At 40.1% G+C, this 255,848-nt stretch overlaps 2 protein-coding genes across 10 annotated transcripts; both read left to right on the top strand.

The window, feature by feature from the left end:
- The first annotated feature begins 15,660 nt into the window (after window positions 1-15,660).
- On the top strand, window positions 15,661-73,305 carry C2CD5 (C2 calcium dependent domain containing 5). 9 transcript variants are annotated; one of them, XM_083859192.1, is made up of 27 exons: window positions 15,661-15,838; window positions 19,132-19,218; window positions 20,724-20,895; window positions 22,882-22,977; window positions 23,691-23,846; window positions 26,064-26,262; window positions 28,827-28,978; window positions 34,318-34,403; window positions 39,655-39,763; window positions 51,934-52,048; window positions 53,728-53,916; window positions 55,586-55,777; window positions 56,471-56,657; window positions 57,633-57,797; window positions 58,120-58,260; window positions 59,911-59,974; window positions 61,787-61,848; window positions 62,289-62,387; window positions 62,823-62,912; window positions 63,146-63,233; window positions 64,285-64,371; window positions 66,007-66,057; window positions 66,830-66,883; window positions 67,082-67,183; window positions 68,004-68,194; window positions 71,007-71,153; window positions 71,828-73,305. In XM_083859192.1, the coding sequence occupies exons 1-27, from the start codon at window positions 15,749-15,751 to the stop codon at window positions 71,957-71,959; spliced, it is 3,303 nt and encodes a 1,100-aa protein (XP_083715318.1). In that variant the 5' UTR covers window positions 15,661-15,748; the 3' UTR covers window positions 71,960-73,305. The 9 variants fall into 9 exon arrangements, 8 of the variants coding, with proteins under 8 accessions (XP_083715318.1, XP_083715320.1, XP_083715319.1 ...); XM_083859194.1 differs by having other exon boundaries at window positions 15,662-15,838; window positions 53,728-53,823; XM_083859193.1 differs by lacking the exon at window positions 66,830-66,883 and having other exon boundaries at window positions 15,662-15,838.
- An 11,651-nt stretch (window positions 73,306-84,956) lies between these two features.
- Window positions 84,957-182,310, top strand: ST8SIA1 (ST8 alpha-N-acetyl-neuraminide alpha-2,8-sialyltransferase 1; the record flags this gene model as incomplete). Its single annotated transcript, XM_083860407.1, has 5 exons — window positions 84,957-85,213; window positions 109,235-109,379; window positions 138,061-138,170; window positions 142,732-142,824; window positions 179,421-182,310. The coding sequence occupies 5 exons, from the start codon at window positions 84,957-84,959 to the stop codon at window positions 179,908-179,910; spliced, it is 1,095 nt and encodes a 364-aa protein (XP_083716533.1). The 3' UTR covers window positions 179,911-182,310.
- Between the last annotated feature and the right edge of the window lie 73,538 nt (window positions 182,311-255,848).

The raw sequence follows: 255,848 nt of genomic DNA, 5'->3' as shown, positions 1-255,848 counted from the left end.
TTATTATTGTTTTCAGGATTATTTCATTATTCACCGTAGAGATTTTATTTACTCACGAGGCATTGATTCTCAGGGGGCTGGCAAAAGAAGTATCGTGGGCACAAGAGAAGAACAGCTCAGAACAGCCTGATATTTAATCATAGGCTGTAAATATCTTTTACACACTTGTCTGTTTGCAACTGTCACTAAGCATAGAAAGTAACTAAATTAGTCAGCTTCAGTTATATTTTACTTAAGGGAGATCTTGGAACATCAGTTAAATTACATTTCAGGTTTAAGGATAATAAAGGTATGTATTCGTCTTGGAAAAGTAAAACAATATTATGATAGAAAAATAAAATATAAAAAAATTGTGGCAACTATGCCAAAGGTAAAGGCCGAAACTTTGCCCAGTTCTCTATCTTCCCTTCAATAGGACTATAGAGTTCAACATGCACAGGAGGCACAGAGGACTGCAGGGGAGGAGAATTGCTTCCCTGGCTCCTGCAGCTTGGACAAGCAGCATTATGCAACCAGGAGGGTAATTGAGGAGAAAAGTATCAAGAACATTGTGTCTTACCAGGAGTTTCCAGTGCTAGTGTAATTCAGAGTTTAAGTTTTATCAAAAGTGGGAGAAAGAGAGCTGGAAGTCTCACTGCAGTGTAAGCAAACACATAATCTTTACCAGCTTTCCTAGATTCTGGTTCTTTCTCCCCTTGAAATATTTTGGATTGTGTAGCAGATCCAACTCTGCACTCTTTGCACTTGAAGATGTGACACACTTGTTAGCAAGGTTTGTGGGTTTTTGAATCCACCAAGCTTTTAACATGTAAAAAGCAAAGAATATTCATTCTGCCTTCTCCCCCAGCCCTCCCCTGCCTTTTTCCTCCCCCACCCCAAGCTCCAGAGGTGTGGAGCCATGCCTCTGATTCTTTCTCCCTCATTGGAATTTTGCATTTCTATGTCAGCTGGGCCTCCCTGCCCGCAATCCTTGAAGGCTGAGGTCCACCCAGGGTACAGAGAAAATCCTGTGCAAGCAAATAGCAGCTGCAGCATTTGGTTTCTTTGTGATCCGTGTATCTATTGCTTCCATGTTATTCTGATAGTTACATTTTTATCTAGATTTTAAGTTTCTAAGTAATGAGAATTTTTGTTTGGAAGATACCGTTTTCCCCGGTATTTGTTACAATTGGCTGTGTTTCGAGTATGTCAGGAGCTTAGTCAGCTGTTCCTGCAACTGAGACTTGTTTTTCTTCTTTTTATCCCTTTCATCCAGTGGAAAGTTTCCTGCTGCTCTCCCTAGTGATATTTGATATCCTATCTCCAACTGATGTACATATTTAACTTTTAAAGAACAGCGTGTCAGCTAGCTCTGCTAATTAAGGCTCTTTCTGGGTTTTGTATAGTTTGGTTTTCTTTTGTTGTTTTGGGGTTTTTTTGTTGTTGTTTTCATTGAAAGATTATTTTGGAGGTATTACTTCTCAGAGGAATGACTTTTTCTAATCTAGCTCCCTCTTCTTAACAATAATAATTTTTAAAAAATCACTTGCTCATGCTTTGTAGCAACGTATTTATTTAATCTCCAGCATTAAAGGAATGCTTAGAGGGAGCAAAGCAGCCAGTCAGCAGCTTTTCTGAATGTCTCCTACAAGTCATTATAATGCAAAAAAGTAGGGAACTGGAGAGATTTGTTTTTAGTTTCTCTAGAAGTGTTTTACATTCTAACAGCATTCCTGATAATCATCTTTCCTCCTCTATTTTTTCTACAGGAAATTATCTTTCTGCCCCTACCAGCAACCACTTACAGTGGAAAGCAAGAGTGGGAAGCCATTAATATGTACTTATTGATCATGTTATCAAAATGTATTGCTAAGAGAAAGACTAAAAGCTGTCCACTGATCTTTTTATGATGACTAAATGACAAAAATGTTTCCAAACCATTCAGTGAACACTGAACTCCCTGCTTACATTTACAAGTATTTGTTTCCCACAGACTTTGGGGACAGGAAACTCCAAGTGGTAAAACCCCACAGGAACACAAAAGCAGGAATACTGAAGGAATATTAGGAGGGTAGATTGATGCTGTCACCTCATGGATTAATTGCCCAGATTTATGTATTTATATAAAAACTTTCAATGCTGTTCATAGACCCTTAGTGGTGGACAAGTGGAATTTGTGAGATAGCAGCTCTGGGACAATCACTTCTAGCTCAATAAATCATTGTCTTCCTTTGCTTTGCTGAGTTGCATAAAGTCATTGGTTCAAGGTCAATTTCTGTGTGATTCTTAAAGAGTCCCCAAACCAGCTCTGACACAGCCTCAATCAGACCCTTTCTTACAAGGCAGCACCACAGTGTGATGAAGGAAGTAGAATAAACCCAGAAATCTGAACCTTCAGAATCTACTTTAAAAAAAAAATCACTTTTCAAATCCCCTTGATGAATTTAAGGTCACAGCTTACTGGTAGTTCTAGTTCACTTTCTGCTGCTACATTTCCTCCACCAAGGAGAAAAACCTTCCTAACATGAAATTGGATGCCAAAACCTAAACTTCTGGTGAAAACTATTTTCCCTATCATAGCATTGCCCTTGCTTACTCTTTTATAAAGCAAACTCCTTAATTGCTTCCAGAAATATTCTGGGCTTCTGCTCCTCTCTGGTGTATTTGAATTCGCCCTTTTTGTCTTTGTGGTGTTTTTCAGCATTCTTTCCTCAGTTAGCTGTTCAAATTTGATCCACATAATTCACTGGATGTTTAAAGAAAAAACAAAAAAGAAAAAAAAAGTGGCTTCTCTTGGATAGAAAAGATCACAAATAAAAGGTTTTACCTGGTCAAAAGAGCCTTGCAAAATCTGAATTTCGTATGGGAAGGATCACAGAGTAGAACACAAATGCAAGAACAAAGCACACTTTCGATGCAGTTGCTGAAACCATAATCAAGATCAGAAAAAGGTTAGAAAATGAAATGTAGTACAGGGTTTGGGGTTTTTGAATACAATATTGGGAAATACAACCTTAATTGCGTGGGGGAGATGATAGAAAAGCTGCATGATAGAGAACCTTGGGCTTGAAGTTCTAGAAGCAGCTGAAATAGGCACAGAAGCAGCCATGGAGAAGCACTGCTCATGTCTATGAGCCTCTTTTACAAAACCCCAAAGGTAATTCCAGTTTTACATGAGGAAAAGCTGTTCCATGTGAACACAAGGTGAGTGAAAGCAGTACTGACATTTAAAAAATAAGATAAGCTGTTTCCATAGGTATAGTCCATGGAAACCTTTTCCAAAAACTAATCACTGCTTCTATGACCCTTATCAGCAAAACAGGGAATTCATGCAATAAAATTTATGTCCAATGAATTCAGAATAAATTAAAGAAAGGCATTTTTAGCTGAGATAGGCACATAGAAAATAGTGCTTTAGGCAGTTTAGGTAAATTTTGTGGCTGAGTAATTTTAGAGCTGATAGCAATACGTGCACTTATTGCACATACCAAGTTAAGAATAATTAAGATAAGAGTGATTAAATCTCATTCTCATATAGTATAAATTAAATTGTCAAAAGCCAGGAGGGAATTTCTTCTTCCAAACTTTTTAATTGCACACTGTATATTTTTAGGGAATATTAAAATATGTTCACCTGTTTTTGGAAGCTTCTGCTTCCTGGTAATAGAAGAGTGGATCACTGATATCATCTGGCATTAGATTATTTTTGGTATCTGTGGTGGAAAGCCACCAGGCCTGCCAACACATCTCTGCAAAAATTTGCACTGAAAACCATACATTGCATTGTATATATATTCAAAAGGGTGCTAAAATATTCATTAAGCCATCTTTAATATGTTTTAAAATTCCTGGTTTGGTGTTCTGTAAGAACCTTTTCCTACATTGAATATTCAGAACAAGTGCTGCTGCACATTGGCTTGGAGATCTGAGGGAAACAGAGTCCTGTCACCAAGGCTTGCTGCTGCCTTAATGAGCTCCCCAGCCCTTCAGGGGCTGCTGAGGAAATCCAGGTCCCCTGAGGGATAATTCTGAGTGGTTTTTGTTTTTTTTTCATGCACAAGCCCAGCTGTGCATCAACTGGTACTGCATGTGTAGAACACCCACAGATTAGGTTTTAGTTTCTGTACCTCTGTTTTTTTAAGTGCACTGTGAATGGGCATGACTCTGTTTTTATAAACTTGTCTGGTTCACTAATATGATCCACTTGCGAAAAAGGCAGAAGTATCCCAGGATGTACTAGAAAAGGTGGTCACAGCAGGGACTACCTGCAAATCCAGAGGTGCATGGGGTAAAGAAGTAGGGGGACTGTAGAACAAACACTGTTGAGACCTCATCTGAAACACCATGTCCAATTCAGGTCTCATACATTAAAAAACAAATCAGAAAAACAAAACAAGTATGGACAAAGGATAATAGCAAAATAAGGTAAATGGAGACTCCCACCTTCTTGTAAGAGAAGCCTGTAGCTTGCCTAGTTCTACCTAGTACCAGAAGAGCTGTGTGTGGACAGAACCATTCATCACAAGTTTCTGCACAGATGTATCCTGAAGGCAAAATATACATTTAGGCTATAAACAACATCAGTGTGCAAAAAATAAATCAGACATAAACCGATACTGGAATTCTAGTTGGAATTTTCTAATCGTGCACAGAGGTCCTAAAACAGACTTCAAATATGAACAATGGGGAAAAGACATCTCTGGACTGAAAAACAGCAACGACAAACCACCACAAAAACACACACATACAAAAACCCAAACAAACAAACAAACAAACACCTCAAACAAAACAAAAAACCAAAACTCCAACCAAACAACATGCATAATTAAATCACGAGAATCCTAATCACTCCGTCCTCTTCGAGACTGAATCAAAAATAGCAGGCTTCTTAATGCTGGGTAGTGTAACATCTGTAAGGAATACCAGACATTCCCAGGAATGCTAGAGCTGTACTTTAAATTCAGCATCCCAACATTTTCAGTTGTTGCAATTTGGAATGAGGAGAGTACAACCAGCTCCCCCCCAGTTAAGGGGTTTTGATACTTCCGTGCCTCTGACCACATGGTTATAACAGAATTACTCTTTTTCCAGATTATATTTTAGCTGCACCAATTTCAACTACCTGATGTTGTTCATCACAATTTAGATACTTTCAGTGAACAAAACTGTGAGTAAGGATTGCATTTTACTACATAACGAAGTCATTTTCAGTGGTTGTGTGGAAAAAAAAATGTCTACCACCAAGAATAGAAAATGAAAATGACACATATCTGGTTTATGAGGTGAAGTTTCCCTTTCCTCTGGGAGCCAGTCAGTATCACAGAGAGATTTGAAATACAACTTCTCTAACAGCCTGCTCTGATAACACAGCCTGGCTTAGAGGCTGGGAAAGATCAGAGCTGCAAAACCTGCATCTGAAAGACTGAGCTGTTACTTCTCTGCTGCAAGCAGATAACAAAAAGTGTCCATGGAAACCATTTTTATGCTTATCTAACAATCCCTGAGCAAAAAAAAGCCTTGGAAGATGTGAATTACAAAGGACAGGCAAATATGGCATGGGGAGTCATCATCCTTTCCACACTTTTCTACTGATTCCCCACCTTGGTAGCATCAATCCCAAAGACATTTTGCCTCTTAGTTCTCTCCTATGCTAAGGATTCCTGGCTCAGAGGAAAATCAGAGTCCATGACAGTTAAACAGATCGTGTGTGTGCATGTCAAACACTTCTTAACCTGCCCATGAGAATTCCTACTCACAGATAATAAGCCAGACACTTGGAGCAGAGTTTCCCCATGGCCTTAACTCAGCTCTTGGACTATGAGTAGTCTGACTACACCAACTACCAACCTCACATCAGTGGCCCCACATAAATTCAAATCTATCTGTAGTACAACTCATCTATTGCGATAGTTCACAGGTCTTATCTCAGAGATGGCTAAAAACCAAAACCAAGCCCTACGTGCACGTGTTTATTAAGCAAGGTTTTACATGGCAAGCATTCAAGAAAAACATTTCAAACGTTATCTGAGACAGTTTGTGCTTTTTTAAACTTGAATATCACTGCTATCAAGCTGTTTCCCCACACCTGCAAACAAAAACGAGGTTAAAACAATATTAGATCTGTCTTAATTTCAAAACAATCCTCCAAAATTAAGTGAAGGCTGATGAAGTGATTAATCTATTTATTTGAAGCACTGAAACCTAACATGGTGCTTTGAGATAATCTCTGGCACAAATGGAAAATCACTGGAAAGGAAAGCCACAGATAAAATAGGAAACTCCATGTAATAGTTAATTCTTTGGATTTAGAATTAGGCCTTCACAGAGATCACAGCTATGTTTTGTAACAAATTCTTGGAATCCTTTGCAAACTGATAATATACATTTCTTCACTGGAAGATTCAGCACTTGCAGCAATAAAATCAGGAAGCCCAGAAGGTTTTCATACTACTGAAAAGTCATCTGTAAAATATTTCAAGACTAGTGTGTAAAATTATGACACAAATTTAGTGAGCATGTTCAAAAATGAGGATGGATAGATGTACTGGAATATTTTTATTCCTCCTTGCCTTTTTCAGACTGCTAAAATTAGCAAAGGATGATCTGTTCTTAGTCTTTATATTAATAACAGCAAGATAGTGGAGATCTTTCTTACTCCAAGAGCCTAAATTGTAGGATACAGCTCATACAGGACAGCAGTCATATACTTGTGTACATGAAAACTCTCAGTTACTGTAGAAAGGGATTGTTTTTTTCTTGTTACTTCTTAAAATACAGTAGTGTGTCTCCTTATTTTGGTTTAATATTAGTTTATTTTTAATTTCGGTAGAATTTTCCCAGCTGCTAGGTGCTTTGGTGCTAGGAAGATGCACAGTCATTTTGCAGAATTCTTCTGTCTAATTAAGCAATTTATTTGGCAAGTGTTTCTCAAGCTGTGCTGTTCATAATAATCTTGGCTAAGAAAATCAAAGCAGCATCTCCCTCAGCTGCTATCAAGAAATAATTCCAAGGTGATGATCATAATTCTTCCGTACATAAAAGCAGAGAAAGGCAGCAGAGGCCTGATGAATGAGAATTTTTGTGCTTTGAAGGCAGTCAGAAGACACTGTCCTTGCATTTCAAAAGCTCCATAAATTTCTGTTAACAGGGTCAAATGCAGCATTGAAGACAGCTCTGCCTGGAATGAATTAAGACAGCACTCAAAGAAAAAGCACCGATGATAGGTTTCTCCTTTAGCCAGCTTTTAGCGCACAGAAGTTTTTTACTTGCGAATTAAAATAGTAAGCAGTTTGAGTTTGTTCAAATGGCTAATAATCAAGAAAGTGAACTGGATTAATTCCCTTTGGATAATAAAGAATGATCAGTACCAAGACCATATATCTTCTTTCCACTGTACATAATTCGGGTGTATGAATCCACAGCGATATATAAATAAAGGGTTTTTAAAAGGTTTGTGGGGTCATCCTGCAGCTCTTGAACTTTTCTGCTTTGTCTGTGGATGGATTATTTCCTTCTGACCTCAGGTGGGAACACATTCAGGAATAAAGATAGGTTTAAAATAATTATTTGCTTTGTTGGAACTATTCATCTTGTTCCATTAACCCATCAGCCACGGATAAGAAGACCCGGAATTCAGATCCTGAGCCTCTTCAGTCTCCTTTGGCTTGGCACAACACAAACCCCTCTGTATCATGTTTTGACAACAAAGAGGTATCACTGTGTAGACACAAGCTTGAATTTCACTCTTGTAAGAAGCTGGATGTGAGGCATTACATGCCTCTAAAAGCAAAACTCAGCAGTTTGCTTTGTTAATGAATTTTATGTTTTATACATTTAGTACCTTAACATTTCATAACTCACATCACCATGTCCATTTCCAATGGAACACGTGAAGCAAAAGCATCACATGGTTATTAAGAACTGCACTCACTCCATGTTTTTGAATACAAAGATTTATTGTTTTGATTATAATCCAATTTAATGTCCTTAATGCACCAGAGAATAACTTGCATACCTTGTGAAATATCTTGAAGACTATTCTAAAGATGGCTTATGATGTTACCACAGTTAAAATAATCCCTTTGGCAGCACAGACTGACCTGCAGAGCAGCACTTATGTGCTCTTGCCGCCTGTGCCATAGTTGTTGATGAGACAAGGACTTTAATAAGCATTAAAATACTTCACAATGCAGGATCATCACCTGTGATCGTGGCAGCAATTTCAATATATAAATATATACACTTGTTAACATGTCCATGGTTTGGTGGGGGACCTGAATAAATGATCTATTTATTACATTTAGGCAGGAAAAGCAAAAATATCAACATAACATAAGGTAACATAACGTAACATAAGATAACATAACATAACCAGCAAATATAACTCTTTTAATAACTGTGGAAGTGTAACACATGTTACTGACACAATTAAATATCTCATTTGTCTCGACTCTTAAAAGGAAAAAGGCAGAAATTCTGGAAGTGTGACTGAAGGACTATTTATTTCTTTTAATGCTATAAATACTGCTGCTGACAACTTCATTTAATTAAATTATTTACTAGGTATTGACTAATTAACTAGGACATTTTACATGGGAAAGACTCTGAGTAGCTATTATTATTCTACAGCTTGTAGCTCAATATCTTTGCTGGAGTGTGTGCACGTGGGTTTTGGTTCAGTCCCTGTTAACTGATATCCCAATTATGCCACTGCTACTCATAAAAAGCAGCAAGTCATATGCAGCCTTATTTCCCTCACAGAACTGTGAGAAACAGAAATGATATCAAATTACTGGCTGAGAATGTGGCATCAGATCCAGTTGTTTGATTCCCCTGTAGGCAATTGCATTCATTCCTCTGTTAGTGAATATTTATTTTATCCAACTTCTTTCAAGTCTAGATGGAAATCGACACCTTCAGACAGCAACAGTATAATGAAGTAGAATTATAATTATGATGATTTCAGTGGCTCTCTGTTTTTTACAAACTGCTTGGTATGGCCCAAACCCCAAACTGCTGAACTCCACAGAAGATTGACGTGAGTAGACTGTTGGAAAGGTGTCACATTCAGAAGAATACAAAGTGTTGAGATCTCATTTCCAAAGGAAATAACTTAATTTGATATACAGGAAACAAGTGCACATAAAAACCCCAGAAACATTTTAGGACTAAGAAACACGGGTTTATTTTACGCTCTTTCAAGTACACCTTGAGAATGATTTTTGGCTTCTTTTTTTTTTTCTTAAAGGACAACAAGGTTTTATTCAATTCACTAAATCTTCATGGGAATATTACTTTGAGTATTATTAGAATTATAGTTCATTGGATAAGCTTTTTTCATATTATGGGACAATTTTTCATATTATGGGATATTTAAAAGACATATAGGTGTGGAATTAGGTAATTTAGTGGTAGAATTGGCAGTGTTAGGGTAATGGTAATTGAGAGTCCAAATGAAGTACATATTTCAAGTCTGAATTGGTCCTGCTCAGGCTTCCATCCTTCCCTTACCACACTGTTAGAGATTCTTATGATAGCAGGACTTTTGCTCCAGTAGATGGGAAGAGACATTAATATTGCTGAAATCTTGTGTTTAAACAGTCCAACTACAGTGATCTCCTCCAACGTAAATCAGAAGCCACATTAATGAAGCCTTGTTCACAGCAAACCCCATCTCTTCATTTCAGGGAGACATTTTCACCTGACTGATTTTATTGAGAGAGGATTTCACTCCATCTTTCAATCTAATGAGAGGGATTAGGGTTGCAATGTCAGTCAGATACTTACAGGTAATTATAAACAGAGGTGACTGGGATTTTCCCTTTATCCCAGGATTTGCCCACCCAAATCCTTGCAGTGGACACAGAGCACAACACATAGAAAGCACAAGGAAGTTTGGAGTTTTTTCTGGGATGCAGAGGTTCTTTTTAACTCTGCTTACTGAACTGCTTTAAGCATCATTAGAAATATTTTTGGATTGGTGTCCATCAGATTTAAGCCATATTGATTTGAAATGTGTGGTTGGTTTCACAGAGAAATACAGGGATTTTTCCAGAAACCAAAATCTGACATTGCAATTTCCTGTGTTGATTACAGCTGAAAGATTCCTGTTTCAAAGACTACTTATGACAGTAACTGCAGTAGAAACTGAGCCATTATCTTCTGTGAACCAGAGATAAAAACTTTTTTTTCTGTGTTTCAACAAACTAAAACCCCTCTAAAAAGTTTTTCATTTGTTTCTGTTTAAATCCACTCAAGGCAAAGGCACTTTTCCCTGTGGATAAGAGACCGCCCACCACATCCCAGGTCCTGCTGTAACCTGAGAAAAACCTACATCACCACCTTCTAATTTGTATCTTGAAGGGTGGTAAACCAATATAATTGAAACCTACCCTGAAGTGATGGGTCAGCAGACTGAAGTTACAAGGAAAACCTTATCTTTGAAGTATCAATTTCCAAACTAAGGGTTCAACACACTTCTCTGTCACAAACTCTCTATCTTACTTAAAACTGAGAAAGAAAAGACACATGGATCATTACATTTAAGTGGCAAAATCATCCACAAAATACTCTCCCATTTTTCTGACACTCACTGTTCCCCACAAGATGTTGGAATTAGCAATATTCCTGGTTGTTGATTTACAGTGCCAGATAATACAGAACAATACCTGCTCAAGTAAGAAAATGCTGTTCTTTAAGCACATAGTGGAATATTGTAATGACTTACTAAAGCATCACTTCTAAGCAGAAGGGAAAAATCTCAGCAAGAAATAACCTAGATACTGAAATGCAAAGTCAGATACCATATCTCTTTTTTCCTTACTATGAAAATATACCTTTTAGTACTTTCTGTGGAGTTCTGGCATGCATGTACATACAACAGCTTTAGTTACCAGTATATCCATTATATTTGCCTAAAACCGATGGAAATTTAATGGAATTTTATTTTGGAAGCCTCAAGTAGTTTATAAATTCTAGAGGTCTGAGTATACTTTCAGCTGAGTCCCTGCTCCCTTTCACAAGTCCCTGCTGGCCCTAGAGAACTGGAATGCTGTTGGCAGGAAATGTGGGAAGTAAGATGCTAATTTATGAAAAGACAGGTCTCATTCTGCCAGTATGGAAAATCCTCAGCCCCAAGGTAAATCTGAAACACCAAGGAGGTTTCTTAATGCATTAAATCATACCTAATTCATCTTTCGAAGCACCTAAAGACCAGGTTGGAACTGTCTCTCCAAAATAGCTGTTTTCTGACTTCTAGTCCTTTGACTACTTCAAATCTTCCATTGAAAAAGCTGGACCCTCAGAAATCTTTCAAGATAGGAATATGCATTGCATTAATCCCTGTATTTCATAATCCCAGAGAACTGGAGATGTTCACTAGGCAACATTTGTGAAGCTAGTTAGCAAAAGCTGTGAACAAACAGAAGCTTTGTCAGAAATAAAGAACACACAACGAAGTTTACTTTAATGTTGTTTTTACTTGTTTGAAGTCCGGAATTTATTTTATATTCCCTCCATCTTGGGCTCTGCACCAGAAATTAAAAAAAAAAAAAAAAAAAAAAAAGCCAAACAGTGCTGTACCTAACATGGACAACAGGGAATGTTTGGGGGTTTTTGCAGTATTTTTTTTTTCTCATCTGCTGGTAGTTTTTTACTGTAAGAGGGAAGCTAAGAATGGCTGTGTTCACAAGTGGTGTAGTGGATCAATGGCCCCATTTTTAGGGTGAATCCATCCACACCACAAAATGTTCTGGTGGGTTATTTAATCCCGGCTCTATTTGTTGCCACTCCCCAAATATTCTAAAGCACCTACACAGTGTATTTGATGTGTCGCTACCTTACACTTTTCAGTTCATATGAAAGTTCCTATGCCTGATTATGTGGGCCAAAACAACATTTAAGCAGGTGAGATCAGGAGATTCCACTCAAAAAGTTCATTTCTGGCCTAAACGAAACCTTTAACATTAAGAGCATGTTTTCTGCTTCCGATTTCCTTCCTGTGTCTTTGCTCTTCACAGCTGTCCCGCCGTCGGGGTTTAGGATTATTTTCCTTTTGTTTCTTTCTCTCATGGAATTTGGTCCCATCTGTCGCTAAGAAACCACAAGGATCGATATTTAGGAGAGACAAAAGGAGTTTTGCCGCGGGTGGCTGGTGAGTTAGCTGGGGGTTTCTCCTGGAGGGGCAGGGATAGCAGGAGATTTGGGATCTGGGGAGAAGAGGTTGGGAGCAACTCCTCGCTCCTTTCCTCTCCCGGCCCTCCTGAGGGACACGGGCTGTGGCGGCTGAGGGGACATTCCGCCACCACTGCAGGATCCGTGTCCCGCTCCCTTCTTCCATCCTGAGGGAAGCTTTTCATGTGGGACCGGCCCTTCCACTGGAATCTTATTAACGCCTCACCTCACTAAAACACGCCCCTTTCACCATCTCCTCAGAGGAAAACCGCGGAACCCAGGGCCCTTTCCCCCTTCAGGGGAGCCTTTCCCGGCCGCCTTCGGGGGCCAGGCGCCACTGCCCATCGTGTCCGGGCTTTTGCTACACTAAACCCACACATCCCCTGCCCGGGGGACACCCCGCGGCTCCTGCCACAGCAGCTGAGTTTGTTGCTTGCTGCCCCGGGCGAGCCCGCCCTGCCATTGCGGCCGCTCTCCGCGATTCCTGCCGCAGCCCAGTCTCGCTATTAGGCCGGTCCGCCATCAGCAAAGGCCGGAGGCGCGGCTGAGCCCGCACCGCAGCGCCCCCTGCAGGCGCGGGGGAATCACCGCAGCGCCCCAGGCTGCCGGCGCCCCTGCCGGCCGTGAGCGGAACTGCGCCCGAGGCTGCCAGCGCCCCTGCCGGCCGTGAGCGGAACTGCACCCAAGGGGAAGACACTTGGGGTTTCTGTTCCTGTTTGTTGTTGCTGCCGCTGTTGTTTCTTTGCCTTGTTACTCATACACGTAAAAAAAACACCCTGTTATACCTTTTCCCGTGTCTTTGCCTGAAAGTCCCCTTAATTTCAAAGTTATAATAGTTAGGAAGGAAGGGGGTCATATCCTCCATTCCAAGGGAGGTTCCTCTATTTCAAACCTTAGGTGTAGTCTCAGTGTCACAGGATCATTTAGGTTGAAAAAAACCTCCAAGCTTGAGTCAAATCATTGACCCATCACCACCTTGTCAACTAGAAAAGAGTACTGAGTGCCCCATCCAGTCATTTCTTGAACACCTCCAGGGATGGGGACTCCATCACTTCCCTGGGCAGCCCATTCCAATGCTTGATAATTGTTTCTATGAAGAAATTCTTGTTGCCCAACCTGAACCTTCCTGGGCATAGCTTGTGGCTGTTTCCTCTTGTCCTGTCCCTGGTTTCCTGGGAGCAGAGCCTGACCCCACTGGGCTGCACCCTCCTGCCAGGGAGTTGTGGAGAGTGAGAAGGTCCCCCCTGAGCCTCCTTTTCTCCAGGTTAGACACTCTCAGCTCATCCTCATTGCACTTGTGCTCCAGACCCCTCCCAAGCTGTTTCCTTCTCTGGGTACAAACCAGCCCCTCAAGGTCTTTCTTGTCCTGAGGGGCCCAAAACTGAATGCCAGGTTTCTGGTGAGGCCTCACCATTGCCAGGTTCAGGGGACAATCACTGCTCTGGTCCAGCTGGCCACGTTTTCTGATCCAGGTCAGGATGCCCTTGGCCTCTTGCCCACCTGGGCACAGCTGGCTCATGTCCAGCTGCTCTCAGCCAGCATCCTCACATCCCTTCCTGTTGTCTCATTACAGTATTCCATCTAAACATGGATGGGTGAGTTAAAAACAAGCCTTTAGCCTGTTTATATTTTACTTGGATATGATGAATATTAGTAACAGTGTGGATTGTTCCAAGGGTAACTTCCAAACGAGCTAAGAGACAAAGTGCTGTGTTGGTGGGACTAACTGCAGGTAGCCTGAGGATCCTCTATATCTTAACTCCCTACACCACACACTGCTGCATTTCAGTCATATGGCTTGTTTGGAGTATCACATTCCAGCCCATAGCATTATTTAGTCTTTTTGTAGGATTAGAAAGAAGGGAGAATAATCCCAGCAGATCTACTATTTGGCTCAACACCTGGTGAGTGCTTAAACAAAACACAAGGGTTCTTTTATGTCCCTGCTCCTGACCATACCAGCAGCACAACCCGTATCCCACAACCCGGATCTATAACCCCACCTGTAGGACCACACCTGTTCCAACTCCTGGCCCTGCTCCTTTGCTTTTTGCCAAGCTCCCACGGTGCTATTGCCTAAACAAAGAGCTTTTTTTTCAGGCATCAGAAAGTTACAACCTGGCCGCAAGAACCGTATCAAATCCTATTTCTGATAACTAAATTCCATTTAATCTATCCATAATCCTCCAAATACCGTAAATATTTGTCTTTCGATTAAAGAAAACAAAGCCAAACCCAGGGGGTGGGGGGTGTTGGGTTTAAACATTTCACAGGAGGCTCCCACCGAGTGTCTGGGGATCCTCCAGGCTCCCTTTTAACTGGTATTCATGGGAGCATGGTATCCCCTAGGGAAGGCAGAGCGTCCTGGGGGTGCAGCAGTGGGCACGATGCGGGATGAGGGATGGGGGATGTGGGATGCGGGATGCACGATGTGGGATGCGGGATGTGGGATACAGGACGCGGCATACAGGATGCGGGATGCGGGATGGGAGATGAGGGATGTGGGATACAGGATGCGGGATGCGGGATGCACGATGTGGGATGCACGATGTGGGATGCGGGATGCAGGATACGATGCCGCTCCGTGTCACCGCAGCCGGGACCGCCACCCCCGCCCATCGATGACTCGGCGCTCAGGCTGCCCCGGGCAGCGCCCACCGCGGGACCCATCGAGGAATAGGAACTCGACTTTTACCAGCGGCGCTCCGAGGCCGCGGGCGCCATCTTGGAGCCTGGCAGGGGCGATAACGGGAGACTTTGATAAAGCCGCGGTTTGGGGTCCGCACCTGGGGAGGGACAACCCCAAACACCAGCGCAGGCTGGGGGTGATCTGCGGGGAAGGATCTGGTGGGTGACAAGTTGGCCATGAGGCAGCAGCGTGTCCTGGCAGCCGGGAGTAGCAGTGGGAATTGTGGCGGCAGGTCAGGGAAGGTGATCCTGCCCCTCTGCTTGGCCCCAGTGAGGCCACACCTGGAGTGTTGTGTCCAGTTTCGGCCTCCTCGGGGCGAGAAAAACAAGCAGCTAATGGAGAGGGTCCTGCAGAGGGGAATAAAGATGAAAAGAGAGAGGTCTGGAGCTCACTAATGAGAAAGGGACTGTGGGAGCTCGGCCTGTTTATTCTGGAGATCTCACTAATGCATATCTCAAACCGGTGCCAAGAGGACGGCGCCAGACTTTTCAATGAGAACAAGGTGCAGTGGCCACGAGGTAAAACACAAGGAGTTTAATCTCAGCATGAGGAAACACTTCACGCTGAAGGCGGCAGAGCCTTGGAACAGCTGCCCGGGGAGGGCGCGGAGTCTCCCTCTGTGGAGAAAGCCCAAATCCCGCTGAAGATATCTGTATATCACCTGCTCTGGGTGATATAGAAATGCCTTGGCAGGAGAATTGGACTGGGTGATCCCCAGAAGTCCCTTCCACAACAATTCCCGGCTCCTTTCCCGCTCCCGGCCGGGCGAGGGCGGGGCGGCGGCGGGAGCCCCGCGCATGCGCAGGCGCGGCGCCCGGCGGCCCATGGCACAGGCGCGGTGGCGCCGTCCCTGCAGCCCGCGGGAGGGGGAGGAGGAGGAGGAGGGGGGGGAGGAAGAAGAAGAAGAAGATGCCGGGGAAGCTGAAGGTCAAGATCGTGGCGGGGCGCCATTTGCCGGTGATGGACCGCGCCAGCGACCTGACGGACGCCTTCGTGGAGGTGGGCGGCGGGGGGGACGGGAGGGGCGGTGCGGGCCCGCCCGGGCGGCGGAGGCACCTGCCGGGCCCGAGCGGCGCCGGCAGCGGGGCCAGGGCCAGGGGAGAGTGCCCGGGGCTGCCCGGGGAGGGTTTGGGGGAGACAGCGGCAGGAACTGCTTCATGGAAAGGGTGATCAGACATCGGAACGGGCTGCCCCGGCAGGCGGTGCAGGCGCCGTGGCTGGAGGTGTTTGGCGCTCGGTCCCATCCATGGTGTGGTTGTTGTGGTGGTGGTCGGGCATGGCTTGGGCTTGGTGATCTCAGAGGTCCCTTTCTGATCTAATCGATTCTTTGATTAGACAGACGTAGTGCAAGGAGAATGGAGAAGTAATAAAATCATCTTTAAGTCACTTGTATTGTTGAATACATGAGTGGTTGTACAGGCTTTACCTTTAAGGCCAATATTCATCTTTCCTTTTAAAACATTTGAAATAGTAATTTTTTTTTCAAAGGGAGCTTTTAGTCAATATTTAATATTATTTGCGTGTTTAAATCACGTTATTGCTCCCAGAGTGTCTAACTTAAACCTTCTTTGCAACTATGTAGTTAACAGGCAATATGTAGGGTCTTTCTAAGGAAGGGATTGTAAAATAAGTTGCAGTGAAAAATAAGTGGAATTATTTTTAGGCCCAGGTTGGACGAGGCTCTGAGCAACGGGATCCAATAGGTGACATCCCTGCAGAGGGGCTTGAATGATATGGACTTTAAGGTCCCTTCCAATCCAAGCCTTTTTATGCTTTCTGGGTTTTTAAATTTTTTTTAATTAATTTTTTTCCAATATGGATGACTTAGAACATTTCAGAAACATTCCACAGGTTCAGGGATCACACTCTCAGAAAAATCAGAGCTATTTAAAAATAATGTGCTGTGAAAATGCATGTCCTGTACCACAAATAGTGATTGAGGTGCACCACAAATGAGTGGTGGAGGCTGGCACAATGCTAGAATTAAGGTAGGAAGGCAGAATGCCTTTCTAGACCTGTATACACTGAAAAAAAAATGCTAATATTAATATAAATTTGAGGTATATAAGTCCTGATTTCATTTGGTGCTTAAAAATTTGGTGGACATTAGACTCTGAGGGCATTGCTTAAGGGGAGAGTAGGCTGGTAGTAAAGTGAAGATGTATTCAGCTTTTCAGTGGAGCTGAAATAGTACATAATTCTATTTCATTACATGAAACTCAGTGTTTCACTGTTTTGTCAGCTGTTTCACCAGTCATGTTTTAATTTTTAGAAGCTTCTCTTGTAGGCTGCCTGTTAATCCAGTTTAAAATTACAGCAACTCTGATGCTTGCTACTAGGAGACAAGGCAAACAGGACTAGGGAATACAGTTCACCCAGTGCCATTTGGCCTGGTTTTGCTCTGTATTAGGAGAAACAGCTCTCTTCTTCTGTGGGTTACTGTTTCCCAGCCCTACTGTCAGTGTAGCAAAGTAGATTTTTGAAATTCATATAGTAAAAAAGGAAAATAAAAATTTCCCTCAAGGTCAGTTTGCTTAGCTGGGTTAACGTGCAGTTCCACGAGTGTCTTGGCACAGATCAGGGTATAGAAATACACAGATGGGGGCCTTGCTTTTAGGATTGTTACTTAGGAACAGTGTGGAGTAACTTCCCTTTCCATGTCTGGAGTAGGCAATGCAGCAGGTGAGATTTATTTCAAAATAAATTGAGCTTGAAACCGTTGTTTTATTTTTCCCTATCAGATTGCTGAAAAACTTTACAATGTGCTTTTCCTTAAATAAAAATGAAAAGCAGATGTTAAGGTTCTCGTTGTTAACTGACCTTAAATTTCCCTGTTAAATATTGCAATATAAACTTAGAACTAGGAAAGAAAATGAGAGGAGACTTAAGAGCTCTTACTTGGCTCAGGTTATGCAAAACTTGGACTTTGTTGGCGTGAGCACAATGATCCTTGTCCCAGCTCAGAATATTTTGTTACTATTTCTTCCATAAATGTGCTTTTAACTTTGCACAGTGGACAGCAGCGTGGTGTTTTATTATCTCTACAAGCTTCAATGAACCATCTGGAGTACCGGGGAAATTCAGATACAGCTGCCTGGGGCTCCAAGGGAACTGATTTACTCCCAAGATAAGGCTTTTAAATAGGTTGGGTGGAGCTCAGGACTGTTGCATCCTGGCAGCTTCTGGAGTCAGAACCGGTATTTAATTGGTATCTCCCTTACAGCCAGTGCTAACATCACTTTATTGTATTTAAGCAGGTGCAAAATCTCTCCAGAGCTGGGATATGCACCTGTGCAAAATAATCACTATATTATTGAAATGTACAAAATGGTCACTTAATTCTGTCTCGAGCAAAACTGTTAAAACAGTTACAACCCAGTTTTCAAATCCAGGCCTAAATTTAGTTTCCAAAATGCATTTAGGCTTCTAAAAGATAAAAGCTGTCAAAATCTACACACTTCATTTCTTTTCTATCAGCCTACTCATTATTTTCCTTAAGAATCTTGAAAAAGTTTAAAAATGTAACTTTGAGTATTTGTAAGTACTTGGTATGAGGTGGTCATTGTTTTGAGAGGTAGCATTCAGATAATTGCAAGTGTTTGTAAAGGGTTTGAAATGAAAGCTGCAGTGAAATAAAGGCTCTTACATGGTGCTGCATCACTTCCTGATGTATGAAACATCACAGAAATCCAGTTTCACTTTAAAAAAAGCAAACAAAAAAACCCCACAAAACCCTAAGATGGGCTTAGCCTGAAATAGATGCCTGTGGAGACCATATGGATACTGCTGAAGTGGGTTATTATGTGGTCAACGGTGCAACAAGCAATAAAAGTATGGAAAATATTTAATTTCTAATAGTCCTCTCTCTACATAGCTCAAATCCAGTTTGTTTTTATATTTGTTTCATCAATTGTCTGTGAAGCTGATTGAGAAATCCTGGAGAGGAGAGTAATAGGTCATAAACTATCAACATTTAGAATATTTTTCCTTATAGAAGGCAAGGAGAGGATGCAAAGTGACTTTGAGTAGCCAATATAAGTGACATTTTTGCCTCTCAAATGGTTGAGGGGGGAAAAGGAACAATTTTAGTAGTATGATAGGATTTGAGAGAGATTGATTATGTCATTGATAGAGCGATACTGATATATGTAAATTTATTTTAAAGCCACTCAGTGAAAAGAAAATGATTTGTTGCACCATGTATTTGAAATTATTTGTGTATGTCAATTAAATGAGTTTCAAAATCGTTTTATTAATATTTGTAATTGATAATTGAATGTTTGTATTTTTAGGTGAAATTTGGAAATACAACATTTAAGACAGACGTGTACCCCAAATCACTTAATCCTCAGTGGAATTCTGAGTGGTTCAAATTCGAAGTAAGTATTTTTTAAGAGTTTGCTTGTAACTGTATAGACACTCTGGTTTAGCTGCCCTTAATTAACTAATTGCATTTAAAGCAGAAAATGAGTTTTGAGCATTGAAGTGTATTGGTGTTTAAATACACAAAGCCTTTTTCAGCAAACCCAGCTCCAGTCAGACCTTGTTTGCTAAGGGCGTCTCACTGGGTTTTTGGAGTGTTTGTGAAGATAAAAGCTTGCCAGGTTGAATCCAACTTAAGTGTTGTTCTATTAGAAAAGAGAATTCTGCAGGGAAGGTGGGGGAAATGTAGCAGGGGTTAAGCTTTTTAAGTACAGTTATCAGTACAAGTATGTGTAAATAAATATGTATTTTTAAAAATACAGGTGGGTTTTTTAAAAATTTTGAGCAGGAAAAGGTAATTGGTGTTTGAAGTCTTACATCTGGTTGCAAAGATAATGCACTTGTCAAAGGAGAAAGTGGAAAATTCCTACGTGAAGATTACAAAATAAAGAGCTCAGACAACAATTATTGGACACTTTCTCTTCGCGTGTCCTTATGTAATAATGAGGGCACTCAGCATTTTCCTGTAATTGCGTGTTGCTTTCCAGGATCTAATTTGTTGATGTCCTTTGACATTATGCCCTGAACAAGTGTTTACACGTTTCTTTTTTGTTACTACGTTTTTTAGCTACTTAAAAAATGAGGATTATGTTTAGAATAAATTAATTATTGAAACACTTGAATGTGCAGTTCTGGTTCATTTGCCATGCTCTAAGGCAATATCACAATTCTGCAAACACTCCATGAGTCATCCCATTGCAGTTAGCAAACTTTATTCTTGGTTCATGACATTGAACAAAAAAAGATGTAAAATGTCTGTCTTAGTCCTAAAACAAAATAGTTGTTATCTGTAGATGGATTATTGCATTTGTTTAGGAAATTGAATATGTAGAATGACTGAATTTTTACTGCAGGCTGTGTGAAATGTCTTATTTTTAAGCCATTGACCAGTGATGAGAACACCATAATCTTAATTTCAAAGTATAGTAGTCTTCTGAGGTATTTTATCTCAAATTTCCTTTCCCCCCTTCCTTTTCCCCCCCTTCCTTTTCCCCCCCTTCCTTTTCCCCCCCTTCCTTTTCCCCCCCTTCCTTTTCCCCCCCTTCCTTTTCCCCCCTTCCTTTTCCCCCCTCTGTATGTATTGTGAAGATAGGTGGACAATCTAGGAACTGTAACTTAAAATATTGTGGCATTTTAAAATGAATAATCACTGCAATCTTGCTTTTCTGTTATTTTCCCAGTGATAGCTCTGTTTCCAGGATCTCACCAGTCTCTGAAGGATAAAATCAAAATGAGCGAATGTGTTGTTTAGCTTCAGGAAACTCAAATTACAGATTAATCTGTGTCGGGTCACTGTTCATAACTAATTTCCTCTGCCTCTTCCTCTTCTCTCTCATTTTTCAGCAGCGTTTCCCTGCACATTTTTAAGTACTCAGATTCCATGTTAATATTTGTTTTCCAGGTAGATGATGAAGAGCTCCAGGATGAGCCTCTCCAGATCACAGTTCTTGATCACGACACGTACAGTGCCAACGATGCCATTGGCAAAGTGTACATAGATATTGATCCTCTGCTCTATAGTGAAGCAGCCACTGTTATTTCAGGGTGGTTTCCAATTTATGATACCATTCATGGTAAGATTTCCTAATTGAAAACAGTCTTGTTTGAAATGTAATCTGCTTTTTATAATCTTGTAAGCTGTCTTCAGAAATCTGTAATAACTTGAGCTTTGGAGTTGGAAAACTACTTTACTGGCTTTTTTTCCCCCTTTATTTTGTGACATGAGAAGATCTCTGGCATAGGAGAAAAGAACAGTGCTTGGCAGAATGCCTTCCATAGGACTTGTGACAAGTGGGAAAAAGTCTTCAGTAGTTACTGCAAATTTCAGATGAAAAAATAAAAAAAAGACTCAGACATATTTGTCCAATTGCCATGTATTTGATAAACAAATATTATATTGCTGGAGTTACTTGAAGTGTGCCATCCTGGGATTTGGGATAAACTTCAGTTGAGATGAAGGGACAGGATGTGAGATCTCCAGCAGGTTGAAATTCTTTTCCCTGCAGTAAGTGCTCTCAGTGCTAGGTGGATTTCATCAGAATGTCTTGAAGGTATGAGAAAATACAGTTAATGATGTTTCTGCTTTTTATTTTAATGAAACAGCTTTTGTCTCAGCCAATGTCAGTTTAGAGCAATTAACTTGCTGCTTGAATACCTTGGTGCAGAAAATCTGTGGTTGCCATTATCTCCCTCGTTCATTATTCAGGGTGAATTAAATGACCTAACAGTGTTAAAAGCCAATTATAAATCATTGTTGGGAAATAATTAATGGTGTTCACTGGGTACTTATCATAACTGATGCAAAGTATTTTTTGCAATTTTGCATATTAAAGTTATAGAGAAGAGAAATACTGAGAAATATTTCATGTGGGATTTTTTAATTGCCTTTTTATCCTATGCACATTTTCCAATCACACGTTTTCTTCTGGAGGTAAATTATGCAAACACTTGTTTCAGGATGTGTACAGCTGGTAGGTTAGAGAGAGTTTGATTTCTGTATATTTTTCCAGATATGTTGGTATTTCACAGCTCTTTTCTATTTAAGTAAAATTGGAATTCTTATATTTTCATGCTCATAGCACTAGATTCCAATTATCTTGACCCTTGGCAAACATTAAGTGATGCTTTCTTAAAAAATAACAAATATAATGTTCAGAAGTTTATATTAATTTTTTTTCCTTTCACCCCAACATGCTTGTTTCTGAAAATATATAACCCTGAGGCATTTTCTGTTATAATGACTGAAGGCTTCTTTCCATTGGCATTTTGGAAGGGAGATGTGACTGATTTTATTGCAGTAATATCTGAGTTGAACAACAAATCCTGTGCTGCTGTTTTAGTGCCATTTACTGATGTGATAAAGGCTTCTGAATATACCAGAGATCAGACCCATCAAGAAGTTTAGTCCTCAATATGTCAAAACATAAAATATGTGAAATGATTTTGTTACTGGGTGGGGAAAAAGAAGAAAAAGCTCAGAAAAGGAAAATAGAAAAGTCAAAAAGGAATGGTTCTGTGTTAGAAAATACTCCATTAGTAGTAAGATTTAATCATAGTTGAAGATTAAGCTTTGTCTAAATGGTTTATAATACCTTATTTTTAATATATTTCTTGTCACAGTTAAAGTATTTTGCAAACACTTCCTGTGCCACTTTGTGGTTCTAGAAAGAACCATGAATCTTTCTTCTTGGGTTAAACTTCAGACAGGAGCTTTACTGCAATTTTGAAATGATCTCAGGGAGGAAATTGAGCAGAGGGAGCACCCTGCAGCAGAGGCCACTGCAGCATCAAGAGCCTGATGGCTTCTCTTTCTTCAGTCCATCTGTTTGGTGCAAAGAAGGCATTTCAGTAGTGTTCCTTTCATTGCTTCAGCCTCAAGGGCTTGGCAGAACTAGAAACTTCCTCTGTGTGTCTCTGCAGCACAACTGAGAGACAAGGATAAGGCTTCCTGCTCCTCTGGCATTAATTACTAATAACAGGAAATAATTTATAGGTCTAGTTTTGTATTGATACAGTTATGTTGTTATAATTTCTGATGTTTCATGGTTTTGTATTAATAGGTATACGTGGGGAGATCAACGTGGTGGTGAAAGTAGATCTCTTCAATGATTTAAACAGATTTAGGCAGTCATCTTGTGGAGTCAAATTTTTTTGCAGTAAGTAGAGGAAAAAGGTTTATTTGAACAAAAAACTTGTTCCCTCCTTTCCTTTCTTTGTCCTCTTCTGTTGCTCTCTCTCTTCTCTTACCAGCTCATTGCATTAAACTATATAGATATAGATATATATATATGTTATGGAGGTAACATTGACACAAATTGCTTTTCTTTTTTAACACATTTTTACTGTTCATGTTTCTAAACAATGTAAATAACTGATGGGATTTTTTAATGTCCGTAAGTTGCATTTCAGTGCTTGTACATACACGTGTGGTGTTATTTAGGGTCTGTATCCTTTTAAAGAGGCACAAAGTGAAAAGAAACCTGGTAACTGTCCAGTGTACCAGTTACACCATGTACCATTACTTCATAATATTTTAATTATTATTAATTATCAATAATATATTAATATATTTGGATTATTTAAATATAGTGATATACAAGAAATAATTAACTTAATTATATAATTAAATATATTTAAATTATTATTAATGATAATTATTTCATAATAGTACATGGTGTAACTGGTACAACAGACAGTTATCTTATCAGGGTTCTATGATCTCATGAGCAAAACTTCCTGGGTATGTCCCACATTTTTACAGAAAATTGTCTGAAAAACTTTCTGAAATCATTTTTATGCGTAATTTTACATGTTTCTTGGCTCACAGGCCTATCTCTTACATCTTTTTCTGTACATATTTTTTTAACAGCTACATCTATTCCTAAGTGTTACAGAGCAGTGATTATTCATGGGTTTGTGGAAGAGCTTGTAGTGAACGAGGACCCGGAGTACCAGTGGATAGACAGGATCCGCACTCCCCGGGCGTCCAATGAGGCTCGGCAAAGGCTCATTTCACTCATGTCAGGTATAAACGTGTGGCCTGGAATGCTTATTGCTGCTTCTAAAAACCTTCAGGATTTAAATAAGTGCCTTGCTTAAGATTGCATGTAAGTTTTGTTGTTAATTATGTTGATTTTTTGTCAGTTCATGGTGTCTTCTGTTTCTGAGGATTATGTATTTCTAACTGATGGACAGTGGGACTGATTTTTATTTTTTTTCACTTCTTGGTGAGGCCAGGCTGCTGCCTAATTTTTTGGTTGCTTTCAGAAAGGTCAAAGAAACCTGCAAAACTTTTTTGAAGATGTTCTTAACCCATATGAACAGTATCACTAGAATTTTGACTCAAACAATGAAAGTAATGAACTTGACCCTCTTTGAACTTTTTGAAGTATGTGAACAAATCCTCCGTATTTCAGATACAGTGTGCATCAATACTTATGTTACTCATCCCATCTCTTTGAAGTCAGGAGAGACTTCAGAAGTCAGAAGGGACTTTGGTTTGTTGTTTCTCAACCATGTCCTGTGAGGAAAGAATTGGAGAATTGGGATTATTCAGCCTAGAGAAGAGGAGGCTTTAGGGTGACCTTGGTGACCTTCCAGTGCCTGAAAGGAGCTACAAGAAAGATGGAGAGGGACTATTTTCAAGGGCCTGGAGTGATAGAATGAGGGAGAAGGGCTTAAAAATGAGAGAGAGTAGGTTTGGATTAGATATTAGGAAGAAATTCTTGGCTGTGAGGGTGGTGAGGCCCTGGCACAAGTTGCCCAGAGAAGCTATGGTTGCCCCTGGATCCCTGGAAGTGTCCAAGGCCAGGTTGGATGGAGCTCTAAGCAACCTGGGACAGTGGAAGGTGTTTATGGGATCCTCAGTAAGTGGGGCAGCATTAACGACTATGGAGGTGTACCTTCATTGGGAAGACCAGCGTGAGGGGAAAAAGTGAAATAAACTGTTGTCATAACTAAGATGAAGACATTTTTAATAAAGCCCCCATATTAGTTTACAGAATTCACATTTGCTTATTTCTTGCCATGCATAAATGGTGCAGGTGGATAAAGTGTTCTGCTAGATTTTACTTATGGCATGGATGAGAGGATAAAAACCCAAAAGAACTCACAGCAATACTGTTTTATCTCATTAATAAAATGTGTGATACTGCAGTGCTGTTATTGGTGATCACACATAAAGAATCTTGACGAAATCTGTAACTTCTGAGAGTGAGCCAGGCTGTTTCACAGATCTTTGTCATTATATGTGAAGTTACAAAGAAGCTTTCGTGCTGTATCTCAGCCTTAGAGTTTTTTTCAAGACCAGCACAGGCACAGTTAAGAAGGTTATAGTAGTAAGATGTGCTGGTAATTTTAGAATCAAACTTCAAGAAAGCAGTAGAAACCAGAGCTGGGAGTTGGACTTAGATGATCCTTGTGGGTCCCTTCCAACTCAGGAAATTCTGTGATTCTGGGACCATTTCATTCCATTTGATTTCTCAGCAGCAGTGACATTAGGACTCTTAGGCCATCCCTTATGATAGTGAGGATTTTTCAGTTTGTTAGCAGAGAATTTTGGAAATCTTTCATTTTCATAAGAAGAGAGATGATACTTTCCACCTTAGTTATTACTAAGGCAATCCAGCTACATACAACAATTAATTTTTTTATGATATCCTCCTAAAAATCATCAATGACAGACCAGTTTCTTATAGTCACAGTCTTTCAGTCTTTGTGTGCAGTTAATAGAAGTGGTAGTGTTTGGTTTGCAGTAGAGGGGCAAAAAGTAGGAATAAAGTTGAAATACGCATAAATAAATTGGTAAGTGAAGAAATTATAGATGCCTATTCATGCAGATTTCAAAGATGTTGCATTATTTTGAACTATATGAAGTATTTAGAAACTTACATGAGTTCCAGAACACATCTTGACCTCTCTCCCTCTGAATAAGTAGAAAAAAGGAAAAAAAAAGCCTACTGAAAATAAAATAAAGACTGGGGGGAATAAAACTCTGATGTGACATGCTGTTTTGGCAATCAGAATGGATTTGGAGAAAAAGAAAAAAGCTGTGTAAGTCACTTTGTATTGCACAGTGTTATAGGAGACAGAAGTTGTGACCAGCTCCTTGGCCTGGCTGTGTAGGATTGGATTTATTACCTGTTCTGCTGACTTGGTTGGCGCTCCAAAAGCAGAGGTCAAAGACCACAAAAGAGAACAGAAGTTCACTGCAACTATGACCTCTTTACCTTTTGTTTTGTAGGTGAATTGCAAAGGAAGATTGGCTTGAAGGTTCTTGAAATGAGAGGAAATGCTGTTGTTGGTTACTTGCAGTGTTTTGATTTGGAGGGAGAGTCTGGACTCGTAGTGAGAGCCATAGGAACAGCCTGCACGTTGGATAAATTAAGTAACACATCAGCATTTTTACCTGCATGTAACTCCCCATCCAAAGAAATGAAGGAGTAAGTATGAATTAGTAGCTTGTAGGGAAACAAGTTTCACCTCTCTCCTTTTCATACTCATTCAGTTTTTCATAACTGGTGTGATTTCTTTTTTTTCCCCAGAATTTGTTTTCTTTTGTAGTTTTATTTGTCTGCAGCTCAGTTTTATATTCCACAATTCTGAAATGTTGTAGATTGGATGACTTGTTATTTCAGTAGAAAGTGGAGTGGTAATTCTTACTTAAGATGATTTTCTTTGTATTTATGTAGCAGTAGTACTCCATGTCCTTGGCTTGTGATCCACCCGTTCAACTATAATTAGTTCTGCTTTGATGCTGTGTTTGTGCAATGAGCATTTTTGTGAGGACCTCTCACAAATGTACCTTTGGTTCAAGTTTAAATGTTTATGAGCATATAAGAGAAGATAAATTTTGAATTCTGATGGTTCTGTCAGCAATTTAGACAATGACCCCAAAGAGGTCTCATCTTTTATTGTGTGCTTTGCTTTTTACTGTTGTAAAACAAGTAGGACTACGGCAAAACAGGTAGACACTGAACTTGCAGAGAAATCTTTTTACAATGAGAAGCAGGATTTTGTGATTTTTGTCATATGTACTGCAGCACCAAACAGTTTGAATGCAATGTTTTGATATGCATACAAATTAATAGAAATATACTTGCAGTTTCTTCCAACTGTTGCTACTTTTTTTGCGTGGATAAATTAGTTACTTTCTGTTTGGTAGAGCAATCCAGGAAGGAAAAACTGCACCAAGAAGTGTATTGCATATCCTGTTTTTCTAGATGTATTAATTGAAGTAGCCATTTTCATTAACTTAAACTGTTGTGTCACTGCAATAGATGAGGCATTTTTTTGTGCAGGCATCAATTGCTCTGCAAAATTTTGCAAACTATGAACGGGCTTTTAAAAATTACTGGCTTCTATTTCACAGCATAGCTTGTTTGACTTGTCTTGATTTTAAAAAATTGCCTTTAAAAGAACTTCTGGATACAGTGCAGCATAGAACAGCAGCATGGTGTTTAAAAACAAAAAAGGTAGACCTGGTAATTATCAATGTAAAAAGCACCCATAAATAAATAAACAAACCAGTGGCTTTCACTCTGCAGCAAAATGTGGAAATTCCACTTCTCGAATTATCCATGTTCAACTTGGTGATGGATATTGTCTCAATTTAAAAAAAGGGAATGTTTCTCTAAGGCAGCAAAATCAACTAATTTGATTCTTCTCATTCTTGGCTTTACTAACTTGATGGCCTGTTGCCAAAAATCAATGATGCAGTCACAAGCAAGTGCTTAAGCTCTTCCTTTCCCTCCTTTTATTTCATCTGGACTCTTGCATGCTAGGAATTGAAATTCTTAGAGTCTGCTTAGAGTAAGAGATCTCCTCTAGCTAAACTTCCCTGAAATCATTGATAACATAACTTTGCAACCTGTTTGTATGTATTGTTTTCTTTTCTTCCACCTTGGCTGCAAACTCTCTCAGGTCTCCGCTGGTTCATCCGCCAAGCCATGGATGCCGCTCGACTCACAACAGCCCAATTCACACTGCTACTGGCTCACGACTTACTCAGAACTTCTCTGTGTCTGTTCCCACTCTCATCTACACTGGTACGAGACTGCTCGCACTCCAAAGCTGGGGAGAGGCAGCCCACAGGCACAGTGGTCCCCAAGGGCAGGCAGGCAGGCAGTGTAGGCAGGTACCACCCGTCTTGCTTCCCTCCTTTCCTCATGGATGCGCCTTCTGTGAGCAGGGAAGAAGCACCCAGGGTGCAGCAGCTCAAACAAATGCAGGATAGTTTCTTCTTTCTCCCAGTCTCTTCCACAAAGCCACGCTCTTCACTTTGACATGATCTTGCTTCCTGTGAAATAAAAAAAAATAAAATCAGGTGATGTAAGTGGGAAACATTGATTTGAGCTCATGATTGCTTTCAAACGTAATTCAGATCCACAGCAGGTTTTAACATGGTTCTAGGAAGGGTCTGTGCCATTTGTGGAAGAGATGGTTTTAGAGAGCAGGTAAGTCAAGCTGTGCATAAGTAAACTGTTTGTCAATAGATTTGTTCCCATAAAGATTCTCCTCTTTGCTCTGTTTTTAGCTGTGGCATGCTGCTGATGCTATAGGATAAGGAAACATCTTTTTTTTTTTTTTTTTTTTTTACCTTAAAAATGCATATGTGTATATACATAAGTGTTTAAATATGTATAAACACAACTATAATTTGAAATCATTTTTTCTTTCTTAAACTAACTCAAAGCATTGTGTATTTGACCAGATTTTTAAGCCATAAACTTCTCAGTTTTTTTATTTTGCATATATATATAATTTTTTGTCACATCTCATGCTTTTCATTTGGCTTAATTGTTTCATTGTAGATGACGAGCATCTCTCTGTAGGATGCTGAGAGGGTAAAACAGCATTTCTTTGCCTCTGGCCTCATTCCCAGCCTCGCACCTAAGGAATAGCTGCTGGCCCTGCCCCAATCCCATCCTGGTGTTTGGATCATGCTGCTGTCAGCCAGGTCCTTTGGCACAGGATTACTGAATATGTTTCCACCTTCTTCTGGCAGGATTCCTTTCAATGAAGATCCCAATCCCAATACATATTCATCAGGACCCTCCACCCCTCTGAAAAACCAAACCTATTCCTTTTCACCTTCCAAGTCCTACAGTCGACAGTCCTCTTCTTCTGACACAGATTTGAGTTTGACACCCAAAACTGGTAAGGCACTTCCACCCACTTTTTGTTTAAGTTGTGTTTCTCTTTTTATATTTTCATTCAACCCCTTTTTGCTTTTTGGCATTTAAGTTATCAAAATGATGTGAAAATTGGAGACCTCACACAGCACACCTCAAGCTCAAAAAGGTTTCTGCAGAATTTCAATCCTGCCTGTATTTCCACTGTCCTGGATAACATGAAAATTACTTTTGTACCACAACCCTATTTAAGTCAAAACAAAACATCTCAGAGCATTAAGGGAGTCCTAAGTAATTGCCTTTTTCTTATTTCCTCCATTTCATATCACAGATCATAGGAGTGTATTTCTCACCACAGTATGTTAAGGATGGTGTTACTAAAACTATGTGGCCTTCAAGCCTACTGTGCCCTAAGTTTACTGCATACATTTATCTAATTTTGAACTCCCTTTTGCAAATTCAAGGCTAGAAATGTAGCAGCCACTGTCTCTTTATTCTCTGAGTATATGGAAATAGTTTTACATACACAGCATACACTTTCAAACTTAAATTACATTAGAAGTAACCCAGCCATCTTCAAAAAGCATTTTTCTTTCTCCATTGCTTGATCATAATTTTTTCAACTTGTTTTTTCCTCCCTCCTCATTTTTTAGTCTGTGGTTAGAATCATGTCAGTGGTAATGTCAGCACAACTGAAAGAATTATTGTATGTTTATTTTTCATTATGTGACCAATGCTGTGACTTTTGCTACCATAGGGCAGAGTATTTTGTAGAATTGTTTATAGAAATGTGGTTAGTTTTTTTTAAATTATGTTTTAAATTGTGGTATTTGAAGCTCAGAACATTCTTGGCTCCATCTAATTAGACAATTTTTGAGCACACTAAAGTAGTGGATTCAGCTTTACTTGGTAGCACCCCTTTCAAGAATTTTTCCTAGCAGATAAACTGAATACTGCTTTCAAATGGAGTTGTAGTAAATATTTCATGTAGTTTATTCCCTAGATGTGCTAAAAATATTCCCAATTAGGTAGCTGTCTTTCTTAGTCCTGTTTTCTCTGTCCCATTTTTAAAACAAACAAGCCAAATAAAAGCACACTTTCTATTTTTGTCCTTTTTAAAGCATGTCTGTCCTCTGGGTAACCTATGGTGGTCACTCATTTAAAGGACATACAGATATAACTGGATGTTTATTACTTAGGAGGACCCCAAATTCACATGTGGTTAACTGAATATTTGAAAACCTGTTTCTTTTGATCAGATTTTCCATGGTAAAGATCATGTCATGTGAAGGATTTTAAATGTGACATAGATGGTCATTTTTATAGATGTAGGTGTTGTGGATTTAGGCATGTGGCAACTCACTGTCATTGTGTTAAGATTTTAAACCAGCAGCATTATATATTTCCTGGCAGTATTAGGTAGTTTTGTCAGTTTCTTCAAACTGAAACAGATTATGTCATTGGTGCCTCCTAATTGTAGGGATTTTTAAAGTACGTAAAGTTAATTTTTTGCCCTCTTTCTAGTATTAAAGCAAACTGTGGGAATAGTTTTGCTTATTAGCAACGTCTTTTTGGCAGCTTTTAACTCTGCTATTAAAATTTGTCCAAAGAGGATTTGCTAGTTACATTTAAAAATTCTGTGTCTTGTTATGACAAAGTCGATTTTGAGTCTTAATGGATTAAAAGGGCAATATATCTTGAGTCATTTGTTTTATTTTTACCTAAAATTTGATGATATGCAGAAGATACATCCATAAGATACTAAATTCAGGATGTTGTTCTTAACAGTTACTGTATATGTTTAGACCTCTGTTTTCATTTCCCAAGGCTGTTACCAAGTTCAAATATCTCAGTGTGTAAATTGATGGTCTTAGTAGTTAAACAGAGTTAAAGAAATGCAGGCTTCTCATGTGACAGACACATCAAACATTATCAAATTGTAGATGCCCATGATTCTGATTGTCTGATTATGTGAAAAAAGAAGCATTTTCTGCTCTTTCTGCAGTATATTTTATTCTTCTTTATTTCTCAGTCAGGTAGTTAGTGTGCTGATATATCTGAGATGGAGATTAACCTGGAGAAACAGTGCAGATACCACAATTTCCCAGTATGAGTAAGAAAACACTGGAGGTTGAAAGTTGGATCTGCTTAAGCATCTAATTTTCAGTAGCTCCACATGTGGAGGATATTACCTTGATGTCTTCTGTGAAATACAATTGTGCTTGTGTTATCCATTCTGGTCTATAAATACATTTGCTGAGTTCGGCTTTGAAGTTAGAATTCTGGGAGTAAGAATGTATTTTATACCACTACAAATGAACAGAATCAGGCTGACAAAAACCATGATGTCTTTTAATCAGATAATACATTCTGATGTGCTATAGCATATGTTTGGAGGAAATGGAGAAGGTGGGAACTCCTTTTCTTGGTGGGAACTTAAAATTCTACAAGATTTATTACTCTTGAAAATCATAAAACAAATCCATGACCTCTTTGGAAAATAACTTTTTCTACCAAGATAATGAAAGTAATCAGATTAAGTGTGTGCAAAGACTCTGTTGTTTGGGTTTTACTCCATACTATTTGCTATCAAGTTTTGTTTGACATTTAAAATGTTAAATTACCATGTCCCTAAAAAATTAATTCCAAAATAAAGTTAATCAAGTCATAATTTTTAAAAACATGCTTCTCATGCACGTTGTGGAGTATTGTCATTCCATTTCTTTGTGTGTTGAGCAGTAATTTGCAGTAAATGTTGATTCATTTAGAGAAAAAAATGCTTCATTTTGATTTCTTTTGTCCGTTTCTTTAGTCATCTTCTGAATCTGCATCTTTGTCTCTATTACTTTCCTCCACAGCACCTTCCCCACAGGGACCTAGGATTTTCCTGTTTCCCAGCTCCCCTACACTCTCTTGTGATTCCCCACATCTTAAAAAGTCCTGTCTCCTCCTCTCGGGCTCTAGCATTAAACCTCTACACTCTAGCCATGTCAGCCCAGTTGTTCTGAGGAAAAGTGTTTCTTTCACTGAAGAGCTGCTTCTGGCTGCTTCTGGTAGGATCTATCTATTATGGCCTTTTAAACAAACTTTTAAGGGAATGTTGTGATTTTATTAACACACAGATGCTTCTATAACCCTGGGTTTGCTCAGTTTAGCCTCTGAAAACTGCTGGCTACATGACTATTCATTCCATCTCTCACCTTCTCTGCCCCAGAAGCTTGAAACACCTTCAGAACTTTACTTAGAGGATTTGAAACAATATCATTTATACTACAGAATTTCTTCTTTGCCCTTGAAAAATATCCTTGGTAATTGGACTGAAATAATTTATTTTGTAATCCCACACATTCTCTTCACTTTGTTGTTCCTGCATTTTGCATGGAGCAAATGCTCATTGCACTTGCTCGTGAATTCATTCATAATTTGCTGAAATAATGGTTCTCAGATGCTACCAACTCTGCTTTTTAATTTAAACTTTTAAACAAAGCCCATGCTTTTTATTTTTACTGCCCACTTTTTCATTTCACTGACATGGATTATTTTCATAGATTTCAATTAAATCGTTGATATTACTGCGCTTTTTTTTGTAGAAACTCTTTTGGTTAGTTTGTATTTTTTTGAGTTTGTTTCGTGTGTAGTATTTATGCTATGTTTGTCTGTATTTAATATTGTATAGTCCCTGACAGTGATGTTTAGAATCAATGCTAAATAGTAAAAGCAATTAAATCTTGTTTAATGGGACTATACAGATACTAATATTTTTGTTTCCTTATCCAAGAACAGCTAAAAATACTCGTTGAAAATTGTAGTGGTTTTATATCTAATTACATGGTAATGGTAGCTTAGTAACTCCTGAAAATGAACAAATGAATTTAAGAATTAATTTAAATACATTATTAAGTCTGGTATTATTTCTAGATCTCCCAGTCTTTGGTTGAAACAAATAACTACACTTTGATGTACATTTACAGTCTTGTTCATCTTTATCAGATGTTTGATCAGAAGAAAAAGGAAAGTAGCAAGGAATTACTATGTTGAATTAGTTACAAATTCTGAAAAAGAAAATCTTGGCTTCATTTCTAACTGTTTGCACTGTGATGTTTGTATTTCATCCTGCTCCTGACACCTTTTTGTTCTTTATGCTCTGCTTTCCTCTACAACTTATGGGCTTATTTTTGCTTTGTCATGTTAGCCCTGATGGCTTTAGATATAAGGAACAGCAACGATAACATGCTTTTAGGCATGATATATTGCCAAGAAAATCTGATTCACTAGTATTGTGTTTACTTCAGGAAAAACACAATCTTGGTATGTGTTTAATGATTTTTAACCACAGAGCCCATGATTTACTGTCAGACACATAACCTGCATCTCAACACGCTCTGTTAAGGGGACAGCAAATAATTCAACAGCAAACATGTTTGTGAATCTGATAAACCTTCTCTGCACAAAATCTCCTGTGGTTAGGGGGGAGAAATCTGAAAGGAGAGAATTGTCATATTCTGCGAAATTGGAGTTTATCTCATGTTCATTTACAGATACTCTGCAGGTTATGTGTGTGCAAATACAGTAATCAAATAAGTGTAGTTTTAAATGCTAAGCAGTAGTAGCCCTTAGCTTATTTGAATGAATCAGATGAGTATTTCGTCATGTACAGTAATTTGTAATTTTTTTCAGAGTTTATATTTCAAATCAAAGGATATGCACTGCCTTTGAATTTTTTTCTTGTTCCTAATCATGCATTATGTAACTATATACATGTATAATATAATATATAATGTAACTAATTATATGTAGTCTCCTACTAGTAGTTAGGAAAGGTTTAGTTACCTGAAACTCTCTGAAAAACAGATTTTTTATTACTTCTACTAAATAAAAATGTTGTAATAATATTGGTGAGAGATAGACAACTATAGAGTAGTCTGACAGAGACTCTTTGCTAAGGGTAGATAATCTGGTTATGTAAAAACTATGTGAAAAGTAGGTCTATATTTAAATCATAACAAAAATCATAAAAAAATCATAACAAGAAAATAAAGTTAAATGTCATAGGAAAGAATTTTAAACTCACATTTTTAAGTTTTTATATTTTAAAGTTGATTTTTTGATCAGCAGGAAAAAAATCTTAGATCAGGGAGGTCTGTCCAAATACTATAAAATCGCTGCTAGTCATGTAAAAAGGAAACCTAGAACAACCCTCAAACCAAAAATAAATTTTGATGCTTTTTTTTTCCTTAAAAATTAACATTATGGGGATAATTTGACTGTTTTCAGTGACTCATTTTTATCTATTTTGCAATCATCCTTTGATTACAAATTATAATATATGTTTCTTTAAATGTCATTTGTACTGATACTCTTCAGGAATGGGCAGTGGGAGTGCTGGAAAAGAAGGGGGGCCATTTAAAACTCTTTTAAGACAACAGACTCAGTCAGCTCTGGAACAAAGGGTAAGGCATTTTATACTTCCATTTCTGGTCTACTGAAGTGAAAATTTATCTTGTAGTAAGTTAAATGTTTGCTGTTACTTTCTGTTTGAAAATGTGTAATTTTAGGTCTGAACTTACCACAAGTGTTGACTGTTGAATAGCCCTTTTATACACAAATTATTTAAATATTAATATATTACTAAAGCAGTAGGAAAAGTGGAGCAATTAACTGTGCACAGCACTCCAGTAATTCCAGTGGTATTAAGAAGTAATAGGAGAAATCACTGTTGTGTGGTCTCTGTAAGGTACTGATGCATGTTAAGTTTAATACCTGAGTAAACACATGATGATAAAGTTTTTACAGGAGCCAAATTCAGAAACACTGGCATAGCTTTAAACAAGTTGAAAATCCCATTTGGAGTTGGGAAAAATTTCAGTTTTTTGGGAATTCAGTTGATACCTTGCACCCCATTTCATGGAGTAGCAGGTAGCCTTTAATTGGGAACTTGAACCTGAACTACTTGCCAGGCAGTAAAAAAACATTTTTCTATTTAAACTTTTCCTCTATAGGACTAAAAATACTATCTGTCATTATATTGAATAGACTGTATGATGAAAATAGTGTTTTTAATTAATTGTTTACATTTGGAATGAATAATTGCAACTTTTTTTTTAATAAATTGTATATTGCTTTGATCCAAATGTCGATAATGAGGTGTCTTGAAGGAAAAAAATGTGAGTATATTCCTACTCAGAAATGAATTTAATTGCAAGGTAACTAGTGACATTGGAGCATATATGTTAGTTGGGAAAAAAGATCACTTGCATCTGTGAAATATAAGTGGCCAGCTGCTACTTGGAGTAAGTGGATGATTCTCTTCTCATTTCTTGTGTTATCCATGGCTAAGGGAGGATCGCCTCATAGGTTCTGTAGAAGGCGGGTATGTTGAAAAACTCTGTGTGGCTCTTTCTAGCCCTTTCTTACTCTGTTGGGGAATTTCAAAAGCATTATCTGAAACTTTTTTCTTTTTTTTATTTTTTTGGCGAGGCTTTGCAGATTTCTTTGTAATTTTGTTTTTGCAGAAATTTTGTAATTTGTTGTTTTTAAGAACATTTTTTAGATCGATGTATTTTGCATGTTGATACATTTCAGTTAAAATTTTGGTTTAGGTATGACTATAGATCCATGGCTTTTTGCATTTAATTTTTTAATTTGGCTGAAGGAATGCTTTAAAACAAACCTATTTTCTGTTTACCTTTGATTTTGCTAGCATTTCAGACATTCCGTTGCTGATATTTATATTTCCTTAGAAAGCTTTTTAAAGACAATAAAAGTGTAAATTAAGAGCCGTTAATGTGTTTTTAAAGCTTGAATTATTTGCACATTATTTTGTTAAGGTCTGGGTATTGTCTAGTAGAAAAAAATACTATAAAATGGGATGGAGACATGTTAAGTCTGTTATTTATTAAGATTATGATGTAGCAGCAAAGCATGTGGACAGTTAATTGATAAAAAATATGTTCATTCTGTCATCTGAAAATTTCATATTGGATGTGTTTTTGCTATGGTGTTACTTCATTTGGTTGTCTTTAAGTGGAGTTAACTAGAATGAATAACACCTCTAGGTTATTTTGTCTGTTTTAATATTACACACATAAACAGTGCACTCTACTTGTCTGCATTACTTAAGATAGCAAGTATTTGGGAAAACCAAGAATAAATTCAGTATATAATATAGTTTCACATGTATTGGATAGATCATAAAATCCCAGAATACTTTAAGGGACCTTAATGATCTTCTTATTCCAACCATCCTGCCATGGGCAGGGACACATTCCACAAGACCAGGTTGCTCAAGTGGTTTTTTTGAGTCCTTGATAATTTGAGTGTATGGTAATGCTAAGGTACCTTAAAAGAAGTTCATTTAGTTGCACGTCTCAACAGCTTTTTTTTAGTCAAATGTGGTTTTGGGGTATTATTTAAATAACCCCAACTACAAACCGAACAGAGTTTGTTAGAAGGGTAATATTTCTCAATTTCTTCCCTGAAAATGAACCTGTAGGAAGTACAGCTGTGGAAGACTCATGCACATGTTATATTGTACATTAATAACTGTTAGCAATTCCCTGCACATCTGTAGATAGCAAGAGTAACTAACTAGCACAGCGGTCTTTCTGTATGTTTTTAAAAAATACATGCTGTATTTCCAGTTTCCAGGAAATTTTGAGGTTATCTTACTGCTAAAAAATTAGCCTATGCTTTTGTAGATGTGGCCAGAAGTTGTTCTCAATGGTGTTCCATGTCTCTCACTTCTACTTGGACAAATTCTGTTTTCTTCCAGTTTTTACATTCTGCAAGTGCTTGAGAGATCTTTCCTGCTGCCTTTTCAAGATGGGGATCTGTTGCCCTCCATCTCTGAAGGGCACTGCAGGAAATCTGCTGTGTTAGAGTGCAGTTCTCTGGGAGATTTGTTTGGCTGAAATCCTGACTTAAGCATCTTTTCTTTCCAGTTACTTCTTATCCACTCATCCCCCTCAGTTCAAGTCAAGAAAAACCGTAAGGTTGTTTGGCCACCTTGTGAGATGGCACAGTAAATGTGCTTAGAATACAAATAATTAATCAGGAAATGAGTAATATTTTAATGTGGACCAGTTCTCTGCTCTGATTTAGCCCCAAACGCTCTGTGAGCATTACCTGGTGGAGTGGTTCAATGATGGGGATGAGTGAATGACTGGAAGGGAATCAGAGAACTGCTTCAGCTGGCACTTACACCAAAGGGGGTGTGTGTGCCCTTGTTCCATGTCCTGCTTCATTGCTTTGTGTGTCTTTGGATGAAATGTACATAAAAATAGAAGAGCACTAGCAATACATGTCTGTGTATGCACATTTTTAAACATTGTGTTATTTGAGGATTTGATTGTAACCTTATCAGACTTCACCACAAACACCAACTATAAAATCTCTGTGTAGTTGTGAGGATTAAAAGTGACAGTTCTTTCATGGTCTATACAATCAATGATTGTGAAGTGGAATAGGATATTGGTAGTGGTAAAATGATTGACCGTCTTCAGTTGCAGCTTGGAAATCGTCCTGGTTTGTCATACACTGAAATACTTTGTGGTTGCATCACCTTGATGTAAAGGAGTCGTTTGCAAATTGCAATAATAGAGGGGATTTATAATATGGGAACTGCATCTGGTTTTCCCTGAAATCTCTGTTTTCCCTGAAATAACTGTAGATTTATAATTTTGAACCTTTACAATTTACAGCATGTAGTTGAGTCTGGAACTTGTATTTGAGTAATATAATAATAAAATTAAAAAAACCAACTCTGAATCAGATAAAAAAAGAAAAAAGTCTTCATATGAAGTGATGGAGTTCCATTTGTGTTAAAATGAATGAGAGATTGTTAACAGAGTTCTATCAGAATGGTTCAGTGAGTCTCTTACCCAGATTTGTCTGTGGCTCAAGTTAAATTACAGAACACCTTATTGTATCATATGTCATAATGATGGGAGCATTGATATATTTATTGAGATGAAACCATGTTATTATGGTTTCTAGTGTAGGGAATCAGGGAAACTGTAAGTCTGAACATGTTAAAATTACTGAGTTTCCATGAGCATGGAGTATTGTGTACTTTGTTCAGTCATACTGCTTCAGCACAGTGTAAATGTGACTGTGTGCATATTGAAAATGTAAACGTAGTATAGACTTAATGGAATTTCATATAGGTGGCACATTGAGAAAACTTCTTTATTGATTTCTGCAGTCCTGGGAAAGCAAATATTTTGGGTATTTTGACTGTTCTGATAACTTGCAAAGCACTTTGCAATCTGTTAGAACCTTCTGGGGGAATCTTTACTGTATCCTTCTTTAGAATTCATCACTGCTCCTGAAGACCCATCAGTCAAGCAGGTTTGCAGAATCCTGGGGTGAAATCTTCCTACTCTTTAATTGCATCATAAGGCAAAACTGCAGGATTTGGGTTTTGGGGTTGTTTTTCTTCCGGTTATTGATACTGTGGTTGCTGATTTCAAAGTTTGCCTCTTAATTTTGAAAGTTTAAGCCAAATGGAAATCCAGAAAACTTGAAAATTTTGTAGGACCTTTAAAAAGTTTTAAGAGTTCCTGTAACAAGGATGGTAAGAATCCTGAAGTGTTAATTTTTAAACCTGCATTGGGCTTTAGTTTAAGATGACTTTTCATGCCATGTATTGCTGGAAGAACCTGATCCTCTCTGCAGCATGTGTGCTGTTCAGGTAGAAGCTCAATTGTACTGTTTCCAAGTATGTGAGAAAGGAATCTATCCTGTACTTTCTCTCATATAAAAATATGGTGTTTATTTGTTCCATTTAATCAGTTACAATTATACAAAACATGATTGCATGGTTTTTCTTTTTTCTTTTTTTTTTTTTTTTTCTTTCTGCATTTAGAATTGCTGAACATGAATTATTGCCTTTCCCCCATAAGTGTGCTTTTATATTTTTGTATTAGACATATCACAGAACATTTCTGGAGAACTTAAAATCTAAGTTTGGGCTCCACTTCTTTGAATATGACTTTTATTTCATCATACGTGTCTTGAAAAATTGCTGTTGTTACTTACTTCGCCTCTTTCATGAATTAAAAGCTGGAGTAGTTGCTGAAACTTAATTCTTAATTTTACTTATGAACTAGAAATGAATTATCTTCCAAGAGAATTACCTAAGAACTTACAGTTGTGTTTCAAGACCTATGTTTTATTTTAAAAGATGGATATTTACTTGTTAGAGCTTACAACTAGAGCAGTCCTTTGATATTTTCTTAAATGTTTTTCTGTAATAAGACGTTCCTCATTCTTGCAAGACTGCAGCTTGTTTCACCCTGTGCTTCAGAATCAAACTGCAGTCAGTTGTAACAAGAACACCTAAAAGTGGAGAATTTTTACCAGCTAATGGAAGAATAATTCTGGTGTTCAGCAGCCATGGTAAAAGTGGATCAATAGAGGTTTTGTTAACCTCTAAATATGTCAAGTTTTGATTATTTATCACTGAGAAAGAACTCTGTGGGGGAAAAGTATTCTTTCACTGTGTAAAACCTCTGCTTTTCTGATACAATGGGTTCATGAGGACACGTGGTTCTGAAGCACTCAGTAAGCCTGAGGGGCACGTCTGGCCCAGTGTAACTGCTTTGCTTGTATTCCAGGGAAGTGATGAGTTCATTGCATGTTAACTGGCACTCAGCAGTGCTGGGGAAGCAGTCATTTATTGTTTGTTTCTAATCACAACAGGAATTCCCATTTTTCACCTTGACGACCTTCCCACCCGGTTTCCTTGTGCACGTTGGGGGTGTTGTCAGTGCTCGTTCAGTGAAGCTCCTGGATCGCATCCACAATCCCGGTATGTCAGCTCAGGAATCACTTCCTTCCACAAGGGCTGTCACCTTAACCTTTGTAACATAGCAGTGCTTGAATAGATACAGATCTATCCCAACAATGTATTTCACATGATGATTTTTAAGCTTGAAAAATAAGGTTACTCCAAGGTTATGCTTTTAGTGAGAAACATTGCGGCAAATTAAAGTAATAATAAAAATGCTTTGAATCAGTAGCTTTGCACTGAAAAGTAGCGTTGAATTATTGAGGGGTTAATTAAGTTTTTTGCCACTTTTTGTGATTAAGACTTGATGTAAGTTTTCCATTCAAACAAAAATGAGATGAAATGCTTGATCTTAATTCTGAATGTTTTCCCATTTTCAGCTCCTTGAAATCCTTAAGGACTAATGGCTACAGTTTGGCTCACAACATGGTTTTTAACCTTTACAGCTTTGTTTCTGTTCTTAAAAGCCTTTTACTGAACAGTACTTCAAGATTTTTATTTATTATTTTCCTGGGAACCCCAGTGTGTTTTGCATGCCCTAGTTCTAATGTTAGAACTGAGTGACTTTTGACTCTGAAGACTTGGTTGGTTTAGTCACTGAGATCAGATAAGGAATGCTTTGCAAAAAGTTGGAGTTGACAGTGCACTTAAAAATGCAGAGGAGAGTAAAAATAGCACCTGTAGTGGTTTTGCATGCACTAGTCAGGAGTAATAAAAGGAAGTTTATGCAAATACATCCTTAAAAACAAGTACAAAAAAATAATCTTTTGCTTTTCTTCCTCTGGCCCAAGGCAAGCAATTCTCCAGACAGGTCAGATTGTTGCTGATCTAAAGATTCACTAAACTGGCAACAAGACATTAAATCCAAGACTTAATTTGAATTAGATCTTCCTACTTTATGGGATTTTTTTCAAGTACATAACGTTGCTCTTTTGTTTTCCTGTTGTAAGATCAATTTACACAGTGAAGAGAAAATTAAAAGATATGTCAAAGTATAATGAATATGTGAGTCTTTCTTTGCCACAAAGTTATTTTAGGACTCTGTATTTTCAACAGATTTCTGATACAGGTCTCTTATGTGCAAAATTTACTGTGTGGTAGATGTAAGACAGAGTGGAAAAATAAAATCAATTTCACTCAGAAGTTTTAAAACCTAATTTCTTGCATTATGGACTCCTTCAATTTTACCAGCTGACTGGAATCAGTCTAAGACGTAAGGCAAGAGAGAGAAGTGTGTTTGCACAGCTGCAGTGTTTCTGTGAGACTTGCAGATTGCTCCTGACAAGTGAATGTAAAATGCATGATCCTTAGAACTCATATTGCAAAATAGTGGGAACAAAAGGGGGAATGAAGGCATGTGGTTGTGGGAGGGAAAGTGGAGAAGTAGAAATACTCTGATATAATCGTGAAGCATTGGAGTCAAGTAAGTCTGTAAAATATAAAAGGAAACAAATAAACTGGCATATTAATAAATCAGGAAAACATGGAAGAGGAGAGACCATTTGGAGGTGGTTTGAGAACATTTGAAGGTGGATTAAGAACTTGCCAGTAAGACAAAATTGCCATATACTGTCCACTATGGTCACCTAGTGCCAGATTGCTATAGCATGCTCCTTTTTCCCTTTCTATTTCAGCCTCTTATTAACTCTGCTGTCTGTGTCTTTCCAGTTCCTGTGGAGTGGTGTTGTCAATTGTGTTCTTGTTGGTAGTTTTTTTTTCCACTATTCTGCTTCTATAACTGATCTACTAATTTGCTGTTTTGAACTCAGCCTTTGTCGGAATTATGGGTAACACAAGATCATACAAACTGCTAGACTGGAATAGTTTCAATTCAGGTATTTTATTAGTCATTCAGTACTACATATGCTGACAGAAATTATGGCAGCTCAGTGAAGTTACTAGAAATGCTCTAGGATATTTAGGTTAATGCTTCAAATTTAAATCTATTTAATAATCAAATGCCTAAATGTCATGTTTTCATGTTGTTAAAGACTTCCTTTAAAATTACAAACTATTGTTTTAGTATAAAATAGTATTGCTAAGAACGATTTAGTAGTCACTTTCAGCTCAGTATCCATGAAGGAAGTAATTTAGGGAAAGAGAATGGATTCTTCCTTACCCAATTGAGATCATATCAGGTGTGATTTTTTTTTTCTTTTTAAGTTTTTTTTGTTGTTGTTTGGTTTGGGGTTTTTTTTATATGATGGAGTTTTGGGAGTTTTTTTGCCTATCAGTTTGATTTTGGGGGGTCCTTTGGTTACTTTTGTTTTGTTTTGCATGGGCTTGCACTTTCTTCAACAAAGGCTTTCCTCCTGTTAATTTCAGAAAATCAATGAATGCATTTGCACTTAATAGTAGTTCTAAAATAGCAGATGTATTATAGATAATAAAAGATATAAAAAATAGCCGAGAAAAATAGAGAACTGTCAATTTAAAGAGAAGGGTAGCATGTAGCCCAGGATTTGTTGGTTCATAAATCTTGTAAAACGCAGCCAGTTTCAGGACTTAACACATAATTATTTAAACTTTTTAATCACTTCATTACCTAGCTTGAAAAAAGCCCCAATATTCTTTTTTTTTTGCAGTTTTAGTAAACAAAGTGTGTAACTTCCTTACACAGCTGTAGAAGGGACAGATGAGTAGGTGCAGTCTGGATGAAATAAAGACTTCTCTCTCTCATGTTTTCCCCATAACATGCTGTGGAGGAGAGGGAGCATAACTTCTCTGCACTGAACATCCAGGCCAGCAGACCTTGTCAAACTTTGGTGTTTTTAAATCTGGCACAATAAAAAGGTACAAAGCTGCCCTCTGAGGGCTTGTTTCTCCCAGAAACCTTCCTCCTTGATAATTCACTGTTGCCATGCAGCTCTGTATCATGCTCTAAGATTGGGTTTGAATGTACAGTTATTAAAAACAAGACATTTTTCATTTTGCAAATTGTTCAAAAGTAGGGAGAGCCTAAAACTACTGGCTCATTTTTGTTGCTCCTTGTTACAGTAGGCATCCTTTAGTATTATGATTACGAGCTTTTCTGATTTTGTTGGTTTTCTTTGCTTCTCAAATGATAATCTTTTAAAATTAACTTCCAGTATGAAAAGAATATTTCAGAATTCTCAGGTCTGTGACTGGTATAGCAGAGTCTGATCCAAGGTGCTAAAAATGTGTAGAAATTTTTGTATATTGTGTGTTACCTTGAAAAGTTGGAATTCATTACTGCTTCTTCCAGATTGTCTAATAGGATGTTTTTATTGAAAGAATTTTATTGGAATAATGGAATAAATCATTTTATGTACAGACACTAAACGTGCCTTGAACTAGGCTAGAAAGCGATCCACAATGTTGATTAGGAAGCTAAGTGGAAGTCAGGAATTCAGTTCTTGACAGAATATCCAAAACTGTTTTCTAAATTTTTTAGAGATTACAGGAAAACGAATGTGCATATATCAAACATTTTACCCAGAGGTGCTTGTTACTTGAAAGTGTTGGTTGGAGTAGAGAGGTCTAAACCAAACAGTAACTGTGGAGTTAATACCTCCTTGAGAACTGGATGTGCTTCTGTAGCCTTGATGTGTCAGTAGGAAGAGCTGGTTAATCCTACTGTAGGTCTGGGACTGAGCAGGTTACATTCATATTCTTGGAAGTATTGGGGTTTTTGCAGTGCTAGATGTGCTGCTGGACAGAGAATGTAATCACAACCATAAGTGGGCTAAAATTGCTTTCCATTTGGAAAGTGTTCAGGCTTCATTTCAGCTTGCTTAGTAACCTGTGTAGTGCAGAAGGATTTTTTTTTTCCCCCTTGTCAGTGGTTTAACTGTGTGTAAGATACAACAGGAGCATCTAGTGGTAAGGAAATGTCAGAGACTTGAAGATGCTTGAAAATCAAACATGGGGATAAAGACTTCACTATTTCATGAATGGAAAAGAAGCTGCTTAAATATCTGGGAAGTGCATATAGTTTGATGAAGAATTGTTTAAATGTTTGTAAAATACAAAAAGGTGGATGTGAAGATGAGTTTGCAAAACAAAAGTAGGGAGTTGAAAAAAAATTCATAGAAAAGAGGGCCCATAATACACTGAAAGATACCCTCTGGTGCTGTCTCTGAGAAAGAATGAACCAGAAGTGTAAAAACATACAAGAAATCCTCAGTCCAGAAGACTGGATCTTTGTTAAGAGTTTGGCACTGAGGTTGAACACAGAGCAGAAAGGTAGGCAGTGCAAGAATTTGTTGAATAGAGGCTGCATTTCCATATGGCTGTTTCATAGCACCAACATATTGTTTCTCACATAATTAAATTTTAAACTCCTCATTCAGGAAGCTGCTCCAGCAGTGCATCTTCAGCTCCATTAGTCAGAAATATGGAAAGATAAAAGATTGTTAAAAACCTCCTAAGCATCTCCTGAGCTCCTTGTGTGATATCCAGTCTTGCTGTTGAGTGTGAAATTCTCCAGAGTTAGTTTTGCATATGAGGAAATGCAAGAGGAAAGCTTGGCTGTGTTTTTGTTTCTGTAACTGAATGTTTTTCTTCCACAGAAATACAAACAGAGAATGTGCAAATTACATTTCAAGCTGCTTTCTGGGGTGTAAGTGTGGCCCATTTGTAGGAACACAGTAGGAAATGTCAGAATGTTCCAGTGATGTGGTTATCCTTCAGAACAAGTAGTAAAAACCCCAACATTTTAAGGTTGACCTCTTGCCTTTTCTTGGAGAATTTCCAGGTTGACTTCTTGTCCATCAGTGCGTGTTGAATGAAAATGGGAGGTTAAGGCAGTTGTCAGAGGCTTTTTCTGAAAAGACTGAGGGGTGTGATGTTCTCCAGTAACAATTTACTCCAGTTTTCTGCAGCCTTTCCAGAGGAGTGAATGTTCCCAAGTCATTTCTATGATTAAGGTGAATGGTGTTTGAATATTATTTCTGGAAGCAGATACACCTTTATGTTAATGAAATAATTTTTCATTGGGACTGTGCTGCCTTTTTTTTTTTCTTTTTTTGAGAGAGTTCAAATTAGATACATAACTGAAGAAACACTGTCACTGAGCATAGAATAGTATTCACATGTTCTATTAGAGATTCATAAATAAACTTGGCATTTATAATATTTGTTTAGAATTCTTTTCCTACCTAAGTAATGCTATTTAATCTGTTCATACTGCTTTAAAACTCTCCCTAAATTCTGGCTGATGGTGTGAAAGCCAATATGAGCTTTTCCTTGCACAAGTGCTTCAAAAAAGCCATTGCTTATTGAGCAACTACATTTTGATTTTGAATTGGTCGTACACAGAGAGACAACCTTGGTCTTACAAAAATCATAATTTTGCACTTAACTAGTCCTAATTTCAAAATATGGGGCTTTACTACAACTATTGTCTTCATAAAATTTCCTTCATGGATTGCACTGAGTTTTTTCAGCCTTCTGATATTTGCTTCTGTGGTTGCAAACATACAGTTGTAGAACTATTTGCCTGGCTCAAAATACATCATTGTTAGAAGAAAACCAGAATAGTTCTGGTTGAATCAACACCTTCCCAACTGCTACATAATTACAGCTAAACATGGCCTTGTAAAATGTTTACCGAAGTTTTGTAGGAAAAGATACAGAGAACACAATTTCTAACTGACTGTAACAGAATTATAAGAATAATTGGTAGGTGTCAATGATAATATGAGACATGGATTTTCTTTTTAAGTCTCCTTGGATCCAGAAATTAAAAGAGTCTTCTCTGCCTTGTTTGTCTTAAAACAAAATAAACAGTTATGTATGTATAGAAATAATGCAGAGGTTCTGCATTCCTGAGGAGTGCAAACAAGGAATAGGAAATTCAGAGACAGGGTCATTTCATACCAAATAATGCCATCCCTTTCCTGCAGCAATAAAATAGATAAAATGTGGTTTAGAAAGCCCTGTCTTGTAACATCTCACTGTCCCCAGCTTTGGGTAACAGCCCGTTTGTTGTAGTCAACAAAGCTTATTGTTTGAAGCTTTTCTTTGAAGATTGCTCATATTTTAAAATAGGTTGTATTTATTGTGCCAAGGTGACAAAGCAACAGAGACACAAAATAGAATAAGTAGCTTCTCTATTACCTGCTGAGTCACCGTTCTAGGATGAATGACTGAAATAATCACTAAAAGCTGGAGTAACAAAGGCACATATTTATGCATGGAACTGATTTTCCAGAGGCAAATTTATTTCCTATATTTAATATTTTCTAATTTCTGGACAGTATTTTTAAGTTTTTGTAATTCTAAGTATGATGCAATTTAAACCTTTATTTTTAAGTATTTTAAAGTGTTATTTAATATTTTAATTTTTAATATATTCTGAATGTATTTTTTTCTTCAAATGCCTTATATTTTGACATTATATTTTTCATTTTATTTAAGTTGTATCCCAAAGTGATTTCTTTTAGCTCTATACTAAATTATTACTGCTGCTTTGACATTATTGCAAGATTTTTTTTTTTTTTAAGATAATATTTTTTTCTGCTTGTGTTCTTCCTATCAGCCTTTCATCTACAGTTAAAAGAAAAAAGTTATAGCCACTGTTGTGGCTGTGTTAAGCCATAAAGGGAGCAACCCTTCTGCTTCTCCATCTTGGAGTATATTTTGGGATTCAAGCTACCACTCCTCAACAGTGAGCTGCCAGTGAAAGGAATGATGTGTGGACTTTTTTGTATGGTTTCTCTTGGAGTCTTGGTGGTCAGGTAGTGATTCGGCCTAACAGTAGGAAACTGCCCTGCACATGAAAGGGTTTGTGTTTAATCAGCCAGCCAATATCTCATCCTAGAAATGCAGTTTTAATCCTAAGTGTTCTTAAAACTGTCTCCTTAGTAATTGAAGAATTCCTTCAACTTTCAAGTCTCGTTTTGCTCGTTCAGAAATCTGGGCTTAAAGAGTGAGATGTGTGTTCCTCTCAACTTCACCTGGCAGAAAAGCACTGGTTATCAATAATATTTTGCAGGTTGGATGTTTTATTTGGACTTTAACTTGTAAGAGTAAGTGTGCCTGTTCTCTTTGGGTTTCCTGCTAATTTAGTGTATCCTAGTTTTCCTTGGTATATCCCTATAAATCTACTTCCTTCACTTTCTGTAACAAAGTGTTCCTTTGTACATCTTTTACTCTTAAAGATGAACATAGGGAGTAGTATACAAGTATACAAGGATGGAGTGGCTTGGAAACTTTTTTTGAGAGTTTTAGGTTAATGTCCTATAGGTTTAGTTATTTGCTACCTGAAATTTGTGTTAATCTTTACAGACCAGAGGATTTGTGTTTCTGTACAGTTATTTAGTTGTTAAATATTTTAGAAAATCGATAATGTCAATGTTTATGGGATGACCAGGAAAGATTAAATAAAACTTCAAGGTCCAGGAAAGGTTCTTATAAACATAAAAAAGATGTCTGTTACAAAAACCCAACCAGCCAAACCTACAGGAAAATACCACTTCTTTCTGTATAAGCTGTTAGTAGGTTTTTCATTAAGAAGACATAAAAATGAGGGGATATTGAATGTGTGGAGAGTGACTTTGCCTAATGAAAGATTCAAAGATTGGATCTGAAAGAATATTATTGGCCTCCATTGCCATTTTTGAAACAACACAATGAGTCATTTATAGGTTGTGAAAATTTTCCTTTGATTGTCTTCCTTCTGTCAGAGTATTGTGTTATACTTATAAAAAATTACTAAATTATACAATGTAAAATTGGTTAAAATGAATCAGAAGGTTCCTATTTTGGAGTTATTTTCTCAGGATGTTTAAGGATTCAGCTTTAAGGATACAGCAACTCTTGGGTATGAACTGTGTCATCAAGAGGCCATTCTTCTTAATCTGTCTTCAGTTTTAAAAAATCTGTATCGACTAGCAAAATGCAGCTTCTGGCTAAATCTTGAAAGAACCTGTACAAATGAACCTCTAGAAAATAACTTGTGAAAGGTGTTGCTTCTTATGAGTCAGAAAGCAATAGTGTCTAGGTGAAAGATTTATACAGGCTCCTGTCCCATGGATAGCACAGCTCAAACATGTATTTTAAAGGAGATGGGTGACTTGGTGGTGGATTGAGCTGACTCAAAGAACATTCCAGGTGCAGAAGTGCTGTTTGTGTCTTATAAAACTGATGAATGAAATCAGTTTGGAAAGTCTCAGTTGGAGGAGGTTTGAGTTGGCACGATTTTTATAGAACACTGTGCTGTTGACAACATTGTTTCTCAAGTCCTCAACCATAGGAACAGTGTGCTTTGCTTCCACTTGGCTATAAATATCCTGCCAATTTGGAAACATTAATAAAGTAAGTTTAATACTCAGCCTTTGGTTTCCCACAAAGGGAATTAGCAGTGGAATTTCCTGCAAACTTTTCTGCTTAAAGTTGTAGAGAAACCTTGGTCCAAACTACTCGGTACATTTGCTAGAAAAAGCTTGTGACTGAGTGCTCTGTATGCTTGCCTTTTTGCTTCCACCTAGAATCCAGGGCCATTACTTTCTGTAACCATTTCAGTGAGCTGCCATAGTTTTCAGTCTGTACTGTCACCTGATCCAAGCATGCGCCAAAATACCCACCGTTTCTGGCTCCTGTCTGCTGAATCTGCTTTGCAAACCCTTAGTTCTTAAGCTTTTGCCTTAGCAAAAAAAAAAAACCAACAGGCACTCTCATGGAGTGTGCTGGACACATGCCATCCTGCTTCCCTAACTCCTCTAATTGTTTATGTAAATCCTTAGCTTTACTAAACTTGTAAATGCTACGACAGCATCCCCATGTGAAATTGTGTGGCTCATGTGTCAAAAAAGGCTGCTTGTGAAAATATTTGTCAGAAGGATATGAATGCTACACATTGCACTGCATTCAGTGTTTTGTATCAACTTATTATTGCAATGTCATGGTGTTTGATTTTAATTGTAGACAATTTTTTTTTTTTTTTAATATGGAAAGGTAAGTTCATGTAAACTGTGAATGTACGGTATTTATATATAAGCATAATAATTGTTATTTTTTGGCCTCTTTTTGGAACAAAAAAAAGTCAAATATCTTAAGCAGAGGTCCCAGTCTTTCTTACAAATAGTTGTTTATGCATGACTCTTATAGAAATATTTGTTCTTATGCAATAAGAAATTGTTGGATTCTTTGAAAGATACTGGGCCTGGTCTCGTTAATGCTGAAGACAATGGCTACAAAATACTTCTTACTTGTAATAAGAATAAAAATGATCCATTACATTCCTGTAGTTAACAGTGTTGTTAGTGCAAATATTGAGCACATGCTTAGAATAAAGGGTTAAATGTTGTTTTAGCGAGACACAGTGTTGAGCAACTTCACAACAGCATGTGTTTGCCATAATGGTAAGGTGTTCTCGTAGACATTAGGTAAGAAAATTGTTAAGCTTCTTGATAACTTCAGTAATTTAAACTACAAATTTTTGTGGAGGAAAGTTAAATGTTTGCATAGAATTTGGGACCCGTCACTATTTCTACCTTTTATGTTCACTTTAAGGATCTCTGTTTCCTTTCAACATCTCATTCCATTTCAGTTTTCACTCTGGCTTACATTCCTTTTCAATGTCATTCTTGTCTTTATCAATCTTACCTTTATTTCGCAGCACTTTTTTTATTCATCCTTAGTCACTTCACCTGTTTCTAACTCTCAGATCCTCATCATGACTTCACATTTTCTTGCACTTTGACATAGAAATGTCACTGGTGATAAGTAGAAGCAGTTTTTGCCACGTGTAACCAAAAGATGTAAAAAGTTATGGTTTTGAAAAATTGGCGCTTTTTTTTGTCTAGAGAAAAGGATATTTCTTCATTGCAGGTGTTTTTCTTTGAAGTACAAAAAAAATCTGTGGGGCTGTTCAGTCAATGTATATGACCAGCTGCCTGTGATCCAGTCTCACTGAGCAAGGGGTTTTTTACATGGTCAGAGAACCACTTTCGCTGCTACTTAGACTTTCCATCTCTAAGAAGAAGCACATTGCTTAGCAAAATAATCTCTGGCCCGTGACTGGAGGGGGAAAGAGGAATTGCTCCCCAGATCCTTGACCATTTCACCAAAAAGAGTTAAGAGAGAACTTTCACAGAATGTGCCTGTGGTGTCACATCTCCCATACACTCTGAATTTGACAGCCTGGCTTTACAATCCATTTCCAAAAATTCTCCCTCATTTCAGCTACCCCTACTGCTCTTGCCTGGTGGCAGCAGAAGCAGCCTCTGTCCAGAGGTGTCCATGCAAAGAGAAGCCATTTCCCACTTTTTGTACCACAAGTGGTTCTGAGAGCTGAGCTGGGGAGCTCCAGCCCTGTGTTGTGATGGATTATTTCTGTAGAAATCTCAGTTTCCAGAGCTGAGACAAGCAGGTGCTCCAGGAATCTGAGTCAGGATTGCTGAGTATCATCTTAAGCATTTATTTCCCCAGTCACTGAGAGGATTTAAACAGTGTTTTCACACTGAGAGTGAAGTGCAGCCTCAAGATTCTGCCAGTAATGCACTGGAATTTGCTAAAGTGAAGTTGGATATAACATAACATGATTGATACAGTTCATAGAAATTCCTTGTTTTGTGTCCTAATGTGTATATTTTTGTTGATTGCAGAGAACATTCCTAAGAACTCTCACTGTAAGGTTTTTTTCTGTTCAGTGTTTATTTCTTAAAGCAAAGGTTGACTAAATTTCAGTCTGAGTATCACAGCATAATGCTGTGAGTTACAAAAGCATTGCCATCTAAAGTTAGGTTTAATTGAATATACAGACCTCTGTGCTCTTCCTTTTAATTAGAAAATGATCATTAGTTCAGTTTAGAAAAATTAAAGCCTGATTCTAAATGCAAAGTTGAGGTAAAGTCATGAATGAATGCATCTTATTTTATAATATTGATTGCATCTTACTTTACAATATTTCTGTTTCAGTAACGTTTAAATTATGTGTATATCTGCATCTTGCATTTTTGTTTGTCATGTTGTCAGAGAACCAAGTGTATGATAATGTGGTTATCATACACTATTTTGATAAAAATTCCTGGTAGTACAAAATTGGTTCCAAATAAATTTCAGGTTTTGACCTTGATATTTAAATTATTTATACCTAATTATTTAAATTATGATTCAGCAAGGAGAACTCAGTGGCCAGAAGTTTGTATCTGTGCTAAGTTCAGTTAATTTCAGAGAATTTCCATAAGAATCTCTCTACTCAGAACCCTTGGTAATATCTGAGGGCTTGTTTGTTACTGGTTTTCCCTTTTTGTATCAACAATTAACACAGTTGCCAATTACATTTCTTTTAACAGGTAAGTTTTGAGAGAAGATACAGCTGACAAATTCTAGTTGTAAATTCAGTATTTGTTGGCTCTGTATGTAAAATCTTGCAAGACAAGAGCTTCAGTTATGGGAACTAATTGCTGAATTGCATGAACTTATTCCAGCAGCACGCTTTTTTTGTATTTTTGTATCTTGTAGTTTTCAAGGAAAGCAGGCAGGATGTATTTAACATTTAACCTTGAGGACAATAAAGGTAATTTGAATCCATTCATGGGCATGGAGGGAAGGTGCAGTTTCCAGGATACTGAAGCTAAAAAGCACTGACAGCATACATCCTGTACTTCTTCATTTTGTAAATGTAGGAGTAGTTTCAAATCCCTATTGCTTCTCACAGTTAAAAGTGCCACAGAACTGTTCTTTTTGATTAGTGATATGGTTTTGAACAAACATTTCTAAAATCTGGTTAACGGAGAGAACTGCTTACAGTAGCAAAAACTATTGAGGCTATTTCAAAGACATCAAGTGTACAGCAAAGTAAAATATTAGTTTGCTACTACAAATACTGTTTCATTACTGTTAGCTTTTCAACATTACAGAGTGTCTGTGATGCTTAGTTGTGAGTTACACACTGCTCTTGTGTTGTTGGAAACTGAGAGTGTGGTTTGGAACTAAAATGGGTAGAGATTGGCACAGTATCTACAGCATTTTAGTGTTATCTGTCATATGCGCAAAACCAAAAATGCAGTAATTTGTAAGAACCTGCTCACATGGGGGAGAAACAAGATAATTAGCGAAAAAGTCCCATTAGTGTTTCCTTGAAGTGTGATAAATAGGAAGGATATAAAAGGTCCATATTCAAAACACTTGAATATGAAAACCTCGACTTTTCAGATTAATTGCATGAAGCTTTGTGTTGGCACAGTACAGAATAGTGAACTGATTTATACTTTGTCTTTCAGATGAACCAGAGACACGAGATGCCTGGTGGGCAGAAATCAGACAAGAAATAAAATCCCATGCCAAGGCATTGGGTTGTCATGCTGTAGTGGGCTACAGTGAATCAACCAGCATTTGGTAAATCACGATGATGATTTGATTTTCAAAATGCCACAGAAAACGTATTTCATCATCACTGGATTAAAAGTTAACTGTTTCAGTATAGTTGTTGGTACTGTCTACTATATAAGTACTTTACAGAGTTTTAAGTGAGATTATGAAATTTCAGTATTAGATGTTTTTTATATATGTTTAGATCTGGGTTTTAAGTTTTTTCTAAAAAATGTTACAATTTTTTTCTTTTAAACAAAAATCTGCAATTTACTTTGTAGTAACAATATTAATTTATCCATGTAGTTTTCTAAACCTAATCTACCTAAATAATTAGGACTGTTCCTAAAAGTATATGTATTAAAGTTTCATTATTAGATGACAACTGGCAGACCAGAACTTAAATGCAAAACTTCACATTTCAGGCCCAGAAAAAGCTCATCCTGGAGCCAGTTGGGCCTGATGATATTAAACAGAAAATTACGCTGGTTCACTAATTTGAATTGGATTTGGGAAGTAATGAGCAAATTCAAATAACTGAATTTATTTTCAAGTTGTTTTTGCCTAAATATTTTAACTTAAAAGCACTAAAGATCTGCTTTTTTAAGGAGAGAAGTTGGAAAAGTTTTGGTTTACCACATTTACCTTAATTATTCCATCACTGAGGGATGAACTAACCAAACTCAAGCATTTATTCCTTTGCTTGTCAGTCTCCTTGTAAAAAGCATGAATAGTTTGTATTTTTTTTTTCTACCTTTAACTATGGGGGAAGAAGGTACAGAGCATAGGCAGGCAGTCACTTATTGGGTTATTTGATGCTTGCATTTCTCTAAAGGAATTTAATGTGGTAGTGTTTGATTATTGATAAAATATTTATTGGAATTCCCATACTTACTGCCAGCTCAGCCTTATTCCATGCTTAAAGCACAAGCCTGTGTGTGTACGTACTGGTCTGCCAGATGTGTTATGTATGACAAATTATTTTGGAAAGAGAAACAACAAATAAAAAAGACACATGTATCATTCTAGAAAATGAGGGAAAGGTTTTATCTGGTTTTTTTTTTCAATATAGAATTTTGTTTCTTATTTAATTATTAATTATTTAATTATTAAAAGCTCTGAGAGCTTTAACTCCTCTAAGTCCCTAAGTATGGTTGGTTAATTTACATGCAAAATGTACCATTATTGTAGTTCTTCCTAGTAAAATTTTACTGTTTTGCCACTTTTTATCCTTCAAGAAGCACCCTTGTCAGTGTTGGGTTGTAACTTCATTTTGAAAATTGAATGTTAATAAGATGCTGAGGCTCTCGACTTCCCTTTTCCTTTGGTAAAAATTATGCCTTGTTTTTTTTGTTTTTTATGTTTTGTTGGTTTGCTATATTTGTTTGCATTGTTAACCATAGGACTGAAAACCATACTTAAACCTGGTTAGCCTTTCTGTTGTTATATTATTTGTAACATGAGGCAAAGCTCTTAAGTCTTGCTGTTCAACCTTTATTCATCTTGTACTTGTGCAGTGGTTATGGTTTAAATACCAGAAGAGGATTGTTTGTGAGTTTTAATGGATAAAATTGCACAAGTGCACAAAATTAGTGGTGATGTTGAACTTCATTGAGACTTGTACTAGCCTTTTAATCTGATAATTTGATATGAAAGCACTACTAAGCAGTAGGAATTCACTCTGTTGTTGTTCTTTTCTCTTATAGTGAAGAGGTCTGTATTTTGTCCGCATCTGGCACAGCAGCTGTACTGAACCCTAGGTTCCTTCAGGATGGCACCATGGAAGGCTGTTTGGAACAAAGGTTGTCATGGCAGCCTGGCTTCTTTTCCATAGGGTCAGAGAAGGGAGAGGTTGATTTTTTTCCTCAGAGCCAAGATAGTTCTTCTCTATTAGGGTAGGTTACAGTGTTACAGTGCAGGATGCGGGACCAACCACTTTACTGCTTTTCACTAACAACAACCACCACAGGAGTAATGGAGCTCTGCACCCAATTAGATACTCTGTTTTTATTTCTAACAGTCTCAATAAGGTAACACGTTTGACTACTAACACAGATCATAACTCAGTTTTTTCCTTCGCTGCTCTTCAGGTCTCTTTTTCTCAATTTTTTATCACACAATAAAAAAATGACAGATGTTTGATAACTTACATAAGCCAAAAGTGGCTGTGACTGTAATACGTGTATGTATGCTCCATTAAATACTATTTATACGTGGGAGATAAAATAGCTTGGTTGTAAAACAATTATGATGCCAGATTTTTTCCAAAATAGGTATGTGTTTGTTGAAGTTGATGAACAAAATCATGAAACTGAAGGCCAAACATGAAGTTTCCCTTTGTTTCTGTTCTTGTGAATAAAATTTGAAGAATAAGTATTGCCACAAAGTTATTTTTTGGGGAAAAAAAAATAGTTAATGCATATTGGTTATTTATTATGTATTCATCAGGATGGTAATCAAATATTTCAAGTGATTATTATTGTTGTAAGCAGGGCTATTTATTACACTTTAGCACTTGCCTTGCTTTTTCCGTAATAAACCAGTCAATGTAATATTATTTATTATTCTTTTACTCTGTTAGCAGAAGACCATTGTCTTCTGGTGTAGATAGTTTTAAAAACTATAGCCAGAACTAAAATACTTGTTTGTGTAGTCACAATATGATTGAGAGAAAGAAATATCATGTTCATAATATAAAGATAATAGCACTTTTACCAAAATATGTATTTTGGTGCTACAAAGAGTCTTGGCATAGATCAGAAATGTCAGAGGGAAGTAAAACAGATAAACAGACAAAGCTCATGCTCAACACAAAATATATTTGCCAGTCTTATGATAACTAATGTTCCAAATCTATCAGATTTGCTTAAGCACCTCTTCAGAATCACTGAGAAGAATTCTTTATATGAAACAGAATGAATTTGCAGTGATTCAGTTGGCCTGTGCTTTTCCTGTTCATATTTTTGTAGTGGTCATTCTTGGGTGTTGCTTATGGGGGAGAGAGATTGTGTTCTCAGCAAATAATGAGTTTTATCTGATACCTTATCTTAGGAAATAATCTTGCTGTTCTGCTCCCATATAATAATATATGTTAATATATATTGTGTAGCTTCTCAGAAGGATGATTGGTTTGTTTGTATTCTGCTCTTATGGGGTTTTGGACACAATGAATGTAAAAGAGATTTTTTGGTGTGTTTGGTACAGCTAATTCTTTGTACAACAGTTGTATCATGGATTATATTTAGAAGTTACACTGCTTAAAGCCAGATCAGTAACATTACAGGTTTATATGAATTATTAGTCACTAAATGTCTTTTTTCTCAATCCCGGCATAGAAGTTCCCAATGCAAGTTCTATTGATAGCATTTTAGCCAGTAGTGTGCAACCTTTTCTTCTTCTAGTTTGTATATTGTAATACTTATCACATTGGTATAATGGAGCAGAGTTTGGTTGTGGTGTATGGTTTAAGTAGGTCTCTGTAGGTGTTTATATACATGTGCACTTTCTGATTATGGTTTACAAGATGCAGATGTTTTAAGTATTCTCTCCATAATGTATTTTTAGGATTGAAGAAGCTTCACCACCAGGTTGTGGATTTTGCCATATCCCATATGATGAACTGAACATGCCATTTCCTGCTCACCTCACTTACTGTTACAACTGCAGGAAGCAAAAAGTTCCTGATGTCCTTTTCACGACAATTGACCTTCCTGTAGAGGCAATAGTTGTTGGGAAGGGATGTCTTATTCAAGCCAGGTATCTGTCAAAATACTTCCTTAGTCTAGTAAAGTTTTGGAGATCTTTGGGAGAATTCCTGTTGCTAAAATCTGATGTGTCATCAAAACTTATATTGTAAAACATAAAATTGGCATGTGTTCTTGAATGAAATTTCTCTCTGAAAGTATCATTGCACTGGTGTGGGCTTTGAATTTCAGCTCGTAGGACTAAACCCAAAGAGTGGAAGGTGACTAATGTATAGTCAGAGATGGCATTGCCATGCTCTTTGCTTTTAGTCTTTTCAGATGAATATGGTTAATGCATTAGCTGTGAGGGTACTTGGGTTTGGTTTGGTTTTGAGTTTTTTTTCTTCCTTCCAATGTGTGTCTTGAATAACTGTATTAATAGGAATTTTAAAAGTTCTACCACTAGAAATTACAGTAGTAATTTTCTATACTTTTGCCTGAAATGTTCGAGGCTTGCAGCAAGAGATATGATGTTTGCATTGGGGTCTTACTAGAAGAAAAGCTGAAAAAGGAAGTTTTCAGATGACATGACTCAGGGAGTTCTTGCAAAGAGCTAGCATTTTATTTACTGTTCAGCAATCTAGAAGAATTGAAAAGAAGCTGTATTAGGTTATACAATGAGGAAAAAAGAATCAAGATACCCTGTGATCCCTTTCAATCTTCACAAATCCATTTGAGCTCTTTGTGTGCTGGTTTGTGTTGCCAGGTTGTGCCGTCTGAAGAAGAAAGCTCAGGCTGAGGCAAACGCAACCTCCATCAGTAACCTTCTGCCATTCATGGAGTATGAAGTGCACACACAACTGATGAACAAACTCAAGCTGAGAGGAATGAATGCCCTCTTTGGGCTGAGGATTCAGATCACTGTGGGGGAAAATATGCTGATGGGCTTGGCAGTAAGTACAGTTGGAATCCTGGGATTCTTTTGCTTTCTTCCTGTATTTTTTTCAGGAAGACATGCAATTGTTGTGGAATTTAGAGTAACCAGACATAGTGAAATGTCATTTTAAAAGCAAAGTGTCTTAATTATTATAAAATCAGTATACAGAGTTGTCTTTTATAAACAGCAGAAGAGGATTCAAATCTCTTGAAAGTGGTAGAAGACAAGATTATTAGAAAGGGAATGAGAGAAAAAGAAGCTTTAAACAGTTTAATGGCACAAACTGTAGAAAGATTATGGTATTCCTATCAAAGAGATCACTGGTCTTCAAACTGAATTGCAGTTCCATGACAAATAAGGCAAATTAAGTCTGTCAGTAAATCTTTTAATTACTTGGCAACAAGGGGGAGGTATGCTCTCTCTTCTTCGATGAAATTGAAAAAATAAATGATAGAAAGTCAAGATCTGTTCATTAACAATATTTTCTAACCCCATTCTTCCATGCCAGGGTAGAATAGTGCAATACTCTGCTTCTTCCTGCATCAGAGGGTGCTTGGCTAATTCTGGCTGACATCATCTTTTGTCTTTCATGATCTGTTTCCTGTAAATAGAAATAGAGTTTTCACAACCCCACTGATGCTGTTTAAATGGTTTGTCCAAATTTTAGATCTTCAAAATCTGTAAAAAAACTATTTGCTTATGCAAAACATACTAGGGCAGAGGCTTTAATTTTTTGTTTGTTTGGAATTTTTAGGCAAATTTAAGAGTTCCCCCATGAAAAATGAAAATGAGGGAGTTTTTTAAAAGAATGGTGAAGTTTTTATATAAGCAAACAGAAGAGAGATCCATTTATTTATTTGCAACAGATGCTGCTGTAATTTGCATATTTGTTATAATACTGTTTTAGCATAAGCATCATGGAAAGCTTTGTATGAAAATATGAGGAATTCATGCTTATATACTTGTCTTTTTCTTTGTGACTTCTTAAAAGTCTGCAACAGGTGTGTATTTAGCAGCTTTGCCAACACCTGGAGGTATTCAGATTGCTGGGAAGACTCCAAATGATGGCACCTATGAGCAGCACATATCCCATATGCAAAAGAAAATAAATGATACAATAGCAAAAAACAAGGAACTTTATGAGATTAATCCTCCAGTAAGTAAACCTTTTATTCTTAAAAATAAAACATTCTGATTCAAATATACACACTGTACACATTTTTTCTTACTGAGTCATTCAGAAGATAAGTTTATTTATGAACAGAGATACAGACTTTTTTCACTGTATTTTGGAAAGCTGCTGGAATTCTCAGATCTCTTTAGCCACATAGCCAGATCAGTTTGATATTATTTAGATATATTTCTTCAGTAGAATAATTTTCAGAATTATCTGATTCTTAGAATTATTAACAAATTGTGTAGAGTTGAATTATTTTTAAGCTGGGCAGAACATCCGTTAATTCTTGCGTTCTTTTTAGGAGTTACCTGAAGAAATTATTGGGTCTCCCATTCCAGAGCCAAGACAACGTTCCAGGCTATTGAGATCTCAGTCAGAGAGCTCTGATGAAGTTACAGAGCTTGACCTTTCACATGGGAAGAAGGATGCTTTTGTCTTGGAGGTGATAAGCATTTTCACTACTCATGTTCATACTTTTCTTCTCCTGAAATATATATTAAAATAAAAAAGTTTTTTTACTCATCTCCAAGAACAGTTCCTAAATTGTAGATGATTTTTTTTCCCTTTTGTATCAATAGAAAAAGTGAAGTATCAGATTTTGCTTTGTCTTTTTATTACTCTATTTGCTTAAAGCACAGCTCTGTCTACAGACTGTCTGAAGAAAGATTCATGAATATGTAGCTATGTCTAGAATAATAATTAAGAGCTATTAAGAAATGTCCTCCTGCTTGCTTCAAGCAGCAGATCAGACTAATCAAAAACTTAAGATCTGTTTTTATAAACACTGAGTTTCTGTGTTGCCACACTATATTTAGCAAATAGAAAGATTGTATTTTCTTCCTCTTTCAAAGCTCTTAGAGTTGTAGTTGAATATTCAGAATTATTAAAAGCATTCAAAAAACTGCATGTGCCAAGAGAACACATGAAAGAAGCTTTTCTGAAATTCAGCTCTTGCTTTTCACAATTTAAGAATTCACAACTTCTGACAATACCTTCCAGTTCTTTCTACAGCTGCAACTAGAAAGAACAGCGCCTACAGATTAATAAAGGACATAGATTTCTTTTACCTCTCTATTCACTAAAATTCAAAGACGTTGATGGGACATTGTCCATTTTGAAGTCTTTAATGCTCCAGAAGAAGGGTTTAGTTTTGATCATCGTGTAGATCCAGGTAGTACAAATACCTATCACTGACTAAAAACCACTTCAAAATACAACCTGTAATTGCAGCCTAAGGTACATTTAAGGCTCTGTTAATCTTCACAAGTCACCATCTTCATAGAAAATCATCTGAAGAAAGGTTGTAGGTAGGAAAAAGGAGGGAGCACTATAACAGCAGTTTACTTCAAAACAGAAATGTGAAGAGAGAGTGAAAAAACAGCTGGAGAGAGTTAGGGATAATAATTTTACATCTGTTGGTGCTTTTGCAAAAAAGGTTGAATACCTTTGTAAAAATTTGAGGATTTTGTAAGGCATTTATAGAAAAAAAATTACTTTTTATCTGTGGAATCATTTACTACTGTCTTACTTGAGAAATTGGATCTTTGGTTGATGATTAATTTGGTATCAGAAACAGTATTCCAGAAGATTTAGTTAAACTCCTGACTAAGCTTTCAAGAGTAAAATCATTGTTCACTGGAGCTATTTAAGAAAAAATAGTAAAAATTTCGTTGTGATGAGGATATGCTGAAAGAGGCTGAGAAGGCAATTATGAGAGGTAAAGATATCTGGGTTGGCTTTGTTTAGGTTTTGGGTTGTTTTTTGAAGAAAAAAAAAATAAAAGACTAGCCCTTTTACATGGAGAGTGAGAAGGAGATAGAAAATACCTCAATAGTGGAGTTAATTGAAACTATTTCTAAAACACTTGATAAGAAAATGTTGGGAGTTAGAGGTAAATTTGGATCTCTTGCAGGTCAGTAAGACAGGATGAAAGTAAAGACACAGCAGAAGTATTTACAGAAGGTAGCAGGGCTCTTAGTCTGATCTAAAATGAGAGTGTTAAAGGTTAAATGGAACAGAGGTTATTTTATTTCTTTCTGAAACTTCTTACTGGCACAGCAACATGATTTTCTCAATTATTCCCTTTTTACAGATTGATGACACAGATGCAATGGAAGATGTACATTCTTTACTGACAGATGTTCCACCACCTTCTGGTATAGTTCCAACCATACTTTTCTAATTTATGCTTCAAAATGACAAAATATGTCTAGTTTTATTTAAAAATATTTTAAAAGTTCCAAGAGAACTGACAATATTACTGTTTCTGAAGATTTTTAGACTGAATTACGAATTTATAGGTTTCAGGTTAATGAAAGTAGAATAGAGAACTAATTACTGCCTGGTATCAGTTGTCTTTATGCTATTTATCGTCGTATAGATATGTCATACCTTCTCCAACAGAACTGCTGGATCTAGATAAGAGGCAAATATATTTCTCCATTATATAGAAATTGCTCTGGACATTTGATTTGTCCTTCCTCTTGCCATTGTGAATTTCCCTGTCTTTCATATGAGAAAGTCTTAATTTCCTTCCTAATAAGAGATATCAGTCTTAATAATTTTGAGCTCAGAACTATCCTTCTACTTATCTATTACTGTCACCAAATCTTTTATTCTTCACTGATTATCCAGTTCTGCTGCAGTTGATTTTATTGCCCTAAATAAGGGCCATCAGCAATCATCTTGTTTTATCTCTTCTGCATGTAAGTTATTAATGTGTTTGAAGCACAAAAGCCAAAATTACAGAAGTCTTCACTGTGAAAATTAAGCATTTTTGTCCATATTTTCCTAGTCTTACATTTCATTTAATGATGCTTCATTCTTAGTTTGTTAGAAGAGACCTTGCTGAAGGATCTTTCCAAATGCTTCCTGATGTCCAAAGTAGATGGTAAAGTCAGGTGCATTTTGTCTGTGCTTGTTGAGAGCTTGTGAGCAGTGACTGTTCCTTAGGAAACTGATACCAGCTCCTCTGCAATCTTCTTTTTCCATCTGCTCATGAACTCTCTTCTCTGGAATAGTTGCTTTGGATCAGTCACAGACATACCTGTAATAAGGAAATTAGTAGGAGGAGTCACTTTAGCACCTTATTACTTGAAGATTAAAGGATGTTCTTCTCTGGTAGTGGAGTAGGTTGAGAGTTCAGTGTCAACGAGCTGTTTGGTCTTTGGTTTATTCTGTGGTTTATAAGAATCTTTCTTTTACATTTGCCTTTTTGTTCAGTATCTCTTTTCAGACACTTGTTCAAGACAAATAAACAAGGGGCTGGTTTTCTGCTGTTGCAGAAAGCTCTACTACACTGCTGTAAAAAGAAAAGCATGTTTTCTGCCCTCATGTTATTATTTCTGCATATCCTTTCTAAATTTTATTTGATGCTTCAAAAGAATATCTGCTTTTGATGTTCTGAAAAGCAGTCTATTAATATTTATACCCCCTGCAAGCTGCTACACCATTTCTTTTCTAGCTCATTTTGTGCTTTTATATAGGCCCTACCAGATTGGCCTAATTTCTGCTTATTTAACTGTATTTCCAGGCTTTCAGAATTGCTGATTTGCTGTTAATAACTCACTTTATTCTGCCATTTAGTCATTATACTTCTGTTTTTAATTTGCATTCAGTCACTACAGTAGTTCCTTTACAGCCTTTTCTGTGCTCTCTATTAAAGTTTGGCTTTTTAGCTTTCCATATCATACCTTTTAAAAAAATTTCCTCATTTATGCACAGTTTATCTAATAGAAATAGGTGGAGCAGTTGTGAATTTGGGGTCTTGGCCTCTCCTACAAGAATTCTGTATTTGTTTTTTGAATGTTGATCTCATTTCTGGTGTATTATTCAATATTCAAAACCTTCAGAATATTCAAGATACTTGTGAGGGAAAATAAATACTTGCAAAAGCCTTGTCACATATGTTTCCTTTTCAAGTGTTTTTATAGTGCAGTGTATAAAACAGATTTTTTTTTTCTTTACAGGTTTTTACAGTTGCAACACAGAAATTATGCCTGGTATAAATAACTGGACACCAGAAATTCAAGTAAGGTTATTCAAAATTGAAACTTTTTGCTAAATTGTGTTGAAATATGCTGTAGCAATTTAAACACATATTTTAAAGTTAAATTCAAAGGACATCTTTGTGACAGGAATAAAAGTAGTATTATGGTAAGAATAATAAGGTATGAGAACCTGTTTCTTTGTTGTTTTTTTAAATGTAACAAATAACCTAATAGGGAAATACGAAAGTAATTCCAATAAATATGAACTTTGGCTTTTTGAAAGGTTTGGCTAGGTTTGAAGCCCCTTAAAGGGAACAGATTATTGACTGTGTTGCTTAGCTAACATATTTTGTTACTTATTTAACATGTATGTTGATATATTTTACATTATTTTTCTTCTTTGTGAATTTGGGTTTAAGACACTGGATAAAATGTGTTGGCATATGTTGGCAAAAAATCCCCATGTTTGTTTCTAATTCAGATGTTCACAGCAGTTAGAGTGTCCAGATTAAGCAACATTAACCCAACAAATCAAACACTCAATAAGAACTTTAATGATCTCTGTGAGAATCTCTTAAAGGTAAGACTCTTATTTCAAATACTTTTTTTAAGTGTTCAAATGGAAGCCAAGAAAAATTCAGCTATACTGAAAATAACATGTGCCTGAAAATTTTGAAAATAGACTGCAAAGTGTCTGTAATTAGTTTGTGAGTTTCTGCAAAGATAGGTTCAGTCTTTTTTGATATATTAGGGATTTCCAAAGCTTTTGTAATCTGAAGGGGTCCTTTGACTGGCAGTTTACTCTAGAAATAGAATGCATTCTGTCCTGACTTTTCACACATGTAATTCTTCTTCAAGAAAAAAATAATATCTTTAGATGACTTTTACTATGAAAAGAGTTTTGATCATTAATTTCTCTGAAATAAACTACACTTTTTTTTTTTTTTTTTTTTTTTTTTTTTTTTTTTTTTTTTTTTTCCCTGAGTAACACAAAATAATATCCTGTCTTCAACAGAGTTTGTATTTTAAACTCCGGTCTATGGTTCCCTGCTGTCTTTGCCATGTGAACTTTACAGTTGCTCTGCCAGAGGATGAATTAGTTCAGGTAAGTGAATTCCTGCTTTTAACTAACAGCACACAGCCATTGCCCTGGTTAACACTTGCTGTTCAGGGTAAACTGGGCTAGGATTTGATTTACTGCTATGTCTGGTGAATTCTTAGATGGGTTTTTTTTTCCCTATTATGTTTCTATGCAAAGGACTGCTTGTTTGCATAATTATTTTTCAGATTACACAAGAGATCAACTGAGCTAATATGCCAAATATTTCTGATTTGCAGATTGCAGTCACAGCTGTTGCCATTACGTACGACAAAAACCAAGCACTACAAGCCAACAAAGCACCTACAGAAAAATCACAGCAAAGAGGTAAATACTGTGAGGCAGCTTTCCTTTTCTATCTCCAGTGCCTAATGAGTCTGGATTTTAATTCCAGTTACATATACAAGTCACAGACCACAGAATATCCACAAAGATAATCAAGTTCAAATTCACATCTTTTTCAAGGAGGTTCTTTCAACACATAGATGTTTTTTAGAGTTCCTGTACTTGACCTCCAGCAGGATGAGTTACTTATCAAGTATTAGGTATTTATTTTACATAATCAACAAATTTATAGTACTTTCTTATTCTCTCTATGATACTACTTTGATTATTTTTCTCTGAAAGGTTGGTGTAACAGCTGATGACATTTCTGTTGTATTTTGGAACATGTGGTGTAAATCATCACAGAACATTTGTTCTTAGAAGTAGAAATTTTGTCCATACTTTAAGAAGGCGGAAAATAAATTATTTGTAATGTTTTTAAAGAAACCCAACCTTCTGAAAATCCTTAAGTAAGTGAGTAATAGTTTTGGAGCTCAGTGAAGCACATGGGAGGAATGGAAGAGACTACTGTGATCTACTTATGTCACCTTGCTAATGAAGTACCATCTTATGCTAGAAATTTATGTGTGCATTCTGGAAATGGGAATTCAGACAGAACTCTGAGGATACTCAATTCTTCAGAATGGGATTAGATAATAGAACAGAACGATTTGTTTCTAAAACATTAGTTATAGCTGACTTCTTCAGTAGTAACAGTGAAGTGTTTTCTTTCATGTGAAATAAGTGCTAATTTTTATTATAATAGCTGACTTAGATCCAACTGCAGAATCAAAATAAAAAACCATGAATGGACTTTATTTTTTCCTAAAAAGTTCAAATCCTTTTCAGTGGAACACAAGTTCTGTACAATGTTGCAGCTGGATTTGTTGTCACACACCTGTTTCTGCAGAGCTGCATCTCTTTATGCACATGCTGAAAATACCTGTTCAAGTCAGACCTGACTAAATTGACTCTTCTTGTAATTACTGGAAAATCTTATTTTGGGGGTTAGTTATCAGTTGGCCATGGTTTTTTTTTTTTTTTTTTGTTGAAGCATCTACAGACAATGAAGAACAGCTACAATTTCCCTTGGAACTTTGCTCTGATCCCCTTTCTTCTCAACCATTCTCTCCAGCTAAAGGTCAGTTAAGGGGAAGAATGTTACTGTTGTTTTTCATGGATTTTGAGTTCTGCTCTTTCATAGTTGTAGAGGCTTTAAAGTATCTGTACTTTCACAGTCTTTAAATGTGCTATGCTGCCTAAGCATAATGGATGTATTTACTCCTGTTGTCAAATTTTGGAGAGTCACAGAAGATGGCTTGGCTGATCATTCTGCCTATATTTCCTGCATTTAGAATATTGAAGATGCTGCAAACCACTGGGTGTTGGGTGTCATTTGACATAACTATCAATTACCTAATAATTAGGCTTGTGGCATACTCTAAATTGCCCATATAAAGTATGGGCATGTTTTCTCAGCCTCACATAGTTAATCTCATTGTTTTCACGATGGGAAGTACTTTATCTATAAAATACTGGTTGCACGCAAATTTCCTTTAAGGGAAAGGAACTTAACTTGTGTAATAAATAACCTGTACAGTGCAGCACACTGTAGCTGTTAAACAGCTGCTTTATTTTACCTGAGATAGAGCTGCATCTCAAGAATGGTTGTCACAATTCTTCTATGACTGCATTAAAAATTCAGTTCATTGAAATCAACTGTCTTTAATTCTTTCTCCCTTGTTGGATTATCTACCAAAATGATTACTGAGAGGAAATTAAATATTTGGGAATTACTGTTTGAGCTGCCTTTTTTGCCTGTTAAATCAGTTGTGTAAAGAAGGGTGCCTACCACACTTAACTTGTATTTTCAGAGGCCAAATTAATTTCAGCAAAAAGATTTTTATTGATTTTTTTTTTTTAATGCTCAACTTTTAATTTGCTACATTTTATATTTTCAAAAAAGAGAAGCAATCCAGAAATTTCTGCTGGTGTCTCTCTACCTGTTACTGGCCTGTGCTCCCTGTGTGCTGGGCACTGACAAGTGGAGGGCAGCCTGTTCCCATGTACCCCTTCTCCTGATGTTCTCCACATTCCATATTGTGCTGTAGACAGAGCAGCTCAGCCAGAAAATTATCCCATCTGTCATTTCTTCACAACTTGATTGTAGTTACATTTACTTAACAGGTTATTTAATATATTTTTACTTTTCGGCAGGATTGTTGTTTTAAAAATATTGGTTTACAATCTTATACAGTGACAACCTTTAATAAATAAACATATTAAAATTGCAAGGTAGATTTAGTAAAGTGAATTGTTTATGCCAAGTCTTATCAAAGTACATTGTATACTATATAGAGGGTGGGGTTTTTTCATACTTGACTCTAAAATCTTTTATAAGGGTCACAGAATAATAGTTTGGTTGGAAAGGACCTTAAGAGTCATCTCATTCCAACCCCCTGCCGTGGGCGGGGACACCTTCCACTCTCCCAGGGTGTTCTGAGCCCCATCCAACCTGGCCTTGGACACTTCCAGGGATGGGGCAGCCACAGCTTCTCTGGGCAGCTGTGCCAGGGCCTCACCACCCTCACAGGGAAGAATTCCTTCCTAATATCTAATCTAAACCTACTTTCTGTCAGTGTGAATCCATTCCCCCTTGTCCTGTCACTCCAGGCCCTTGTGAGTGGTCACTCCCATCTTTCTTGGAAGCTGTTGTCCTGTACTATCTCACTCTGCTTAATAGATTATCTGAACGGAATTAATTTTGTTTTATTAGAAGTCCTGGAGGGTGCAAGTTCCCACACAGGTATTCCTGCTGCTCAGAGAGGTGAGTTTCCTTAATTTAGCCATCTGCCAGAACAGAATGAGCATTCTTGGGGTATTGGTATACTCTTTTTGGATGTGTCTTAATCCAGGAAGTGTTTACTACTTAACTGAGAATGCATGCTCTGGTGTGGCTTAATGGTTTCCTAATATTTTGATGTGATTTTTTTCATTACAAAAGTTAGATTTGTTAATAATAACAGCCTCTCTGTCAGGTACATTGATAGAACTTTATCTGACAGAAAATGAGTCCCTGGGAAGAGAGCTGTTTTGCCTGTGTTAATTTGAAGTTAGCATGTGTTCCTCCCGTTTCTTCAGGATAATGAAGAAACGGTGTTTGCAACCCCCCCTTGTTTTTTTAAAGATATGCAAACACCCCTGCAACTAATACCAAAAGTCATAGCAGAAACAACTCTTACTTCTTATTGTAATGATAGTGGGAGGGATGTTGGAGGGAGGGTGTTGGGGCAAGGAAGACTGTTCTGTAAGGAGGATTAATTTGTGTTTAAAACAGAGGTGTTGTTTCAGTTTGTGACTCTTATCCTCATCACCAAAGCTTTTTTTTTTTCAGTCTGTAGGTTAGTTATTGATAAAGACAGTTGGGAAGTTTAAATCCTGATCAGCAGCTTTTTGAGAGGAAAAAAAGAAAAGTAATGAAAATAAAAATAAAAAAGGCTTAAATAAAGTTTAAAAAGCCATAACTTACAACCTAAATTGAGATTAAAAAAACTAATCTAGCATAAGTCCTTAATGACTGTATTTGCATGTTTTTTCAGTGCTGAAGTCCCACTCAGGCAGTTGGTTCAGAGCTGGGACATCACCAGAAATCGGTACTTTGGTTTGGACAAGTCCAAACCTATCCTGTAACTTTTCCTTCTAAACAGCCCTGAAAAACGGATGGTTGTTCTCTCTCAGACACCAATCATTGCTTCCTCAAAAAGGAGCATTGAGATGAGCAAGAGACATCATCCATATATTTTTTTTTCTGTTTTTTTTTTTTTCTTTTGTTTTTCTGTCTGTGTTTCCAGCAACGTCAGTTGATTACAGTTCCTTTGCAGACAGATGCAACAGCTGGATAGAGCTCATTAAACTGAAAGCTCAGACCATAAGGCGCGGATCAATTAAGACAAGTAGGCGGCTGTTTCTACCACGTTCTGATAATCTGAGACATATCTCTGATTTCCCAGTGGTGACTTAGTGGAGTGCCCTGCCCAGCCAGTAGCATTGCAGATGACATGCAGAATGAATTCCCAAGTGTGAAAACTGCTGACATTGTTCTGTAACCTCACCTAGGGTCGATGAACCGGTAGCATAAAAAGCGAAATAAAAGTCTTGCTGTAATTAGTTCTCCATACATGTGTACGCCTACTAATTGTATAACATCCACTGCATGGATGTAGGTGTATGTATGATCTTGGAAAATTGGGGGTGAGAAACAGGAAGCAATCACCAAGGGGACAATCAAGGCAGTGGTCACTAAATTAGCAAGTGGTGAGTTGGTTTTCAGTAGTTCTTTGGCCACAGGTCTGACTATCTTGCTTAAATTAGCAGAGATTAATCCCTGTTTTAATGGAAAATGCTGCACTGGGGAAACACAACAACTTTCACACTTCCTATAATATGTTCTTCCAGCAGAATACATGTTTCAAAATGTTGGCACTTTTTTCTTTACCTTCACATTATAACTGATGGTTGTATGTGCAGCTGCTCGCCTCAATGTTTTCCTTTTGCAGGAATGCCACTCTTTCAAATAAATGCCATTTCAGCTTCTTGTCTCCTTTTGCATGCTTTGCATGATGATTTCCTTTCTCACGTATATGGCTGAGCATCACAGGCAGCTGAATGTTGTCACCAAGCTATTTGGAAAACCATAAAGAAGAGGTTTTGTGTTTTGAGGAACAGCGATGGATCTCGATAGTTATTTTCTCCTGGTTTTTTCCCATTTTTCAGCTACTTCCCTGGAAAAAGCAAGTCCATTGGCTGAGGGATACTTACGACACCGTTCTGTCCCATCCTGCACCAATTCCACTGTCTCAGTTGTTAAGATGACACCTCTTTCCTTTCTCCCTGGGGCGAAAATAACCAAATACCTTGGCATAATCAACATGTTTTTTATACGAGAAACCACTTCTTTGCGTGAGGTGAGCTGTGTGCCAGGGATTCATTTTGTGTGTCAGGGAATAATGTTTTTTGTTAATTGTAAGAATCAGAGGTTGTGGCACAGCCAGGGAGTAGAATTTGTGTCACTTGTGGGAAGGTGCTGAGTGCAGAGCAAGTTCCATTGTGCTGCTCTTGTCATGGAGCATACAAAGCTGTTTTGTGTTTGGCACTATTAGGAAGGGGTTAGATAACAATTGCCATTGCTATTGAATTGGATAGAATACTAAACCAGTGAGTTCTTAAACACAGCCGTATGGAAAAAGTGTGTCTTTGACCAACAGTAGTAGAAGTTGGGATCATTTGAACCCAAATTAAATGCTAAAGAAAATAATTAGTCATCTATTCTTCTCTTGTTTAGCAAGCTCAGTGATGAACTTTCACAGTGTGTTTGGATTTTAAAATTCTTTGGGTAATATAACATTGCCCATATCATAGATAATGTTATGCTAATTTCTAACATTACATTCTGTGCATTCTCTGTAACAAAACTTGGTGTGATGAGCATCAAAAATTACACCATGAGTCCATGACCACACAACCAGCTTTGAGGTGATATTCAAACCCTGATCTCCAGTCTGCAGTGGGAAAACAAATAATCCTCTGAGCATGTGAAATGCCATCTTCCTTATAATTTTCCCTGTCCTTTTGGGAGTAGCTGTATCTTTGCTTTTGGCCACAGAAATAGAGTGTGCCCCTTGCCTGGTTTGTCAGTGCTGAAGAGTTTGCTGCTTTTTTCTAATTACACATTGCTAAAATTACAGAGCAGATGTTCATGAAAATGATCAGGCTTCCTGAAAATGAGCTGTGAGCTCTCTAGGGAAATTTGGATCAGACAAACATTTTGTTTGGATCTTGCAAGTTACTTTTAAATTTCCCTTTTAACTTGAGAAATCCATGTGTGAAAAGGACAGTGTTTTCAGAAGGATATCAGAGCAGGGAAATGGTTACAGGGCATTCCTGTACTAAGTGCAGATTCTGTAGGTACAAATTCAGTAGCTGATAAGCTTTGGTATCTGTGGTAGCAGATCCCAACAAGGATAGGTCACTCAAGTGTTTGGTTCAGCTCCTTCATGAAGCTGGAAATGTTGCACAGTCCCTGGAATGCTGTCACTGTGCTCTTTCCAGCACCTGGGGGAGCTAATTTGAATCATTTCAGCTACACAGGCTGAGTCAGAACCTACTCTTACTGTAGGATTGCCTTGAGTTATAATGGAGTCAGAACAGGGGAGTCATTCTATCCAACTCCAGAAATGTGGTTCAGGTCCTAGAAGAAAGCAGTGACCAGCATTTTTGTTTGTATTGCTTTATGTTTCACTTGTGGTAGTGCTGAAGAATATACCAGAATAAAAAATTAATGATAAGTTCAAGTCAGATTAATCCATTGTTCTTAGGCTTTGCTGTTTACATGTGGATGTTTACAATTGTTTTGTTACCATCCAATTAATTGTGTCATCCAATGTTGTATTAGGTTTATAATACATATTTTTTCCTCATCAGTTGCTGTACCTTTAAAAGACTTGGACAAAATCAAAATTCCATGAGAACTATGAACTTGTATTGCATTTTGATTTCTTGATGCAGTTGACTTCATTCCAGCCTTATGCTGGATTTGAGAAAATTATACCTGTCCTTTTTCTTTGTAAATATTCATCCAAGATGTGTTTTTTTAATGCCTTTATGAGTCTGTTCAGGGGACATTATACTTTTAGTAATGAGTACAGCTCTTAGAAACTCAGCTTAGTTCAGTCTCTTCTCCCTGCGTCTTCCATTTTTTCCAGTGACACATACACAGAGTCATGTGGGAAGTCTAGTGGTCTTGCCTTTCACCTCAATTTTGAAAAATTATATGTATTTTGAATCAGCAATGAGCTCTGTTTTGATCAGTTCCTTTCCTCAGCATTTTCTGTGGATTTTTATTTCTTTGGTTGGTTGCCTGGTTTGTGTGCAATAGATTTTTCCCCACAAATGGAGTTGCTCACATTCTTTCATAAGGATTTTCTGGGAAAATCCATACTTGGTTGTTTTTCTTCTCCTTTGACATCAGTTTAAATTCTTCAGTTGTGCACCCAAAGAAATAAAAATGTCCCACAAGCACCATCAAGTCAAAAAAATTAATGAGATGAGATGGCTAGAAGTTCTTTTGTGTTTCAAGGGGAAAATAAAAAAAAAAAACAAACAAATAGCTCAAATAGCTCAAGTCTCTGCTCTATCCCTTGCTTACTTTTTATTTTGAGGGATCATTTCTTCAGTGAGTGTCGAGAACTAATGAGTCATGAACATACATAAAGTTGCAGTGATCAAAGGTAATGGTCACTCCCTACTGGGAATTTCCAGGAATTTCACAGAACAGTTTGGATTGGAAGGGACCTTAAACACCCTCTTATTCTACCCCCTGCCATGGGCAGAGACATCTTCCACTATCCCAGGCTGCTCCAAGCCTTGTCCAGCCTGGCCTTTGACACTTCCAGGGATCCAGGGGCAGCCACAGCTACTCTGGGCACCCTGTCCCAGGGCCTCCTCACCCTCACAGGGAAGAATTTCTTCCCAATATCCACTCTATACCTGTCAGTTTGAATCCATTCCCCCTTGTCCTGTCACTCCAGACTCCTGTAAATGAATGATCTCTCTCCATCTGATTTGTAACTGTGACCCATTAAACAGTGAATGGCTTTTAAGTTCTCCCCACCATTTAAAATTCACTATATTACTCAGCTGATAAATATGTAAGAGAAGTACTAAGCATCTTGTAGCTAGACCTAATATAATATATAATGTCTATTTTTTCCATTCTAGGAGGGTGGTGTCAGTGGTTTCCTCCACGCTTTTATTGCTGAAGTGTTTGCCATGGTGAGAGCTCACGTTGCAGCTCTGGGAGGGAATGCAGTTGTGTCGTACATAATGAAGCAGTGTGTTTTCATGGAGAACCCAAACAAAAATCAGGTACATTAGGATGTGAAATAATAAGTGCTGTTGTGGTTAGTGTGATACAAATATGCATTTTGTGTCTTTAAAAACAGCAGTGCTGTGGAGCCATATCTGCACAACATTTTTCGATATCTTAGGATAATGTTTAAAGAATCCAAGAGTGTTCTTGTATTAACTCAAAATTATGGGGATGCTTCATAAATACCCAGATGGATAAAAGAACCAAGCTTGCTAGAAGGAAGTAAATTGCAGGAAACTGTTGCACAGTAGTGCAGAACTTACTTGATATTTCTGATGTTGCAGTGTAAGATTTCCATCCTAACTCCATGTAAAAATACCTGGAGTTGCTGATGTTAAATGCTCCATTTTGTACATAAAGGGACCAACTTTAATTTGTGAAGACAATAACAGAATATGCAGTAAATTAAATATGTTCAAAACAGTAATGAAAGCAATATCCAGATATTTTATCTGTGGTGGTCTTCCAAGAACCATCTGCATGTTTGGTAGCACACACGTGAGCAGATAGAAAGGAAAATGTGGCACAAGTTGCCTCACCAATAAATTCTAATAATTTGTTCTTCTCCCAATCGTTGATTTTTCTGTGTAGTTACATTTAGCAGGTATAAGTAAACATAAAATACATTATTGTTTAATACTTGGTGACTGGTTGTTGTCTTTTTTTCCAGGCTCAGTGTTTGATAAATGTCAGTGGTGATGCCGTCATCTTTGTCCGTGAATCTGAGCTCGAAATGCTGCCAGTGCAGCCTTCCACAGCTGCTCCTCAGCCCACCAGTTCTGCAGGAGATGTCACAACATGAAGGCAGAACAAGTGAAGTAGTCTCTGCAAAATATAAAGATTATTTATAATGTGGGAATGTTTAGGTTTGCATCTTCAAAGTCAGTATCTCTCCATGACATTCACAGCCAAAGTCCAAGACAATCACTCTTTTTTTGTTGTCATATAATTTATGTAAGTCAGAGCAGTGCACTGGCAGGTGTGCTCTGGTTCTTCTATTACCATTCCTGGCTTCTGTGAAACCAGGCAGCAGGTGAAGCACTGATAGGAGAACATGGATTAGAATAGCAGACATCACATGGAATTGTGGAAGGAAGGAAAAATTGTTGCATTTTTGAGCTGTACAGTGGGACCATCAAAGTTCATTCAGAACCATTTCTGAGTTTGAGCATTGTCTGAGCTGATTCTCAGCTCAGGTCAGGCTGGGAGGGAGGTGCCTGAGAAGTCTGTGTTGGAAACCTTTGATGGAGAAAGGAGAGACTTGTGGGCAGGCTGAGAAAACATGGGCTGGACTCTGAAATTCCTTTACATCGTGGAGTGTGAAGAGGAAAAAGTAGAACCAAAAAGTTGCAGTTTGAATTTCTGCACATTTAAATTATTTTTTCTTGTTTTGTTGTTTTTATATTTGGGGACTGGGGGGGGTGTTGTTTGTTTTTTTTAATGTTTTTAACAGCTGCCAGACCGCAATGCTGTGATCCTGGGCATCCCTGTGGTGGGACAAAAAACAACCCAGAACACAACAAAAAGTTTCAGGGTGTGTCTGGTACTATTACAAGATGTTCAGTTCAGTATTGACAAAGCAGGTCTTTCTGTTATTTAAGACTTTGTGACAAAGAATTGTCCTGAGGTTCATTTTCTCAAGGCAGGATCTGTTTCAAGGATGACACAAACAGTCCCCCAAAAATCAGTTGTGCAGAGGTTATTCTGCAGCCTCCTTCCTGTTTAAATGGCTGGCTAGTTGGAGATTGATGTATGTGTGTGACACTGGTTCCTGCAGCTTGCTTTTGTGTTTGGGTTTTTTTTCTTCTTTTCCAGTGCTGTAGCTGGGAAATAAGGGTACTACAAAGACAGGAAATTTGTCATTTCCATTAAAATTCTGAAAGGTGATGATACTCTGCTGTTAAAAAAAAAAAAAAAAAGAAAAAAAAAAAAAGAAAAGAAAACCAAAAAACTTTGATTTGAAGATGCATTCTTGCTTCATTCTGACAATATTGTACATGGAACTTGAACAAAGATGTAAACTTGAATGTAAATATTCTGTCTAGTGTTGAAATTAAGCAATGGCATGATTATTTGTTAAAACTAATTATTTCATTGTAAATGAGCATGAAAATCATTCTTGCACAATAAATCTCTTTATAAAATTCACCGTCTTAATATCTATGTATCAGATAAATGTGTAAGCTGGATGTACTAAAGGTGTCCCACCCCTATTCTCCTCAGAGGAATATTTTTTGTATAGATTGTTACAACCTCTTCTGTATCCTGGGCTGAAAATTGTATCCTTATCTGCATCCACAGCCCCATGGGCAGCAGGGAAAGGGGGATTCTGCCCCTTTGCCCCACTCTGGTGAGATCCCACTGCAGAGCTCCTCCAGCCCTGGATTTCCAGAGCAGGAAGGAACGATGCAGGATGGAGCTGTTGGGACGAGTCCAAAGGAGACACCAAGATGATCAGAGGGATGGAGCAGCCCTGCTGTGAGGAAAGGCTGAGGGGATTGGGATTGTTCAGCCTGGAGAAGAGGAGTGACCTCATAGTGGCCTTCCAATGCCTGAAGAGAGCCTACAGGAATGATGAAGAGAGACTATTTCCAAAGGCCTGGAGTGACAGGACAAGGGGGAATGGATTCAAACTGACAGAGTAGGTTTAGATTGGGTATTAGGAAGAAATTCTTCCCTGTGAGGGTGGTAAGGCCCTGGCACAGGGTCCCCAGAGAAGCTGTGGCTGCCCCTGGATCCCTGGAAGTGTCCAAGGGCAGGTTGGATGGGGCTTGGAGCAGCCTGGGATAGTAGAAGGTGTCCCTGCCCATGGCAGGGCTGGGATGTCAGGTGGTGAAACTGCATGCTCTTCAAGAGCTCTTCCAGCCCAAGCCATTCTGTGATTCCATCAAGTATATTTGTGCTGTGGGAATTCCTACCTAAAGATGCAGAGATGTGCATCTGATTTCATGAGGTTTTAACTGTTGAAAAATTCTGGTTAATGCTTGGAGGTGACCCAGCAAAAAGTCAAGAGGCACAACTGGATACCTTGCAGAGAAACAAGGATAAAACCTGCTGCTCCTGAAAATCAGGTTACAGAATTGAAGACTCTGGAAATCAAACTCTGGTCTGACACAGGTAACACAGAAGCCAATAAAACAGCAAGTTGCTGATATCACAGTAATTATGTTACTTGTGAAATATTTAAACTTGTACTTGGGTTAATTCCTATCCTGTGAGAAAATGGAGTTAAGAGAATTGGTTAGTACACAGCTGTGCAGTGCTCAAGTGCTCCTAAGTTAAATCAGGAGAAAGAAAACCTTAACAGACACACTGAAAATCAACCTAAACTCTAAAACCTCCCCATTTTTTTCCACATTCTGACAAATGTTTCAGTCCCTTTTAAATTAGGTAATACACTTGGTAGAAATTGGTCTAAAAGATCCTTTCTTTATTAGAAGGGATGATGGGTAGTTAGCTCAGAAATGTCTTGCTGAATTTCTCTAGGTTTAATATGATCTTCCTATGGTTTTATGACAATATTTTAGAGCTACTGAATAAGTTGTGAGTATTTAACCCCTGTGGAAATCTGTCACCTTGAGGGCATTTCTTGTTAAATAATCACAAAATTAATCACCAGCATTAGGCATGAGAATGTTTTGAACTCATCACCCAAAAATTTGGAGACACCATTTGGACATACACTGACTGAAAACCCAAGGGAATCTGCTCCTGTGATCTGTCACAGAGTTAAAAAAAAACAGTTTTTGAATTAATCTAGATGGCACCCAAGTCAGAGCAGCAAAGGGTAAATCCTAGAGAAATATTGCCTGGCTGCAGCCCTTACCCATGCTCCAAACCTAGCAATCATAAAGCCTCTGACCCCAATGGCAGAACATCCTTTGTTACATCAGTTCTGTGCTGATGAAAAGCATCACTTGCAGATTTACCCGCTTGTCCTTCCACATTCATTTCCTCTTCAGCCTCCCGTAACAAACTTATCCTTGTAAAACTACAAACAGATGCCAACAAAGCTCCCAGATTTCCATCTGAGGAGTTATCTGCTTATTCAACATGTACAGTTTGGAAAAATCTGTGGAAGGAAAGGAAATGTAAGATGTTTGGTGTTTGCAATTATTGTAACTGTAAAACGTAGCACATTATTTGTTCCAGTAATGGGTCTCAACAGCAACAGAGTGCTTGCCTGTCCTCCAGGTCTCAGCTGTGGGAAGTTATTTTGACAGTTTGATCCACAGTGTGGAACTACATGTGGGCAGAGTTGTGTTTTCTTTTTGCTGCTGAAGAGAGACTTTCAAGTTTGCCACAAATCCCGGGCATGTGAGCACATTTTCCTACCAAAATACCTCCTTGTGGTCTCCCTCGCTCACAAGGGAGGGAAGTTGATATCCACATTGGGTCACCCTCTGGAAATGCTTCTCTGCTCCTGGTGGGACAAAGCTGTGACAGCTAGGACTGAATGTTAAAATTCAATTCTGAGCCTGGAGCCAGTGAGCCTCCCTCACACCCTTCCTTTGCTCACCTCCCTTTGGATGGAGACACTGAGCTTGCCCCTTTCCAGGGGCACATTCCATCCATTTCTGTCACTAGCTGCCATAAATCATGACCCCTGGGCTGGGGAGGGCACCCTAGCAGCCCATCACATTGGAATAAAATCTCCCTGACACACTTTTCCCCTCTTGTTTGGGAAGAGAAAGTATGTGATGATGCAGGCTGACATCCCAGACAGGCACCACAGGATGTGTGAGACCTCCTGTTTACACTCATGACCTAGAAACAGAAACCAAATCTAAACCCAGTTCACACCTAGAAGGAGTTGAAGGCAAGCATTTGGAGAAACCAGGGTCAGCTTAGAGAAATCCACCCTCCATCTTGCAAATCATGGCTCTCTGTTCACTTGGAGTGACAGACTCCTTCTCTTTTATACTCTGCAGAGTCTAGGCAACTTCAGTTTGAGGATTCACAGATAATGTTTTCATTTCCATTTCCCTCTCTGAAGAGAACTCTAGAAAGAGATATCCATGTCTTTCTTTTTTGCTCTATTTGTGATTACAGTGACTAAAATAATAGCTTTTAGCACAATTTACAGCTTCCTCATGTCCTGACATGAAGGAGCTTTGTGGTTTCATGTAGTTTGGTTAAATGGCCTACATTTCAAAGCTATTTCAAAGCAAGGCATGGCACTTCACTCTACGTTCTTTCCCAACATTTTTTTAGGAATATCATGTCTGTTTGAATCTTCAAGTCTGTAAGAGTCATCATACTATGCAAATAAGGACTTTATTTTAATAATTGATTTTTGAATGGCACTCAATTATTTGTTATCTCAATTCAGACTGTATATTTTACACAGCAACCTACATTTTGACCCTTCCAGTTCAGCAGAAAAATGTTAATGATGGTAGACTTACACCTGCTACCAGGTGACTGATTATTTGCACATCAAAGATTTTGTTCTTTCCCTGATTTCTGATACACTGGCAATTTTATGTCACCCTCTTAAAAATTATTCTTTGTGCAATAATGTTAAAATATAATAAACTTATGAGGTCATATTTCCCACAAAGTGAATAGGCAGGTTGAAAAGTATGTTGAGTCTCCGAATGAAAGGGCTTTGTTGGCATTTATCTTCCCATCCAGTTTATGTTATCTATTAGTCTCTCCCCCCAGCTGGCTGAATTAATGACTTGTGAAACTTCCCTTCTAACATGACAGGCATCGCAGTGTGACATTTTGTAAGACAGAGTCATCCATCTCTTGGGTCTCTTCTCAAGAGAGAAGACTGTCATTTCCCTGCCTTTCAAATGGTTTATAGGACTAATCTCAAAACAGAGTGAAAGCACAGCCCCTCAAATCTTTTCAAAGGGATTCACATTTGAATAAGTAACTTGAGAAAAATAAGAATGACAAAGCTCCAGAACTAAACATGTCTGTGTGTCTGAAGTCCATGGTGGGATCACATTATTTGACAACTGTGAAAGAGCTGTTGTGGTCTGGGATGCAAAGTGTGGTTGAAGGTCAGCAGAGGAATGTGCAGGTTGGTTCCTGGTCCTGCATTTCTTGAGTTTTCAGTCATGGTGTTGATGTCATCTTTGCACAGTAACTGCAAATCCCAGTGGGAAGCTGCTTTCCCTTGGAAACCACACTCAGTCACAGGATATTTCCTCTTCCTTCACTAGCAATTTGTATTGTCACCCAGCATGGAAAATAATACTCCAGCTGTTTTCAATTTCATCTCTGTCCTTTGGTGGACAGTTTCTGTGCCAAGCCTTGCTTTTATCCTAATTTTATGAGACAGAATAAATTTTCACTATTGTTTACCCATTAACCAAGCTTTAAATTTTCTGCCTGAAGTGATGCTGTTTAAATTTGGAGGCCATAAAAAAACCCCATTATAATCCTGAGGCACTTCACTAATATTAACTGTTGGTGCATCCAACAGTTTGAATCACAGCTGAATTTCTCTGGAATATGTGTCCCACAGCACTGCACCAGGCTTGAAGAATTCTCTGTTACAAATCTACCTCAGTCATCAGTCAGAGTTTCAAGTCTCTGTGTCTGTATTCTCTATTAAATGGAGATAAGGGTAATGACAATTTTTTTTTCCAGAGAAATTTTAAATCACTTCTGAGGCCTACTTAAAAATGCAAGCAGGTCCTGGTTCTGGTTCCAGTATATCAGTGTTACTGTATGCATATTGCTGCTGCACACAAATATATGTTAATCAATATATTTGGAAAGAGTGTTATGGGGCCAGTATGTAAGTTTGGCCTTTGATGTATGGGTTCATGGAAAATCTGGCTAATGCAAACCTGACAATCAACCTGAGCTCTGCACAGAACTCAGTGCTCTGGGCTAGTTCTGTGCCTGAAGCCTTGGCTTTTTGCTCAATTTTTGCTCAATTTTTAATTTCCATTTTCCCTGTGGATGCTGGGTCTGGTTTTGCCCATGACCTCCTGCACCCTTAAAAGCAGTAGCTTATGCTCAGGGCCTGAGTTTTTGCCAGCGGAGAACACCAACAGCCAGAGTGTTTGTGGGGTTTGTTTTTAGACACTTGTCTGTCCAGGCTTTGAGGGTTTCAGCCACCCTTGGTGAAAGTTGTCTTTAAACTCATTTCTGCATCCTCTTTTTTTTGCTTCATCCTTTTCTCCATCACATTTCTAGGGTGAAGAGCTGAACAAATCACATCATCTAGATCTGCTGATAATTCTCAGCAGCAGAGAGGTCTCCTGATGCCTCACACAAATTCAAGGTTCTCCCTAGTCAGAACTAAGGATCATTTGTGATAAGAAGAAAAGATACAGCAACAACATTAACATGGTTTTTTCTCTCTCCTGCTTTTCTTCTATCCACTTCGTCCTGGTTTAGAGGGATTACTTATTGTGAGACCAAATTTATTATGTCCTCCTCTATATCAGACACAACCTTCTCATGAACAGGATCTCAACCAAGACTAAATTATGAATGGTGACTTCCTGACAGCAACTGCTCAAATGGAAACGTCAGCAAATGTCAGACATGATGTTAGAATGTGTTTGAGTCCCAAGGAAAAGGAACTGCACTTATAAGGGAAGAGCCTGTTTGCTTCAGAGATGTGCTTTTAGTCTCTGTGCATGTTCTATTGTGCCTTTTATATGCATTTTATTTCCTTCATAAATTGTACATTATACAATAGGACCTTCCAGCCACAATATCTTTGGCATGTCAGTTCTAATACATAAAGTCATAGAATAGTTTGGGTTGGAAGAGCCTAAAGGCCATCCAGTTTCAACCCCCTGCCATGGGCAGGGAAACCTTCCACTAGACCAGGTTTCTCAGAGCTCCATCCAGCCTGGCCTTCAGGCCCCTCAGTTTAGGAAGGACATTGAGTGCTGTGTCCAGTTCTGGCCCCTCAGTTTAGGAAGGACATTGAGATGCTTGAGAGCATCCAGAGAAGGCAATGAGGCTGGTGAAGGTCTTGCAAAACAAGCTGCATGAAGAACAACTGAGGGAACTGTGGTTCTTTAGCCTGGAGAAAAGGAGACTCAGGGGTGACCTTATCACTCTCTACAACTTCCTGAAGGGTAGTTGTAGACAGCTGGAGGTTGGTCTCTTTCTCCAGGCAGCAACTGACAGAACTAGAGGACACAGTCTGAGGCTGCATCAAGGGAAATATAGATTGGATATTAGGAAGAAGTTTTTCACTGAAAGAGTGATTAAATACTGGAATACTCTGCCCAGGGAGGTGGTGGAGTCACCATCCCTGGATGTGTTTAAAAAAAGACTGGATGTGGCACTTGGTGCCATGGTTTAGTTGAGATGTTAGGGCTGGGTTAGACTTGATGATCTTGAAGGTCTCTTCCAACCTACACATTCTGTGATTCTGTGATTCCCTTTTAGGCCTTTTCAGATACAGGAAGGCTGCCCTGAGGTCCTAATGCAACCTCCCCTTCTCTAGGCTGAAAAGAACTTAATTGATACTAATCCAGCAAGTCCCTTACCCTTCTGAGTAGCTGTTTTTGTGAATAAACCCATTAACTTCAGCACAGCTTGCTCCTGTTAACAGTAAGGACAAATTCAAAGAGCTGCACAGGTAGGAATTTCACCCAAAATTTCACTGTATTTACTTAACTTCACCTTACTGGAGCTCCTGCCCATCTGTGTCTTACATGGGCATTTTTAGATGCATTAAAACATGCTGAAGAGGCATCTTGAAGCCAGTGCTGTAGAACAGGAGTCTGGGTTTTATGGCATCCCTAGAGGTACTGTAATAATGCACAGCAGTGATGGTAAAGTTGCCAAAAATTGCCTGTTCCTCCATTTTATGAGAAAAACTTCTTTCCATGCAAAACCAAAAAGCAAAGTGCCTGTGGCTAATGCCTTGATATACTCCTTGTCACTCACTCCTGTGTGTTTTCAGTCATTCTTGTTCCACCTTTTTACCAGCCAACATCATTGTTTGCATAAAAAAGGTATTTTGAAACTCCATTCGACGCTGCTCGTAAAAGAGGTTCTCTGTTTTAGAGAATGAGCTCTGTCTCTCATCAGTAAATCATTTCCCCCCCCCATTTTATGCTTCATTCTTGTGCATCCTCACTCCTCTCTGCAGCTGGAAGGATGACTGTAGGTGTTGTCACAGTAATGATACTATTACAGCATGACAGCTGAGGAGGAAAACATGGCAAAACTGGTAATCATTTTTTCAGAGGAAAACTGGTACAAGCCAGGTAAAAACTGATTAGCTTTTGGACACCATAACTTTGCAGGAATTAATTTGATATTGTCATTACAATTCTCCCCTTTAATAGGATTATATAAAACTGTCTGTCAAATTAGGGGTTTAAAATGCTTTATCATTGAGAGTATACCTTTGTGGGTGGTTTCAACAGAGCTGCAGAGTAAATTGAGATGGGGAGAGGCATAATGGGGCAACTGTACATCCATTCAGTTTACAGTGTTTGTGCTGTTCTTACAGAGGGAGATTCAGGTGCCAGTTTTCAGATCTGTGTGAACAGAGGAATTCAGAGAAATCAGCCTGTTCACAGGTGACACCACACAAAAGCTGGCCTACAATAGCAGTTCAGACAGGTGATGATTTCTGAATATTTTTTGTGTTGTACATTGGGTCAAAAAAAAAAAAAAAAAAAAAAAAAAAAAAAAAAAAAAAAAAAAAAAGTACCAAAGGAGCACTGGTTATTTATGGCAGGGGGGAGTAAGGGCTGGGCTTCCACACAGAATGCTTATTTTCCTTTCAGCTTCGTTTTCCCTTGGAAAATAAAATTCAATTTTCACACAGACTCTACTAATGTAGCATGAAATACTTGCAGAACAGAGGGCACAGCCTAGAACAGGGAATTTCAGTCAGGTGGTAGCTGAGTGCATTGGGAAGATAATGGATTTGCCAGGTATATGGCATGGTAACGTTTTCATCAACTTAAAAAGGTGCCAGACTCTGAAAACTGATTCCAGTGCAACTCCTCTGATATATTCTGCAGAACAGAAAGTGTGTGGGATGCTGAAGTAGAGGGAAATTCCCTGTTATTTTGGAAGTGAGAGAGCTGAAAGAGTGCAGAGACGAGGTACAGGGGATGCCTGTAGGAGTGCACGATGCTTCAAACGAGAGCAGGCAAACGCTGGATATTTTGAAGGATGGAGTTGTAATCTTCCCCAGTGTTTTGGGCTGGGAGAAAGGGAAAGAATAAAAACAGGATTCTGCAGCCGGGGAAAGGTGTCGGCTGAGCAGAGTGTCAGCTCCACCCGCAGGGGCAGAGGGGGAATGCAACAAGGAATGCCGGGGATCCTCCTGATGCGCTTTGGAGGGAAACAGAGAAAATCCCAGCACGGCGTTTTCCTTCCCATCCGTCAATAGTCACGCTGTTTCACGCCTGAGAGTTTAAAAGGAGTTTTATTCCATGCTGTCACTCATTGCTTTTCTCTGTGCTGCTTTTTTAGGCATCTCTCAGAAACACTTTTTTTTTTTTTTTTTTTTTTTTTTTTTCTGCAAGGGACAGACACAGCCCAGGACACCTGGCCCTTCTGGCTGGGATCTTACTTGGAACCAAGTAATGGAGGTGAGTTTAAAACTCGCCATCAATTCTCACTAAAATGGGAGTTCAACAGAGTAGAATCATGCCTGGATATCAATTCTCTGCTTTGATGTAAATGTATGGATTGTTAATCAGCACATCTCCACATCTTCTCAACAATGGCAAAGTGTCACTGAAATACTTCAAGCTATTTGTTTGTAAGCAAGATTCATTTTTGGCAGTTTATTCTTACCTGCTGTTTATTGTCCACCTGCAGCTGTTATTCCCAGCAGGAAGGAGGGGTGTGCAGTTCTTCAGGGCTCACTGACAGAGGAAAAGGACAGAGACTGATAAAGCTGCACAGAAACATTTGACTCCAGAGTAACAGACCCGGCTTTGAGCTTGCCCCAGTGTGTCTGTAAAACCCACCTGTGCAAGAGCTCATCAAGGCCAGGAATTTTCAGTTCCCTGTGGCAAGTCAGTGGCAACATAACAAGCTCTGCCTCATGTCTGTCCTGATCCATGTGGCTCCTGGAGGGTGGCAGGCAGGACACAGTGATGGAGTCACTGCCGTGGTGCCAGACAGACCAGAGACTGCTGTGAAATCAGTGAACAGCCTGGGACTTTCATGCTGAAATAGATTTTAGAAAACAAGGGAGGAAATGCTCAGGAATACCTCACAGGATCACAAATAAAAGATATCCCAAAATCTTGTGTATACTGGGCATACTTTAACTTAATTCATTGCCAGCAGTTCGCATAGTGAAAGAATAAGCAATTCCTACTTTCTCTTGTTGTTTTCCACTTTATTTCCAAAGCAATACAGAGCCTCTAGTTTGTCTCTTTTCTCAGTAAAAGGTGAGCAAAGAGTCAGGATCTAATTTGGGTACAGTTTTGTACATCTTTTTCTCAACCACTTTTTTTGTTTTACTTTTAATGTCTCTAGCTAAGTTTTGAATTAGTCTCCAGAGACTGAATGGTCCTGTTTGTTTTTAATAGACATGACTGAACAGATTCTGGTTTATTCTGCTGTTGGTAAATAGTTTCCTCACCAAAACAAAAATATTTATCTGGCTCTATTTTTTTTTTTTCTTAATGGTTAACCAAAATGCCTTGCTCAGTTTCTTTTCCCTTTTTTTTCCCCCTGAGAAAATAGCTATAACACTCCAGACAGCTCTAGCATATAAAATATGAATGAAAATAGTATTTCTTATGCAAGAACACGATTCTGGCATTTTTATGTTTATTAGACATAATGAAGTAAATGTTCTATTTGTCAGTGTATATTTCTACACAGCAACACACTGTGAATGAGACTGTTATTCCTTCTCTCAAACACTGAAAGTGCCTTGAGATTTCCAGGTTTATTTTTTCACTGAGAACTACTTATGTTGGGATCTCCAGCTGAAAACACTGTTGAAACACTGTTGAAATGGTTATTTTATTGCTGCCTTAGGGCCAGGAGATACATAACTTAACTATATCAAACTTTCTTCTCGATTTCCTTCCTTCACTCATTAATTCCCCTGATTACCACTCAACCCTGAAAGTTGCTCCAAAATATCCAAGTGTCCATGTGCTGAAAGTCTGGAAAGCAGCTGGCTACTAACTCATACAAAACTCTTCCTAAAGTGATGTGGTAGTCTGCAGCATTTCTCAGTGGGGCTGGAGATGGTGAGCACAAATGGATGGCCCCAGCCTGGGCTGAATCTGCCTTTTATGCCAGGGACTAAAGACTGGGCTCTGAAACTGAGATACTGAGAGGAGCTGAACGTGTCTCCCATGTCTCAGCCCAGCTGATCTTCACAGAGAGCTGCTTTCTCCTGCTGGAGTTGACATGAAATGATGACACTGGTGGTTTAGGAGGGCTGAGGGATGTGCATGTGGCACCCTCATCCTGGTGGGCAGAAGAATTCCCAGCGGGAAGCCTGAGCTGGGCACTGCCATAGGTGTGCAAGGTTTGTGCTGCTGCTCCTTGGGTTGTGGGTGGTCTCTCTATCAGCTCTCCCTCACTCTGAGCACTGCAGTGACAACCTCAGAGAGCTGGAGCACCCATCAACCGGGGGTATAACCCTCGCTGTGTTCTCTTCAAAGACCCAACCACTCTAGTGGGCACAGAAAATCAGAGAATATCCTGAACTGGAATAGAACCTGAAAGCATCATCAAAATCCAACTCCTGCTCCTGCACAGGACAACGCAAATAATCTATGGAGTGCTTGAGAGTGTTGTGCAAATGCTTCTTGAACTTTGTCAGGCACCATGAGCACTTCCCTGGGGAGCTTCTTACAGTGCTCACCATCATCTGGGTGCTGAACCTTTCCCTGATATCCAACCCTGACACAGCTTCATGTCATTCCCTCAGGTGTTTTCAGGAGATGCCATCAGTGTTTGCCCCTCACAAGGAACAGCTGCCAGGTGTCCCCTCCATCTCCTCCAGGCTGAAGAGAGCAAGTGTCCTCAGCCGCTGCCTGTAAGAGCTGCTGCTCCGGAATCGGTGCTGCTTTGCTTTTGGGATTGCCGTGCCCTCGGTTTGCTGCATTCTCCCCAAAGCACCTTCACCCACAGATTTTTCTTCTGTGCGCTTTTGTAGGATGTTTTTGTGCACTTTGGCGGGGCTGGGCGATGCGGGCTCGGGGGCAGGTCCGGAGCTCTGGGGCGGCCCCGGGGAGCCCGAGGGGGATCCCGGTCGGGAGGGGGCGGCGGGCGGGGGGCTGTGCCCGCCAGGGCGAGCTGAGCTGCAGAGCGCCGCGGCCTCTGCCGAGGAACACAGCCCGGCGCCGGCAGGGAGGGAGAAACAGAGGGAGGGAGGGTCGGTGGGTGCCGGCGGCGACACTCGAGCGGGACTTCCCTCCCTCCCTCTCTCCCTCCCTCTCTGTCTCTCTCTCCCGCTCCCTCCCAGCGCTGGGTGCCCGCGGGGGGCGGGCGGGGCGGGCGTGGCCCGGAGCCCCTCACCAGCCGGGTCCCCGCTCTCTCCCCCTCCCCCGGCGGCGCGGGCCGGGCGGGGAGGCCGGGGCGGGGTGGAAATTTACCGGGTCGCTCCTCGGCGAGGCTGCGAGAGAGAGAGCGAGGGGGGCTCGGCGGGAGGCGGAGGGGAGGGCGGGGAGCGGCGGAGCATCATCTGGCGGGGAAGGCGAGGGACCAAATGCCTGTGAGCACGGGCGGTAGGCGAGAGCAGAGAGCAGCGGCGGCGGCCCCGCTCCCCCCGGCGGCGGCGATGGCGGCGGGCGGCGGCGGGGCCGGGCCGAGCTGAGCCGAGCCGGGCCGGGCCGGGCCGGGCCCCCCATGGCCCGGGCCTGATGCCGGAGCGCGGCCCGGAGCCGCGGCGGCGCTGCGGGAGCAGCAGCAGGAGGAGGAGGAGGATGGCGGGGCTGGCGTGGAAGTGGCCGCGGACCCGCCTGCCCGTGGGCGCCAGCGCCCTGGGCGTCTTCGTGCTCTGCTGGCTCTACGTGTTCCCCGTGTACCGCCTGCCCGACGAGAAGGAGATCGTGCAGGGGGTGCTGCTGCAGCAGGGCAAGGCGTGGAGGAAGAACCAGACTGCGGCCGCGCTGTTCAGGTACCGCCGTGCGCGGCCCAAGGGCAGCGGGGACGGGCAGGGGACGGGGACAGGGAGAGACAACGAGGATGGGCAGCGGGGACAGGCACTGGGAACGGGCAGCCGCACCAACCCACGGCCCAGAGCCCACTCTGACTCCCCCCTACCCCTCCGAACCCCAAACTTTATTCTTTCTTTCCCGCACCGTTGTTTTTTCGCAGCGGGCGCCAGGCAGGCAGGGCCCCCTCTGCCCAGCAAAACTTTTTCTTTTTTTTTTTTTTTTTTTTTTTTTTTTGGGGGGGGGGTGGCGGGGGGGTGGCTCCGTTGGCTGCGGGGCTCGGCGCGGGGGATGGATGGATGGATGGAGGTTTATCCTTGCAGGGATACACCTTCGCAAGGGGGATGATGTTTCCGGAGATTGCGGCGCTCTGCCCGCACAATGGGGATGCTTCTCTCTTCCCGGGTCTCGGCGGCACCGGCAGCTCCTGTGGCTGCTGACAAAGCCAGCTCGGTGCCAGGAGAAAGCCCAGCTCGTGGAGCTCCCCGGGATGCGCTGGGGAATGGTTTGCCTGGATGTTTTGTGCATCCCTGTCAGCCTGCCCGCTCTGGGGATGCTCCGCGCTGCTCCCGGGCTGACTCTCTGCGGTTTATTATAGAAGCCACGTGAAAAAGCACCTTTTTTTTTTTATTTCTCTCCTCTTTGCTTTTGACGTGGCTGGGAAATGGCGATAATCTTTGGGGCCCGTTTCACCTTGCCCGGCTGTACAGGAGAGGAGAGATGTTGACACCGAGCTGAAACAGCTGGGGGAAAACCGAGCGGGTCCCTGCGGTGGGGAGGGTTTTTATGGATTTTTAAAATCACTCCGCTTTAAAAGCGTGTGCAGTAGGGGAGATTTGCATCCCCTCAAAAATGTCTCACATGTTTGGATAAAATACAGGCAATTGGAGGAGAGGCAGATTTCCCTCCCTTTCCCGGAGGGAAGATGTTTTTTTTTTTCCCTGTCCTCCAAGTAGCAAATTAAAGATCAGAGCGAGTGGCAATCAAACTGCCTCCAGAAAAGCCCTCTTTAGCAAAATGAATCAGATCCAAAATTCAAGGGACTTATTTTCCCCTCTTAAAACATTTTTGTTTGTTTTCAAGTGGCGTACAGTTTTATTGTAAGTTCTTCAGTGTTTTCTGGATGTGTTTGCCTTTGTCATAAACTGGAGCTCATGTGGTCATTTAGTATCTTGTCTGCTGGGATAACAGAAATTTTACAGTTCTTGAAAAGCATATTTGTGAGCCTCCAAAGCCTGCAGGATGTCTGAGCATTAGGCAGGCCTGGAAGAAATCCTCCCTTTAATACAGAACTAGCAATAACATACAGATGCAGGATCTCTCTCCTAAAACACTTGACTAACATTAGAAGCTATGTTGATCTTCCTGACTATTAATTGATCTTGATCCTGTGAACCAAAGACTCCCATTGTTGGGGGTAGATGAATCTAGTTTTTAAAAATAATTACCCCATAGGTGATGTAGGAAAGAGTTTGGTGTATTGGTTGTCATGTCAGTAAACCAAATGTTGTTTGAAGAGTGGTATTGCTGCTGCAGCTTCAGTTTACAGAACAGTTTTAGACCATTCCCACCACATGGTTTAGTAACAAAAACTCTGTGTGGCTTATCAACTATTCCACTTGCCCATATGTTTTTCTACTCTCTAAGCATAGTGATTATCTCAGAGATGCTATTGAAGAGAGGCTCATGCAATAAAAGGAGCTGTTGTTTCTCGTCTGAGTCTCTTGATGAGTTGGTGCAGCACTAAATACAATGAACTTTAGATCAATCTGCTTTAAAAGTAATTCTTAAGAGAAATTGTATGCTGGAGATATGTAGTGAGTATAGTAAATTGTATTATTCTAACAGTTGTGAAGTAGAACTCTCTTTTTTCTGCTTAAATTTGCTTCACTTTATGATAGAAGATTTTGAAGTTGAAGCCCATGTCAGGCAAGCTGCTGTATATTTGAGGTTAACAGAAACTCTTTGCTCTGGTCCCGCTGTCCCTAAGCAAGCCAGCTGTAAAAACTCCAAATTTAACTTTCTGCTGGAAAATTCCAGAGAATGTCAGTCTCTATTTGAATGGCAAAGGAGGGATAGAGCTTCACAGAAAACTGCATGTGAACTTTCAAGTACTATGGCTTTCCATAATAATCTAATACTCAGTGTGCTTTAATGTATTATTAATAAAATATTATTTAGAAACAGTGTGAATTGCTGTTCTCCATAACCCTCCTGCCACGTTCTGGTTAACAAACAATTTTAGTCTCACTCGGTTTGATGCATAAATTGGAATTAATCTGGGCTGAAAATCCATATGGAAATATTCCTAATACTGCTTTGTGTAATACAGTGGCATTTGTGCCTTTGTATAGCCAGGTTCTTGCTACACAGAGCAAACACTGGCTAGGTTTGGAATTTTTTCCTATAAACCCACTGGACTCCTATTGCTGAAGTAGATGTTGGGTAAAAAACTTGAAGAAACCATATTTTTCAAGCCTCAGAAGGTCTTTGCACTTTGCCTTCTGTAGATGGATCAAGGACAGCTTCACTGAGTGATGTAGCAAATTCAGCAGAACTATCTGTGTGATTTGGGGTAGTTTGTGTTGAACCCTGGCAACCAAGTCCTGGTAACTCCTCAGTCTGCGCTGCTGCTGCTTTCTCCTCTCTCTACAACCAGAAACCTTATGGAAAGATCCCTGTAAACCTTTGCTTATGCAAGAACCCAGACTGGCCTGGCTCTTGATGGGGGTTTTGTGTTTGAATGAATTTCCAAAACTGGTTTTCAAATACAAATACCTGTATAATTAGCCATGGATGCCTTTAAATTTCAATACACTAGAGGTCCAGGGTAGTCATACTGTGAAAACATCTTCTCTGTGACAAATGCTGAATATTCTGTCAGATGGTAAAATTCAATTTTGAACCGCAAAGTGGTCAGAATTGGAGTAAGACCATCATTAGAGCCACTAATAGCTAATGTGTGTAATCTGCCTACAACATAATGGCTTGTCATCCTCTGAGGTGGTTAATGTTATTGAGCCCTAACTGGTTTTACAGATTGCTTAGGGGATTTTTTAGTGCTGCTGAGATTATTTAGGCAAAAACGTTTCTACTTGTTTTCTGCTATTTGCTAAAGTAAATTACATACAGTAATACCTTCAGGACGGTTTTATTTAAAATACTGCAATTCATTAAAGGCAGAACTGGATCTTTTTATCTCCCTTACAAGCTGCATACAACCACAAATCCCAAGCACTGTGTGTTTATATGACAATTCTTTCATTTGTTTGTAGGGAGTGAAGATGCTTGTGGGGGGGCAGTGGGTTTTGGGCTGTCAGGAGTCCCTTCTATGGGTTGGATGATGATTAGTGTCTTAAAGGTTCTTCAGGAAGAGATGGGACAGTCCCTGCACAACAACAGAAAGGATTCCTTTGAGATTTAACTTGTGTTCTGGATTCTGTTGCTTCAGTTTTGTGTGATGCTGGAAGGTCACCAGGAATTATTCTGGGGGGTGTCTTGATTAAACTGGTGGCAGATGTCCCTGGTGAACTCACTGTTCATGACTCCAGTCCAGAGCATCTGCTATAGCTTGTCTTTGCTCTCCAGTGATGTCCCCTCTGACACGGCCAAACTGGCTATGCTCACCTTGGCTGATGGCTTCTCCACTCCTTTCCACAAGGTTTGTCCTATTGTCCATTTTCCATGGACGCAGCAGAGAAGCTCCTGCCCTGAAATCACACAGCAGGGTCAGTGGCTGAATTGGACAGAACATCCAGGCTCTGGTGTTTGCAGTGTGAATGTGAATGTGAACAGACTGTGGATCCTCTCCTACTGTTGGCTTTGCATGCCTTGCAAAAATCCTGCTCTGTTCCGGGTGTGCCAGAGGGGCTTTCCCCACTGTCAATTGCCTTTGCCAGCTGCTCTCTGCCTGCTGTTCCTGTCTGTACCTGGAGTGCAGTCACACGGGGAGAGTCCCCTTGTGCACATCATTGTTCATTCTGGATTGCACTAACACAGAACTAGAATTCCAGGTCATTTCCCCAGCTGGGGTATGACAGATGCTATTGCCAAGTCAGCAAGGTTTTTCTTAGTTCACATGGCCTTTTTTCCCTTCTCTTTTTATGTCAGCACTGCAAATTACATGAGTGTTGGGATCCTCGTTGGGATCCTCGTTTCAAGGCAAATCTGAAGTTAAACTTTGTATTGCTCATTGGGCTGTTTCAAGGCAAATCTGAGGTTAAACATTTTATTGCTCGTTGGGCTGTTTCAAGGCAAATCTGAGGTTAAACATTGTATTGCTCAGGTTGACTTCATATAAGAGTTTGGCTCTTCTTAAACAGCTTAATCAGATACAGAATTATTCCTGCTTTCACTAGATGCATATGAAGGACAGAGTTAGGAGTGGACCTGAGACATGCAGGATTGGGTTATTTCTGCCTCTATGGCCTGAGAAGCCCTGCCCTGAAATGAATGGATATGCCCACATGTTGAGCCAAATCCAGTTCATTTTTGTGTCCTGAGTAAGTGTTGCTACGGCCTGGCTGTGTTTTCATCAATATTTTACTTGATTTTGTTGTTGTTGCTGTTGCATTTGCTTCATTGGTGATAAATGGAGCATTTGTCATTTGTGGTTTCCAGCTGAGATAAGTTGTTTTGGTGAAGAGGCACAATTTTGAATAGCAGGTTAAAGGTGAGAGGAAAGAAATGTTCTCATTGCATGTTATTATTTGGAGGCTGTGATGAAGAAAGCAAACTGTAGAGAGGCTTGGCTCCATATCTCCAAGGTGGATACCTAAATGAGATGAAAACAATGAGAAATAGTTATCTGAGTTAGCTCACAGTGTCTTTGCAGATGACAGCTGTGCTGGCAAAATAGGATTTGATTTAAATTCCTGAGTTCCAGCTCCTGCTCTTCTCCTTCCTTGACCCTAAGTAGCATTTTCTTACAGGCTTTGATTTGCAATCCTGATGGAACAGATTGTTGAGATCCCTAGTATCTTGCAAAGTCTTGGATTTCTGCTTTCCTTTGGATTTGTACAAACCCCAGTCTGCCAGTGTATATGGGAAGATGTAGCCAGCTCCCTGAGGCTCTTTTCCTGTTAGCTGGGAGCAGCCAAAGGCCCACAGCCAAGCACTGGGGAGCAGGGGGAGCAGAGACTTTGCTGGAATTCAGGTTACCCAGCTGGGGCCCCAAAAGTCTGGTATGTACATACCCAGACACTGCTGGATGTATGTATTTTCCCATTTATGTTTTCCCTTTCTTTGCTGTGTAGTGGATGGAATGGGCACTGAATCATCCACACAATGTAGCAATGAGTGATTTATTCCTCTAGCTGTAATCTTCATCTTCAGAGCAGCCAAGAGTGTTGCTCCCTTGTGATGTGTGTTCAGTGACATATATGAAATTTCCTATTTTTTGAGGCTAGCTCCTAGTAAGTAAATGCATGGAAGATTAATTGTCTTTCACCCTTTAGAATTTGTCATTCCCCAGTGTGGATGAACTTCACTGAAATGAGGAAGCTGTTTGGACTGCAGTCTTCTGTTGTTCCAGTTTTCTGAGCACCAAAAAATACTTAAATTTTAAATCCCTGAATATACATTAGTCTTTTTCTGTATGCTGCATGGGGTTCTCAAAATGTGAGGAAATTGCTCCTAATGCTAAATCATTTTAACATAGCTGCATACACTTAAATTCAGACTGAATCACATTAATCCAAGCTAAGTGGTGTTTGTAAACCTCGGTGTAGGTTCAGGTTTTGTCATGTCACAATTTTTACATACAGAACACCAGATATTCTTCTCCCAGGTCATGGAATTTCACCTGATTAGATGAACAGCAGCTGGGGTGGGACAAGGCACTGATAAATCCCTGGACCCTGGCAAAGCATTTTTTTTCTGTAAAGTGTTTGCTGCAGAAGGTCTGAGCTTCATGAAGAAGCTGCGCCTGTTGCCTTGACCTTAGTGGTATTTGAAATTTTTAACAAAGTGAATTATATTGTGGAGAACTGAATCCTGGCTTTCACCAGGACTCTGGAGGTCACTTTCCCACTGCTCCATTTGGGATTAAAGGTGAAAGTTGTGAAATTAGATTGTTACACAATATTCTATGGCTAGCAAAATGATGTGGGTTTTTTTGTTGTTATTGCATTAAATCAACAGACTCTTATTTTGACTTCTATTCCATTTGATGGAAAATGCCCTCCTTAATTTCCTGATTTAGAGATGCTCTTTTCAAATGGAGATGCGGCCACAGTGGGGCTTTTAAAGCTTCTGGGAACAGCTGAATAGAAATGGTTAATATTTTTTATATCTTTCATGTTTGCTGAGAGCATCGTCAACATTTCCTGAACAACCACTGTATTTATATTTTTTCCTTCCTTTTTCTTCTCTACCTCTTCTTCAGCCTATTCCCATTCTTAAGCTGCTTGAGGTCCTCCTCAGCTTTAAGGGGAGACCCAGACTATTGGAGTGGCTCCTTTTATAATTGTCCAGTTAACATTCACAACAGTGATACCAGGAGCTGGTGTGAAATTATTTACTCCTTTATCTCCTTCCCTATCTGAACTAATACCATTTTCCAGAGTCTTGCAACACCCACTGATGATCAGGGCATCTGCTGTTTTGCATCCTTGATGTTCCAGTTGTTGGCTATCAGGCTTTGCAAGTAAATTGCAGACTTTGCCTTTATGTATTAGCAAGAGGCTTTACTTACCAGGTTGCCTCTGCTCTGAGATTCTTTAGCATTAGTCCATTGGCTGAAAAAAATTTTAAAAGGCCTTGCAACAAAGAGAACTTAGGATTCTGTTGTTATGGCATGAATTTTACCATCTTTTATGCCTCCACCTTCACTGAGACTGACAATGGAATAAAAAACTTGTGGGACACCTTTCAGTAGCCTCATCCCGTTATTATTTATTAGATCCAACAAGGGAGCACCACCAGCTTTAATTTAAAAGTTGCTATATAGGTATCCTATGGTTTAAGAAGTGCTGGGAAAACAGATCATCCTGCTTTCTTGTGGGAAAAACTTGCTCTGCATATTTCTGGAATGCCAGGAGTGGCCGTTGCTTTAATAGAGAAATAACAGCTTCGCATTTCCTGTCAGAGAATGGAAGACAAACAAACAAACCATTTTTTTTCCCTAGTGAAAAGGTTTTAATGTTTTCCTATGTGGTCCATCTGGCCAAATGTCAGTTCTGGGAATTCTATTTCATCTGCCTCAGTGTTTGGAGGTTCCCTCATTCTATTGATGCTGTTAGTCCTGCAGTGTGGTGGTATCCCTGGGCAGGGTGATGAGGGACCTACTGCTGTAGGTAGTACTCAGAAATGCCAAAAGGCTTGATGAAACCAGTTCAAAAAGCTGGAAATGTGCAGTGAGTGGGTGATGCTCAACTCAAAGCTCTCTGATCGATGCCTGCCTTTCTCAGTGAGTCAGTAGGATTTAGATCTAATGATAAATGGGATGAAGACTACCAGATTATTCATCTGGGCTTTGGTCCTCCTGCTTTTGACTGCCAGGGGACACTGGGTTTTGGTTCCCCATGTACTTATATACAGCAAGAAAGCAGAGTTATAAAGGGAATTAAGGAAACTATGCATGTGACCTGGTTATCTCTTGTAACTGAACTTCAGGTCTAGGTCACCACTGGCATCAGTTGGGAATTCTGTGAATAATTATCACTGCCCAGAAATTATTATTTTTACAGTGCCATAAGCTTGTGATGCTTGGGAAGGCTGACCTGAAAAGAGACTGGACAGAGCTACAGAACAAACTAGGTGTTCATTGAAAGGCCTCCAGGATACACTTTGGGCAGGACGGTCTGACCAGAACCAAGATGGACTAAGAATGGTCAAAAATTGGCTGACCAGTCACGAGATCTTACATTGTTATAAGTTTTGGTCCATTTGCATATTGGGGTTTAATTGTCCAATTACAGCTTCAGGTTGTGAGGTCCCATCCTTTTTGTTCCTCCCTCCAGCCCACTGTTTGTGCTTTTGGGCCTGAAAGTTGTCCTTGGTCTTCAGCAGGAAAAGGATTTGTTTTGTCTCCCTACTCTGTGAAGAGAACTGACTAAACTTAATATGAGGCTCAGATCTCTACCCCCAGGCAGCCCAGAATCTGAAAAACATGAAAGCTAAAACTTGAGGCATCACTTGCAGAGAGACATTCTGTACTCTGAAGGATTTCCCCTCCAAGAATGTGTGTAGTGGGGTCCTGGCTATGCAGATTGGGAATTTTGATTAATGGGATGGGTTTTCCATCTCTTAGTGCAGTTTTAAATGTGGAGGAATACCTGGACAACTGACAGGCTGTGGGAGTGTTCCCTGGAGGAGTGATCCAATACTTGTGCTGAAGGTTTGGTGGGTGCTGCCTCTTCCTGCTGCTATAACCTGGGGTACCAGCTTACTACTTGTGAAGTGTGCAATGCATTTGTTTCAGTTTTTTTTTTTCTTTTTTTCCATGACTTCCATTGAAGCATTTGTCTATTTCAAAGAGAATGGAAGAGCTCTTTATTCCACATGCAGCATTCACTGGGGGTATGAATCCCTGTTCCTGGATAGTAACTCACAGTTACTTATGGTACAAAGGATGAATCTTCAGCCACTGGTGAAATTCAGATTCTCTGCTTCTCCTCCATCTGTGAGTTCTGTCACTAGACAACAGTAGCAAGTGCTGCAGCAGACATTCCTAATTGGAATGCAGCCTTTAGATTATCCTTGCTCATTGTGGATGATTTACTGCCGTTCCCTCAGGCAACATTACCTTCTTATTTGTCCGAGTGAGGTTCAGACTCTCTGCAGTCTCCTGTGTTATGCCATTTAGTAATTAATGGCAATGTAAATAGCGTGAGAATAAATCCATACAGGGTGTGGCTATAATATGGGATAAAAAGGAGATGCAATATTCATGAGGCAGGAGTAGAGGAATGCTGTTGGATCAGATGAGAATGGGCATGATGAAGTAAACACTCTGTCTACAGCTTGCTTAAAGATTGATTTGAAAATAATTTTGAGTTAAATGCATGCCGTATTTAATTTTTATGTGCTTTTAGACCTCTGTAATTTTTATGCTATTATTAAGAAATGGGTTGAGAAACTGTAGTCTGTCTACATAAGTCTGTAGAGCAGATAGCTCACCTGTAAGTTCTCAGAAAGTTTATATATCTATCACTATTCCTCAGTTATGTGGAGAGGAGTTTGAGATTTATCACTGTGATGGTCTTAATTTAGGAGTATGAGGAGGACACCTTTTGGCATGGACTAGGATTCCAGCTGTTTCCAGGCTCTAGAGCTCTGGGGCTCAGCAGGCCAGGGGATGTCCACCTGCAAAATTTCACCTGGCTTGGTGATGCTTGCTCCTCTCTCAGAGCAAAAGCAGGAAAGGATGATGAACTACATATTTTGAGGCTAGGGGCACTTAATATGACTTGGAGAATTCTCAGCCTTGTAATAGCTGTGCCAGCTCCTGCAATCAAGTGGATTTGTGACAGTCTTACTTTCATGGGATAGAAAGGAAAAGGAATATTTCAGTCCCCATAACTACAGAGAAGTGCTTGTAAATGTGAATGGTGGCTTGGCCCCCAAAAGGCAAGTAAGAATCCAGTGTGGGTTGTTGTAATTCAGATGCCTAATTTCTGTGCCTAATCATCATTTTGGGGGCCTGACTCACAGTTTTTAAGTGCTAGGGATTGCTATAGTGAGAATTACATATCAGCCTATAATTAGATGGATTTTTTAATTAGGGAAACTGCAACAGTGAAGGGAATAGGAGAAACAAAACCAATCTGGGCATTCCTTCATAGGTCACATTATTGAACATTTTGTCTTGGCAGCCAGCAAGCATCTAGCAGAAACACACTTGCTGAGCCTTATGGACAAGTGCTGAACATCTCCAGGTTTATGTATGCCCAGCTGGATGTAGCAGTAAAAATGCACATGAGATATTTATTCTTTCTATCCTGTTTAAGCCGTTGCCTTTAAGTGTATCCAGAAGGGCATGGCAGAGTGTGCTGTTGGAGCTTTCTGATCCACAAATGGTAACAACAACAAAGAAGTTAATATCAATAGAGAAATCATGTGTTTTGATAGATCTGTTCAGACAACAGAACAAGTGGAAAACACTTATTTAGTGTAGTTCAGTAAATGCTAATGGGTCCAGATCTGAGAACATGTTTATTTTTGTGTTGGGTCTTTGATGCTTTCTCTCATTTAAAAAAAGCCAAACAAACTATTTTGTGCTTCAGTTGTCTAACAGGCCATTGCTACTGCAAGTCTTTTACTAAGAGATTTGAGTTTGTTGTTTTTCCCCAGTTGTTGTTTTTTAATTTGTGGGAAAATGTGGAGCTGATTTTACAAATTTAGTACAAACTCTGTTTTCTCATCTGCTGCAGAGCAGAAGCAGATCTGCATCATGGAGAGGAGCAAAATTCCCTCTGCTGTTATGGAGCAAAATTCCCTCTGTCTGTGACACAACCAGGAGAACATGTGCAGTCTACTGTCACTTGAAACCAGGGGTCAACCTAGATGAATATGAGCTTGCTCAGCACTTTAGAGCTTTATCAGGTCTTTCCCACAGAATTTTTAGCTTAATCATTTGATTTCAGGTGGTTTCTCATGTGGCTCTGCAGTCTGTCTGGTGAGAATCTTACTCCTTTCTATTTAAGATCTATAACTAGTTTTGCCTTAGAGAAATTAAAAGCCCCAAGAAGTAAGTAGTTTCCACTCATGAATTGCTGCCAGTGTACAGGTATTTCTCAAAAAACTGTATAACTGCTAAGAACAAATTAGCCTTAAGCAAGTTTAAGGAAAAAATAGCCAGGCACTGTCATTTCATCGTCACCTTTTTGGGTCTAAAGTGAATGGACTGAATGTATTGCAGAGGTAGATCTCCCAAAACACACTGGACGAGTGATTGAGCACATAAACATGATTTAAATAGTATTTTTAAGCCAACTTTCAGGGAATATTCCTGTCTTAAAATGCCTTGTTGCAGGACTAAGTAGGTTGGATGATTTATTTAGTGAATTTTTTATCCTCATACTGAGTAGATATCTTGGATAAATTCTTGAAGGATGTTTAGGATTTTTGCTTGCTCCTTTTAGCAGCAGCCTTTAAATGTTGAATACTATAAAAGACCATAAACCTTCAGAAAGTTAGTTCACAGTGAAAAGCACTCTGAGTCCTCTGGGCTTATGCTTTCCCTGAGCAAGCTGATGCACCTCCTCTAAAAAAAGGATTGGGGAAGCACCCTTGGGATTTCTTCCCTCCTTTCCCTGGTCCTGCCCTCACATCCCTCCCTGCCTGGAGGTGGTGGCTGTGCCTGCTGTCCCTTGGGAATTTACAGGTGACATCACAGACATGCCAGCTCCAGGATAACTGCACCCTGGTGTTTTGGAAAAAGGATTGCCTTAATGCCTTGGATTATTTCCAGAACTACCTCAGCTGTCGCAAGCAGCTCTTCCCACTTCAAAGAGTAATATGTTCTATAAATAGTGGTGCAAATTAGGCTCTGGTTGTGTCCCAGATCCCTCAACATCTTTCAGGACTGGTGACAGGACTGTGGAGTGAGAGGCAGCAGGGGCTGCCCCAGCTTTTAGCCTTGTCCTGGTTCCTGCCTTCCTCCATATATTCTTATTCTTGCTTAAAAGCTGAATTTTTCTCTTGGGAGAAGTGTCAGAACCCTCTTGTTGGCCGAAAGGAAAGGATTGCAGAAGGGAGTGCTCCAGAAGGAAAGAAAATGCTCTTGGAGGGCAGGAGGGAAGGTGGTGAGATGGAGAAGCCTTGGGAGGTTGGAAGAGAAGTGGAAGATTGTGGCTTAGCACAATAGAGACAAGGAGTTTGTAGCTGCAGGGACACTGAAGAAGAAGAAACATAAAAAGCAGAGAATAAAATAAAGAAAGGTTTATGTGAAGCAAAATAGCAGAGAAAGACGATAGTTGGGAAATTTGAGAACAAGTATGTGGCTAAATCAGAAAAGCAATCAATGAAGGGTAAAACATTCAGTGAAGTGGACAATTTAAGGACTGCTCAGTTGGTTAAGCAAGATAACCCAAGCAAGTAACAATTAATTAAAACTGCGTGAGGTAAATTATAATTTCAGTGAAGAAGCTCAAGTATCAGATGGAAACAGATCACTCGAGTAAATTGAGGGTCCAGTTTCAATGACCAGAGGTATAAGAGAGGCTATGAAACCATAATAGGAGAGGGCATTTTCATGCCACAAGATAGGAGAATCATTTTGCTCTAGAGATGACTGTTGAAGTGGTGAGATTTGGAAGTGGAGTGATGAAATATGTGGAGTACAGCCCACTCACTGCAGCTATCTCTGGTACCTGTCCTACTTAAGAGCTGTGGTAGGGAAAATGTCCATATGGTTAGCAAAAAGACAGGAAAACAACATTTGTTGCTCTGTTTTTTTTCATTCTCTGTTTGCATTTTGCCAACTAGACAGTCCACAGGCTCGACATCTAGTGAACTTTATGTTTGCTGAGGGTTAGATTGCCCTTTGGGGCAAAACCAGCTCAGGCTGAGGGATGATGGATAACAGCAGGCAGTTCTTTGACTTCTCATATCTCCAGCTGGGGTTGGTTACTATGGTTTTGGGGTGAAGCTTTAAAACAAAGGCATGCTTTGTTCTGTCTGGATGCCATCCATAGCATTTCTGATGAGATGGCTTCTCACTGTGTGTTCTAGTAGGATCATACACGTTGTTGGCATTAAATGGATGCATGCATAATGTGTATTTAGAAAGAACTCCAAGCTTCACTGTTCACTCTTCTGGGGATATTCAGCTACTTCAGAACTCCTTGGCCATGTGCACTTGGCCAGTTTTAGTTCCAGGCTTTGGAGCAGCTCTGGGAAGGTGAAGGATTTGTGGGGGTGGACATGGAGCTTCTACACTTCTGGTTGTCAAATGTCAGCATCTTCTCCAGAGTGATCTTGCTGTGCAGGAGGCAGAGTGCAGAGCAGTGAAATTCTAGGTCTTGGGTGTTGTCTTTCTCTCTCTTCTGGAGCATTTCCACCATGTAGCTTCTGCCCTAAAAATGCCAACTTCCCAATGGTTGCTGGAATCCTGTGGGAATCTGCAAGAGATTAGTGAGAGATGTGCAGTATAAATCAACTGCAGAGAAAGTCATGCAATAAATGTAGTAGTAGTGTGATCTCCCAAATAAATCCATGTCTCAGGTTCTTAGCATTTTGAGACTTCATTTAGCCTTCACTAACTTAGTTTAACACCTCATTCCAAATTACTGTTGTTACTTACAATAACCTTTCATGTTCTTGGTGCTTTACATAAGCAATCCATTCCTTCTTAGCCTTCATTGTGCTTAATTAAGGAAGTGCAGGTGTTCTTGGAATGGTTAGTTCTTAAATATATTTGTCTTATTCTTAGATTGCTGCTTAATCACGTTAAAAAGATGTGTCTCCTCTTTGACTCATACTCCTGTTTTGTACTAATTTGCTTTTATATCTGGTTGATTTTTAGATTGTGACATTGTACCAGAAAACAAAATGTCACCATGCTGTTGACAACCAAAGAGCTTATCTTCAACCCTGTAGTAAACAGTTTAATTACTATGGAAACTGAATTATTGCTCTCTAAAATTGTTCAGTTGCTGCTTCTGAACTGATCTTTTTTTTTTTTTTTTTCCTAAATAATTCACTGCTTAAGTTTCTTGAAATGAGTTGCACAGACCAACTGGCCATGACTCAGTAGAGTTCTGTAACTTGTCATGCATTCTTGAGCTCAAGGTGAATTTTCAAGATGAATTTGAGACCTAAAAAGGTGTCAGTTGGACTGCCCAGTTGGTGGATCCTCTCAAATCAGCTGTGTCAGGCCTGGGAGCTGAGGCTAGGTCAAAGAAAAAAGTGTGTTGGGTTAACTTTTGTGTAGTCCACATCCTGTAGGTATGAACATGGGACTCTTCTCATGCAGTTCAAGAGACTGACATTTATTTTCCTGATAGGGCACCTTTTTTATTTTTAGTCAGTAGCAGGAAGGAAAACCACAGATTCAGTCAGTTCGTTGAGGGTTAAGTCCAGTGCTGCTCCAGGAAGCTGAGGACAAAAGGGGTCAGGAAGAGAGAATATCTTGGGTGTCTGTCTCTTGGGGCCAGGGACTGTGGGGTTCTTGTTTCCACAGTGTTCCTGAAGGATTATGAGCTACTTCCACTCCAAACTGACGAGTTCAAGATCAATCAATAAATTGGAGAATCTGCCACCTTTCTTCCTTACTCCCCTCAGGATCCTCTGAATGCAGTGTTTCATGGGCCATGGTTTTATTGATTATATATCCCTAGTCAGGGCTTTCTTGTTAGTGAATACTAGATCATAGCTGTAAGCTGACCCATCAATACTGTACCAAAAATTATCCTTGACACACTCCAGAAATCTCCCAAGTTGCTTGCATCACTCTGTGTTGCCCTTCCTATGGATGTCAGGGAGATAAATACAAATCTCCTAGTGGGCCCAGAGTTCATCATCCAGGGATTTCCTTGAGTCTTTTAAAGGAGATTTCTGTTCCCAGCACTCTGCCTCGTTCTTCGGGAATTGAGGATGTGGATTCCTGTGTAAAAGTAAACTCAGGTTGGATACACTAGCCTGAGAGACTGCATGGCTCTGAGTTTTATGTCTTGTTTGAAGGAGCTGGTTTATAAATTCCTCCCTCAGATCTTTTCAGAACCTAGCTCAAGTATTTTTAATATTTAGATTTTTTTGGATTATGGGTAGCCTGTGAAAACTGGAGCATGGCAGCTAATTAAATTTAGGAATTCAGCAGTGCTTCAACCCAAAATAGTTTCCTGTGATGTGTGTGGCTGTATATGTCAAACTCTTCAGGCTTGGCTTTTATTTAGAATTTTGTAGTGTCTCAGTATATATAACTCTTGCAGGCATTTCAAGGTGGCATGTTTTGCTTTGTTGTAGTATGCTAGGCAGCTCCCTAAATAGCAACAGGTCTGCTGTTTACTACCTCTACTCTAATGGATCCTGTAACTGGCTTCTCTCAGAATAATAAAGAAGTCTATAAAGAGTGGGAAACTCAGTTGGAACGAGGAGGGGAAAGTAAAACTCCAGACTTGATTTCTGCCAGGATCATTTCCTGTAGGAGTTCTGCGGCACTTGGGAGCCCAGGGTTTCCCAGACCCACCCACTCATGCCTGTGCAGGGGGGATGTGATTGTCTGACAGATGGCAGAGGCAGGAGAGGTGGATGGAAAAGAAAACATCTTGGCAAGATGGGTAGGAGTCATAGCATGTAGTAATCTCTGTAGTTTGTGTTTGACAGGCTTTTAGGAATTCTAATCTCACAGGGAGTGTTAGCTTGTTAAAGTCCACCAGATTGGGCAGAGGGGAAGTTGGATAAATTGCATTTTCTGCCAGGACTTCAGGCCTATAAGAGCTTAGTACATAAATCATGCTTATCCCCTGGGAAGCTGTTTGATTGCTCTGGGTAATGGGGTTTGTGCATTCCTGATTTATCCCAGCAGCACAGAGCATAGCACAGCAAACTACTTAGATTAGGATAGACTCAGACATGCTCCCTGTCTCATGCTCACCTCTTCTTTTTCACTGCCAGCTCTTTGTTTTCTACTTCTTCTTCTTCTTCTCTGTCTGTGCAGGAAACCTCCCCACCCCAGCATCATTAAACATTGTGATGTGCTGTGAAACTCCGTTTGTTGTGAGTGCTGCCAAATATCATTTGCCAAGTGATGATGGCAAAACAGTGTGCAGTGGGTTGGAAGTTGTAAATATGTGATGACCTTGATGGCTGGAGCTGTTTGGATTATATAATATATAATGATAATATGTAAGGACTGATTCAGAACCTTGACAAGATGTAGTGGTGCCTGTGAACTCCTGGGAGTTTTGGAAGTGGGAGCTTTGGAAACTCTGCTTGCAGCGCCACGTGAATATTTGTAGTGAAAGCCAGGTTTATGTTCCTTGATTACACTGGAAAATTCTTTCTTGAAGGTTGGGGGAAGTTCTGCCAGCTCATTTTAAGATCTGGAATAGCTCAGATGATAAGCCTCTGCTCATCCTTTTCTATTCCTGTTAAGTAGTAGAATTGCGGATTACATGTTTAGATGAAACAAGGAGTGCTTAGATCCCCACTGCCTAAGTCTGACCCAGGAAATTCCCAGTGTTTTATACAGCCTGGAGTCCAAGGGGATGGTGGTGGTGAGCAGTGGGTTGGTGCTGTGGCTCTGTCCAGAGGGACTTGGCTCGGGTTGTTTGCCAGTGAAGGAGTGGAGTGACTCAGACATGAGATGATGTGGGAGGAAACCCGGAAAATGTCTCCTGGAGTCTTCCCCACCTCCTGTTAGAGACTCCTGAGGTTTGTCTGCCACAGGGAGCATTGAACAGAGAGGAAGTTTGAGAATGCTTTAAGTAATCACCAGAGGCATTTTACAGAGAGTTGTTAGTTGGCAGCATTGTTGAGAGCAAATGGCAAAAGATGACTTCTGCATCAGCATTTTGTCCTTTCTGATGTGGTGATAGCAGGAGTAAGGCAGTGTTTGTTACTGAGATATATTCAGAAAGAAAAAAAAAAAAAATCACTTTCCTGAATGCAAAATGGAGCTTTGACCGTCTCAAATCAATTAATACAACACACAGCTGTCACTCAGCCACTGGGAATGGAAGTAGGAGAGTAGCCAAAAAGAAATCCTGCGATCCAGCATTCACTTCTGCTTTTGTTTCATCTTAATAGAGTCCCTGATGATCATCAATAAACTTGATTTTTGGGTTTCACTGGGCCTACAGGAGAGAAAGGTGTGAAGACAGGGTATATGGCCTCTTGTTCTTGAAACAAGAGATGATTTATAAAAGCATCTCAGCTGATCTTCTCTGTAAGAACAGACTCATTTCAACCCAGAGCTGGTGCGATCTTATCTCATTTCAGTAACTCTGTGAAGAGGCAAAAGAATTTGAGTAAGAAGGAGTTCAATATGAGGGCAAGATGTCTACCATTTACCTTTTTTCTGTGGCTTCACCAAAAGAGACTTAAAAAGACTTGGAATTGGAGTTTCTAATACAAAGAGGTTCCAATTTGGATATGCCTTTATTTTAATTTTATTAGTGCCTTTAGCAAAGTGTTTGCATCAATAAAGCTGATTTTATAGCACTTAGCACTCGGGCAAGGTTTAAAACAATTAGCAAAATTTCAATAATTACCTGCAGACAGAGGAATTGCAAGTTCAAGGTGTGTTTCAGATAAATGTCTCTGTTTTAACTTGTGGTGATTTTTCCGTTCTTGTTTATCTGTGAGAAGCCATCTGTCAGCACATAGGAGGACCACTGAACTCAGTTCAGAAATATCTCTGGATCCTCAGCCAACTGATGGGCAGCTGTTTACAGAGGGGATGGTGGTGGCTGCAGCAGCTAGGGCTGTAAGTGAGGTCCAGTGTCAGTGCTTGGTGATGCATTAAATCCTGGCTTTCACCCAAAAATCAGACTATTACAGCTTAACTGGTGTATAATTCTGGGCATACAGAAGCAACAAAGAGCACACTGTTGTGTCAGTGTCCGTTTCAAGGAAGCTAAAGCAAGGCATTATTTGGCATTTATGGATTATTTTCCCTTTTTCAGTCAGCAGAAGATGTGTTGTAACTGGAATCTCAAATCATAATCCACTCACTTTAAGAAATTTCTCTCACTGGCAGATTTTATCCGAATTAAACAGAATAATAGGCTAGTGAGTCTTAAGAGTAGTGAATTCCTACCAGTTCAATGAAAACTGGATAAAAGAGAGAGGTCAAGCACAAAGTTTCCTATTTTATTTGGCTTTCTATTTGGCCAGTCAGCTCATCCTGCTGGCTGGTTGCCATCACAAGGGTGCTTGTGATGCCAAACCAGGCAAAACTCATTCCACCTGCTAAACAATTGATAGCTGTGAGATGTGGGAAGCAGTTTCTGAGAAATGAGAGGAACACGTTTCTCTCCAAAACTGAGCTTCCTTCAGTCTATTCCTTCAAGTTCATTCATCCATCTTTGATGGGTTAAAACTTTTCTCCAGACATGGACTTTCATATGCCTTTGAAAATATATTGGGTTTTTTGCCTTTTCCTGTGATACTTTTATATATTCTTGTCTCTGTCACATGTATAGGCAATGGCTGCCAGGTCACCTACTTTTTTTGCTTCAAAAACCACTTGGAGTGTCAAGTGCAAGAATGTTCTTTTCCTCTTCATTTCTGTTGTCTCAGCTTTTAGGAAATCTGTGTAATGAAGGATTTTTTTTTTTTCTTTCTGTCTAGTTCTCCTTCTATCAAGGAGCATGACTGAATTGATGAAATTAGTGAAAAGCACTCTATTGGCTTTTTTGGATTGGAGCATAGGGGCACTTTTGCAAGGAGCATTACTTACAGGGCTTTTATCTGGATTGCAGAAGCAGGTGGGGAAGTCACTGTGGTGTGATAATTGACTGCTTAGATGCAGGTGGGACCTATCAACACTTTAGGCAGTGCAAGCTCAAATGCAAGATTAGAGCTGCTCAGTTAATTTTTAGTGAATCTCCTTCTCCTTTCTGAAAGAAAACAGCCACCCTGTGCCCTTGCTGAGGCCAAATATTTCTCTGTGCTTGTGGTGGCACAAAGCAGGCAGCAATTTCATTTGAAGGAAGGAGGGAAGTGGTGAGAACAACCAATTTTCCCCTCCTGCAGCAGCACCTCGTGTAGTGTAACTTTGTGTCTCAGTTGATGGTTCTGCTGTTTTGCAAGACAGGCAATTCATTAATTTCACCTCATATCTGTGAAAACTGCTCTCCTCCTGCCAGGTTTATGAGATTAAAGAAAAAAAATAAATAGCACTTGTAGCAATTAATCTCCTCCCCTGCCCCCCTGTCCTTTGCCTCTGAATTCTCTGTGACAAAATCACCTGTCAGTGCAGCTGTTCCAGTTCTTCCTTCTGACACTGTCAGGGATGTATGAGCAGAGATGAAAAACCATCAGATGGGGCTGCTGGCAAATGGGATCCTTCCGTGGGATGCTGTAGACAAGCAGAAGAGCTGCAGTCCCTTTCTCACAGCTCACCTCTGCTGCAGAAGCCTCCAGTGACTTCCCAGGATCTGGAGCAGCAGGCCTGGCTTCTTGGGTTGGAATAAAGCTATCAAGTGTAGATGTGTTTATCTGAGGCAGTTGTTCCTTTATGATCATTAGAGAGGAGGTAGGTGTTCAGTTTGAGATGAAGCCCACCCTAAAAAGTGTGATCTCTATGAGGAAGGCTTGGAGTGACCTCAATTTGCATTTCAGATGCTGTAAATGAGATGAACCCTGTGTCTTCTCTGACACAGTTGTATTTAGGGGCTGCTGGTGGTGGCATTAGCAAAGCAAAGGTGCAGTGCTGCTGGATTTCAGCACTGTGTGAGGTTTCTGTCTGCAACCCAGAAACCATCACCTGGGCTTGTGCTCAGGTTCCTCACTTCTTCAGGGAACGTGGCTGTTCATTGCAGTGCCCGGGTGAGATGTCAAGTCACTGCTGCTGTCTCTCCTGGGTGTGGTTGGGAATGGTACAGACAGCTCAGAGACATCCTGCATTCCAGTAGATTTTACTGCATGAATAATTTGGATATCTTTGCTATTGCTAGTCACAATTTATGGTGGTTTCCTTATAATAGAGCTCCTTTATACACCTGAGACTCTTAGAAAAATTTCATCTGACCAAGTCTGAGAATTCATACTCTATAATTCATACCTTATAATTTGTATTTCAAAGCCTGCAAGCAGGCTTTGTGCATAGGAATTTGAGACAAGTTTGCACGAATCAAAATGTGTTTCTTTAAAAGGAAGTGAGCAATTCTGTGTTGCAGCAGCTTTTTAGATCAAAGCTGCTCCATATTTAAGTAAAAGAATTGGCAGGAGGAAAGGTAAACTTAAAAGCTTCTCAGGTCATCTGGTAGATTTTTATTCACTCAGTTACAGAATCATAGAATGGCCTGGGTTGGAACAAACCTTAAAGATCATCTCATTCTACTCCCCTGCCATATGCAGGGATACCTTCCACTATCCCAGGTTGCTCCAAGCCCCATCCAACCTGGCCCTGAATATTTGCAGTGATGAGGCAGCCACAGCATCTCTGGGCAACCTCTGCCAGGGCCTCACCACCCTCACAGGGAAGGATTTCTTCCTAATACCTGATCTAAACTTACTCTGTCAGCTTGAAGCCATTTCCCCTTGTCCTGCCATTCCAGGCCCTTGGAAACAGTCTCTCCTCATCATTCCTGTACGTTCTCTTCAGTCACCAAAGGGCCATAAATTAGGTCACCCCAAAGCCTTCTCTTTCCAGGCTGAAAAACCCAAATTCTCTCAGCTTTATATCCTGATTTCTTCTGGTTCACAAACACTTTTCAATCAAAAAGGTAGTCCCTGGCAAGTTTTGGCCTCATCTGTATTTCTCCAATCTAAATGTCCCTAAATGTACAATCAAAATCAAATCCTCCATTTTCTATGATATTTTGGATGTGTCTGGAAGAAAAACATATTACTTCTATATATATATATATATAAAAAAAAATAGAGTCAAAATCAGTCAAAGATTAGGATGAGGTGCTGCAATGACTGACAGCTCAGATTTTACCTTCTAGAGAGCAGCAGGGTTTGCTTGTTCAAGGCCAAGGCAGCAAGGATTTGGTATACCCCACAGGAAGAAAAAAAACAGTTTTATATTTCTTTTGCAGTCTGGGAAACAGAACTGTGAACTCTACTGTGTGGGTGGCACCAGATCGGTGATTTTAAAATAGGTAATGAAAACCCAAATATTCTCTGGTAAATCAAAGTAGGTAGTGAAAATTATATTCTTGGGTTAAATAAAATACTTTATTTCCCTTTTGTACACCTCAAAAAAGCCTGGGAAAAAAATCTGAAAAGCTACTGATGTTGCAGGAAAGGAGCAAGTTCTTGATTTCACAGTTTTCCTCCCCAGCTATTAATTTGGCAATTTGTAGCAAATTATCTTTAATTTATAGTTTAATTTCTTACTTTAAAAAGTCACAGCAGCTCTATTGCTAAGCTAATGAAGATGGTTTTCATGAATTGTCTTTATTCTGTGGTCTCTGCATTGCAACCTCTTTCCTTTCATGCAGGTTGCAGTGCTGGGCATGATTTACTGTCTGCAACCTTTTTATTGTCCTGATAACTTTCCTCTCTTGAGCAAGTTGAGGAAATATTACAGGATCCTTGTAAAGTCCAGACACCAGAAATTGCTGCAGGTGGAGTTAAAATGGGCTGAAAGTTTCACATCAAGAAACAATGTAATAATAAATGCAAGAAGGAAAATGACTTTAGTCTTTATAAAATCATACCACATTGCAGAGACCTTGACTGGGGATTAAATCAGATTATCTCTGTTCTGCTCTGTGCTATCCACTCTTTTCATATTTCTTTTTCATTGCATTTAGACCTATTCTTCAAGCTTAGGTAACTGGGTATTTTCAGAAGTGAACCTATGCACAGCAATGTATTCTTGATTTAGATGTTGTATTTGGCAAAGGTCTTAATTTTAGCTAGAGATTCAACTATGACTGTTGCCTCAAAACCCCAATTTTTTGTGCTTTTGTGGATATCAAGAGCATGTGCACTGCCATTCTCTTATTCACTTAGTACTTGTCCAGATGATCTTTTTTAGGAGGGAGGTTTTAAGATCATATTCCCAAACAGTTGTGCTGAGGATAGTTTTCAATTTAATCTTGAGTGGGTTGGTATGCCTGGAGTAGTAAGGTGCTTTAAACACCATGAAAACCTCAAAGTCTCAGTGAATTCCCCAAGCTAATCCCCAGTTACAAGTATTAGATTGAGCTTTCTAGGAAAAGAGAATTTTAGGAAATAGGAATTCACTGTATGTGACCAAACCCAGCAATGTTTTCACAGAATATTCAGAAGCCAAATGCCAACTGCAGCTCCAAGCTCACTGACTGTAGTCGAATCAGTGATTTTACTGTTATTGAATGGCTTTGTAGAATTCTGTAGGGCCATAAAAATCTCCAGACTGGCAGCTTGGAGCAAAAAATGGCCACAACTACAGCTATTATATTGTGTTTGAGAGGGCTCCATTACAGCTGTAGGCATTGGCTGCTGCCTGCTCTGGGAGATGGAAAATGAGCCTAAATTTTTGGTCTGTTTTTGGTGGCATGAGATGTGTGAGTAATGAGAGGCCAGTTTTTCCTTGTAGTTGGCAGGGGGGTAGCTACCCTAAAAATAATATTTCCAGGTTTTATTTAGAAGGAAATACTTAGGGGTGGATCTTGAAAAAGAGAGAATAGCCCCAGGAATTATGGAAGGAGTAAAAAGCTTTGTTCATAGTGAGAAATTCAGGAAACTCCAACCATTTTGCTCATCAGAGGGGAGGTTGAAATTTCAGCAGCCTCCTTTAAGGATCTCTTAAAAGATGAAGGAAAAATAATTTAAAAATCAGCCAAAACCTGAAGTGACAAAAAAAAATCAGGCTCTGATCAGGATCACTAAATACAATATATTATTAAGCAGTGGTTTTGGTTTCTCCCCTACCACCAAAGCTTCTTGCAAAAACATGGGTATATGTTATATCACATATATATATATATATATATATATGTTCAGGATTAGATTTTGAGGCTGTTAGAGGTAGTCAAGCCAAAGGTGTTTTAGAGCCACTACTGATACAAATCCCTGAAGTATTTCCAGTAGGGGATGCACATGCTGGGATGTAGGTGTGGATTTGGTTGAGGACTCCACGAGACATCAGCAGGAGGGTGATGTGAATGAAGCCTTTCCTTGATGGTTGTAGATAAAGCCATTGGTGTTCTTAGAATGGGAATCACTTGTTGCTGGGAACTTTCAGTTGTTACTTCAGTTGAAGTGTGTCTGAAAAAAAATACATATTTGCAGAGAATTATAAACTTATGGCAAAAATCAGTTTTTGATAGGGAAAAATAATGAGTTTTCTCAAGTACCAGTTTTTAGGGGTGAAGAGTAGCAGTAAAACTTTGAAAAATGCTAGAACTTAAATTTCTGTGAATAACTTTGTGGTTTTAAATAAAATCTCTACTCTTGCAGAGAAAACTATATCAAGTATTTTAGTAGTCACTAATAACTGATGTTTTTCTACTTCTCTGCAGCCACTGGAAATGGTTCCAGTCTCTTTAGGATTACCTTTCAAATATATGAGGAATGTATATGATAATATTACACTGTGATGGTGGAATTCTGTACTGTGTGTTTTACACACATCTCAGAGTGTCACCCTTCCTAGTGCCATGTAGGCTTTGGAAAGACGGGATATTCTGGACCTTTAGAGCTTTTCACCATTCTGTATTTTAGGATATGAATTGTTGTGGCACAGAACTTTCAGGATAACCTTCAACCACCTCACCAACTCTCCAGTTTCTGCTCAGGCTGAGTAGTATTTTTGGGAAATGAAAGAGTAAGAGGATATGGACAGGGACACTAACAAGTATAGCCACTCTCTCTATATATATATCCATCATACTGGGATGACTCAAACTGGCCTCCAGTTAGGAAGCAGGTTCTAATACTGCTGGGAATTTAGCACAAGGACATTCAGTAACTGAAGAGAGGTGCCAAAATTTCCATACCTAAGTGTGTGACTGTGGGGTTTTAGGAGGCCTGCTCTTCATAAATAACTGAATTTGTTATTGAATATTTATGTACCTTGGATCAAATTTTCAAAGGAGCTTTTTTTGTATGTGTTGGAGACCAGTTTTTTTACCTATTAAAATGGGCTGCATAGGACAGAGTTTTTTTGCTGAATCTTACTTTTGTGTCTGTGTGAGTCTGAATGAAAATTTAGATTTTTTTTTTTTTCTGTCTATTTCTCAGATTTTCTGAAATAAAAGCAGGTTTTCTGGCTATTCTCTAAGTAAAAAAAGAGTCCTATGTTTCATCTGCTGGCTGGGAAGTGTGTCTTTGGAGCACCTGAGATCAGCAGGACACAGAGATGTGAGGGGTGATGACTGACAAAGGTGTGACAAGGCTCCAATTAATACAGTTAACTCTTTTGTTCCCTTCTCTAGGAAGCTGCTGGAAGAATGCTGTGACCCTGGGCAGCTCTTTGCTATGACAAAGATGAATTCCCCCATGGGAAAGAACCTCTGGTTTGATGGAGAATTTTTATATTCTGTCACAATTGACAATGCAACTTACTCTCTCTTCCCACAGGTTAGTAACAATGTTTTATTTTAATTTTAAGCATTAAAGTACTAAATGGTAACATGATGCAAATGAGTACAAATAGGCTGAAGAGTCATCAAGAAATTTTATCTTCATCTCTTAATAGCAAACAGTGTCTGCTTTTTTACTTCCACATTCTGAAAATGTTGGTTGTATGAATGTTAATACATCCCTGGCTGACTTTTTGGGATGTACACAAGGGATGAAATTGGGTCACCTGTCTTGATTTTTAAAATGTTTAGTTCTAGCTATTTTAAGAGGGTGATTTCTGCATTTCAATCAGGGATTGCAGGCACTGTAAGCACCATCCCTCACCTACAAATGCTTCAGTTCAGATCTGTGTGGCCAAGACGGGGCAGTGCTTTGTGTCAAGGTGTCCCAAGTTACTTCCAGGTTAATGAAGTTCATTGATGGCAGACAACATAAGCCCAATAAGAGAAGCCAGCAGCTTGACTTTGTTGATTCTTGCTGTGTTTTTGGATGTTGGAAGTGGTTGGTTATTAATGTCTGTCAAAGGTGCTTTGGGTTGAGTGCAGTGTTTTTGAGAGCTGGTAACTTGTAATACTGATCTAGGCTGTTTCTTGTATTTTTAATTCATATAGGAATAGGAACTGATCACTAAATAGTGAATTTGTTATATTGAATTTTGTATCTCAAGTACAAATATTTTACATAGGGCACTTAAAGAAATCTGGCTTGATGAACTGATTTACTTGCTACTTTAATCTGCCAAATTCAAGGTATAGGGGTTTATTCAGCCTCCCATTGTTGAATCATTCACACAGGGCTTCTCATTTGTTGCTGTTTCAGTTAAATTTGTAAGAGTTCTTACTTGTTGTCTAACTTCATCTTGCAGATAAAACATCAAAGAAGTTTTAGGTTTGGTGGGTTTTTTTAAAAGTAGTTTTTAGATCTAAAAAGCAGAGTTATTACTTTGAATGAGTTTCTTTTAATGGAGCAGGAGGCTGCAGTGTGGGGCAGAGGAGATGGGAGCAGCCCTTGTCTGTGTTGACATGATCCAGAGGAGCTCTGGTACAGCTGTTACAGCTGTGTCTTGTTCAGGATGCCAGGCCCTCTGTCTTGTCACTTGTCCCTGTTGCCATGAGCTGGATGATGAACTTCAGCCTGCTCTCAGCTTCTGTGTTCCTGCAAGTCCAGCAAACAAGCAGATGCTGAAACCTGCCTGGCAAGCTGCAGCACAGCTGGAAAGGGATTTCCCAGCTGGACTGAACTTCTGGAGACTGATAGGAAGTTTATGATGTGTTGCAGAGCAGTGGCTGTAAGTTTTGTTTATGATGATTAGTGGGATTTACTGCTACTATATTGTAATGTTTATTGGAGAAAACCAGAATCCTCGACAGAGCTGTGAACTTTGTACCACAACAGGTGCTCAAAGTGTGTTTGTCCTTTCCAAGGTTTCAGGAAAACCTCACCTGGGCTGGCAGAGGAGGTCACTGTTTTGTGGTGGATTTGGGATTTCAGATTTGGGGGTTTTTTTTGGTTTTATTAAAACCTAGCAGTCTGCTTGGGCATGGTGGTGTCCTGCCTCCTTTCACAGCATGGAGCAGCGTGCTGGATGTGCTCTTTCAGAGAGGTCAGAGAGAAATCATAGTTTTTGCAACCCCACTGGTTCCCAGGAGCCTGAGACCTTTTCCTTAGAGTTTATCAGTTGGCAAGATCGAGAGTAAAAGCTCTGGGAGGTCCTGAAGAGGGAAATTCCTGAGGGACAACACGAGATGAGCAGCTTCAGTGTCCTTGGGCTTGTCAAGCAGGCTGCAGAGGGGACGGGTGGGTACAGCCTGTAGCGTGGGTGCTGGAAAAGGGGAATTTTCATCATGTTCCAGCCCTAGAATATTCCAACCCAGGAATGCTATCCACTTCACGAGGTGATGGGCAGTTTGCTTCTGACAAGTGGTACTCACTACTGCTCCTTCTTTCCTTGCAAGTACCGCTGCAGAGTATTGCAAGGAAATTGCAATTTGATGTGTGTTTTGGTTTAGGGTAAATTTGGGAGAAAACTTTTGAATAAGGCTTTTTTGGGAAGTAAACTTAAACTTTTTTTTTCTTTTTAGTTGATTTGAGAGAAAATGTTTTTAGAGAAAAGTGGAAAAAACTATTTATTTAACGAACAAAATGCTTATAAGTACAAACAGTGAATAATGTTTTGAAGTGAGATGGTAAACTGAAAAAGTTTTTGTTGTGGATGTAGTTTGGTTTTTTTTAGGTTTTTTTTTTATTAGTTTTGGCTTTTTTGATGTTGCTAATGTAGAGGTTTAGGCTTTGGTGGGTTGTAGGTGTGTATTTCTGATTTTTGAGTTTTTTTTTTTTTTTTTTTTTTTTTTTTTTTTTTTTTTTAGTTTTTTGTTGTTGTTGTTGTTGTTGTTGTTGTTGATGTTGTTGTTGTTGTTTAGAATTTTGCATCATAAAGTCACCCTAGTACAATGTGTTATTCCTTTGCATTTTGCCCAGAGGAATTTTGTAGGCCTTTATCAGGCAAAATCCTGGTAGGCTTAAAAGCTAAGGAGGATTTATTTGCAGTAAATTTTTAAATGCATTTTTCTACTTCTCTCTCTGTTTCAAGAGAAGTACTTGCCTAAATTTTTCAGGCTCCTGCTTTGAAGATGGGTGTCTATTATTAGCTTGTTTGCAAGCAATTTTCCTGAAGATGAATATTCCTTTCAAAAGTATCCAGAAGCTTAAAACAACTCACAAAATACTGTGAAATGCCATGGGGATGTAACAGGATGTAAAGGGCCACAGCTATGTTGATATAATCAAAAAAATATTTCCTCTTGAATAAATAAAATTGGCTCCATCCACTTTGCTGTGCTTGAGCAATTTGGTGATTGCAGATGGTTTCTGAGTCCTGAACCAGTGACTCACTTACAGGATAACGTAACCCAAAACTAGGTTTTGGGTTCCCTAAATAGGGAACTTACTGTATTTCATGTTATATAAAAATAAATATCTCCAAAATTAACACGTAAAATGTCACTTATTTCTGAATGTGAGCAATACAAAATAGAATAGTTTTTCTTCTGAGCAGTCTGAAGATAAAATTCTTACAGCTGGGTCAACATTTTCTGACAGAGTGCTTTTCCACTAGAAATGCTATGTCATGAAAATATAAATTTAGTATCAGTTCATTAGTTTTTCAATATTTCTTTGAAGTGAAAAGGTTAGAAGGTTTTGGTGGTGTTATGGCATTTCATTTTAACTTTTTTTTTTTTTTAAATGTAATACTTCGGCTGTTTGGATTTCTTTTTATCAGCTCTGTTGCTGCCTCTTTTCTCCTCAGACTTTGTGTGATTATATTACTCCCTTTATTTTTTCAAGTTCTTGACCCATCAAGGGAGAAATTTGCAAAAGGGAAAAAGCTTTTATTTGGAAATACCCATTCAGTGCTCCATTTCAGTTTATGAGGACAAAATTTGATGTTGCTGAGTTTTGCATGAACCAGTAATTCCTGATGCTGGATGTAGCTCCTCTTAGTCTATCCCTGTGTGTCATTTTCCCCCCTAGATTTTGAGAACTAAAATTTCTGGAAGCAGAAATGAGATATTGCACTGACTGCACCATCTTTCCCCTCCTGCAGAGTAACTGGTCGATACTCAGCAGTCAGGAGAAGCCAGGCTGGCCACTGAAGGTTGGGGGCAACTTGTAAATGTCTCTTGTCACCATTGTTGGAACCCTGAGCACTGAGAATTTTAGACTTTCTGTGCTGACAGGCACTGAAACCCAAGCAAACACTGCATTTGACATGAGGCTATGGAGAAGGCTTCCAAAATTGAGTGATGGCACTGGGATTATGGGTGTGGAGTTTGAACTGAAGTGTGTAATATCACAGGGTGGAAAACCTGGAGTTTAAGGGTTTAGAACATAGTAATATATATATAATTATATTATTATATATATATATTATATATATATTATATATAATTATATAATTATATATATATAAAGCAAGATGGAGGTTTTAGGGTGGAGGACAGTCCTCCTTTTTCACCTTCTTCTTCTTCATGGGTCTGGGTGATGTTTTGTAATTGGATAGAAAAGTCTGCATTGCGGGCCATGGGTGGTTGGTTATTGGGTAAAAAGTAAAAATAATTTAGGTGTCATTTCTGAATTGGACAGTTTATCCTTAAAAGGCCTTGGAGAGAGAGAGATAGGGGTCCATTTTTAGTTTGTTAGCTGGAAGTTCTGTAGAACTCACAGTTTGTGAGACTGTAATGTAGATAGGAATTAATAAACATCTGAGTCTGAGCAAGAAATACTTCTCCACATACTTAATCCTGACCCTGGCAAAAAGAAGATAAAACAAGTTTATTAAACCTTTATTAAACAGAACACTGAACTGTGTTGGTGAGTGTCCAGCACTGCTGTCCCTGCTGGGACAGGGACACACTTCCCACAGCCTGGAAGTTCAGCCACCAGCTCTGGTCCTGCCCTGTTGCACTGAGGCTCTGCAGAAGGCAGGATTAGCATTTCCCACCCCTCACCATGTGACAGGAATGGGAGAAACCAGGCTTCCAGATATTCCTGCAGGTATTTTTAGCTGCTCTGAGTAAGCAGGATGTAACCACATGAGTAGCTAGGATGAAACTCAAACCCATGTGAGACAAATGTGAGCTAACACTCGTCTGCTTTGGAGTTAGAGAATGCATCAAGCCCCAGTTTCAAATGGGTTTTTTAAAATAATTTAAAAATAAGTTTCAAAAACAAATTTCAGATTATCTTTAGCATTAGAGAGGAAAACACCTCTCACTCCAGTGGTGAGTTTTTTGTGCAAATATCTGATTTTTGGTGCTTGTGGCAAAAGTGTATAGCAAGGAGGAACTGAGGTAAATTTCTGAGGTCACCTTTCTCCATCCCCCAAGAGGTTAAAAACCCCAATTAAATCTGATGTAACTTTTCACTCTGCCATGTATTGTTTTGGAGGGTAGAGGAGTGAATGCATTTCAAAAGACATTTCAAATGCTAAACTTTAACTTTTTGATCTGCCAAAATAAAACTATTAATTGAAAAAAAAAATCTGGTTTCATTGTATTTCACTTGAAGCCATTAGACTTTTTTGGTACCAGTAAATTATTCTAAATTACCAAAATTTGGTTCCTCAGCTGCTCAAATCTCTTGTAAAGTTTCACTTGCAGAAGCTGTCAGTTACAAGAGTGGCTACTTGCACTGAGCTTCTCATGAATAGTCATCACAAGTGGTGTTGGAGAAATCCAAAGGAAATAAATGCTAGCCACAAAGAAAAAAAAAAAAAAAAATGGGAAATGTGGCATCTGTTTCTGAGTACTTTGTGATCAGGAGAAAGATATTTTTGATATTTTCCAAATCACACATATTATATAAATATTTGTCTAAAGTTTAAATTCCCTCCCTTACTGTAAAGGCAGAGAAAAAGTTGCTCTAATTATAAATGTAAAATGGAGACATTCTCTGACATTTTCTGGATTTTCTGAATGGTGTATTGGATAACGGTGAATTATTTGATGATTGTGCTGTGTGATTTGTGATTTTCATTCAGAGTACATCTTAAATTTTGGGAGCTTATTTGCTTTTTCTTGGTTGCTCACAACACCTTTCATTTAGCCAGAGATTTTGTGTCATCCTGCTGGTGCTGTTTCAAAGCAAATTTCCTGCTCTTACAGTTATAGCCTGCAGCAGGTAGAATAATTTGTAATTATTTCAGGGAAAAACAAAAATCAGGTTGAGAAAGGGAGTTTGGTGTATTGTCTGCAGGCTTTTCCCCTTATTGCATGCTGAGATTAACAGAAAAAACATCCCAAGGCAGGAAATGGCACTTTGGTTCTGGCAAAAGGTGAGGTGTAGGAGCAGCAGGTTCTGGGAAGGGTTAGATGGGAGCCAGCTGCTGTGCAGATCCAGGGTAGAATGTGAAGCTGGAGCTGTGTAAAGAAAGTCAACCCCTTTAAGAGACAATATTTCTTTCCTTAGGGCAGGTGCTCTGTTTTGTTGGACTGATTTTAGACCCAGGTGATCCAAAAATTTTGGGTAAAACTTGAAGCTGCCTGAAGCAATGTGGGGTAGGGTCTGATGGATGGGCTGCAGTGTTGCCAGGAGGGAGGAATTACTGCCCTTGCTGTTGATTTTGGACGTGCTCTGTTAATTTTTTGCTAGCAGTGTACTCTGTTCTAAGTAATGCTCTGTAATCAATAACTGCTTGGAGAAATACAGTGAAATATTGGCTGTCATTTGTGGTATTTTTTCTTGATGTCTTGGATATGGACATAAATTTCAGGTCTGCAGACCTTCCATTAAGCAGCTTTTATTTCTATTTCCACTAATTCTGCTCTTTAAATAGTACCTCCTTATCTGCCTTTGAGTTGTATTTAGTTAGGTTTTGGGGAAATTTCTTGGTGCTTTCCCTTTGGTCCTTTTTTTTTTTTTCTTCCTTCATTTTTTTTTCCTGCTCCCTATGCCTACTTTAATATGCAAACTCTGTTCTTGATTTGGGCTATGTATATTGACTCAAAATTAAAATGTGGTAGATGTTGTATACTAAAAGGCGAAGAGGTTTTTAGATATTGTGAAATGAAAGTTGTGCTTTGGGAAAGCAACTAATACATTTTTTATTATTCAAGCAATTGTATTATACAGTGCTTTTCATAAACTGGGAGATGAAGTACTGTTTGCAGAGACCTGGCAAATTGTGCTTTTTTGGACCATGAGTGTTCCTTTTGATGCCTTGAGAGGCTACCTAGAACAGAGGCTAGACAGAGGTGAAGGAATAAAGTAGGTATTTGTTAAAAATACCTACATCTTGAACAGTACAAGAACCCAGTCAAGGTTACACCCAAGATGGAAATGTCACACGTTTTCACACTTTTGTAAGTTTTGGTCCATTTACAAGTTAATTGTCCAATTACAGCTTCAGGTTATGAAGTCAAATTCTCTCAGTTTGCTCTTCTCAATTTGCTGCTGTTTAAACTTTTTGAGCCTGAAGGACACCTGCAATGGTGTCCTTGGTTCTTGGGCTGGAAAAGGATTGTTTTGTCTGACTAAACTGTGAGGAGAACGTGCTAACACTTTACATGAAGTTCAGAGTTATACACTAATGCAGTACAGAATCTGGAAAGCATGAAAGCTAAAACTTAAGGGATTACCTTCAGTCCTGGATAATCTCTAGCCATTGGCATCAGGGTGATCAAAACAAAAACGTGGCTTAATATTTAGTTGAGAGAAACCCCTACCTTCACTATGATTCCATCCTGACTGATTAAGAGCTGTGCAATTGGACTAGTTTGTGAGGTATGTTAGGAAAGCTATAAAAGAGCATCCTCTACTCTGGCTCATCAAGAGCCACAGTGTTTCTGAAACTGCTCCTTAGAGAGAAGGTGCAAACATACCTGATGGTGAAAATCAAAATCCTGCTAAAAAAACTTAAGCTGGAACGTTTTTAGTCTGAAGTAATTAAATAAGGGATGGGTAACATGGACTTGTTGAAGTGAGCTGAGTCAGACCAAGGAGTTGCTCTCTGTCCCCTGTTGATGTGGGCTTTGGTCAGCCTTGGCTTGCTGAGTGTCTCCAGCCAAGCAGCTCAGCCAGACTGTCTTGGCTGAGCCTGAGTTTTGTGGATTTTATCTGCAATAATGCACATGCCAAAGGGGCTTTGTCTCAGTCGGTGCAAACACATAAATAGATGCTGACCTTTCCAAATGTGACAGGGAGGGAGAGAAGGGCTGGATCTGGCTGCAAAATATCGGTTTGGCCCGCGGGCAGAGAGAGGATGGGCTGCCCTGACTCAGCCTTTGTGCTTCAAATCCAAAGTGACTGAGCATCCATCACTCTCTTTCCTAGGTAATACAAGAGCTCTTATTTCTACTCATTGGCTGCACAACTGAAATGTTCTCCCTGAAGTATCGTTTTTACGTTTGTAGGTCACAACTACACGTGTTGTGCTGTGGGATTGTGAAGTACAGAGCAAAAGGGCTGAACTGCAGTCAGTGCAATATCTCATTTCTGCTTCCAGAAAGTTTAGTTCTCAAAATCAATGGGTAAAATGACACAGAAGGATAGACTAAGAGGAAGTGGGAAGAGCAAGCAAAGAAGGACAGAGAATTTTATGGGAATTTTTTATGGGCTTTTTTTTCAATGTTCATCTGCTTTATGGCAACATAAACTTGCTGCTTAAGAAGCAGCAAAAGAAGCAAGCCAAAGAATAATTAAAGGAAGTAAATGCAGATGAGGAGAGCTACAGACTTCTGATGGCTATAAGTGATTTCAGGACATATGAGCTACATGACTGGAGGTGTAAAAATAGAAATAAGGGTGGGTTCTAGTCTGTCCAGTGGCAACACAGTTAGTTTGCTTTATTTTATTGTAGTTTTATATAACTGATAAAATACAAAAAGGAGATTGTTCCTCCATGCAGAGGTTTTTCTGCCAGTGAACTTCTTTATATACCAAGACTTCCACCTACAGGTGCAGTGAAACCTTTGCTTCTTGAGAAAGCTTTATCCTTTATATGCTATCCACTTGTTGGCCTTTTGTTTTATTTATGAATTTTGTTATTAAAAATAATCTTGTTCAGTTTAAAGATGTTTTACTGAATATGTGACTATATATTTGAATTATTCAGTGATCAGCACATTACATTAATTTTTTTCTCTGCAGTTCTTGGCTTTTTTGGTAAGATAATTCTTAAAATAGGCTTAATATCTTATTTGAGGCTTAGGTTTAGGTCGATTTTGTACCCAGCTCTTACAACCTGGCAGAAGAACGAGTAGGAATTTATGCAATGCTACATACGTCTATTTTTTTGTGTTATTATTTGGTTTCTTGATATGGCTCATGTAAATTTCCCTGGAATGTAGCAGGGTACCAGATTATGTTCAGAAGGTATTTATTGTGTAGCAGAGATGCAGCCCTGCCCCTCTTCTCCCACATATTCCTAAACACAGATGGGAACGTGGCTCACTGGAGTCTGCAGGCTTGGACAAAGTCAGGGAAGGTGATGCCACTGCTGAAGCTATTAAGAAGGGGTAGTAAAGTTACAAATCTTGTAGGAAGATTATATAGAATTATATAGATAAAGAGATTATATAGTAGATTATATAGACAAAGAGATCCTTTATGTCTTCTTGCTTAGAGGGGAGTGTAAGCCCAAGTGTACATGTAATGAGAGCTCTGCTGCATTACAGTTCCGAAACTGAATTAATGTAGCCAGGCATTATTGATTTAGAGTCCTTGTAATCGGATATGACATGGAGGGGAAGGGCTGTGGTTCTCTCCTGGAACTACTTTTATCACCTGAACAATTCCCATGCACTGGCCTCCAAGTGACATTTTGGACATAGGGAAAATAAAGCAGCAGTGGTTTTCTTCCATCAGGATGCACTGGATAAATCCTGGATATGCAGGTTGCTCAGACCAAGAATGCAGGCTGCTTCCTCCTTCCTGATCTACAAAGATGCCAAAACACAAGGCACCATCATCAGTTCATGGTGGAATCACAGTGAAACCTGTGCCAAGTCATTGTCTGGAGGGAGATCAGAGATCACTGCACTCATACCTCTGCCCTGTGGCTGGCAGCTGCACCAGCATCAGAGAATGGTTTGCGTTGGAAGGGTCCTTAAGGATTGTGTCATGCCCCATGGGCAAGGACTCCTCCCACCAGACCTGATTGTCCAGAGCCCCATCCAGCCTGGCCTTGAGCACTGCCAGGGATGGGCCATCTACAGCTTCTCTGAGTATCCTGTTCCAGCGTCTCACCATGCTCATAGTGAAGAATTTCATTTTAACATCTAATCTAAGCCTACCATATTTCATGTTTTTCAGAACTATTTATCTAATAATTTCTATAGCTTCCTCCTAATGGAAATTCCACAGCCCACTAGTCTGTCCAATCTAGTAAGTTGCTGCCCTTATGCTCAGAATATATTTCCTGACATCTAACTTGAAATTCCCCCTGGCTATAAGTTAAGAGATGTTTTTTTCTTATCTTTTCCACATATGACTGCTATCAAGTCCCCCTACAGTCTTTTTCTGTAGGCTGAACAACCACAAGTCTTTTACTCAAATAGTTGGGTTTTTTTTTTAACTTCTAAATGTTTTTGCTTTTCTAATGGTCTTTGAGGAAAATATGTGCCAATTAAGTGTGTGATGCCCTCAAAATATATATTCTCAGATTTATCCTTTAGAATGGCACAACACATCAATACCAAATACTCCAAAACAGAGCTTAATGTCACCTTTCTGCTTGAACAAGCTTGTATTTGTTGTTTATTCTGTTTATTATTGTGTTGCAGCTTTAGTGTTGCTGTTTATTCTATGCACAGTGTAGCTTGGTACTGGGGAGCAATGCTGCAAATCCAAGTGTTAGACTGGGCTCAATAGGAGACAGTTTAGGTGAAAAAAGACAATAAATGCAAAGGCTACACAGGTCTCTTCTGTGATCCAATATTATGCCAGTCAAAATGAGAAAGCCAAAGAGAAATAATTCTTGTATGAGTATGATGCTCTTCATAAAAATTCCCTCAGGCACTTCACGGTCATCTGAATTCAGTGTATGGTGTCATTGCCCAGGTAAATCTCTGCCTGGAGACCTCTGGAGAAAATGAAAATGAGGATTTCTTCGGGTAGGGTTTGTGGGGAAGAATTATTGCAAAATCCCTTTTTCCCACACGGTAAACAGATAGAGATGCTGGACCATTATTCCTTTTGCTTCACACAAAGGAAAAAAAAAAAGAAAAAGGAAGAGACCCAGAGAGCCCCTGTGATACTCAAGCCAGTATATAAATATAGAAAGAACTGTGATGGTGAAATGAGTAACTAAGTATGTGATAAAATAGGGGAAATGAAGCCTAGTTACTTCTGAGTCAACAGAAGTGTTCCAGCTGACTTCAGCATGGCCAGGATTTAGCCAACAGAACCTTTTGCTAACTGCAGTTCTCCTAAGGACTCATAATTTTGGTATTGTGGCTTCTTGGATAACAAATAATTACCTTTTTTGTTTGTTTGTTTGTTTGTTTTCTCAAGTTTCTCAGCCTTTATTAGGCATTGTTTTTGTGTAGTGAATGAGTTCTCTTTATCTAGTCTAACTGAGGGAGGATTCCTTCATGGCAAGCCCATGGCCCTGTTGGAGCGAGTCCAGAGGAGAAACACCAGGGTTGATTACAGGGATGGAGCAGCTCTGCTATGAGGAAAGGTTGGGAGAATTTGGATTACTCAGCCTGGAGAAGAGAAGGCTTCAGGGTGACCTAATTGTGGCTACCATTACCTGAAGGGAGCCTTCAGGAAGGATGGAGAGAGACTATTTACAAGGGCTTGGAGTGACAGGACAGGGGGGAGTGCTTCACATGACAGAGGGTAGGTTTAGATTGGATATTAGGAAAAAATCCTTTACCATGAGGGTGGTGAGGTACTGAAACAGAGAAGTTCTACATATCCTATCCCTGGAACTATTTAAGGATGGGGCTCTGAGCCTGGTCTAGTGGACAACGTCCCTGCCCATGGCAGTGGGGTTGGAACTCAATAATCTTTAAGGTCCTTTTCAACCCAAACTATTCTCTGACTCTGCATTATTTTCCGTAACGTTTTCTTGAGATACGATCAGATGCTGCCATGTTCAGGTGTGGATTTACACCAGATTGTTGTCATGGTGCCAAGGTAGCCCCTATGTGTTGTGAATTTCGTATGGAATTTCTGGCTGTTTGAGAGTAGACCATCTGAGAGATGAGGAAATTGCAGAGAAAACCTATATAGTGATAATTAGCAACGTTTGTTTCTCTCTAAAGTGTGGTATCTGCTCCCACTGAGCACTTGTAAGGCTGAGTACTTTTCTGAAGCCTGCTGTTACGTGAAGCCTACAAAATAAATAACATTTCCAAGTAGACCAGAAACTTGCTTTTTGTGCTTTCAAAGGGTCTTTGTTCATCAGAGATAAAAAATGTAGAGGCAAAGTTAGAAAGTGTTCAGCATGGTTCTACTCCAATGTAAATTAGATCCTTCCTACTTGCTTCATTATTAGTGTTTTGATCCTGCAAGGAACTCCTCATTCACAGCAATTAGCTTTGCAAGATATAATACTTGGTTTTATTCTTTTAAATATAAGCTTTTGGACCTTCTTTTCATTTCTCCTGTACTCTGAAGTTTGATATGCCAGTTACCTCCATGCAATATTACTCTTTCTAACCATGTAAACTTGATTTTCGCACTCATTTGGTTTGTAAAATGCATGTTAATAACTATTTCCCTGCTATATTTTCTCTTTTCTTTCCCCCTTCCTGTGAGTACTGCTGGCTCTCTGCTTTATGGAACACTGCACTTGATTCTCTCTGCCAGCCCTAGCTGAGGGTAATATTTGCCCAGGGTAGGGTGACCTGAAAGGCCAACTTGACCTGGCAGGGACCTGGATGTGGTGGCTGGTGCCCATTCTGAGGGGACCTGCAGTGAAGGGGGTCTGGTGTAACAGCTCTGTCAAGTCATTTAAAGCCCAGATATTTAGAGATATGTGAGCTTGCAAAAATGCTGCCTTTTTTTATTCAGCAGAGCTTCTTTTTTCATATCCCATTTAGTTTTGTGTTCCCACTGATGAAGTGCATTTTCATTCCTTCAGAGCATCTCTAGCTACAGAAAAGCAAGTTGGGCTGTAAGTTGCCCAGCTCCTAAATAGTGCCACCAGCCTAACTGGGTTTTTGTCATACGTTTTCCAAGGGCTAATGTTCTACAAGACTCCGCCACTGCTACTTCTCCATGGAGATGACAATGTACAAGACGGATCAAAGTCAAGCCTGATTTGCCAAGAGACCTCACAGAGGTCTTGGCTTCAGAACTTCTCATAATAGGCACTTAGTCTTTAAATCTCTTGCTCTTTAAATAAAGAGCAAAACTCTGGCCTGTCAGCTGGGACAGGATCTTTCCATGCCTGAGCTGAACTTTCAGCTGGTGTCTGTCTGAGACGGCAAAAAATTGTAAACCAACAGTAAATGCACCTTTTGTTGATAGCAACAGGTATTTTGGTAATATAGAAGTAAGCTGAACTAGCATGTACATTGTACTACATTGTGGTTAATTCTCTTACAGGTAAGAGGGTGAGATGAAATCAGTATTTTTTCAAAACCCTCTCATTCCAGCGTACTTTTGTGCTGCCTTTTGTCAAAGATATCTGCTACCCACAGTATCCCTTTGGATTAGTATCCCCTTCTCTGATGGGACGACAGCTCCCTGCTCTGCTGCTTCACATCTTTAGCCTTCTTTTCTCAGCACATTTTTGTCTACATTCCCTCCTAGGTAGCCCCCAGGCCTCCCCACCTACTGCTGCTATTCTTCAATCTTTGTTAGTATCTCTTTCTAGCTGGCTTTTTAATCACAGCTGGGGGATCAATTGACTCCCTACTGATGCTTTCTGGGCTACTGTCACGCTGTGTGGAGTCCATGCAGCTCAGCACAGACCACAGAGACAGAGAGTCATTGCAGGGATGCAGGCAAGGAGCACAGATCCCATTTTGCACCTGTTTCCCACAGTGTAATGCTTCTGGCATCTCTGCTTTGTCCTGCTGTGGGCATATGAATCCTGCATAAAGACGAGACAGCCCCTTTCCATGGAAGTACTACTCCATTAGTCCAATATCAGAGTAATCTGCACACCTGGAGTGAAATTCAAAGTGCTCTAGAAAACAGCACGTTTTCATGGCCAGTTTTTGTTCTGTAAAATGATATGCTCATCGTTGGTGTCAGGTAGGAGCTGCAGTTGCTTTGCTGCTGCCTATTCTTTTGTTGTCTAGATGGCTTTTTTCTCACAGTAGTAACACTGTGTAATAATGTTCTCATGTTATTCTGATAGCCTTGTTGTGGCTTTGAAAGTATAGGAACACAGATAAAACAAACCTTGTCAGGAGAGGTAGTATTTTTTTATAAAAGCAAGATATGCTTGGCTCCTGCAGGCCACTCTGCAGATCCCCCAAGACAGGTTTCACTTCTCTTCTGTGATTGGGTTATCAAGTTACTTGAGGGGTTAGCAGAATCTGAGTTTGCTTGGTCAGCAAGTTCACTGGTGACACAAATATGGGAGGAGGTCCTGAGCCCTTCAGAAGGATTTTGACAGGCTGGAGGGATGGGCAGAGAACTGTCTAAAATTCAACAAAGGCAAATGTAGCATGATGCACCTGGGGAGGAACAACCCCAGCAGCAGCACAGGCTGAGGGCTCACCTGCTGGAAAAGCAGCTCTGCAGAGCAGGACCCAGGGGTGCAAGTGGACAACAGGCTGTCCATGAGCCAGCAGCGCCTTGGAGGACAAGAAAGCCAATGGTCTCTTGGGATGCATTGGGAAAAGCGGTGCCAGCAGGTCAGGGAGGTGAGGCTGCCCCTCTGCTCAGCCCTGGTGAGAAGCACCTGGAGTGCTGTGTCCAGTTCTGAGCTCCTCTGGACAGGAGATACATGGAGCTTCTGGAAGGCAACAAAGATGATTTAGGGACTGGAGCATCTCTCTGATGAGGAAAGGCTGAGGGAGCTGGGGGTGTCCAGCCTTAAGGGACTAAGGGGGGCCCTCCTCCCTGTCTGTCAGTGTTTGCAGGGAGGGCGCAGAGCAGGGCCCAGGCTCTGCTCCATGGGATGCAGCAATGGGACGAGGAATGGGCAGGAACTGATGCCCAGGAAGTTCTACCTGAATATAAAGAAGAACTTCTTCCCTGTGCAGTGACTGAGATAATCCAGGGAGGGCATGGAGTCTCCCTCACCAGTGATGTCCCAGAACCATCAGGACACAATCCTGTGCCATGAGCTCTGGTGTGGTCCTGCTGGAGCAGGGAGATGGGACCAGGTGACCACTGTGGGCCATCTTACTTCAGCCAGGCTGTGAATCTGTAACCTAGAGCAGAACTCCAGTGGAATTAAATTATATGAAGGGCATTAAATGTTTGGTTTGCCATATCTAAAGGAAAAAGGAAAAAAAAACCCTCATTTCTTTGAGGTTTTAAATGCCCGTGTGAGGTTTTGGTACCTTCTGTATTTGCATCATCTAAACCACAGCTGCCTCTAGTCTTACCCAGTAAAATTTAGTGGTGAAAGAGGACCTCAGATGGTAAAGATTGTGGTGGAGTCACTACCCCTGGAGGTGTTCAACTCAGTGCCCTGGGTTAGTTGACAAGCTGGTGATGGCCCAAAGGTTGCACTTGATGACCTTGGAGGTCTTTTCCATCCTAAATGATTCTGTGACGATGTTTTTCCTTTGCTCCCTCTCTTTGTTTCTGTGTGCTGTTTTGATCTTTTCAGATCACAAAAATACACTGGTTCCATTCTGAATTAGCATGTTGTGATGACATTTGTGGAATTTTCAAGATAATTTGATGTTATTTTAATGCTCTGCAGATGAGGGTTTTGGAAGCCATATACAATTATTTTGTTACATATCTCATGAGTGGGTCAGGTGCCGTTCATTTTTGAAATCTCATTAAAACTTGAGTTAATATGGGAAAGAAGTTGTGCAGGATTCCTGATTTGGCAGCAATCTGAGTCAGTCACTTCATACCCCTTTTCCCTGTAAATTGAAGAAGTTTCTTCCATTCTCTGGCAAATATGTTAATATCCTGTTGTACTTTAAAATACAGTACAGCTTGCAAAAATGTGAAAGGTATACATTTGGCTTTGATGAGTAGCCTTTCCACCAGAATTCATGGTCTTTCAAAAAGCATTTTCTCTGAAATTATGCTTTCAAAGTCTTTCCTTTCACTAACATATGCCTAACTACCACTTACTGGCAGTGCACTCCAAATTCCTCTTAGAAAGAGTAAATTTAAAAACCACAGATTTTGCTTTAAAAGTTGTCTTTTGATTGCCATGTCTTTATGTTTTGCTTTCAGTGGATATCTAGCTGCTTATTTGAGGGATAAAAAAGCTGTCTCTGCAAAAATGATGAGCTGAGTGAAAATTATTTTTTACTTTGCTGGTGTGTTAAGAGCAATTTACGCTGTACTTTGATATTCTTCCCACTCTTTTGGGACTTGCAGTAGTTTCATCTGGATGGAGGAGAGAAACTTTCATTTGAGGGAAGGAACAGAAAATAAAGCAGATACAGTAGAGGCTGTGTTGCAGGCTGTAGGTTCTCTGGGGTTTGGAATTCTGTGCTTAGAGTGCCATGGAAAGGCTGCTGGGATATCAGATCCCAAGCCAAATCCTGGAAACCTGTGAACAATCAAAAGAGAAATTAAACATACCACATGCCCTGATTGCAATCAGAATACTGAGAAATGCTAGCCTAAATTATCCTCAATTTAAAATTCATGCATGGAATATATCAAATTTAAAATTCACTGTAGAAATTACAGATTTTTATGGAGAAAATAATTTTATTTTCTATCCTTACAGCTGCCTTGGCTGTTAACTGAATGACTGAGCTTTACTTGTGCTTTAGGTTCTTTAAGGCACCACTGTTGCTGTGAAAATGGATATAAATTACAGTAGTGTTTAGAGAAAATGAATTCAGGGTTGTTCAATCAGCTGTGTAGGCTATTACCTCATCTGCTGGGTCAGCACTGAGCACTTACTCTTTTCATGCAGTTATTACAAAATCATGGCAGTATTTTTTTCATTCATGTATGGAGCTTGTTATTTTCTCTGTTTATTGCTTATTCCCAGATGTTATGGTCTCTAATTGCCTTTTTGTTGCTATAGTCTCTCTTTGTAGGGGTACGTGTGTGATACATAAGAATATGCAATTACATCATTCAGCACTTTGGAAGTAATGGAAAATAAATATTCTATCTACCAAGGAAATCTGTTGAAAACTCCATGTTAGGGCTTGATATTTCTTCATATGTACACATGCTTCATGTTAGAAATTACAGGGGGGGGGTTTTATTTGATTACAGTGTGAAATTTTGCCTTAAAGGTCTGTCCTTTGTGGCAACCTGTTCTGTCACAGGCAGACAGACAAAACAAAACCTTTTTTTTTTTTTTTTTTTTTTTGTCTGTCTGCCTGTGTGCCTTCATTTTTGGAATACATTGTGTGTGGCAGCTGGGAGAAAGGGAGAAGTGCTGAGTGCTGGCTGCCTAAAATCTTGCATCCTCCTATGTAATGCTCTTGGAAAGGGGATTTTATTTCACCTTTTGGTCACCCAATACGCAAAACTGTGTGGAGCTATTCCCTGCACCACTCCCTGGGATGAGTGGCATTCATAGTATCTGAGGTTTGAGAGGCCTGAGGGGGTGTCTAATCTGTACCCCTGGCTGACCTGACAGAGGAGAGCTCCTGCTCTGAAACACGTAGGGTTTGTGCTTGTTCTGCAGTGGGATGAGCTCTGTGTGGAGTCTTGTTATATATGAATTACTGCAAGTTCAGTGGAGCTCTTGCATTTCTTTGATGTATTGAATTTGGATGTCTGAATTTTAAGTAGGAGTGGGAGAAGTGATTTAAACAAACTAGTGTAGCCTGTGACCCACCACTTTGCCAAACTCACTGTGAAAGACTCGCCCGTTTTGAATTCTGATGTAGAATCATTGCTAATTTATCTTTAGCAAAGTGTTGTAAAACAACCTCCTCTTCACTGGAATATTTGGAATGCAGAGTCTGCCAGTCAGTTTTATCTACAAATGTCCTCTTCAGGCTTAATGAAACCTTGGTGAAAATTCTCACTGCTTAAGTGGAAGCTTTGCCACTAAACTATTTCATGAATGAAAAATGCAGGCCATTAATTTATTAATATCCACGAACTTTTCGGTTGAATCTTGATTTGATTTGTGAAAGGTTACAAATTCACAGGCCTCCAACATTTTCATACAAAAGCTCAATGAAACTCAGTAGTTCTGGTAAAATTTCTCTTTGGGATTTAACTCTGACACAAAACACCCAAATGTGCCATTGCTTTGCTGACAAAAAGGAGAGACTGAATGAAAGAGAAGAGAATATGTAGGCTCTGGCAGTCCAAGATAGAGTCACATTTGTTTGTGGTGAAAAGAGTACAGATCTATGTTGAAAGGTATGAAAATGTAAGACTACCGTAGGGATGATGTTAAAAAGAATCTGTTTAATCTACTTGTTCTCTGCATGTTCTAGAGTCACTAAAATCTCATTTACTGGGACAAAAAGGGCACTATGTTGGTGCCAACTTTGTTGTTAGCAGTGGGATGGTTTAATATCCACTGCTTCCAGGTGTCATGCATGGCATTATCAGAGGACCAAGAGAAAAATGGAAGGTCTAGTTGGTCCAGTTGTGTCGAATCTTTACTAGGGAAACAAAAAAGAGAAGATAATCTAATCTGGCTTTCTAATTACAGGTCATATAAAAAATTATACGCCTAGGGGAAAAAGTATTTTCTCTAAGTGTGGCTTTTTTTGGCTGGACACACTTGAGAAAGAATATATTGTACAACATTCAAATAGTTATTTTGCAGTCATTTTTGTCTGCCCTTTAAAGGCTATCTAGACACATGTGGAGAGCAACAACACTTGAATATCTCTCTTTAATTGACTTAGACAGCTCTAAAAAAAAAAAAATTAAAGATACTGTGGGAAGATGAAACCAGAGGGCTCTGAGCAACCTGGTCTAGTGAAAGGTGCTAAAACAAGATGACCTTTAAGGTCTCTTCCATTCTATGATTTTATATATCTCTTATCAAAAGCCAACAACCAACTTGTGCTGTCTTCCATGAGATTCATCATGCGAATAAAGAAGATAAAGGAAAATTTAGAAGCTTAATTTTGGGGACTATCAAAATCAGACAATTCAGTTTTCAAAAGGTAAAAAAGATCATGACAATTCTTGTCTGACAATTCTTGATAAAAGAATGAAAACTAAAGCAGCAGAGTGAGTATAAGAGGCAGAACAGAGTAATTTTCTTAGCCAGAGAAACAAGTGTGGCCCAATGATGTGTCTTTGGATGTGCTGCATAGAAACTGCAGTCATCATGTTTAAGTGTTCCTGTTACATGTTTGCAAGCACTGATAGTGAGTTCAGCATGAGCCTAATTAATGACCTCTCATCCCTACTGGGGACTCGGATATTCCCTGCTGGGGCACTCCAAGTTGTTTGCTCTTTTACCCCATCCTCTTCCAGGTCACAAAGCTCAAATGCTTGCTGATAGGAAACTGTCCTTCCTCAGCCTAGCCATTAAACTGGGGCTGAAGTAGGCCCCAAAAACAAAGTGAAGGGAAAGGCTTTAGACTCAAGTAGCTTGCTGTTGTGCAGTGCTTATTACTCAGGGAGTATTCAATCCAGTGCATTCCTATTGTGTTAACAGCCTCCTGCTGCTCTGGACGTTCATTAGTTTGCCCTGGATTTGCATTAGGTTTGGGAATTGCTTTAAGTGAAAAATATATTTTTTTTTAGCTTGATAGAAAGCTCAAAACCTACTTACTGGGTCTGACAATACCTTAAAAATAACAAAATAACATGATATCCTAGCAGCTGCTGTGATTTCACAGAAGCATAGAATCATTAAGGTTGGAAAAGACTTCGAGGGCCATCAAGTCCAATCTTTGACCAATCACCACCTTGTCAAATAAGCACAGCACTGAGTGCTATGTCCAGTCATTTCTTAAACACCTCCAGGGGTGGTGACTCCACCACCTCCCTGGGCAGTCCATTCCAATCCTTAGCCACCTTTCTGTGGAGGAATTCCTTCTGAAAGTTTATTTCCATGCTTGTTTGTCCAGCTGTCAGAATAGAGTTGCAGTTTATTGAACCTTATCGTTGTCTTGTCCAAATTTCAGCCTCGAACAGAGGTTGTTTTAATCAAGCACCAATTGTTTTAGCCTCTTCCCTCAGGGAATGTGATTACACCTCCCAGAGGATGGCAGGGAAAGCCGGGGTGCCCTCGTGGATCTTAGAGCTGTCCATGGTCCTGACATGTAAGAAACTGCATATCGTGAGTGACCAGGTGGCCCTGGCTGGAGCAGGAGGTGGACTGGATTATGTGAATTCTATGATGCTAAAAGCAAGGGAAGAATCAAGTCAGGAAGCAAAGATCTTTGTGTGAAATTAGTTTTCAGATTCTAAAGTATAGTTGTGCTTTCTTGGTCCTAGGCTGGATTGGGTCCCTGAGACCTGTTTGGCTGCACTCTCAGTAGAGGAGTGAGCCCCAAAAGTACTTTCACAGAATCATTTAGGGTGGAAAAGACCTCCTGGAGCATTGATTCCAATCTTTGAACAATTTCCACTTTGTCAACTAGACCAGAGTACTGAGTGCCACATCCAGGAACATAAGTTCCATTCTGGAACACTTATAAGGTTGTTGTTTATTCAAATCAGTCATGATAAGTTATTCATTAATTATTCTCGTGCCTCTATGTGAAAATACATTTTAAGGAGTTTTGTTTTAATTACCAGAAAAAATAAATAGCTAATGGAAACTTCATTGGTTCTGTAATTGCAGTAGTTATTCCCCTTTACCTCCTTGGCCTTCTAAACTTCTGTTTTCATAACCTTTAGACATGACATTATATAGCACTGCACTTCCCTCTAATTGCCTCCTCATTTGGTAAACACAGCTTTTTGCACACATTGGTAGTCACTCATTATATGCAAATCCTTTGATGCTGCTGACCTCCTTTCCGACTTTCCAGCAAGGGCTGTTTAACCTTGGCTCTCCTTTTCTGCAGAAAGACTGCCCTGAAGAAATTGTTCTAAATGTAGATCTGTACCCTTGCTTAATGTGCAGTTTGTGGGATTCTTTGTGTTGTTTTCTTTGTGTGCTTTTTTTTTTTTTTTGCAAGTCTTATGTGTCAGCTTTTCATGTCTTGTTAGTTACATGCGCCAAATCACATGCCATGTAGTTTTCTGCATGAAGGACAGAGTAAAGGTGTAAGATGCAGATTGATACACTGGTAAATAATCTCCATATGTGATGTAAAATTTGGAGTTTCCAAAGTCTGAAATTGTTCTTAAAAGTTATGTTTTGCCTCCTTATCTATAAGGTAAGTGAAACTTTAAGAGGCTTAATTTTTCTCATTAATAGAGGAGAAAAAAACATAAGTGTGCAAATACTAACATAAGCAGTCCTTCCATGCTGCTGAGAAACCAATCCTAGTGTTCAAACTCTGCTCAAACTCTAATTGCAAATCTCCTGGAGAGTTCAATCCTTGGTACTTGTTTTTGATGTCTTTTTAACTAATGAACCTCAAAAGACGTCAGTGATTCATCTGAACTATTCAGAGGTAACAGAACGGCAAGGATCACTTGTTGATGAGAGGATCTTTTCCTTATAGAGGTTCATTGTCTGAGGTACTGTCAAAATGGAAGTGTGTTACTACTTTGATACCTCCCATGATAACTAAACCTGTATTTTGATGCCTATATAAGTTGATTAATTACCTTTGCTGTAGCTGCTTATTTGTATCAATGGGATCAAGAATTCAGAGATCCACTCCTTTCTGTGTTACTGTCCTTTCTACAAGTAGGATTGGAAGCCCTTTTTATTTTTTATGAGCTGAAACTAGCTGAAACTTATTTATTGCATATACTGTGTCTTGCTAGTAAGATTTTGAAGAACATGAAATTGTTGATAAACCCTTTGGAAAACTGAGAAAAGCAAAAACTATCCCTTACTGAGCAGTAGTTGGTCTTGCAAAATTTCCAGATACCTTCCTTGCTGACTATGTGTTGTCCCACACTGCAACAAGAGAACAATTAAACATTTTTTGTTTATTCCTACACCAGACATAAGCAAGCAGATACCCTACAATTTTCCCTATTCTCTTTTGATTTCTGCTTGCTACTCAAACTGAAATCACTGAGGGAGAAAGCATAGGCAGAGTTGGAGGACTTTGTCACTTGGCAGTCATATTACTTGTTTTTTGTCTTCGTTTCTCCACCTGGAATGTAGCAGTTATTTACTTTAACAGAGGCTCTTGTGCATGAGAGTTAGTGTGTCCCTACAGAGAGTAATTTCCTCAGCCAGGATAGCATTGCAAAACAGGAGATAACTGCCTTGAAGTTTATATTGCATTTTCCCAGACCTGCAGAAAAGCTCGTTAAACTGTCATGAGATAACTACTCATGTTGTTTAATAGATTTGCATGACATTAAAAAAGTAGTTTCCCACCCCAGAAGTGATGATTTGTGTTCATCCTTGTTTCCATGAAAAGTTGACACAGTCAAAACTTGAAAAGGTTTTGGTGCACTTTTTTTTTTTTTGCCTTAAGTTTAGAGCTTTTTATTAATGCAACCCTGGTGTTTACAGGTTGATACACAGCTTTTCCTCTTCTGCTCAGACTTAGAGCAGGCGAAGAAACAGGGAAATGAGTGCTGGAATACCTGCTGTTCCCACGTGTCCTTCTGCCACCTAGTGCCAGTGATCTGGGAGGTTGTGTAAATGCTGGACAGAGCCCGGATTTAACCTGAATCAGCTGAAATGTAAGAGGGAGGCTGTTGTGTACCTGTCTCCAAAGGTGCTGGCAAAGCAGAGCAGGGCTGACAATCCCACACAGCATGATGGTGTCCTCCAGGCCTCATGGCATCTGCTGTTGTCAGGAGATCAGGGGAAAAGGAGGATTTGCTGAGTGTTCCTGTGGATGTTGGAAGAGTTTAGTTCTTTGTCCTATGACTTGAGGCTTAGCCTTATCACATAGGATTTAAAAAGAAGAAATCAAAGGAGTCACTCAAGAGTATGAGAAGGTGGTGAGGGAAGCCAACAGAGGGAGTTGTTTATGGATTCTGGTCATGCTGTTCCTCAAGGAATTTGTACACTATTTTTCCATTTTCTACCATTTCCATGGGACTAGATGACTCCACAGGACATTTAAATCCAGCTATTTAGGAGGCAACATAAGTTCTTCTTGAGGCTTCCCAGTTGTGGAAATGTTTGAAATAGAAACATCTCCCAGAATAAGAGACACTCTCCCCACACCCACAACATCACCAAATGATGTTTTATTTTTATATTTTTTAATCCAAAATTTGGGGTCCTAATGCATTGCAGGTGGTAAAGTTTGGATCCAGAAATCTTGCAGATCTTTGGGATTTCTCACCTGTTTATTCTTTTTGTCTTATCAGGAAGAATCCCCTTGACATTGCCAGAGCATTCATTGTTTAAAATACTGTCTATGATATACAGTCAATAGGCTGTTCCAATCTACAAATGTGCTTTTGCTTGCTTGCTTGCTTGCTTGTTTGTTTGTTTGTTTGTTTGTTTGTTTTTTCCATAATCCCCACACTGTGCTCTCCTGGCTGTATGGAGGCTGACTCTATTAAATTAAATGCCACATCAGCAATTTGAAATGTTCTTTTAATTCCAAGCAAGTGCTCCCTTGCAGTGACATCATGCTGGATAGAAAGCTCTTAAAGATCACACATATTGAAGTTCCTACTTAAAGTACAGCTGGAACTAAAAGTGACTGCCAGCTTAGTCACTGCTACTCCGTGGTTTATGTGAATAATGTTGCAAATTGTTCTCTCTTTAATGTGTGGCTGTTCTGCAGTTCATGGATCCTTTTGGATAGCAGAGTTTTTCCTGGAGCAGCACAGCAATGTATTCAGTCTTCCAGGTGGAGTTTGTAGCCCTGTGTCCCTGTGTAAATAGTTTCTGAGGTTCTAATGTAATGAAAAACAATACTGCCTGAAGTACATATTTATGATGAACACAAAGTTTGCATAAGCTTGAATGTTGAATTCCAGTTCAGGGCTGAATAAAGACACTGTTGTCATGACTGGGACATGAGGACCTACAGAGGAGCTTGTCCCACCTGGACAACTTCTCTTTTGTACAAACAATGAGCTTCAGGTATCAACATGTCCTGGTTGGCAATGCTAAAATAAACTGAAGAAGGTAGCTGGAGATCCAGTGTAGGATCTCTTCCTTATCAAATTTCATAGTCCCTGCTGCTGTTTCTTCTTGTAATAATCACATTTTAATCAGAGTCCCACCTGTTCCAGTGAGAGAGAGTAGGTTTAGACCAGATATGTGGAATTTGTGATTTATTTCTGTGAGGGTGATGAGGCAGTGGAACAGGTTGCCCAGGGAAGTTGTGGTTGCCCCATCTCTGGAAGTGTTCAAGACCAGGTGGGTTTGGATGGGACCCTGAACAACCTGGTCTAGTGGAAGGTGTTAGAACACCAGACAAGATGATCTTCCAACCCAAACCATTCTGTGATTCTGTCCCCTTGCTGTCACTGGGTCACTCCTTGCTCTGGGCTCCTGCACCTGGTTAGGATATAACTGGCTGGAGAGGGGTGAATAAAATGAAAAGAACCACAGCCCCCACACACATTTCCCTATTGGGAACATGCCTGCCCCTGACACTGATGGGTTTTTATCCTCAAGCTGTCACGTCTCGACAGCTCTGTAGGTGGAACAAAGGGGGGCAGCAGACCGAACACGATTTGTAAACAATGGAGAAGGAGCTTGTGCCACCCTGCAGCATCTGGCAGTGAAAAACCACCCTGAGCTCTCAGGGTTTTGCTGGCTCCTTAGGAAATTCAGTAGAGCTTCACCCTTCTCATCAGGATGCTGCCTTCTCAAAAGGGACAGCAAAATCAAGGCATCTCTTTCAAATTCAAAATGCTTATGTAAAAGATAAATTATGCTAATTTATGTTTGCAGTGTTTTCAATGATTTTTGTATCTTCAGCATTAAATCAGAGGCTTAATGCTGTAATTTTCCCCGTTTTTCCAGTAAGAACTTGGTTTCTGATTAAAGTCTCTGGCAGTGAGTGGGCAAAAAATTAGTGCATTAACAACTTAACAATGAAATCAAAGTGATTTAGAGTAGCATTATCTAAAATTATTTTTTGTTAGTATGTGTAATGTTCTTTTGACAATGATTTATTTCTACTCAGATGAATGATGAAACTAATCAGTGAATTGCTTGAGAAATGCTTTGTTAAATTAGTCCCCTATTCAACTGGGAGTCTTTAATCTATTGTTCTGTGTGCTTATTTGTCATTGAATTTGCAGGGGGATATGCAGGTTCTTTTGTTTACATGAATATGAACTAGAACAGCTTCACTGATTGTCAGTAGAGTTTCATTGTTTAAAAAGGGGAAAATGAGACAATGGGACCTTCCTCTGTTTGGTTTTGTTGGGAAATACCTTTTTGAAAAATGGCCTATGCAATTAATTTAATAAAGTACTTGACTTATGTTTACAAGGGAATTCATCCTGCTTATTTCCAATACCCAAACTGTTTACAAGTATTTGTAAATTCTATGGTAATTATTGCTTAATAATGGGGATAAGTTGGTTGTTTTCTGGTACATTTTCTCTGTCAGACTAAACAAACTGAGGCTGTTTATTTCCAGTCCACCCACAAGACTCTGGCCATTCATAAAAATTTTATGAATGAGGAAAATAACAGATGTGTTGACAATGAAAATAACGGAGTTTCAGGAAGCTAATATTAGTGGAAGTGCTTTTGTTACAACAATGCTGCCTAAAGCCAGCATTTGTTAGGCTAGCTTAGAATTCTAAGGAGAAAAACAGCTGAGCTTTTTGTGACCATTTAGCATAAATGACAGCTGGGATCCCTTTAATGTGAGAATTTACACACTGTCAACTATGAACTGATAATTTGCCTAGCAAAGTGTTGTGATGTGGAAGGTAAAGAAGGAAAGCATTAGATGGTTTTGTAGAGAGAGGAAAAAAAAGACATATGTTTCATAGTTGCTTATGGGCAACACTTGAGTCTAAGACTTGCATAAGTTTTGTGTGAACAGTTTTGTGTTTGTTTGGACAAAGAGTTCCAGGAATGTCCCTGCAATCTCAGCAATAACACAGATCTGTGATTCGAACGTCTGAAAAAAAGTCATGTTCAGGGTAACAAATGCAAGTTTCTCCCAGGTCATCCTAATTGCTCTTTACTGAGCTCGAAGCAACTGAAATGCCACCAAGCAACAGAGACAATCTTTTGGGTTTTGCAACCCCCTCTACATGCTGGTAATGGCATTGGAATGATGTCCTTTGCTTGATGTCTGTAGAAAGTTTAAAAGTGTGGTCTTCTGGAAAATAGGCCATTGGACATTTTAAGATAGAGGCCTGTGTAGACTCTGATATCTGTCCCATATCCTGAATCTTCAGTACTGCACTGGGGGAGGTAAAAGTGTCTGTGAGCATGGTGGGCATGGTGGCTTCCACAAAGAGCTCTGTTTAGCCTGGTTTTCCTCCTGTGTCCATGGAGCAAGTGGATCTTCACAGATTAGGCAGTGATGATGATATAATCTGCCCCTTCTGCTTTCCTTTGCCTTCTTCACATCACTTTGTCAGCCCTGATCTTGTTCTTTTGCTTCTTAGACTCTTCTGAAGTGATACCTAGTCCAAGATGTGATCCAAACTTAGGAATTATTTTGTTGTTAATCAGTAGCTATACCTTGGCAGGCATGATTAAGTAGTTGCATTATGAAAGTTGTGAAAATTTATAGGCTTGGCTAATCCTTTGTTTTAAGGGAAAGAGGGTGTTATTCTGAAATGAATAGACTGTCTGGACAAGAGCCACCAGGAATGAAGTCAACAAGACTAAGTAAATGGGAGGAAGAAGAATTAGAATGATAAGCAAGAGATATAGGTAGCAAATAAGGGTTTGATTAATGAAAAATTAGTGTACTTTGGAACCAATGTGTGTTTATACCACTGTTTGTTAGAATGTAGAAATTGTGTATATCTACACAAATTGTGGGTTCCCACCATGCTCCCTACTTTGCACAAACTAAAATAAAAAATGGAACTACCTCACCTTGGTGTGGGAATTTTCTGCACACACCAGGTAGCAAGCCTGTGTTCAGGATAACAGAAGGACAAGAGTTTTAAAACTTCATCAGCTCTTGGAAACTGAAGTACGTATGCAATCAAGAACTGGTATTATCATCTCCAAGCAGAACAGGAAATAAACTTCACTCGTAGGATAGCAAGTCATCTCAAGCAATATTAAATGCTTTTTGCAACCCCCAGAATTTGGAAGCATTTAGTAACTGCTGAATGTCTATTTGGGGGGTCTAAAGGCACTGAATTTATGTGACAGTGCCCACTACTCTTAAAGGCAAGAGTTAATGTCTGCTGCCTTTGTGGTTTGGCACAGCTTTTGTATAACCAGCTCTCATGAAAGGAGCTTTGATGTATCTTTAAGGAAGGGACTGTTATTTATAGAACATACGTAGTCTACATTTCCTCTGCTTCCCACCACCCACCCCTTTACAGAGAATGTGAGTTTTCATTTGATCAGGGTCACCTCAGAAATGAGATGTCCTTTAAATCTCAAGATACACTCCTGGTTCAATAACTGTAAATTAAAAAGTGTTCTTGAGAAGGCAGATACAGGACAGGAATGCAGCTGCATAGTCAGTATTGCTCTGCTGTGTTGTTAGTGCTTTCCTAACCATAGCTGGGTCTCAGGACACTAAAATTTACTTTTCTGCTTAAGCACATCTTAATTCAGAGTTACCTTATTTTTTAAAAAGCAGGTTGTGACTTTATACAAGCTGAATTGTGTCTAGTTTGCAGAGAAAGGTAGACAAAGCAAGTCAATCTAGGAAGAAGAGAAATAAGACAGCAGGAATAAGTTCTAAAAAATGCAGAATCTGTGCTGCTATACTGGGTCTGTTTTCTGGACCATGTCCTGTATTTCAGTGCCTGATGAATACATGATGCCCTGTCAGTTGTTGCTCTGTACTGGCAATTGAGGCCACCCAGAGAGAATTGTTCTGTGGTGCTGCATCCTCTCTCCCTGGCATCTGTATTCTCTGAGGCCTGTGCAGTAACTCCTGTCTCTGCTGCAAAGTCAGGCTTTGACAGCCTTGATAAATAAAAATCCCTGCACAATTTTTTTTCGCTTGAGGAGAATATTAACTCTTGTATTGTAGACAAATCACATTCTGTAGCTAAATCACACTGCTTTAAATTCACATGTCTCTTCACCACCTTTTTTTTTTTTTTTTTTCATATGCTGGGCTGCTCTACAGTGCTGTCTGCTGCTTACAGGACTGCCCCAAGCTCTCAAAAGGCTTGGGGCTGACAGGAACATGTCCCATCCATAATTTTGAGATCCCCTGGAATGAGGACTATACAGATTTAATATATTGCTGTGTTTGTTGCTCGGGATCTCATGACCATTTGACTTTGCACTTTCATGCCCTGTTAAGCAGCTACAAGAGCTCCTCAGCTAAAATGGTCCCACTCTAATTTTAATTGATGCAAATACTGATTTGTAATGTGTCTGGCTGTTTAAGGAGGTGCTGTCAGGCTCCAAATATCTTTGCCTAAGGCTATGGATTGACCTGCCCCAGCAACACAACCATGGAGAGAGCCAGGGTGACTCCGGATTCCCAGTACACTTCTGTCATCAGAGCATTCCCTGTTCTTTCCTTCCTTTCTTCCTCAGAGGTGTCTTTTGTATATCAGCTCAGGAAGATCACTCTCCATGGATTATTGTTTTCCTGTTTTCCTGGTTGCCCTGTTTCCTCTGTGTCCTTGCAGCTTGCCTGGAAAGCTTGTGAACTGCCTGATATTGGTCAGTGTTTGTATCAGGACTTCAGGCAGTTTGGGTTTTGCAGAAAATCATCTTCTGTATCACATTTGTTGCATCCTGGTTTGGGAAGTGGGGGTCAGACTGGTTCTACATGTACTTACCAGCCAATTTCTGTACTTTTTTTATTTTTCTTCACTCCTAATTCTCCTTTTTCTTTCTGTCACTTTGAGCCCCAAACACTTCTCTGGGTTCTCCAGGAGTGTCTGCTACGAAGATGTTTGTGTTCTCCCATGTAAAACTGGTCTTGTTTTGTGTTGCTAGGCTACTCCCTTCCAGCTGCCACTGAAGAAATGCTCCGTGGTGGGAAACGGTGGGATCCTGAAGAAGAGTGGCTGTGGCAAACAAATAGATCAAGCAGATTTTGTCATGCGGTAAGACAGAGACCTTAACAACATATTGTCCCCCCTTCCACCTGCTACACCTCAGGCTTTTCAGACCCGTTCAGCCGCGGTTAATCAGTGATGATTTGCCTGGTTGCCCTGCCTTTGGAGGATGCTTTACACAAGCAGTTTGGGGGAAAGTATGGAGAGAGGCAAAAAAGGAGTTTTGGCTTGTTTCTGCAAAGGGACAACCTGCTGGTCAGTGGAGTTGTGACAGTGTCGAGGTTTGAAAGAAAACGAGTGAGAGGCTCCAAGTCAGAAATACAATTTAATAATAAGAAAGGAAAAAAGTAAAATAAAAAAACCCAAATGCAATAATACAAAAGACCACTGACAGAGTCAGAATACAATCTGAGCAGGTTGGTGGAAGCAGTCCGGATGAGATGGTCTTCCTGAAGCAGTGATCCTGTAGAAAGGTCTGGTAGCTCTGCTCCTCTGGGAATCCAGTGGGTAAGGGCTGCTTGTCCTGTCCCAAATCCCAGATTATATCCAGGTGGGAATGCTTGGCTCCTCCCCCCGGGCAGAGCATCTCACAATGGGATGATGAGTTGTGAAGTGGGTCCTTGATGGCCCATTAAACAGAGATAACCCCTGGAGGGAGTTACCTGTGAGTCCTGGGCCAGGCATTGATGGGCCATTAGCAGAAGAGCCCAAAGGCAGGGGCCTGGGAAAACACTGCCCCACCTGGTTTAACAGTCCGTGAAGATGGTGATAGAATAAATACTTTGTGTACATCCTACACTGCAACCCAGAGCAGACAGCTTGTGCAGTGTCTCAGGGAGGTGCTGAGGAGCCACTTTTCTCATCATTTATGCAGTGATAGCCAGAGTTCTTCATCCTGCTCTGTGCTCTGTCCTCTGAAACTAAATGCCATCTATACAAACTTTGGAACTCAGAATGAGGAGGGGCTGATTTATGGGGCAAGGCTTGAGTTGGTAGAAGCTAAAATCTTCCTTTGTTTTTCTTCCCTCAAGACTGAACTGTGGGTGACTGTCTGAGGAAAGGCCAAATCTCTTCCCTTGATGTGAGGTTTTTGTGATTCTTCACATTTCCTTTCCCTCCAGCCTTCCTTAATTTATAAGAACCTGTCAGGAGGGATGTTGAACCAGCTACTGCTTTTGTGATTAAATTTGGCACTTTCTAGGTCTGCAATCCTTAAGGAAGAAAGACAGAAATTAGTTCCTCCCTGATAAACACGAACAAGAGAAACATTGTGTGGGAGAAACTGGAGGAATGCTCCAAGAGAGATGAGAATTGGAGTTTCTTTGGATTTCTGATGGATGCATAAAGAACACCCACTATAACAAGTCTCCTTATTAGATCCTGATGGCTTATTATAAAGCAATACAAATTTGCTCTGAACCATTACTGTAATTTCTGGTTTGCATCTCAAAGACCAAAAAACGCCTTCATTATTAAATGGCTGTTAAGGCAAAGAAAAAGAAAAAAATTAAAGGCAAAGGGAAATACATACTTAGGACATTTACAGAAGAGAAGATGTAAAGCACAGGGGGAGAGAGCAGCACTCTGATTGCCATTACTGCAAAACTCCTTAGGTGTTCCATAGACTAAATACAAGAAACTGCAGCATGGTTATATTTCCTAGAAATTAAAATGCTGTAGGAGCAATCAGTTACAAAAACAACAGAAGTTAAAAACAAAACAAAAACCCCAAAACCATCACCCCCCCAAAAAAAAAAACCCACAAGAAAAACCCAGAAACGCCCCCCCCAAAATAAAACTCCCCAAACAAAACAAAAAAAACCCCAAAAAACCCAAAAAAGTCCCCAACAAAACAGTAGCTATTTTAGCTTGATCATAAACCCCCATTTCTCTGCAGGGAGGGTAAAGCAACCATTATACGTACAGAGCTTGTTTTGATTTAGAACTAAGTGATTGGGAGGATCCTGCAAAATTCCCAGTCATTGTCTGCAGGCTCTCTTGTATTAGTCATATGAAATCATATTTATGGAACATTTAGTTGATCTTTTCTAAATCTCGTTTCTAAAATCTGAGAGAGAAGGAGCACAATGGTGACTTCCATTACACTTCCCTTTTTTTTTTGAAAAGAAATTTGTGTAATATCTCCAAAGTACTTCTGCAGTGTGAAATGTCCTGGTTTTGCCCTTGTTTGTTAATTCCCTTTGCATGAGTTTTGATTTCACTTATGTATATTTCCATAAGCTTTGTCATATGAGAGAAGGTGGCTGCAGTCATATGTTGTAATTGCTAAGGTTATTTAATGAGTTTAAACTCATCTGGTTGCTGAGCATCTTCTACAAACACAGTTGTTCCAGCACAGAGATGAAAAGAGCAGCAGTTTTCAGCCCCTAAGGCATAACAAGCTGCATATGCAATGAGAAAGGTGCATATGGTCTAATGTCTAGGTATTGTGGTTATAATGGGCTCTTCTTCTGATTTTCAAGTTTGTCATTCTTATTTCTATGAAAAAAAATATTTCTCCCCCTCCCTACTTGCTAATGCTTATTTTAAGAGAGAAGTGTTGGGTAATAGTCCTAAGCCATCTTTTTGACTCTATTTTTTGTATACTTACTTCTTAGTACTAGATACAATAGTAAGATAATTAAAAATAAAGTTTCTTAGTATGAGGCTTGTGCTTCAGTGTGTTCCTCACCTGCAGAATACTCAGCACTCTGCTGGCCTATCCAAGAAAGCAATTGGGAAGGTCAAGCAACAGATTTCCTACAGTTTCCTGTGGATACTCAGGACATTTCTTAATGTTTCCTGCACAGTAAGGTGGGAATCAGACTTAATGATGAAAGGAATTAGACGTATTTAAATAATGCATCTGTGACAGGCTTATGAAAGAATTGTCATTATTTAAATGCTGAGATGATAAAAGCTAGAGTGAGGTCTTAGTCCTTCAGAGTGCTTTTAAATCAACTTTAACCAAAAATGTTTTTTTTTTAAAGCGTGCCCTATGAGCTTGTGTTTATTCAGAGTAGAGAGCATTAAATATTGTGATCTGCCAGAGATATTTATGCCACCTCTCTACCCTAAGGCAAATCAGCTATAAATCTTCCTTCACAAATATTTGTTTGACTTTTATTTACTTCATTTTAAGGAACTCTTTCTCATTAAGATTTTATCATTTGTTATGTCAGAGAATTAAAACTTCCCTAGTCTTGCTCACTTCCCTCTTCCCTCTTCCCTCATTGCAATTTCTGAAACCTCTTATTCTGATTATTTTTTTCTGTCTTTGAAATTGTCTAGCTTCTCTTAATTAGTGATAGAGTGAACTAGAAACTGTTCCTTGACTGAAATCTCAATACATTGTACACATCTTAACAAATACACTCATGAAAAGAAGAAAATGTTCCTGGAAATTTTGTATTTCTTGGTAAATGTGATTTAATTCATCTGTGTTCCATGTAGGTGGGACATTGCTGTCCTTTTCCTTGGTATTTCTTGATGATGAGAATTTAAGGTTTTGAGAGCTGGTGTTTAGATGCAGATAGAGGCTGATACAGTACCACTGTGGTTTTATTTGGGGTTTTGTTGTTTGTTTGGTTTTAGTTTTTTGGTTTTTTGTTTGGTTGATTTTTTGTTTTTCTGAGTTAACAAAAACTGCAGAGAGAAAACCCTGAACCCCAACAACGTAGCAACATAAACACCAAAAGCCTTTCTCTGAAAAAAATTCCAAATTCTGCCTGTCTTTGAGAATCATGTTTTCATTTTTGCCTTTTAAGCATTCCAAATGCTGTTCACATCTTTGTTTTCAAGGAGAAATTTGAAATGAAAAACATTTGGAAACCACTTTTTAGTGTAATTTTTATGCTTTGTGTAGATTTCTCCTGACTAATTTTTGGGGCAGTGCACAGGCTTGGATACTCTTTGAATGTATCTTCATCTTTGTCTCCTGCACCTTCCTCCTCCTCCTGGGTCTTTACAAGGGAGTTTTTAGGACTGTTCACTGTGTGGATATTCCCCTCTACTTCTGAGGTTTTTTGAGTCTTAATTCTCTGCTTCCCAGAGTAAATTTGCTCAGTTGCTTTGGCTCTATTCCATTATCATCCTGCCCACCAAAACAAGATTGATGAGCAAAACTGAGACACACATATTTAAAAACTTCCTAATTTTTTTCTCTCTGTGTTTTCTCAGTAAATTCCATAAGATGATGGTACCCCACTGTGTAATATTAAAAAATCCACTTATAATGCCTGTAATACTATAATTATCAATCTGGAGCCTGATACTGGCAAACAAGACAAAACAGAGTGAAAATCAGAACTTTTAAAGAGATTGGATTAAAAAAAAGTTTTTCTATAGATAGTAACTGCCTCTTCCACAGCCTTTCAGCCTGTCAGAAATGTCAGGTCTATACCCTTGATTTTGCTTAGCAGCTACACAGATCCCATCTCTGCAAAAGGTTTGATTTCTCCTATTTCCCCACAGTCTGGTAGAAAAATGCTTACAGGTGTGGTACAGTAGGGAACAATTGTAGCCTGGTCCAGTAATACAGCATTTTTACATTTTCTGAAGCCTGTCAATCCTGAATGTCATTTAAAATCTTGACTGTCTTTGCGTGCAGGTGCAACCTTCCTCCTCTATCCAGTGAATACAGCAAGGACGTTGGATCCAAAACTCAACTGGTGACTGCAAATCCCAGTATCATTCAGAAAAGGTAGAGAGAAGATTTTTCCTTTTCTGGTTTTGTCTGGGGGTAGACGAAAATAAAAATGCTTCATCAGTGTTATAGAAATTAATGCATCAGAGTTGTGTTCTTAATGATCTGATCCTGGAAGGGGAATCTGGAAAATGTGGATTAGGCAATGGTTTGGTGTTGGGTGAAATAATTAAAGGCTAAACTTCTGATCCTTTCAGTATAAGCAGGAAAACTGAGGGAGGTACATATTGATGGGTGCCCCAAACTACCCTGCTGGCTGCTGCATCCCACAGTTCATGAAGATGCTAATTTGGGTTTCTCTTTGTTTCAGCAGAGATAACTCTAAGTCCTCTCTGCCTTTGCATTATTTGTTTGATACTGACTTACAGAGTATAAAAGAGGTCAGGATGGAACTGCTTGGCAGGGTGTGATCATACGAGCTTTGCTTTCTTAGGAAACTGGGACAAATTTGTGTTGCTTATTAGAGTTGGTTGAAATTTTCCAAATGTCAGTCACTGATGAGAGTGGGGAAGAGGGAGTGGGGAAAAAAAAGGTCAGTGCTATCTCTCTGATTTTGTCGTCCTGAATTTTAATTGCCATGTTCTGTGTTTATCATCTGAAATGAGGTAGGTTGTTCTCAGACAGAAAAAGATCTGGTAGAAACCTGCCATATTCACTGAAAAACACAAGAGAAAAAATATGAACCAAGGGGATGAGCAGAAAATGATTAGGCATAAAGAAATGTGAGTACTGGGCGGTGAAGGATTGTGAAAGAAAGTAAAGCAGGGAAATTAAATACATAGTGGAAAGCCAGGTGTTTTAAAAAGGAAGGCACTGGCTTGGAAATGGATGTTTGATGGTATTTAAATGTAATATTTTTCCTCTCTTTCAGGAATTGAAGGGTTCTCTAGTTTTGTGTGTGGAAGGGATGACAGTCTTTGACAGAGTAGAACAGAGAGGGCGAGCAGGAGGGAAATGGAGCAATAATGAGCTTCAAGAGCTGATTGCAGGCAGAGAGTGCTTGAGCAGGAGAAGGCACAGAGATTCTTGTGAGTTGAGACCAAAGCAAACCAAGCAGAACTGGCAGGGAATGGCACCAGGTGCCAGGAAAAATCAGGGATTTACTCAGGGCAGTGTATCTGAAGACAGGGAATCTGGAAATCCTGTGGTAAGTAGATGACTAGTTGATTTATGAAGTGGAATGAAATGGCCAGAACATCCCATCAAGGAAAGATCACTTTGGCCATGGCATTTGGGATGAAATGAAGAGGAGCAGTGTGAAACACAACCTTTCAGAGGATTTTACAGTTCTCAAGACAGAAGATTACTTAACTCAGGCATATATGTTTTGCACCCTCCCCTCCATCAAGGTCTGGGGTAGAAAGCTGACTGTGGTTACTATTTTTGAACAGAAAAGGAAAAGAGTTTTAGTGATGCTTCAAGGAGACTGTGGAGCCACATTGGAGTTTTCCAGCAGGAGGGGAAGGATGGAATAAGGAGATGGTTGAAGAAGCAGTTGGAGAGAGCAAGGTGCTACTTTGTGAGGGGTGGATATCACAAGGAGGAGTGGAGGGGGGTGGGAAATGGGGAAAAAACAGAGGAAGGAAACAAGATTGTGATTAATTAGTTTTCAAGGGGAGTGGACAGTAACTGTAAGGTAAGACCTTGGATGAGAGAGTATTGTGGAATGTATGTGCATGTGTATTGATCAGGGGGAGACACACAGCCAGAAATTGAGAATGACACAGGGCACTGAAAATTGGCAGAAACCTCCTTTGAGGCTTTGCTTCCTCTGCCTGGTCAGGAAGAAATGTTTTAATTTTTAATTTTTTAAAAAATAATTGACTGATGTTTCCTGTGTGCTGCCCAAAGTAATTATTTTATCTCCTGTGTGTTAAGCTAGAGTGGGGAAAAGGGTTGTATCTTGGAAGTTAAAATAGAAATAAAAGAGTACAACTCTGTCATCACTCCTGTGGAAAGAAGCCTTTTTAGGAATTAAGGTTGCTTATAAATCCAGATTTTCATAACATTCAAAGACATTCAGATTTGTGACTGATGTATCTGTTTCTAAGCTGTGAGTTAGCAAGCATCACATAATGGGATTATTCATTGTCATTCTTCCCCTCTCCTCTTGTCCTTACTTGAAATATGTTGATATTGATGACTCTTGACATCTCAATTATCTCTCAAGTGTCTTATGGCAGGTTTAGTGATTTGGTCCTGCAACACCATTCGTGGTTTCTGAAAGATTTTCCTTACCAGATAATTTATGGTGACGCATGTTGAGTAGGGCAAACTTTTCATACCAGGGATGTGAAAGCATTTTTCTGTGTGGTTCTAAAACCAGAATTAGTGCCTTTAGAAAATCAAATTGTTGGCAGTAGTTATTGCAGAGAAACCACCATTTTCCTCTCCATTTAGCGCCTTAGGATGGAAGAATCACAAATTTAGTCTAGGAGTACCTTGCCTTTAAAAATAACTTGTAAACATTGCTTTTTGCAAAACTTAAAGATCAAGTTCCTCCTCTGTTTTCAGCAGGAAATGTGGCTGTGCAGATGGTACAATTTTCACTTGTGAAATAGTTTGCTCTGTTCTCATTGGGGTTTGAATGTACCCTTTGAATGTCCTACTCATTTGGGTTTTGGGAATGTCGTACCCTAACTTCAATTAGTATAATACAGGAGAACTGACAATAGATGTACTGTGGTAGAAATATTCCAGTCTAAGAGGATATGTGTTGACTGTCCCAGTTTCTTTTTTTTGTCTAAAATTTTTCACAGACATCTCTCTTCAGTCAATATTGGAACTCACAGTCCTTCACTCCTGGGTGAAGCTGCTTTTTCCATTCAGAACTTAACTTTTCTGTCAAAGCCCGTGTTCAGGTTGCAATTGGGGTTGAAATGTTGTGTAAAGCTCCTGGGGCCAAGGTGACCTCTCCCACCCTCTACCCCCGAGTATTGTTGTGGGACTGCAATCCCACATCTCTGATCTTTCCAGTTCATTCCCCTACCAACCTACTCAGCCTGCAGGGAACCTCTTTGTAGGCAGAACATTATTTTATATTTATTCTGGGTTTTATTTCCTTTCGAAGAGTAGCTGCTGCAAGTCCCTCCTAGGGAAGAGGCAGTGCAGTAGTGAGACCTGTGATGTGCCTACAGCCATTCTTAAGACTCTGGGAAAAATCATCAAGGTTATGTCACTTGCAGAGGTTGTTTCCATGTTCTGAACCCTCGTCTCCACCTGTGGGGAGGGACAAGTCAGTGAACATAAAAATGCTCAAGAGGCAGTGATGATTTTTGACCAATGGAATAAGATTTTTAACTAAAAACCTGAGTTTGTGGATGTGGATTATTATCTGTTTCTAAAGTCACTGGATCTGGGCTGTTCAGGAGAAGCAAATTTTATGAATTTTTTATTGTCTTCAACAACTCTTGCAAATGTCAAACAATAATAATTTGTCTAAATTTCTAATTAAATCTGCAAACAGATGCTGTTTGCAGCAGTATTCCTTCCTAGTGCCATGTCTGCTTATTTGTCTAACCTATGCACACTTATATAATCAATAACATGGATATAATACTCCAAATAGATATTTCTCAGCATTTAGGGAGTTCTAGGCCAGCTGATTTTTTTTGGTATTTTATCCATGAGCTGTGAGTTTATTGCCTCTGTGGAAGTTTGAACTTCTATTACTGAATGAGAACATTTTCCTTTCAGTAAATTAATTCACCTTTCTGATCTCTGTGCCATTTGACAAGGTTTTGCTGCATCCGGTGTCTTGCACTAAATCATGACGAAGGAATGAGACTAAAGACTAACAAATGCAATGACTCTGCCTCTCAGCTTGGAAATGCCAGTTAAATATCACTGCTGTTTATTAGGTTCCCATGGATTTTGAGTGGGCTTAAATTTGCTTTCCAGTGTCCCGTACATTTCAGAGGCAACTAATAATATTTCCTGGATTTAGTCTGAAGACATCTCTGAATCCAACTGACTTAGACTATTAGGAATAAAAAAGATGGAATTGAAGCAATAGTTTAATTTGATAAAAGCTTCCTTCATCTTTGATTAAACAAATGGTCAGTATTATGCCTGTTGTTTACACTCATGAAAATGTTTCATGAGAATTCCTCTTCAGTGTATCACCATGTAAAAACTACATATTCTGTTCCTAGGTAGTTATATTATTATTTTGTAATTGCAAAAAATCAGAAAAAGAATGGTAGAAACCACCCATAAAATATATTCTTGAAGGAAAACCCTTCATGCTTATCTTGTCCTTTCTGTACAAGTTAAGTGATGGGAAGATCTTCCCCTGTAAAGTCAATTAGTCACCAGATTTTAAATACTTCATATAGAGGTTCTTTTTCAATTCCTGGTGTCTAAATATATTTCAGAATATTTTATTGATAAGAAGTCCAAAGTGACAAGAATAATTCTTTTAATTCACATTTTATGTTCTTCTACAAGAGTCTCTGTGCCAATAGCAAGGGGATAATATTTATGGGAATTATTTCTTAAGAGGCAAGATTGTGATAAACTCTTCTGTGTATGGATGTTGCTTGAAGCCCCATTTGTTGGTAATCAATTTTTTCCCTCCTCTAATACAAAGTTCCTTTAAAAACCTTTACGTTTATAAACGATGCCTTACTTTCTCTTTGTGTGGAACATCTGTTTTTGTCCTTGTTTGAACAGAAAAGGAAGCAGAACTGAGGGGATGGAGGGGACTGGCCCAGTGCTACCACCACGCCAAAGGCAGAGCCAGGAGAGAAAAAGTCCAGAATTTTTGGTTTGCTTTTGTGTTTTCTTATCTGATGAACAGAAATACATGGAGTTGGAAAAAAGTCCTGCTGCGATTGGAACAGTTTGTTGCTGTTATAGCCATGCTTTGACTCCATTTGAATAAGTGGCTTTTACTCTCTTACCCACCTCCTCTTAACCACAAGATACAGCAATGAGCAGGAAGAAGGAGATTCAGGAACCCTCAGCCTTTTCTTTAAGGAAAGGACTCTTGGGTTTAGAGGTGTCTCAAAATGCACCATTGGCTCCAAAGAGAAAGGTCAGGTCCTGTTGCAGAGATGAAAAACAATGGGGTGAAATTTTGGGTTAGGGAAATGGGATTTTGGAGGAAAAGTTATTTAATCCAGTAGGAGAAAAGAAGGGAGAAGAGAGGAGAGACTGAGGAGAACAGTGAGAGTTTTGAGGGTACACTTAGGGATGACACCTCATGAGTGAAATAGATTGTTAGATGTTAGGAAGACTTTCCCAGAGAACCTACAGAAGCCTCCATCTTACAGTAATTTAAAGGGCAAATTGATGTAGGGAAGAAATGGGAAATTATAAATGAGAATCTCATGAAATCAGGGTTTGATGCTTTTTCTTAAAAATAAATGTTTCATTCGTAGTTGTCATAAAGCAGAAATAGAAGATACCACGATTAAAATAAGCCATTTGGATCTGTGGTTGAAATATCCTCAAATTTCAGTTCTACTGTGTGTTTATTGTAGGATTGGAGAGGAATAGGATGTGTTACTTCACACAGGCATTTGTAAGTTTCTTGTCTGGGATTTTGATAATAATCATCGTTCTCTCCATTGTGAATGACATTTTAATTGCAAAAATCTTTGCCTTACCAAAATCACCTGTGTTTGCTCATCTGTGGGGATATTCATTAACACATTGTCTCACACATTTTCATTTTCTTGGCAAGCTATGGCAGGAAAGACTGTTCCTTTTCATTCCTCCTCCCCCTCTCCCACCTCCTGGTGTCTTCTTCAGACCACTGTATCCAAGAGTCTGCCAGCACTACCAAACAGAGAGACAACCAGCTGTCTGATTTTCCATTATTAGGTCTGTGAAATGGGAAAGCTATATATGTCCTTGAGCAAATAATGCTTTTAATTAAGGTAAGGTTTTTTTCATCTTTGTATTCCTGCAGTAGGACTTGATATGAGAGCTTCTAAATCCTACTACCAATATGTGGAATCAAGTTTATATTTAAGTATGTGACTAGTATCTTCAAAGTCATTGGAATACTTTAGGGTTTAGTTTAGTTTAGTTTCTTGTATGGACAACCCAGGTTTTTGCAGAGTAATATCTCCAAAGATTTTTAAATGCCAAATACATGTTTAGGTAACCAGTTTTCCTTTACAGTCTTTAATGTTTACCTAGATTTTTTTACCAGTATTGCATCTCTTGGATATTTTCAGATACTGATTGGAAAGCAAATGTACACATATATATTTCTTTTAAATGAAGATACAAGGCATCCTGGAATCTGAATGACTGCAGATAATGAGAACACAGAAAACTGCTACCTCTCTGTAGTGTGCCAGATTGTGGCATTCCCACTTTCTCTTTTGTTCTTGTCTCTAAATAACTCTCATGGTTTGCAGCATCTGCAAACGTGTGATCCCACAAACTTCAAAGAAAAACCTGCAAATTCGGGAGAAGGGCACAGGAGAGTAGAAATTATCCTGATGGATAATGGGCCAAAAGCTTTAGGTTAAAGCAGAGATGGCAGAGGGATTAATTAGGGTCTGTTTTCTCATTAAACAGCTGGAGATTGCTGAGAATGAGATAACCACCTGGGAAGGCTGAGTCAGTATCCCTTGGAATAGATGCTGAAGGAAAGGATGAATGGATAGAGAAACATGTGGAGTCCTTTAGGGGAATAGACTCTCCTCTGTATATCACTGTAGTGCTTAATAAACGTAAGGGGTTATTAGGTAAACCAGAAGGTAGATGGATCTTGAGAAATGTTTTTTCAGGAGTTTATAAATAAATAACCAGAGCAATATCAGAACCACTAAGGAAGAAATTTTGTGACTTTTTTCCACATCCTTAGGAGATGGCAAAACAAAGCAAGGTAGTGCCTTAGGAGAGGCTTAGATCAGATACTAGGAAAGAATTTTTTTTTTTTTTTTTTTTTTTTTTTTTACTGAAAGAGTTTTCCCTGAAAGTGTTAAAAAAAGGTGTGGATATGACATTTGAGAACATGGTTTAATGGTGAAAATGGTGGTGGTTGATGGCTGGAATTGATTATCTTATGGTTCTATCAGGATGGGGGAAATCAAAGGCATAAGAAATCAGTTATTCTGACTTAGTTTAGTTCACAGAAGGAGAGTGGAAATGGTTAAACATTGAAGAAATATCTCCATACTCAGAAGGCCCTTCCTAGGAGGAAACAACAAAGTTAAATGGCATCATCATTGAGGGAGAGTTATTGTCAGGGATTAAAACCTATTTTCAAAGCCAAGATGTACAAGATATGAAAGCCAGATTTCCAAGTCTGTCTCAGAAAATTGTGAGTTGCTGATCCTGATTGATTAATGTTCCACAAGAATCCTTGTGAACAGCTTAGTTCTGACCACTCTAGACTGTGTTTTTAAACTTAGAGGCAGGCAAATGGGAGAAGAAGTTTTGAGCAGCTCTACCCACAGGCTCATTACTGTTCATTAAAAGGCCTCTGGAGGAAATGTTCTGATTTTATTGTCTAGATATCTCTGTTCCACTTGTATGCAGACAGACAGAGTGAACAATTAGGTAGCTGTGTAAATGCAAAATGGGTAGAATATTTATGGAAGCCAGCGTTTCAAGATGACACAACAGGGAATAAAAAACAGACAAGTTTTGGAGGGTTTTTTTACCCAAAATCTTTGGATTTCTCTTCTGAGTTAGGTGAATTTCTGAAGGTGATCTCTGAGCAGCCAAGACAGTGAGTTGTGGTTGCAGGGTGTTCCTCTAATGGTTTCCCTGGGCCTCAGGTGGGATTTTGTGGTGTAGAGGGATTTAAAAAAATGTGTAATTTGTGTCCTAAAGGGGCATCAGTTCATCTGCATCTTCCATCAGAGAGCTTAAGGGCAGGAATTCCTCTGCAAGAGGGCAAGAGGATCTCAAAAGGTGGATGGTGGTGTCAGGAGAGACAGTTTAGTGCAGAAAGAAATCCCATCTGTGGTGCTCCTGGTATGTTTCAATTCTCCCAAATGAAAATGGAGAAAACACACAACAGAGATGTCTGCATTTCAGGATGGGATGTGAGAGGCTGTTGTGATTATTTGTGAACAAGGAACACTGTTATTTCAATTTCTAGTTCTGTTTTCTGACTAAGAAGAACCACAAAGGCTTCTCATGAATTCCATCAGGGCACAAGGGATGCTGGGTTGCTTTGAGCTTTACCTCCTGTTAGTTTTGTCATCCCTGTGAGACTGAAAGTTTTCAGTGCATTCACTTGCATTAATTAAAGCCCAAATATTGGGGGAATAATCATAAAATAAGCTCAGGTTTCCACGAGTTTAAAATTTGAAAAATTAGAATACAAAGCCAGATCAGAGTGTGTAGACAGCTTGAAATGTTGAACTGTGTTATTGACAGCTAATAAAAGATAGACTGGGACTATAAAAGGTCTCCAGTACAGTAATTTTAACACTCTCCCTTGAGTATGTGAACACAGTTGTAGGATTTGGCATTGCTGATTTTGGCAGCTGTCTGTGCATTTGGCTCACTAGTGCAGTTCTCACTGGGGCAGGATGGATGCTAAAATCAGACCCTTAAGTTTCTGACTCTTTAAGTCAAATTGCACACCAAAATTAAGGGTCTATTTCACATGAGTTTTGAAGCAATACATGTGTCTTAAACCAAGAAATTTTAGCTACTTTATGAAATTTTTTACAGAAAATCTCACTATTATTTTTCATTTTATTTGTGTCAGCCCCTATAACTGGCTTGCCTATGGGCGTGTGGATTCTTTGTGTTTAGAAGGAAAAAATAAATTAATTTTTCAGACTAGAATGTTCCACTGTGACTTTCCTATCTTTTCTGCTTTTTCTATGAGGATAGCAAACAATTTGCAAAATGACAGCCCATTGCAGTGGGGTTGGAAACAGATGACCTTTAAAGTCCCTTCCAACCCAAACCATTTTATGATTCTCTAAAAATACATGCATTATTACATTTCTAATTAATTTATTCTATTGTACTGTGGGAGGCTGTTGATTTTTGTGTGGTAATTATTACTTCTGCTACTATTGGCAGGCCTTACATACAAACAAGAGAATGTTTTTGCCTGGGTTTATGCCCAGAGCAGCATTTCCAATTAGTAGCAGTGGTGAATTTGTTCTCAGAACACTCTTAGCTGAATTTTTCAGTGCCCTGCCTGTTTGATTCAGCAGGCTGGCACTGAATAACACTGATAAGAGGCACAGTGTGGAATAGAGAGCTGAGTCTGCCGCTGTTTCCATGGCAAAAGTTCATCCTGTGGTTTAAAAGATTGTGGCTCATTTAAAACTTCAGACGAGATTTCCTTCCTCATTCTGATCTCTTATCAGCCTCAGTCTCTGCTCTCTTGTACTATCCAGTAATGAAGTACTGTAAATCAGTAATGCAGACTTACACCAGATGGTTGTATTTACTATCCAGCTAAGAGGGACTCATCTAATGTTACCTTTCCCAACCCCATTCCAGGCAGAGACTGGCTAAACACTGTAGGTAGACTTTTAAATTCCCACATCTAAGCATGTAATTTGTAAAATTCTTCGTACTCTCTGGAGATTTGCATTGCTGAGATGACTTACCCAAGTCTTGGCAGTGCTGCAAATACACAGTGAAAGCAGCTGCCACCTTGGCAGGTTTGGGTTGAAATATTTTTTTAAAGCTAAGCTTTAAAATTCATAAAATCATGGAATGGCTTAAATTTTGAGGGACCCCTGGGAATCAGCCTCTGCTCAAGCAAGGCCACCCAGTCCTGCCAGATAATATATTCCCCTAGAGACTTTTAGAAAAAAACTTGAAATCTGGTCTGTGGACATACTCATAGCATCTTTCTGCTCACTCCCAATGACAATAGTAAAGACTTTCAAAAAGAATAAAAGACAAAATAGAGTAATTGGATAAAATGATGAAACATGACTCAGTTATCTTTTTCTATAAAGGTCAGCTCAGTAACTGAAAGATCTACTTGAACTCTAGGAGGTAAAAGGGTGTGATTCTTAGATTCATTAGGCTAATTAAGCTTGCTCTTGATATGGTGAATAATTGCTTTTCAGATATTTCTGACCAATCTGTTCTACCTTCCATTATGGTTATGCCAGACTAATGGCTGGTGAAGAAGGCAATCCGAGAAGTAGCCAGATATCCTGACAGTGAGCTTGTTGAGCAGCAGTAATGGGAAGAAAACAATAAGAGTTAAGCTTCCTTTTTAAAGAAAGCAATTGACTTATAAAACAAACAAACAAACAAACAAACAAAAAGCCCTGCAACCAAACACACCATTCTTTTATAGCAGTTGCAGTGATCAATATTGTGAGACCTGGGCTTTGTAGCACAAGACACAAATTTACTCAGATATAGATCAGAGGTTGCCAGTTAAATAAGGTGAAGAGCTGGCATCAGTGCCAGGTTTGTTGTAGGCTCCTGTTATTTGGGGAAGATGGGAAGGATGAATAGCCAAGGGAAAGCCTTGTCAGTCTGAGTGGAGCTTCTGTGCTGGTCAGAATATGAACATGCTGCATGCACAGATCCAAGTGCTTTCATGGATGTAAAGCACAGCTCTGTTAGCCAGCAAAGCTTGTTCTCTAAATGGCTCATTCCAGGAGATTCCAGTTTATCATCTGCTCAGGCTCTTCCCATCAACCCTAAAAGGATCAGGTAAGCTCAGTTTACTCTGGGGTGGCCCAGCTGGAGCTTTAGCAGGGATGTGCCAAACAGATGGGTATCCCAGGAGTCTTGGTTGTGTTCTGCCCTCAGGTCATCCACCCTTGGGATCCAGGCATGGACCAGCGAGTGCTTGGAGGTAGAACAACACTAAATCCAGGTGTTCACATTGGCACAAAGGGGCCTGGATGCCACTAAGGAAAACTAGAGGCAGTTCAGAAATGCAGCTCCTTCACAGGTTGTCTCCTGGCTGGAATACATTCCCATCTTGTCCCAGTCAGGCTCGCAGGGAATGACGACTGAGCCTCATCCTTCTGTGGCAGGCAGGAGGGAATCTTCAGAAAAGCTGTGGAGCTTTTGGGATGAAGGCATCTTTGACAGCAAGCAGCAAGGTCTGAGTTGGCCTTTGGGAAGGGCTTCTGACTGCTGGTTCTGTAATGGAGAGCAGGGACCAAAAGGTTTGTTTGTGGGGTGTGATTTAAAAGATTTGATCTTCCTTCCACTTCAGAAGGTGCATTTTTTGTAAGTTGTAAGTCAAGCTGCTGTTTACAGACTGGTGCAGTGAAGCATGTTAGAAGTGGAAGAAATAGCCCTGTCTCATTTTCAGACAGGATAACAGAAACACAAGGGAGCCATCACAGTCCAGCAGTGAGTCAGTGAAGCCCAGAGCAGCATATCCCTGCTTCTTTGCCCAGCCTTTGATCATAGGTGTTTGCTGAGGTACCTCATGTGAAGAAGACTTAATGTTCTTGGGCACTTACACAGTTTCTTTCATGAGTATTAAATCTGCATAAAGAGATTAATGAGACCTGCCAGAAAATCTGTTTCTGTCCACAGAGCTGCTAATTGCTGTTCACAAACTGTCAGGATATTGCAGTGTTTGGCTCTCATCTCTGATGCTTCTTCCTCAGATGAAGAAGTGCACATCAAGTGACAAACACTGTCCAAGAAATTTTCCTCTGGCATGGAGTGGCAGGACCCTGAGCATCCTACTTTCCTAGGAATAAATGATGCCCATCAGTTATGTGTCTCTTTCTGTTAGTTTTCCACAGTCACTGAGGAGCCACAGCAGAAAAGGACCTTCAATATCCTCCTTTTATTTTTATCAGTGTTCCTGGATGTTGCTGGGTCAGCTGAGTTCTGCAGTAGGTTGCCCTTCCTCTCATTTTGCCCTTTGCAACCTTGCATGAAAATATGTCTCTGTGACATGAAGCCTTAAATAAACCACCATTAGCAACAGTCCTGGAATCCCAAGGGGAAAAATCCAACAAATTATTAGTGGTGGTGATTAATTACTTAAAGTTATTTACTTGGAATAAAGTGGGTGTGAGATATCAATGGGGTTTGGTGGTTTTTTTCCTTGTGTGTGCTTAGCAGTTGCAAAGGAAAATTTTGTCCTATGGAGTGAACTGCCTTTTAAAGGACTGATTCTTTTCTTCACATGAAGGGAATTCATGCTTGACAGCTTCCAAATTGTGTTTTGTCTTCAGGTGGCTCTACTGAGGCTCTGCTGGCGATGTTTAGATCACAGAGGTGTGAGAGCTGAAGCACTGAACCAGAATTTTCCATATTATTTTTACTTGTCTTGCACTATTCAGAAAGGCCTCTCATTCCCTGAAGGACCCTCAGTGTTCTTAGTGGCAGCAACATTCCAGTGGTCAGGGCAGGGACTGGGAAGCAAGGTTTATGTTGTGTGCTAACTTTCAGATGTCAGGAAAGATCTTCTGCTTTAGATCATTTGTTTGAGAAATGGGCTGTAATGTTACTAGCAGAGAAGGGGGTTGTTTTTTAGAGTAGATGTGGACTTCCTGATGACCTTGGTTAGAACTCAAAAACATCCTCTGCTTAGAACTGAAGTGAGACAGTTTTTTGCCTTTGTAAACAGGGTGAAGTTCCTCAGATGAGCCGGAATATTGAGTTATCTAATTCCCATTTTCTGGTTCATGCTTTATTCTGGCTTTCAGTGTAAAGTACCATTGTCTAAAGGAGGGTGTGCATGGGGGCTGAATTCAGCCTTTGGAAACCTTCTGTCCAGTCTCACTTTCAGTGGAGGGGATGGGGGACAGCTGGTCCATCAGCAAAGTCTGAGTAACCAAGTGAGTCCTTCCCAGCCCAACAGAGTGAAAATTGCTGCTGCTGGAACTGGGGAGGAATGGGGGGGGACTGGGAGGCACAGATAAGGTACAAAAAGAGCTTGGGGGGTGGGTGTTGGCAGATAACAAATATTTAAACCCCAGATGTGCTTCCCCTCTTTCTTGCATTGTGTTTTCCCTTTTCCTCACTGAAGATGCAACACTAGATCTGTGTGGAGGGAAGCCAAACTCTGTCAGTGCTGCAGGATAGTTGGCCAGGATAATGCATGGGACTGATGTGGGGGTAATGTGTGCCCTTAAGAGGCCACATGTTCCCTCTGTACTGCAGACAGAGCAGCCATGAACATCCTTCTGCAGCCTTTTGGCAAGGACTCCTCTGTGAACTGCTCATAAAGGTACTTTGCCATTTCTTTTAGTGTAGTTTGCCAGAAGTTTTGAGCCATGCAAAGTGACACGGGTTGCATGCATAAACTCTGATCAGTGAGTGCAAGCTGTTCAGGCAGCTCTGACAGCAGCAGCCTCAAGAAGGAGGGAGGACATCCTAGGACATGATGAAGGGACAGCTTTCAGAATTGTGGCTCACTAATAGAGCCAGACCTATGCTGGCACTGGTTTTCTGTGTATAGTGTTTCATTTGGTGAGAAAACTCCATTCGAACCTAGATTTTCCCTCCCTTTGTAGACTTGCTTACAAGAGATGGATGAGAAGATGTCTTTTTAAAATATTTGCTGCCAATTTGCCCTGAATTCTAGGGCAAATTAAGGAGAGGAGGAAAAAAGGGTGGCTGAATAAAGAATTTTTTAAGAGTAAACTGTTTATAAGGTAGGAATTCATCAACTATCTCCCATCTTGCAGCAGCTGTGGACCTTGAATGAGAACAGCTTGAATGTGGAGTGTTCAGTGCTCATAACAAACTGCTTACAAATTGCACAACACGGGTCATTTCAACAATCAAATAATTTCAATGGCTTTTTGATGTGCACGTGGATCACTCAGTGGGCTTTGGATCACTCAGCAGCCCTGCTAATAACTCTGATCTTGGTTTATTTGCTCTGCCATATTCACTTAGCTCTGAGTTGTGAGTTGATGCAGAAATTATCTATGAGTGTCTTCCTGATAAATTATATTATATTATATTAAGCAGCATGCTTCATGGCATATGAGCCTTGACTCAAAGATCTGGCTGAATTAGCCATGCAGGCACAGCTGGAGTTACAGATAATGGATAACATCCTCAGCTGGTGTATTATATCCATATAATTCTGAGGAAGCCACGGGAGCTACAGTAATTCTCACCATCTGAACAGCTACAGTTCCTCCAATTGGTCTCTTTCTCTTGACTGCCAAAGCTTATGTTTGTGCCTTTGAGCTTCTCCAACAGAACTTAATGATATCCCTTGTGCCTGAATGGGGCAGAGTGCCCTATAAACAATAGGCTTTGTTTTGAATCCAGGAGTGTTAGTAGCTGCCTTTGCCTCTCCTCAAAAGTGGGGTGTTAGCAGCACTTCTGGAGGAGCAGATTTAAGTCACTTGTGAGGTATTTGTATTTTTTGCTGTGCCCTTCATTTGTGATGGAGGTAGCACTGACCTTAGGCTGGTTATTTAAATTAGCAATTCATAAGCCCATTTCGTACCATAGCCCTTAATTAGAGACAGATTCCCCATTTCCTTTATAATTTAAATTATTTGCACTTGCGTCTGCTTTCCAGCTGTCCACAGTCAAACACGGATAAATACAAATTATTACAGAAGTCTATTGCCTAAACAAGTGTGTACTTCTTAAAAACACAGGTCAATATTTCTGAGTACTTTTCAGAAGAACAGATGTCTTTCCCTAGTCCTTGGGAAAACTTTTATTACCAAAAAAACCCCTACACTCCAGCATTATTTGTGATTTTGTCCAAATATATTAAAAGGAGTAGTTTGAACTCTTAGTCTTCCTCCAAAACCAATCCTCTCCAGTCTCTCAAAGACAGGAGAAGCTGCTTTACCTGGTGCACAATGTTTGTAGCTGTTGTATTGCACTTTTCTGTAGCATCTTTGCTAACTATATATGCATCTCAACATTTTGAATGGAAGGGCCCATGAAAAATGTTGCCTAATTCTCATCAGTTAAAGTCAACAAGCAGAAAAACTCAATCAGACTCGTAGTAGCCTTTTATTCTGTCTCCCAAATCAGTTATTCTGGATTTGCAATTATGTAATTACAAGCAGGATTTGGGTTTGTTTTGTATTAGGAACCAGAAGCTACTGGTTATTAGCTGAAAATGTAATTTCTTGTTTTTATTCAGTGATGAATTACAGAATGACTAAGACAGCCCTTCTGGCAATGATTAACATTGATAGAAACTTTAGTGTTTCCAAAAGCATCCCACTCTCAGTTTCTATGTATTTTCCAATGCCTATGCCTTTAAATTCGTGTGATTTCTTTAGAGACTGTGATTTGATATTTTTATGGTGGACAGCAGGGAAGGCTGCCTCATCTTTTGCAACCTGAAGTTATGATGACTACCCATAAACCAGCAATGTGCTTTTGGCCACCAAAACACTAATATTCTTTTCTCTAGGAGTCAGCCAGTCAGTAACATGGGTGGCAGCAGCAGTGTATAATTTAAAAAAAGTATTCTGTTACCACGTTTTTAATTTCCTGCTGCTTCATTTTGTTTTTGTCACTGGGGACACTTGGAGCAATTTGAGTATGAGGAAAAGCTCCTTTACCTTTCCTGGGATGTAAATGTCCAGCATGGGTGCACTTTCACAGCTTCACCGTTAGTGAGAACAGTTTTATCTGGTCAAAATGTGAGGGGGGAAATACAAACCTTTTAGCTGAGCACTGGGAACTGAAAGTAACACCTCGCACTTGTGGGCTCAGACAGAGTAAACATGTGAAGCTCAAGAGCTGGTGGCTGAGCTAGAGAGACAGACAGAGAGACAGACAGAGAGACAGCTCATGTGTGACCACAGTGCCTATCTACTCTCATCCTGTTCTAGCAGAAGTGAAACAAGAATTTATATCCTCCCTGTAGGGCATCAGGAGATCCTAATCTCTACCAGCTGGTTATTCAGTTCTGCTCTGAAATGAAAAAATACTTTTTCCTGTTTATCTGCTGTTTTAATGATTTTAAATTGAGCTGATAAGCAAAGTTTTACGTCTAACTTTTGATGTTAAAAAATTTTTCTGATGAAAAGATAATCAACTAATTTAGGAGTGATTCATCATTGTCTCAGAAAAAGTGTTTTTACACTAGTTGGTGAAATCTCTCAGAATGATTGTTCTTGGGATAAACTTTGAATTTCTGGCTCCTTTCTACAGGCACACCAGGGCTTTATGCCTTATGTGTGTTTATTTAAATTATGGATGTAAATGCCTCATTCCTAGCTGCTTGCTACTGATTTGAGATGTAATTTGTGGAGTTTGGTGCATGTTCCACAGCTCAATTCATCTCCAAGTGTGGCTTTAGCAAAGTTGCAGAGCTTTGGGTTGAAACAGCCTTCACAAGTTTCATTTTCCTGATTTTTCCTTGGAGTTAGTAACCCCTAGCAGGAGGTGAGAACAAACACTTGGGAGAACAGGTCATTCCATTTTAAATCATCTTACAATGGATGTGAGTCAGAGCCTGTAGCAATTCTGAAAATCCCTCCAACTGTTTCTGTTTAGCTTTCCACTGTGAATTGTAACCCCTTTTGAAGAGACATCTTTTCGTCTTGTCCTTGCAGCCACACATCAGACCTTGGAGGTTTGTTCTTGTGGAGCTGACTCTGTCACATCTGCCACCATCAGTATCTCTTAATAACCTCTGGATTTAAAAAAGAATCACCCCTGAAGTGCATTTAAAAGTGAGGAATCAGCAGTGATTTGGGAGGAAAAAACCCCACAGGTGCAGGGAATTTCAAGTTGTTCAGAGAGTGCTTGAAGGACAGATGGATTAGGCCATGCTGTGATATCTGGAGGGAACATAGTCCCAATTTTGAATGCTCCACAGAGAGGATAAGTTTTTCAGTAAAGTGGCATCAGCCTGTTTGCCTCAGTCTTGCAAAAGCTTAGATGGTTGTTCTAAGAGTTCCCTGGCATGGAATGAGAGGGAGAACTTACAGTAAAGCTTTTTTTAAATCAGCAAAAGGGGGAAGTTGATCCCTGAATTACCCAACAGCCGTGCCTGCTAAAAATGGATTAGAAAAAGCTGTTTTCAATATCAAGAGCTTTCACTCCAAATAACCAAAAATGTTCTCTCATTCACAAAAAAGAAAGTGTAATTTTTTTTTTTTTTATTGCCCTGATAAGCTGGGACAAACACAGGATTCAGTGTGCTCCAGAACTGAAACAGGTCTCAGGGTCCTTGTTTGTTTCCTCCTCTGTTACAAGCAGCCCTTTCTTCCGCCAACCCTAGACCAGAGTAAGAACCATGGTACATTCAGAAAAGTCACAAAGAAAGGGATGGTGTGTCTGCCTTGCTTCTGGTGTAGATCTACCTTCAGGAAAGAAATATTTATGTGACATTTCAATGGTGAAGGTGAAAAGCATTAGAACTGCTTGGCCTTTATGTACTGTTCTGCACTCACTTCTCCTTGGTCCCAGTACAAATAAAATGAAAGCACTTCTATAAATGAGTGCTCAAGAGATCTGAGACCAAAAGCTATGGTTTGAAACCCCAAAGATGATTAAAGCTTATTTCCTCACTGAGTTTGGACTCAGTTATAGCAGTAGATTTTAGTTCCTGTCAGTCACTGCTTCCTGGGAAGTAAAGGTGGAAATACCCTTGGGGAACAAGGCAGTTCCTTGTGGTTCATTGAGGTCTTGTTTCCAACCAGGCAGCAAAATCACTTGATGCAAACACTGTGCACGTTGCTCTGCATTATTTTTGTGGTAAAAGCCAGCTGTGCATTGCTCTGCTGTGGAGGATGTCAAAAAATAACAAAGGAAGTCTTGGCAAATGGTCTTGTGGTGACATCTGAGAGCTCATGTGGCTGCTGGGAAGTGAGGAGGAAAGGCAATAGGGGATTAAGAGGGAGGGAGATATGGAGAGATGTGTGCAGTGTAGGTACTTGTGTTGTGGTTTGACACTGGCAAAATGACAGGCACCCAGGAAAGTCACTCACCCTCTCCTGCCATGGCTGGGCAGAGGAGAGAAAAAAATTAATGAAGGGTTCTTGAGTTGAGATAAGATTGGGAGAAAACACTCCAAGGGCACAACAGGCTCAACTTAGAAGTACAAAGTGAATTTATTACTAGCAAAATCTGAGGAGGATAATGAGAAATAAAACAAGCCCCTAAAAACATCTTCCCCCAACTCCTCCTTCCTTCCCACTGACAGCACACTGACAGCACAGGGGGACAGGGGGGTGGAGGTTTTGGTCAGTTCATCACCCAAGTTCTTCTTTCACTGCTCATGGAGAGGAATCCTTCCCCTGTGAGACTGTGGGGAAGACTCCCTTCTCACAGGAGACAGTTCTCTGTGAACTTCTCCAGCCTTGCTCCACTCTCACGAGCAGCAGTCCTCCCAAACCTGCTGCAGTGTGGGTCACTCTTCCATGGGGTGCATCCTCCAGGGACAGGCTGCTCCAGCCTGGGAGCAGGGCCCCCTCTCTCCACAGGGTCTCCACTGGATCACAGCCTCCTCCAGGCATCCCCTGCTCCAGCCTGGGCACCTTCCCCAGGGACTGTGGGTGGATCTCTGCATCCCTGTGGATCTCCAGGGGCTGTGGGTGGATCTCTGCATCCCTGTGGATCCCCAGGGGCTGTGGGTGGATCTCTGCATCCCTGTGGATCCCCAGGGGCTGTGGGTGGATCTCTGTATCCCTGTGGATCCCCAGGGGGCTGCAGGGGCACAGCTGCCTCACCACAGTCTCACCACAGCCTGCAGAGGAATCTCAGCTCCGGGGCCTGGAGCAGCTCCTGCCCCTCCTGCACTGACCTTGGTGTCCCCATGTTTTCCCCTCACATGTTCTCACCTCCTCCTCTTCTCTATCCAGAATTAAAACTGTCCCACTGTCTTTGCTTTGATTTTCTTCTTAGATCTGTTACCACAGAGGCATTACCATCATCTCTAACTGGCCCAGCCTTGGCCAGCAGCGTGTCCATCCTCAGAGCCATCAGGGAGTGGCTCTGCTGGACGTGGTGGAAGCTTCCAGCAGCTTCTCACAGAAGCCACCTCTGTGACCCCCCTGCTACCAAAAACCAAGCCCTGCAAAACCAACACAAATTGCTATAAAATAATTTATCAGGAAATATTATGAGATTTTACTTTATGCTATAAGTCAATTAACAAGGGTCCTTTGGAGAGATTTGTGGGGAAGGAAGCCTGTTACTGAGCTATCTCAGTTTAATTATTACTTTGCTAGTGTTCCCATAAGCAAAATAAATGCTCTTGCTGTCATGGTTGCAACTTCCATTTACCACTGAATGAAATGTGAGAAATTAAATCAGCGTATTCACTTATGTATTTATAAATCCAAGTCTTGCAGAATTAGGCATCTGAGGAAATGGCTAGGCTTGCTTCTTCTTCCCTAGAGCTTTCCTCTGCAATGGATGCTCCAGAATTTCAAACTTCCACAAGCCCCATCATCTGTTTGAACATGGATGCAGGTGTGAGTTTCAGCACTCTGCAGATTAACCTAAAAGATTGGAAATGGGAAATGGGAGCCTGGGTAGATTCACAGCTGTTCATTCATCAAAACCTGAAACTTCTAGCAAACCACCAAAAAGCAGTGTGTCCTCATCAACCTAATGATAGAGGATATGCTGAGCCTGCCTGGCCTTTGGTGAGGGGAAGGCCCTGTAGTCAGTCACGGTGAAGATATTGAGAGGAGATAGTGGCTGGATCAAAGGGGTAATTAATGGTTACTCTGCCATTAAAACTGTTCAGGAAAGCTCTGCAGGACTGACCAGCTGGGAGATTCTCTCTCTCTCAGGTTTTGGTTTGCTTGGTTTCCCTCCAGTGTGAGGGAGGCAGGTCAGGCAGGTGCTCTCTGCACTTGCAGCTGTAGCTGTTCTCACCAATGGGGCAAAGGGTCCTCCAAAGGACTCCTTGCTGAACTCTGCTCTTAGCAGGAACCCTGTGGTTTCATGGGGACCAGGCTGGATGTTGGATGAACAAGTGTGTTTCAATGGCAGTGAGTCCCACTCGTTGCCTATAATAAACAGGCTGATTTTTTTTCCTTGTTCCTGCCTTTTAAATCATTTAACAACAATGCAATGACCCTGCTGCTGCTCTGCTGCTCCTTTTGTTTGCTATTGCAGTTGCCTTCTCCTTGTTTTTGGTGGTGACCTGTCAGTCACTCATTACCTCCTCCTGATTAATCTTTTCCTTTTCCACATGCAGTGTTTAAACACGATGCCCTCCCGCAAGAGGCTTCTTTCCCTTTGGCATCTTTTCCTTGTGACTAAATGGACCCCCCTCTTAATAAGCCATACATTTCCTTCCTCCTCATCTGTCTTTTTTCTTTTGGCCATCCATGCAGCAATTTCCAGGAGGTTAATGGGAGTAGAGAATGTGTCAAAGCACAAGCTGGGCCAGGTCCCCATCTGTAATCATTGAAGCACATTGTCACAGCACATACACAAACACAGAAGATCCACACCTGGGCTAAAACTGTCCTGCTACACACCTGACCTGTTGGAGAAGCTCTGGTATGAAAAGTTCTTTGCAAAGTCTCCTAAAAATGTGGGTTTTCACATGTCTCTGTAGTTGCAGTATTTTAGAGGGCTTAGAGTGTAGCCACTCCCTTGGCTTTTGTTTCTGCTGGGTCATAAAAGAGCTTAAAAATACCTGAGCTGCCTAATATTCTGTGAGACTTGAGTTCTAGTGTGTGAGGCATATTTCTTTGATATTACATATCTCAACAGTGTTTATCAGTTTGCCTTGTTTCCCTTCCTGATGTGTAACCTTTTCCTTGCAGAGCCTGTATTGGGGCCATACCATACTGACCATTCCAAACACCTTTACTGAGCATGGCAATAGTGATAAAACTAGAAACTAGGGAATGTCATAATTCACCATGGAGAGTTTTATAGAAATACAGGCACCAGCATGTCTTTTTTCTTAATGAAGCTCACAGCTGAGTGGCCCTGGGTCCCTGGAAATAGGAGGCAGGTGAGTGATGGAACAGGGTCAGCAGGTGGCTGGTAGGGACAGTGGTGATCTCTGGGGTCTAGACTGATGTTCATTCAGAAGAGAGAGAAAAGATTTTGCTAACGAATGTTAGCAAAGCATGAAAACCCTGTTCCTCTGGGCAGGAATCATAGCCTGGAGAAGGCAATGGAGAGATTTTTAAAAGATGTTCATATTTCCATAGAAACCTGTGTCACTTTAGGTCACCTTTGTCTTTCTCACCCTCTCATAAATTGAACTCAATCTGTGATTACCTTGTGGTTTGCACATTGCTAGCTTTAAACATTTATTTCCAAATAATTGTCTTTAAATGTTTTGTTGGGAATTTTCTCCCTCTGTTTTTAAGCTGGACCTCTCAAAGCTCTGACCTCAGAGCTGTTCCTGGGTGATCTGTGTAGCCTTTGCATCATTTTTGTCTCTGCGTTATTATCTTTCAACTTCTGCTTTGCAACAAATGCATGATGAACAGTGTGAATAGTTAGCATCTGCTGGCTGATGTAAGTCCATGCAGCCACCTCATTTCATAACTTTCTCAAAGTACTCCAAGGTAAAGATGGTTTTGCACAGTGCAATATTTTATTTTATTGTTTTGTTTTGTTTTGCAAAGTGAGGGAAGCTAAACAGCTCAAGAAGTGTGTTAACTATGAGAAGGCAAAAGGCTGGGCCATCTGCTAGGCAAGACATTGCCTTGAGGAGTTAAAAAATGGTCAGACACTCTTATACCTATACTCCATTGGCCACCTGCACTTGTGCTATACAAGCAGACTTTCAGGCTGTGCTGATGTTTTTATCCACAATTGCAGCTGCAGTGCTTTCCCTGAACTGTGGGGAAATTGTTTTCATCATTCCAGTGTTTTCCTGCATGATAGACATCTTCACACGTCCTTTCATTATTTATTTACAGGCCTCAGCATTTAAAGGCCAAGGGAGTTTTTTGAGTGCTCATCCTTCAGGGATTGTGGCTCATTTCTTGCACAGGGTTTAGCTGAGGCTGGTGGACTGTTGTTGACTCCAAAAGGCTTGAAAAAAGTCCCTCTTCCTTTCCTTTCCTCCTTCCCCTGAGAGTGCATGTTTCAAAGTGCTGCTGCTGGGATAATTGTGCCCTAATTGAGGAAAGTCCTGGAGCGACTCCACTGGAGTCAGACATGACATCAGCAGCGTTGCCCAGGCAGCGAGTTCCATCCATTGTTCCTGTGCCACACACACTTCCCTAGTCCCAAATGGGGTGTGTAGCCACATCCAGTGATCACCACCTTTCAAAACAGGAGGTGCAGCCTCAGCACTTCAAGCACAGCACAGGGATTTGGATGTGGTCAGTGTTTGCACTCGCAGAAACAAAGCAGACTTCTTTGTTATCAGTGTTTTTGTTGTCTGAGCAGCACGTTCAGCAGCATTAGAGAAGAGATTATTCCTTGCTTGCAAGCAGATTACTTGTCATAACACGTTCAGGGTGCACTGCTGGTGCCTAATAGACCCATCTGTCATGCCCTGAATTTACAAGGATAAATGCAATTCCTCACGCCAAGGTGATGTATATCATCTCAAAAAGTGCATCTGGGATCTATATCAGGGTGATACTGAATTAATCTTTGTTAGATTTAGATGACTTCATCCCAGTGAGTTTCTTGCTATGATAATAATGCAGCTGGATTTTAAGTCCTTTTTCATCAAATAACAGCTTCCCTTCCAGGGAATTCTCACCCTGTTTGATTTGTGCTGTGTGTTCCTGTATTGCTGAAGTCAACAGGAGTTTCTTTTGGGGCTCTGTCCAAGTGGGATCAGACCCTTTTGTTTGAAAGAAGTCTCTTTTCTTTGATGGCATCTGCTTCTAGACTACATTGGCATTTTCCATGTCTCGCCATCTCTGAGCTGTTTATTTCTACTTGCATTTTAATGACTCCTTCTGGCTCTTTTCCCTTGCTCTCATTAGAGCTTTTTTGGATCCCCAATTGAGCTGATGAGACATGGAGTTTATGCAGTGTTTTTTTCACTCTATCTGGCTGTGTGTGCCCTGTCACAGGGTCAGCAGGGGTGGGCTTCCAGCTGGATTCAGCAGTTCAAGGGTTACCAGGACTGTTAGCTCATTAATATTCCTTATTTGTACACTGATCATCACAGATGTGAATGTGATTTGCCCCAGCCACAATATTAATTCAGCAAAATCCACTTTTAGAGGTGTTTTGAGTTTTGGGGTGCGTTTTTCAGAAGAATAATTTATTAATTGAAAAATAAAATTTACAATTTATATATTTTCAAAAGCAATTTACAAGTTCTTCTCAGGATAGTATTTTTTTTTTCAATTGAAAAAATTAGATGATAACTGAAAGTCCAGAAGCAAATATAAAATAGGTCCAAGTATAAACACATTAAAAAAAGTGTGTCAGCCAGATCCCAGATAAGCAAGTGATGTTTTTATTGCAGAACATGGTAGGAGCCCTCTCTGGGATGCAGTATTTGGTGAAAAGTTGAATGACTGAAATTAGTTCTGGCTGGTTTATTTGGGTATCAAAGTCAATGGCACAGACAATTTTCCTGTTAAGTTCAGCCACTCTCTTTTTGAGGAAGTTTTTTTTAATCAGTTTTTCATGGCAGTTTTCTGCCATCAGGTCTGGAATATACTATAGGCAAGAATTTCTACAGAATTAGTTAATTAAATGATAAATATGCCACCTTAATACTTAATTCTACTCCTTGTCTCTCTCTCTTTTTTTTTTTCTTTTTTATTTTTTTTTTTTTTTTTTTTTTTTTTATTTTGAGGGGATGTTGCCTCTGGCAACAATGCCTTCACAATTCCTGATTTGAAAGAGTAAATGGTGAAAGGACAGTGGTTTTCAAGGTATGAGGTTAAAGCTGATCCACTGGAATTCTTCATCTTGGTTTCATCCTTTTTCCACAATAGCTGGTTTGTTGGAAGAGGAAACAGAAACCTGCCAAAGGCTGTCATTGTGCTGAAAGAGAACCAAATGGTACTACTGAAAAATCAAGCAGGGTGGGGCAAATCAAGCTGTCAGGATGTACAGTGCAATTCAACAGGGCAGAGAATAAAGTGGCTGCCATGGCAGAAAATTTGCCCCAGAATGAACAAAATTGAGGACCTGAATCTCTGCATGTTGATTTAGTAGCAGTTCAAAAATTGTAATTATTTCAGGCAACTTTGAGAATGAATGACAATGGAAAAATAGACTGGAGAGACTTTTTTTTTACTTTCACTGATTTTTTTAGCTAATGTGTACTTCACTAATGGCAGTCACTAATCTTTTATCAAACATGCAAACAGCAGTGCAGATGCTAAAAAGTGTTATGACACTGAAATATGAGGATTTGTGGAAGGAAAATGAGGAAGCAACTTTTTCCATTATGGTTGTAATAAGCTATTCTTACATCCTGGATTTCTTGTTAAGTTACAGCTTAGCTGTGAATGCTTGGGGATAATATTAAAGAAATGTAAATAGGGAGATTTTATTGCAAATTGGTTTTTAAGTTATTTGGGAGCTTGATTTAAAATATTGCTGTATATTTAGAAATGCTGAACTGCTAACATAATTTTTTTAAATGTGGATTTGAATATTGTGATCCTAGAATTTTATTCTTTATCATAGTTGGGTTTCAAATACGGCAATGGTGGTTTTTAATGAGGTTTTTATGTGGAGGGAATGGGCTGCTATTTTATCACATTTGTATCAGAAAATATAACGTGCTCTCGAGTGTCAGAATGTTGCAGAAGAAAGCTGAAGGCTTTTTTCCCAGTTCAGGACATTAAATCAGAAGGTGACTACTTGGACCTTGCAGGAGTTTTCCCAAAGGAAATAAAATTTGAGAGGATGACAAGCAGGGTATTTTAAATGGGAACTTGTACGCATATGGAAGTTGAAAGCATGTGAAAACCTATAGCACTGCAGTCAGCATAAATGTAAAAATAAAGTAAAAAACTGTGGACAGTGCACAGACTGTGCTGTAAAAAGTATTATACAATGCTCCATCCCCTCCTGTGAGCGTGAGCAATACATTACAGTGATCCTTCAAAGGGAGGCTCTGAGTTACTGTCCCTCCTTGGGTCCTTTTTCCCTGAGCTGACAGCTAAGCACAGCCCTGCTCTGCCCCATCCCCAGGCTTTTTTTTCCTGCAGGCAGGATCTGGAGCAACTAGGAATCCAGCTCTTCTGCTGGCTTCAAGGTCCTTTTGAATGGAAAGGGGACAATCAGTTTCTCAGCAGTGTCACAGCACTGTGTCCCTAGCTGTGATAGGGGAAAGCTGAACAAAACCATTGTCCTGAAAATGGGAACTTACACAAGTTCTTGCTGTTCTCTCAGGAAGAATTTTTAGAGCAAGGTTTAGAGTGAAGATGGTGTGAAGATGGTGATGCACTCAGTTGTCTGGACATCTGACTTTGAAAGAGAAATGTTCTCTGAATCTGGGCTGAGCAAAAAGTTTTTCTCTGTGTCAAGAGAGTGAATCGTGAATCTACTCATAGATTTTGCAGTATAGCCATAGGTAGCTGCTTAAGATCATCTATGAGCTTTATATGTAGCAAATATCATCATAGTTTAGAGGCCAGAGGACACTGGTTATATCCCTGATTTCTTCAGCTCATTTTATTTTAATTTTTTTCAGCATCTGACAGTCAAGCATTTGATTTGTTATCCAAGATTTCATGGTAGTTACAGGACATAATGAAGCATTTCAGGGCTTCTGGAAGCTCACAAAGAGCCTTCTGAAGTCAGCATCTCTTACAGTGCTGACGCTGCAGGATTTCCAAGGAGCTTTTTGCATCTTCTCTATTCCTCCTTGGGTTCCCTTGTGACATCTCAGCTCTGGCAGAATGTCTGTCCCTGACCCAGCCCTAGCACAAACCCTAAACCCAGGCCCTTTATTCCCTGGCTCTTGGGGAAATCTGTAGTGTTGTTGCTACTTGCAAACAAGATGTTCCCAAACAACTGGAGTTAGATTGTGCTAAAAAAGCTGGATCCAACTGCTGGGCTTACCCAGGGGACCTGGGGGTGCTGGTTTATGCAGCTGAACCAGGTCATCATCTGCCCCAGTGAGTTCCTGGTGCTCCAGCACTTAGGAATGCAGAGGTGGCATTGGGAAAAACAAGCCAGGAATGAGATGCTGTATATTGGCTGAAGTGCTTTTGCAGACTGGCTTTGGGAAAGGAAGTTTCTTAGGCACACCAGCGTGCTCTGGTGCAAATTGTTTTGCTTTTCACTGCATGCTCCGAGGCCCATTAAGCTGGAAGTGGAACTGGGAATGGCTTCTGGAGCCCAGTACACAGAGCTGTTTTGGCCAGAACAGTGGTGCTCTGTTTATTTTTCTCACTTCATGCTCCAGCATAGTCGCTGCCATCCCTCATTTTTCCTGGTACATTAAACCTGGTTCAGGCATGCAAATGATTATGCTGAATGAATCATCTCCACAGCCTTGTGCATGCAGATGATTTCATTGTCTTTACTTGTATGATCACAGTGTGCTTCTTGAATAATGCAGTGTGCTGGTGGTCCCTGAAACTTTAACTATCTGGCATATGATATCATCAAGACTGAGCTGTATCCTAATTTGATGAAAGATGGTGTAAATCCACTGACACCGGGGGAATTGTATCAGTTTAAAGACTCCAGACAGGATCTTGATGATTGCATTTTTACTCCATGTCAAAGTATATTCAAAGTAAAAGATTTGTCATATTTGACAGTGCTTCTTAGCTTGGTCATTTTTAACAGAAAAATGCAGATGTGGGGGGAAAGTAGAGAAAAATGGTGTGATTTTTAGAACAAGACCAGTCTAAAGAGGACTTGATATTGCAAGCAAAGTGCTGGATTTACTGGAGTGTGTAAGGTTGCTGCCTAGCTTGGTGAAGCAGAGCAGCACTGTGCATTGTGGCTTGCTGGAGCATAAGATTAAGCAAGGGAAATTGTGGCCCTGAGACAAATTCAGATAAAGATATGTCGCTTGTTAAAAACTGTATTTGTTTTCCAAATCATTATCTGGGTAAAGCCTGTGGATAGAAGCCTCAGCAAGAGCTTCTCTGTGTTGAACATCACTAGACAAATTATTCTGGCCTTGGTCTGTGAAAATGTGGAGCTGGATTTCACCACTTGTGCTGCTTGAGTTGCTGCTTTAGGAATATGTGTGCTGAGCTGCTGGGGAGGTAAAGATCTGTCAGGCATCATCCCTGAATGATCTTTCCAGTATCTGGAAGTCTTCTGGGAGTGTGACTGATTCCTCAAGGGGGAGTTTGTGGCTGTGACTGTTCCAGTGATTCATGACCAATCTCAGGTTCTTTGGAGCTGCTGACAGACAGCTGCTGATATTAATAGCTACTTTCAAACCTATAATTTAGACTTGTCTGAAAAATACTTCGGCCTTCTCCAGCAGGTACCCTTAAGGTATTCTCTTTTCCTGTGTCTGAGTTGTGCTGTAGAGCCCAGACCATACCTCCCTCCCCTCTCAAAATACCCTTAGCCTGGTTTTTGGATGCACATCTATGGGGTTTTTTTTAAGGTAATATGTAACTGCTGCTTCAGGGAGCCAAGGGACTAATGGTAGCTTTTGTTCCTGTTTGATTAGTCAGTAATACTTTAAAAGAGTGGCTTAATCTGTGTTTGTATCTTTGCTGTTTATTATAATCACATGAAGCATGTGGAACTTATTAAGTATTAATGTGATTCTCAGAAGTCCTTTGATAGAATTTCTGCTGTAATTCAGGATTAAATGCCCTGAGCATTAAGGAAAAGGAGCTTATTTTTTGTGCTGCCTGAATCTGAAATAAATGCCAATGCTCTCTTCTGGAGTCAAGCTCCATCCAGTTCTGACAATTCATTGGGATTGACCATTCCATGAGGTAGAGAGCAAAAAGGAGAAAGGTATTTTTGCATGGTATTTCAGATTATAAGAAGGTGGGGCCACATCTGAATTATGGCATATTATATGAAAAAAAAACCAGCCATAGCATCTTTAGGTGTGTGATAGGGGAAACCACCAACCACAATTACCAAGTTCCTCCTAAAGAATATAAATATCTCTGCCACAGAATCTTCACTGGCATTTGGAAACTAAGAGAAATTGGGAATTGAATGTTCTGCTCCGCTTTCCTCAGGCAATGCATAGAGGGCTCTAAAGTACTCAATGACATTCAAAAGCATCATTTTGTCCTAGCAAATAGCACTTCTTTCCTGCTACCTTAGAAAAAAGTTTACTTTTTACTTCTTTTGCATTTTGTCTCCTTTGAATGAAATTAGTGAAGGGTAGAAAGGTGTAGGAACTAGAACTTGCACAGATATCAAAATAGTTGAAGATACTAGAAAAAGCTCCAGCATATTTCAGCTGTCTGTAGTTTGATTCTATTCTATTATTTTGGTCAAGATTGTCATAGCTATAGCAATTTAAATTGAGTAAGAGTTGAGGGGGAAATCTTGGTAGTTTGTGTTGAAAAGATTGTGTCATTTTCAGCCTTAAACACCAAGAAGCATCTTAGAAAATTCATCTGGATGATCTCCCCAAAATAATGGACTCTGCTAAGGGTATCATACTGGACAGAGTGCCAGGAGAATCTGCCAAGCCTTAAGGAAAAGTAGCAGGAAGTTGACATCCCTAAAGGACAGAGAAAAAGGAGATTAATGGAAACAGAGAAACATCCTACCAAAAGCTGCAGCAGTTTCCAAAGGAAATTAAATCTATAATAAACTCTGGCTGATTAAATATTTTATCTATGTGGCAGGTAGAAAAAGTTTCCAAGAACAGCTAATCAGAGGGGTGAAAACCTAATGCTACAACCTCTTTCCAGCAACCACATTAGCCAAAAAGAAGCAGAAAACACCTCCACCTGCTGTGTGTATATGGTTAGTTGATGGCCAACTGTAAGAAATAAGTATAAAAGGGAGGCTGTATGAATTATTTGCATCTTTGTTCACTGTAGAAGACACTGAGATAATCCCCTGTGCCCATGGGGAGGCTCATCAGGCTGAGACTGAGATAATTTTAAGTGAATTTATGGTGTATATACAGGCTGGATGTGAATTTATAGGCAGAACTGGGCTCACCCATGAAAGAAGAGTAGGGTGTGTGCTTCCTCACTGAAAAGTGCCTTGGTACTTGAGGACTGGAGGGTGTTAGAAATGGGATCAGTGTTTAAAAACAGCCCAAATTAAAAATAGCTCAAGTGTATCTGTAAGCCTGACACTTCTTCCAGCTGATTTGGTGGAGACTATAGTAGAAGATAATATTAGTTAACACCTGGTAAATGTATGTGCTCTTGTAAAACTTTGGAGGTTCTTTGAATAGGTACATGTAGATATCCAGTACATAGTGTATATTTGAATTTTTTGAAAGGATTTGGACAAAGGGATTGAGGCAATCATGAACTAAGAGGGAAAGTATTGGTAAAATAATTGGTTAGGAGGATGCAGAGGACAACAGATCAGGCAAATATTTGGAAGTAAGATTCACTGGGGTTACTGCATTGACAAACTATACCAGTATCAGGAAATCTGAGCTGAAAATACCTGGATGTGCAGTTGAAAATATATTGGTTTTGTTCTTAGTCTTCCTTAAGGGTCTGTGTGTGAGCTGCAGAAGGGAAGGAAGGCTCTTTCAAAGACCCAGTGTGCAGCAATCAACGCACTTTGCACCCTGCTGGAAGCCTTGAGGAGCATCTAATGCTTCCAGGCATGACTGAACAGCACCAAGATTGCTGTAAATTGATATTAGATTGAAGGAAAATCTTTTTGCTCTGAAGCTGCAGTCCTAGGGCTGGTTTGAATTCTCCTGGCTTATTTCCAGGAATTTTACTAATGACCTGAGCTTTTGTGTGCCAAGGACTGGAAGGGACTTCCTTGTCCGTTGAAAACCTGTTTGTTTCTCTCTTTTTTTCTATAATTTCAGCTTCATGTTTGGATCAAGAGCAATTTGTCACCTCCTCTGTTTATACTCTGGCCACTAGTTCATCGCCCAATTGCAATGCTTGTCCCCTTAGAAGTGCAGGCGAGGTTGCCCCATGGGAGCAGCCAACACAAAAAAAAAAATACAGAGGTTCTTCTTTTATGTATTTTAGAGTTGTGTGAATTTATTTAGCTCCATTAAAAATATTTTAGATTCACCACATATTCCTGTGGGCTCTGAACTTCTGATTTTCTTGCCAAGCTTCTAGTTGACAGTGTTTAAGTGGGATTTGTGCTGTAGTTGTGGCATGATGTCAGAGAACACCAGTGATTCATGTACTAAAGTCTCTCAAAGGAGAGCCCACCCTAGCTACAGTTCTTGCCATAATCCCTGTTAAAGCATTTGCTGTTTTAAATAATTTCCTTCAGTCTCTAGCAGAGAGCACCTTTAAAAAGAATACACATACAAACATGGCTGTTTTCCTCTCTCTTTCCAGATTTTCTGGAGAGAGTTCCAAGAGTCTGAAGAGAGGATGTAGTTGAATGTCACCTTCCTGATGCTTGCCAATGATTAATGTGTGAAGGATGTCATGACATTAAAGAGAGAACTCAAAGACTCAGCAAAAGTGTTCTCAGCTATGAATAGGTCTTTCATAACTGCAATCATTTCGTAGATTTTATGTTTGGATTACAAAGCACAGGAGGCCAGCACAATCAGGAAGGCATAATGTTATTTATTAGCCTTGTGTTTCTGCAGTGCTCCTGTGGGCAGTGATCCACAGGGACCTGTGTCTGGAATGTATTTGAGTGAAAGATCCAGGAGATGATTCTCTGTTCTCTTCATCTTTTGTTGCTGTCCCAAAGACACAGCAGACAGTCTTAGGGACACACAATCTAAAATAAATCTCCTAAAGTCTCTGTCTGGGCTTTGTTGTGATTCTTTTTCCATTAAAACCTGAGGAAATGTGTGATCTGGTTATGTTTCTTCTCAGCTCTCTCTGGCATTCAGTACAGTGAAATTCAATGCCAAAGGTATCAGGCTTAGTTCTGTGCTGTTTGGGGTTTTTCTTAGCTGATTTCCCATCTTCCTGACTTCCAGCTGTAGGAGTTGGGAAGTATTCAGAATACCAGGCAGCAATTTTAACACCACAAGTAATTTACATCCATTCTGTTCTGCCTGTCCTTTTTTATTATTTCCACTTGTGTGTGACTACAGCAGCCACAATTTTCAAAGAGTCAGGCTGAGATGAGCAGCTCATCTTCTGAAAGTTAAGATCCAAGCTGTCAGATAACAGAATGGGTTGACATTTACCTCTGCTGGTTTTGGAAAGAGTAGCTATTAAAAGCACATTTTAATTTGAGTTGGCAGAATAAGGATCACACACAGTCCCAAAATACCAGTGAACACTGATTTTAATATTTCATTGTTTTGCTGTACAGGATAGCTCTGTGTTCCATTGAAAAAGTCAGCTTTCCCTTGGCACTATATATACTATTTCCAGAACACTAATGGGTAGAGGTTTTAAAAAAGCTCCAATTAATGCTTAATTCAGTGAGAAAAGGAGCCTACTTCTTCATGGGGATTACAACATACCTCTGTCATGTCTCTCTGGACTTTCTGAATGCATCAAATTATTCTGAAGGTCATGCACTAAGGACAGTGTGTCATTAAGAAAGAGACTGGCCCAGGAAGTCACTGGAAAGAGTGATTTTCCCTGCTTTTGGCTATTTAAAGATGATGGTGGAAGTACCCAGAATCCCTGCATTGGAAAACATCATTCAAAAGGTTAACAAAAAGGAGAATGAGGCGAATTTGTCTTTAATTAATGGTGTCAGAGAACAGGGTCTTTGAGGTTGGAAGCCCCCATCCATAAGAAGCAGCAGTGTGGGATCTCAGCAGGCTGCAGGATGCACAGAAGGGATGAGCTGGAGGGAGTTTGGGAGTCAGTCACCCCCTGAGAGGAGCAAGCATCTGGTCCATAAAGAGCCAGCAGGGAAGAAGGGCAAAGGGCAAGGAAAATACTGGAATAGCATCACCCCATTCATGCCACGAGCTCTCAGCTGGGTGACCATGGTGCCTGTGGAGGGTCCCACAGAGGGAACAGGAGAGAATCCCTCCTGCTGAAGGTGTTTGAAATAAGGTCAGACAGAGCACTGAGGATCAGAGTTGGTTTTGCCATTGACTTTAATGGGATTATAATTGAATCCTAAGTCAGGTGGCCATCCTTAAGATGAGTAAACAGTGGCTTGTATAGTTGGGAAAACTGGGATAAAATAAGAAAGCATTTATAGTGCTTCAAGTGCTCAATTCTGGCTCCCTGTGTGGACAAGTAGAAAGTCTACCTTGCACCTAAAGCGTGCTAGAAGTGGCCACATGTGGAATGAGCATGTGGAAACAGCTTGTTAATTGGGACACAGTCTGTGTGTCAATAAGATTGTCTGCACAAGCCCCAGAGGGGCACATCAAGAAGAACTGGATATGAGTGAGAGCACAGGGCATAAGGAGGGCAGTGCTGTTTGAAAAGCTCTCTGAGAAATGAGTGCAGTACAACCCCTCTGACACAGCAGAGGAGGCTCAGATGTGTGTTTGCAAGCTGACTTGTTGTGACCCCAGCTGTAAGCAGAGTCCAACATCTGCAGCAAATGGCTAAATCATTCTTGGCTAATGCTGACATCAAATTATCTGCATAGTTTTTGTTTGTAATTGGGACATGACAAACATAAGTCTTTACTCCTTCTGCTCTACTCCCTTGAGCTCTATCTGTAATTTTAAAATAATACACCATTTCTTTGGTATCTGAGCTACTCCCCTCATTACATAATTTTATTTTTTCCCCTCTGGTAAGTCAACTCCCAATTAATCCAGAATGCTGAACTTGTGACTTTGCAGATGCCAACAGAATCAGTGCCTGGGATATCGTCACAGGCATGAGATAGTGACTCTCTGGGGAGATCAAAAAGAAACCAAGATGCAAGAGAATGCTGCCATAATTATCTGCAAGAGGGTGAGCTCAATGTCACTGCAGCAAATTATTTGTGGTTACTGAGAACTTTCTCTCAGTACCAGAGAGCAGCCCTGCCCCTGAATATCTGCTAAAGAACCTCAATAAAAACATTAAAAACAGATTAAAAAAAAACAACCAAAAACCAGAACACTTAATGCTCTTAAGTTTCTGATTGTTCTGTTATGACAATGTGCCATGGCAGTTTTCTCTTGGATGGATTTTTCTCTCCAGAAAAGTAGAGCAGAGCATTTGAGGGAATTCTCCAGCTAGTAGCAAGGAAATTATTTCTCTGATATCTCTGCAGCTCTGCCTCCATATGCTGCTGGAATTTGCTGGTTTTAAGCTGATTTTCCTAGGAACCTGACAGAAAAAAAATGTGGTGCTGATCATTGAGTGGTTCACTACCCACTGATGAGTGCAGAGGACATAGGAGTGTCTGGGCTGGACCTGCTATGATGTGTTTTCATCAGGGTTCACAATCACTCAGCGCCTCTCTGGGCTGTGGAGCTGCTGGAACACATCACTGCAAATTCCCAAGCTGCTGGTGGAGTTTCCAGGTGCTGCTCAGGGCTTGGAAGATTCCAGCTGCAGTTCTATCCAAATGCAACTCACCACATGTTTGTGTGAGCTTGACTGCAGAAGGTCAGGGGAGGACCCTGAAAGCAATTCAGCTGTTTCTTGCTCCAGGCTGTGCTGGGGAGATAACATTGCCTAAGATGCACTCTTGTGCAAAGGGCTGGATCATTTGGTGCATTTCTTTGGAAACTGTGTGTGTGTGGTGGAGCTGCACAGCTTCTGGGCTGTGCCACTGAGAGGACTGCATGCTCAGCATGCAGCATTAACCAGGAACCAGCAGCTCCTCATTCTGGGTGAGGGTTGGCACAAGGGAAGGTGTTTGTGTCCCTGTAGATGCAAGGGCTGCAGCAGGCTGGCAATGTCTGTGCCAGGACATGAAGGAGACAAACACTCTCATGCTCCTGTGGGCTCTACAAAGCTTCAAGGGAAAAACCTTCCTGGTCTCTCTGTCCAGCATGGATCAGCCTTCTCCCTGCCTGCTGGGATGGCTGTGATATGGTACCTTCAAAGCCTGTAGGACTCCCTGTCTGTATTGGAAGTTAAAGGAAAACACACCTGAGCTTCCAGCATAATCTCTAGAAACTTGCCTATGCAAATCCCCAAATTTCTCAGCTTCTATCCAGCCTGTGAAGTGTCAGAATGCTGGAGAGCACTCCCATTTTTACAAATAGGGAACAGAAGTTTTCATTTGCTTCTAATATGTCCCCTCATGAGGTGATCAAGGCAGGCAGCAGCTTTTTGGCTGTTAGACCATCAGCCCAGCCATAATCAGCATGGTTTATGTTTCTCCATGGGCTGCTGGCCACCTGGATAATGTCCATCTGCTGAACTGGGTGGGATGCCTACCAGCACTGCCATCCCGATCATTGGAATGAGGCATGGGTTCCCAGGAGGTGTTCCTGAGGGACAGTTTGCAGTAGGGTGACAAATGCTGCTGTCCCTTCTGCATGGAGTCCCTCCCATGCACTGGTCTCATGGCACTGCTGTCTACTTCTTGTTAGTTACTTTAAGGCATTTTGGGAAGATTTATCCAGAGGAATTGAAAATGCTGTGGCAATGATAGCAAATGAATATTCAGAGACAGTCTCTGGCCCTCTGAGACTGAGGAATTTTAGTGTGCTCATCCTGAGCTGCATGGGGCATTTCTAAGAATGGTAAATTTGCTGGAAAATGCAGGTTTAGAATAACCACAACTGTTTGCCCTCTGAAGTAAAATCTGTGGACTGGTTCTAAGTGGGAAAGGACATGGTGCTTCAGGAGTGAACGTGCCTCTGGTCTCCCCTGAGCCAAGGTGCAGGACTCCACAACATCAAGCTGTTTGCTCAACACCCCTTTACTGTAGAAGGAAGTTTGAGCCTGCAATGCCCACTGACTGAATGGGGACTGAAAGCCTGCTGTTGGCCTTAGGAGCTTTCAAAAGTCCTATTTTGGACTTTTAGGAATGTTAGAACAATCTTTGGATACTGGGGGTCTGAGCAGTTACGTGAATATTGAAAGTATTAAGTTGAAGTTTCTTTTTAAATTTGTTGTTTCCCCCTTAGTGACAGGATCCTGATGGAAACAAAATAAGCTTGGTAGGATGGAGCCAACTCATGTACCTGGTAATCTGCAGGTTGTCCTGCTACTCCTTGGGAAGAGAAGGGGGTAAAGCTTATTTTGGGGAACAGTCATAGGTCTGATAGTAATGGAGGGAGAGGCCCACGTGAAGAGGTGCAGGCAGACAATGAATTTCTGCCAAGGCACCTTGGTCTTGGCTGGCCTTCTACACTAAGCTGAGACTTGGCTTGTTCTACAGAAAAGAATGCCAAATATGATAAGTTATGAAATTATAGATTTTTGTTTTGTAGGTTGGGGTTTAATTGATGTCTTGGTTGGAAGCCAGTGGCTTTGTCTCCATTAGCAAATAGCACCAGGCAGTAGGAGCAGATCTGCAGAGCAAAGAAGCAGTGAAAACCCAGACAGATTTCAGATTTCAGATTTCAAACCAGCTTCATTCTAATACCACATGCAGGAAGTTTTGCAAGAGCCTTGTAGCAAACCAAGAGACCAAATATTTCATATTAAAAATGTTAACAAAACCTTTCAGTTTATCAAGAATATTTCAAGGGTTGTTTTTTTTTTTACCAAAACATAGACTACAAAAAGACCTGGCATATATTAGGAGACATTTCAATGCTGTTTTTGGGGTTTTTTGTTTCCAATAATTTCATCTGAAATTTTGTTTAATGCTTCTTGAGGTCGGTCATCTGGCATTCTATTTAAACCTGTTTGTGTCATTCTTGTTATAGTTTCAAAGAGGTTTATCCATAAAATTGATCTCTTTATAACCATTTAAAAACATATTATTATACCTATTTCTGCCTGCACAACAGAAAGGGAAAAAAACCCCAGTGCTGCTGATTAACTTCTGATTGTTCTGGTGTGTGACTAGAGAATTAGTCATGACACATCTGCCTTGGCTGCAAGAAACAAGGAGAGGAGGCAGCAACACGGGCATTTGGGAGCTGAGGAAAAAATTAGGGATCACATGCAGAGGAGCAGCCTAGCTGCAATAGAAGGAGTGTGTGAGGCTTGTGCAAAAGTGGTTTTTAGTGTAGTGTGCTTCACATTCTGAAGGGTTTGGATATTGTCAAGTGGTAAAGATGGGGAGGAAGCGTATTGCAAGGAAAATTTACAGTCCATGATTCTGGTTGTGGAGTAGTTTGACAGTCAAACATCAGGAATAAAACATCCATCAGCAAATAGCTATTGAAAATTACACGAATTGTAATGTGCTGTTATCACAGCTAAGAAATAATCTGTACATATACCTTGCCCTACTAATCTAACTTGGGTTCTTATTTTAGTCTGCCTATAACGAACAAGAACACAGATTTGAAAAATTTCTTTTATAGATTCCCATGCCTGAAAAATCTAGGCTGGTTTTTGGACAGATGAAAAATACTGCTAAAAAGGATTGACTCTTATGGAATGTTGTCAATGTTAATTTTTTTTTTTTGTTTTGTTTTGTTTTGTGTTTGGTTTTTTTTTTTTTTTTTTTTTTTTTTTTTCTTTTTTTTTTTTAAAGATGAAATCAAAAAGGTTTTGAGTTAGCAGGATACCAGATAGTTTTCAACTATCTATTCAGGTGTCTGTTTTCAAAAGGGAGGCAATGTCAGACAGCCAGAAGTTTGTCTGGACTTCCTCTGGGCTCAGAGAAGGCGTGCAGTGAATTGTAAATATGGGTATAAAGAGCAGCCCTTTGGTGGATTATGAAACATCTGAGAAAACCTATGTGTGACCAACTCATTTTCCCTCATGATTTTCCAGGTTCCAGAACCTGCTGTGGTCCCGAAAAGCCTTTGTGGACAGCGTGAAGGTCTATAACCACAGCTACATCTACATGCCAGCCTTCTCCATGAAAACAGGGACGGGCCCCTCCCTCCGTGTCTACTACACCCTGGCAGATTTCGGTGCCAAGCAGGAGGTGCTTTTTGCCAACCCCAACTTCCTGAGGGACATCAGCAAGTTCTGGAAGAGCAAAGGCATCCACGCCAAGCGCCTTTCCACGGGGCTCTTCCTGGTCAGCGCTGCCCTGGGGCTGTGTGAGGAGGTGACAATTTATGGCTTCTGGCCCTTCTCTGTGGACCTGCACGGGAAGTTTATCAGCCATCACTACTATGACAATGTCCTGCCCGACTCCGGGTTCCACGCCATGCCGGAAGAGTTCCTACAGCTCTGGTTTCTTCATAAAAGTGGGGTACTGAGGATGCAGCTAGAACCCTGTGAGGACCCTCCTCTAATCCAGCCTTCAGCCTGAGGATCGTGGGAGTCAAATCTGGGAGATCCAATAGTTTTTTTTTAATTTCCGTGCTCTCCGGCAGAGAGTTCTGTTTTATGTTGGTTGTTTTAAAGGGATCTGCATGGACTGTAACGATGCTACTTGAAGGCCAAAATGGAATATGTCCTTATTGTTTAGTGCTTTATGGAACTGGGAGGGGATGAAATGTATCTCTCCATCAAGTCCATTTAGCAGCGATGGGAAAAAAACGTGTCAGAAGCAGCACAGCTGAACTTTCCAGGGACGTTTTTAAGTGATAAGTGTAAAAAGGGCATTAAGGCTCAGAGAGTCACCAGGCCACTCATAAGCTTTTGCTGACAGTGCCAAATATGACTATCTGTTCCAAATTCCATTTCATTCCAGATCAGCACCCTGTAGAACTTTCCTTTTTCCTTGCTTTTTTTCCTCTGTCTGGGGGTGTGTATGTGTAGGACAGCATGTGTGTGTCATTGACTCTTTGTTTCTTTTCTCTTTATTCCTTTTTTTTTTTTTTTTTTAATGTGTCATTCCCCCCCTCACCCCACCCTCCTCCAAAGGAAGGAAAAGGAAGGGCTTAAAAGCCCAAGGAGCTGAGTACTATCAGCTCTTCTGAAGACTCTTGAGAGAGTGGAGGTGCTAAGAATCTGGTTAGAATGTCATAGGAATGCCTTGCTGCTGGGGATGGACAGACCTACGTGTTGTAGGTTTTATCAGGATAGTTCAGGTCACTGCGCTCACAGCTGTGCCAGTGCTGTACTGCGTGGCAAGAACTGGTTGAGGCAGATTGGTCTGAAAAGAAAGCATGTTACAAAACCAGCAGTGAAGTGCAGCCTGATTTCAGTGACCCGCTGCAAGATTTCCACAGTGACTTTCATAGCAGGGATGGTTCCTGACCTGTTTTGCTGTCCAGCCTTAGGGATTAATTCTGTATTCATTTGGACTCCAGATGTTCATGGACTGTTGAGGGTATTTGAGGGGTTCAGTGGAATGCAGAATGAGGTTCTTCATGTGCTTATAGCAGGAAAATTGCAGTAATGAATGTGTCATTTAAAATTAGTCGAAGCTTCGGAAGTCGTTTCTCTGCGTGTGACTTGCTCTTCTGCTTGGATTGTAACGTTAGCCTTAAAGACTTGTACTTCTCACATGAGATTGTCTCTGCTTAAAGAGAGTCTGGGAAATAAAACAGCCTTTGGGAGCACTGAAAAGCTGCATAGCCAGCAAGAAAAAGATAAAAAAGAGAAGGGCATGCCTGCTGTAAGGCAGCCCTGTTCACAGTGCTGAATTCTGTCAGTGTGCACAGTGCCTGAAGGAATGTTTTATTTTGGGTTATTACTTGGGCAGCAGATGGTCCTCTCACCGTGGAAATGAGAAATCATTTTATTTGTTTGCTTTGGTTTAGCACTGGAGGACAAGAGGAGAATCCCTGCTCAGTCTGCAGTGCAATTTAAGCTGCGAGATGTTACCACCATTAACTTGAAAAATCCAGATCAATGTTCCCTTTCTTATTATCTTATTACTGAAAATCTGGTCAAGGTGTTGGAACAACAAAACTGTCATTAGCTTTCCACAACAACTTCTTGTGCTGTTGTAGCTCCAAAGTTCTAGTATTTTGGGGGATGTATCTTCTCAAGTGTTGATAAAGTCTCTCCTTGTAGACCAGCTGCAAGTTCTATAGATATAAACATTTTTTTTAAAAAAAGCAAAATCCATGGCTCTTCTTTAAATATGAATAGTTCAACTCTCTGTGTAGGAAACTGGGGGAAAAATAGTCATGTTTTTCTTTTTAAACTTATGTTTCATAATAAAAAAATTATTTTGGAATATGGATATTCCAAAGTGGGCATTGTTTCATAGGATTACAGGGCAATGCTAAAGGGTAATGTGGAGATTTTGGAGTGTTCTAGTTATTGTTCTGATAGAATCTGAATGTACCTCATAGCCCAATGTTGTCTTTGTCCATGTTTCCATTAAAAGTACAGTCAGCACAATGATGGAACATCACTTGATAATTGATTGCATCTCATTAGTGCATTATCTATAATGTGGGGACTCAGTGGGGTTTATTTGAAAGTAAAATACTTTCCTTGCTGTTTGTCCTGGCAGAATTTGACTGAGCTGCCTTTCTTGGAGATGAAGAGGTGCCTGTATGTTTTTTATTGGATGCATCAAGTCTGCTATTTTTAGTGCTTTATAGATTACATTATCTGTGAAAACAGTTGGAATATGATGTGCTAAAAATGGCAGTTGAGCAGGATGCCAGCATTTCCTTGTGAGCAGGAGGGAGCAAGGAGAATAGGGGGGAACTGCCTCTTTCCTGGTCATCTTTTGGTATTTTTACCAGTACTTAGGAATTCCCTTCTGAACCTCTCTTACAGCTCTCCAACTCCTTGGTAATTATTTGTTCCATGTGTTGGGAAAATAATTGGATTAGAAGAACAAGTGGGGGTTTTTTGTAGGAAAGCTATGTCCAGTGTTTCATAAGGTCTGGCTTGTTGATGTTCTGAATATCTGGAGGTGTTGTATTCCCCACCTCTGTAAGACTGAACCTGAGGCCTTTGTGAGACCCTTCTGGTGTCTGCAGTCCTGATGTTTGCTAGGAGATAGATTCCAAGGAATTACGGGGGCAGGAGAGACCCAGGCTGTGTGTGATGTGTGGCTGAAATTGGAGAAATGTATAATTCTGGCTCTGTTCCCATTTGCCTACAGTGAGTATAACTGGCAGACACAGCACAAAGGCAACTACATTTGATGAGGAAGTAATGGCTTCAAGGGTAAACAATTTCCTACAACTTCCAGAAAACTGGGAGCTGAGAAAAGGAGAGAAACAAAAATAAATGCTACTTTTAGAAGCAAAATGTGCTTTAGCTGACTTGCCAGTCCATGGAAACACTGGCCAGCAAAGTCAGCCTTTTGCCCAGCAGGTTAAAAGGGATGCAGGAGAGCACTGCAAGTCTTTTGTGGCCAGAGCAGTCAAAAAGACAAAACCAGGCAGCTGGGAACATAAGAATGGCTGTTACCTGACAGAAATGTTGGAGTGGAGGCTCTCCATCCATGTAGAGTGTGGAGCTGCTCTTGTGGATGTCTCACAGGAGGGCAGTCCATGTGTAGGATCAGTGGTATGAAATATGGCATTGCATGGAAGGGCCTGAGAATTTATCCACCTTCAGGAGGGAGATCATTGCTTGTGTTGCTGTATTTTTAGTGAAGTCTTTTGAAATCTTAATATTAGTGAAATTCCCTCTATTTCCACCTCCAGTCCCTGAATTTCCCTGATAGTGTAGCTAAATCTGCCAGGTTGAAAGGTATTGCAATTCATCTTCAATAAAAACTGGTTCAGGCTGGCTAAATGATTTGTTAATATTCATAGTTATTAATTTTATCATAGACCTGACAAAGGACAGGAGTGCTGGAATACTGCTCTGCCTGCATAGGAATCCTTGTCCCATGTTTGTAAGGACAATAAATTAAATACCTTTACAAGAAAGATTTGCACTGAAATCCCTCTTGATACAATCTCCCTGGAGCTGTAGATGTTCTTGAGGAAATCAAGACCAATTTTTGAACTTGTGAAAAAACTGTGTAAAACTTTCCCTCCTTGTGGATTAGGAAATCTCTTGGAGCTCTTTCTAGATCAGATAAGCAAAACAGAAACCAGCAAAGCAAAATCCTAGAGAAGGGAGTGGGAGGTGTGCTCATGAGAATAAAAACATCTCTAATTTTGGCACAGACTTTGTTATAGTGCTAAGAACTCTTGCTCATGAATGTTGTATTTTTATATTTTTTGCTGGAATGAAGATAACAAGTTTGGTGTGAGGCAGCTACTAAAGTCAAATGTCTCAGCTGCTGTTACAGCTGAAGTTTTACAGAATATGGAATTATTGGCTGATTTTTTGACTCTTTTCATCTTTCTGTTATTTTCCTCAAAATTCAAGTTGTTATCTAGACAGCTGAGTTAGCACCTCTGTGAGAGCTGAAACTAAGCAAAGCATCTGCTTGTTGAAACTCAGTGTCCTGAAATGTGATAGTTTATGGAAAACCATTCCTGGAAACAGCTTCCTGAATACTAACTTAATATCAGGCTCACCCTTGCCTGTAGTTAAGGCTTAAGGGAACTTTTGATCTAGAAGTGAGGAAAATAAAAGAGGTGACAGCAATCTCACCATTTGCCGCCTCTCTGACTTCTTCAGCTTAATAGTTCAGTAAGTATTGGAAGAAGTCCAGGTTATAGGAAGGACAAGCTGTTCTTTCCTGCCACTCCCATCAAAACAGATATAAAATGGACTAACCAGCTGTTCTCTTGAATCATGGCCCCCTTCAAAAACTCATATCATGGAGTTTCCATTAGCTGATACTTCCAATTGAGCAAAATCCATCAGGCTTTGTCCAGAAATGCCAAATTCCCATCTCCATGATTGTTTGAAGGGTATTTTGGGTACTGTAGCTGTCCTAGTGTTCAGTGACCTCCTCTTAATGTGGACTTCTGTTTCTGCCCCAAACCATCATCCTAAAGGATCTCTCTTCCCTGTCCTTCCAGCTGACCATTCTCTTTGGGAATAGAAGGGTGATTTTTAAAAATCCAGCCATAAGACAGCTCATACATTTTGTTTTTAAACTCTTGCCATATCCACTAAGAGTTCAAAATAGCTCCAAATAAAAAATACAGCTTCAGACAGGTGATGGTAATTCCCTCACTGGAGAAGAGAAAGAGGATAGAAGGAGGATGTGTTTTTTTGTTGTAAAATAATATCTGTTTCCTTGAATTTCCACATTTTATCTCTGAGAATCTGTCACATGTTTGACTTTTTAGTAGTTTCTGAACAGAACATTTAGTAAAAGACTTAGAGTTCTTTTATTAAATATTAACAAACTCATTTCCATAAGTGGAATGCAAAGAGCCAACAGGAGGCTTAACCTATCCTCTGTGGCTGATATTTTTTTGGCAGCAGTGAGAACTTAAACAGCTACTCATTCCTCCCTGACTATTCATTTTCATCAGTTTTTATTGCAGCAGGCTGAGCCGTGGTGTATTCAGCCTCTTCAGCTTGATGCATGTGCTTTAGAATGAATCCCACTCTGTTTTTCAGCTGTTACAGTGGGGGGCAAAAGGAGAGCTGCTAATTGAAAATGCTTGGTTGGATACAGCCAGGAGAGAGGCACTGCCAGGTTCAGGCTTCTTCTGGCCATTCTGAGTTCTCTGCAGGACTGTGAAAAGGCTCCAGCTGTGGCTGTGAGGCCCAGCTGTGCAGGACAGAGCAGGAGCTGGAGCTTTTTCCCTGGTGGAAAAGGCTGATTGCTCCATGTGGCCACTGCTGTGGCTTTGCCCAGTGCCCACCAATGCCACTCTGACTGGGCTCAGGAGAGGGGAGGCAGCTCCATGACCAGCTCTTGATCCCAGGTAATTCCCCATGGCATGGTGAGCCCTGTCCTTCTTCACAGTCAGAAGTGCTGACTGGAAATGATGATGGCTCATCCCTTTGGAGACCAGCCTCCTTCCAGCAGAACATGAAATCCCTGGCAAGTCTCAGGAAGGCCTGCTAAAGCTGCATCTTAAATTGTTGACTGTGCACTCCCCCTGCTGAGGAGGGGGTCAGCTTTCTGCTGAGCTGAGTGTTTAACCTGTCTGGGACCCTCTAAGGCAAGGGAACCTCAAGCACTCCAACCATGTGGAATTTATTGTGTTATTTGTTGTCTTCACCTTCCAAGTAAAACTCCTTTTTCCCCCCCCTTTATCCTGGATTTAAGTCCTGTGGATGAATCCAGAATGAGTTTAAGAAAGCAGCACCACTAGTAATTGTTCTCTGGGTTTATGAATAAGATGATGTTCAATAAAACACTGGAGTACCTTTTGGACAGTTCCTTCTGATTTCTAATTGTATATTCAATGAATCATTTCAGTCAAAGCCATAGCAGAAACGAGTTACATAATTTTCTATTTATTGGAAGGAAACAATTACAGAATTGTATTATATTTCAAGCTGAATTCTTACCAACAACTTAAGGAATCTTCCTCCTGAAGGAAGCTTTGTTATTGTGTGATTATCTTGACAGTAAAAGAAAATTCTTCACTGAAAATAAATACATAATCTGGAGTCCTGAGAGACCAATTTGAGTCTCTACTCAGATATCTCCAACAAAGATTTTGGTGTTCTGCAAAAGTTCCATATTCACAATTATGTGTTTTTATCAGAAATGATTGATTTTTTTTTTCCTAAAACCCTCCATGTGCTAAAAATAAACACTCCTTCAGGAACACAAGTTTCTTTTTGGGTACCCATCGTATGCAGAATAGAACTGCCAGAAGATGTCCAGTTTTCAGGAAAATGCTGGTTTAGAGTAGTCTGGCAGGACTCCTTTGAGCCGTGTGAGTTGGCTGCTGCCTCTTGAGCTGCAGAATTTAGGCACAGTGTGCTGCACTGACAGAAAAAAAAGAAAAAAAAAAGATGTTTTAGCCACAGCCTCTGCCTGTTTGATGTCTCCTACAGCTGAGTGATATTTCTTCACTCTGTGAGGGCCCTTCAAGGGCTCTAATCCTGCAGATCAGTCATGAGTTGACTGGTTTTTAAGGCTAGCACTGAAAGCTTTTTGTACTGAAAACTACAAGGAGCGTGGAAATGCCTTGAAATTGTGTCCTTTAGTGTATTATCATTTGGTCACTGCACGGTTTGGCCTGTTACAAAACATATACATAAAAATCATTTTATCTCAGTATCCAAAATCCATCTTATCTGAGTGTGAGACTTGCATACAGGGGGAGGTCACTGCAAGGTGACTGCCTGGTGCTGCAGAGTGCAAAAACCACTGAGGTTTTATTTCTATCAATAATGAAATCCCCATTGAGGTAAAATTGGATTAGGTCAGCTTTCAGTGCTCTTGAATCTGCCACTTCATAAGCATTTCCAATAATTTTTTCATGCAAAGGCAGAAATGGGAGATTTTTTTTTTCTTGTTCATGCATGTCACCTTGCATTGAAAATGGAGCAAAAAGTCAATCAGAGCTCTTACCCTTTTCAGAGGTGTCTGGAGACTCCCTAAATAATAGATAGGCACACAGTTACATAAATATAAACAAAACAGCCTGAAGTTTATAGCTCAGATGCTGGTTGGTATCTTGAAGAATTACTTTCAAATAATTTAGAGGAAAAAAATTGCAAAAATTTTACATGTGAAAAATATCCCCTATTTTTTTTTTCTCCTAAAATGCACTAATAACTAAAAAAACCATGTTTAAAAATGGGTGAATTTTCCCTGGTTTCCAGCTTATTCTGACTTCTGGCTTTGTATTGAATTCCATACTTCTGCAAAGCTTCCAATCCTAGATTGTCCCATGTGGTGTCCATAGACTTAAAAAAAAAGTTATTTTTTTTTTAAATAATAGTCCAATTGTAGTAAAAAAAAAAAAAAAAAAAAGAAAAAAAAAAAAGAAAAAAAAAAAGAAAAAAAAAAGAAAAAAAAAAAAAAACAAACAAACAAAAAAACAAACAAACAAACAAAAACCCCCCAAAAATCCAAGCTCAGGATAGAGGTTCAGCTCTTCTGAAATCTGTGACTGTTTTCGTGCTGCCATTGAGTGGTGGTGGCCAAAGAAGTAGACCAAGATCAGAAAGGAGATGAATGCACCAAAGGACACAGTATTTCTGGTAAAGATAAAGAGGTAGAAGCACAGGTTTAAATACCTGGAACCTAAAGATGTTAATAGATGTCAGGTCTTTATTCTTTTGCTTCTCTTTCCCTCGGTTCTTGTTGTACTGGGGTGAAACTTGCTGTGTTCACAAGTTGCTTGAAATTTTCTCTGCAATACACTGAACTTTCCTCTTGCTCTAAACCTAAAAAATTAACAGACAAAAGCCACTTCAGGTTTATCAATATTTGTATGCAGATGTATTTTACATCTTCCTGGTACTAATTACTCTATTAACTCATAATTAAATGAAGTAGTGGAAACTACTACTCATCCCAGAGTTTTGAAGTCTTTCTTCCTGTGATGGTTTCTCTGTAGGTGAATGGAGATTATGTTTAGCTCAGATGTTGTGGGGGTTAATTAACTCATGCTTGGGAATTAAAGTGCAAAAAAACTCAGAAATTTTATTTAGGTTATCTGTTTTGAACAGTAAAAACAAGCAAATGAACTACCCTTTTTATCTGAGTTAATTTATGCTTTTGTATTAAAATCTTCCCCTACTGTCAGGAAGTACAATAGGAACATTATGTCCATGAACACCTGGATTGCAGGAAAGGGAAAAGCTGTGCATTTTTAATGAGAAAAGGTTTTCTCCTCTCTGTCCTCAATTCATAAGCCAGATTCTCAGCTCTCTTTCACTGTTCTGACTCAATCAAATCAATAGAATTGCCTGGGTTTTAACTAGCTGACTGTTCTGAAACCTGAGAGAATTCATCCTAGGAAAATTTTAAATTATTTTAAAGCACTGCCAGATTATGGTACTTAATATCACAATTCTGTAATCTATTCTGTAATCTATGGATTCTTTTTTTTTCCCTGACAAGTACAGACCTTGATCAGTTAATGCTTTTTGTAAGGCAAATAACTCACTGCATTTCAAACTTCTGCTGCATGAAGGTGCCACAGATTGAAATCAAATCATAGTCTATGTCACATACTTGTTTCATGGGAGTGATCCATGAGCTGCTCCATCTGTCAAGTGTATTGGATGAGGCAACTGAAAATGAAAAAAGGATTTTTCTACACCGGGAAGCTTCACCATTCACTGGCTGTGATTAGGAATTGTTATCTATTCCCAAGTAATTTATTATTCTTGATGGATCTGATGTCTGTGAGTGTTTCCACTCATCAAATAGTTTTGTTAGATTTTATTGATGGGATGGGATGATCTTTTCACCTTGCTTTTCAACTGCAATTCTTCTTTTCTGATCGTGTTTGCAAGGAAGAAATCCTTCTTTCTTCTCTCTTGCTTTTAAAAATGACAATTTATATCTAAGGCATTATTCTAGTCTAAAATGCTGGTTTTCTTTTAAGTTGGTCTGACACTTTTTTCTGTGTTGTGCACAATATTTTTTTGTCATAACAGTACTTATGTTTTCAGTGATGAAATCTCAACAAACTATCTTCCTTTTTAAAAACTGAAAGATTTTCTGGCTTTCATAAACCCCAGTTTATGAAACTGTCAAGGGTTTTATCCTAAATTAGTCACATTTTGAATCTTTGGTGTATCTTAGTACACTCATACTCAATGAGGTGTCCATAAAATAGAAATTAATTTCTGAAATCGCTTTCAGCTTCAGATAAAAACAAGTTTTCTCTTTAATAAAGGCCTGTAACTGCCATGGTGATACTGATGCCTTAAAGAACCTAGAAAGAAAACAACACACTTTTGAGATAATGTTAGTACAGGAGGTAATATAAAGGCTGGTCTTTATTGCAGGTCTCTAGGGGCAGACATGGAAAATGTCCACAAAATGCCCACTCCCCCCTCCCCACAGGGTGAATACAGTTTTATAAGTTCAGCAAATTAGCATAATTGTCAAAAATCACCAATTATAGACCAACTGGGGGAAATTCTCTCACCAATAAGTGGTGAGGCCATTTCCCCCAGTTCAACCCTCTCTGAATCCTGTTCCTCCCCCTTAGATGGAAACAAAACTTTGTTTATAAAAATACATCTCAAAGAGCTGGTCTCAACCTTGGTTCCTAGGGAGAACCAAGATATCTTGGAATGTGGTATGTCCTTCTGCCTGTCAGGAAAGGGAAAAGTACTGGGAGGACTAGCTAGGATACAATAATGGGCTGCAGAACTACAAATAGATGTGTAAAGAACACAGAGAATATATATTAAAGGAAAAAGGCAAAAATCAATTTGGCACCATTTCCCCCTATTTTTTAGGCTAACAAGACACTGTCTTGTCTAGTCTCTACTCCATATTTAGCACACCACTCTATCACAGAGCCAGCTATTATTTAGAAAATAGCTACAGATATAAGTAGTATGAACAGTTCCTTTTGTCCAAGCCCAGTTCCATAACCATGAGGTGAGGGTGTCAAAAGATATATTCAAAGTTCAATTGGCCTTTTGAAAGCTACCAGATGTAGAATTTGAGTTCAAATTTCAACCAAATCCTTAATAATTCTTTCTGATCTACATAAGAACAACAACTAGTGTTAATGATTTCACAGCTAATAGGAAATTGAGTCATTCTGTTTTGTAAAACTATACCAGATAAATCATGGACTTCTTCTTGTAAACGTGAAACTGCATCTGAAATTTGCTTTTCAGTGTGTTCAATAATCCTTGCTGAGATCAAATATTATGTTTGGAATTATCACTGTAATTTGGAATTACCCAATGTGCACAGGCCCAATCTTTATCTGGGGGCAAAACTTACCAGACCTCACTTTCACCTACCCAATACCACCCTGACAAGTTGTTCATATGAAGATACATTTTGGATGTATCTTTTGGGTACATTTTGGGCTAATACCAGATACAAATTTTGATACTGAACCTGAGCCATGGTTACCAACTGTGCATTTAACAGGTACAAAAGAACCATTTAAATCACATAATCCTGACTTGCATCAGTCTCTGCTTTCTGGTTGTTTCAGGAGAAAGGTCTCTTAACTTTGGAGCAGTGAATTCAGGGTTCCCTGCCAGCACCCCTGGCATGAGTGAGAGTAGTCAGGACTTTGAATGGTCCTCTCCACTCAGTTTGTGGAAATGTCCCACCATTTCACATAGACCCAGTCTCCAGGCTGGAACTGATGTGCAGTTGTGTCCAGTCCTGTTGGTCTGGGTAACATGATGAATCTCTGGAAACTTCTGCAAAGTGCAACTTAAAACTAACCCTAACCTCTAACCCCAAATAATAAAACAATTCTGCATCAATACAAGTATTCTTTATTTTCATTTCATGTCTCATAGAAGTTACAAGGACTTCTAAACTTTTTTGTTTCTCACACATGCCAGACACCTGGCTTTAACCTGTGTTAGTGCTGTTTCCATCTGGCTGTTTACAAAAGCTCCAGAGGAAAGGAAGCAAACAAAGACACCAAGGAAATGAAAGGTGCCTTGCTGTGATGTTTTTTCTAGAGCAGTACATTGCTCTGATAATGAACTGTGAAATGTAGCATGTGGATGATGATGAATGTAAAAACATGCATGTGTTTTTATTTGAATGTTGTGTCCCTGAGATGGAGTATTAGTATGAGCTCTGTAGTGTAAAAATACTGAAAAGAGAAGGGAAGAGAAATGGAAAGAAGATACTTCTAGCAGGTTTTGCAGTTAACCACATCCCCTTTTGACTATTTTCCCTTCTCTAACTCAGATTTGGTAACGTGGCCTTTACCATTAGGATGGTGTGGTGGTTCAGCATTAACGTTACAGATGGTAATAAACAAACTGCTGTGTTCCTAAAGTTAAATCTGCTTCTTTCCAGCACTGTGAGGGACAAACTGCTTGTATTTCTAGCACATCTGATTTATTACCAGGCATGGGCTCACGGGGCTGCACTGGCTGGGAGATAAGTCAGGCTCACTGGTGATGCCATGCCATGTGTTTCCTGCCCACATCCCACATCCTGCATCCAACATCTGTGCCTGTGCCAGGAGATAAGTGACTGTGGTTTGGTACATTTTGCTGCTTATGGCTAGAAGCTGAAGTGCAAACTAAAACTCTGTGAATTCCCTTTCATTTCTTGTAGGCACAGCCAAAACTTGGGGAGGTTTTGTGCTTGACCAGAGCAGAAATGTGCTGGGCAAAGGTATTTTTAAAATTGTTAATTTTGTGTTTACCTCACTGAGGTATTTACAAGAAGTCAGTGATTTCTCAAGGCACCAATATTTGTCGTTGGAGTTGCAGCCATCCTGAATATCTGCCCAGCTGGGGGCCCAGGGAATATCACTGGGGTTATCCCAACTCCCTGGTGTTTTACTTTGGGAACTTTGCAGGAAGCACTGCTTGAAAGGCTCTGTTTGCTTCTCCCTGTTAGTTGCAAGGTCCCAGGTGTCACCTTCCCTGACCTACCACCCGTACATCTCAGAGCTCCTGCTCTGTAGCTGACTCTGGCTGTGAGAAGAGACAAAGCTTCCTTTGGCAGTGCTCAAGGAAGGGGTGCTTTGATCAGTGGTGCTACCAAAACTTACACAGCTGTTGGGAAGGGGCTCAGAGTTTGGATAAAACAAACTGATTTGAGATCAGCCTGTGGTTTACAGGAATGCAGCTATGCAAAGCCCTGGCAGGACAGACACAAGGTTTCTCCTGGCTCTTTAGGGACTGGGCACACTTGCCATTTTTGCTCTCTCACACAATATTCCCAAAGGAGCCATGTGATGTGGGATGTTAGTGTTAGCTGTTAAATTCTAGTACTTTTATTTGCATTCCTTCTTCTCTTTCCCAGTTTGTTGAAAAAAAAATGTGATGGTAATGTGGTAGTTCGATGTCTTGAGGTGATTTTAAAGTAGATAAGCAAACCATTATGCCTCTGAGATTGCATAATTCCATGAATTTGTTTTACCTCCAGTGCCCAGCATGTGATATTCATTGTCTCATTACTGATGTGTGTAAGCTTTACAGACTGGATATCGTGTCCAAATGACAGGAGCACTTGAGTGAATGTCTCAAATCCTTGGTGTTTTGGCATGCTCAGGGGCAAAGATACTTGTGTGGAGTGTGTTAAACATCCCAAAGCGTGGTATTGTTCTGAGTCTTGTGATTAGGGCTTCGATCTAATTCACTCTCCAATGTAGCAAATGTTTGCTGTCAGCCAACACTATTCCAAGGACTAAGGGAATCTCTTTCTTTGCCCTGCAATAATGTATTTTCTATGATTATGTCAGTAGAATTTGTTCATTTTTCAAGTACTGTGCAGTGCTTCTTTGAAGAATGTCCCTTTTTCAGGTGGTTTCATGGTGACCGTACCCCAAAATGTCTAGATGTCTCTCAATAGCAAATATCGCTTTGTTATTGAATGTATTATTTATTAACAGTATCTTGTCTTTTTCTAGTTGCATTTTACAAAATGTGCCACAAGCATCTTATGTGATTTTTATAAGGAAAGTCTTATTTATAATGTTTGTGCAAGTGGATGGAAACAAATAATGATTTTATAGTAGCCCATGCCTTTTTTCATAGCTGCAGAGTCTTAATGAGCATGATCAGAAGGGACAGGCTCATTGTTTCATTTAATTTTAATGAAGTTTTTCCAAAGTCAACTATTATGTTACTCATTATTTGAAATTAATTATCTTAACAAATAAATATCGCCGTTTTAAGAAATTAAAAGAGTATTTGAGGGGCTTCTTTTTCTTCTCTGTTCCTCACTCTCTAACCCAGTATGTCCAAACAATCAAGGTCATTTCCTGTTGCTCTTTACCTTTTAAACCTCCCCACCTCAGCCCCTTTTAAAAACAATGAGGATAAAAAGTCAGATGATCCAGGGCACTGCAGGGACAGTTGGAGCAGGATTCCTCAGCCTGGTAGGTACCAACAAGGAAATATCTCTGTTTTCATTTTATTGGAAGGATTATCCATAGCAAAGGTGGTCTCTGCTGAGGTAAGAGGGGAAGACAGTAATTCCCTTTCCTTTAGCTATGATGGTTCTTTTTCAAAAACCTGAGCTTCAAGATGAGTTAGAGACCATTTAACTTGCAGTTTACTCAGGTGTGGGCAGATAGAAATTGCTGGAGCCGGTCAAGGATAATATCCCAGTGATTATTTTTATGCTAGAAATCCTCAGATTATGCCTTGACTTCCCTTGGCTCTCTCACAACTCAGTTCCTTTCTCTAAGCGCATGTTCTACACAGTGATTAAATGAGAGTTCCTCATTCCTCTTGGTTAATATTTCTTATTTTCTTTTAATATACCTTCTCCATCAAGGTCACTCCCTAGATTACTTCCTGTTGCAAGGAGGGTCAGATGTCAGTGAGGGCTCAGAAAATGAGAACTCCCTGCCTCTGACAACTTCTGCCAGGGGAGCTCTCCATGGGTGGAAACTTCTGTGCAGGATCTCTCTGTGGGTGTTTCCTCGTGGAGGCAAAATTGCCTTGGAATATGGGAAACTCAGTCAAATATCCAAGTCCTTGAAGGTTCATTGCAATTTGAACTGGTGAAGTGCTACTTGAAAGTGATGTCTCGCAGTTTTTCCTTCTGGAAAGGAATCCTTCCTTAGTTACATCATTGATCCCAGGTATTTTTGTTTAGCCCTGTGCCTCTTCTTCCTAACTCTTTAATCTTGATATGCTGATATTCTTTCCTTGCATGAGAATGTTCTGTGAAAAGGCAAAGTGTTGTCAGTATCAGGGCCTTAAAATTCCTTCTGTCTGGCTTTGACAGGAGATGCTGGAATGTCATAGGGAAGGGCGAGGGAAGCACATCCAATGCAGGAAATTCTCCTGGTATCTCACTTTAAATCCTCTTCCACCCAGACTTCCAGCCCATGATGACATACCCACCTTGGACAGCCTGCTGTGGCTGTTGCTTTTTGGCTTCTGAGTATCTGTTTCACTGGTGTGCTTTTCCAGTTCATCCCTTTGTGGCATTTTAGCAGAAGTGTTGCAGATCTTCTATTGTTTGATCTGTGTGTCTGGTAGAGAATACACTCCTAAATGCAAAGGTCAGCTGGCAGAGAGAGCTGCAGTGGTGTTGATGAGGATGAGTTAATGGAGATATTCCCATCTGGAGCAATTTTGCCTAACTCTTGAGAGGTTTTGTGGAGTTAATGCATCAGGCACAGTGGGATTTATTAGCTGGCTGGGACATGTTGCTTGAGCCTGTTCAGCAACAATGAAACTTCAGCCTCCATCAGGGTAGCATGTGCTGCCCTCCTAATGACCACAGAAATCATTTGTAACATGAATAACGACTTCTAGAAGAGTTTCAGAAGACATGTGGGACTTGGGACAAACACCTTAATTTGTGATGTCTGCTGCAGATTCCCTCCTTACCCCCTCAAATTATTCAGCCACTTTATGTCACTTTGCCGCTGTTTGTCGACAAGGACCAATTCTTTGCCGTCTCTCAGATACTGAGGTAAAATATTAACATACTTCAAAAATTCTGACTGAGAGAATTGGAGACTCCAAAGAAACAAGTTACCCTGCCCAGAAGTTCATCCAGCTGAATACTAGCCCCAGGTAACTGTGACATTTTGTGTTGCCATCTCTGCTTAGGAGATAATTTTAAGTGTGCCACAACCATGAGATACTGCACTACATCCATCTTGATTAAACTGCTACTTCATAAAATATCCTCCTCTATTGTCCAGTCAGGTGGGTAATTAAACTTCCCATCATGTAGTGTGGCTTTTCCTCCATCTATCAATACCAAGGCCTTGAGTCTCCTCCAGACAGGACTCCCTCTTTACTTGCTGCTTTTGCTGAAAGCCATCCAGCAGCTGTGATTATTATCCCTGCTGCTCTTTGCTCCTCCCTGCAGTCTTGTCTGGTCCTACTTCTTTCTTTCTGAGATAAAAGGCTTAGAATTCCATGGAATCTCAATTACAAGGTTTCTTTTCACTAGCTGTCAAATCAGGCCTTACTCATTTCCAGCTTTTAGCCTCTTCCCTGAGAACCTCAAGATCTGTAAGTCTGGTGAGCTAAGCAGCTGAAATTAAAATTTAAAAGTAGGACTTCTTTGCGTTTTCTTTAATTGTTCTATTTAATTTCTGTATGCATATATATGTGTGTATATATATATATACATACACATATATATATATATCTCCTGGGGTTTGGTGAGAAGGCTTCAGATCTCTAAAGTCAGACTTCTGACTAAAGAGGGATTTAAATGCAACCCCTTTGGATACCTGGACATTTTAAAGAAAGAATGTTAGGACTCAACTACTTTCCATGAAAAGGTTTGCATGGGCCCCTTTTGTAAAGAACAAAAAGAACTAATTTAATTCTCTTGAAAGATTCTGGGAGGTGGAATCATTTGCTCTGCGTCCACTCTGCTACAGGCTCCCTTTATTTTGTAGGCATTTAACAGGGGTAAGATTGCAATGTGGTTTAGACCCTGTCCTTGTCTCAAAAATTTTGATCCAGTTCTCAAAAAGATCACTGCACTGTAGTATTTTCAATATTTTGATTGAAATCCACTTTGTATTTTTCTTATATTGTGTACCCATCACTGAACAAAAAACCAGGATTTTCTTAACCAGTACCAGCAATGCACAGATCTTACAAAATGGTTAAAAAAACCCAAGTACCTGTATATACTGCCAAAGAAAAAGTCAATGCCACTAAAAAAAAAAATTCTAGATAACTTTCAGGCAGGATTTATGCATCGGCTTCTTGGAGATTTGTATTCACTATTTAGAATTAAAAGTGGTGAAACTTGCAGATAGACCTGTTTAATCTATACCCATGTTATTATGCAAAAATGTTTCATAAGACATAGAGTACTTTCCCAAAAAGGGAATGTTTTTATACTGTGTTATGTAGGCTTACTACCAAAAACATAGATGATGAGGAAAAGCTATTCAGAATCCCTGTTTTAAAAATTATCTGCCATGATACTAAAAATAAAATACAACTGTATATGCTGAATTACCATCAGACTCTGTGTGGTGTTTAAATTTAAAAATAAGTATTCTAAAATAAAAACAAAGTACTTGAAAATGAAGTGAGTGTGAGTTTTTCCAGTAAGGAGATGAAACTGAAAATATGCATGTGAGAGAGAAGACAAAGTTCAAAAGAGTTCAGCTGCATTCTCCTGTAACAATCCTGTGCCATAATGGAGCGTTTTTATCCTGACTTAATGTGTTTTTCAGACTCCCTTTTAGAATCTAGATCTGCCAAAAGTTGTTTCACTCAAGTTATTAAAACAAAGATTTCATTTGAAGGCTTCAACAGTTCAGACAAGGAATTTAACAAACTTTACAACCCATCCCTGGTAGATCAGGTGCTTTGCTTTCCTCACACTCCCCATCCCCAAATCCACCACTCATTGCTGTTGGGACTCCAGCTGGCTGCTAACAAATGCTAAGTGAGGGAAAGCAGCTTTGGTGGCACACCAGACATGTCTGGGGATGGGGAAGTGTGACAAAAACATGACAGCAAAATGAAATCACTAGTGACAGCACCGTGGCCTTAGGTCCATTAAATGACACTACACTTTGGGCTTAGATTGGACGTGGCCTGTCAGTTGTGGTTTATCTCTTGGAATTATCAGCTGTTGGGATGGATAATTGTCAGAGTTATCCTGTGTCCTCACAGCTCATGTCTAGTAGGAAAATGGCAAGTGCAAATGTCTTTATGAGGGACAGTGCTTGTGGCAAGAGGGCTTGGGAGGGCAGCAAACTGGGTATCAAATCAATAACATGGACTTGCCATGGCCAGTGACCAGGTGGTGTGGCCAGGAGGCTGAGACAGGGAATTTCCCCATGTAATTTAATAACAGAATCAGCATCTGGAATGCTACATTTGATGCCTGGGTTAGGCCAAATGGCCTTTAAAAGTCCCTTCCAACTGAAATGATGATTCTTCAAACTATGATTCTTCAAACTATGATTCTTCAAACTATGAGTACTTCCTGTGATCCCATTGCCCTGCCAGCCTGGCAACAAGTTCCATGGTGAGACTGCTGCTGTTTCTTCACTGGGGCTGTTCAATAGGACCTCACGTTGGCTTTTCCAAGTCCAAATGTCCTGACTGACACAGAGGAGGACAACCAGGCAGCATTAAGGGTGTGTTATGTCCTCAGCTGGTGGGACAGAGGGAGGGTGGCTGAAAATGGGGAGCTGGAGCATCTCCCTTCCTGTTTCTGTGGGACTGGGTCATGGTAGGTGAGGGCTGGTTGCCCTTTGCCTTCCAGGTCCCTTCCTGCTCCCACCTGCTCTGGCCAAGCCCTCTCAGAACTTTCACCTTTCCCTATTTTTTGAGTACTTCACATTACCTCTTCTTTTCTTCCATTTCATCTCCTACCTTTTGCTTCTTTTCTAGTCCCCAGACTTCTACTTCCCTTTAGGGCCCTGCTGTTTGTGGTCTTCCCTGCCCACTCCCCCAACTCTGGGGAATCCTCTGAGTCCCAAATTTATTCCCACTCAGATCCCTGGAGGCATTGCTAAAGCTGCCGCTCCACATTAAAGACATTTGACAGACTGAGGCAGATGCTGTAGAGAAAAATTCCACAAAAGTAGCCTGGAGGAAACAAATACTTTTTCATCAGTGCATATTTTGATGCTCTGAACTCTAGAAAGCTCATGGCAACCACACTGAATATAAAAGAGGTATAAATAACTATTTATTCAGTGTAAAAAGAAGAGATTCCTCTTTGACAAAAAAGGAAAAAAAAAGCTCAAAAGAGAAAAAGGAGTACAGAAAACCAATACTGCTGAAAAAGTGCTTTTGAAGATGATGCCAACATCATCCTTCTGACAAATGCTGGTATCCATCCATAATTCAGATGGGTATTACCTACTGCTTAAGCCTGTTATGAAACTTAATCTTTATAAAAGCATGTGCAATTCTGAGTTCATAGATCCCTGTGGCTTAATTCTGCAAACCCTGCTGGCACCAGGCAGGGCTCAGAACAGATGTACCTAGAAAATGGTAAAACAAATATTATGCAAGCTCTTCCACAAATATCTGGCACAGGCTGGCCATGTTCAGGGTTTTACTGACAGCAACACAAACCTGTGGAGCAGGGTGGGATTGCTGATCTAAAACCTCTGTGCAGAAAAAGAAGTGTCGTAAATTTAAATTATTGTTTTTTGGTATCACAGGTGATGTCTGTCATCTGGTGTGTGTCAAAGATCATCTTGTCCAGCCTTTCTTGGTAAAAACAAGGCCTAGACAAAATGGCCCAGCCCCTTGTCCTGGTGAATCTGATATTTTATCAGTGTTGATGAATCCACTACTTCCCTGGAGACATAACTCCAATGGCTGATTGATCTAACAGTGAAAAAGTCTCCTCTTGTGTCTGACAGGAATCTCCATACATGTAACTTGTCCTCATTGTCCCTCATCTTTTCCGTGTGACTCCTGGTAAAGAGGGAGCCTCTACCTTCTTCGTAGCCATCCTTTAAATACTGGAATGTGGTCCTAATGTCTCCTCTAAGCATTTTCTCTCAAGGGTGTAGAAATCCATTTCTCTCACCTTTCCTCATACAGCAGCTCCCTAGCTCTTTGATCATCTTTGTGCCCTGCTCTGGACCCTCTCCAGATTGTCCACATCATTTTTTTGTAGTGGGAACTAAAACTGGGCATGGTATTCCAGGCATGGCCAGACAAACACTGAGTGGGACAATGACTCCTCTGTCTCTGCTGGTCATGTCCTTGTTGATGCAATTTAGCATCCTGTTACCTTTTTTTGCTCGTTTTTCACCAGGATCCAGCATAAAATTTATAGTAGGGTAGGTTTGATTAATAGGTAAAGTTTGGGATGGTATCTGCACTGCAGAGAATTGAGTCAGAGGGGATGTAAATAAAAAAGAGTTCTGCAAGTCAAGTACCTAAAGTTGGTTGACTTTCATATCCTCTTTGTTGTGATTTCAGCCGGCCGGTTTTCTGGGCTATAATACTCCATGTTTGGTTCAAGTTTAAACTAGGTAATAATTTATTTTTCAGGCTTTTTGTTGAATAATTGAGTAGCCAGTGATGAGGCTTGCTTGGACAGGTTTGTGTCACTGGTCCATTCCACAGAGCAAGAGTCTTGTGTGGACATTGCACCAGCACTGCTCTGCCAGGATGGAAACAATTCAGGCAAATTCTTTTGATCTGTGTTTCTTTTCTTCTGTTTGTTTCCTTTTTATCTTCTTTTAAAAAATACCATATCAAACCTGCCTGCTATATGTGGATGTGCATATATATTTTTCCTTAATAATGGACTAATGTAGGACCAGCTATGTTTGTGGAAATGTTCCTCACATGAAGGAATAGGTTCTTCTTTTTCCAGTTCTGTTGCAGAGCAGGGCATTTACTATTTCATAACTTGCCAGAAAATATTTTCTCTTCCCTTCTGCTTCTCATTAAGAAATGATTGTTGAAGTCTGTCTCCAGATATAATGTGATTACAAGGAATGTGTTCATGTTTTAATCCATTTTCAATAGTTCATGAGGCTTTTGCCATGCAATTAATGAAACAGAATATGAACCAGACTTGTCTGATTTCAGATGGATGTGTAAGGGGGAAAGTTCAATTCTGTGTTGAAGAAACTTGTGGGCAGATGAGCTGAATATAAAGGGAAGAGTAGCAGGATTTCCAGAAAAATTACACAGGATTGATAAAAATGTAAGATGAGTTCAAGCTCAGTTCACTAAAAATCTGAAGGAGAAAGAATTAGAAACTCTATTTCAATTTGATTTGAAACAAGCAGAAATAAAACTGCCCAGAAATAAATATTGAAAATTCTTGCTAGTAGTATACATTTCTGTTAAAATTGTTGGGAATCATCAATGTCCCTCCAAGCCTTTAAAATTCCTGTCAGACTCAGATTATTGTTCATAAAGGGTTAATATATATTCACCCATTCAAAGACAGACTTCCAGAGGAAGATTAAATTGTACTCAAATGCTACCTGAGCAGCACTGGAGAAGCAAATATAAAATAGAAATCCTTAGGGGAGATTAGAGCTTTATTCTCCAGACATCTCCTTTTTCAGATGTGAGAATCTGAATGTTAAATACCTAATCTTGACTTTTTGTTATGACAAAGATTATGGTCTGGATTTTCAAATGCAACCAGTGATAGTTTAGCTAAATTCTAGGAAGTTCCCAAATTCAATCTGAGGCATTTCTGAGTCCTGGTTTTTGGCAGGAAAAGTAAAGTTGTCTGCTTTACACTTTTTAAGAACAGAGCTGTTCTTGGATAGGCTCTTAAACTTGCAAAAAATTGATCCTTGCAAACTTACTGAAAATACAGCTGTCACTAGAGATGACTTTCTGTTTTGATTTCCTGAAAGAAGTAAACATCCCTTGCAGAGCTCTCCTGTGGGAAATGGGTAAGCCAGCAAACACAGGGGTCCAGAAGGGCAAATCCCATGGAAATGTTTAATGGAACCATCATTCACAGCTATTGACACTGGCTGACATCTGAATACTGGTAGGGAGGAGTTTGTATAGCTCTCAGAGGGCCAAGTACAAAGCTTTTTGTGCAATCACTGTTTTGTGTCTGATAATGACTTGACTGTAGCAGTAAGAGCATCCACTTCAGCAGGAGGAGATGAGTCTAAGTGTAGTGTAACACTCCTGCTCTTTTGGGCTGTCCTCTGTGGATTCCCATGCTGGAGAAGTGAGGATGAGCTATGATCCACGATTTGTCACTGCCAGAGAATTTATGGCTGCATCCCTTCCAGTAAACTCCTCAGTGCCTGGGCTGGCTCCCAGGCACAGAAACACAACCACTTATAGAGGGAAGCTGTCAGCATGCTTCCCATGCCTCTGCCAGCTGAGGGTCTCCCAAATGTTTTCCAGGCACAGTTTAGAAGCTAGGATAATCCAGGGACCATTCCCAAAAGCACTTTTTGTGCCAGGCTTGTTTTGGACAAAAGTTTGTATTAATTATGGATGTGGGCAAAACTGGCTCGAGGGAATCACTGGGCATAATTTATTGGTATAGATGTAGTCTCTGAGTCCATCTGTTTAAAGAAGGTTTTGGAAATGGATAATGCCTTTCACTTTGTAAATGTGAAGAAACTTGTCAATAGCTATGACAGGCAAAAGTGAAACAGAAGCATCTGCAAATCTCTCATGGTCTTCTGGATCTGGACTGCAGAACAGGGCTGTTTATAAAATGAGGTGAAATAGTTTGGGGTCTGTGTGGGAGGAGGAAGTAATAGATTGGTTGGAGTTTTTTTATTTTTATTTTCTAAGATTGATTTTTGACATCTCCATGATAAGATGTGGAGCACCACAATTATCAGCCATGAGGGCTGACTCAGGATTTGCACAGGTGGAAACCCAGACTCCCAAGCATGGGCTTCTCGTGGCTTGTGGGCTTTCTCTTTACAGAAGATGAAGCATATCTCTTTTATATCTTCTACCTCAAATCAAAAAACTCATTGGTACTGTGGTCTGTGGTATATCATAGGATCACAGAATCATAGAATGGGTTGGGTAGGAAGGTAAAAGATCATGTCATTCCAACGCCCTGCCATGGGCAGGGATATCTTTAACTAGCCCAAGTTGCTCAGAACTCCATCCAACCTGGTCTTGGACACTTCCAGGGATGGAGCAGCCAAAGCTTCTCTGGTTAATATGTTTCCAGTGACCCATCACCCTCACAAGGAAGAATTTCCTCCTAAGATCCAATCCAAACCTACTCTCATTTTGAAGCCATTGCCCTTGTCCTGTCACTCCAGACCCTGGAACTGGTGTCTCTCCATATTCCTTGTCGGCTCCCTTCAGGCACTGGGAGGCCACAATTAGGTCACCCTGATTTTTGCAGGTCTCTGAATAGAAGTGTTAGAGCTGACAAAATGCAGAAAGATGCCTTGCTGAGACCTGGGTGCACTGCAGCAGGCTCAGCCCCCCTGCCCCTGTGCACACCAGCCCACTGGTAGCTCCAGGGGAATTAGAGACAAGGAGAAGAAATCCTTCAGGGCTTCCTGCTCTTCTCCCTCCAACAGCCAAGACCGGGCTTGAAGAGCGGCACCCAGATTCAGTTGAAGTGAGTCAGTCAGAGCTTATCCACATCCCCCTGCCTTACCCATGTGAGAAAACAAGAAATTTTAGCAGCTTTTAAATGCCCTGATCCAAGACAGGACAGGATAGAACAGGAACAGCAGCTTGGGACTGGCTCAAAGACAGAGAAGCTCTTGTGCAGGAGATTGTTTCTTAGTGACTGGCTTGGAAATGTCAAATTGTTGAAAACAACACATAAATTTGAGTTCCTCTGAAATATTTTTTGCAAAACAGAATAAAACATGTGGCAGAATGTTCTATTCCCGTGAGAAGATCAGGGGGAAATCTGTGGAAGTGAATTAGTGAATTATTTGGCTTGATTTAAACTAACTTTTTTAAGAGAAAGAAAAGTTGAAAGCTCTCTCCTCTCATTTTCTCTCTTAAAGTCACACTGCTGTGCAGCCAAGATGATCTGCCTTCATCTATCTTTGATTTAGTTTGACACTTTGGAGCTTATCTTTTATGTAGATACCTCTCTTTAATTTTTGCTTTACTATTTTCATCCTCTTTTTATCTCCTCCAGGCACAGCTTATATTTGTAACTTTTTTTTCCCCCTCCCTTCTTTTAAAATGCCAGAATAGCAGCCCTGGAGTGCTGGTCCAAAGGCAGCCAAGAGGCTGAGTTTGTCCACTGATGGTCACAACATCCATGTCATGACTGTTCAGCTGTGGATACTACTGGGATGATTTATTTTGTCACCAAAGTTGCAATTTGCTTCCTTCCAGTTCCTAAATTAGTTGCCACTTTTAATGAAGTTAAATAGTTCCTAGCATAAAAATAAAGTACCTCACATCTGTTCACCTCCATGTTATCTGCAGCCAGGATGCTCCCAAGGAAACACTGCCCTCCCATGTTGCAAATGGGATGAGTTTTGCTGATCTGAAGCCAAACGTGGCTGTTGTGCTCGGCCAGGTCCTTTTACTTATTTATTTTCAGTTGTTTAGAGCACAGACTGGGTGCAAAGGGTCCAGATTCTGTTCCAAGCTGGCAAGCTCTGTCACAGTTCCCAGGATGTGTCAGCCACCCTGTCCCCACACCAGAGCAGTGGAGACCTTTTCCAGGGTGAACAGAGCTTTGCGGGGGGCATTTGCCAACATTAACATCTTCTGCCGGTGGAAAGCACCTCATGTGGGACTGTGGTAGGCACAGAAAAGGGTGAATTGGAACAACCTGCCTTTGTTCTGAAGGAGTCCTGAAATGCATGTGTGTGAGTGGCAGGGTTTTGTTCTTTAAAAGGACAATTAAGCCTTTCTGATTTCTTCCTTGTTTATGCTGGGCTGGCAGAAAGGGATAAAAGAATGATATAAACTTTATTTTGGTGTAGCCTCAATATAGATGAGTGAAATCAAAATTATCCCCAGGTCCAACTTGCTTTTGGTTACTGTGGGCTATTGCAAGGTTACTCTGATGAGACTGAAATTTTCTCGCTGTCACAGGAACTGTGGAACAGAATCCACTCAGCAACAGCTTTCTGAAGCATTTCTTCTACTCTCCTCAATAAAAGTTGTTCTAAGTATGTGACAATGGCCATAGAAGAGCCTTCTGAAGGTAGTCAGGGATCTCAGGGCTTGTTTTGTTGGTTTTCCATGAACAGGGAAGTATTCAGTGTCCTCCTCAGGTTATATGTGTGTGGTAAGCAGAACATACAGGCAAAGAGAATCATAAAATCATGGAATGGCCTGGGTGGAAAGGGACCTTAAAGATAATTTCTACCTCTGTCATGGAGTGGCAGGATCAGAGAAGAACGTAGTTCTTAGTTTCTAACAAGCAGGAATAGATATTACTGCTTACATGCCTTACCTCCACATGCTCTGTTCTGTAGCCAAGAGACAACTTTCAAGAGGATAAATTTTTGCAGCTCCCTAGAGTCCTGACATTTATCTCTTTTCTCCCTGCCCCCCTCCTCCACCCATGCCTCCCCTTATTCCTCACTTCTTTTTCTGCCTCAAGACCTAAGATGGAGAGGAGTTGGTTTCATTTCCAGACTAATTTGACACATGCATTTTATCTTGTATGATAAGACAATCTTCCCACACAGGTGCTTGAATCTCTTCTTATTCATTCTGTGCTCTTTGGAAAGGAGTCTGAGGGAAAGTAAGGCTCTCATCCTGAAATTCAGGTGTTGGCATAGAGGATTTTCTCCAGCAAACCTTCACCATTTCTACTGTCAATGTTTTGCTGAGATCTATGAAGTCTGGACTCCCTTTTTGCACCTTACAGCAATTAATAAATAGTTGCCATAGTTATGCCAAGTGACATTTTTCCAGCCTCACAGTTTGTTCCACAGGGAGGTGGCATCTCCTCTTTTCCCACTGCCAGTGCCAAAATTTGCTGCTCTCAGCCTGCACACTCTTGTTTGGCTACACCAGTGGGTCCCTTTGTGGTCTCAGTCTTCCTGACTCCTTCTGCACTCCCTGCACAGAGAGAATTTTGAGTTTGGTAAAGTATTACATTATCCTGTCTCAGAAATCTGCAAGGAAAATTTTACAGTACATTTTATAGTTCTTGGGTTTCTTTGCTATATCTGTCAGAGATGGATTTTTCTCCTCTGGGAATTTCTGAATGCTCAAATGATAGTTAAGGTTGTAAATCCTGCCTGTCTGTATCATCAGGTAATACTGAAAAATAGATTAAACTAATACATTTCAATTAAATCAGAAATCTAATAAGAAGAGGGTTTTGTGCAAAATATGGGGCTGTAGATCCACAAGAAGTCTTGCAGAAATGCTTCTTTTTTATAACTGTAGTGACAGGATAACTTGGAAATTATGTTTACTTGTAAAAAATACCTTACAGATGCTCTATCTCAGGAACTATGATTCAATCAGTGTATCAATCTAACCTATTTTTCAGAATTAACTGACAAGGTAAGAACTTGGGCACCTTACGCTCTCCATATTTTATATACTATGTAGTCTCCCTTAATATTTTAAGAGGGCTTCAGAGTTTTTCCAAGGATAAGAGTGAATTTTTTGAAACAGTCCCACAAACCTTATTAGAATGACTCTTGCTAATGTGTTCTTAAAGAGACAATTACCCAGTGGAGGAATATTATGTTCTCGCTTTGTCCAAGCCATTGATCAGTGCTGGGATAAAAATTCATGAACAGTTTACGTGACACTTTCATCAAGTTTGAACTGGCTGTGATGCCTCAGCAGGTGAAAGCAAAATGATCACCTGGCTGTGAGGTATCTCTACTGCTTCCCCAGCAAGACTGCTGCCCTGCAATGTCCATGTAAGTAATTTCACTCAGTAATTATTCCAGGGTCACAGAAATGGTCTCACACTTCATCTTGGGAAGCTGTGATTCTGTGAGGATAGATGTTTTTAGTGGTGTCACCTGAGGTGGAGGGAGTGTGTGAGTATTTTGGCTCTGCTTGAGGAGAAAGATCAATTAAATTTTCTCAGTGGGGGGCCTCTTTGTAGAGGCTTCACAGAACAGGTCAGTGTTCTATTTCCCTCAGCAGCACAGTTCACACCCTCCTTGAGTTCTTGATTTGCTCCCTACCAGAGAGGTAAATGAATTTAATGATTTTTTAACACCTACATTGTAGCCTCTTCAGTGTTCTTAGCACCCTGTGCTGGGGTGGTTCTCTGCCTCTCCAGGACTAAGAAACTACCAGAGAAACTCTTGTAGCGACCACTGAACTGTCCTGCTTTAAGTAAGTGCTTTGTAATATCCTTCAGCATGTGCAGCTTCTCTCTCACCTCCTCCAGAGCCATCAAAAAATAAGACATTCTCCCAGCAGAACAAAAACCCTTCCCCAGTTTGGGTCAGCAGAGCTGTATGACCATGATCACACTTCCTGAGAAAACTGGGTTTGAGTTGTGCTAAAGAGTAGGCTAAAGGTAAGGCCAAATAGGATAAAGCCATTCATGAAAAGAAGAGATGGAGTAAAACTGTTATATTTTTTTATATTAGCAGCTACAGGATTCCAAAGAGGACTACTGTGTGCACCTCATTTTCACTCTGAAGCCATCTGACTCCATAGAAAAGTCCCTGGATCTTCTTGTGCCTCCCTGCTAGGCTGAAGAAAGCTATATTTGGATTTATTTTCCTTCATGGAAGCATCTGTAGACCTACAATCATCGTGCCCTTGCTTCCTCACTAAATTTAAATGCAAGCTCCTCAAGACTATCTACAGAATGTTTGTAATACTTTAACAATGCCCAGATTGTTCTTTCCAGTCTTCTGCTTTTTCACTTTCTTGAAATGTGGGCAGCAAAGCAGCTTGTAATATTCCCAAAGCACTTGTACCAGCCTTAATGAAGAATTGATAGAGTAGGAACAATCACTGTCTGCATTTTATCCTGACAAAAGGCTAGAATTTAATTACATCAATTCAGGAAGAAGTTTTTTGTTTCTTTCCTTCTTCATATGGTTTATATATTTTTTTAATATGGTGATAGCCTAATATTCTTATAGATGTCATATGTCAAATCAGCTGTAATGGGTATGTTTAGAGTGCAGCATTTTTCCACAGATTAAAGCCTAGACTTAAAATTTCATCAAGATACCAAGTAAAAATATAGACCGTTGCTCTGAGCATGTTTATTTTTCAATTTAAATTTAGGTTTGGTTTGTGAAGCGTCTTGGTTTGAAAGAGATGTGTCTGCTAAGGAAGGCAGGAGCCTTCCTTGGAATGGAATATGTAAACCCCTTCGCCCTGTATTATTTTAATTTTAAAATTAAGGAGTTCCCAGGCAAAGACATGAGAATAGGAATGGCAGTTCTTTACTAGTATGTGTAATAAAGCAAGCAAACACCAGTTTTGGCATTAACAACAAACAGAACCAGAAGCCCAGTGACCCTTCTCGGCCGCGGGCACTTTCCCCTGCGGTGCAGTTCCGCTCGTGGCCAGCAGGGGCGCTGCTGGCTCCTGGCCGAGCAGGGGGCGTAGTGATTCCCCCACGGCTGCAGGGGGCGCTGTGGGGCGGTGTAGTGGTGTGTGATTGGGTTTTCTAAAGTTTTGTACAGGTTTTGTTATGTTTTATATTTATTTAAAAATGGTTTGTTCCTGGTACCCCTTCCCCTTACCCTCTGATGGTCTCCTCCCTGAGGGACACTGTCAATGACCTTGTTAGATCTGGAAGATTTGAAGCTGAAAGCCCTAAGATTCGGTCTGAGTGATAGGGCAACAATATTCTTTTGTTCTGTTAAATTCCCCTGTTCTGGGTCACACTCTCCCTTGTTTGCTATGGGTTCTGGGTTCCCCATTCTGGAGGACTACCCATCCAGGTAAAAAGGGGAGACCCAAAGCCAGGAGCTCATCTTTCGCCACAAGGTCCAGCTGGAACATCAATAAAGCCTGGTAACTCAAGCAAGAGTCCACTCTCTTTATTCCATGCCTGCTAGCATGCTCCTGCCAGAAATTCTGGACCTGCCAAGAACTCCATCTTATCACTACAGGGCACAGCTGGCTGGTGGGCAGCCCTGAAAGGGCTGTGATAACTGTGATAACACAGGCTCCTGGAGCACGTGGTCATGGCAGATGGGTCCAGATGGGAAGGGATGGAGTAGAGGTTTTGCTTCACAAATCCTGGGGCAGTCGATCCTGGTGCCCCTGCAGCTTGGAAGCAGCAAGCTGGGATGGCAGGATGTTTCAGCAGGCAGGGAATGCAGCAAAAGCTCGGAGCAGTGCTGAAGAAGCACCAGGGGCAGCAGCAGCCCGGCTCCCAGCAGGGCAGGGAGAGGCATCCCAGGCACCCGAGCAGAGGGTGAAAAATCCCTCTTTCAGTAAGGTGGATGTTAATAATGTCCCAGTTCAGTGGCTGCTCACACAAACAGAGGCTCACCCTCTACCCTCATAGCAGAAGAAGTAGCTCTGGGCTGGGCTCTGGCAGCAGCAGCAAATTCCATTCCCCAGGCAGCAGCTCCATCCATCCTCTGAAGCCCCAAGAGAGATCCAACACTGCCCCAGCCCCATCTTTTACCTGCCCAATTCTCATGGTATCTCTGCCCCTCGGAGAGAAACTCCCAGTTAAGGGAAGTGCAACCAGATGCCCTCCTCCCCCGAGCTTGGTCACTTCTTTTGTTTTCTTAAGTACCCAGTTGTTAGTGTTTCCTAGCAATTTATGGGAAAAAAATTCTGTAAGTAATAAGGAACAAAAGGAAAGAAACCTAACCCAAACATGAAGCCACTGTAGCTGCACATTTCAAAGCAGCACAAGCAGTTCTATAGGCTTTTATTATCTATTGGACATTCTGCCCCAGAATTTCCATGTTCACACACACAGAGTCATGGTATATTCATACAATCAGTGATGAAACAAAAAGACACATTTTGACTTAGTTCGTTTGATTGTCCCCATGGGGAACATTTAGCTATTACCTTTTGGCTAATCAAGCCCTATTCAGTGCTCCCTTCTTTCCCATGAAGTATGAACCTTCATGGAAAACCCATAATTTATGGAGCAATTAGTCAGCTGGGCAAGGCTGACTGCAGGGATAATCAAAACCAGGGAACTTTTTCGGCTGTCAAACCATTGACAGAAATTGTATAAATGGGTAAATTACAATTCTTTTGGTAATTCATATTAGTTTGGCTTAGAGCAATGCAGATGTTTTGCTGTTGTGCTAAGCAAACATTTGGAGATGTGAACAACAGGCACAAATTAATTGTCATTTCAAATGGGAAACATTCTTGGGAACATATCAAATATTTAACTAACACCACTCAACAAACTTGAAATTCCCCGTGCTGGTGTTATTCCCACTGCATATACACTAATTCTAATAAAATGTTGTTTTTCCAAATCACATTTTCCAAATTAGAAAAATGCTTATGAAATCTCTCCTTTAGGGAGAGTGTGGCATCAACATTTCATGAATTTGCTTGTCAGGGGAAAACATGCAGGACTGAAGGAAAATAGACATGTTGGTTCAGATGATTTTAGCTCGGCTGATTCAGGAGACAACCTCCAGCCAATCTGTCTTTGTTTTCATGGACAAACACATAAATTCATCTAGAATTAACTACTTGTGATTTCACAATTAAATGCAAAACGGAAGGTCTGTTAGTCAGGAGGGAAATGACAGTTGACTGCCAGAAGTCTTCTTCACATCTCTGGTAGCTGAATATTTTGAGAAAATGAAATGTATACCTGTTGCAGCAAGACAGAGGTATGCAAGAGTGGGCTGGTATAGATCATAAGGAATCCAAGATGCTTCCGTGGCAAATAACAAGGGACCTGAGACAGCGGATAGAAATATAATCTGGTGACATTGTTTTCAATTTTAAAAATCCCAAAAAACCACAAAGGAAAAAACTCTATCTGTGATCACTTCCCCAATTCTTTTTCTTTTTTTTCTGCATGGTGAGATCTTGCACCGTCTCTTCAGTACTTCCCTCCGAAAACCTCATGAAGGAGTTCCCTCACACACCCTCCCCTTCAAAGACACTTGCGATACTCTTCAGTATCACTTTTCACTGAGTTTTTGCACCCCAAAAGATAATTCCAGCACAAGAATGCTTCTTTCTATTAGTGTTATTCAAGTTGTATGGAGCCCTGCTCTGCTGGGGATGGCTGAACATCTGCCTGCCCGTGGGAAGTACTGAATTAATTCCTTGTTTCACTTTGCTTCTGTGCACAGCATTTCCTTTACTCATTAAGCTGCCTTTATCTCAACCCATAGGTTTTCTAACTTTTACTCTTCCAGTTCTCTCCCTGATCTCACTGATAGGGGAATGAGCATGTAGCTCTATGGGGTGTAGTTGCCAGTTGGGATTAAAGCTAAACCACGATGCAAGAGCTGAGATAATTTCTTCTTTCTTTAGAAACTGGAGGGAATTTACTGTTATGAAAATATGACTGATGGGTTTTTTTTCTTCTCATCTCCTGTTTCTGTCTATATGGACCTCATTTAGAGTCCCAGCAAGCTTTTCTGGTGGAATAGCTCCACACTGCTCCCATATCCCCACACTGCTTTCTTTTTTGTTTGTTACTTTATTGTTCATTTGGCCACAGCTGAAACCAGTCTGTGGTGGGACCTGTGTGCCAAATTCATTTTTACTGGGAGAGCTGGTGCATTTTCAATATTGCTGGGGCTTCTTGGTGTGCCCAAAAAGAGAAGGAACAGGTGAAGTGACACATCATGAAGTACAGATGAAATAGCAGTGGGTGGGATCCATGTGTTGCTGATGTGTCCTTGGTGTAAAGGCAGAGCTGCACTGGGATATGGAATTAGCAAGTAAAAATAACCCCCTGGATAGACACTGTGCCACCCTTATGATCAGCGTGTTCCTTTGCAAGAACCAGCTTTTTCTAAAATAGAGGTAATGATTCAATTATTCTGACACCAAAATATGAGTTGTCTCCTAAACCAAATTAAAGCAAGGGAAGTGAGATATCTAATTATTAAGCATATAAATCTTGCTTTCAACAGCCCAGATTTGCCTTATAGTGCATTACAGGCTGTAAGCTGTTGGTCTAATTTAGTGATAGAACAAGCTACTGAAAAGAAAAAAAAAATACAGAACAGATGAATCATTCTCACTGTGGGAAAGTATATTTAATGTTACAGTGAAATTATTGCTTTATCATAATTTTAATTATTTTGATTTAATAAAAAATAAAATCTTCCATGTTATATTATGCAAGTTTAAGCAATAGGGATTTGAGTCACAGAAGTGTGAGAAATTTATTGGGTTTTTTTTAAACTTTCCTAAGACTTAGAACAGGTGGAATATAGTAACTATGTGAGGTTATTTTAAAATTTGATCATAGAATACTAGAATGGGCTTGGTAATGAAAGGAATGAGGAGATGTCTTTATAAACAAACTGTGGGTCTGCTGGTAGATAAAGCCAGATCCTGAGAGGTGAAAGAACTTATGGTTCCTGAAAGAGGAACCATAAGTTCCATGGGAATTCCACTAATTGACACAGACTGTTACTCACCCAAGGCCTTGCTAAATCCCTGGATTTAGAGAAAAAGAACAGAGACACAAGGAAAACAAAAAGGGGCAGGGGGTACACATCAGAATGGGGGTCTAAGGCAAACTGGGAAGTCTGTACCTCTCAAGTACCTCAGCCAGTGGGGAAAGAGAGAGGAAACTGTGGTTGGGAAATTGGGATAAAAAGGAGGCTGCATCCTCTAACAATTTGAGAGACCCCATGGGAAATGCTCATGACCTCTCCCTTTATCTGAACAAAGTTACAGGACTCCTTTGTCTCCTTTTTGGACATAAACCTCTGGTGTTTGTGGATTCATTTTCCTGACAGTTCGAAGAAACCTTTAAGATGATCTTGTTCCAACCCCATCCAGCCTTGCCTTGAACACTTCCAGGGATGGGCCAGCCACAGTTTCTCTGGGCAACTATAGACATAATTCTAAACCAAGGAAAACTTATTTTTAAAGATTAGGAGGGGTGGGGGATTTGCCTTTGGGAATCTCTTTGTTGGAGAGGTTTTAGAAATAACTCACTTTTTGATGCAATTAAGTGGGGGAAAAGTCTTCAAAGCAAAAGAAAACTGTTTTTTTGCAGTGAGTCAGCTGAGTAGGGTGTGTCTCTCTCCCCCAGAGGCTAACACACTGCCCAAAAGAACGGCAAATTTTTATACCATTTCATGATCAGGTTTGTCCCTGTCCCTTTTCCCATTTTTTGGGTACTCAGGAACTCACGGTCTCTCCTGACCACCTACTCTTCTGTCCCCTCCCCTCTCATACTTCTCCAATTTTGGTCCTGTCTTCAACTCCTCTGCTCTCCCAGTTCTCAACAACACCAAATATATAAGGCAAAACACATCCAAACCATAGATAACAACAAATCCATCAGGGAACAGAAACAACAACTTCCATTCTTTTGATCAATAACCATTTTGGGCTGCAGCAAAATGTTATTTCATCTCTCACAGAGGGATGAGAGCATTAACTTGGCTCTTAAAGCTTAACAGTTCAGAGTGACAGGAAAGATGTGTATTAATGTCTTTACAAACAATGTGATGGGTGAAGGTATGGGTGTAAAAATCTTTGAAATGTGTCTTAATGGATGCTGGCTTTTCATAGTGTGATTTTTTGTACAAGAGGATTAGTTCTGTTGTAGGGTAGTCATTTTATTGAAAATATTTGCAAAGTTTCACCCTCCTTCCTTCTAATTTGAAGTTTCCTGGCTTTTATTTCCAGCTATGACTTCTTATTCTACTTTTTCTAAGCAGAATTAGTGAGACCTAAACTATGATAATGTTGAAGATGAAGACAATATATAAAAACTTTCCTTCATTTCCAACAGTCACTTCTGTATGGAAAATCACCAATACCTGGAGTACCTTAGTTCACATTACCAGGCAGTAAAGGCATGTATCAGGTTTTGCTGTCATTACACACATCATCAGATAGTGTTTTGTCTCTTTCCCAATCCCCAGAGAGCTCCAATGTGCTTCCAGCAAAGACACTGCACTTTCCCAAGAGCAGAGGTAGCTCCAGGGAAAAAGCACTACCAGGCACACTCCAACAACACCGAGTATGATGAGAATAACCATCCCCAAGGGCCATATCAGACATTACTCTCTGCCTGGTGTTGCTTTTCAGCCTTATCCACTCCCATTCCAACCATTTTTTCCAGGAGGCACCCCCGATATAGTATCAATTTAAGAAATCAAACTCCAAAATAAATTCCCACAGTCCCATCTTTCTGATATCCCATACTCTGGCTAGCAAAGCTTCCTCTTCAGTTAATGACATAGTTCAGCTCTTATTCTGCTGGTTTTTTTAGTTCTTCCCCAACTGTGATTGACACGGATGGGAATGGAGCCTGCTGAAGGCCCCAGGCAGTAACAGCTGGATAAGGGAAGGTGGCAATGCCAGCAGCAATGAGGCAGGCAGGAAGATATGAGAGCAGGAATGTGATGACTGGGGACTGACAAAGGTAGGAATAATGTTGCCTCCCTGCCCCCTTGAAAAGCTGTAATAATTCAATTATCACCTTGAAGAAATACCACATTACATTCTTGGGTTAGTTGTTGTTTTGCTGGATTCACTTTGAGTGTGATGATGGATACATACGGGCTGTAAATCATATTTGTGCCTGATAGCAAGAATCACAGTCCAAAGGGTTTTTTGCTATATTTGAACACTGCCATTACAGCTCCCTTCAGTCATTCCTTCTTTGTCCAAAAAAGGCAAATTTCTGCCTGGAATAATACTGCATTTTAAGGTACATTCATTGGCAGAGTTCAATCCTGAGGAGATTTTCATGACTGAGAGGTACCTTCCCCTCTATTATCAATGAGTTTCAATTATCCAGCTACAAAAGAGTTTGTTAGGGCAAAAATAACACAAATATTGGGCAAGAATTTAGTACAGTATATGAGTGTTTTTTAAAAAATAACCTAAAACTCCACAGAGAACTTGATCCCTGTACTTTTCCTGCAGAATTCTCCCAGGCTGCAGACCTCTGCCCATCCTGGGAGGATGAGTCTTCTGGAGGTTTCCAAAGGCATATGATGCCTGCATTCTGAAACTGCCATCAATGTCCCCAACGGGCTCCTCTTTTTGGAATGTGCCATGTGAACCCAATGCCATTAAAATCTCCATTATTTGTGTAAAAAGCATTCCAGGAATATCCACTACAATGAAAGTCTGCAGATAGACACATTTATTTTTATGGAAGAAAATCTCACATTGACAAATGAAGTTCAATCCTATTTTGCCAGTGCAGAGCAGTAAAATCAGAGCAGAGTGGCAGTAAATGCTCCCTAATTTATGCATATTTATTTAGCTTTAAGCACCTTCATGGTTCTTGATTTCATAACCTCCCTTGGCTGCTTATTCTGTTGGTTATAAAAATTCTCCTTGTTTAGGCTAAATTTTTGTGGCTGCTGTTTAAGCTCATTAATGCTTGCTCTATCTTCGGTGCTAATGAGAACATTTTTTATCTTGGTTCTCTTTGAAGCATCCTTTTGTCCATTAGTAAGATGTTAATGCTTTCTCTGCTGAAAATCATCCATCTTAGGCATGGCTAAGTGTAAGTGCAGATTGTAAGTACCATATTCCAGAAAGGAAGCCAGTCTGTGCCATGGAGAAATATCTCCTGCAGGGCACAATCCTTGGGTGTTCATATGACATTGTTAAGGTGCCCAGAGTTATCCACTGGGATAATGAAATCCTACCATGGTACAGTTTGCCACCTGCTGACCAGAATATGCTTAATATATGATTTTTTTTTAATTCATTGGTATTGATTATTTGTAGATTCTGTGCAATGCTCAAGGACATAAATCAGATTATCTTTGATAACATGAAAAAGAGGGAGCTCTCCACCAGTGAAATACCTGGGGGTGAGAAGAATCCAAGCTCTGCCCCTCTGCATGGTACACAAAGGACCATCTGGGGACCCCCTGCCTGGCTCCAGGAGTGTCCTGGGGACCTGGCATGGGACTCTTTGGAAAACAGGCAGAAGAATCATGGAACCATTAAGGTGGGCAAAAGAAGAACCTTGGGAAAAAACCTCCAAGGCCATCTCCAGTCATCACCTTGTCAACCAGACCAGAGCACTGAGTGCCTAGTCCAGTTATTTCCTGAACATCTCCAGGGGTGGTGACTCCCAAACTTCCCTGGGCAGCCCTTCTCTGTGTTTGACAACCCTTTCCATGAAGAAATCACAAGGATGGCACAGGAGGTGGGCATCTGGAGCAGACTTACAGCAGCTGGCACAGCGCACATCATCCAACTGTACAAACAGGAACCGTGACACAAAACACCATTACTAGAACAGGTGGCAACTAGGAAAGCTTTTCTTTGTTTTGAGGAGTTAGGTGGCATGAAAATACTGAGATTTTGCAAATTCACACTGGGGGCCATGTTTCCATCACATCATTTTTCTTTTATCTTCAGACATTTACACAAACCAAAGTTTTTGGACAATGTCCATACCTGTTTGTGCTTTACACATTTCAGGTTCACATTACATGTCTTAATCATGCTGTTTAAGATTTATAATATGTTTTGATATTAAATGTTGATTTGCAAGGGCAAAGAGAGCAATCAGGCATTTAGCATCTACTGCAAACTAACAGATGCCTAATTCACATTTTCCCCCTCTTAATTATGATCACAGTGCTTGTTAATCCTGGGACAAAGATTCTGTTTATCAAAGGATAAATCCTAGCTCTGCTGAACAGACAAATGTGTCTGGTTTTGGAGTAGGACCCTTCAGATATGCCCCTATTTGCAGCTCTGCTAGTAACCTGCTACAGGGCACCAGGCAAGTCACATTCTCCTCCTACTGCCATCTGGAAATGGGCCTCTGATGGAAGAACAGCTAATATCAATATTGTGACATTAACCTCTCTGAGTTCTGTAGATAACAAGTGCTAGTTAAAATTTAGCAGCCTTTAGGATTATTTGTTTTCCTCACCACAAGCTTTTTCACTGGTTATGCAGTCACTTAAGAAGCAAGGTTGCCTGCAGGAACTAGGTGTACATGGAAGAAGAAAATAAAATGTTCTGGTTTTATTTTTTTCCCACATTTTTCCATTTCACATGCTGGATCAACAGGAAAACCAGTAAAAGAGACTTTCTGAAGTGGTTGAGAAATAGGAATATGTCTATAATTTGGATACAAGTTGGAACAAACCCTGTTCCAGATTGAAAAAAAGGATGGAGTGGAGACACAGCTAAAAATCTGAAGTCAGGAAATGTTTTGAACAGAAGCAGGTTTTGAAGCATCCCTTTAACCAGTGATATTGTCTTCATTTCTGTGCTCCATGTGCCCCCAAAAGGCTGTGGAGTCATGATCTGGAAGTGGGACTGCTCTGCCTTTCATGCTTGTTCTGATTTTTTCTCTCTTTTTAACATTTCAATAAAATTTTGTTGCATTTCAAAGACTTTTGACACCTTTTGGAGAGATCATTCCAGGTAAGTTCAATGTACAGCTGATTCCAAGTATGTCACAGCCCAAAAAACAGTTTCTCTCAGATTGTCCTTCTCCCCTTCTTAAATTGTCATTGTTCTCCTAGATTTTCACTGGGAACAGCCAAATCAGTGTTACTGTCTCTAGTTTCCTGACATGCCAGAAAACAGGGGTAGGAAAAACTGGAAATCCAGCTTCCCAAAGGAAGCTTCATTTAGACACAATTGTGAGAAAGAGAAGAGAGAAGAAATATCTGTAATGCCAAACCACACATCCACATCCATCCTGTGCACATCCTGCCTTGCTGTTCCAAGTGACTAATTCCTGGGATCTTTCAAAGCATCAGGCTTTTGATGATGGATTATTTTGTACTAATGGTGACATTACCTGATGCAGGAAAACACTGCTGAAGCTGTTCATTGACATTTAGCAGTGGCTGGTAAACAGGATTTAGAAAGAAGATGGTGGGAAACACTGCTTGCATTCAGCGTGATAATCACAAGTGGGAGTCTGATCTTTCTTCCTTTAAGTCAATGAGAAAGCTGTGAGTAACTTTTTAACTGTAAGCTGTAAGTCTTTTTAAGAGATGTCCTGGGTTGCAGTGTAGGATGTACACAAAGTATTTATTCTATCACCATCTTCATGAACTGTTGAAACCAGGTGGGGCAGTGTTTTCCCAGGCCCCCTGCCTTTGGGCTCTTCTGCTCATGGCCTATCAATGCCTTGCCCATGACTCACAGGTAACTCCCTCCAGGGGTTATCTCTGTTTAATGGGCCATCAAGGACCCACTTCACACTCATCATCCCATTGTGAGATGCTCTGCCCAGGGGGAGGAGCCAAGAATTCCCACCTGGATATAAGCTGGTGTGTGGGACAGTACAAACAGCACTTACCCACTGGATTCCCAGAGGAGCAGAGCTACCATACCTTTCTACAGGATCACTGCTTCAGGAAGAGCACCTCATCTGGACTGCTTCCACCATCCTGCTCAGGTTGTATTCTGACTCTGTCAGTGGTCCTTTATGTTACTGCATTCTATTTTATTTTTACTTTTTTACCTCTCTTCTTATTAAATTGTATTTCTGATTTGGAGCCTCTCATTCATTTTGCTTTCAAACCACAACAAGAGACTAGCAAGGTATTTTATTACTGTCTGTAGTGCTTTGCTTCAGACCTCACACCTGGACAAGAAAGCATCCAGCGGGATCTGGAAATAAAAACTCTTCCAGTGTTCATTTTGTTTTGAATAAGTGCCCAATGTCCTTCCTTCCTGTATATTTTAACATTCCTGCTTTTCCATAGGTTGCAGGGCTTTTTACCGCCAAGAATTTTACATCTCTGTTGCTTTCTGTTTCTATTTTCTTTTGGCTTAAGTGGCATTGACAACTGTGCCAACAAAAAACTGATCAGGAAAAAACTGATTTAAAGAGGTTCATATGGGTATAACCTGAGAGGGGGGAAGATGAAATAAAGGAGCGTCTCTGCCAGGTTTTTGGTGGGGAAGAGTGAGATGGTGGCCCCCATTTTGAGGTCCATGGCAGCTGGCCCTGGGCTCTGCTTCCCCCAAAATAGGCTCAGCCCTGCCTCTTCTTCCCCTCTGCTGTGTGGCAACAGCATCTCTCAGGTGGAATCCTGAGGAATTGGGTAGCTGATATGTGGCTTTGGGTCTCCACAGCACTGATGTGGCACTTGTGCACATCTGCTTTTTGTTTTTCTTCATTTTTTGGCCTTGGTTAGGGTTTCTTTTGGTTTTGGGTTTTTTTGATTGGTTTGTTGGTTTGGGGTTTTTTTTGTTTAAATTTAATTTGGGAGTTTTCTTGTTCTTGCTTTTAATGAAAACACCAAGCTGTTCAATGTTTTGCATTGGAAACAAAAATCTCCTTGTTTTTCTGCTACCGAGCTTTCTTAATTATTGAAGATATAAGCTCCTCATTATTGAGCTTCCAGTTTTTTTCCATCACATTGCACCATTGAAAGGATTGTATAATATTAATAGATGCTTTACATAACATTTCTAAAATCCTGGAATCAAGCATATTTTATAGACGCCGCAGGAGGTTTCAGTAACTCTAATAAATAATGCTAATGCTGACCCGGAAAAATATCCTCTAGGAAATTTTCTAATTCCCAATTGTTTAAAAAAATCGTGGTAGCACCAATTGTGTGTTCGTTCTGTATTTTGAATAAGTTATAACTTATAAACTGTTGTTCATCATCTTTATTTCTGACACTAGCTATAGATTTTATTGCTTTTTGAGGTAAGCCATTTCTGTGCTGATTTTATATTCATAGAGAACTAACTGGAGTGTGTCATGAAGCCCAAGAAAGTCTTTTCAGATGATGAATATACTGATATTTGCAACTGATGATGTGTGAAGCTACAGAGTTGACACCAAACTCAAACCATCTGCAGTTAATCTTTCCTTTGTAGCCATTTACTCAAAGTGAAAAGGGTATTGCAAACATCACTGAAAGAAGACAAAATAGAAGAATATGCTGATGTTGGATGCATGCAAATAGAAGTGGAAGATTCTTGATTGTCATTTTGTTATCAGCAGCCTGGGAAAAGGATCCTCAAACTGTTTCTGTAGATTTTCTTCAAGAGCTGAGTCACCAGTCAGCTACTGCTGCTTAGGATGAATTTGTGCCATTGTTTTCTGTTTGTATCTTCTCATTAATTTGTGATTTGCAACTTTTTCTGATTAGCCATTGTCTCTGAAGCAAAACATTATTTCTGAATAATTGTCTGGACTCTGTGGCAGCTGCTGCTGGACAGAACAGCTGATCTGTCTGCAACACAGACATGGTATGGATTACATTAGATCAATATTTGCCAGGACTCCTTTCCTGATAATACATTTAGGAATATGAAATTTTGTGGTTAATAAACCAGCTTTAATTAAAGCCTAAGGGCCCTCATTAGATTAAGATTGATACATGGCATACGTTTAAACATCAACAAAGATCAAATACTCTTAGCAACACTGGAATTCCAAGGAATTCTGATAATGAACTCAAATGTGTCCTCAATACATTTTGCTAAAAAAAAGATTTTCTTGAGATCTCAATATTTGCAATTTTTGCATTTTAATGGAGAATGCTGGAAGAATAAAGAGAGAGGGAAGGGAAGGGAAGGGAAGGGAAGGGAAGGGAAGGGAAGGGAAGGGAAGGGAAGGGAAGGGAAGGGAAGGGAAGGGAAGGGAAGGGAAGGGAAGGGAAGGGAAGGGAAGGGAAGGGAAGGGAAGGGAAGGGAAGGGAAGGGAAGGGAAGGGAAGGGAAGGGAAGGGAAGGGAAGGGAAGGGAAGGGAAGGGAAGGGAAGGGAAGGGAAGGGAGATATCTTCACACTCTAGGCTAAGGGCTGAGGGGCTCCTCAGAAATTAATTGATATCTGTTTCAGATTAATCAGGAGCTTGAACTTCAAACTCCAACATTGCAGCAATGATGCATGGAATGGGATAACCAGGAGGTAACAGGGTCCTGCAGGTGTGGGAGAACAAAATTATTCCTTTCATATTCTAGAAATTGGTTTTGTGCTCAGTGTGAGCTGTCCTGGGCAGAGGTCAGCTCTGTTCTTTGCTAACCAGCATCACTTGGCTTCTCCCTGATCTTTTCATGGATCCACTGCTTTGCCACAGTGTCCCTGCAGAGAGGGTGCACAAGGCTTGGGGAATGAGCCAGCAGCACTCTACTGGATTAGGTTTTTCCCATCTGCCCAGAAACTTGAGTCCACTGCAGGGATATTACAAGCTGCTCTTCCACATGTTAAGTATTGGATCTTGATGCTTGCTGGATTTTGCTGTTAATTTAGTTTGGCAATTAGTCAAATGGTGCTAAAATGGTTCAGGCAAAGAGCATCATGGAAAGAAAAGGAGCAGTGGAGTCCACTCAGGCATGGAGACCATCACTTTCTCCCATGGGAAGCCAGTTGATTTAGGGATGTTCATTTCTCCTGGGAATTGGACACATTTTACATCCCTACCACTTGCTGGCATGGCAGCCTGTCCCAATGAATTCCCGTCTTGTGCCACAATAAACTTTGTTTATTTTGTCCAAATTCTATTTTCTTAAACAAGCTGATGTTGAATTCTACATCTACTTGACAAATGAGTGTTGTGATGACTCTTATTTAAAATTTGTTATCTCTCCATGTATTTCCCACATGGTGGAAAATATAATTGGGTTATGTAATTTAAAAGGAAAGTAATTTTAATTTACTTTATAACAACTTCTTGGTTAGGTATTGTCTGAGCCACATGCTAAATTCTTATTTTATATCTATGTTGACTTAATCTTTGCTTCAAGAAAGAAATGACTGTACACAGAGACAGACATTCACTGTGACACGCCACTGTGAATGAAACAAAAACTGCTTTCCCTTTTTTTGTGTCACATATTTTGCTTGGGCTTTTTATTCCAAATATCCTTACTCCCTGCTTTGTACTTCTTGGCTGTCCAAGTGTTCTTCTCTGACTGCTTTGTCTTCTCTATGGGCAGATGAATGTCTTCCCTTCCTTCACTTGCTCCTGAGGAGTTTATTGCGCTCACTCTCATATTTAAATTTTTATTTCCCTAATTAAACCATTAAGTGACATTTCTGGGGGAATGCTGAAGTAAGGGAAGGCTGAAGTTTGTATTTATCTGAGCATTGTTAATGATTTGATATAAATTAATTGCTCTTATCTGCTCTACTCAAATTCTTACATGTTCAAAGGGCTTTTCATAATTATACACTGGTGCCTATTTTTATTCAAAAAGCACTTACTTCCATTTTTAGGACTAATATCTAATTTTAAATGAGTGTATTTTGAAAGCCATGACTTTGCTGACATTTCACTTCCTGTGCATGAAGACTTGCTGACCCAAATGACTCACCAGCCTGCTGGCTTTATTCCTCCCTACTGTCCTTGGGTAAAATTTCCAAGCTGAGTTTGGAGCCCAGTTTCATGTTCATTTTCATTTGGGCCAGTGAGGAGGTAATGTGGAAGACTTTTGAAATGTAGACATTTCTCAAGCCCTCAATTTGTAGATGGCAGGAATTTTAATTTTTTTTTTTTTTATTTTCAAAGTCATTTTTTCAACATTTCTTGGTGTTGGTGAATGAAAGGGTTTGAAAAACAAAGCTGTTTCTGCCACCCAGGTTTGTGCATAGTCACACTTGAGACGAGCTGGGGTTGAGGGCTTTTCTGCCTTCTTCTGCTCATCCTTCCTCTTTTGTTTCTTATTTCCCAGCGAAAATTTGGATTCCTGTTTGGCCAGTTTCCTGGACTATGGAAATTTCAATCCTTTGAAATAGATTCTCTGAGTCCTATGGATAGAGGCTCCTATTTTACCCCTACTCTGCCTTCCAAACCTGATTTCCCATATCCTTCAAACTTAAAGAAAATGCTCTAGGACAAATATTAGCAATTTATTTATTAAAACATGCCTTGGAACTGCTCTTGCCAGCTGTAATTCCTCATGGCTCTAATGGAGAGAATGGACCCTTAGGCAAGGCAATGAGCTGGCATTAGAGACCTTCACCCTCCTGTCTCTGAGGTGTGTCCTTGCCCTCTTCATCTTTGTTCCTTCTCTCTTCCTTCACCTGGCTTGTCTTTTCAGACAATAAACTTCTTCTTGTGTGTGCCTAAGGTTATTTTATGCCTCAGCTTTACAGTGCCTACATCAATTATAATCACAGATGAAGCCCCCAGGTGTAGTTGTAGCACAAATCTTTGAGCAGAGTAATCTGGTTCCAGCTGATTTGAATGTCTCACTCCTTAAGTAGAGGATAATCCCCAGAAAGAAGTAGGCAATTTATTTTCTTCTCCTTTCCCCCCCACCTCCTCAAAATAAGAGAACCCCTTTGGAACCCTTATGAGGCAGAATTTTCTGTTTACCCCTCCCATTTCACTGTTTATTCAATTACATACTCCATCCAGATGAGATCTGAGGAGGGTATCTTCTAAAACTCACTTCCTAAATTCCTGTTACAGTCAACAGCAGATCAGAGCTGGACTTTAATTTTAAAGTAGCTGCTGCTACAGCTTCTGGAAATCTGTGGTGGGAGTGGTTTCTGGTGTGCAAACAATCACTGGTATGACTCTTGCTTTCAAAATAACTTTAAAATTCTAGGGGGGAGGTCTCTGCATACACTTTCTTGATTTCTTCATTCTCTCTTAGACTGGAGGGAAAGAAGGGCCACCAGCATCACAAAGAGAATTTTGAACGATTTCAAACCCTTTGGTTTTGAAGAATTTTGCACTCATTTACTTCATTATTTCTAGAGAGTTTACTGACACAAGAATTCAGGGAAGCTGGTGGCTTCCCAAGGATGTTGTATAAAAGTTTCATTTCAACTCACAGGATTTTTCTGAGTTGAAGCCAAATATTTTATGTTGTGCTTTCTCCTGGAAGAAAATGGAAAGAAATGCCAGGAGATACCACTTAATCACACCAGCAAAAAATCCCTGGCAGTTCTCTGGAAATGCATGAGTGCCAAGAAAGAATTAATCACATAGTTCCTAACTGGATCCCAGCAGAGAGCTTGAATATTTTAGAGGAGGCAAGGAAAAAGGGATCTCAAACACAGACAGTACTCACAGCTGGAATCTTGCACTATGACCATATTCTCCTGTACAGGACACTGCTGAACTGCCCCAAATTCACATTACTTCAACTATCCTTAGCATCCCAGTCTCTATTTTGAATTGAAAAATTCAGAAAATCATACATAAGTTTGTTAGAAATGAGAGTATTTGTATTTCTCCCTTTCATCTTGTGCTGGAACAGCCTCAGAGACTTTGGGATAAATTCTTGCACCCTCTACCATGTTAAAAAGTGCCAGGAGTCAAGCAGAACCCCAATTTAGAGATGCATTACTGTGTGCTACTGTGGCATCGTATTTACCCTCTTTGTTTATAGTGGACTTCATTTAACCAGAAGGAAGACTATCCATGATTTATCCACGGAACCAACTGTGGTTCCTTTCTTGCTGTCATTAAATAACCCACTACTCACAGGGTGATTTTCTAGTTTAAATACTCTGTGTTACTGCACATGTCCTGATAGCCCTTTCAATATACCAATACCTATCTCACACACTTTTATTTTCTTTAAAGAGCTTTACTCATTTTGTTCCAACAGACTGGCTTGGCAGGTTCATATGTGCTGAAAAATCCATATCCCAGTCCTGGATCTCAGGAAGATATTCCTTTTAAATGCAATCAAAAACCAGAGGTCGAAGAGGGCAAGAAGCTATTGGGTGTGATTTCTCTGACAGTACCAAGATCATTTCCTGAAAAAAAAAAAAAAAAAAAAAAAGCCGCTCTGTGTATATTTACATTTGAATTTGAAATATATGCATTATCTCTTTTTTAAACAGAGAATATTCTGTCTTACTCCTCTTAAAATGAACATTGACAAAAGGCTGGTCCACAAAAGATAATCTGCTGTTATTTATGTTGTTAATGGCTATCAATGTTAGCAGTAAAACAGAATGGATGCATTCAAAATTATTTATTCAGTAGCACCTGCTGGTGTCCTTAGAAATACTGCAGCATATTTCTGGGAAATGTTTTTTTCATTACCCTAAATTTTTTGTTACCCAATCCATCATTCAGGTCATTGCAACACAGGGAAAGGAAAAAACATATTTTATTTTAATAGCCATCAATTTTTTTTATTAGACTTCCGTCCCTGTCTAATGGAGCTCTGCCTCTCCAGAGAGCAGCAAACTCACCACAGAGGATCTTGGTCTCATCTGTGCAGGAACAATTAGAAGCATTTTGATTCTTGGAGTGCAGAGGGATAAAATCCCATTATTCATGAAATGGTCTGTGTTGATTTGGCACTGTCTGGTTTGTTGGTGCAGGAGGGGCACAGGGGTGGATTCTGTGAGATGCTGCTGGAAGCTTCCACCACATCCACAGAGCCAATCCTTGATGGCTCTGAGGATGGACACGCTGCTGGCCCAGGTAGAGAGGTTGGTAACAGCTCTGTGATTACATATTTAAGAAGAAAATCAAAACAGCTCAGGGGCTGTTCTCTTTCCAGAGGTGCTTCTGCGAGGGCCATGCCAGCACAGCCCAAGGTGATGAGACAATGCAGCTGCCACCACCCTGGTGTGGGCTGAGGTGAGCCTTGCCTGCCTGGCCACCCCTAACCAGCCACGCTGTGGGCAGAGGGGCAGGGGGCTGGCAGTGGATTCTCCTTCCCTGTACCCTGCATGAAGAGAGGTGTTAAATACTGCCACTGATGCCTTAAATTTTAGCTTTTGTGTTTTTCAGATTCTGTGCTGCCATGGGGTGCAGGTCTCAGCTTCATATTAAGTGTCACTCAGCTCTCTTCACAGAGCAGGGAGACAAAACAAATCCTTTTCCTGCTCAAGACCAAGGACAACTTTCAGGCCCAAAAGCACAAACAATGGTGCACGGAAGGATGGGACCTCACAACCTGAAGCTGTAATTGGACAATTAAATCCCAATATGCAAATGGAGCAAAACTTATAAAAATATAAGACTTTGTGACCACTCAGCCATTTCGTAACCATTTTGGGTCCACCTTGGGTATAGCCCTGGTCAGGCCCTGTCCTGCCCAAGGTGTATCCTAAAGGCCTTTCAATAAACACCTAGTTTATTCTCTAGCTCTGTCCAGTCTCTGTTCCAGGTCAGCCTTCCTAAGGCATCACCACTGCCCATGTGATGGTGGCCAGGCTGCAAGGCCAGCAGTGGAAACATGGTGAGCCACTCTCCAGTGCAGAACCCAGAAGAGATTGACCTCTGAGCACTGTGAGATCCTGCAGGGACCTTTGAACTGGTGGAGCTTTCTGACAATGCTACCTACAAGCAGTAGTTTCTCTTCTAGCCAGGGAAGAGGAAGAAGTGAGGATGTGTGAGGGAAAACAACACAGCAGCACCATAGTCAGTGGAAAAAAGAGGGGGAGGAGATGTTCCCAGAGTATGAGGAATCTCCCTCTGCAGGCTGTGGTGAGGACTATGGTGCAATAAACTGCTCCTCTGTAATGCAGAAAGCCCATGGGGGATGCAGAGATCCACCAGCAGCCTGTGGGAAAAGTGCTCACACTGGAGTGGGTGGATGCCAGAGAAAGATGTAATCTACTGGGAGACCCAAATAGAAAGGGAGAGCCTTTGCTCCCAGAGATAGAGAGAGACGCCCCTTGCTTCCAAACTAGAGCAGTCTGTCCTTAGAGGACTGCAGTCCATGGATGAGTGACCCGCACCACAACAGTTTGGGAAGACTGTTTGCCCCTGGAGAGGGTGACAGCACAGCAGGACTCCTCTCCCTGAGTAAACAGAAAATCCAAAGTGACAGACTGACCGGAACCCCCACGCCCTGTCTCCCTGCATTGTCAGTGGGAAGGAGAGAGAGGTGAGGGAGAAAAGGTGTCTTAAAGGCTTATTTTACTTCTCATTATTCTCCTCTGACTCTGTTAATGATAAATTTACTTTATACCTTTAAATTTGAACCCATTTTGCCCTTGGAGTGTTTGCTCCCTGTCCTCATCTTAATTAATGAGCCCTTCATTAATTTTTCTTTTCTTCTCCCTGGCTGAGAGCAAGAGAGGGTGAGCAAAGGACTTCTATGGGTGCCTGGTGTTTGGCCAATATCAAACCATGACATGGTCCCTTGGAGCACCTCAGCTTCTCTCATGGATTTGTCACAAACTGATTTTCAATAAGAAGCAACCATTCCTCAGTTCCACAGCTTCCTCCAGCTGTTTCACCTCATGGAATCCCAGAATTAGGTTGGAAAATACCTCCAAGTCTTTGGAGAATCCATCATTGAGTCCAATCTTTGACCAGTTACCAGCTTGGCAACCAGACCAGAGCACTGAGTGCCATGTCCAGTCACCTTTTGAACACCTTCAGGGATGGAAACTCCACCACCTTGATGGACAGCCCCTTCTGACCACCCTTCAGTGAAGAAATTCTTCCTGATGCCAGCCAGAATCGGGGGTCAGGGAATCGGGAATGGAAAGACAGTTGCTGTTTGCCAAATAAATTGTGATTTTCAAGCTGCTCACTCAGCTCTCCATCCATCTCTAGATTAGTTAATCTCAGAAAAAGCCTACATAACCCTCACATGCATTTCTATGGGAGCAAGCCAAGATTATCCTCAGCAGGAGGACACGTGTAGGATGTTGTATATTATGTTGTCTCCCTGTTCTACAGATAGAAAAATGAATGACTGCTGCTGCTAGTGTAACAAATTTCTTTATTACAGCTGACTGGAAGAAAAACCTCTGTATTGTGTGGTACCCTTGAGAAAAGTAATAGGAAAGGTATTAGCTCCAGCTTTCAGCCACACATGCACTAATCTCACTTTGTAACAGAGTTTATCTATCTTTTATCTTGAAAGGAGATGGAGGTCATAAAATAAAAAAGAGAAACCATTCAATTCAATATAGGGGAAAAAAATCTATGGTACAGAGTCTCTTTTATGGCCTTGGTGTCTTCTCAAAACAGAAAAAAAAATACTTAATCTGAGTGGTTTTCTTATAGAATTCCAGATATCAAGCAGTAAATAAATTATTTCAGAGAGAGCATTTACTAGGATCTTCATTAAGCCCTACCCTAAATTGTTTTTCCCTCTGAAACTCAGCCAGACAATGAGACTGGACTGATTTCTCCCCATGCAGGGAGATGTTCTAGTGCAATGTTTCTTGAGAAAAGACTGGATGCGGGGACCACTAATTCTTAGTGTCTCAGGCTGCTGCACAACTCCCTGTACATCCTGTTTCAGGTTGTCACTAAAACAAGGGCATTCTCATAATGATGAGACAAAACTTCTTCACAGGGAAATGCATTACATGGAGCTGGAATGAAAATCTTGTCTAAATGACTAAAGTAAAAGTCAAATGGAGGGAAATGATTGCATAAGTAAAAGGGTTTCTAAAGAAATAAGGTAAGAAACCCCCCATATTGTTAATGCATAGCAAAATCTATGAATCAAAAGAAGAAATAATGATGCAGACTCAAGTATAAATATTGCAGTGAAACACTTCCTAGTGTTTTCCTGTTCTATTTTTTTCTGGACCTGTCAGGACTGTGCAGATGAGATCTAAGCATGCACTGAGTTTCCACTAATTTGGGTAGGAGGTCTCATTTCTCTCTCTTAGTTGCACAATAGAATAGGTTTATAAAGGAAAGGTGTGTTGATTTAAAGGAAAAGTCTTGTTAGTCCAATTCTGCTTGAAATTAGCTGTTCCAAGCATTCTGCAGCATTTTCCTTTTCCCCCATTCTCTCCCAGGAGTGGTTTCTGAAGCTCCAGGTCAGGTGTCAGGATTGAAGCATTAGAGGGAATTTGAAGTACCAACACAAGGGACTGACTTTCCCCCCACAGCCACGGTACTGTTTTGCCATACAGAGGACAAACATTTCCCTGAGAAGATTTCTCATCCTGTTAATTAAGCAGCAGCTGCAGCCCTCTGTGTAATTTCATCTGCCACTGGTTTGGAGAGCTGCAGATTCCCTTGTCATCAAGTTTGCAGGGTGGGAATTTGCTCCCTGGGATGTTAACAGCCATAAATATCAATTGAAAACACACTCATCAGAGGTAGACACACTCACCTGAGCATTCTGGTGAGCATTAATTGTGCATGGGATTCATTTTCTCAAGGCAATTAAGTAATTGCTGTACAGGGCTGAAATAGAAGGTGCTGCATAAATACAGATCATGGAATTGCAGTTTTATGGATCATAGAGCCATGGATTGGTTTGGGTTGTAAGGGACCTTAGAGAGCATCTCATCCCAACCTCCCTGCCCTGGTCAGAGGCACCTTCCCCTAGACCAGGTTGCTCAATTCCTGTTGATGGATTTCCAGATTTAGTTTTTGGAAATTTTCCTACATATAATGTATTCCAGGTAATATGACTCCAGATAATATTTGGAAACTGTTTTGCTTCATTTGATAGTTAAGGAACACATGAAATTGAAATACACCCATGTCTTAATTTAAAAGACAGATGTCTGCCAAGGAAGGCAGGAATCTTCTCATAATGGAAAAGGTAACCCCCTCTCTTCATGTTTCTATAACTTCCAAATTACCAGGCTTCCAGGCAAAAATATGGGAAAAGGAATGACAGTTCTTTACAGAACAAACAACAACTAAAAACCAATAACAGAATGTTTTCCTACCCAATAAGTAAATTTTTTTCCCTTTGGTGCAGTTACAACTGGCAGAGGGTGCTGTTGGCTCTGGGCAGGGCAGAGAGGCTGCAGTGATTCCCCCACAACTTTAGGGTGTGCTCTGACATGAGCCAGCAACCTCTTCAAGTGGTGGTGGGAGCCCAGGCAAAAAGAAAGATGGGAGTTATTTGAAGAAAATCACTTAACAGCATAACCTGTTATGAAAGCATTCATTTATTCAGTACTAGAAGTGTGCTGGGGGTGTCCCTTTCCATAAGCATGCTTGTTTAGGCATTGCTGCCTTAGGTTTATTAGACATTATAATATATAAAGAATTCCCTAAATCATGCCCAAAATCTGTCCCCCTTTGCTCATGTAATCAGCACATAAATCCAGTCCATAAAGGATGAGGCAAATGCAGAGTAATTCAAAATCCTGATAAGTTCTCATATTGTAGCACTGTGTTTCTTCTATATTTCTTCTGTGTTTCTTCTTCTGTGTTTCTTCTGCCAAAACTTCACTCTGAGAGTTTGATGCCCTTGACTTTGCTATTAAGTGGTAGTGTGAATAACCAGAAGTTTTGGGCACATTGTTTGGGCACATCTCTGGGTATGACACAACCCAAATTCAGCCACCTGGAAGCTGCCTGAAAGATGAGGAGCCAAACCCCCACCTTTAGTAGTGACCAGAAATTGTGCCAATTTGGCAATAAACCAAGTATACCATGATTTGAAAAGCTAAGTGGTGCTAGCAAAGCAAGAAAAAAGGCCATAAGTTTAAATTATTAGTTTTATCTTCACTAAGTACCAAGTATTCCTTGCCTGCAGTTTAATCAAATATCATGAAAATAAATTCTAAGTCACTAGAGATATGTCAATAAAAATGTCTAAGGTGCTAAATCCTAACCAAATGATAAGCTTAGTGTCTTTCTGGGGGGAAAAAAACCACATAAAAAGAGAATTTGCAGCTTATATTTTCTGTTAAGCTTCTTTTTTGGATTTGCAGTCAATTTATATGTCTGTTTGCAGTACCCTGGAATACAGAAGGAAAAATTGCCCATCTAAGTGTTCATTTCTCTTTGGAAAAGCTGGTAATGCTTCCTGTTCAATGCTTTTCAATAGCAATTCACTATTTCAACTAAATGCAAATGCCACACCAGGAACAGGCTGGTAAAACCTGTCAGGAGCTGAAGTCCATAAGTTGTCACCTTCCATGAATGCACTTTTCTTCAAAGGGGCAGCAAAAAAGTCATGAAAGTGCCTGTACAACCACAAGGAAAATGGTGTAGGAGCTGAGTTAGCTGGCAACAGATTTAACCCCCTACTGTGCTGGAAAATGATTTCTCAAGTGAAGATCACTTGTCAAATAAAAGTTCCTTTGTAATGTACAAGAGGTTCAGTAATTGCTGCAGCTCTTCAACCTCTCAGACAGAGGTCACTGGAACCAATAATCCAGCCCCAAAATATTATTGCACATACTCTGGTGACTGAATACACCCTTTGTCAGCACAGTGGTGTGTTAGCCTTTTAACACTGGTGTTCACATTCTGCATGGGCTGAGAGCCTGCACTTCAGCACAAAATGATTGCTTGTTCTGGCTTGGACACTGCTCCTTGTCTGGCACAGCTGCCCAGGAGGTCTGGCTGAGGATCTGGGATTCCCTCAGCCACAGTTAGAACTCCTTTGGAATAATGCACATATGCTTAAAGCCACGCACTGGTGTGAGTGATGGCAAGGTGGGAGCAGAAGGAAAGGGGGTCTAATGACTGAATAGAAAACTTGAGTTTCTTTGGAGTTAAACTTTTCCAGACCTGCCAGTGCACTTTCTACCTACCACAGAACATAGGAAAATGTAGCCTTGGGTACACTTTCAGAAATGTTGCCTTATGCTGTTGCCACCAAGAGGCTGCAGCAGAGAAGAGCATTCATTCCCTATATTCCCATTCCATTGCAATGTGTAAATCAGAGCTGGGGCTTCAAAGGGGTTATCCATACATTAGGATTTTCCACATGATCCATGTCATGAAAGAGACACACAAGATTGGTGCAAAGGGAATTCTAAATGTCACAATTATACACCACCAAGTGCAACTATTTTTTTATTACAAAAACTGAAATTCAGCATGTTCGTGTGCAGGTTTCCACACTGGTCCTGTCAGGAATGCCAAAAAGAAGGCAGAATTAGGAAAACGGTTCAGCAGATTCCTGTGGCAACAGCAACTAAGTACCAGTTACTTACTTCCCCCATGCTGACCTGGTGGGCGGAGGTGAGAAAAAAAAAGGCAAAAATAAAAAAAAAGCAAAAGTAAAAATAAGAACAGTTTAATAGCTGGAACAAAGTAAAATATAATAATAATTATCATTATAGTAAGGAAAAGGAGAGAAAGAAAGGAATAAAACTCAAGAGAAGAATAAATCAAACTCCCCACTGAGTGATGCCCAGCCCATTCTCAAGCAGCTCATGGCCAAATTCTCCCAGTTTATACTCTGCTATGGAATATCCCTTTGGCCAGTTTGGTTCATCTGTCCCAGTTTTTTGTACATCTGTTCACTGACAGAACACAGGAAACTGGGAAATCCTTGATTTAGGGTAAGCACTACCTAGCAACAACCACAGCATCAGTGTGTTATCAGTGCTGTTCCCATTCTAAATCCAAACCCCAGCACTGCTCCAGCTCCTAGGAAGAAAACTCTCTCCATCCCAGCTGAATCTAGGACACAGATCCCTCTTGGTGTTGCTCTGTAATAGTAGGATGTGCTGCAGTGTCCCAAAGTATTTACTGGAAGTTAGTGAACCACTGTGCCTCAGACTATGAACCCTGGAGTTTGAGTTATTTTAAGGGCCATACTGAGCAACATTATTTTACCTTCTGGGCATCCATTCTCCAGCATTGCTCATAATCTTGTTTAAATCCCTACAAAATAAATGTTCTCTGCTTGAACCCTTTAGTTAAAATGATGAGCAAAAGGATTAAACACATTGATAAAAAACTAGGTTTGGGACAAAAACGTGGCTGAGAGTTGTCAGAGCAATAAATATTTATCTAAACCCTCCTTTCCCTCAAGCATTTGCTAGTAAGGAATGCTGGAGCAGCCTCGAGCAGAGAAGCTCTGGGGTAACATAATTATGACCTTTCAGTACCTGAAGGGATGCTACAGGATAGATGGAGAGAGACTATTTACAAGGGCCTGGAGAGACAGGATGAGGGAGAATGGCTTCAAACTGACAGAGAATAGGTTTAGAATGGGTATTGGGATGAAATTCTTCCCTGTGAGGTTGCCCAGAGAAGCTGTAGCTGCCCCATCCCTGGAAGTGTCCAAGGCCATATTGGATGGGGCTCTGAGCAACCTGGGATAGAGGTGATCTTTAAGGTCCTTTCTAACCCAAACCATTCTATGATTCCCTGAAGTCTGTAGATTTCTTTCTCATCTGTCTCACCTATGCAAATTTTTTCAGGTTGTTTTTCAATGGGCATTTCCCACAACTCTCCACTCACTGCTTCACATCATGTTTGGAAAACACAACTCGAGTCAGGCGTAGCATTTAGACAACATGGGTTCTCCCTATGGATCTATCAGAAAGCTTTAAAGATGATGTGGAATTTAATGGAGAGAAAGGAAATTTGTAATGCCTTTCCAAGTTATAAATCTAAGAGAGAGAAAGCTTTTTTCAGTCAATTTTGAAGGAGTCTCAGACTTTACGTCCCCCATGTCTTCACATCAGGGATTGGAACCTGTGACTGTTCTCTTGGATTTGTGAGGAGAACAAGGAGGCTGGGATTTTGGCAGATCTCAGCTGCACAGGTGAAGAATATATATTTGGTATTGTCCTGAAAGATTATATTTCCAGCTTGTGGACTGCTTTATTAATGTGATGGATGTAGCGTGAGACTTGTGGAGGAGGGAATGTGAGAGAGCTGCCAACACTCTCTTCTGAGGCATTTGGGTAATTTGGGAGCTGCTGCTATGACTGATGGACCTGCCATACCCTGGAATAGCATTTTCTTGTTATTCACTAGCAAGATTACTGACATCTCTTAGTTTCTAGAGTGGGTGCCATTTAATGTCTATTTCCTACAGTTGCCCCAAGTTCCACTTGTGTGGCATCTGACTCAGATCAAGCTTTATCCAAGGGGCATATTATGCAGGGAGAACATGTTACCAACCTTTAGTCCACTTTGTGAAAGCAAAGGGAAAACTGTTTGCTTAAAGTAGTGTTTTGAAAGATCACTAAAGGAATGGGACACTGGAATTCAATAGGACTTGGATGTCAGATTCCCTGTAGGTTCATTTGAAATCCCAACTCAAGTAACTTGTCAGGAGGTAATAGGATTCTGTTTATTATAATCCAAACTTTTAGTGGCAGCTGGATCACTGGAAAAGCTCATGGTCAGTGCAAAAACAAGCACAGGCCTCACTGCCACAAGGAGCCATTTCCACTTAATTAACTAAGCATGTGCCCAAGAGCTTTCCCAATAGGAATATTTGCTCCAATGGGCTTTTGTTTTAAAGCTTCTGGGCAAGTCTGCAAAATAAGAATATTGTTTAATTTAGGGAAGTGTCATAAGGCTTATTTAATGTAGAACAGAGACCTCCTGTGTTAGAAAAAAAATGTAGAAGAATTCTACATTTGGAGTTTGTTTTCTATATGATCCAAGTACCTTGTATAAATTGTAGGTTTTCTGTAGATGCTGTTATTTTCAATAACTTTGCATCAAATTATTTCTAACTACATGATCAAAAGAAAGCAAAGCCCCACTGCCAAGTGAATTTTTCCTATTTCTCCCAAATATTTAGGATTAAAGCATTCTGAATGTTGTAGTTATGGCAAAAAAAGCCGCAAATGAAATGCAGTGGCAGAGAAATCCTGGCTGTAATTTTTCTTGTCTTACAAGAAAAAGGGTGAACCCAATGAACTTCTAGTGCTGCCAGTTTAAAACACATTAAGTACAATTTTCACAGAGCCTGGAGTTAAATTACTGCCCTCTCTGTTGCAGGATATTGGGAGGCCAAAATTCTGGAGTAGTTTGTACAAGGATCCAGACAGAGGTGTACAAGAAAGCTCACTATTAAACACAGTCATTGCACAATCCCAAATGACCCACTGCCAGAATCTGGGGATGTATGGTAGTGACAGGACTCTTCCTCACATGCCCTCCTTGTTAAGAGGAGATATTGGGCTATCCAGGCACTTTGATGGTGCTAGCACAGGACATCAGGTGTTCCTAGGAATTTTGTTTGCTGGAATAAAGCAGAAACAGCACTAGAATGTGTAAACAATTTGGTATGGGCATCTAAAAGTTAGGTCACTCAAGTGGGGCCATTCCTCTGTCCTCTCTTGCCTCCCTCTCCTTCCAGGTCTCCCATGAAACTTTTGCTTAGAATTCAGGCACATATGCTACTTCCCAAACTTCAGGTACCTAAACTCCTCTGATGCTTTGGGTGTCAGATGTACTTGTATACTCTGTCTCTATCTGCAAAGCAAGTGCTTTCTTTCTTTCTTTTTTCAGTTTTGAAGGGTAAATATATTTTTAGCACTCTAGGAGCACAGATGCATTACAGTAACAGCAGAGATAAGTGCTTGGTATGAAGGAGCTGTGTAATAGCTGCTCTATTAAAGATCCCTGAAGTGAATCCCAGATGATGTTACAGCCATCTACCTCCCCTGGAGTCAGGCTGTTGATCAGGGGCCTTTATCTTCATATCTTCATCCCTTTTCAATTCCCATCTGAGCATCAAGTGTCTCCCTAGATCTTACACCTCAAAGAGGTGTCCCTCCTTGTTCTGTGTGCAAAAAGAAAAATGCCCAACTTATGTGTTTTTCCATGCAGCTCTTTGACTGGATCCTCATATTCTGAACATGTCACTGATTTGGGGCCAGGATAATTGGATGGGATGAGTAAGAATTTAAGTCATCAAGACAGAGAATGGGAAAGTCAACATATCATATTTGAACACCTCTGCACCAGCCAGATCATTCAGAGGGAGCCAGAACCTGCCTCACCTCCTTCTGTTTTGAACAAAATGTGCTTTACACTGTCTATGTTATATCCAGATAGAAAAATATCAAACCAGATCAGCATGGAATTAAGCCAAACATCTGGTTCTTTATTGTTCTAGCACAGAATGAGTATTCAAATAGTTAAAAGATCTTCAATTCCCACATTTACATCCCTAATAGTCCTACTCATGAGCAAAGCAAGAAGTAGCATAAGCAAATTATTGCCTTTCCTTCAGAGCAGGTTGTCCTTCATATTTCTGCACTGAATTATTCATGTCACAGTGTGTTGAGTCCTGTCACTCTGTGTCAGAAAATTTCCATGGTGGACAACATACAGTTAAGTGATGTGTACATATTTTTTTAGAAGCTGTTTGCTCTGTATTTGAGAAGCATTATTAAAAGTGGCTCTAAACCTTTAGGTGTGAAGTATTCTGGGCTATAACAGGATTCCTTATTGATGTAATTTGTCACAGCAATGGGTTAAGATGAGGTAACATTTACCAGTTTAATAATTGTGTGCATTTTTATAACAATTGATATTAATGCTAATGCACAATGAATAAATCACACATTTAAAGTCAATTCTCTCACAGATGTTCTAGCATTAGATGAAAGTGCTGAAATGCCAATGGCAAGGTGATAAAATCAGTAATTTCAGTTTTGTGGATGAGAATTCCCTGCTCCAAGAGCACTGGAAAGCTTCCACATCAATTTTGCTCCCTTACTTGAGAACCCAGTGTTGTGAGACTGAATTTGCTTATCCTGAAAAATCTTCCTCTGCCTTTTCTCCTTTCTATCTGTTACCAACCAGTTCAAACACAGAAGGGCAAAGAAAACGAAGCCTCTGTGAATAAAATGGATCAAGCCCAGAAATGTTTGAAATATACCCCAAAACACGATTAAAACCAAAAGAGGTTAGATATTAGTGCCAAAAAAATATTGGAAAAAAGAAAACAAAAGAGAAAAGGAAAGAGAGAAGGAGAGAAGGAGAGGAAGAGAGGAGAGAAGGAGAGAAGAAGGAGAGAGAAGGAGAGAAATGTGGAGGGGATGACAGGGAGAGAGTGGCAGGTGTTAAGTAGAAACATATCATCTGTCCAATGGTTTCAACGACGTCTCGTTGTTCTACTCCATCTGGTCTTGCTGGTAAGAGTTTCCTGCCACCTACCACCATATGGAAAAGTATAGAATCCCATGGATTAATACACATTTGGGCCAGGTGGGAACACCCCTGTGCCTTCCCTGGGAAGGGCCAGGTTGACACTGTCCCTTGCAACACTGAGGGTCTGTTCCATCATGCTGCAGTGCTCTGGTGCAGGGTCTGGGGACCCCTTTGGGGGCCTTTGATGGCCCATGTCACCCCTCTGCTGTCCTTCACATGGATGTGGCTTTCCCCTCACAGCTGAGCTGGTCTGCACAGCTGGGGATGGGTGCTAACTGCCTCTGACCAGAGCCTTTTTCACTACACCCCCAAAATCTCTCCTCCTCCCCACCCTTTGGTGTGAGGATCTGTGCCAGCCTGGCAGCTGATAGCCCTGAGGTCTCCACCCTGAAGGTCTGAGCTTCCCTGTAAATGTATTCTTATCTTCATCAAAGGGCAGTGAGCACTTTAGGGCCCCAGTCAGGGTTTTGGTGGTCTTCTCTGCAGCATTTGTATTTGTAATACAGTTTTGTATCTGTATTTGTAAAACAGTTTTCTCTAATAGGCGAAGGTCCTTCATGAAGATGTTTAAACCATAAATTATAACATTTAGTCTCCAACAGTCTTTCTGGCTTCTGGCTGTGTCTCAGCAGCATGCCTGAATAACTTCAAAGGTCAAGCCCTGTTTTGGACAGGTGAGAAGCTGATTTTTCAAACCCTCGTTGTTAGAAAGCTTGAGAGGGTTAGAGCAAAGGAAAAATGTCCAGATTTGGGATAGGGAGGCAGGGCCAGCCCTATTCCTGTGCTACAGGACAACCTACCACCCTTCAGCTTCATTCCATCTGCTCTTAAAACATTGTGGTACTTTTGATTAATATAGTTTCTTTCTTCAAGAACAATATTATTTCAGACTCAACAGTCCCTTGTACTCGCACAGCTTCCTGGTGGGAATGGTGCTTAATAATTTATGGATGTGTTTTCTGAAATAGTAACTAACTCAAAATTACATTCTGTTTTGCTTAATCTTTTTTAATTGGCATCTCAGAGGCTTTGCAGGAATCTGGCTGCAGATTTTTCATTTTCTGTAGGGTTGTAATTTTTTTAAATTTTAAAATTTTTTTTACTGTTGGCAATGGCATGCAGAGAAAAGCACCCTCTTTGACAACAGTGCCTGCCTGAAGATTCTTAATTAAATTGTACTCGGCATGGTGTAAAAATCACAAGGTTTAGGAGGCATGAGGTGCACTGATAATGTGGTGTTTTATATAACAGCTTTGCATTTCACCAGGATTCCATGGCATTTTCTTTGCCTATAATATAAAATACTGCAAAGGGAAATGACCTAAAAATTACATGTACTTTGTCTTCTGCTAAGTTTTAATTGCTTATCCTTCTTATAGGTTGTTAAATAGGCCTCTTACCATTGCTGGTGTAGTGTATACCACATTTACTCATGCATACAAAACAGATTTAGGATAAATTCCAAGAATACACACACAAATATCCATTGATGCATGGCTCCATCTGCTTAATTAAAATAGTAAAAAAAACCCCTCAAGTTTCCTATTTCTTTTCACATCAACTAATTTTCTGTCCTGTGTTATGTCTTCCCTTACTACTCCAAGACCCTCCCTATTATTCTTGAAATAGAAAGTACATCTGTAGCCCCAAGAATGTTACACTCCACCCACAGAATTTACTTTACCTATCCATCTGCCACTAATCTTTTGAGACTCCAGAAAAGGACTATCTCCCCAAATGGCTGTTGTCCAGCTGTCCTTAGATGAACTATGTCATATGAGTTTCCTTTGCAACACTGGTGAAGATAGTCCTCAATGTTTTTTCTCACAAATTATTGTAGATGTATTTTCCTAAGGTATCTTGCTATGCCTGTGGACCTTTTTGGGCTAAAACTACCGGTTGTTTTCCAGGCTTCCTTTAAATTTGCTTTAAAACATTTCATATTTGTGAATATTTCATATCTTTCAACGTTCTTAGCCAATGCCTACATTTATTAAATAATAAACATCCACTCTGGGGAATATTACTGCTTATATTGCAGAACTGTAGTGGCAGTCTCTTGGTGCATTGTCAGAAATAAATGTGATTTGTGGGTAGACCTTGCTCGTGCCTGGGGATGGTGCATGAACTCTACCACTTCAGAGTGGTTCCCAGAAGCGACTTGACCCAGTCTCTGTCTGAGTCACAAATCTGCCAGAGTGAGAGGGTAGGGTAGCACACAGAGCTGGAGAGGAAGTGCATGTCTCCAGGGAGCTGGATGCAGTTCAGAGGGTGCAAGTTATATGTTGAGCAGCTGCTCACACAGAAAGGGCTCTAAAAGGAAGGGACTGTGCTGCAATTGCCTTTCTTTTGCAGCCTGTAAACTACACAGCCAACAATGAAACCATTCCTCTTCCTTGCCCGCTACATGGGACATCCCATTGTGTCATTGTCCAAGAGCGGAGCTCCTGCAGGAACTGCTCCCGCAGGAATGGGGCCGGACAGAAAAGCGCTTGGCTTTTTCCTGATGATGAGCACTGTCAGTTCTCATCAGAACAACCACACGGTGCCGCTGCCAACCCGCAAAAGAGGGAAATGCACCGAGACCAGCTCGAAATCTCCCCCAGGACAGCCAAGTGGGAAACGTCCCTGCTCTCAAAGCTGCTCTGCCAGCACAAAAAAGGTATCGCTGATCTTCCCCTTCCAAGTGCAAACTCTTCTTTGCACCACACTCAAAGGGCAACACGAGCTCCTTTGACCTAAAAAACCTTTTTACTCTCTCAGGGTCCACCAACAAACTCGAAAACATCTGGCAAAACCAGAGCTCACAAAAGTGCCAGCTGAGAAAGCTCTTGCTGCCTACCATTTCAACTGCACCCATCAAACCAAGAGCATACCCCCTGCTCCTGGAACTTTCCTTCCCAGCTCTAGGTACCATCCAAAGCCTTCAGAGTCAGGATCCAAATGGAATGGCACCAGGGACTGCTCACATACTAAAGCTACAAGGACAAAAAGCTCAGCAGCTTGGTGTCTGCATTCCCACTGACAGCTCAAACTAACTGAGCTCTAACCCATGGAACTGCCTATTGGGAACAGCCTTTAAATTCACTGAGACCACCCAAAGTGCCCATCCAAACTTGCTTTCCTTGCCAAAGAGAAGAACTAGAAGCCCATCTCAAAAGAAATGAGGTTGGCGGGTATTTTCTAGTAGGTATTTATAGCATACCAGTAAAACTGCTTCTGCCCTGTGCATCACATTTTTGCAGGGAAAACCTGCAGTGTTGTTATCAAAAATGTTGTTATCAAAATTGTTACAGCAAAAGAGATGTCACAGGATAACCAAAGAACTGACCTCACCTCTCACAACACTTCTGTCAAATCTGCCATCACACCTATGTCTCCCTTTTGCAACACAGATAGATTCACTGCATCTGTACCACTCAAAGACCCTTTTTTAAATGAAGATCTTTCTGTTCTTCTACTTTTATTTTTTTTTAGAGTACAAATGCCTGTCCTGTCTTTGCAGCACCAGCTCTTCAGGGTTTGCAGAGTCCCACTTGCCACCGTGTGCCCTGGAAAATGTTGTGTCTGCCAAAGCAAACACCTGAGAGAAATAGCTGGAGTGGGACAAAGATACTCAGGATTTGTCAACATGCAATATTTTTTCCAGTACAAATGGATTATTATGAAACTAAGAACACCATTTCCCCCTTTATAAACTGTCCTTAAGGAGACAGGAGATAGGAGAATGAAAATCTCCTTTAGGAATGTGAGAGAATGGGTGTATTTTTTATTTTTTTAAGTCTTTTGACACACTGTGATAGTGCAAACACCAAAGCAAATGGTGCCAGATGTCACCATAGTAACAAAACCTTGGTCAGAGAAAGACTTTTCAAGAAGTTGTGATTATGTCCTTCATGTAGCTGAGAATAAAACCCTCATTATATTCAACATTTGAATACTTTAATTTGCACTTTGCTTTAACAGAAAAGGAAAAATTAAGAGGGAAAACAATGGGTAGAATTGCATTTGTTCTCTGGAGTGAATAGTGGAGTACAATAACCTTGTTGCCATATTTCCACCTCAGAAAAAGAGCAAAGGTAAAATATTTCCTGATGCATTTTAAGGGTTATAAAAATGAATTACTCATGGTAGTAACATTCATTCTTCCTTTTATCCCTCTTTAGTCCAGACACAAGTATTAATTCAAAACAAAGAAAGGTTTAATCTTTTAGAAAACCAGACAGATGCTTAAAAAGAATATTGGCTTAATTGATTTTCCTCTTAGTAAACACACTTCTAATTCCCCTCTTTTGTGAAATGACATCACAATGCCTTTTGTACTAGGCAGTCAATGAATAGTTTTTTCATCTTCCTATAATGAAAAATCAATATTTTAGGACTGAGACTGAACAGATAATATATTCAGCCTGGAAACACAATGTTCTTACAAGAAGTTACAAAACTGGTGTCTTCCACCTCCATGTAACTATTCCCATCCTTTCTTCTGATTTATCATTTGACTTTAGCATTATTTTTGTTTGATTCTATTGGACCAATATGGCTTGTACTCAGTGCAGTTCCCAGATTATATGGCTTCTTTTACATGTATAATGTAACTTGAGTTTTACATCTACAAAAAGTGGTTGATGTAGTTGTTTTCACCCACAGCTCACTCAAATAGGTAATCTAAAGCCACGCAGGACATCTGTCACTCCTCTGTACTGCAGATGTGATATATAAAAATATATATATTGTATATATATATACATGTGCATATTTCTTCATAAATGGAAAGTAGAGCATCTGTGGGACCAGCTGTAATGAAGTTTCTCTCTTTGTTGGTAGAAACAGTGTGATTTTGACAGAAATCAGGGAAGTCCTATGAAGTCAGTACTTTGATGTCATTTTCTTTGAATTTTTATGCCATTTGCAGGGAAGGCACCAGAAATAGCTCTGTTTGTACAGCCCAAGGAGCTCTGCAAACCTTTTGATTTTATCAATAGATAGAAAACAGCTGTATTATCCCATGGCATTTGAAAGAATGAGCAGGAAGAACTCAATTGAGGTGCCATAGTTAGGACTGTGATAATAGGTTTTATCATCATCACCAGCAGCAGCATTTTTATTGTTCTGTATGCATATAAACCTGGATCCATGTTTTTGACCTAATTTTACTCATTTTATTGAATAAAGCCTGTACTGGCACAATAAAATCAGGATCTTTATGTGCTCAGTAAGTCCATAGCAAGAGGAAAGATGGGTAAAGTGGTTTGATGTGTTTCCTTACCTGCCCATCAACCCTTTTGCCCTACATTTGCATAGCAGACCACAGCTGTCTATACATCAAATGGCCTAAAGGACATATATATATATATATATATATATATATATATATAACATATATATATAACATATATATATATATATAACATATATATATATACAACAGATAGATATCAGAAATACTTGGGGAGATTATTTTGCTGACATCTTTGAGACATCGAGGAAACTGTCACAGCAGTTGTGGATGCTGAAAACATGCAGAAGTGAGAATCTGGTTCAGCTCCTACTTCCTAGAAATTACTACCAAAAAGCCATCTCTCTGTCTGTCCTGTAGAACTGCTCTGGTTGGAGGTGACATCAGCCAGGATGTCATTCCTTTGTTCACAATGACTGATCACTGTCATAGCCATTGACACCCAAACTCATGGTTCACAGACATCTGAGCAGAAAAAGTAAAATTATTAAAACACTTGGACAGTTTTCAATGGAAAAGTCATTTCTCCTTCCCAAAAGTCAGAAGAGTATTGTAACTGGGCCTAACCTAGATATATTGACAGGAGAACATGCCAAAGAGTTGCTGTAGAAAAAATCTGTTATATCATCAGATTTGGACACTGCTCAGGAGACAGATGGTTGAGAGCGTTGTTTAGTGATCAATTGCCAGCAGAAGACTAGCAGAGTTGCCAGGAAGATAAGCTACTAAGTCTCAGAGGGATCAGCATCATCCTTTATCACATTCTTGTATAAAAACATGGGAGAAAAGAGGATCAGAAGCTACAGAGGATTCACAATCACACCAATAGTTCTCCCACAAAAGCTTCTGGGGAATTAATCAAAACTGAAGAAAGAATGTGGCACCAAGTGCCATGGTCCAGTTGACAAGGTGTTGATCAGTCAAAAGTTGGACTTGATCTCAGAGGTTTTTTCCCAGCCTTTCAAAGCACAGACTTTTTAGATTGTGGATTCCCTTTCTCTGCTTGCTGGTGGGACTTTTGACCACCAGAGCAATGGTAAATGAGGTGGACAATACCTATTCATGTCAGCCTCCTGAGACAGAAAAATCCACTTTTTGTGTGTTTATAGAAACTAATTTCTAAAACAACCTCAGCTAATGATTTTACTTGGTAAAATGTGTATGTACTTCTGAGTTGCTGAATTTTGTAATTCTTCCATTCATTTCCTGGTAGAGTCATCAACAACCATTTCTTCAGGACTGTATTTAAGGGCTGTTTACTGAGCAGCCCAGAAGAGGGGGTTTCTCACTTATTTTTTGATGAGAAAATAGCAGGTATATCCAAACTAGCTGTTTCATGACTTCAGCAGCACTGTTTTTAGATGCTCTGACTTAATCTGTTATACTGTAATTATCCAACTGCATTCTAGATTTACTTAAAAACCTGTGATTAGGTAAATGCTTTTGAAAAAAATCAATTCATCAATTGAAGCGAGAGTAGTAAAATCAATATTTTGTATGAAATAAATGTTGCTTTTACTGCCCAGAAAAAAATACTTTTAAATTTAAGGAAAAATAAAGTAAAAGGGCCTGGCTTCTTGGGGTATCTGATTTAACTAAGAAAAAATTGATTTTGGGCTTTCCTAAAGCACACTGCAGGGGTGAGGGCATGGCTGGGCTCAACCCCCACACCAGGCTGGTTACTGACCCCTCAGAGTCAGTTCTTGGACCAGGGACCATTTGTGTCTTTGGCCATGAACTTCAAGGGGTGATAGGGGATGATTCTAAGCAAGAGCCTCCCACCCCCTCAGGGAGGCCAAGAGCATTTTCTGCAGGAGCAGCCTTTCTGAGAAGTGCCTTGGCCCAGGAGAAGGTCCCCAGGAGAGAAGAGTCCCCAGGAGAGATGCTGTCAGCCTCCACTCCCAGTGAAGGGCACTCCTTGTCCTTGAGCATCCTCCCGTGTTGAGATCTTGGCATGTCTTCACTGAAGACTAGAAGCTGGGTAGTTGTAAAAGCGAAGTCCTTTATTGCGTCATTAAATTAACCTCATGAAGGCAAAGATATCAGAGTCTGCAGCAGTATGCAGGAAGCCTCCTAACATAAAATCTCCAAGTCCCAAGCAAAAGCAGCAACAGCAGCAGTGACAGCATCTGTAGTCTGTGTCCTGTGAGCGTCTTATCAGTAGCAGCAATAGCAACAACAGTGGCATTTGTGATGTTTCATGAGCCTCCTAACATTTTCAAAATAGTACATTTCATTCTAATTTTGGCCAATCAGGTTAAAACAAGAATTTTTACATTCTTGTTGGGCCAGTCCTAAGTTAAGGTTGATGTGCAACAGTATTGGTAAATTCTTACACAAATTCTACCCATGTAGCTCCATTTGTTCCATCTAGGAGTGCTTAGCAAGGTTACATTGTTTTCATTATGTCTAGGACTTAATTATCTTTGCCAAAGGCAATGCCACTTGAACTTTAAACCAGGCTTTAAGGCTTCTCTTACTAACTAACACATGCTCTTTTTTGTTTAAGGCACTTAAAAATCCTCTATTTATTTAAAATTAAACCTGCATTTCTACCTCATGTCTGTGTGGATTTATGTATCTTAATTTTTTCTGAAGGTTTTAGTTCACATTTCTGGGCACCCCTGGGCCTGTGTGGATTTGGCCCAGGGGGATTCATACTCCAACACTCCCATGGGTCAGAGTTCAGGAAGATGTCCCTGGAGCTGGGGAGCCAAGCCAGGCACAGCACACCCACAGCCTCCCTGTATCACTGCTTTTCCAGAGTTTTTAGTAGGCCTGGAGTGAGAGAGGGCTGCCAGTGTGCATTGTTCTTAGCTTAGAATTACTCCTTGTGTTCTGAGAGCCTGTTTATTCTGGTACCAGCAAGCCAGACTGTGTCCTGGAACTTGCTATGCACAATATGCATCTGACTTCAGTGCTGTGCAAAGATAGATCTCCCCCTGAGGAAGAGTAAAGAACATCAGAATTAAAGGAAAATGAAGAGAAAATCTGTGGAAGAGATAAGACTGCAAGTACAGTTGTATTCTTTTTGGAATCAGAATGACTGAACTGTGAAATTGTGTGTGAAATTGTTTGTCCAGGTCACAAGGCACATGCAAGAATGGAGAAAAAAGAGGGGGATTGCATGCACTGTAAGCAGGTGTTGGGTTTTCAGAAGAGTTGTTCAGGTGTTTGCAAACACAAGAATAGGTTTTATTGTGGATTACTCTGTTACTGAAAGTGAATAAGCGAAAAAGAATGTCTTGTCTTTGTGTTAATAGTGGCAGAGGCTCACTTTCTTCCCATTAGAGCTATGATCTTTTGTTTCCCCAACTCTTTAACACAATTCCAGTCTGAGTAACACAAATGTGCATTTACTGCCAGTGTTCAGTAAATAAAAGAGCAGTGAATGTCACTGGGCTGATTTGAATTGAGGTTAGGTGCCTTCATAATGTGTCACCTGGTCTGAAATAATGCCATGTAAAAACAAAGCTGCAGGAGTGAGAGGGCTTCCCCAGTCAGTCAGTCATGTCAGGTCACTTCATTGCATCATTTCAGAATGAGGAGTATTGGGAAAGGTACTTGAGCAATGAGTTATTTTTTACCTTTACTGGGACAAGAATAGTTACACCCTGGTGAGAATGGTGACCCAGAGTGGCAGCCTTCCAACTGAGCTGTTCCAGTTCCTGTCTCTTGTTCCAGCAGTCAAAGGGACTGGAAAGCAAGGGAGTCCTGCTAACCTGCATCTCCTTTGCCTCCCTCTGACTGTTAGAAAAACAGCTGTGTTTGTCTGCCAAAGGCAGCCTAAATGCAAAAGACAAGCTGCCTTTGTCTCTGTATATGCTGAGAAATAAACCTGGGGCAGGAGGGGGGAGAAGAGGTAAGATTCAAAAGCACAGTCATAAATGACAAAATGAAATGGCCTGGAGTAACATGGTGTTTTACACTGGAACTGGGCATCAGGGGAGGTAAGAAACAGTCCCCTCAGCATTTGCTGCAGTGGTGTCCAGGAACATAGCACTGTTCTCAACCAAGAGACATGGCCCAAGGACTCATCTGAAAAAACCCCTTCTTGCGCCACCTCAGTGGGACTGAGAAAGAGGGACTGGAGCTCCTGGGTCTTTATGCAGGTCTGGTAAAGCAAGAAGCATGAGTACCTCCATCAGGCTACGAGTGCAATGCTTACTACTTTGCCACCCTAATGCTCAGACAAGTGTTTGGCATTTGGAGCATTTCCTTGCCTGGTTCTCATATAATTCTGTCTCACTCTCCTGTTTTCCTCCAAACATCTGCACTGCACCTGGATACAGATGCAGCAAGTGAGGCACCTTAGAGATGAAAATTCAAAGCTAAATAGGATGCTGGCATGCTTTGGAGATAATAAAGAAGCATGACCATGGGCTTAGAAAAAGAACATAAGCACTTGGCAGAGATGAAGAAACTCAGTGACACCATTTTTTGGTAAGAAAAAATAATCTATTTGATCATCTGATTTTGATTTGAAGCTTGGCATTAGTGCAGAAAATAGGACTTACAACGCTTCCAATCCCTGGAGAAAAAGGGATGGGAATGTGCTATTTTGTTCTCTTTTTTAGTTTCTGATGGTGACCAGTTTCCTTTGGCTGCTCTTAGATGGGCTCCCATTTGCTCAGCTATGGCAGCCAGTGACTTTCATGCCTCTTTTTCTTCCTCTGCAGCAAGCAGTGTGTCTTCTAGCTCCCTGCTACTACCCTGCAGTTCCTGATTTTTCTGTTCAGCAGCATTAGTTGTCACACCCAGTGGCTGTGGGTTTATTCTGACACTGGAAGGGATTTCAAAATGTCCAAGGCCTCCTGCCAGGAAGCTGTAAGGCTTTTCTCTACTGGCCCTATTGTTCCAATATTTTGTCCTAGAGACAGTTATGACACCCCTCTTGACAGAGGCAGGGTTTTCTCAGCTGGATGGGCTGGCATGAGCTTGAACCTTACATGTTATGGGATCAAGGAAGAATTTAGGCTATTGCAGAATGTGCCTCTGTAAACTGACAATGACAACAGCTCATATTTTTGTTCTCAGCAGTAACATTTGCTTTTCTTACGTTGTCTTATGTTTCTTATGTTATCTTTGTTTTCATATATGTTGTAATAGCTTATGCAGGTGAGTTATCCCAAGGCAAATACAGCAAAGATGATCCTGAGTTAGTCAGCAATGCTTCCAAAAAATGGAGAATCCAGGAAGATGCACAAACTGATATCAAATACTTGTCCCACAGCAGTGAGGTAATGGAAGGGTGATTTTTTGTGATCACAATTATTTCTGAACCCTCTAAGCCATCACATCCAGTGAATGGCAAAAGCCACATGGCAAAAGTCAAGCTGCTCCCCATGTTTATGCTCAACTTTCTGGTCATTTCCATTTGGTATTGTGTGAGAACATGACTAAGACTGACTACATTTAAAAACATACATGATTTGGACACCCGCTTGGGATTTAAGGAAAATCCAGAAAAAATTTAACATTCTTGTGTGACTTTTAAAGCCTACAATGACTCTTGCTTCCTAAATCTTTGTTTTCAATATTTTCACTTCTGAACAAGGAGCATTTCTGTGCTCATGGCTAGATTACCCATCTTGCCCTGGAAATCATCTTTATCTTCTTTTCAGCAGAGTGGTACCTTCAGCCATGTGTTGCTGAGTTTGTTTAAGACAAACTTGGCTGGAGCTCTATGATATTATCTTTCTGGTATCCTTTACCAAGCATGGTTAATGTTCCTAGGATTAAAACCATACCTTATCTTCATCATCTTTCTCATATATTTGTTTTGTCCCTGTTTGCTGAAACACTTTCATTTGGAAAAAGACTGACTTCCTTTTATTATTTTTCCCCCTATTTTTACATTTAAGGGTGGCTGTACCTGTTTTGGTCAAATACAGACCATACAAAATCTGGAATAATAACTTTGTAACTATGATGTCTTTCTCTTTCCCTTTTCTCACTTTCAGTAATCCTTTCACTTTTCCTGAAAGGACGGGCATCCACTTGTGCATCCACTGTTTCACTGTCCCCAGGAGGAGAACCAGCTGAGAAACTAGATCTCAGCAATTAAGGAGAGGTGGATCACAGCTCCTCAAGGTAGGAAAAATATGTTGTTCAGGACAGAACCATGAAGCCAGGATCATAGAAGAAAATACCTGAGTGTATCAATTGAATGCACCAAAATCACATCTGATGGCTGAAGATGAGCAGACCTAGATCTTGAATGAAAGACCTCCCTTAATCTTTGGGACTCAGGGCAGCAGTTAAAAAGTCGCACACAAACATGTCAAATGCCACTACACACAAATCAAATCTGTTGAATCAACATGGAGCTGCTGTGGGAAAAGGAAGAGGGAATTGCATACCTTCAGCTGGGAAAAACATCCAATTTTGAGTTGTCTAATGATATGCTTCCATTTTTGTCACAGCCAAGTGTCCTTGGCTGCTTTGCATGTAAGCTGCTTTCCTCACCAGTAGGAATTAATTTGATGCTTCTCGTGGCTTGTGCCTGCACAAAAAATACGCTCAACATTTCAATGCCTGTTAAAATGCTGTCTGAAATTTGGTTTAAAAATAGCAATTGTAGTTAAACAAAACTTTGAATTAGAAATCAAATGAGAAATCCTTTTGGTAAGGAATAGAATACATTTGTTTACTCTGCTGCTCCCTTTAGCTTCAATTAGCTTTCGTTTCAAAGCATTTTATGCAATTCCATATGAATGGCAATAATCTATTTTAAAAGGTCTCAGCCACTCACATTAAATTTCAGATGTTCAGTTGCAGTTCCAGTTGCAATGGCAGTGTCAGGCAAACCTACTCAGCAATTCCTCAGCAGATTAGCTTGGACTTCCCTATTCTTCAGGGGGTACCTTTTTCATTTGCAAGTTTGGGAGAGTTCCAGTTTTCATTCCTTTATTCCTGGAAAACTCCCTGCTCAGGAACCCATAATAATTTAGGGACTAATTTATTTATATCATTTAATATCTTTCATGTTGAAAGGTCCTGAAGCACACAGAAGGCAGGACTGCCACAAGTGACCACAGAGCTCAGACCTGCAGGAAATCCTGTGTCAGCTGAAATGAGTCAGGAGGGGCACAAATAAAGGCAAAACTGCATCTGTGCAGAGCCCTGTGCACAATTCCTTACCCTCACCTGAAAAGCAGGACTGTGACACGTGTGCAGCAGAAATGTGACTTTAATTAATGTCATCAGATACATCTTTAACAGAGCTAAAGGAGGAGACTCAGTGCAAAGCGACAGTGGTTTGGTTCATACCTGACTTCTTAATAAATGCCCTGAGGGATATTTAAGGAGCACAAACCACAGGAGCTTTGTTTGTGTCCCTTCAGAAGATTTGGTACTCCTGAATCACAACACAGCCCTTTGTGGAGAAATGTGACAACATGCCAGAACTGCAGACAGAAAATTTCAGCTTATTCATTCCTCATAAAAAATACAGGTCACATAGTCTGTGATAAGATCTGACACAGCTTAATTGCAAGGAGGCAGCTCTATTTATGCTGCTTGAGGCTCTGAGCCTTTTAAGCAAGCTTCATGTGTCAAAGATTCTTTGAACATACCTTGCTGTAAAGAGAAGAAATGCTTACTTGGTATTCATGGTGCAACTCTGCATGATAATATTGCTTCCATGCAAATATAGCTCATATTGCTTTCATGTACCTTAATGCTGGTTTATTAAAAAAATGTAACTGCCCTCATGTTACCCATTCTTTACCTGCAATTTATTACATGCAATATTTCATGCCATATTGCATGAAATTTCATGCAATATTTCATGTGGATTGGTTATATTCAAAAGTAACCAAGTGATGATTTCACCTCCTTTACTATTCATGCATTTCACACCCTGTAAGACTTGATCTGAGACATGTTTATTTAAAGTGACAGCTGGGGACATAGGAACCAGAGCACAATGAAGACATTATCTACCTTTCTCAGAAGTTCTGATCAGATGAGGCTACTTCTTACAGGATTTTACCATTTGAAAAGTCATTATTACACAAATGCATCCCCAGAAATATTGATAACAAAATTGGAAGAAAATAATCCAGATTTTTTTAAATGGGGCATTTTTAAAGCTCTTTCCAGTCTACAGATTTTGAAAGGAAATAATTTTGTGTGTCTGTCACAGTTTGCAAAAATTTTCATGTGAAACGGTCTTTTGTCTTCTGTCTATTATTCCCTCTCTCATATGTTATTTATCTCTCCATATATCCTTTCCCAATTTTAGCACACTGCTAAACAAAGGGAAAAAATAAAGGGAGAAAAAAGGTGCAGAAAACAGGTTTTTACAGGAAAGCAACGATGACAAAAACTGCACATTAATATTCTCTCCTGCTCCAGAAAAGGCAGAAAATTGAGATGAAAAAGAGATAAATCACTTCTCTATAAAAGCTCTTTAAACAACAATTTGCACATTAATGGTAAGTAATTAATGGCATTAGTTCCTTCCAGCCCCACCACTGCCTTATGGGCACACTATCATTCATCTCAGCGTTAGAGTTAAGCCCTTGTTCCCCATTCACAGTGGCTGGGGAGGCAGATTAGAGATTAGTGGCACTTTCAGCTGAGGGACATGTAAAGCCATGAAGCAGTGAGGGCACGTCCTTCACCTGCTGCTGCCCTGTTTTCCCACCAGTGACAGCACCAGCAGTTCTGTGGCCAAAGGGACTGTCCTGGGTTGTAGTGTAGGATGTACACAAAGTATTTATTCTATCACCATCTTCATGAACTGTTGGAACCAGGTGGGGCAGTGTTTTCTCAGGCCCTCTTCCTTTGGGCTCTTCTGCTAATGGCCCATCAATGCCTTGTCCATGACTCACAGGTAACTCCCTCCAGGAGTTATCTCTGTTTAATGGGCCATCAAGGACCCACTTCATGACTCATCATCCCATTGTGAGATGCTCTGCCCAGGGGGAGGAGCCAAGGATTCTCACTTGGATATAATCTGAGATTTGGAACAGTACAAGCAGCCCTTACCCACTGGATTCCCAGTGCTACCAGACGTTTCTACAGGATCACTGCTTCAGGAAGAGCCCCTCATCTGGACTGCTTCCACCACCCTGCTCAGGTTGTATTCTGGCTCTGTCAGTGGTCTTTTGTATTACTGAATTTATTTTATTTTACATTTTTACCTTTCTTCTTATTAAATTATTTCTGACTTGGAGCCTCTCACTTGTTTTGCTTTCAAACCACGACAGGGATTCTGCCCAAACATCAGCAGTCACAGCAGAGAGGAACTACTGCATCCTGGGACAGGCTGTGGTTGGAGCAGATGAAGGGGGGTCATCAAGGTGTTCCCACAGGGATGCACCAAGGACATGGGTTGTGCTGCTGCATTAGGAAAGGACACAGGGATTCATGCTCTAAATGCAAATGCTTCAGTCATGTTTTGGGTGGTGCTGTATCCTCTGACTAGTCCTGGTGGTAGAGGTAGGTCTAAATCTGAAACAGAGCAGCAGCCCACAGGAAAATGACTGGTGCTCCTCACCCAGTTAGAACTGGGCACTAGGAGCACAGTCCAGCTGCTCCTGTACTCCATGTCCAGCAGCATGAAGTTTGCACCACTTCAGGGGAGAAACAAATGTATCTTAGAGCTGGTTGCTTTGGAATTACATGTCAGCATCCCAGGAACATTTTCAATTTCATCTTCTCTCCATGAGAATTACTAGTCCATTGCTAAGCAATACCAATCATTCCTAAAACACATGATCTCAGATCAATGGATGGTAGGATGGACAAAAATGTAAATATTCCTCTGCAGAAGCCTAAAAGAGAAGTGATGTTCTCTTCATCTGACCTAAATTGAACAGTTGGACAGATAGAAAAATCTGAAATTTTACTGTACTGGAGAAGGTTTCTGTAAGGGCACTGGGGACAAAAATAGACCCTAATTACCCTGATCAGTCTCCCCTAGGGCCTCAACCCACACCCTTGGGGGCTATTTAAACTCAGCTCCGAGGCCTTTGTTCCCATCTGAATTATACTGGAGAAGTGCTGATCCACAGTTCCTGCTATCCCTGATCTGGATCTCAACCCATGAACTGAATTCCTGGCCTGGCCTGGGACCTGCTTTGTCTCTGTGCAGCTGGTGGTGCTCCTGGGAGAGATGGATGAGCAGAATAAAGAGAGAGTAACACAGCAGAAACAGCTCACGCCACCAGACCAGTGGTATTGTGGATCAGGAGATATCAAGTGACACTTCACAGCCCCAAATCATAGAGCTCTTAGTTCCTACAGGTGAGGTTGGGAAAAGGAAGCAGCCTGATCACAGCAGCTGTCTCTCCAGAGGAGAGAAGTGTGGGATGCTTACAGCTCTACCTGAGGATTTAGGTGTTCTGCATCAGGCTGGTTGGTCTCCTTGGGGTCATGGAGACTGGAACTGGCCCTCAAGTAAACCATGAAATCATTGGAACTAGACTGTTCAGATGAACTTTTCCAGATCTCTGGGTGAGGCTTGAACCACTGTTGTATTAGTGATGCTTTAAAACTTGATCTACATCTGTTGTCTCTATATGAAGTCATGGCAAAAACTTGTATTAGTGTGCTAAGACTACAGCTTAAAAAGCTTATTCTTCAATTGACTTTCCTTCAGGGGAAGGTTTTCAACAGTGACTCTGGCAAGTTTTTAAAGAATTTATCGAGAAAAGAAGAGTCAGAGGTGTTAAGGGTGGTTAGACACCAAGCACCTCGTGAACAATGAAGAAGTGCAAACTGGTTATGTAGATCATTATCAGCTCCTACTTCTCTCCTATAAACTCTCCAGCTTTGGTCATGTTTAGTACTTTGGCCTAAACAACCTGCATTCCCCCTCTGCAACCAATTCCTACTTACAGAAAGCTCTGGAGAATCAGTCCCAATGTAATACTCCTGATCTTTATTTGAAGATGGTATATATCATGGTGAGGCTTGACTTCTGTAAATGTTAATTTGTGGCATGATGAGACTTCAAAGCATCCTACATTTCCTACCATGTTAGAAAAAAGATGATTGCCTGAGTGATGGACTTGTCAGCTGTTGTCACTGTGATAGTGCTCTTCCCACACTTATTTCTACTCAAGCCAGCTCTGCTGAGTATTGCTGACTAACTCTTACATAGGTGACTCAGAAGAACTCATCCTGGTTTAATATTTTAGAGTATCAATGTTGCCATTAATGTGGATGCAATGCAAAAATACTCTCTCCATTCTCCATATGTTCATTTAGAACAAATGTTATTGCTACACACGACATTTCCGTGCCGAATCACAAAACCATCATTTTTTCTCATGCCACTGCTGTTCATTTTTGCCTTCCAAGTAACTGTTTACACTGCAGAAGATGAAGTGAATCCATCTGTGTGTTGCAAGTAACAGGCCTATGTGTGTGGTGGAGGTCAGCTGTAGGCATGATGTGAAACCATGGGAGTCAAGATGAGCAGTGAAAGCAGCAGCCACTGTGCTGTCTCAGTGATGGCAGACATTAAATTTGATGTATAGCCAAATGCTTTTCCAGACATTTTTTGGGAGGAAGTGCCAATGACTGTTGGAGACATTGTCAGAAAGGCAGAATGCTCCATTCAACTGAATGCTGGGAATATTTCACTACTTGCTGTTAATATAAGAATAAAGGGAGTGTTAGAGAAGTGTGATGATGCACTGAAATGAGCAAAAGGGTGAGGCAGAGCCACACTTGTGCTATCTTGCAGGATTCTAAATTTCATACCAACCAAATCCAGGTTTTCCTCTCCTGGTCTACATAGAGTAGACCAAGGTCTACTTTCACAAAGTAGGGGTGTAACTGAAATCTTTTTTTACCTCCCTAACTTCTCTATTCCTCACTTTCTCCACTGAGTTGAGTCAAGCAGTGTGGCCATCACTTACAGTCCCTTCATCACACAAGTGTTGTGTTTGATTTGCCTTTTGCCCTGGGGAGCTTACTGAGCCTATGGCCAGACTTGCTGCCCTGACATCTTTGCTTTTGCCATTGAAGAGGCAGACCAAATGATTTCTAGGGCACTGTTCCTCTACACAGTATAAAGTAACATTCACAAGTTCAACAGAGGGCTATGTCCCACCAGCCAGCTCCAAAACTTTCCTCCACAGCTTGATCACCCTCTTGTGATCATCCTCAGTTCCAAAAACTGGAAAATGTTTGAGGGAAAATGAGAATGTGAGATCTCCTAGACACCTACTGCCAGCTACAACGCAATGAAATAGATTTACCCTTGGAGTATGTATTTTATAGATAATCTACAGGTTTTGAGTGTTGGCTCAGTGGTTCTCACAGTGCTACTGTTTGTTCCTTCTCAGGGATAGAGATACAGGAAAATAGAGGAAAGAAATCTGATGTAGTTGATGCAATCCCAGCCAAACTAGCATGCCATTCATACCTTTCCATGTCCTGGGAATACTTTTCTTATAATGATGTATCATCATTCTGTGGGATGGAGGCAGGCTGCCCATTCAGAAATCATCTGAATTTCAGCCAAGGCAGTAAACTTGAATTATTCATGAATGTCTGTTACCAGACTTGCTTTTTTTTTTTTTTTTTTTTTTTTTTTTTTTTTTTTTTTTTTTTTCCCCTAAAGAAAAGTGGATAAAATCTCTTTGCTTTCTTCAGCACTCTAACTTTGGACAGCTGGAAGTCTCTAGTGCAAATCAGCAATAATTAATGCAAATCACAGACTAGATAACAATGTGGGAGTTACCAGGTACATATGGGTGTCTATGGTCAGGGTGCCTTTTTGCTTTATATAGGAGTTTTCAGCATGTGCTTGGTCGGCAATAATGAACAGAAAAATCAGTCTGAAAAGAAAAAGGCATTTCTAGAAAACTGGTAGTTTTTAAAATAAAAGGAAAAAACTGCATATATTGCATGCACGTCACTCATAAAACAGATGTAGCAATTTACTTTTAATGCAACTCTTCTGAAATGCACTGCACCCATAATTATATATTTCAATTTATGAATTAATGACATGGGAAATTATCATCAATAATATGGATTTATTATAATCCTAATTTCTGTGACCCAAACCAAGGTATTTAATATATTTATTGTAAGTCATAGTCTCTGTTAGTGTATTTACTAGGTGTCTTGTAGCTCAGAGTGGCAGCCAAATGAATACAGGTTTGGATCACAGACTGCAATTCCAAAACCTTCAGAATATGTGTATTGGTGAGTATATGCGTAAAGGCATCCCTATTCACCCTGCCAAATTAAGGCCTATCAGAATTGCTACTCCTCAGCAGTTACATATTACCATGAACATTTAATCTGTTTAATTGTTTCAATTTCATAGTGTGTTAGAACTCCTCCCTTTTAAAACATATTGGTATTTTCCATGGAAGACATGCCTGTCTTCAAGCTGTCCCTGACAACATATCTGCAGTTATTTCAATCTTTATTTCTTTGTGATTACAGTTGTTATTCCAGTTCTCACTCTTTACTCATTGCTTTAATTTTATGCTCATCATTTAGGTATTGTTGATACCTAACAGCACGATCACTGTTCTGTTGTAAATAGGACAAAAACCATGAGATGTTTTAAGGAATTTATAATTGAAAATAGGTTGACAATCATAGTCACTGCATTGCATTCCAAAGTAATCCTCCCTGGCTCTGTTTTCTTTTTTCCCTTCTGGCTTCCAAATATTTCGCAAACTGAATTCAATTTAGAGCACTGGCTCTGTGATTCCTAACTGCTCACCAAATCCCTTCTGCAGCTTTTGACTGGGTGTTGATGTAAAGGTTTGTACCTGGGTTTTACATTTTACATTTCATGGAGACAAAAAAATGTGGTACCCAGGCCACATCATTTCCATTCCCTCCCTGGATATCCACTCTCTGATTTGATGTTCTGAGGAGAAGGGCAGCCTTGTCCTCCTCAGCCTCCCTACATCCATGTGCTGGTCACCCTTACTGGGCAGGACATCACCACACTTACCCCGAAAACAATGAGGTTTATTTCTTGTTTCTGCAAACTGATCTGATTCAGCCCATGGCTGCAAAATCTGTATTAGATGCAATGAAAATAGTGGGAGGATACAGCCACGAGAGCAAAGAAAAGGTGAGGAATAATATTAAACTTCACCACTGAGCTGCAATGAAATCATTAATATCATCAGTAGGTTTAAAGGCAGTTGTTCTGATGAGTTGCTCCTAAATCCTCGAATAGAAGACTAGAATATGGAAAAAGAATTAATAACAAGTGACTAATGTAATTATTTACTTACTTTTAATAAAGTTTTCCAGAAGTTAAGTTCGAGTCAAAGATACAAGTAGACAGTAAAAGGAAAGATTGTGTAAAGTGTATGCCATTTCTTTTGGAAATTGTATGTAAGCTCCTTGTTTGAAACATGAATCTTCTATAATTTTAATCTCAAACAGGAAACATAAGACTTTCTTCATTTTGTAAAATTAATCCTTTCTTTTGGAACTTTTGAAGGTTTTGTATCAACCAGTATTTTTATTGCTATGTAGACTTCATTTATCTCACACTTGCCTCTCTGCAGGTAAGGAGGCATGTCCTCAGGTCATGTCTGCTTCCCAAGGCATGAACAGTTCAACTCTGCGAGCAGATCACCATCAGTATTCCCATTCATGATCCTATTTCTTCTTTGCTTTTCTCTTTTTTTTTTTCTCATAATCTAATGATGAACAGCTTAGATGAAGAATGCCTTGACATAGGAGAGTTTGGAGGACCCCTGCATGAAGTGATGTAGGTCTTTTAAAAATATATATCCTGTTTCTTTCATCTGCAAATCTGTCAGAAAGAAGGCTGCCTCAGAGAATGTCTGTGAATAGAGCAAAAAGCAAAACCTGGCACATGTAAAGAACTGGTAAGTGTGGCAAAGATTCAGGATTGTCACTTGCCATATGGGCATGCCAAGTAAAGAAATGCAGCAAAAGTGTTTCTGCCTTCTTTGCTGTGGGGGAGGCTTAGGACAAATACCTTAATTGGCTTCTCTT

The sequence above is a fragment of the Zosterops lateralis genome, assembly GCF_965231275.1.
Source record: "Zosterops lateralis genome assembly, chromosome: 4".
Classification (NCBI taxonomy): Eukaryota; Metazoa; Chordata; class Aves; order Passeriformes; family Zosteropidae; genus Zosterops; species Zosterops lateralis.
The sequence above is the reverse complement of the archived record's forward strand: the minus strand, read 5'-3'. Positions and strand labels throughout refer to the sequence as shown.

Bases quoted from the DNA above. Each gene is read 5' to 3' on its own strand.
- C2CD5 (XM_083859192.1), top strand. From the start codon at position 15,749: ATGCCGGGGAAGCTGAAGGTCAAGATCGTGGCGGGGCGCCATTTGCCG. The intron at 20,896-22,881 runs GTAAGATTTCCT...TTGTATTAATAG, and splicing joins AATTTATGATACCATTCATG to GTATACGTGGGGAGATCAAC. The intron at 64,372-66,006 runs GTCAGTTAAGGG...TTGTTTTATTAG, and splicing joins ACCATTCTCTCCAGCTAAAG to AAGTCCTGGAGGGTGCAAGT.